The sequence below is a fragment of the Dama dama genome, chromosome 22 (genome assembly GCF_033118175.1).
Source record: "Dama dama isolate Ldn47 chromosome 22, ASM3311817v1, whole genome shotgun sequence".
Classification (NCBI taxonomy): Eukaryota; Metazoa; Chordata; class Mammalia; order Artiodactyla; family Cervidae; genus Dama; species Dama dama.
The window spans coordinates 8,883,329-9,171,686 of NC_083702.1; the positions used below are offsets into that span (position 1 = coordinate 8,883,329).

Genomic DNA, 288,358 nt, shown 5'->3' on the forward strand with positions numbered 1-288,358 from the left:
TCTTTGTGGCCCCATGGACCGCAGCACGTCTGGCTTCCCCGTCCTTCACCATCTCCTAGAGCTCGCTCAAATTCATGTCCATTGAGTCGGTGATGCCATCCAAAATGGATAGCCATTGGGAATTTGCTATATGACTCAGGGAACTCAAACCCAGGCTTGGTAACGGCCTGGAGGGGTGGGATGGGGTGGGAGATGGGAGGGATGTTCAAGTGGGAGGGGACATAGGTAAACCTATGGCTGATTCATGTTGATGTTTGGTAGAAACCAACACAATATTGTAAAGCAATTATCCTTCAATTAAGAAAAAAAAAAAAAAGCTTTGGTGGAACAGAAGGTCCAGATCCAGGGGTTCTGAAAGCTTTGCCCACACTGTGTAGTCGACCGCTCCAGGTCAGTGACCCCTGCCCTCCGCCCAAGGGGTGTGTGACACAGACGCCAGATCCAGCCCGGAAAAACAAAGGCATTGTGTTTTATTAACACGACCGCTCTCCTGAGGAGTGTTTCAAGGCACAAAACCCAGGCTAGAATCAAGTTGTTTTCCTCTGTCTTCCCTGGGACTGGTCTTCCCACAGCATCAGACAAAAGGGACCCAATCTGCAGGCTGCTTAAAGCATGAGGTTTGTAAATACTGTAAAATCAAACACTACATTTGGCTTTTATTTACTGTAACTCGTTCACATCACTCAGCACGGGAACAGCTTTATCAGGGCTCTTTGGCCTTTGTTCTTTTGTCTTTGGTCCTGCCGTGTCTCCTCTGCCCGCTCCCTCCTGCCCACCAGCCTCGGTCCCTCCTGCCTGCGCCCCTTCTGCTCCCTGACCCATCACTCCAGTGTCTTCCTCGCCTGTTCCCACTTAACCTTCTGTCCCTTCTCCTCCCCTCCTGCCTTTCACGCTGCTCTGGGATCTTTTGAAATGTCTCCGCTCCCTGCTCCCTCATCGCACTTTCATTTCCAGAGACTGGCTTCCTCACTCTCTCGACACCCCCTGCCTCTCAAGGCTATTTTTCTCTTCCCTCCCGAGATCCACCACAGAGTTTTTTCATTTCCCCCTTTTCTCTAAAGGCGATAGGGGGATCAGAGAATGAGAGATTTCAGAGTCAACAGGACACAGCCTGCGTTAACATGGACAGTTGACTTTCTGAGTCAGAAAGTCTTCTTCAGCGCCTTGGGTGGCGGCTGCCTTGTCCCTCCTCAGAGCAGGACGGGTGAGAAGAGGACAGGGCCACAGGTCCGTCCCCCCTCACCTCCCACCCCATGTTCCCTCACCATCACTTCCACCCCAGCCCTTCCATTCCCGTCTCAGGACACCCCCCCACCCAACACACACACCCACCCGCTAGGTGCCCGCGGGGCAGACAGGTTTGTTCCGGCTCCGCTGAGACCTTGGGCGTCCTCCTCCAGGGTCCCTCCTTGCTCCCCAGTCAGCCTGCTGTGTGCTTTACGCCCCCAGGGTGAGCCCTTCGAGACAGGAGTCTATTTTGAGGTGAAGGAGAGACAGCAGCAGTGGGGTTCCTTCCCAGGTGCAGCTCGTGGGTCCGGGAGGCGCCAGCATCGGTCCCACAGTCGGAGGAACAGGAAGCTCTCTCAAAGCCCCCTGCCACCCAGGGTCACGGCCAATCAGTCCACGGGGTGCTAAACAACATTCTTGAGGGATGGGGGTCTCTCTGTGCCGCTGGGCAAAGTGTCGTCACAATACAGAAAACCAAGAGGGGAAACAGACAGAGCCCTGAAGAGACACTCTCGGAACCACGAAACAGTGGTTCTCAAGTCCGCCATCTTCAGCTGGGCCTTCTCCAAGTGCCTTACAGAGGGTAACACGCTGCTTTCTTGGTTGCAGGGGAAAATGGAGGTTACACCCAAGAAAGCCAGCGAGGGATTTGTGAGAAACCCCTCTGTTTCCCAACAGTGCTTGGCTCTCACGGTGTCTCCATTTCTCCACGTCAGCCACAGGCAAGAGGATTAGCTGAGGAATGTTTGCTTGAGGGAGCATCGGTCAGGGGAGGATGGGGGGGCCAGCCTCGCCCAGGCTCCGGGACCCCTGGCTGCTCCAGCCCTCCCCTTGAGCCCCTCCTGCGCCCAGCTCAGAGCTGTGCCTTCACCTTCCATCCAGCAGTGCCCACCCTGGCGGGAGAGGAGGTCAGGGGCCCGCACACCCACCCTAGGGCAGGGGAGAAGCAGGACGTTCAGGTAAACTAGAACAAGCCCGGCCAAGTCCAGCCCCACCCTGCTGTTCTGCGTCCAGAGCCAGATGTGGACCTGCTTAGCTCCTCTCAGTGAGCATTTCTGAGATGAGGAGGGAGCCATGCTGACTTAAGGACAGGAAGCATTTCGATTTCTTTTCCCTGCCTCCCCGCTTCCCAAAGCCCCCTGCTGCCTTCTTTCCGCACACCGGCAGAGGGGAGTAGAAAAATAAGTATGAATATAAATCTCCACCTGAGTTCCTTTCACACTGACTAAGTAAGCAACTAACTTGCCAATAAATTACTATTTAAAAATGTGTGGACACATAGGCATATATATGCACGTGCATATGAACATATACACACGCATATATATACACGCATGTGTGTGTAGTTTCAAGCTTTTCTTCCTTGCTCTGTCCCTTGCAGGCGAGCAGCTTCAGACAAAAGCCTCCGCCCCCTCCAGAGGGCCTCATCGGATCATGGGTGCCACGTAGTTGGCAGGGAAGAGGCCCAGCTTGTTGTGCAGGCGGCCGGTCCACCAGGAGGGGTTGGAGCTGTCCAGGACCTCAACCACCTCTCCGCAGCGGAAGCCCAACTCGTCGTCCTCCAGGGCCTCGAAGTCGTATAGCGCCCGGGCCCACCGCACCCGCTGTTGGGAAAAACACAGAGAGAGGCCCTGCTGAGCCTGGGCTTGCCAAGCTGGGCTCCGAGTCACCGGCATACACACGGAAAAGAATCTGCTGGCCCTGTAGTCTTTTTAGACAAAGCTCTCCATGAGCAGCCTGCCCCGAAGGCTGATGTATGGCTCTCCAGAGAGGTCTCAAACCCTGCTGCCACTGAAAGCAGACCCGGGTGCCTAGCCCTGAGCAACCCCTGAGCCTATCCCTCAAGGCTCCGAGAGGATCCTTGAGAGCTGCTCTTCCCTACATCAATAGGTGGTCTTTTTTATTTTCTTCAAGTGACAAACAGCACAGCGTGCCCAGACTAACAGTCCTCGGTGCCAGCACAACCTCATCAGCGATAAAGGCAACAGATCTCCCTCTGCTAGAATGGCAGCCAGGAAATATGAGAGCCGGGCAGGGCCCGACAGCCAAACTGAGAACAGCAGGCTGGATGATGCCAGCTGGGATCAGCTCTGCCGGGAACTCTCGCCCCACCATCACTGGCTGGGTTCCCTCCACCTCTATGTGAACTCTGTGCAGTGTGAGGCCTTTTCTGGAGGACCAACTGTCTCTTTACTTGGCCCCTTGGCCTCCTCCACTGAGCCCAGAGAGGGACGTTCACATACCCCGGCCACTTGGAGTTGCACCGGATCAGTGTGTCTCCGGTGCATGAGAGCGGCATTCATTTCGGTGCCCATGCCCAGGCCACAGGGCCCATCGTTTATGTCCAGGCTGGCTCCACGGCGTTCCTAGAAACAGATGTGACAGAGAGCCATCACCACACCACTGGAAGCATCCCTCATGGCTCCCCCAGTGCCTTGCTCCGATGCCAGGGACGCAGCCAGAGCTCCAAGAAAACTTACCGCGGAGGACGATAAACCCCAGAGAAGGGAGAGGGGTTATAGGGTGACAAACAGACCTTAGGTTGTGAAGATGATGCCAAATTTCACTCATTCAACCAAGGAATATTTATCAGGCACCTACCATATGTCTAGTACTGTCTTAAGCATGGGGATGTGTATCTGGAAAGAGAAAGCCCCTGTTCTCAGAGAAAATCAGTTCAGAGGGGGAACCGTATGCGTTTACGTGATGAGTGAGTGGAGACAAGTGTCTGAGTTGGTCTGGGTGATCAGGGAAGGCTTCTTATAGCAGGTGACGCTTGAACTCCGGTTTAAAGAGTAGAATTGACTAGGAAACGGCATTTCAGGCAAAAGGGACAGCAAATAAAAAGACTCAAAAACATGAGAGAAAATGCAGTGAATCGTTGTGATAACTAAAGGAAGTACAACAATGCAGGGATGTATGTTTGCAGGGGGAGGGGGCAGGGGATGAGGCTGGAGAGGCAGATCTGGGCAGCTCACGAAGGACTTTGTGTGCCCTGCTAAGGAATTTAGGGATGTTGTTATCTGGCTGTATTGTCCATCTCAGTGAGCCACCTAAAATCCCATCTGGAACAAGGTGGGGGATAAACAAATAAATAAGCAAGGCTCCATTTCTGACCTTAATCCGTTTTTCCTGTAGATCTTGACAGCCAGATGGGTCAAGGGGCACAAAAAGTTTTGGAATTGTGCTGATAGGAAAAATGAAGTCATTGTTCACGGAGTCCTCAGGGTGAGTGTGTGTGTGTGCGTATGTGTGTGTTTGAGTGTAGGTGTATGTGTGTATGTATATATGTGTGTGTGTGATTGTATGTGTGCATGGATGTGTGCATATGTGTATGCATGTGTATGTTTCTATGTACACACATGTGTATATGCGCGTGCATGTGTATGTGTGTTCGTATGTGCATATGGATGTGTGCATGGGTATATGTATGCTTATATGTATGTGCATGTGTATATGTGTGTATGTGTATATGTGTGTTTGTTCATATGTATATATGTGTGTGCATGTGTGTATGGATGTGTGCGCGTGTATGTGTATATGTATGTTTATAAATATGTGTATGAGTGTATGTGCATGTGTACATGTGTGTGAATGTGTGCATGTGTGTATATGTGTGTTTGTGTATGTGTGTGTGTATATGTGTTTAAGCAGGGACTCATTTAATTCACAGAGACATCTTTGCCAAATGCAGTTTCCATGTTTCTGCCCTCTGAGGACCCAGAATCTTTTCTCTGAGCTCAGTGAGACCAGATGGGACCAGGCTTGGACCGGGACATTCCTCCCCTGACAGACAGTCCTGGGGCCACAACTGGCCCCCAACATGTATTTGTTTCTGTTGTTTCCGGCACTGTGGGGTTTTTCGCACACTGCGTGGCAGTGGGGACAAGGTTGCCGAAGCGTGGGGGGAGAGCAGGTCCTCCTCCACTCCCTGCCCACTTCATCCTTCCCAGGTACCTGATTAAAATGGTGCTGTGGCAGGTACCGCTGCTGTGGCGGCAGTGGGGCCGGGGGATACTGTGAAGGAGGGGGCAGGGGGTGATCCGACGTCTTCCTGTTCATCGCAGGCCGGATTTCTTCTCCCACAGCCCCGCTCAGGGGATGGCCTCCCTGGGATCGCCGGTCCAGGCTGTTGCCCCGCTGACCCTGGGAGAGTACAAAGATGACACAGATCCATCCTCCTCCCGCCTCTCCTGGCCTGACCCAGCCCTTCCAGCAGCTGTTCCCAGACTTGGCTTCTGACAGCTCCAAGAAACAGCTGATGGGGGTGGGAGCAGCTTAAAGAAAATCAATGGTTCAGATCATCACATTTTCACAGAGGCCTGTGCATTCTCAGATTCTCCCAGTTTGGGGAGTTCGGGTCTCTGGTTCATACCCTTTCCACCTGGTACCCATCTCATCCCTTCCTCGTGGGCTTGTTTTTCTCTGTGTAATCAAGCTTAAATATTCCATTTTACTGACACAATGCCACCCCTCCTTATCGCATGTTGCCACACTGCTGGACATCCTATCCTCCAGATAAGCTCTGCTATTGACTTTGCATGATTTTGAACTGTCATTTATAGCCTGGTGATAGAGACCCAAACAGCAACGCTCTCGCAGCACCATGGAAACCAGGCCTGCTGCTGGGCATGTAGGGAAAAAACAAGACCTTTCTCCTGAATGCTACCACAACCTCATGACTCAGAGACACTTTCTTGTTATTTTTATTTAACAAACAATTACACAGAGCCCTGGGCTTAGCATATGCCAGGCACTGTTCTAAGCACTTGGCAAAATGAACTCATTAAATCCAGTTTAGTGCAGTTTTATGTTTCCTCTCTCATCTCTGTGTGCACATCTTAGTAAATGAGTATCTCTGTCCATTTCCTGGTTGAAAGAATTCACAAGGTCCGCATTAACCTTTGTTTTCCTTTCTGAACTTCTGTGTGCATTTGGGAACACCCTTTTCTACTTTGATTGTAACTTCTCAGGCTTAAAATCAACCTATTACTTGAAAGGGATGGTTTTCTTTACTTCTCCAAAGCACACATTGCTTTGAAAAGTCTCAATGCCTTTTCAGATAACCTGTCAGTGGGATTTCAACTCTTCTACTCAGTGCTGGTTCCTATAATATCCATCTCCTATGACCATGATATTTCCTTTGAAACATATTTTATAGATTGTGTGTGTGTGAATTTACTTTTGGAATCAAATTAACATTTCCTTAGTGCCATCTGGGGACCAGACTTGGTGGTGAGTGCTATGACTATATCTCACTTATCCTCACCACAGTCCAATGAAGAAGGCATTATATTCTCTCCATTCTACAGATGAGAAAAACTGTTGCTCAGAAAGTTTTCTTCATTTGACTGGGTAATCAGGATAGTTAGCAATGAAATCAGTTTTTAAAGCCAGGTCCATTGGAGATGCATTTTAAAAAAGATTTTTTGGTGCAGGACCATTTTTAACGTCTTTGTTGAATTTATTGCAACATTGCTTCTGTTTTATGTTTTGATTTTTTGACCCCAATGCACATGAGATTTTAGCTCCCAGACCAGGGATAGAACCCACACCTCCTGCATTGGAAGGTGAATTCTTAACCACTGGATTGCCAGGAAAGTCCCTGGAAGTATTTTCTATTAAGACAATACTTCATGTTCCAAACTGTTCCAAGAGCAAGAATTCTACTTCCAGTTTTCTCCTCCAATGCCCCCTGTTTCTACCCTCCCCACCCCCAAATCCTGTCACAAAGCTCTACTTGCTGCATTAGTCCTGGACTCAAGGTTCTAATATCCCCATGTGTAGCCCCACCGCTTCTCCCAAGTTACTTCATCCTTGGGTAGCTCCTGAGCTAGGCTGAAAACTGTGATGCGGTAACGCCTGTGAATAATGAAACAACAGTGTCCATAATAAGAGCCCATGTATACTGAGTGTTTGGGGTGTGATTAGGAATGACGTAAGGGATGGACTACATCATTCTCTAACCTTCAGAACCATCCTGTGAAGTAGCTGTCACTATTATCCCAATTTTATGGATGAACAAACTGAGAATTAGAGAACTTTTCAAAGTCACATACCTAGGAAGTGTTAAGCTAGGATTTAAACTTTTCAGAATATGCAGGGACCTGCCCATCAAACGCATGGTTTTAGGGGTTCACGTAGGGACCCAAACTGCCCAGAATCTCTGGATTGGGGGTGATGGGGGCCAGCAGCATACCTGTTCCTCCCGGGTCCTATCCCTCAGAAAGATCTGCTTCTGTTTGGAGATGGAATTCTTCCTGTAGTAGTCCACCAGCTTGTTGAGGGATGGAAACTTCTCTGTCCACAGGAAGTAATTACCCTTGTTGTCTCTCATGACTTTGAAGTGTTGAACATCATCCTCATGCCTAAAGAGCAAGACAAATCCAAATTATGTATCATGTGGTGAGGATGTCTCTGCCTCCAGGGCCGACTGTATCCAGGGATACTGGAGTTTTGTTTGGGCAGGAAGCGTAGGTATGGTTGGCTGGCCCATCCCTGGGCAGGTGGGCTGGCCTAGTCAAACTCTAGGGGAGATTTCCGGGAGAGGCCACTCAGGACTCAACTGAGATAGAGGGGATTTTTTTGGTTGTGTGTGTGGCCATGAGGCTTGCGGGATCTTTGTTCCTCTACTAACGATTGAACCTGAGTCCACTGCAGTGAAAGCACCAAGTCCTAACCACTGGACCACCAGGGAACTCCTGAGAGGAGGTTTGCTTTTTTTTTTTTATATGAGCAGAAAGCAATCTTTCTTCTGATACTGGAATTGTCCTTTTACAAGAAAAAAATATTCCAAGGGCTTTAAAGAATACAAGGTTGAGGACTTTTTTTTACAATGTTTATTTGAAGCATGGCAATGCCTGAGACCTTACCAGGCTAAGAACTCTGCCAGGACTCAGAGGGGAGGAGTTTTTCAAGCCCTTGTTGTCTTTCTGTTGACAGAAATAGTCTGAACCAGCTCCTTTAAGTTCAAAAACTACCCTGAGAAATCTGTCACGCTTTGTTCTCTACATAGCCGGGGTCTCTTGGTTGGTATTGTTTTGCATAAATAAGGTTACAAAGTATTTTGAGTTGTTGGGGAAAAAAATGTGCTGAGGCTCAGAGAGGTGGAGGGGCTTGGTTAAGGTCACAGTTAAGAGTAGAGTTGAGGCAAGGACCCTGGTTCTCTAATTCCAGTCTAATGAGCTGGTATCACACCAAGCACATATGCTTTTTTTTTTTTTTTTTTCTCTCTCATGTTAACTTCTTTTAGATCAGCACTTTTGACACCAGCTGAACTCAGAAGTGATGGAGTATGTTTGTACCTGGGGTGGAGAATTTGGATTTTATTCACTGAAAGAGGAGACTGGACCTTTACTAACAGCCCCAGCCATTTTCCATCACCAAGTCATTCTTGTTTGAATGTCAAGTTTTTTAGGTCAAATGGACACACATTTATGTCTAAAAATAAACTAATGTTATTGATATCAATTGCATGACCCAGCAGAAAGGTAAAAAATTTAGACTGTTGGAGAGTAAAGATAACTCTTTCTAAGGGATGGATTTAGAGGTCTGTGTTCAGAGGGGACAGGCGTTTTGATCTTCCTCCTCATCTTATTTTCGGGGCTCTGCTCAGAGACAGCAAACCTATTCAGTGACCTCTGCTTAACTACCTTGGGGGTCATAGCTGACACTTGGCAATCAATCATTGCTTGCCCTTCCCCTTTTGGCTTCGGTCACTCATATATGCTTTCTTCACTCCAGCACCACATGGATCGGCTCACAGTCATCACTCCCCGCATCTGGCTGAGGAGGAGGGAATATTCTTGTGACACGATTATTCATCCACCATCTCTTAGTCAAAGAACTGGGAATGAGAAACATTAACTCTTTCACTCCCGTATACTGACAGTGTGCATGTCAGGACTGCGGTTGGTCGTCTGGCCAATGGAGAGAGAGGGGCTGGACCACTGTCTTGAGGTCTGAGAAGGGCCGAGAAAAGGGTGTAACTCAGGGCTCCAGAGTCTCAGTCTAGTGTTTCAGACCCTCAACTAATCCTAAGTGATAGATAATTACAATTAGCTCTTAATTGTCTGTGCCAGGACAGAAAGCAGATGTATAAATAAATTAGTGATTTTGCTTTGGAATATATTAGACTACATTTCTGCAGAAGAGGTAAAACTGATTACAGTAATAATCACCATCACAAGAGCCTACATAGCCTCAATGGCAGGGAAGATCATGGCAGACATCAAAGCTGATCGTTTTTTGTAGAATTCAATTTGATCAAGGAATGATAAACCCTAATTCCTCACTGAAAAAGCCAGCCTCAACATGCAAACCAAAGGCACCAAGAGATGCCTTTCAATCTAACAAGTTGCTTGGTGTTGCCTCTAATTGTGGCCCTGAAAAAACAGGTTTGAGTTGTAAGATTTATTAATAGAGAAAAAGTTCATGAATTAAGACCTAACAAGTTTCGAATTGGTGATACATTAATATTGACCTGAGCTAAAATTTACCATCATCCCAGCTATAAAAAAGAAAGCTTCAGTTAAGGGAAATTAAGAGTTTGATTTCAAGGGCAATGCTTAAGAGACCAAGCTATTCTTGAGTCTGCTGGGGACACAAATGGATACAAATACTTGACCCATTATTATTATTACTTTTAATTTATTGATTTATTTCCTTGGTCGCACCAGGTCTTAGTTGCAGCACATGAGATCTTTAATTGTGGTATGTGGGCTCTAGTTCCCTGACCAGGGAATGAACCTGAGCCCTCTGCCTTGGTGGCATGGAGCCTTAGCCCCTAGACCACTAGGGAAGTCCCCTTAACCCATTCTTTTTAAGTCTTTCCTACTTATTCCTTAAAGTACTTATTCCTTAAAGTACTTATTCCTTAAAGTACTTATTCCTTAAAGTACTGCACTTTCTTTCTAAATAGTAATGTGGCCTCTGTTTATTACCCGAGACTGGACTTAGGAACTTAAAGCTGCATGCCTTTCAGATTACACTGCAGAATCCAGACAGCACCTCCGGTCAGGTAACTTGCCAGTGAGGTTTCACCGTACAGGTTGTCACACCGCTCCCTGTGCTGCTATTGCCATCCTTGCACTTTCACATGTGGTCACCAAGTCTGATGTGTGACTCGCCATCCCCAGCACGCTGACCACACGTCGTGTGTTCAGACTTGGGGCTTCTGCGTGTGGGGCTATGTCATGTTAAACTGAGTCACTTCCTCCCGAGGGGTGGGGTGCCGCGCATTTGCGAGACTTTGCTGTCAGAGTGCCCCCACTGCAGGCCTCCTGGGCTCTGCTCTGTCCCTGTCAGTTTCACAGCATTACAGAGCGTGGAGGTAGCCTTTCTTTCTGTGCAGCCACCTACGACTACGGATGTGTCCTATGGCGGTGACTGGGGGTTTTGATCTTTCTCTGCCCTTCTTCAGACATGCATTGGTAGTAAAAGAAAATGCTAAGATTGCAACCCTGGACTTCCCTGGTGGTAGAGTGGATAAGAATCCGCCTGCTAAGGCAGGGCGCATGAGTTTGATCCCTTGTCTGGGAAGACTCCACATGCTGCAGAGCGACAAAGCCCGTGAGCCACAGCTACTGAGCTCATGCACCTTCAGCTTGTGCTCCACAAGAGAAGCCCCTGCAATGCACTGCAAAGAAGAGTAGCCCCTGCTCACTGTAGCTAGAGAAAGCCAGCGTGCAGCAACAAAGACCCAGCACGAACAAAAATAATTAATTTAAAAAAAAAGATTGCAACTCCAAGATGGATGTGGACCTCTGGAAATTCTCTGTTCCTTCTCCCTTCCCATTCCCCTTCCACAGACACTTACCCAGCATCTGCTGGGTTTACATGGTGCTATAAAACGCACAGAGGTGAGGTTGATAAAAATCCTGTCTTTCCAGAAGCACCTGGGCTGGAGGGGGAGGCAGGTGAATGTATTGATATATTATACCCAGGCCCCTTGCCACTGTGCTCCTGAGGGGTAGGTCATGTTTAAGAGGTCACCTTGTTGTTTTAGTGCTTTAGTAGGTCAGGGCGGAGTCAGGATTGGCCAGTACCTGACGGATATGGAGAAGTCCCCGGGGGAGCTCTGGCTGGCCCGGATGATGAAGCAACCGAGATCCTTGCCCATCAGCAAGCTCTCTGCCTGGTGTCGTGAGAGGCCTTCGTGAAACCACCTATCAGGTGAGACAAAAACAGAGGATCTTGGTGAGACGCTAGACTGATGGGGTTTGGGGGTAGGGAGGGAAGGAAGTCGGGGAGAGATGACCCAGAGGGAGAAGGGCTGAGGAGAGACCACAAGACGGGCCAGGCGCTTTTGAAACCAAACAAACGCTCTAGCAGTTTCCAGGCGAGGCAACTGAGTGTCCCCTTGAGGTACCTCCTGCCCTGTCCCCTCAGGAGAAGTCTCTCTCCTGCCTGTTTGGAAATCCTGAGTCATGGAAATGTGCCACTGCACAAAACGGGACAATGTGAGAGGGACTCACTGCAGGAGCGGCCGGTGGCCGTGAGAGGGACGTCTCCAGAAAGGGACTGCGGGGCAGATGGTGCGCCAGGAGGACCGGGACCCCTTTGGGCACTGGGACGGGCAGGGCCCTTGGGTGCTGGCTTCAGGCTGAGACCCCAGTGGCCGGGAAGACGCGTCACAACCGAGGGCCTCTGGGTGGCGTGGGGCGGGAGTGGTTGTGACGTGTGCCCGGCAGACGCGGTGGGGCACCCAGGGAGGTCCCCACGCACCCTTGGAAGTGAGCGAGGCTGGCGGCAGCCAGAGAGAGGGGTCTACACAGCCGGCTCCCGGGCCCTCCCTGAGAAACCAGGCTGGAAAATAACCTTTACCGTGGAAAAGAAGGCACCGAGGAGAAACTGCTCTTTCAGGTCAGCAGTCAGGGTGGCAGCCTTTGGAAGTGTTGCTGCGGGCGGTACAGCGACTGTGAAAAAGGCTGAGCACTTGCACGCAGGCAAGACAAACAGTGGCTCCAGCCGCAGGGCAGGCCAAGAACCTCTCTCACCCTCGTGGAGCAGAACAAGTGTTCGCGGCTCCTCAGCGGCCAAGGGGGGCGGGCGGTGTCCCTTTGCTGCAACATGGCTGCCTGACTGCTGCCCCCGGAAGGCGAGCCTGTGTGTGCCTTTAAGGTGAGCATCCGACTGGCCTCTGTGAGCAGTTCCCTTGTGCCCTTTGGAACTTAGGAGCTGAACAGACAGAGGTGGTGGGAGGATTATCCTTTTTCCAGACCTGGGACTGCAGCGGCAGGTTGGCCAGGCTCGGAGGGGCCAGAAGCAGAGGTTTTCTGACCCTCATCTGCCTGGAGTTCCTGCCAGAGCAGGTGCCATACAAACCTACAGGACTGATGAGTGGCCACCACAGGCAATATGATGGGGAGGGGAAAAGAATGGGATCCCCCTTCCACAGCAGCCATCCTCAGAGGAAATCTCTTGAAAGAGGGAGCAACCAGAGAGGGGATTGTTTAGAAAATACACACTTGTCCTCTATCTGGGTTTTGTTAAGTGACTTCTTTCAAGACTTACAAAAATGTCCACAGGCTACTTGTGAAATGAGCACCAGAGTTTCAGATAACACGTTGGTTCCAAAGCTATTCAGTCACTGAACAGCTTTTATTAAACATGTACTGTGTGCTGGGCCCTCTTCTGAGGATGTACTGAATGCAGTGGTGAGCAGAACAGACAAGAACCCTCATGGAACTCACATTCCAGTGGGGTAGGGGCAGAAATATCATAAACAATGAAGTAATTAGAATATGGAGTGTGTCAGCCGATGTAAGTGCTGTGGGGAATATGAACAGAGAGCAGAGGTGGGGAGGGCGGAGTCCTTTAAAATGTGGTGGTGGGGAGGGCCTCACTGGGAGGGGGCATTCTAACCCTAAAGGAGATGGGGGAGGTGGGGAGGAAACAGCAAAGGAGACAGACAAGGAGAAGCTAGGGAGGAGGGAGGAAGGATGTCCCGGAAGCCCAATGAAGAAAGTGTTTCCATGGGAGAGAAAGGTTCCTTACATCAAACGGTGCTAGATGATGGCCGACAATCGACCACTGGGACCCACAGTTCCCTGGGACCTTGATAAAAAGGTTTCCAAGGAGTCATAGGACTTCCAGGGAGAATAGGAGGAGAGGAATTAGAGACAGTGAATAGAACGATTCTTTGAAGAAGTGGAGTCGTAGCGGGAAGGGGATTTGGGATCAAGGGTTTTGTTGTCTGGTTTCATGGTTTTTTTTTTTTTTTTTTTTTTTTTGGTAAGCCAGGAGAAATCGCAGGATCTTTGTTTGCCACCGGGTTTGAGCCAGCAGAGAGGGAGGAAAGCTGATGTGGGAGAGAGGGGAGGACTTCTGCTCGAAGCACAGACGGTTCTTTCCAAATAACTGCAGGAAAGGCAGTGTCTGAGCAGTTGTGGGATGTGGGTGGAGGCAGTGAGTCAGGACGGGTGGCGTAGATGGGCTTTTCTGGGGGCCTCCGCTGTCCTGGAAGCCAGGCGGTCGGCTGAGAGTGTGTGTGTGTGTGAGGCGGGGGCGGGGGGGGGGTGAGTGGAGGAGCTGCAGGTGTGCCGTGCTCACCTAGAAGGTGGCAGGGCAGCCTCAAGGGCCCCCTGGCTGAGGTCAGTGGTCATTCTGCTGGTTCAGTGGTCAGTGTTGATTCCCTGTGAGTGGTACCGTTGCACCTCACCAGAGTCACCAACACCGCTTTGGTTTTCTAACAAACCTTTGCTCTTCAGCTAGACCCTGACTCTCAGACAAGATTAGATTTCTATCTAACCCTTGTGGTCAATTCTTGAGACGCACGTGACCCAATCTCAACTTTTCGTTTCCTCTTTATGGAGGGAATTTCCCCGACCTCTCTCACTGAGCGTGAGCACGGTTTCGGGAAGCTCACGGTTTCGAGAGCTTCTTCATGTCATCCTGGAACTGGGATGGAAGGTGGGTTGGGAGATAGGGGAGAAGAGCCCTTGAAGCAGCAGCCGTGGAGGTGGGGTGGCTGACAGCGCCCCCACTGGAATTCTTGGAAACGCCATGGTTACAATCAGAGATGGCTTTGGTTTATAAATTTAAAATAGGTGATACTTGCACATGGTATCAAATTCAAAAGAGAATGCTGTGAAATGCAAATCTCCCTCCCACCCCTGGCCTTCAGCTGCGTGGTTCCCTCTCCAGAGGCGACCGTTTTTGACAGCGTCTGGGCTGTGCACGGATAATTTTAGTGGCTACTGAAAAAGTAAGGGGAGTGTGTGTGGGCAGGCCTATCTCCGCAGGCTGGAAATACTTACTCAGGAAACTCGATGTCTATAAAATTCTTGGGCACGTATCCTTCTTGGCTCCCAAGCTCCGCCTTGAACCACTCCTCTTGGTTACTTAGGATCTACAGGGAGAAGGAAGGACGGAGTCACTGAGGAGAGGATGCCAAGAAGCAGGAGAAATGGGCTGCAGGGCAAAGAACTTATGCACCTCAATCCAAACTCCACCCAACCCAAAAGAACAAAGGCTTTTGAAGTTAAAGGAAAATAAGCAAAAGAAGGCTTCCCAGGTGGTGCAGTGGTAAAGAAAATCTGCCTGCCAATGCAGGAGACGTAAGAGATAAGAGTTTGATCCCTGGGTCGGGAAGATTCCCTGGAGGAGGAAACGGCAACCCACTCCAGTATTCTTGCCTGGAGAATCCCACAGACAGAGAAGCCTGGCAGGCTATAGTTCATAGGGTCACAAAGAGTCAAACATGACTGAACGACTAAGTGCGTGCACACACACACACACGCCAAAGAAACCACAGAACCACTGGAGTGGGGAGCAGCAGGCTTATCTTTGGAGTTTGGCTTCTCCTGTCCCCAAGCTATTTTTGTACACTTGGGCCACCCGCTCATGTGACTCCACACTGGTGGGGCCTCCCAGACTTGGTGCTCAGGGGTTTCTCTGAACCCCTCTTCTCCTGTTTTGAAGATTTGTGTCTCAGATCTTAGCACTTTAAGCTCCTTATCTAGGCAGGTGGTTTCTCCTTCTCTGCCAGGTAACCGAGAACCTTTTACAATTTTAATTTGTTCTTACTTTTTTACGCTAGCTAACGGATTAAAACTTAAACATCAAGTGGGGGCTAGCTTTGAAAACAGTAACTATTTGTATTCATATTCCATGTTTGCACAGTTTGGACATAACTCAAGATTCCCGGAATACCTTTTCTAAATTTGCTTTTAGACTGAGATCATAGGCAAAACCAAAAGTTTTCTCTCATTACTATAAGATCTTACCTTGACCCTGACCCCAAATATTATCATCTGCCTTGATTACTTATATGATTCTCCAGACTTGGCTCTATGTGGCTTCTGGTCATTTCAGAAAATCTCCTATCATCAAAAGACAAATACTTGACTTCCTCTCCACCCACCCCTACTGAGAATGTTTCTAAAATATGTAGTGCAGACTCAAACAATAATTCAAAATGAAGATGGCAGAACAAAAAGATGGGAAGAACCTTGACGATGTCATGGAGCTACTGAATTAGCCGCTTAGGAGCCCTCTAATGCCTGGACTTTGTATGAGAAATTATAAATCTTTGTTATTGTTTAGGCCATTTTAAGTTTCTGTTTTTCATAGCTGAAAACGTCTTAACTGATGGAAGAGAAACGATAAAGAGGAAAGCAGAAGATGGATAGGAAAGCTTACTCGGAGCAGGGACTACCTGGGTTGCCCAGGTATTGAAAGGAGTTACCTAGGCAAAGTCTGATGGCAAAATAACTACTTCCGGGGCATGAGGAAGTGAGGTGCTTTCTTGGGACAGAACTCCTCAATCTGGCGGGAGTTTAGATTGTGACCCCAGGAGTAGAGAGAGAGGGGAAACCAGGGTTACAGGGCCTTGTAGCCCACGTTCAAAAGTCTGAATTTCTATCTTGAAAGGTATGGGGAGGCATCAAAGGATTTTCATCAGGGAAACAGCGCAGTGAGAGTCAGTGTTAAGAAAGGTGTGCGGTATCACAACTTGAAGATGGACTTGGGGGGTGAAGTCAGGGGAGAGGGTGTAGGAAGAGGAGCGTAGCCATCCAGGCATAGGCGAAGGGGATCCGGGCTAGGTAGAAGTGAGGACAGACTTCAGAGGAATCAGGAAGCACAAACGGGTAGGGTTTCGTGACTGTTCGAGGAGCTGAGGGAGAAGGGGGTTCTGGGATGGCTCTGGATTTCTGGCTTGGGAGATTGAGTGGGTGGTGATGCTTTTACCAAAATAGAAAAGACAGGAGGAGGAACAGGTCTGAGGGAAAGCTCACGGACCTCAGGCGGCCTGTGGGTGAATCAAGTTGCCCCCGGGACCCTCAGAGAAGGCTAGCTCAGGGAGCATTGGAGATGTGTGTCTGGGCTCAGCAGTGAGGTGGGGGCTAGAGCTGGATTTCAGAGTCATCCAAAAAGTGGGTGGACTTGAAGCCTCTGGTTTCTGCCTCCCAGAGATGGGAAGAGAATTGAAGAGAGCAATGTAATTGAGAAGTAGTGATGACCTAGTTCTGATATCACTCCTGAGTTTGGAAGGAGAAGCCCTTGGTCCTTGGATCCTTGGTCCCCTAGATGTTTGACCTCAGGTGAAGCAATTATCATCTGCAAAATGGGGGCAATAAAAACTGGCAGCCCGTTCACAGAGCTGATGCAGGGATCAAATGCGCCCTCGTCCCTGGACATCCTCCAGAGAGTACAGGCTGTGTTTTTAAATATAATTCTGTCAAATGTGATATTCTTATGAGGGAGAACTCCAGGTCTGACGGAGGGTTGATAAGTTCTTTAAAGTGTTCTTTGTGTATGTTTTGAATGTGATCATTTGTTCTGAAGAAATAAAAGTGTGTCCCATATTTGAGTTCTAGAATTGCTGAGAAAAGGAAACTTCATAGTTTCTAATATCAAATGTGACTGTTGGTATCGCTAAGGACGTGCGGGTATGTGTGTGCTGAGCGGGGTGGCAGGGGTAGGGGAGCAGGAAATCTAGGTCAAGAGAAGAACTAGGAAACTTGGCACCAGGGCATCGTCATCACATAAGAAACACAAGGGCATTTTACTCTGTGCTCCCCCAGATTTCAAGGCTCTGGAATTCCTTTCTCCCATCACACATGGGAAGACGTGTGGCCTGGGCAGCAAATGTCAAATACCAAGGTGAGCAGGGATGAAGTAAAAGAGGCCATTTGGAAATGGGCTCATCGCGGTAGGAACTACATTTTGCACTTAGCTCTCTGACCCAAAACTGGCTGTAATTTTAGTAATCATGGCTCACACTCATTTACACCCTCTAGCCACCGAAAGATTATCCCCAAATGCCGTCCATTTTCCTCACCACCTGGTGCTCGGTCTGCCTGACATGGTGTTCCCAAAGAGGCGAATTTATAGGCTTTTTATGAGGTGTAAAAAGGCAAGGGTTTAAAAAAAACTCACTTTCGGCAAAGAAGAGTCTTTGGGGGGTGGTGGTGGTGGTTTCCTCCCGCCGTTGTTGGCAGGGCTGGTACTTCCTGCCCCTCTCATCTCTCCATCTCCTCCGTTTCTCTATTTCTTGTCCCCATCGTGCAAACCTGCACAAGGAGTTCAGCCTAAACCCGTGAGGTTTTACCCTCAACTTCGCTGTAACTTAACTCTTACGGTGTTGCCTGCCGGAATCATTTTCTGGGTTACGTGGCCTGAGAATAAGTTAGACGTGGGAAGAGGACAAAATGTACGGTTGGAAGAATTTCAAAATTGGATGAAATTATAGCTCTTAGAGGCATAGCAGAAATCAGAAGTGTTGAAGAAGTTAATTACGTAGGACTAACTCTGGGGGCTCTTTGGTCGCTGTTTTAGTGGGAGAAATGGGGTTGTGTTAGATGAATTGCAGAAGCACATAGAGATGGCCTGGGTCAAGAGACATTTTTTAATAACGACTGGCAGATTCGAGTGGGAAACGTAAGCTGGGTGCTATGTGCAGCTGCAGGTTGAGAGGTCATGATGTGCACATGAAACATTCAGCTCCTGACTTTGGAATGTTTCTCTCACAGGAGAAATGGGATCCAGTCATTTGGATAGAGTTCCATGTCTGCCGTCTTGTTCACCATTCTGGGATCAGCATCTAGTGAGCAACTGCTGTTTGCACTCGGGTGCTGGGAATAGAGAGATGAATAAGCTGGGGCCTACACCCTGGGGAGCTCACAGTCTGCAGGGGGCAGCTGGTGATGAGCAAATCAGACAGTTTTTGTATCTTCTAATGAAAAAGTCTGTTTAGTGTTTTAGAACTAAAGGCATAACATGAAAGAGCACTCAGGAGTGCGTTGCCGGGGTAGTCAAGAACTGGCCTTGAAAACAATTTATAAAAAAAACCCCAAGAAACAGAACACCAATTTCCAGGCTCCTGGGGCTTGCCACCCATATCTGAATGGGACAGTTGTACATGGAGACCCACAGGCGGGCCCACTGACCACCATGATACAGACCTTCCATGAGACTCAGCCAACAAGACCCATCCCTTTTCCTCTTTACCACTGTGGCTGCAATGGATAGAATTTGAAAGGAAGGAAGGGTTTGGCTTTCTGAGGGAATTTTAAATGAGTGTGCAGAAACACAGTTTAACAACTCAAGAAATATGTACTGAGCGCCCATCTGGGGCCACGGTTTGTGTTAGGTGCTGGGAAGACACAAAGATGAACCCGGCAAGACTCTGCTCTCAGACCAGCAGTGGGATGACTCGCTCATTCATTCATCTGTTGACACTTCCTCACCTTTCTGCAGGCCCAGCCCCCACCCCTGCAGAGCTCTGGGGAGCGAAGCAGCCACTATGTGACCGGACAATCAGGATGGCATGTGGGGAGAGCAGCAGAGGTGGTGCTCGGGTGCAGAGAGCGGAATCTCTCCTGCTTGTAAATAGGGTGTGAGTGCCTTGAACAGAGTGTGTGAAATGCCATGGAGGAGCTGAAGAGGGGGTGATGAGTTTACTGGGGTAGAGGGGGGTGGGGAGGATTCATGAGGGTTCCCTGGCAGAGGTGGTCACAAGCATGAGGGCAGAAGAAGGACATTCAGACTACAGGGAGAGCCTGAAAAAGGACAGTGTATATATTACAGTGTGATTTGGGCCATTTCATACACAAAGATGAGTATGTGCATGTGTGTGTGTGTGTGTGTGTGTGTATGCATGTATACATGTTCTTGCACTCGAGCATGATGAGGTTGGGTGGTAAGTTGAGTTCCGATGGCTTAGATTTCCATCCACTGGTCATGGGGAACCACTGAACACTTCTGAGGAAGGAAGTAATATGATCCAATTTATCTTCTAGAAAGATCCCTCTGGGACTAGTTTTTAGAATGAAGGAGGAAGAGAGAGGAGACAATGAGTTTAGTCAAGGGATGTGGCAATAGTCTGAACAGTCAGAGGGAGAATGGGTGATATTGACAATATGGGGATCGTTTATGGGTTATCCAGTTTCCTTTTGACTGGTACCAGACTCCTCTCTGGTGAAGAAGTGGGTTGCTTGGGAGACAGGATAAAAGGAAAATACTCAGAGTGGAGTACAGTGTTTCGAGGTGAAATAGGTCTCCTTTCAGATGCAAGGAGGGATAGTCAGCAGTGTCAAGTCCTATAGGTGTTTGGCAGGGTACTTACATTCTACACTCAGGAGGTCACTGGTGGACTTTAAGGGAGTGATGGGGGTAAGAGTCAGATTCCAGAGGGTCTAGTGGAGTGAATGGGAAGTGAGGAAGTGGAGACAGCCAGCGCAGAGAATTCTTCCCAGTGTGGCCATGAAGGAGAGGAAAGAAATTAGGAGCTGAAGCAGAATTGAGGAAAGATTTTTGAGTTTTGTTTTTCCTTTTCTGGAGAATAGGGAAAACTTAAGCCGGATGGTTTGGTTTGAAATGGGAGGTGAGGGATGGGACTTGCCCCACACCCGCCTCCCAGGGCCTCTTCTGGGTGAGAACACTGCAGAGTGGTTGATAACCACATGGTCACAGTACCTGACAGGGAAGGGAGGGACTTCTCACCTTGTCCCAGACCCCTCAGTGACCTTGGTAAGGTCCCAAAGAAGTGAAAGTCACTTTTTCCTGGGTCAGCAGCCCAAGCAGTATTTTGGCCTTGAGAAGCTCCAGCATTGAAGGCGTGCTCTTGGCAGCCGCATTGCCAGATCTCGCACAGTGAGGGCAGTTAGAAGGATAAACGCTCAGAGTGAGGGATGCATGCACGCTAAGTCGCTTTAGTCCTGTCCAACACTTTGCGACCCCATTGACTGTAGCCCGCCAGGCTCCTCTGTCCATGGGATTCTCCAGGCAAGAATACTGGAGTGGGTTGCCATGCCCTCCTCCAGGAAATCTTCCTGACCCAGGGATCGAACCTGCATCTCTTATGTCTCCTGCATTGGCAGGCGGGTTCTTTACCACTAGTACCACCTGGGAAGAGGGCAGGGAGGGGGTTGTTCAAATTCTACCTGGCTTGTGCGCCACAGACACTTTGCGATTCCCCTGATCACGTGTGACAAGGTTATTTCCATAGTAAGCTTTTACCTTAACGGAGAGACTATGGTGGCCACATGGACTGCTGAGGACTGGGGATCAGGCTATCCGAGGTGCTCAGAGGCCAGGGGGGCATGGGTGCTGCAGACTCCCCAGGGACTGCTTTAAGGGCTTGTGCTATTTGGCACTCTAAGATGCAGAGTCCATATAAGTGTGGCTCATGGAATGTAGAAGAAGTCCAAGGCCTCTTCAGCTCAGCAAACTGCCACTACAAGTCAAGTGTGGGTGGAAGACAAGCTTTGAGAAGCCCCAGAGTGGCCAGGTGTGAGTGGCCTTCACTGACCTGAGTTTCCTCCAGCAGCCTTTTCAGGTGTCCCCACCCACACCTTCCTCCTGTAAGTTCCAGCCATGCTGAGCCTCGTAATGCTGACCAGACTCTGCCCAAGCTTGACCATCTCTGAGCTTTAGCCAAAAGCCTGACTCACCTTTACTGCTTTTCCTGACAACTGAAGTTGCCACCCCTTCCTACAACCCCATCTTTCAAGGTGGGATCACTTGTCCCCTACCTGTGCTCCTGAGCACTTAGATAAAAACATCTATGAGAAGCCCTGCACACGGACGTATCTCCCCCTCCAGACCACGAGCATCTCAGGACAGGGATGGTGGCTTATACCAATTGGATTTCTATCACCCCGCCTGGTGGTTAGTGCACGGGTGCTCAGAAGAAACTTTTTTGGTTGAGGTGAATTTCAGATTTTGAAAGAACTGTTTGTGTTTCTTGAGAAACAGTTTAAGCAGTTCAACTGTTAGATTAACTCAGCAATTAGACCAGAATAACCTAAACTCTCCCCAGCTCTCCTGGGCCCCTTGTCACCTACCTTCAGAACATCGCCAGCGTGAAAGCTCAGTTCATCTTCTCCCGAGGCCATGAAATCGAACTTGGCAATGGCTTCCATGTTGTAACGTGAAGCTGGAAGAGAAATAATGTGGTCATTGTGTTTTCTGCCAGGAGAAGGGCAGTCCTAGCGGTTGGCAGTTGAGGGTCCAATGTCTTCAGGCTGGAGAGGGAGGTGCAGGCGCACAGGAAGGGTTTTTGTTTTCAGAAAGAGCTGCCTGAGTCCCTAGGATCCACTTTCCAGCATCGTTCTCTGCATCCCCAGATGCCAGGAGCACGAAATGAAGCCCAGTGACCGCCTTCCCCCTCTCCTTTCATCCCCATTTGCTGTCCTGGCCTATGATCATTTCTGGGGCATCTCTGTTTCCGGTTGATAAGGACAGAAGGCTTGCTATCGTCGCTACCTTGGGGCCTGAGGGACTGGAAGGACTGTTCTGTAAACACTGTCCCTCGGCAGCTATATTTAACCAGGCGGTGTTAATTAGACAGATGCCATTTTCTCTTTTACATCTGAATCATTTAAGAGAATTAGACAGCGTTGGTCAGTGGGGAACTTAACCATCTTCTACATGGTTTGAGAGTAGAAAGCATTCTCGTTTTGGAACTGGGAGACTCAGATTCCAAATTTTATTATTATCACTACGAAAGCCAACACGTTTTGGAAATTTTCATTTTCATGCCTCTGAATTGAATGAAAATATTGGCCCCTTGTATAAAGATAAAGAAGTCAACTTACAAATGAAATATAGTTGGGTTTTTTAGGAGACAGTGGGGTATAATAGAAAGAGAGCAAAGTCCTGGTTTTGTTGATGGACAGCTGCGTGATCTTATGCAAGTAAATAAACCTCCTAGAGTCTCAGTTTCCTTGTTCATAAAAGGGTGATCATAATGTTCAATGAAGAAGGATGTAAGATGAAATTAAATAATAGACACCAGATGTTATCCAAGACAAAACTGAGGGAATAGCATTTATGTTTTTGAATAATTTTGTAGAATGAATTTATCCTCAGCAAAGGCAGCCTAGCCAAAAGCTGAAATAATTTTCTTCTGATTTTCCCTGCCTCCTATAAAGTTTTCTCTTTGAAATTTGATGCTTATTCTCCATGACCCTCAAGTTCTTTGATTCTCTGCTCACCGTCAGGACACCGTCTTGAACGCTGCTGTTTGGCATTAATGTTTTGCAAAATGTGTCTTAAGTATGAAACTCTGTAGCTCAGAAACCTTCAGACCTAACTGACTTTCAATGACCAGTAAACTGGGACCACAGTTGTCCTCTCAGTGGGAATTTCTGCCCAAATGAGGAGATTTAGGTAAATAAGGAAGGTGGTTGCCGGTGGGAGGGGGTGACTCGCATAGAGCAGGGGATTAAAGCTGACTGCTGCAGCAGTGGTAGCAAGGGGCGCCTCCTCTGATTCTCCACATTTGCTTGGTCTTCCAAAGGCCATTTGTAGGGATGAACATTGCCAATCCGAAAGACATATTAAGCAAAAAATATTTCAGGAACCAAAGTAAAATGTCATAGCTCACTGCCTGAGCTTTATCACCAGCCAAAACTTATTTCCAGACTCAAAATCTATATACTTTTTATGCACTTTCTTCAAGATCTGTCCATCTAAGGCAAATTAAAATTTTTGTGACCTGGGATGACCCACTCAACATGAAGGAGTACTCTGTCCTCCTGGGTGAAAGCTAAATGCTTTTGCTGATTGGATTCACCCCATTACTTTCACATGCAAAGCTTTCCCTAATTAAGGCCTTGCCTCTGGTTTGCAGGATGATGGGTTCCTGTGGGTCACCCTCATGGTATCAGCAGCAGACACTGGTCACATCAGGAGATCAAGTGTCAGGTGAATGGTCCTGAAAACCAAGATCCCATTTCTATGCAAATTTACCTTAATAAGCAGGATGGAGACAAGGAGAGGGCAAATGCTAGACATATTAGAAAATCACATACATTAGAGATGAAAAAAAGAATCTAAGCCATGCTCTAGAGATGACCTTGAGCTTAGAAAGATCTTTCCTACATTACATGTAACTCAGATCAGGCCTGGATGCTTGGTCCAGGCTGGCTCTAAGTCATTCAGTGAGAAGGCTAGAAGCAGAAGGAAAATTGCTTCTGAATGGTGGCACTTTTCTCTGCCTTCCCCCAGGAGGCAGGTGGTGTCGCAAAGCCAACAACAGAGGCACACTGCAGAGCTCCCCAGCTTGTAATATTAATCCTGGCTCAGAAAACTCAATTAAACAGGCCCACTCTTCATGAAATCACTTTGAAAAAATTTGCTTGCGTCCCATTTCCATTTGTGAAATGAAATCTGTTCAGATGCTGCGTGGTGGCAGAGAGATGCCCCGGCTGGAAGGGGTTGGGGGTTGCTCCGTTTTCATTCAAATAACAGGGCTTTGCAAGCTCTTCCCTTGAATTTACTGTTCCCTGCTTCCCTAATAGCAGAGAACGGTAAATGTGCCAGCCCCAGGGGTTGGTCTTCTGTTTGATCATAAAAAAGCATGGAAATTGATATCCTATTCCTTGCTATCCATTAGTTTTAATTTTGAAAAGTTAAATATTACCACCCGGGAAAAAGAAAACAGAACTAACACAGTTTATTCAGTATTTATCCATTTTGTTTGATAGTCTGTACCTACCACTACTACATACTGCATCTGCAAGAGAAAAGTAATAAATGATGGAGATAAAACATGGTAGCAACAATTCCATGAGAGAAAAGGTGGGGGTGGGGCCGAGAAAGAAAGGGCAGCAGCCCCAAGAACGCAGTGGAGCCTTCTCACTGCTGTTTGCAGTAGAGTGCTCCTGACCTCAGGGGAACATGAAGACAGACACCTCTTCAGAGAGCCACACAGATGGGTTAAATGTGCTTTCCCTTCCAGTGATCAGTCTTAGAAACAGCTGCATTGCTACCTGCCAGAGTGTGAATGAGAAGTGACAGCATTCAGGTGCCGCTGTCAGCCGCTTCCCCCATTCATCCCAGGCCCGGGGATGGTACCATTTGTCCAGGAATCCCGCCTCTGAATCATGCAGGGCTCCTGCCCCAGGTGCTGGCTCTGTTTCCTCACCAACCCTCTGCATCTCTCTTCCTCTCCTGCTTTACAAATGGCATGGAATGCCCATTAGCAGCTCTGAGACATAGATCATCCCACATGCCAACAGGATGCCCCCAGCATGCTTTTATCTGCCCTTATATTTCCATTTAAGTTTCGTGTACCACCAAAATCCCTGAAAAACAGTCAGGCTATATACTAGGAATGCTTATCTACTTCTAAAATATGTCACCACAGAGGATGAAAACAGAAGTTGGGAGACAGTTCTTTAAAAGAGTCTGCATTTGAAAGCCAGAGTCAGGTGATGTGTTCAGAAGAAACATAGTTTCCATCAAAATGGTACCAGGGAAGCAACTTCTTGAACAATTTCAGCTCCTCCTAATTTGGCTATGAACAGCCACCGTTTCCATTTTCTGTATCTCTGAAAAAGAGTGTTGGCATAACAGCACAGAGCTGTTGGAAGATTCAGGCTCAGGCCCCGGGGAAAGAAGGAATCCTGTGTGTGTGCTCAGTCATGTCTGACTGTTTGTGACCCCATGGACTGTATCCTGCCAGGCTCCTCTGTCCATGGGTTTTCCTAGGCACACATGCTGGAAATTCTTCCCCTTTCAATCTGTCAGGCAAAGCCCCTCTTGGAGTCAGTGGGAAGGCAGCACTTCCCCACCTGCCCGCCTAAATTGTCACGGTCAGTGACTTTTCAGATGTGGGAAACCTTATGTTGCCAGGAAAAAATGATGCTCGCTAAGCCTCACTGTACACAACAGATCTGTTCTTGAAGAGTTATTATGAAGAGAATATTTGTAAATGGAATCATATTAGCGTGCATTATGGAGGCTCATTCTACAAAGGAACCCCATGGTGAATCCCTTTATAAAATGAAAGGGAAAATTTTGTTATGCAAATAGCTACCTTTTAATTTCTCTGTTTTAAAGGCTGGGTTTTTCTTGCACTGAGTCTTAAAATAGAGCGCACCTGTGTATCTCTTCTCCCACCTCACATGGTGGGTTAAATAAATATTAGTTTCCCCTTTTCTTAACCCCCAAATGCTTTGTAAAAACCTATATATATTGATATATAACATTTCACCTTTTAGTATAGACTCGTGTGTGTGTGTGTGTGTGTGTGTGTGTGTGCGCGCGCGCGCGCGCATGCGTGCACATGTGCATGCACACGCATGTGAGGGCTCAGTTGTGCCCAACTCTTTGCGACCCTGTGGACTGTAGCCCACCAGGCTCATCCGTCCATTGGATTTCCCAGGCAAGAATACTGGAGTGGGTTGACATTTCCTCCTCTAGGGGATCTTCCCCACCCAGGGATCGAACTCTGATTTCCTGAATTGCAGGTGGATTCTTTACCTGTTGAGCCACTGGGGAAGCCCAAGTATAGACTAGTAGTCCTCCAGACCTTTTTCGCAAAGGACCAGAGAGGAGATTTTCAGCTTTGGGGACTGTACAGACTATGCCCCGACCAGGCGTATATCCTTTTTCAGGCAGGTAGCCCGAGAGAACAGTAAACCAGCAGGCGGAGCTGGGTTCCAATACAGATGGATGGCATCACTGACTCAATGGACATGAGTCTGAGCAAACTCCAGGAGGTGGTTAAGGGAAACGGTGTGCTGCAGTCCACGGGGTCGGAAAGAGTCAGACACGTCTTAGCGACTGAAAAACAACAAGTTTTATTTATGCTCACTGAAACTTGAATTTTGTATAATTTTTACATGCCAAAAGATATTATTATAATTTTCCCCCACTGTTCAAAAAAGTGAAAACCATCTCATTTGTGGAAAAAATACATGAATCAAATTTGACCTACTGGCCATAGTTTATAGACCCTGTATAGTCTTAAAAATTTTTCTTTTTGTTTTTTAGAGAGTTTGGGAATAGGCCATTTTTATTTTATTATTTATATATTTTTGGCCATGCCCTGAAGCATGTGTGATCTTAGTTGCTGGACCAGGGATCAAACCTCTGCCTCCTGCAGTGGAACAGAGGAGTTTTAACCACTGGATAGGGAAGTCCCATGCAGATGTTTTTAGCTATATCCTATCTCCCTTGGTAGTCTGTAAACTTCCTGGGGTCACAGGAGTAGATAAACCTGGATTTGAACCTCAGATGTGCCATTTACTTCCCAAGCATCCTGCTTCTTCATCCCTAACCTGATTCAGTTCAGTTCAGTCGCTCAGTCGTGTCTGACTCTTTGAGACCCCATGGAATGCAGCATGCCCAGCTTCCCTGTCTTTCACCAACTCCCAGAGCTTGCTCAAACTCATGTTCATCAAGTCGGTGATGCCATCCGACCACCTCATCCTCTGTCATCCCCTTTTCCTCCTGTCTTCCTAACCCAGTAGCAGCCACCCTTACTTCATGGGGGTCTTGTGTGTAAATGTGAATAAAGACTCTGGCACACAGTAGGCATCTGATGAACAGTAGTAGCAGTTGTTGTTATTTCTCCTTACATGCCTTGTGCTACCTCACCAGTGCCTACTGGCACCTAGCAAATGCTTGCCAAGCGACTGGCAACATGATGAACGACCTGCCATCAGAATTACAACTGTAATTGATTTCCTCAGAAAAGGGGCAGCCGACGGAAGGACCCATTTACAAGGATCGATTAATTTCCCGTTCAAAGGTGCCCTGACTTCTTGGCAGACTCAGCCAGAGATAATGAAACATGCACCCACATTAAAGGTTTGATTTATTTAATCCAATAGAGGGCAATGGTGCACCCCAAACCATGGATTTCATCTCGTAACTTTTCTATGCATCTTGAGTCCCTCACAATCTTTCTCCAGACAGGTTGGCGACTGTCTTCTTTGTCTCTGGTGCATTTTAAGGCATATAAACTTTAACATTTCAAAGACTCTCAAACCCACAAAATACAGATTGCTTCGATGGAAAAGAATCGGAAGACATCTGCTCCTGCACATTTTCTGATGCTTCAGTTCTCCTTGAGCTGCCTGGGAAGCAGGTCCCCTTTCATCTCCAAGTGACCACCCCCTCACTCCTGCCTGTGGATCTAGGTTGATGTGTGTTGAAACCTCAACTGTGTGTTTTCTTTGATCTTAACCTTCCAGCTGTGCTTAGGGCCCTTCTGCTTTCATTTATCACCTCTTACTGGGCATTGGACAGAACAGGAAACTGAGAAAGGTCATAGAGGGCCCTTCTTGAAAATTCGTACTCATAGGGTGGACAGCTGGGCTCCTCTGGTGGCCCAGATGGTAAAAGAATCTGCCTGTAATGCAGGAAACCCGGGTTCAGTCTCTGGGTTGGGAAGATCCCCTGGAGCGGAGAATGGCTACCCACTCCTGTATTCTTGCCTGGAGAATTCCATGGACAGAGGAGCCTGGTGGGCTATAGTGCATGGGGTTGCAGAGTGGGATGACTGAATGACTAACACACACACACACACACACACACACACAGGGTGGACAACTACCTATCACTCACCTGTTAACCTTGGCTTAAATATTCTTCCAGAGACCTAAATCAATCTGATTCGGAAAAGAAAGTGGAAAAAGAAAAAAAAGAAAAAGGCTGAGCATGACCAAGAGATCAAGGCTGGTCTTTCCTCACTTTGGTTTCTCAAATGACAACATTTTGACTCTGTTCTAAACCAGCAGAATTCTTGCTCACAGGGTGCCTCTTAATCAGCCAGCTATGCTGGAAATAACCTTCTTGCTGAACGTCTTACAAGGCTTACAGATTCCTTTTCTGCGCCTACTCTTGAATTACTCCTAACTTGTCCTCTGGAACCCTTATAATAGAGTGCCTCCAATCCTATTTTCGTAAGATCCCTTTTCTCCTTTTTCTGGAGATTTGGATCTGAAGTCATGTGTGGAGGGTGAAGTGGGAATTGAAATCATGGCTGCTACCATCGACGGCAGATAGCCGTGAACTTGGGAGCAGCCACCAGGGGCTTCTGCTTTAAACAGTTTACAACCAACAGCTCCTATGCTTCTATGGATCTCCCACGTCCGAGAGGCAGGACCGTTCCTTTTTGGGTTTAGCATCTCAGAGGCCTTCTCAGGAGGATCTGGCCTGTTTCCATAGGTACTCTCTCCATGGGATATAAACATTTCTTCCATAGGTACTCTCTCCATGGGATATAAACATTTCTGATTTTTATTGCAACCAGAGTGAGCCAAGACACGCAAAATGTACCCCACCAAACCATTTCTGGCTAGCTGGCTGAGATTTTAGTGCTCTCTAAAAGCCTCCATTTAAAATGATTTTGTCCACAGGGACATTCTTATTTTTTTCTCGTCCCCAGGTGACTCATTATTTTCTCCTCCCAAGCTCCAGGAAGGACTTCCCTGGTGGCTCAGTGGTAAAGAACCACCTGCCAATGCAGGAGACATGAGTTCAATCCCTGGGTCAGGAAGAGCCCTTGGAGAAGGAAAAGGCAGCCCACTCCAGTTTTCTTGCCTGGGAAATCTCATGGACAGAGAAGCCTGGTGAGCTACAGTCTATGGGGTCACAAAAGAGCTGGACACAACTTAGTGACTAAACAACAGTGACAACATCAAGCCCCAGGAAAGGATAAATCCCCTGGCATGACCACCCTGGGTGAACACATGCAACTACACAGGTCCTTTGAAGCTTCTCCAAGGATGGTAATTCCTTGACGGCTGACCTGCTGATGCCAGTCCTGGAGCCACTAGGAAGTGGCTTATGAACGGAAGCCTCAGGGAATGCGCCATCTCCCTGCACAGGTGTGTCCCACACAGAACAATGCATCCTCTAAATGCTTCATTGAGGAAAGCGGCGACAGAGCAGTCCCTGTCAGGTAGCTAATGGGCAGCAGGCAGTGGGATAGGAAATGTGGAGGCGTGCTGCCTGGGATGGGCTCAAGCTCAGCCCATAACCATCCATTGCAAGGCTGGTAGTACCCAGCCCGAGCTTCTAACATCTTTCTCCATCAGGGCTTCCTGCAGACCCTCTGCCAGCCTCTTAGTTTCAGTCCAACCTGGGATCCCCAGACCCACCTGGACCCCTTGACTTTGCCCTGAGTTTTTTGTTGTTGTTGTTGTTGTGTTTCCTATTTTCCAAATGGAAATCATCTCTCCAGCTAGAAGGCACTTGGTTTCCAGGCTTGGAAGCTAAAGAAATATATTTCAAAGACTAACAGACAAATGTGACACAAACTAGAGAGTCCCTCTAAGCTCCTGATATCCTTATTTAATCAAATTGCTCTTCTGCTGGTCCCTGTCTGTCACTGTGGATTATGGAGATTTCGCTGGTCTCAAGGATGCTTTCCTCTTTTAAAATTAGCTCTTATTTTTCTCCTTAAGTTTTTTTGTTTTGTTTTGGGCAGAGGATGGGAGGGGGCGGGAGGTAGAAGAGGGAAGAGACAAGTTAGGAGACAGTCCCTGTGCATATACCCCGCCTCCTCCCCTGCCGTGTAAATTGAGTGATGCCCAGGAGAAGTGTCACCAGTCGTGTAAGGATGTGAGAGTTCGACTATAAAGAAGGCTGAGCACCGAAGAATTGATGCTTTTGAACTGTGGTGCTGGAGAAGACTCTTGAGAGTCCCTTGAACTGCAAGGAGCTCAACCAGTCAATCCTAAAGGAAATCAACCCTGAATACTCATTGGAAGGACTGATGCTGAAGCTGAAGCTTCACTACTTTGGCCACCTGATGCAAAGAGCCGACTTATTAGAAAAGACCCTGATGCTAGGAAAGATTGAGGGCAGGAGGAGAAGAGGGCGGCAGAGGATGAGATGGTTGGATGGCATCATCGACTCAATGGACATGAGTTTGAGCAAATTCCAGGAGATAGTGAAGGACAGGGAAGCCTGGCGTGCTGCAGTCCATGGGGTTGCAAAGAGTCAGATACAACCGAGTGACTGAACAACAACAACAGAAGAAGGGTCACTTGCTCTTCTTTCTTCCGAATATTTATTACCTTACTTTTCTTTCATCAACACCAGTGCAGCTTATAAAACACAACTTTCTTGTTAAACTCAAAGCATACCGTATAAGATCTCATTCATTTTCAAGCTTTTCGTAAGAAAAAGATCTCTTTCTTTAAATGTAGTGGGTGTGTTCTCTCAAACTCAAGCAAATTCTTTTTTCCTGTCTTGTCACTCTGCCAGGTGAGGCTGCCAGCCACAGTGACCTGGTTTCAACGCTCAAGTCTGTTGCTGAGTTGGTAGCAGGGGAAAACAAGTTCTCTGTGCTACAGTTTCCTCATCAGGGCTTGAGAGATTTCTTACCCCACAGCACAGTGTTTTGGGAAGATGATACAGAAGGTATGGCTCATCCTTGGGAATCGACAGTTTAGTGCATCTTTCTCCAAAGCACTTTTGGCCTCTTAGCTATCTACCATTCTGTTTCGTAGAGAAAAAAAAATTTTTTTTAAACTTCAAAGATGTCAAAACTCGTAACACAAGCATATATTCCTTTGCAGCTTTTCAAGGCGCCCATCTCTGCCCACATCTTCCTCTGGGCAAGTTTTAGCTTCTCCCTGCTTACTGAGGACCCCGGGCTGCAATGTCATCACAGTGCATTGTAATCAAGACAATCCAGTAAGTAACGAGAAAAGATAGCACTGACCAAAGGGAAGTGGGGAAATGGAAGGTTGAGAAACACAAAACAGATTTGACTTCTGAACCTTATCCGTGGGCCCAGAGCTCGGTCACTGTGTTGCTATCTTGAAACAGGAAGTCCCAGCTCTTCCCTGTAGGAAGACCTCAGGGAACATGCCTCACCAATGCCTAGGAACAAGAACCAGCTAAAACTAATTTCCATTCATCGATATGATCCATTCTGTGCCAAGGGCTTCACAAAGGGCCACTGTTTGCAAAATGCATAATCATAATCATTATTATTATTCACATTTTCTATATATTTTTTGTTGTGCCACGGAGCATCTAAGACCTTAGTTCCCCAACCAGGGATCAAACCCGTGTCCCTGCATTGTAAGCACAGAGGCTTAACAGTTGGACCACCAGGGAATTCCCTCATTCACACTTAATGAATGAGAAAATGAGGTGAGAGATTAGGGTACATGTCTGCTGGCTCCTAAGACTGTGCCCTTTCTTCTCTGTCCTAGAAAAATACGCAAGTCCTGCACCAGTTCAGGATAATTGCTAACTAGCTTAGGGCCCTCTGAACCTTCCTGGGTTGCTGTCTTTCAGCCAAGAAATTGACGGGAACAATTCCTCACATACCCTCAAAATTCAAGCCCATTGCTCTTTGGTCAAAGAGCAAAGACTCTAATAAACCTGGCTGACCTTACACCAAGCAATTGTGTTTTCAGGCAGTTCCGGACGTGGAAACAATCTCAGTTAATAAACTTATAAGGAGCTGTTCTCTTCTCTCCTTTCTGTTCTCCCCCTCTCTCTCCCTCCCTGTTTCTCTCTTGTGATGCCATGTTTTTCTAAAGGTTCCCACCATCACCTTTTCCTACAATGTGTTCTTCTTCTTCTTCTTTTTAATGTGGATCATTTGCAAAGTCTTTACTGAACTTGTCACAGTATTGCTTCTGTCTTGTGTTTTGGGGTTTTGGCCTGAGGCATGTGGGATCTTAGGGATTGAACCAGCACCCTCTGCACTGGAAGGCGAAGTCTTAACCACTGCAACACCAAGGGCAATCCCTGTTCTGCTTTTTTTTCAACTTCTTTTTCTGTGTCTTCCAAACATCAGTGAAACTTACCATGAATCTAGTTAGAAAAAGTATATCTAAAATGTCCCTGTTTAAAAATCTTCTATACTGTTCTTATGTAAATAGCCCCATGAAAACATCAATCCAAAATAACAGCAACAAAAATGAAACAGAAAGAGCCCACCCCACTGAGATGTTACCTCTAGCCTGACTCTGCTGCAAGACGAATCTATCACTTGCCACTTCCTCGTTTTATCCTGATTGTTTCCTAAAGCAATAACAATTGTCTGCAGAAACACCATGAATCCTGCTGGCGAAACCCAACCAGGAGTGAAGCCTTAAAAATACTCACACAGAATTAGAAATTACTTAAGGAGCCCTGTACGGAGGGCCGGGGGAAATGGTGGTATATTTGAGTGGAAGACAAGAAAGAGACAGACCGACAGACATTTTACAAATCCCCAGGCTTCATTTTTTCACTTCCTATTTTCTATTCACATCATGATTTCCTTTGGAATTTATCACCAGGATTTTATGGTGCCTTCATGTTCTCTTTCCCTTTTCCCCTTCTGTTCGCTTCGCATTTGTTTTTATTGATTTGGGCTCTGAAAGCTTGGCTCATTTATCACATATTTGAAAGCCTTCACCTTCTTAATCTGTTGTCACCAGCGCTGAAACACCATTCACAAACACCACAAATAGTCTCGGCCTCCCCCTCCCTTCCCGCATCTGTGCTCTGGGCCACCTTAACTTCACCAAAGCACAAAGGGTAGAGTGGATGACTGCGTGACCACGGCTACTTCAATCTTCTTGTCACTTTTACTTATATTCCCCGGCCCCCATTTATTATTGGAATGCAGGTCATTGTTTTAGTTCCCTGGTCTCAAAAGCTGACAAAAGCGGACATGAACCCTTATGACAGCTTGCCTTCCTTCATTTCATGTCTATCCCTGAGAAATTGGAGGTAATTACATTTTTATTGATCAAGTCACCCCATAAAGGTACTAAAAAGCTGCCAACAGAAGGGAGGATATTGTGAATTGCTTCCATCAAATGAATAACTGGAATATTCTTACTTTTTGGATATGTAGGTCTTAATTTGAGTTTGTTTGAACAGAAGAACACCTGTATGGGCCTTGTTTAAAGTCATTCTCTTTCTTTTTTAATTTCCAGTTTTATTCAAGTAGGCCCTAAATCTCGGATTCTCAAAGCTGAAAGTGATTCAGAAAGTTGGTCTTTTCCTAATTTATTAAGATGATAGAGAATGGGCGTGGTGGGGGTGGGGCAGGTGGACTTGAAAGGAACAGACTAATAGCTTGGTGAATTGGTTACATGAAACCAAAATGTCTGATGATAATTTTCAGTCTGAATTTTTCCCTAAGAAGAAAAAAAAATATAAGAAGATGATACTCACAAGCCCCAAATTCTTGTGTCTAAGCTTAAATACGAAGACAATGGCAACCCACTCCAGTACTCTTGCCTGGAAAATCCCATGGGCAGAGGAGCCTGGTAGGCTGCAGTCCATGGGGTCTCAAAGAGACAGACACGACTGAGCAACTTCACTTTCACTTTTCACTTTCATGCATTGGAGAAGGAAATGGCAGCCCACTCCAGTGTTCTTGCCTGGAGAATCCCAGGGACGGGGGAGCCTGGTGGGTTGCCATCTATGGGGTCACACAGAGCTGGACACGACTGAAGTGACTTAGCAGCAGCAGCAGCAAGCTTAAATATCACCCTCTCCCACCATCCCAGGTCCTCCACCACACTAACTCCTTGCTCTCCTGGTCACACTGCAGTTTTCCAATATTCTTCTCAAAATGTGTTACCTAGAATTGGATTCAGGATTCAAGATGTGGTTTCAGCTGGGCTGAGTAGTATAGGACTATTTAATTGTTTGATCCATACAGAAGGTCCGTGTAGTCAAAGCTATGGTTTTTCCGGTAGTTATGTGATAGCTGGACCATAAGAAAGCTGAGTGCCAAAGAATGATGCTTTCAAATTGTGGTGCTAGAGAATACTCTTGAGAGTCCCTTGGAAAGCCAGGAGAGCAAATGAGTCAATCCTAAAGGAAATCAACCCTGAATATTCACTGGAAGGACCGATGCTGAAGCTGAAGCTGAAGCTCCACTACTTTGGCCACCTGATGCAAAGAGCTGACTCACTGGAAAAGACCCTGATGCTGGGAAAGTTTGAAGACAAAAGGAGAAGGGGGGCGTCAGAGGATAAGATGGTTAGATAGCATCACCGACTCAATGGACGTGAATTTGAGCAAGCTCTGGGAGATAGTGGAGGGCAGAGGAGTCTGGAGTGCTGCAGTCCATGGGCTTGCAGAAAGTTGGACACGACTTAGCAACTGAACAGCAACAAGATTTTTATAGTGGTGTCACACTGTTGGCTATGAGGGATACAGCAACTACAACAAAAGTCCAAGTGTTTCTTAACATGAAGGAGGGTCAAGCCAGGCTTGTCCACTTCTTTAGGGGATGTTTTTGGGAAAGAAAATGTGAGGTTCAACTTTAATCTCTCTGACTTTCCTCTTGTTTTTGTTCCCTGTTGGCAAGTCTTTAGTTCATTGCAACTTATCTAGGTGTGGATTTGTAGCCCTCCTCTTGGTTATCTCTTCCAACTCTCTTTTCATAAGCAAATTCGATGGCTTTTTGGTCTTTATTCCACAATAAACAGAACATGGGCTTTGGAGTCAAGCAGAGTTAGGTTTGAATCCTGGCTCCTTCATTTAATAATTGCGTGGTCATAAGCAAATTGGTTATCTCTGTTTCCTTCCTTAAAAACTCCCTCCAGGTTGACATTCACGTGTTCATCACTACTTTTTGTGTATCAACTGCAAACCTTCCAGCTTCAAGTAGTTATCTCTCTACCTGTCTTTCTTATCTTGTTCTCTATGGTATCACGAAAAATGCGATCAGATGCCTTGCTGTGAAAGCAAACTGCGCCATGCCCGTGGCCCTTTCCAAGCCTCAGGAGAAGAAAATAAATCAGAACAGGTCAACTCTTCCTTGAGGGACGCTTGGGGAAATACAAAGTGGAAGAAATTCGGCTTCTCACTCACTTTCCCTCTTTTGTGTTTTCTGTTCCCCGTTCCTTGTCCTCTTTTCCAGTCTGTTGTTTCATTTTCTTGTGTCTTTTAGATCAGCTGCTGTCACATTAGCTGATGCACTCCCATCCTCCCTCCACCCTGCGCTGTCTGCTTGATGGAGTAAAAACCCCTGTGAGTTGAAGAGTTCTGACACACACACTTTCTGAGGGTCATTTTTCTATTCAGAATTCGTCAATGTCATGTTGTCATGCTATCTCCCAGATCCACTCAAGTCTCTCTTGGGACTTCCCGGGTGGTCTAGTGGTTAAGATTTCACTTTCCAAGGCAGGAGATGTGGGTTCAGTCCTTGGTCGGAAAGCTAAGATCCTACATGACTTGTGGCCAAAAAACCAAAACGTTAAACAGAAGCAATATTACAGGCAAATTCAACAAAGACTTAAAAAATGGTCCACATTAAAAAAAAAAAAAACAAAACACCTTAAAATAATAAGACTCTCTTGTTTTCATTTCAGGCCTTCAGCAGTCTCTTTCCAACCTGTCTCTCTAAACTGACTTCAGAGCACCACCTACCCTTTGTAAATGTGCCTTAGTGAATGGCTCTTCACTGTTCTCTAAGCAGCCATCCACATCCTCCCTCTATACTGGTCCTCCTCCTGCCATCTAACTCAGGCTGCCGTACATGTACAGCTGTGCAGGTTGTCTACTGTACAAGGGCCCCCAAATGGGCTTCAGTGGGGACTGAAGAAATTCACCTGGTGCCCTTCTAACCAAGCTCCCAGTCCCAGTGTGGGACTGCATGTGCCTAAAATCATAGGCACACTCCTCTAACTTAGATAAAGGCAGCTGGTTGAACTTCAGCTGCTCCTGTAAGGCCTCAGTCAGGGGATCCCTGCTCATCCCCTGTGCTCTCACTCTCTCTTACTCTTCTTGGGGACTCAATGTCTCTGCCCCTTGTCAGCTGTTGTCGCCATGTCAAGTGAGATGGGCAAGTACGTGGGCTTTGCAGTCAGACTGCCAGAGTTCACATCCTGGCTCTACCACTGGCTATCTGGGTGACCTTGAGCAAGTTATTTAATCGCTCTGAGCCTCAGTTTCCTCATCTTTAAAACAGAAATGGGGCTTTCCTGATGATCTAGTTGTTAAGAATCCACCTGCCAATGCAGGGGACATGGGTTTGATCCCTGGTCTGGAAAGATTCCACATGCTGCAGAGCAACTAAGTCCATGAGCCACAACCACTGAAGCCTGTGTGCCCTAGAGCCCACGCTCTGCAACAAGAGAAGCCGCTGCAATGAGAAGCCTGAGCATCACAACTGGAGAGCAGCCCCGCTCACTGCACCTGGAGAAAGCCCACAAGCAGCAATGAGAACCGAGTACAGCCAAAAATAAGTAGGTAAATAAAAATGTTAAAGCCTGCCTCATAGTGTGCTGGGGAAAAACAAGTGACATATTCCCCTAACCCACTCAGCATGGGGCTGGGCACATAATCGTTGTTGGCTGTGTTGACTTCTCGCGTTTTCCTCAATTATTGAGACGTGTGGCTCAAGGGAAGCACGAATGAGGAAGTGTATGTCTCATGAAGTTGGGGTGTGAGATAAAATACAGAACAGCCAGTTCAATGTGAATTTCAGATAAACAACACATTGTTTCTAGCATAAGTGTATCCTAAATGTTTACCTTGTCCAGAGAACTCTCGAACGGGTGGACTGGCTCACGGTCAGGGACGATGGCCAAGGATCGTTTGATCTTTTCACCCTCTCATCTCGATTCTCCCTGCTGCTCCTTCTCCCCACACAAGGCCTCTCCCATGAGATCTTTTACACGAAAAGTGTGACAGAGGCTCTCCTGAGGGATGAGACCTGAGGTCTCCGAATGAAGCCTTTAGGTGTTCTTGTGAAGGTTGTGGTTTGTGTGTAGAAGTATGTATTTTCCCATTCATATGCCCTGTGAGCCACAAAATGTCATACTTCCCACTTTCTCTACCTTCCTGGTATTATTTGCTGCTTTTGATGCTGTGTGTGTGTTCAAAGACACGATATTACTGTTATGCATTCTGGAAAGCTAAGTGTTTTGGTAAGTGGGTTTTATATACTGGAATTTCTCTTTTTCATAAGTGACTTTTCTTATAAACCATGTTTGTGGTAAAGCTGGAATCCTCTAAACCTTCTTATGCATTCAGACTTTTCTCTTGTGATTATTCTGGCATTTCGCATCGTTATTCTCAAATACACTATCTGCTCTCTCCTATCTATAACGTGTCAAAAATTTCCATGCTTGGCATTTGCACTACAGTAAAAAAAATTCCTGGGCACCGGCCCCAGTAAATTATTAGTAGTCTCATCACGTAGTCATCAGGTTGACATTTACTTGTATCACCCATGTATCTAGTCCTGATGACAAATAATCCCTGAATGGGCTGCTGATACCTCATCCTTTCTTTATATTATTTTGCCTTCCTAGAGCCTTGTCTCTTCCTGGAATCATTGCAGAGGAAGTTACTAAACCACCAGCAGTACCAAATGTGGTTCTGTTCTTTTCATGATCTTCTTGTTTTTTATAGTCTTTCATTTCAAATCCTTCATGACCGACTCCCTGCCCAGATTCTTTCCTCTCTCATTCCTCTGTCTGCACGACCAAGAAGCATCCATTTCTCCTCTGGTTAGTCTTCAGATTTTTTGCTGTGTGACCTCACTACTCTCACTCTCCCTCTTCCTCTCGGGAGTATCTCCTATACTTTATCCATTCACTCAACAAGCATCAGTGAATGTTTGTCGAGTGAATGGATAAAGTATAGGAGATTCTTCTATAGGAGATACCCCACGTTGTGCCTGGCACCATGCTTGATGTGGATCTGGCGTGGATCTGAGAGCATATCCTGCCCTCAGATGGCTCAGGGTCTTGTAGGACAGACAGACAGGTCAACCAAATAAGCGAGAGAAGTGTGACAATGGAGCCAGACCTCAAGTGGGTGAGGAGCTGCAGGAGTGGCTCCTAATGTCTGGCTCCTGGTATGGGCACAGGCATAGCAGGGACCAGGGGAAGCTTCCCTAAAGAGGTGCCAATTGAACTGAGCCTTGTGGACAAGTAGAGGGCATGTATATCACAGACAGAGAGAGGTGTGTGTCAGTAGGAGCTGGGGCAGCGCCCAGCTGGTTCATCATGGCCATTATGGATTGGCAGGAGGCGGGGTTTGTATTTCCAGTGGGGTCAGGTCATGGAGGGCCTTGCATAGCATAGGAAGGATGTTGGGCTTTATTCCAAGGGTGATGGAGACTCACTAAATGCTTTGATACTCTTTGCATTAGGAAATGTTTAATCTGGTGGCAGTATGCAGGGTTAGAGGGCATGGTGGACTAGAGATGAAGAAACTATTACAGGAGACTTGGCCTGAGATGATGAGAGTCTGAACTATGACAGTGAGAGGCAGGGCTCTTTCTTGGCATTCCTGTGCTTTTATCTCCATAGTAAGTGCTTCGCATGTATCCTCTCATATTTATCCTCTTCATTTGCAAGAACCTGAGGGGTGGCAAAGAGTCGAACACAACTGAGCGACTGAACTGAACTGAGGAATGAGAACTATCATTCAATCCATCTGATAGTTAAGGAAACAGGCTCAAAAAGATTAGATAATGCCCCAGGTTCACAGGCATCAAAAACTAGTGAAGCTAGAATTCAAATTCAGTCCACTTTGCTCACATGGTGAACCTCGTCTTAACTCAGGTGAGTCACTGGGACTTTTTGACCAATTAGGAGTGACTAAAAGGTAGAGAAGGGTCTAGAGCTGGACCATCCAATAGGAATAGAATACAGATCACAAATGCAAGCCACACGTGTAATTGAAAATATTCTAGTAGCACATTAAAAAAGAAAAGGAAAAACTTTATTCTATTTAATCTTATATATCCAGAATACTATCACTTCAACAAGAAATCGGTCTAAGATATAAAAATATTTTGTCTTCTTTCTCTGAGCGAAGTCTGGTGCTTAACTTACACTGACAGCACATCTTGGTTTGGACCAGCTATACATGAGGTACTTAATAGCACATGTGTCCAGAGGCTGTCAATAGTACGGCTTTCTTCTTTCTTCTGTGGGCAATATGGTAGATGGAGATGACATTTTTGGAGGTAAGAGAATACAGGAAGAAATGATCCTTTGGAAGGAGTTTGAAATTAAAAACTTCTAGGTAGAAACATCTAGGTGGAGATTCCTAGTCTCTGCCTTCTCTTGTCTGTAGGTGTGGATCTCAGCAAAAACGTCTGAGTGGACATAAAAATTTGGGAGCTAGTCTCATTAGATGGTTGTTAAAACCCTAGGTAAGAAGGAATCACATGGGGAGATTATGTAGATGGATTAGCCTTTGGAAACAGCGGGAAGGCACGGATGCCTTGTACATATGAAGGAGTCTTGTCAGTAGCAGCAGGTGAGGTTTCTCCCTTTGAACAGGGAGGGTCCAAGGACAAGATGAGTACGGATGCAGAGGGTAAGTCTGTGCAGGTAAAGGGTGTGGGGATGATGGCAGGGGTCCTCCTAGCTCATTCTACTTTCTTCCCTTCTGTAGAGAAATGAACCCTGGCTTTTATGTCTGACTGCTCACAAAATCTGTATGTGAAAAGAAGAGGAAAAGGCAAACAAAATATAAATATTTGCCTAAATGGGGACCAAAACCAAGTTGAGCTTTCATTACTCCTAATTGCCACCCCATTTTCTTTCTCTCTCATTAAACTTCTTATTCTGAAATCATTATAGACCCACAGGAAGTTGCAGAGAGTACAGAGAGTTCCCCTATTACCCTTTATCCTGCTTCCCCTGATAAAGATATCACGAAACTATAGTATCAAAACCAGGAAACCGATATTGGTACAATACTAATAACTGGACCTCTAGCTTTCCTTTTACCACTTCCTAGCAAAAAGTAACCTGACTAAAAAGAAAAAAGTGATGTAAGATGTAATGTCCAACCTGGTCAAGAGCTTGGTGTGTGTTAAAGAGGTTTATCCCTGTAACTAAATGACATACAAAGACACTGCAGTAAATGCCAATAAAATGCTCAGGCCAAAAATACCTTCTTACAGCCATTTGTAATTTGCTCCAGCATTATTTGGTTAAACCAGGCTCTTCTCTGTTTGTTTGGTGTTTTTTTCATTTTGGAGAACAGCAAGGAATGGACTGCTCTATTAGATATAGATATATAGAGAGATATTCGGCAGCATCTCTAACAAGGAATGCATGGTTCAGAAGAGAGAAGCTATGTGCCCAGGGCTGTACTGTTTTATGATCTGGGTCTCTTTGACTACAGCACTTAAGCTCAGTTTACGACATTGTACTATCTCTTGGTATGTGGCTATTTCATGCCCTCATCAACACAGAGGGAAACCGATGGATTAGGAAGGAGTCAGCATTCAGATAAGTGACTCTATTCAATGTTCAAACAGGGAGGATTTCAGAGGAACCCACAGCACCCAACACAATACATTCCTTGATAAACGCTAAGGGGTTAATTGAACCAGCTCACAAAATAGACCCAAAGGAGACAGGCGCATTCCTCAAAAGCAGGATCAAAGAAAGAACCAAGAATCTCTTTGCTTCAAGGAAACAAAAACCAAAGAGAGAAAATTAAGCCGACTTGAAGAGAACAGAGGCTATCCATCGACCGAGGGTTGGTCAAGGCAAGTAACACATTTATTCAGAGAATGAGAGACTTCGGCTGTATTTTCACTGCAAGTGGTAATTTGTTAACGGGTAAATATGGAATGACTTTCTTTCTTCCTTGGTGATAAATGAGCTCACTTTCTCAAAAAAAAAACCCCAATATGTCTGGCAAGAGGTAGAAGACAGAAAAAAAAAAGAAATATTTCATCCATTAAGATCCAAAAAACAAAAGAAATAACATATTTCTGATAGCTGGCTGGAAAGAGGTTAGCCTTGACAATTCCTGGGTGGCTGAAAAAGGAAAAATTTAGCAGGAACAGGCTGAATAAGGGTGGTCAGATGCCTTAAGGCTGAGTGATCGCTATAAAATGACATTTTTCCTACACAGGCTCCTTATTTATTCTGTGTATCTACACCTTCCCTTATGTCACTGAGTATCATATGTGTGCTACCAGTAATAAAATAGTTTTTGTCAAATCCAAGAAGACAGGCTGAGAGCAATTTGTAGCTGTGCAGACAAATTACAGGGGGCAGGACACAGGGACAGGGTTTTGTCGTCTGTTGTAGCCACTGGGAAGGGTCCTCAGCCTTCAAGGGCCAAGACAGGGCGGCACACACGTGCTAAGAGCAGAGGAAATAACTGAAATCAACTTAGCTCTATAAACGTTGTTATCAAATAGTCAAGGGAGGGAAGGAGAAACAAGTCCCTCTTTTGATGGATCGGCTCTACATCGACCCAAGTTCAAACTCAGCCAAGAGGTCAGTTTTGTCATTAGTCTCCCACCAACTGTGCCACTCGACTGTTCGTATCGAATCCCAGCCATTGGTTTGGGGATGAAGAGATGCAGTCTGCATTTTGAAATCCACGCAAATGCTTAAATAGACCCTGCTTTACAGGCAGGCAACAAGAATAACCACCAGATACAACTTCAATTCACCTCACCTTCTAGCTGTTGAAACATGAGACGTTCCTCCCATATCTAGCCCACTGCAGGGGAACTGTTTTTTTCAGGGTCTTTCAAGACCGGCTCTGAGACATATCTTAGATATTACCGTCAAAGTCCTGCAAGTCGACAATGAAATAAAACCAATGCCCGGCCAACAGGCACACCCAGGCAGGCAGAGAGGGTAGGAGTCTCATCACTGCCACCTTCCCCCGGATCACTTTGAACCGCAGATAAGCTAAGCGGGGGCAGCGCGGCCACCAGGGCAGAATGTAAATGTGATCAACGGGGCATCTGGTTTCGCGTCTCTCTGCAGCATTCATGGAAGTGATCATGAAAAAAAAAAAATGGGAAGAAGTGAGGAGGAAAAATAAGGAGAGACAGGGCCCCTTCTGGGGAAAACAATTCTAGTCCTGAATTCTCAACTGTGCATTCCGGTGATGGCTTCTACTGAGCGCTGGGTGACAGACACCCTGAGTTAGATCCAGGTTGGGGCCAGGCAAAAGGTGGCAGTTTCTGCCTCAATCTTTCTGCTCTCCCTTCCCCACTCCAATCATGATAAATATATTTATACTCACTTGATTATGTCAGCCAGACAATGCTCCCCTAATTGGCAGTGATCAGGGTTCCAGAATTGCTCAGGTGAACCCGCTGTCTCTATCAGGCAGATCGAGAAGGGGCGGCTAATGGCGTCCTCATTAACAGTTTCCAGTGGAATAAAAAGCAATCCCCCTACTTGTGCATGGTAGTGAATTTTCCTAACAGCTCCTAAAACCAGCCCTTGAGGAACTCAGGCTTACATGAACCTGCCCAGCATAGAATGCTTTTATAAATCTTCCCCACCCCCGGCTCAAGTGCACAGAAAAAAAACCCATAGCCACTTCCTTCTGCTCTTTTGTTCTTTTATGCTTTTTCTCTTTTCTTTTAGAGGGCTTATGGAGCTAACTGTCATTTTTGGTTCTTGGTTCTTTGCAAATTTTAGAGACATCTGGCATGCACTTTACTGCATTTGCCAGCTCTGGTGTTTGTAGATACGTACACGGTCTCTACTGCGTGTGCCTGTGAACATGCCACGTGTATAACTTACCAGTGCATAATTTGGAGCTTGAGTGTGTTGGTATATACTGACACGTAAGTGAGAATACCACAGTACTTGTCCTAAGTAACTGCTCAATAAATATTTGCCAAATGAATGCACTAAAGCAAATGCTATTCATTCATTCATCAGACACTTGAATGCCTCTTGGGTGCCAGGCACTGAGCTAGATGCTGGATGTTTGGTGATGCATACTAAGTCCCTGCCCTCAGGGAGCTCACAGTTGAAGGGCGGGAGGCAGGCACATGAATAGGCAATTATAAGTCATCTAAGAGACACAGAGATAGAGTCTTGTGTAGGGTAGCACAGAGCTCCTGGGAGAGAGAACTTAGCCCACCTACGGGAGGAACAGAGGCTGGGTGTTTGTGGGGGTGTCTCCTGAAGGTGGTAAGGGTTCTGGACAAAGAAGACAGCACAATCCGTGGCAAGACACAAGAAACAACAGGATGTGCACAGAGAACCAGAAGCCAGAGGATGCTGCTGGAAATCATGGAGGCAGGGGGTTGGCCGGAATGAAGAGGGGGCTCAGGCAGGGACTGGATCTGGGAGGATGGATCCTGGGGGAAGTCAAGGAAAGTAGCTTCCACTGTCTCAGTTAGGGCCCTGGTTTTTCTGGATTCTGCCAGAATGTGTATAAGCACACCTCAAAAAAAGAATTTGGACCAGCTGCAGAAGCTTTGCTGGAATACAGTCAGGAGCTCTGGCCATGCCCCGAGCCTGACATTGACGAGCTGGGTGAACCTGACCAAGGGCTGGCCTCTGGATGGGTACACCAAGGGGGTGGACTCTGAGGGCACTAAGAACCCTCCCAGCTTTTCTTCTCTAAGTTGCCTAGATTTTCTGAGGTTTGCAGATAGACCATGCCCGGCTCTGGTCCGTGTACACACCATGGGGCATGAAAGGAATGAGACCTCTTCCGAGCAGCATTCAGGATCACAGAATCACTCACCATCTTTCAGTCTGGAGTCAGCTAGAGAGCAATTTCATAGAAATCACTAAGAAGTACTGCCTGATGGAGATGCCCTACTGTCTTCAGCCTGGGTCACAGTCTCATTATTGCAATTCTGAAGACCCCCAGTTAAATTTATAGCACGGATCTCTGTTTGATTTAATTTCTGTGAAACACTGCTTAGCTCACATCCTTTCTGCTCGAAAATCCTCAAGGATTCCACTTTACTTCAAGAATCAAGCCCCCAAATCTTAGAGTGGCCTTCAAGACCACCCCTGATCTAGCCCCCTACCTTAGCTGCTACAACCGGCACGTCTGCCAGCTGGGACTCCTAGCAAAGGCATCCACGAGTGTTCCTACCACTCTTCTCTACTCACTCTTCTCTATTAGCAGCCTCCCCACTAAAGGTCCAAGTCAAACTCAAGTCCGTGTCCTCTGGGAACACTGTCTGATGACCCCTGTCCTTTTCTGAATCCTGTGGAGCACTCACTGACCATGTAGTTCGTTAGTAACTATTCATTTTGCCTTGCGGTTCTGGTCTTCTTGCCTTTAGCTAATTTGTAAGCTCCAGAGGATAGGAACCATGCCTCATTCCTCTTTGCAGGGTGTGGACCTGGCATAGTATCCATCTCATGGAAAGTTGTTTGCTGGTGATGGGTTTTTCTACATTGCAGCCTCTATGAGACTATTGAGTAAAATCCATCGGAAGTGTGGTTGCTATTACTGTTATCATAGTGATGTTCAAGTTTTTTCCATCTTTTTTAAAAAAATATTTATTTATTTAGTAAACTGTGCCAGGTCTTAGTTGTAGCATGTGGGATCTCATTCCCTGACCAGGGATTGAAACTGGGACCCCTTGCAATGGAAGCACCTAGTCCCAGCCACTGGACCACCAGGATAGTCCCTTTTTTTCCTTCTTCTTGGGTAAAAAGGAACCTTGGAGAGAGTGGTTTGGTGCAACTGTGCTGGAGTAATGAGAACGTGAAACATTTCTCCCACGTTTCATAAACAGTATTTTACATGCGTTATTTGGGAGCTTAAAGTTCATCCAGGAATGAGTTATTTCACAGATCAGAAGGAGCATATGTGTAATCCACCAGGGGCAATAAGCTCTCTGCTAAATTTAAAGGGGAAAACAATTGAACACTTCATCCTGAAAGTAGAAAGGTTTTGACATCACTTGACCAGAGAGGAACATGAGGGACCTATTTAATTTCTGGCCCCCAGGTTTTCTTGTACATGTTCCATTGAACAACACATGGGAATTTTCACAAAAGAGGAACTGGCATGAAATCAATAAGGAAAATCACCATTTCCTTACTGATCCAACAGCATTTAAGGAAGTTGAGCTCTGCCAATTTGTAGCTGGGCAGTTTTTTAACTGTGCAGAATTTGAAACTGGGCAGTTAGAGCCACCATCTAAGCTGGGAGCTGTGATTTTCCCAGAAGCAGAGCTTCAGGAAGAAAAATATCTTTTAAACGTCAGTTCCATTTTTACAAAATTGGATCTGTTCATGAAAAATTGCTTTAAGTCCAGGTTTTTTTTCTTTTCTTTCCTCATTAGTAAAGGATATGATGATTTCTTTTTGCCCACACAGAAATGCATTCATTTACTCAACAAATAAATATTTATTGAGCACCTACCATGAGCCAAACACTGTTTTAGGTGCTGGGGATGTGGATGTGGACAGAAGAGGCAAAGTCCTTGACCTCTGGAACTTGTCCTCTAGTGGGGAGGGGAGTGGAGAGACTGAAAACAACCAAGTAAATGAATAAGCAGATATCTTAGTAGTTATCAGGCACAGATAACTGAAACAATGCTAATATCTTATTGTACCTAGAAAATCAATTTCCAGAAAATTAAACATTAAGACTCCCATATCAATATTATCTTAGCTCATGTAAGTAACATATATTAAGGGGTCTTTTAAAAAGAATAACTAGTAGGGAATATATATATACATTGCTCTTTGCATGTGACATTGACAGTCCCTGCTGACCTTTAACAAGACTGGTGTCTTTGAGGAGCATTTCTAGAAGGATTTTTGTCAACTTGTGTTTGTTCCTTTTGGGCACAGTATGGCACTGTAGCCCTCATAGGGGTCCACACTGGAAACCTCTACTTCCTTCCTAGCGCCTTTCTCTCTTCTCCTCCTATTCTGCAAAACTGGCACCCCTCTCTACTGGGTCTTTATCTTTACTTATTTTTAATTGGAATATGGGGATGACAGAGGATGAGATGGTTGGATGACGTCACTGACTCAATGGACATGAGTTTGAGCAAGCTCTGGGAGTCGGTGATGGACAGGGAAGACTGGCGTGCTGCAGTCCATGGGGTCACAAAGAGTCGGACATGACTGAGCGACTGAACTGAACTGAATAATTGCTTCATGATGTCATGTTAGTTTCTGCTGCACGACATGAATCAGCTATACGCATACATATATTCCCTCCCTCTTGAGTTTCCATTTCACCCCCTCATTCCACCCTTCTAGGTCATCACAGAGCACGGAGTTGAGTTCCCTGTGCTATAAAGCAGCTTCCCACTGGCTAGCTATTTTATACATGGAGATGTATATATGCCAATTCTACTCTCTCGATTCATTCCGCCCTCTAATGTGTTTTTAAACCCTATCTTTTAAATATGTCTAATATTGACTCCCTTCTTTCCTTCACCTTCTCCTTAGTGAGGCTTTATAGTCTGTCTCCATGACCTCAGCATCCTGCTTTTCCTCTCTCACTCTAGACTCAAAGGCCTCTAGTCTCCCCTCTTCATTGTTTCCAGAATGATCTGTTTAAAACACACCCTTCCCCTGCTTCCCAGGCCTGCAGGACAGAGCTCAGGCTCGGGATGGTCACTGTGGGCCCAGCCCCAGCTGGACCTGGGCAGTTTTGTGTGTCTGCATCCTTCCTAGAGGCTGGCCCCAGGCACAGCAGCACTACGGAAGTTAATGGTTGAATACACTCCTCTTTTTACCTCCTCAATCTTTGCCATTTTAAAATACAGCTCAAGCTGGGCCACAAAGGCGTGTGCACTATCTCTGGAGTTTGCCTCAAGCACAGTGAGATCTATGCCGCCTCAGCCAGGGGCAAGGGTCAGGGGTGAGGTCCAGGACCCACTGCTGAGAAGCCCCACCTGGACACTGCGGATGACACTGCAGACACTGCGTGGAGATCACTCCCGGTCTACCACCAGGTCTTTATCCAGACCTAGAGAGCATGCTAAAAAGCAGAGACATCACTTTGCCAACAAAGGTCCCTATAGTCAAAGCTATGGTTTTTCCAGTAGTCATGTATGGATGTGAGGGTTGGACCATAAAGAAGGCTGAGGGCTGAAGAATTGATATTTTGAACCGCGGTGCTGGAGAAGACTCTTGAGAGTCCCTTGGACAGCAAGGAGATCAAACCAATCCATCCTAAAGGAAATCAATCCTGAATATTCATTGGAAGGACTGATGCTGAAGCTGAAGCTCCAATACTTTGGCCACTTGATGCAAAGAACTAAGTCATTAGAAAAGACTCTGATGCTGGGAAAGACTGAAGGCAGGAGGAGATGGGGACGATAGAGGATGAGATGGCTGGATGGCATCACTGACTCGACAGACTTGAGTTTGAGCAAGCTCGGGGAGTTGGTGATGATGGTCAGGGAAGCCTGGCGTGCTGCAGCCCATGGGGTCGCAAAGAGCCGGACATGACTGAGCGACTGAACTGAACTGAGCAAGATGATTAGAGAATGGAATTCGTCAATGGTGACATGGATAACTAAACCTGGCCATGAGCTTAGGATGAATGGGGTACCACTTTATGACAAACAAACCTGAAACCTTAAGAAGTTAGGCTGTCTCACTGAGACACCTATGTATGGGATGCTACAGTTTTTAACAAAAACTGAAAACACAGTGCATGGACAGGGAAGCCTGGTGTACTGGGGTCCATGGGGTTGCAAAGAGTCGGACATAACTGAGCAACTGGACTGAACTGACTGAACTGAATGCTCAAAAGTCACCTTCTCTGTGTAGCCTTCCTAGACCTACCAAAGTGCTAATTGCTCAGTCTTGTCCGACTCTGCAACCCTATGGACTTGCCCGCCAGAGTCCTCTGTCCATGGGATTTTCCAGGCAAGAATACCGGAGTTGGTTGCCATTTCCTACTTCAGGGGATCTTCCCAACCCAGGGGTCAAACCTGTGTCTCCTGCGTTGCAGGCAAATTTTTTACCATCTGAACCACAAGGGCAGTGCTGAGTTCTTCCTCCCTTCTGTTCCGAGGTTACCGTGGCACCTTCTTACTTCAAGTATAGCATCAAATGAAAGATCTTGGCCATACTTTGTTTACTTCTGTGTCTTTTCTCCCAAACTGTAAGCTCCTCTAAGCAGAGTGTGTCTTATTTATAATCTTAGAGAATAGCACAGTACCCGGCACATAGTAGCCCCTCAGCAAATATTAATATTTGATGAATGAATGAATAATTTATCATCTTGTCTGGCTTGGCTTCTGCTGAACTATGCATTTGAGAATTTTGTGACTATTGCAATATGACATAATAAAAGCAACTGACAAATATGGTAAAGAACATAACTTTGATCATATTAACAATAGTTTTAAACATTTGAGCTAATGGACTGAAGCTGATAAGGGGTTCCAAAGCCAAATTATTCTAGACAATATTTCTGCATGTACTAAATTTGGAGATGGTTGAGAAGTTCAAATAAATGATTAATGCATGTAATACAGAACGATTAAGTAATCTGGATCATTTACTGCAGAAAAGAAGCTTGAAGACACTTAATAATGGTTCTTAATGAAAGGAAAGATTGTACTCCAAGGATGACTAAACACCTTCTTTCTGCACGTATATAAAAAAGAAGAAATAAGAAATTAAGTGCGACAAAGATGAAAGTTATGGGAATTCCCTGGCAGTCCAGTGGTTTGGAATTCACACTTCCACTGCTAGAAGCCTGGGTTTGAACCCTGGTCGGGGAATTAAGATCCTGCAAGCTGCGTGGTATGGCCAAAAAATAAAAAAAGATTAAACTTAAAAATAAAAGAGAATTCAAGAGTTTCCTATTGAGATGTGTGAACAAAAAACTCCCATCCCTTGAGAGCTTGGATTGTTCTCAGTGTTTCACCAGTTATAATTTCATCTAATCTTCTTAACAAACCCAGGTGGGTTAGTTTTAGTTATATTATTCCCATTTTACAGGTGAGAAAGTGGAGGCATGGGGTGGATAAGTAACTCTCCTGGGTTGCACAGCTGGAAGACGTGTGTGTGCTTAGTCGCTCACTTGTGTCCAACTCTCTGCGACCCGATGGACTGCAGACCATAGACCAATTGTAGGCTCTTTTGTCTATGGGGATTCTCCAAGCAAAAATACCAGAATGGGTTGCCATGCCTTCCTCCAGGGGATCTTCCCGACCCAGGGATCGAACCCAAGTCTCTTTTGTCTCCTGCATTGGCAGATGGGTTCTTTACCACTAGTGTCACCTGGGAAGCCCACCTATTCTGCTGGTGTGCTATGCTGTGCTTAGTCGCTCGATCGTGTCTGACTCTTTGCAACCCACCAGGCTCCTCTGTCCATGGGGATTCTCCAGGCAAGAATACTGGAGTGGGTTGCCATGCCCTCCTCCAGGGCATTTTCCCAATCCAGGTCTCCTGCATTGCAAGCAGATTCCTTACCGTCTGAGCCAGCAGGGAAGCCCACCTACTCCGCTAACTGCTGGTTTGAGGCTGAAATCCATCTGAGGATGGATGCCTAAAGCCAAGCTCACTAAGTTAATGGGACCACTTTAAATTTAAACAAAATCGTAATTGTCCACCCTTGCCAGGGCAATTAACTGTCCCGTGGGCTGGATTACACCAATGTGTGTGTGTATAAATTAGAATATCCATTTTTCTGTTCTTCAATCTGGTGAACTGGTCTACCAGACGTTGTCTTCCTGATGAGACAGTAAGTGGTTTTGTTCTGGGGAGTTGGCGTACATGGTTTAAGCATCCACATGTGTGTACGCATTTATCAGACCTGACATAAGTCGAATCAAATTTGGATATCATGGTTTTATTTTCAGAGTGATGGAATTTATTCTTGGGGCTGAAAAGCCAGCATCTTCCTCCTGCTACTTTTTCCCTAGGCAACCTTGTTCAGCGGGCCTGGGGGACAGAAGCGATGGGGTTACCGGCAACACAGAGCAGGGGCCGCTGGTTGAGCAACCCCGCCGTCTGTGCAGGAGAGAGTCAGCATTCGTCTGACCTGCCGAGCCCTCCAGCCCTGAGCTACTCTGGGGCTGCAGGAGCCTGGAGGCTGGCTCAGGAGAAGCCAGCGCCCGCAGAAGCCTTGTGAAAAGGGTGTGAATGAGTCACTAGATTTTTCAGGTTGACTGAGATGACTTCTGTTGATTTTCTTCGAATTTAGATGTGTTATCAGTGTTCACACGTTGGGCATAACGGGAAGATGAGTGCACATTTTCTTGATAGAGCCTGACGGTCGGCAGCATTGTGATAAGATTTGGGGTAAGATGTGACTCTGCAAGAAAGCTCTGGTCAGTGCGTGTGGCATGTGTCCCCATGTGCCCTGGGACCTCAAGGGGACATGTCAGCGTGTTCTGAGCTGGGAGAAAACCCAGGGTGACAGGCATGAGTGTTTTGTGTCATTGTGCACAGGTCGGTCTATGTTGCTATTTACCATTTTAGGGCATCAGAAACCACTGCTAATTTGTCCCACTGTAATTTCATGGTCTGGGAAAAGCACTTGCTTTCTAACCTCAGGTTTCCACAATAACCAGAACAATGGTTGGTCAAATGTTTGAGTGATAGAAGCTCACTTTACCTCTTCTGGCCTTAGTTTCCTCATTTTTAAAATGGATATAACCATGGACCTGTCTTGGGTAGGGTTAAACAGACTAACAAGTCAAGGGCTAAGAGTGGTTCCTGGTTTTAGTTTGCACTAAATTTGTATGTATATTAATGCATGCATTTTGTCCATACAACTTTATATTTGACAGAGTCACTCCACTGCTTGCACAAAATAGATTCTTGGTAAATATTTGTTAGTGAAATACATATGCAGTAACCTGTTCTGACTGCTCAGTAACCTGTTATTCAGGGACAGATCGGCAAAATTGGATATTAAGATTTTTATCTCTCATAAAGAAATATATATATATATATATATATATGTATATATATAAAAGCAGAGTGTTCTGCAATCAAACATCTCTGCAGAGAAGCAGGGAGACAGGTAGTTTTGCATGAAGATCATAAAGGAAATGGCCTGAAGAATTGAGCTGAGGAATATCACTTGAAGAACAAGTAGCAGGGTCCATGACTCAACCCAATCAACAGAATTCCCTAATGTAGTAAAAACAAACAACCCTCCCCAAACCACAAAACTACAAAATATATGTTACTTTTGAGTCTAAAAAATAAATGAATACGAGAAACAGGAGTCAAATCCCTGACCTATATTTACTTCCTACTGATTTTCTAATAATGACAGCTTCAACTTGAATCATTTCATTTAAAAAATAGAATGAGCACTATAATGTTTTAGAAGCTGATACAGTATGACAAGAGTCCCTTAATATTAGGCTGAATCACATGAAATTGCCGCTTCTTTTGATAAAAAAAAAAAACTGTCAGACATTGTCAGTTTTGAATGGTTCAGCCTAATATATTAATACTTAAGCTAATTGACACTAAATCAAAATTTGTATATTACTTTACCCTTTATTGCCTTTTAACTATGAGTACAAAACTAAATTGGCTAATTTCCTCTCTCTTAGTCTCTTAAAATTTGTGCATAGTAGGTACTAAACAAATGCCTTGTTAATTGAGTAGTGCTTTCCATCTTCTGTCAAAAATTAGGCCAAAATTTTGCTATCCTACCTAATGCTGAGACTACCCTAAAATATAATTAACGAAGTGTTAGCTTCATTTCATGTTTCATGATTTAGATAAATCCTCTCTGTTCCTTGTTGGGGCAGCACTGGGAAGCTAATTAATACATTATTAATACGTTGCAGAGGCAAACAAGGCTTGGCTTGCACACACAGCAATGACAAGAATAAATTCAGGTCAGAAATATTGCTGCTAGTAGAGAAAAATGTTATTATAATAATGAGAAATTATTGTTTCTGTGACACATCACTGCACATTGACACATTATAGACTTATAAACGAAGCAGATGGTAGAATCAGGCAGGCTTGTCCCATCACTTAGGGTCCAACTTGGGCATCCAAAGTGCCCTGTGATGAACTAGAAATGATCACCTAGGGGATCCCAGGATTGAAGAACCTCATTATTACTCATATAAGGTTTTATAACAGTTGGGATTGGTCCCAAACTTCAGAGCATTTACTGAAATAACTGAGCAGGCAGCATGAATGGTTTTCAATTCAGAAAGCAAAGAGCTCCTTCTACAGTGGAGGAGACGGGAGAGCTCAAGAAGGAGTGTGAATTACCTGTGAATTATTGCACCTCCCTGGGCCTCAGTTTCCCCATATTTGTTAATTACCTCCCAGAGGACAGTCATTCTCTATAACATTTGTCACTGCATGGGATTATATCTTCAAATGCTATGTATTTCTTTGTTGGGGGGAGGTGGTGGGGAAACAAGAGCTCTAAAATGTCTTATTTTGGTTTTGGTTGACCCAGTGCTGTGAGAGCAGCCACGTTGCATAAGCAGAGTTCTGAGAAAACAGAGTTGCTTTCATTTTTCAAACAGATGAACCACAATCCTCCCTGTTTGGATCCTTCTACAAATTAAATATATGGGTAAGAGAGAGCCCACGAAATCAGCAATTTTAACCTTTCCCTCAATGCTGTGGATTTTTCTTAGAGATTTTTTGGAGCATGGAGTATGCACAGTTCTGCTCTATTAGTGAGATTCCAGCCCAGGGTGACGTGCTCCTACAATAATGTCTTCACGCTAATTACCTTGTAGAATGGTTAGAGCAAGAATAATTCCAAACATACTTGAGGTAATAACCAGTCACATATCCAGAAGGTCAACAATTCAATCAAAGAGAGAAAAAAATTAGCATATCTTAAGAAATAATTCAAGTGGTTTTGTACAAGAACTCTCATTTAAGTCTACAAGAATACTTAAAATACTGATAAGCTAGGTAATTCTATATTTCCCTTTTTAACTCGTTGAAAGCCTCTGACTTCAAGGTGCAGTGTCAGAACAAGAAGCATCTGGCAGGTGAAGGGAGAAAGTATGTAGTTAGGGAAATTGGCTGGAGTTTTAAGTGAGGGGTCTGTGCCAGGACTGTAGCTCACAAAGTTGGGGGGGCGGTGGGCGGCAGTGCACTGAGCTGATGAAAGAACAGAGGCAATGCTGAAGAGCTGGCATCAGATGAGGGCTCTGGGCCAATCTTCTATTATAGTAACAACACAGCTTTAAGCTGCGATAACAATAAATCCCTCGAGTAACTGTACATCAAATCACTATAAACAAACTTACAATCTGCCCTCATCAATGCAGTTTCATAACAGGTTTGATCTTTTCCCCAAATTTCCATTTTTCTATAATTTCTAACGAACACAAAAGAGCAACAGCCAGAAACTGTATCCATTGCTGTCTGTTTGAAATGACTGGAGTTATCTTTTGTTTCAAAGGGCACAGTATTTTCATTTATTTTAAAAATATTAATTGAGCACCTAATATGTCCTGGCAATAGTTGCATGGTTAATCATTTTAGAGATGATTCCTAAAAAAGGTTTTCTGCTCTGCCAAAGGTAAAGTGTTAAAATAATAGAACAGCCCAAGGATTCTTTTAAATGTGCTAAAGGGTGGTACTTTTCATTCTCCAAGAGCCCCACACTTTGCACACCGAGTTCCTTTCAATTACGGGTGCAATGCAAGGTAGAATTGTGTAGAACACAGTCCACGGGCTATTGATCTGAATGGGTACCGTATTCAGTAGATAAAATGCAGCTAAGCTGGGATGCGAAGGATGGCTTTTCTCATTTAAACTACAGGAAAACATTGAGGCTGAAAATCAAGTTAGAATGAAAATAAGTTATTCAATTCAGTAACTTTTAAATAGGATGGAGTCTTTTATATTCATTTAAAAATAAGAACTATTGCAAATGAAAAGTATAAAAAAGGGTAAGAAACCTCCATGTACCCCCCACTCACAGGATTTTTTATAAGTCTATTTAATAGACCCTGTTTCATTGCAGAGGGTCCTGTAGTTAGTTGCTCAAGTGAGGACATTTTTGTATCTGAGACAAGCCTCCAGGGATAAAGCTTTTTTGTAGGACATTTTTGGCCCATGGAATTCTCTGCTTTATCCCCTAGCCACTTTACTTTGAGCTGTTGGGGAGGGGTGGGCCTGACAAACGCTAGGACGGCCATGTTCTTCAGCAAGTCACAGGGAGATGGACACCCACACACATAATTTAAGGCTGACATAAGTGCTGGGGACAAAGAGATTAATTCTGTGTAGGGAAGAACTGGGGAGAGAGAGTGGATTTGGGTCTCACCTTTGAAGGTTGGCTGGGATTTCGAAAGGTGACTATGGGGGATGGGGATACTCAAGTAAGAGTGAAGGCCTAGTTCCAGAATGGTGAGCAGACACAGTCCTTGGGCCAGAGTGTGTGTCCTCAATGGGATGGGTGTGCTTTGACTGTAAAAAATGTTAAAGACTTCTAGCTTACTGATGGAAGGGGTCAATGCCCCAAATTCTCTAATTTTCTTTTCCAACTGGGTTACCAAGTCTTACTGAACTTTTATATATCATCCAGCTGCTTTTGAAAGCCTAAAGTCATATAATCCAGTAATAATTTACTTTGAGAGAGCATGTTACAGTTTACAAATGGCTTTTTTAATACACATTATTACATTTGATCTATATAACAGCCCTGTGACACCACAGGCTCATCTCCAGAAGCTATTTCCTTTTGAAAATAACTACTGGTTATAGAAGCTACTAGCTATAGAAATCAGACAGATTTTCACCGGCAGCTTTATTGTGCTAGAAGCACAAGCCAAGATAAAGTCAGCAATTTGGGAGAGATGAAAGGAGGGTCCTAATACAGACAGAGATTGAGAATCCCAGGAGAATGGTAAGATAGCAGTTTTGGAAATGGAGAGAGACACAGAAGAGGCAAGAGTGTAACAGAAAGTACAGGATGGAGTGAGAGGGTGGCGATCCAGTACTGGGTGGGCGGTGGTCCTTAGTGCTGCGGCGAACACACAGCCAGTCCATGGTCAATCAATACTTGTTCACCCTTGTTCATCATGTGTTGGCTTGTGTATATATTGAATGGTGCCGTGTGAAACACAATTCAAAAATCTAAAATGGTGGCTTTTAGAACATGGATATTTAATAATATATAAATACATGGATAAAAATATTGAACATGGATATAGAGTGACAAGTTTTTTATAACATTTTTCTCATTTTGCACATCTGCATGTTTTCTCATTCTACAGCATTCCCATCTATCATGGCTTTGATAAACTGTTTTTCAGTGCACACACTGAAATAGTGCACTTTTGCAACTACTTAATAGAAGCTAAAGCAACCAACAGACTGTGATTGCTGTAATCTAGCTGGAATAAATCTTACTGACGTAGGATGTATCAATATATCCATTTAGCTTGCTGCAAATCAGTTTACTTTTCTACTTAGAGACATGATGTGAAATGAAATTAATCCAGTTGCAACAAGGCAAGTGCATTCAGTTGAATAAATCCCTTTATGTGGAAAAGAACTTTGTTTTGCAGCTTATTTGAAAGAAAATCCACGCGGCAGTATAGTGCCTTCCCTGGAACTGAACAAATGCATTTATCCCAGCTTTATTTACAGTTAAATTCACATCAAACCTATTTTATACGATAGTACACTCTATTGTCCTTAGGTGAAGGTCACAGTGAAAGCATTTGGAGGACAACTAAAATTTTACAACAGAACTTTGCTTAAGGACTGTTGTTCCAACTAGACTATGAACTCGGCAAAGACAGACACCTTCTTGGAGAGAAAAGAGACAGATAAAAACCAACAAAACCATGTATATCCTTTTCTATTCTGTCTCCTTTGCCTCCACTGTCAAAAGGGCAATCCGCACACACAGTGTATATTTAATAAATACATTTTGGTAGTGGCTATTACAAGCAGGCAACACTTGGAGAGGGTCCAGAGAATAACAAAGGGATTAAGAGGCTGGGTAGAGACTCTCAGGGTGACACGCTTACGAAATTGAGGTAAATTGAGCTAAAGAGCTTGGAGAAGGGAAGGCTGGTTTTGGCAGCTGCGAAGGTAAGTTGGTCTTGTTTACCATTACCGAATGTTAGAAAGCACAGCGTATGAAGGGTAGGATGAAAGAAAGTCGACTTACGTCCGGTAAGGTGATATAAGGTTAGGAATGCAGAAGCAGTTTTGACTTAGATGGTTTATAAGGCATCAACATAGGTCCTTAATAAATCTTCCTTAGGGGGACTCCCCTGGTGGTCCAGTGGTTAAGAATCCAGCTTGCAATGCAGGGACACGGGTTCGGTCCCTGGTTAGGAACCTAAGATCCCACGTGCTGCAGAGCAACTAAGCCCACCTGCTGTAAGTATTGAGTTCATGTGCTGCAACTAGAGAGTCCGTGGGCCAAAACGAAAGATCTCACATGATGCCATGAAGATCCTGAGTGCCACAGCTAAGACCCATCGCAGCCAAATAAATAAATAAATAAATATTTTTTTAAAAGCAATCTTTCTTTGAAAATGTTACAGTTGAAGAGTAGGCCACCTTTCTGAAATGAGTTAGATGCTGTGCAGTAGGGAAATGACTCAGAGGATCTCTCAAGTTCTAGCCAGTTCTTAGGCTATGAATTTTCAGCAGCCAGTGTCAGGAGCCGATTTGCTTCTTGTCCACCTTACTCCATAGCTGGAAGCCCATGACCTCTTCCTGCAAGTCAGCCACACTGCACTCTTAACCCTAAGGCTCTTCTTGATTGGGAGAGATTTAAAAATCTCACTCTAGCTAAGAGCTCAGCTAACTGTCATCAGGTCATCCCCTGCTGCTACGCTGGCTCTGAGGTGTCCAGTTCTAACAAGTGGGGTTCTGCCTTGCACCTAAGTCTATCTTTTACTGGATTTACTGGAAATCCACCTGAGTCTTCCTATGATAACACCGGAAATCCTTTCTTACTTTCCAGGTCTAACGTGACTTTGGGATCACATCGAGTATCCAGTCTAGGACTGAAGCTTTGTTTCAGCCCACACCACCCCCCACCCCCAGCTCAGACTTGATGTCCAGTCTCTGAACCCCAACCCTGTTACCTATGCAGTCTATGCACAGAGCGTTGGTTACAAGCTCTCTGACATCTCTCCTCTCATCTGTGGCTGGATTCTCTATTCGCTGCCCGCCTAGGCTCCCAGCGTCATAACTCAGGCCACTACCAGTCCCCTTGCTCTTCTCCTATCAGGTGATGACACGCCACGTGGCTTCATTTTCCTGCATATCCTGCTGCGAACCGTTGCACGTAGGAGTCCCTCTCTACAAACCACATACCTCCACAACAGGCCTTCCCAACCTTGTTGCTATTGACATGTATGTCTTTATGGTGAGGGGTAGTCTGTGCATTGTAGGATCCAAAACTAGCATTGCTGGCTTCTACTCACCAGATGCCAGAGGCAGCCCTTCTCCTCCACCCCCAAATTGTGACAAACAAAAATGTCTCCAAGCATTGCCAAATGTCTCTGATGGGGAGGGTGTTTCAAAATTGCCCTTCGTAAGGACTTCCTTGGTGGTCAGGTGGTTAAGACTCTGTGCTTCCACTGCAGGGAACATGGGTTCAATCCCTGGTTGGGGAACTGAGATCTTGCATGCCATGTGGCATGGCAAAAACAAAAGAAGAAGAATGAAAATTACCCCCTTTTGAGAATTCTTGCTCTACAAGAACCCAGAAAGGCAAGAGCATTTTAAAGTCAATTATAGATACTTTAAGGAAGAGTCAGCTGTGTCTAGAATATTTAAATCTGGTAAACATTTAATAACTCTGCCCTAAGCTAAAGTTTAAAAGGGTTTCCCTGAGTTTAAAGGGTTGCCCTAAGTTTAAAAGTGTTTCCCAGGTGGCTCAGTGGTAAAGAACCTGCCTGCCAATGCAGGAGAAAGGGGTTCAATCCCTGGGTCAGGAAGATCCCTTGGAGGAGAAAATGGCAACCTACTCTAGTATTCTTGCCTGGGAAACCCCATGGACAGAGGAGCCTGGTGGGCTAAAGTTCTCGGGGTCACAAAAGAATCAGGTATGACTTAGCGACTACCAACAACACAAAACTAGTAATAAACACCAAATAGAATTTTGTTAAGGCTTGTTTAACAATATAAGCGGTAAAGTGAGATGAAATCCTTTCACTCGAGGTCAGTAGTCCTGAAATCTCATTGTGCAGAAGAATCACAAAAGGACTTTTTTAAACGTTCATATCCTGATTTGGCAAGTTCCAGGCAGAATCTGATACTCAGTCCTAACAGGTTCCCAGGTGGTATCAATATCACAGGTTCTCAGACCTTCCATTGAGTAGCAAGGCCCTAGAACAAAATCACTCGTGAGAGGTAGGGGAGGGACTATTTGAATCGTAATAATTACAAGGTCATGAGAGCAAGACTAAAATTTGCATTAGAAGAACAGGCTAGAAAAATGTAACTGTTGCCTGCGCTTTTCTGTAGAGAATAAAACAGCTCTCAGAGATGTGTTTTGAAAGGTGACATTTCTATTTGCTTGAAATTATAAATATTATACAAGCTACCCGCAAAAACAGGTGAGCTGCTGTATTAGTTTGGCAGGACTTTGAAAGGTTTCCAAAACCCTGATGCAAATAAACTTCAAGGTCTTCATAGTCCTTGTTTTAGGGAGGAAGAGTCTAGGGGTGAGGAGGCCTAGGGAAAGGGATGGAGAAAAGGAGGATCAGTTTAAATGGGGCCTTGCAAAGAAACAGATTCGTGGACCTGCCTCAAATGACAAATTATTCTGTGCTGAAATTATACTGACACCACATGAAGTTATTGCAACCTCGAATCAGATAACTCAGTTATGGCTATAAACCAGTGGCAAAAAATGAGTGCTATTTACTGTAATGTATAGCGATCTGGGTAATCAAATCTCCTGAAAGCTGCCGAAAGCCTGATATAAAAATTTCCTCTTCTTGTATATTACTGCCTCTGAGTAACTCTGACTTGGAGCTTTGCAGACATCTGACTCACTGCTGCATATCCCCAGTAAGGAAAGGCCCGTTCATGTTTGTTCCTAGTTCACAGTTAGAAAGATTTAGGCTCACTAGTTTGTCTAAAGATGTAGATGATAAAGTCCTGACCCTTGTGAAATCTCTTCCAGGTCAGTGTTGAGACTAGCTCTGCCCTCATGCCAGCAGATAAGTATTCACCTTGGGGAAGGAGAACTAACATCCTAGCTCTGAAATATCAATATATTGATGGGTTGTTATCAGTTGGATCAAGTGTAATAGAATTTAATATCTCTACATTTAAAATTCTGTGCCTAGGGTTTTATTTATTTTCTTTTATGTTTTTAATCAATAATATAAGTACAGAATAAGGATGAACTGGCTTCATAGTAGAGCATGGGAACTCATGGGTATGAGTTGACCACAGTTTCAGTATGAGTCAGCATACTAACTGAGTGCCAAAAAGACTAATGCAATCTTGGGCCATATTAATAGAAGTATAGAGTATAGATCAAGGGAGGCTACTATTCCATGGTATTCTGCACTGGTCAGACCACTCCTGTAGAGTCCTGTCCCATTCCGAGCACCATGATTTAAGAGAGGCCTCACATCAGAGTCCATCAGAGGTAAACACTTAAAATGATGAGAACACATCAAACCACATCACAAGAGGAATAGCTGAAAGAACAAAGGGTATTTATGCTTGAAATAGAAGACGTAAGGGGACATGATGAGAAGTAAAAGAAGAACAGGTTATCTGAGAAAAGAGTCTGAGGTAAAGTTTCCAGTAGCAGAAGTTTGATTTCTTTCTGGATCCCCAAGGAAAAAAAATTCCCAAGAGCCTTCTCAACTCTTTGTCATTTGCAAGGTAAACAGGTCTTCATCAAAGAAGATTCTGTTCCTCCTACAATGTCCTTGAAGTGTGAAGAACTTTATGTCCCTTTGCCAAGCCATCTTCCTCTGCCTGCAGAACCACCTCTTCCAGGAAGCCCTCCCTCCAAAGCCCCACCTTGAGTCCTCTTCCTCAGGAGCTGGCACTATGGAAGCATTTACTTTCGCTTGTCCTAGATTCCCTAATAGCTTGTTAGCTTTTTAGAGGAAAGGACCTTATATTCTTTTCGTTTTGATTACCCTAAATGTTCTCAGTACATCTGGGTACTGAGAATTAGGGACTAAGAGGGTATCTGCTGACAGTAGCCAAAAGATGAATTAAAGTAACCAGACAAGGTGATTTTTTTTTATAGTGCCTACATGACAATTGTATTACATATTGCATTACAATGTGTTCTCTTGATGATAACAACACGTAACTGACCCTTCGCTTTATGAAATAATATGAGCTGACAAAGTTGGCTGTATAGCAAATCTTACTTTTCCTTACATCTTGCATTTTAAAATAAAAGTTGTGTGTCCAGGGGACTTCCCTGGTGGTCCAGTGGTTAAGACTCCATGCTTCCAATGCAGGGGGCCTGGGTTCAATCCCTGGTCACTGAACTAGATCCCACATATCACAACTAGAGATCCCATACTCCACAGTGGAGATCAAAAATCCAGGTGCAGCCAAAAAAAAAAAAGTTCTGTGTCCATGCCGCTATTTAAGAACCCCATCTTCCTTGTCAGGTCTTAGGAATTACTCTCCAGCTGGGACTCTTCAGTTTCACACATCTCCTTCTTTGTTTACTTGGATATTGACAGGGTACCAAGGGTTGCAAATAATCAGATACAACCAAGCACACAAGCACACTTGTATACAAGTGTCAAGTCACAACATCACACAGCTTCTGGTTTACAAACTGAATGAGTTGTCTATTTAACAACATTGGTCTCAGACACAGAAATTCCACAAGTGAGTTTAAATGAGAAAGCACCCAGTTATGCATTTTAAAAAAGAGAGATTGCACATTTATATTATACCAAAGATAAGAACATCTTTGGGGGTAAGAATGCACAGTTCTTCTCAAGTCTCCTGTGCAGTGGCTTAAAGAACGGTAGAGTTTCCCTCAAGGACGGAGGCATGGATGGGGCGCTCTGAGTCATCCACGAAGCTGAGAACAGAATGCAGAACACAGGAGCCAAGTTCATGCTCTGTCACTCGCGTCACTGGACAGTATTCCCTCCCGCAGTCCAATGACCTGACATGGTACAGAGCAAATTATACACTTCTCTGCAAGAAGTTGATAGAATTCCACTTGTCAGCCTGACGTCCAGGTAGAAAATGCAGTGAGCAGAAAGACAGGGCCCCCGATTTTTTTATCATTGGCTGTTAATCACAAATAGAGACTGACACCTTCCTGGTTGCTGGGGTAGCCAGCCTGTCTGTGCTAATAGCACTTGGCTCAGATGCTTCAAAAGACTAAGAGCAGGGTGGTTCCTGTGATGTGTAGAAGAACTTTGATTCTGAGTTTCCACTGTTGGACAACTGATATTACAAAAGCCTGGTTTACTGATACACGAAGCATGAGAATTTTCTGCTTGTTTTGTTTTCCTGGAGAAGTCCAAAATTAAACTGGGGCTGTATCATGGGTTTTGCACATCCATACACTGTGGACACTTTTTAGAAATCTGAAACAAAGGCTAACACACAAATTTGTCCTAATTATACTGACTCAAAGATTCTTCAACCATCTCCCAAAAGAAAGGGTTTGGTCACATCCTTTCTCATCTCAGGGCACATGTGTTCAGTGCTGCTAGCTCTCTCTCGACTCCAATTTCCAAGCACATTTCAGAGACGTTGAAGGAAATAAACGTTAGTGATGAAAAATCAGGTGGAAGATTTGCGTCCTTCCAGAGAAAGAACCTTTTTAGAAGGATAAGTTCTATCAGCCCCAAACAAGTCCATCAGCATTCTGTATCTCTATGTCATAGTCTGAACTACCCAAGAGGGATGGTAAAATACCGTGGTACGTCTGTCTGAAGCAGAGCACGGGGTTGGAGCAAAATTGTTGTGAGACTGCCAGCCCTGCAGGAAAAGGAGGCAACCAGCGTCACGACATACAAGCAGCCCACAGAAGCATGATCCATGCTGCTAGTTTCTAACAGGATTTGGACGTTGAAAAGGAACCCATCTGAACCGGACGCCAGCTCCTATGACCTCCAGGGAAGGATGAAAAGTCTTGCCATCTGTCACTGAAAAGGTCATTTCTCTCTGCTCTCAGACTGCAGGGGGATGAGGTAGTGTGCAACAGAGAACGGAAGGGGCTTCAGAGAACATGTGGTCTAACCTCTTACTCAACTGAGAAGGAAACTGAGGCCCAGAGAGGTTATAATGTCACGTTCAAGGTCACGCAGGTGGTTTCCAATAAAGCCAGAATTCAGATTTCCAGAAACCGGGTCAAGAGTTCCTTGATGCTGTGCCCAGGCCAGTGTGGTAGAAGGAACCCTGGCTACAATTTCACAGCCTTGGTACTATGTCTTGGTAGACGTTAGCAAAATTACCTTGAGCAAGTCACTTAAACTCGCGAGCTTTGCCCTTCCCACTCTGCAACTTGAGAGGCAAAATATGTGGTCTGCCTGCTTCAAAGATCATAGGCAGATCAAACGAGATAATGTGTGAAAATGCTTTTAAAAACTTTATAAGGCTCAGGTAAAAAAAAAAAAAAAAGGTAAAGTTAAAAAAAAAAGAACTCCATATAAAGCATGTTTTTCCTTCTGAAGATATACGGATGGACTCTGCTGGCAGTGGTGGAGGGGGAGGCAGTAGTCCATGAACTACTGAATATTCTGTGTAAAGGTGTGTGTGAATGAATGCTAGGCATATTTTTTTTCACCCCTGGGAAGTGCTTCTATAGCTTTCATCAGCTTCCTAAATGTGTCTCTGAAACACCCCTGTACCTTTAGCCTCACCACCACCAGTAAGAACTTCTGTGCTGCGGATATCAACATGTTTATGATCAATGTAAAAGGTTGATATAATGTATTAAAATGTGACAATTTTCTTAGATTTAATGTGTAGTTGGGGTCTCCCTGCTAGCTTTACAATTCAATAATCCACATTTTTAGAATATAAATCTGTTCAGGCGAGGGGAGTTAATCTGACCTCACGCTTTGCTCCCTAAACTGCTAAAAATCTATCACTTATAAAGCGAAGATGAAAATTCAAATGATAAATCAACCAGATTTTTTTTTTCTACTAGTGTACTTCCTTAGTAGAATGTCCTAGTTATTAAAAAATATTTTTCTTTAAAATCATATTTAGCAAGAGAACTATCTACTTATTATTTACTGAGTTCCTACTGAGTTTCCAGCAGTTTGTTTCCAGTATTTTCCCATAAAGCACTAGACAATAGACACAAATCATAAACCATTTGTAGGCGGCCACATTAAGCCTGTGGTTCTGGAAGGCTGAGAGGTGTGGAGAAAAACAAACGAAAAAGTATTATTCATGACCAATTGATCAATTAGCCTGCTTTTCATTAGAAAACATAAAAAGGCAGGACCAATTTAGCAATGCCTGTGTTGGAAATGCATAGAAACATTATTAATGTTGGATTTTTTTTTTTTCTCATTTATTTTTAGTTCTCTTTAGAAAATCACACTTGAGAGCTTTCTGTGGCAGCAATAGAAGGAGTGAATAAAACAGCACTGGAATCCTTTTTTAATGCTAATGAACGGGTAGGGACCAATACTTGGCTTGTGAGGCCTTTTCTGTGTACAGTTATGTATTTCCAAAGACACAGACTGACTTATGGAATGTCTGAGTGACCGAGATAACCAACCAGAGAAGTTACCTACTATCAAGACTCATCCATCATCCCATAAAGAAATCCAATGTGGTCTTTTATAACTGACAATGACTATACTCTTGTGTTTTAGTGGTAAAATTTTACACAGTACGGTAATGTGAAAAACGAGAGGCATTTTCTCCCTTTGACTGTATCAAAATATCATCTTCTGTCCCAAGACTCTGAGGTCTCATAACTCCCCTCTTGTATTATTCCTTTCAGATTTTTTCCTTCCTCTTCCTTTATATTGAATAGTTCTACATTTTCCAGTCTTAACATTATCTCTTACATGTAGACTTTCTTATACAGAGCCTGAAGCTATAGAATTGCAATAAGCATACTCATCTATGCTTACTAGAGTGCTGTTATCAGATGAACAAAACCTAAAATATATTTTGGTAGCAACAGTCTCAGGTTTGAATAACTCAGAAGAACTTAAAACTTGGGTGGTGATAGGATGCCAGGGTGGGGGTAGGCTGTAACTGCTTTTAGTTCAGTTCCATTTCTGTTCCTTCTCATTCCATGTGTCAGGAGCCTTTGGAGAGAATGCTCTGGAATCAGACCACCTGGGTTCAAATCAAGGCTCTACCACATACTAGTTAAGTGACCTTGTGCAAGTGACCTAAACTCTCTGCACCCCAGTTTCCTCACTTACAAAAGAAGGGTAATATTAGCCCTTGCTTCACTGTGCCCTTAGGAGAAGCAAAATGAGTTAACACCTGTACAGTGCTCTTGGCCAAGAGCAATAACAGACACTGTTTCAGAAACTTTATGTGTATAAATTGCTTAACTTTCAAAACGGTATGATGAGATAGCTACCATTATCACTCTCATTTTATAGCTAAAGAAACTAAGACATGGAAAGACTAAGTATCTTGTCCCAGTTGGCCTAGTTAGTAACTGAAGGACTGGCCCTCAAACCTAGACCACCTGACTCTACAGCAAGCACTCAGTAAATGTTACTTATTACTATCATCATCATCATGGTTGTTATTACCTGAACTTAAAAAAAACACTCAAATATCTGCTGTGGCTGCTGATAATAACGAATGTGTATGTCTAATCCTTCTTCAAAGTATACTGCAAATGTATATGACCCCCAAACAAACAGTTGATTTAGGAAAGGATCACCTAAAGCCATTGAGTGAGGTTTGTTGGGAAACAGGATATCATCACAAAGCCTAAGCATTATCTTGCCAGACTACTTGTTAATTGCGAAAGGGATCCCTGAACTGAGATCACTACCTTGAGCCCCGATCAAACCGAGTGTCACAAATAGAGGGACAATGTGGAACTAAGTGTCTCCTGTTGAGATACAATATGGAGCACCTTGTAAAATGCATTCAATTGAAATGTAATCAATGCTTTATTTCTAATTTGGAGTTTATGGGAAATACTGAGGATAGAGGAACAAATTAAATGACACCGCTAGGCCAAAACAAATTAGAACATTTAACAAGACAACACCTAACCTTTTCAAAAACTCCAGTGTTGAATAAAGGACATAAAGCCTTCATGTAAAAAACACATTTCTCTTTAAAAAAATTAGATCTTAGTTTTTTTAAGGTATGGAAGACATTTGGGGGACAAATGGTTAAGTTTAGATATGGTCTAGATATTAGATATTAATGAATTACTGTTCATCTTCTTAGTTACAATGATGGCATTGCAGTTATGTAGGAGAATGTTCTTATTCTTTGATGTGTACCTAATTATCTAGGGGTGAAGTATCATTTTGTCTGTAACTTACAAGTAGTTAGAAAGAAATACAGAGGTGGAACAAATGTGTCAAAAAGTTAGCAACTGTTGAATCTAGGAGGTGAGTATAGAGGTATTCACTGTACAAATATTTCAACTTTTATGTTTAGACATTTTCTTCACTTTGTTCTTAAGATGTAGGTCTTATATCTTCTTTGGAGGGCAATTTAAGACTTTAATCTTCACTTACTTAGTATTAGTTTCTTTTAATTCTCCAAAATGTTTGCTGTGAATGAATTTACTTTTTAAATCTGTCTTCTAAAAATTACTTACTGAATTCCTATTGGCTCATTGGTTCAAGCTTATTGGAACCTAATGTAATGTTAACATTGTTGCAGAGAACTCAGTGCCTGACACATAGTCAATGTACAATGTGTTAATAAACATTCATTTGTTAAATGAGGCTACATTTTCCTAAGAAACTGTAAAGAGGTAAAAAAAAAAAAAGGCGCACGCACAGGAGGTTGTGTTGTTCCTTTATAGATCAAGATGTGCTGAGTAAGTACTTGAGATGGACAAATAGGAGGGCCTGTCAGTCTCATCCTTCAATTCAAATAACTTAGGCCATAAAAATTCTTCACCAAGTTTTGAATTTCATGGCTGCACGAAAATGAAACCTCTGTTCCTCAGACTAATCAAGCATCAGCTATATCTTGTTTAAGAAATCCTGATGGAATCACACATAATGACACTTTTTTGAATGCGTGTGTGCTCAGTCACTTCAGCCGTGTCCGACTCTCTGTGACCCCATGGACCATGGCCAGTCAGGCTCCTCTGTCCACGGGACTCTCCAGGCAAGAATACCGGAGTGGTTGTAGACTTTTCCTGAGTCAGGAAAAGAAGCAAGCTCTGTTTCAGGCATGAGCCCTGCAAGTCACCAACACCTACAGGTGTTATTCTCTGAGAATCAATAACCATGTGAGAAGTAGGCTCATTTTCAGCCCCTCCAGAAGGCAAAGACATAAAAGAGACGGCTTCAGGCAGTAAGTCAGATATATTTTGTAAAAGAGGTGGGAAGGAAATGATCAAGATTCAAAGAAACCATTAATACTGATATCAGCTTGTGTTTTCACAGCACCTTTTTCCTAAGCCATTTCATATCTATGTTAACTCATTTATTCTTACAATATCCCTAAGAAATAGATGTAGAACACTTGAAAGTTTTAAAAAAGAAGATTTTCATTAGGGCCTAAGATATGAAAGATATTCAAAAGAATATTATATTAGCAATAGAGATACTTCTTCATTTTGAACAAATCGATCACCTCCTTCCCCTCTGCTTCAGTAAAGTCATTTTAAAAAAATAAAATCTATTATAATGGGAGAATCAGATTACAGTTTACTACATGGGAGACCCTCTAAATTCAATCTAAAAAGATAGTTTTATTCAATGATATAGGACTGTCTCCCTTTACCAAAAAAACCACTCCAAGTTCTCCAAAAGGGTACAAATCAAAATTTTTAAAATTTGAAATTTAAATACACTTATATGGTTCTCAATTTTATTAGTGCTCATTTAAGAATGGATCCTTTTGTAAAGAGGATCATTTTAAAATTATTTTATAAAAGTGAAGTTTTATAAACAATACTGGGTTGTTAAAGCAGAGTATGCTTATACTCAGTCCTTTCTGAAACTAAAATAAGAGAAAAAGAAGAGAAAAGAAAAGAGGACCCACTGAAAAACTAATAAATCTATGATAAATGCAGTTGTAGATAACGAAACATTTTTCAACCTGAGGTTTCCCACCCTCAGATGACAGAACATGAGCACATGTAATCTTTTCTATTGGAGTTTTAATCCTAAACATTTTCCCCTTCTCTTAATTCATCTGGGGATGTATACTTTCAGTAATGTACAGATGAAGTTACATGTACTTTACTAACAAGGCCTAATTCCAGATATGTAAACCTGATATTTTTAAATTGGATTAATCTTTGGTGGGTATATTCAATCCTCAGGTTCTAAGAGTAGGGTGTCAAAGAGTTGTGTTCAGATTTTATGCCTGAACTGAAGATGGTCTTAGGGACACAGTGTAAACTGTTAATAAAGGGATAAATATAGACAACACTCTCTCAAATCTCATTTCAAAGTAAAGTTTTCTTTTTTTGTAAAGGAACTCAATGTGGGGTTCTTTATAAAGGCAACATAAACACTAACAGAAGTAGAAATGAAGCCCCAAGAACAAATCCTGACCATGCAGTACTAGTGTTCATTCATTGCTACTCTGCCCTTCACCTCCCACACCCACGCCAATTCGAAACAAATGCTGACACTGGTGAAGGGGAATTCCACCCCTGAAATCCCAGGTCCAGAGTCTTTCCCTGAGATGGCTCAGAGGCCAATTAGTGGAGTCTTCTTGGATAACGTTGGTTGAAAGGAGCAAGTCTTCTAGTTCATTCACTGGAAGTTGAATCCTATCACTACAAACACTGTTACAGAAAAAGATTTAGAGACCTTAGCTGATGAACCGAAAATTAAAACCAATGTTTACAGAGCCCAGGGGATTCATTTTAATTAGATTGACTCCAAGAGAACATTCTGCAAATAATAAAAATCTGAGCCCTCTAGAGCGTGTAGACGGATGTTGCATAAAGACATACCTTTCAGAAGAGAAGAGGTTTAATCTATGGCTTTGCACCGAATGGTCAGAATCCTCTCTTGGAAGAAGGAAGCTAAATTCCAATGTCAAAATGACTGCATTTCAGAGTCCGGATCCACCTTGGGCTGTTGTCCACGTACCGCACTAAACCAGGGCACAGGCTAGCAGATCCATTGAGTGCCTCCTCCTCCTTCTCCTCCTCCTCCTCCCCGACTTCTTACTCCCTCCTCCAAACTACCCCCAGTCAGCCCAGCAGTCTGTATGCAAACCACACAGGAACTAGCAGATATGGGGCTTCAGAGAGTTGGGCGTGAGCCTTAGATTATGTGGTTTTGTTTTCTTGCTGCCGGAGTTGAACTAAAATGCAGGAGGTTCACTGAAACACTTTTGCTTCTTTATGCTTGGTTTCAGTTTTAACAAGTTTGCCCCGAACGATTATGTTCACATAAGAAAATTTTTAATCCCAGAGATGGTCCATTGGCAAGTTACTGCTGGTCTTAAGGAAAACGCACTTTCTCCGAGTAGGTACAAGCATCTGGAGGAATATTAGGACTTCTTAGGGGAACTTACTTGACAGCATCCTGGATCACTTACCTCATTCAAATCTCAGGGGAAAAAAAAAAAAGCTTTTTTAGTGTACTCAGCCCATAATATTACCCTTAGCCCCTCATACTACCCCTAACAAAAGAAGGAAGAAAAACTCAAAGCCAAGATGAGTTCCAACCCCAGCTTTGCCATAACCAAGTGCGAGTTGGGGCTGGTTACTTAGATTTGGGGAATTTAATTTTCTCCCGAATAGGCTGGACTGAAATATTTCTGGGATTTGAAGACTTTTTTCATTGACCTAACATTTTTGTCACCTTCAACTTCCTTAGTTCTTACCTTCAGATTTGTATCTCACGCTCCTCGTTAAGCTCCTTCCTCCCAGACCAAGTGTAACTTGCTAAGGCCTCTTCCTCTGTCTTTGCTTTTGCTAGAAAATGGATTGCCAATGTTGCATCTTTTGCACAAAATTAGAGATATTGAGACTTGCTAAATGGCACTGTTCAGAGTCAGGGGACCAGACCCAAGATAAAGATGGGAATGTTGGCTGACAAGATGTTCCAGCATTCATCAGATAAGACAACTTGGGGATCTCGAATTTAAACTTATTCTACATTGTAGAATGGTATCCTTTTCTATCTCTTTGCCCCTTTATACCTAAACCTTGCTCAAGATTTATGTTTTTTGGGGAGGGTGGAAATGTTGGTTATGATCACTCAACAATTTTATTGAAATAGAAAAGAAGAATCTGAGTACTTGGTCATAGTAGGGGCTAAGCAAATGTTTGGTCAGATGACTTAAAGGAAGTAATTTGTTCCTCTTAAGTCTGTAATAGAGAGCTTTCCTTTTATTCATGCAAGTCTGTCAAATGTTCTTGAATTCAAGTTGCCTCTGAATAGGGTCCCCACTACTTCCACATGCTACAAAGACAGAATTTTCAAGATAACAACGTGTGCCCAATTTTAAAACAATCACTCTCCACGTGGACCTCAGGGTTCTTCAGTCTCCAGGGTCTAAGGGCCTTCTTGGTGGGAACCATCGTTATGCCTGATGACCTCATCGTTGGTTTTCAAACACTGGAGTTCTCTGGCCACAGCTCTCGCCCCAAGCCAGTGGTTTTTAATTGGGAAGAAAGCAGACTAGCGCTGTACAGGAAGCCCCATGGTGTTCTCAGCACTCGCCCTAAATCGTAGCTCTTTTCCTCGGGACACCGCCCCCAGGGAGCAGAACACAACCACTTCTCCAAGAATGGGGCAGAGTGCAGAACAGGAAAATCTCACAGAGAAGTTCTTTCAGTAGTAAGGAATGATCGGCAGACATGGTGCAGAGCATATAGGGCAGGAAGCAAGGCTCCTTTAGTGGTTAATTTCCTAGCAGCTCTGTAATTGAACTAGTGCAAAGGCAGAACCTAAGAATAAAAACTCTCATGTGCGACTGTCAGCAACTTGGTCCTCACCATCAAGGAACACTCAGAATAGTATCAGCAAAATCGGGAGGATTGAGGAATATATGAAATCTGAACTTATCCAACATGGAGAAAATTTTGTTTAAAACCATACTTATTTAAAAATTTTCAAAAGTCCCTTTTGAGAGGTTGTTGTCGGCATCAGAACTTCTTATGTAAAATTATGCTAAATTTAACTTCATGGTACAGTGTGTACTCTTCATCCAATAGCGTGGGTTCAGACATTCTCTTTTTATTCATTCAATAGACAACGTTTGTACACCTACTCCTTGTTAGGTCTGTTGCAGGTGCTGGGATGTATCAGAGAACAAAACATAGTCCCTGATCTCCTGGATCTTACATTTTGGTGGAGGAAGAAATAGTACATGTGTCAGATGGTGGTACTGCCAAAGAGGATTATAAAATGGGGCAAGAGTCACAGACTGTGTGGCTGAAGTGGGGTTGGGATCTAATTAGGAGATCAAAAGACATCTGAGCAATGTCCAAAACAAAGCGAGGGATCTGGCCTGGTGGCTTTTTGGGGAAATAGCTTTTTCAGGTATCTGGACTAGCAGGAGCAAAGCCTGAAGGTGGAGAAGGGTCGAGATGGAGGTCGAGGGGGAGTAGGGACCAGAACACATAGGACCTCAATGGCCATGGCAAGGTCTTTGGATTTTATTCTTGAGATGGGAGTCAGTGGAAGATTTTGAACTGCGGAGTGATATGCTCTGTGAAAGTCACTCAGTCGTGTCTGACTCTTTGCAACCCCACAGACTATACAGTCCATGGAATTTTTCAGGCCAGAATACTGGAGTGGATAGCCATTCTCTTCTCCAGGGGATCTTCCCAACCCCGGGATCGAATCCAGGTCTCCGACATTGCAGGTGGATTCTTTACAGCTGAGCCACCAGGGACTGTGTTTTAAGTTTTTCAACGCTCACTCTGATCATTGTATTGAGATTAGATTGTAAGAAAGCAAGAGAAAAAGCAGGGCGAGCAGGTAAGAGGCTGCTTCCATGATCCTGGCAAGAGATGATGGTGACTTAGGACTGATGGTGGGAAGTGTAGAGCTCTTAACATACAGGGTAACCAAAAAGTCTGGAATCATAAACATGATTATTTTATTGTGTATTAGAACATGGCATTGATAAACCATTTATTACCTATGGAGCACACATAACCCAGAATCAGTAGCCATTCTGTGCCACAGGTGTACTCATGGATATCATAGGCTGTATGAGAGACAGAGAGGCATCAGCGGTGATCCCAAGGTTCATGGCCTGAGAAACTAGAAGCAAGGACGTGTCATTCACTGAGACAGGAGAGACTGTGGGTGAGAAGGTCTGGAAGACCAGATGAGGAGTTTGCTTTTAGATGTATTAAATTTGAGATGTCTGTGAGACATGCCATTGAGGGTGTCAAGGGAGTTAGGCACCTGAGTCTTGGAGGTTGACACAGGTTAGGGGTGATGACGAAATCTTGATAGTTGTTGACAGAGAGAAGGGTGTTGAAAACCATGAGACTGGATAAAACCGTGCCAGAAATGAATACAGACAGAGAACCGACCCCTCCAAAGTTGAGAGGTCAGAGAAATGAAAGGAAACCAGCCAAGGAGACGAGAAGGAGTAGTAATGTCTTGGAAGCCAAGTGAAGAAAGTTTTGTTCACTTTTATAAAACTCTGAGTTCACAAAATAAGTTAAAACCCACACCAAGTTACTGGGGTAAAATGATGTCTGTGTTCTTGATGCTACAGTATCGCAACTAAATTATGATGCCCCCAAATGGAGGAAAGCAGACATCTCTTTGCACATGTCACTTTCAGTTCAGTTCAGTCACTCAGTCATGTTTTACTCTTTGCGACCCCATGAACTGCAGCACGCCAGGCCTCCCTGTCCATCACCAACTCCCAGAATCCACCCAAACCCATGTCCATTGAGTCGGTGATGCCATCCAACCATCTCATCCTCTGTCGTTCCCTTCTCCTCCTGCCCTCAATCTTTCCCAGCATCAGGGTCTTTTCCAATGAGTCAGCTCTTCACATCAGGTGGCCAAAGTACTGGAGTTTCATCTTCATCATCAATCCTTCCAATGAACACTCAGGACTGATCTTTAGGATGGACTGGTTGGATCTCCTTGCAGTCCAAGGGACTCTCAAGAGTCTTCTCCAACACCACAGTTCAAAAGCATCAATTCTTCGGTGCTCAGCTTTCTTTATAGTCCAACTTTCACATCCATACATGACCACTGGAAAAACCATAGTCACTTTAGCAGAGTTAATTCCATAGGGGGTAGCATGTGAGCCTTTTGCCTGTCTATCCACTCAGTGACTGCTACCAGCTTCTCCACCTGCAATGGGACTGCCGTCTTTGAGTTTGCGCCATTCTCTTTTCTCCATGTGCCTATTCAATCACCACCTATGTATGTACTGGATACTCTCAAGTTCATGAGCCCTGCCCAGAACCCTCTACCTTTGTCCCAATTTTTTCTACTCAACTGTCTCTTGGGCATCTTCACCTGGTCACACCAGACACCTCACCTCACATTCAAAATATCCAAAATAGAATTCATCACATTTCCTGCCAAATCTGCTCCTCAGACTGGGTTCCTATCTTAGTGAAACTAGCAACCACCATTCACAGAGTCACCCCAAAAAGAAACTTGTGTGTCACTGTAGACTCCCAGATATATCTGGAGCCAAGTCCAATAGCTTCTATGCTTTAATTTCATACACAAATGTCTGTGTGTCAAAGGAGAATGAGTGGAGTGGAGTATGTGCCACGCCCATGGCTTTGCTTTGGTTATGCCTTTCATCACTTTATGTTTTAAGACTTTTTTTTATGTGAACCATTTTTAAAATCTTTATTGAATTTGTTACAATATTGCTTCCATTTTTATGTTTAAGTTTTAGGGACTTGAGTTCCCCAGCGAGGCACCAAGCCTGCACTCCCTGCATTAGAAGGTGAAGTTCTGACCACTGGACTGTCAGGGAAGGCACCTTCATCACTTATTGCCAGAACTACTATAAAATTCTGTTCTTTTCCCAGTCCCTCTGTTCTGCTTCCAATCTAATTTTCTGCACACACTCAGAGATTCGTTCTGAAAGAAGAAAATGAATAGGTTTAAAATGAAAAAATTGAGATCTCTGACCTTCTCAAAATACAAAAGTTAAACTCATGACTGAGAAGGTCAATGGAGCTCAACATTAAGAACAAAAGATTGATTCTCAGCATAGGGGAAAGAGCATAGAAGTGTAGATTTGGGTTCAAGTTTCAGTTAAATCCTTGCTAGCTGAATATTTCTGGACCATTCATATAACTTATTTGTTCCTGCAAACTCAGCTCAGTTTTAACTCCTCCAGAAAGCCTTTCCTAACCATGTGGTTTAGACAAATTCCTTTTTGACTCTCAGAACAATCTATGTTTGCCTTTATCATTGTAATTTATCATAGTTACTGATTTATTCCTGTTTCCCTTATTAGACTGTAACTTTCTTGTATTCCCATGGCTCAGCATAGTGCCTGGCTCTAATGGAGAATGAATGCCATGTTCCTCAAACTTAGCATTCTTATCTATAAAGTGGGATAATATCACCTACATTTCAGACTTCCGTTATAATTTACATAAGATATGCATATGAAAATATTCATAAACTGTAACTCAATGTAGAAAAAAAAGCACTTTTGGCTTATTTCTCACTGCTTTATAAAGTCCAACACCTTACCATGGCCTTCAAGGTCCTGAACCACCCATTTCTAGGCCATCTTTTCAATTTCCCTCTGCCTTCTGCTCTCATTACTCTATATTACAGCCAGCTAAATTGTTTATAATGCACCAATTTCTTTCATATTTCCTACCATTTTATATTATACTTACCTATATACATGCCAGTATCAACAATGTAGGCTGTTATTATAGCAATTATAATTGAAGCAGTAGGGACTAAAAGCAAAGGTAACTTTCATTTACTAAGCATTTTCCTGTTCTCTACATGTGTTTTCTTCCATTCTATTCAGTATTCCACACAGCCACCAAGGTTCTTTAAAACATAGGTTTGATTACATTTCCAGTGCCTACTGGATAAAGCCACTTGGTAGTAAAGACAAGGTGCTTCATGATCTGACTGTCCTCTGCCACTTCACCTCCCTCTGCTGTTTCACCAACAGTCTTTGTGACTGCCATGGTAACTACAGAGCTTGCAGCTTTATCAAGATTATAGGCTCTCTCAGCTTTCAAGCCTTTACACATGATGTGCCCTTTGCCTCTAATGGCTTCCTCTTCTTTGTCTATCCAGTGAACTCCTGTCATCCTTTAAGAATCAGTTCGTATATAAATTCGTCTCTGAAACCTGCCCTCAACTACTCCTCGGTAGAATCAGATGGTCTCTCCTCTCTCATTATGCTATACGTACCTTGTCACAATCTTCTGTGATGGTGCCTGTCACCTCCACTAGCCTGTCAACTTAATCAAACTCGATCCTATCTGAATCCTTGCTGCTTTAGGTGCTCAGTGAAAGTCAGTTGAATATTTCAGTGACTAGCCATCAGTGGTACCCAAGGCCCTCACTGGAAGCACTCAGTCATTTCCCATCACTTTTCACCTCTAGAGACTACTACTAGAAATTACATTCTTTGTCCTACAGGTCACGTTTCCAGTCAGTTAAAATTAGACTAATAACACGGATTGTAAAATCCATTCTTTCATTGAAGGATTAGGCAGTGGCCCAGCCCAAGTGATCACGAAAGGAAGACATCTGCCTTCATGCCGCTGGATAGCCACAGGCAGGGACTATTTTAACCCGAGGCGTCTCCCTTCGTCTAAGTCCTGGGAGTAGTGGGCATCAGCCGTAGGAAAGGCCGGAAGTGAAGGGCCGGAAGTGAGGAAGCGGAAGTAGGGGAGGGCGTGAGCTCTCTGGCTTGGTTGGAGGAGGGGGATCAGCTTGCGGGGGCGGGAGCGGTCGGGCCTTGTGTTTGGGAGAGAAAAGGCCTAGATGCCAGGCGGCTGGACATTCCCCTCAGGTAGTAGCTTCTTATTTGGGGGTGGGGTGGGGATGGAGGGGGCCTGGAGGGGCTTGGAGGGGTGTTCTCCGACTGCCATACCATGCGGGTCCCTACGCCTTGTCAGGGCAGGCGGGAAGGGGACAAGGCCCACCGGCCTCCCTGAGGGAAGATCACTGTTGTGTGACGGCGTTACATCACTCCCTCCTTCTAGAAGCTTCTCCAATACCCAGCCTCCCACTCCCGCTACATTGCATGCTCTCTGAGGGCAGTCACTGGTCTGAGTTGTCTGTGTGACCCAGTGCCTGCCACATGGCCTGCATGGAACACAGTGGTCGTTCTGAAACCATTGTTGAATGAATTGAGTGATGCTAAGGAATGACCCTGGATACCGGAAGCTGATTCTCCTTCTGCTCTCTACATTCACATCTTTGCGGAGCATGTCATGTCTTTCCCACCACCCCTTATGTGGTGATTTTTTCCCCTTATGCTGCAGATGGGGAAACTGAGGCTCAGAGAAACCTTAACAGGAAATGGCAGACTAGGACCTCAAATCCATGCCTCTGGAGCCCTAATCAAAGTAATGAGGTGAGGTACTGAATGCTTAGGTGTGAGCACAGTTGTGAGCCTACAGCGAAGAGTAGCACTTACCCAGCACTTCCCTGATGGTACTCAGTGGTTAAGGATCCACCTGCAATGCTTGATGGGTCCCCACCTGCGATCATCAATGCCTGATGATCCCCACCTGCGATCCCTGGATGGGTAACATCCCCTGGAGAAGGAAATGGCAACCCACTCCAGCATTATTGTCTGGGAAATCCCATGGACAGAAGAAGGCTGGTGGGCTACAGTCCTTGGGGGTCACAAAGAGTGGGACATGACTTAGTGACTAAACAACAACAGCATGCCATTTACACCAGAGGGTGGAAACTGTCTAGTGCTCCTGTTTCTCTCTTTCTTAGAAATGGAGCCTGTTACATGGTAAACTCTGGGAAATAATAGTTGAGTGATTTAGTGAACACACAGGCAGGACTCAAGTTAGTTTCTCTGCCTCTTGCAGTGTGTTTTCCATCAAAACAGTAACACCTGCTAATGCCCTGGTGATCTCTGTAATCCTTCTTCCAAAACAATCTTGGCCAGAGTTTATTTTCTCCTGAGTTGATCTCATGTCTACAGGCAGAATCCATATAAACATAAGAGCTGTTCTGTCTGCATAGCACTACCCTAAATGTGTCTTTCCAAAGATGCCTCTTGGTACTCAGCCTCTTACATGCTGTTGTTGTTATTGTCCTAAATCTTTGGATAAAGTCAGTGTAGCTCCTCAATCTCTTATTCTCAGTTCTGACATCCAAGAAGTTTTGAAAACTACTTTTCACCCCCTAACTTAACTGGCTACAAGATTTGAACTGAAACAGCCATTTGTCTTTACTTATTACAAATATTTGCAAATTTTTATTACAGTCATGTTGATGTGTTTAATTGTTCAGACCTCTTTACTTACCCCAGACCTTTCTGTGGATATCATGTAATATACAGTGTAGGCATGGCATTACTTTTCAAAAGTTTTCCGCGCCCACCTCCCCCCCCCCCCCAATTAAGTTTGAAGTCCGTAACTTATCTGGCCTCAAAAGATTCAGATAAGAGATTGTGGACCTGTAGTTTAATGTCACTTGGCAACTTAAATGGTCTCCTGTTCAGGTGAAGTTGGGGGAGAAAACAGCCTTTGTCAAAGAGTTGAGTAAGTGGGCAAATGGAGTAAGAAAATTAAGAGACGTTTTATACCTCATTATTTGTTTATCTTGGAAGTGTTGAAGGGAGAAAGCTCCTTAACTAACTGATGTTTTTGAATGTATGCAGGATGTTTTATATTAATTATACCTTCCACAAAGCTATATAAAGATAAATACTCAAGAAATACTTATTGATTGATTTGAAAATGTTTGCTTAAAACTTTAAAGTTAAAACTAGATATTAACTCTAGTTTTAACTCTAGATTCATAAGCAAACATTAGAATTTTACTTGACAATTGCAAGGGTTGGATTATATTTTTAAATGTCATATTTATAACCCAAAGCTGTAGAATCAATTCATGTTTATCCCAAAGCAGAATCAATCTACCACTTGGTCATTCATGCAACATATTGAGTGCCTGCTGGGTACCTGTTTATGCAGTAGAATTTACTGATAGATAAGATGATCATGGTTGCTGCTCTCAAGAAGTTTCTAATCTGATGGTGGAGAAAGCCGAAGAGAAAATGACAAACACATAATTATGCATCCTGATAAGTGTCATGAAGGAAATAAACTGGGTCTGAAAAGAGCATATGGGAGGAGCTAAGTAGTAAGTGTGGTGGGTGAAGACCTCTCAGAGAAGAAAACCCAAATTTATAACATGAAATATCTTACTTCCCTCCATTTCTATATATTATAAGGACTTGGATAGCCAGACAGCCAAAATTCAGGTGTGAACATTTATCCTCTTGGGCACTACTTTTGTCTCATTATATCACTATATTTACAATCTCAAACTTTTGAAGGACTGAGTAAACTGAGCGTTTGCATATAGTCAGGTGTCTGAAACACATAATAAACCAACCTAATTTACAATGAACACAAATGAATTTCTTGTTAGCTTGAGAAGATTTCAAAATTTTAAGTAGTAGAATGGTGTGTTATGTATTCTGTGTTCATGTCACAATGTACGGTGCGTTAGTAAATAATACTAATTCACTTATCCAGACATTTTTCTTTAGTTTTTTGAATGTTTAAGAATATATTTAATTTTGATAAGTCCAGCACATCCCATTGTGAACTACTCTATTGGATGGAAGGCTATTATGTAGATAATTTGCTGTGACAGAAACTTCATTTAAGAAAACATTTTTTAAATTTAAAAATACAGGTTAAGAATAGAGGAAAACCTAGATATTACGATTTTGTCCCTCCACAATATACATAGGCAGCTATTTGAAAAAGAAAAAAGTTTTAACGACTGTGTTCAATTCTAGCAAGTTATGATTCTAACAAGGCTTTTTTTTTTTTTTTAATAGACTTGTGAAGAAACAGATCAATATTTGTTGCTCCAAGCCAATGTCACAGTACATCACTGCATTGAGTGAGCTTGGTAGAGGGCAAAAAAGGACAATAGAAAGAGAAAACCCTCATGATTGAAAATTTTAATAGCTTATTGAAACACATTATAAGTCGAGTTTTCACTGTATGAGTGAGTCAGATAAAAATGTCTGTATTCAAAGTGCAAATAGGAGAGAAAATCAGAAAATTGTAAAAACACACAATTTCTCTTTTTCTGTCTAAGGTTGATGATGGTCTCTTTAGGAGAAATCTTAATTAAACAGATACATTTTCTATCTTATTTATTTGAGAATGTGTTGCACTTTTACCAAAAACAAAAATGACTACTTATTCCCTTCTCTTATTTTTTAAAAAAGAAGTGATAGTTTATTTAGGCTGCTTCTGAAAATTATGTCTTCCTTAAATATATATAGAGAAATTAATCAAGCCTGAGGTTAAAATTGAGAAGGTCAAGGAAGAGAAACAAAACAAAAAATAGCAAGCACATTTGTTATGGATTTTTAGCAATTTTCTTTAGTATGTGTGTACTTTGTCTAGTAAAATCTGATTATAGATTGTTGAGCTTTCATTGGGTCTGGATGCTCATCAGGGAATATTTTTCTAAAGTTGAGTAAAGAAAGTAGTTTAACCTTTTCCTTTGACTTGCCAGCCTTACCAGGACTAAAATATTGGTTTAGGGTGCCGTGGGTTACATGTGGAGTCCACTGACGACAATTTCTTAACAGTTGATGATCCTCCTTATTAACTAGAAAACAGATCATATTTAGATTTGATTCTAATGACTTGTAAGTTCTGAAAAGGATACAACCAGAGGTCAGTTGATGATTGTAAGACTCAGTTTTCGCTTGATTACTCTCAGGACATAACATATTTATATGTGACAACAAATCTTGACATGTCACAGTGCAAGTTCCATTTTCTTGTCCACCATTAATTTGTCCACTGTCCTTGTAATGCTTTATAATAATTTTATTTCTGGCCAAAGAGGTTCAAGGATACTTTTTAAAAAATTTTTTGACTGTGCTAGATCTCTGTTGCTGCACATGGGCTTTCTCTAGTTTTGGTGAGTGGGGGCTATTCTCTAGCTGTGGTGCCTGGGCTTCTCATTGCAGTGGCTTCTCTTGTTGTGGAGCACGGGCTCTAGAGCATGCAGTCTTCAGTAGTTGTGATACATGGGCTTACTTGCCTTGCAGAATGTGGAATCTTCCTGGACCAAAGATCAAACCCATGTCCCCTGGCATTGGCAGGCGGATTCTTAACCACTGGACCACCAGGGAAGTCCCAATGATACTTTCAATGGAAACTTTTAGGTCTCGAAAGACCACTTATGTTTCTTTAAATAACATAGGCTAATCCCTCATGAGATATTTTCCTGTATTGATCCTAGGAACATTTATATGGTCCCCTCAATGTACATGGTCCCCTCATGTACATCAGCCCTTAAATTCTGGCTGATGTACATGAGGCACTGATTTGGAAGCTACAGCTAGATTTTTCAGACTGAATTGCTCTTCTGGAGACATTTTAAAAATATTTAACTTACTTATTTTTTTGTGTATTCCTTTGCAGAAAATTGATACCTTGTCAAGATGGTGATTAGTCATTTGTATTTGGGAGCAGCAGACTTGGGGACCAACTACCCCTCAAGGATTCTATAAACCAATGACATAAACACCTATTCTGTTGCTTTCATCCCCCATCTTACCTTCAAATTTGTCTTACCTATGGCATTCAGGAGGCAAGTGAAAAACTTTGTGAAAAATTACTCAGATGCTGAAATAAAAGTCAGGGAAGCAACTTCTAATGACCCTTGGGGTCCTTCCAGTTCTCTAATGTTAGATATCAGCGACCTGACTTTCAACACAGTTTCTCTCTCTGAAATTATGAACATGCTATGGCAGAGACTCAATGACCACGGGAAGAACTGGCGCCATGTGTATAAATCTCTTACCTTAATGGATTATCTCATCAAGAATGGATCAAAGAAAGTTATTCAGCATTGCAGAGAGGGGTACCGTAACCTTCAAACTCTGAAAGATTTTCAACACATAGACGAAGCTGGGAAAGATCAAGGTACCAGATGAAGAAGTTTATACAGTGTGCTAGTAAAGAGTAAGAGTGTGGGAGGAGGTCACTTTAAAGCAGAAGCTGGGGAAAAGTAGTTCTTAAATGTACTAGCTACCTTTCCTCTGGGACAGTTTGGGTTTCCAGTTTGATCCTTTGTGTTGACTCTTGAGTGCCTTTGAAAACAATGTATATATATATTTCAAAATGATGTGTAAAACTAACACAGTTAGGTGCCTGATAAAAGGACACCTTGTAGACAATGAACATAAAAGAGATACCTTGTAGTATTCATCTTTCTCAGCCTGACTTATTTCACTTAGCATAATGCCCTCAAGGTCCATTCATGTTGTTGCACAAGGCAAGATTTCATTCTTTCGGACCTCGAGGGCATTATGCAAAGTGAAATAAGTCAGACAGAGAAAGACAAATATTGTATGACTTCTCTTACATGTGGAGTTAAAAAAAAGAAAAGTTTATAGGTACAGAGAACAGATTAGCAGTTGTCAGAGGTGGAGGGAGGGAAGAAAATGTGTGAATTATTTTTGTTTTAGTCTAAATAAATTGATTTAAAAAATAAAGTGAAAAAAAAAACCCAAAACAAGTATATCAAAAAGTTAAAAAGTGGAACTTGAGTTCCTGCTTAATTTGCATATGACAAAATAGCAATGAATAATTTTCCATGAGCAAGCTTCATGATTGAAGTTAAAGAACTATGTCCTTGGAGTAAATGTGTTATTTTAGGGAGCTAATCCAAACTATTACCTCTGGTACCATTTTATAAAGATACAGGATATCATATTAAGATCTCTTTGATGAGTTAAAAGCTCAGAGTCTGTTATCAAATAGGGTTTTCTTTCAACCTGGGGTTGAATCCTGACTCTGCTGCTGCCTAACTGTATATACTAAGGTAATTTATTAGATTACCTGAGGCCTCAGTTTAGCTCTCTGTGCATTGGGATAATAACAATGTCTGTCTCATAGGATGGTTGTGAGGAGTGTAAATATGTTTGCCTATTTCTCCCCGAAGGATGTCAGCTCCATGAGGGCAGGGACTTTGTCTGCCTTGCCCATTTCTGGTTCTCAGCAGAAGAGGTGCCATCAGCATTTGTTGCGAGAGATAACAAATGGAAGAAAGAATATGCAATTGTCCCAATTTTGTTTAAAAAATTATATTTATGTATATGAGATTTTTTATATAAGAGTTTAACAAGTGGTCCTAGTAGGACTAGAGATTATTTTTTTTTTTTAATTTTGCTGTTGTGTTTTTTTGTTTGTTTTGGCTGCCCTGCACGGCCTGCAGGGTCTTAGTTCCCATACTAGGGATCAAACCTGCACCTCCTGCAATGGAAGCTCAGAGTCTTAACCACTGGAGTGCCAAGGGAAGTCCCTAGAGATGATTTTTATTTTATTTTATATAAACTTGTATATTTTAAAACACGGTTTATAATTAGACCAAACAAAACTAACATGACCATGTGAAAAAAAAAAGAACAAAGTGAATAAACTAGGAGGCATGACAACTTGATATAATAATGTCACTGTAATTCGTAATTATAATTAGACTGGAATTTAGTCATAAGTGTGATAAACTGTTTCCAAAGACTATAGACTCTTCAGAACCTCTGATGGGAGTAGTTTTATGAATACAGAAATTTAGGTCATGAAGTAATATTGTTGGGGGTGGAAGAGAAGTAGGGAAAGCCTGCATAGGATATTGCACTGGGATGATTCAGTAGTGCCTGATATTGTTCTACAGTGGTAAAGAATCAGCACTTCCTCCCATCTAAAGTCACATTATAATTTGTTAAAGTGAATAGCCTTATGAATCATGAGAAGAGGATAAAATTCAGTGCAGTCTCTGGTAAGTATACCTTTTAAAAATAGAGTCTTTTTTAGAGCAGTTTTAGGGTTATAGAAAAATGGTGCCAAAAGTAGAGTTCCCACACATCCTTCCCCACCCACACATGCTTTCTCCTGTTAACATCTTGTATTAGTGTTGTACATTTGTTACAGTTAAACCAGTATTGATACATTAATATTAACTAATAGTCCTTAGTTTACACAAAGTATTCACCCCTTGTGTTCTGCAGTTCTGTGGGTTTTGAAAAATGCATAATGTCATGTATCTACCATTCCAGTATTGTGCAGAATAGTTTCACTGCCTTGAAAGTGCCCCATGTTCCACCTATCCATCCTTTCTCGCCTGCCTTGAGCCCTTGGCAGTCACTGATCTTTTTATTGTTTCTATAGTTTTGTTTTTTCCAGACTGTCATATAGTTGGAATCATTCTGTATGTAGCTTTTTCAGAATTGTTTTTTCTCTTAGCAATATGCTTTCAAGATTCTTCTATATCTTTTATAGCTTGAAAGATTTCTTTTTTTTTTCCTTTAAAAAACAGCTTTATTGAGACATAATTCATACACCATAGAGTTCACCCGTTTAGAGGGCACAATCCTATGACTTTTGGTGTATAATTAATTTCTAAAATTGAGATAAAATAAATGTAACATAAAATTTGCCATTTTAAGTGTATTTATGCTTCAGTGGCATTCACTACATTCACTACATTCACACTGTGGCACAACCATCACCACTGTCTGTTTCCAAACTGTCTCATCACCCCAAACAGGAGCTCTGTAACCACTCAGCAGCAACTCCCTTACTAACCTCTAATCTACTTCTTGTCTCTATAATTTTGCCTATTTTGGGTACCTCGTAAAATGGAATCATGTAGTACTTGTGTTTTTGTGTGTCTGGCTTACGTTACTTACCATGTCCTCCAAGTTCAGCCATGTTAGAGGATGTATCAGAACTTCATTCTTTGTATACTGAATCACATTAATTTGTAGGTATTTAACCACATTTTGTTTATCTGTTCATCTGTTAATGGGTTCTTGGTTGTTTTCACCTTTTGGCTATTGTGAATAATGCTACAGTGAACTCTAGTGTACAAGTTATCAGAGTCCTGATTTCAGTACTGGGTCATGTGGTAAGTCAATATTTAGCTTTTTGAGGAACCACTAAACTGTTTTTCTTAGCAGCAGCACCATTTTACATTCCCACCAGCAGTGTATTAATAGGAGGATTGCTGTTAACATCCTTGGTAATACTGTTATTGTTTTATCTTTTTTATTATAACCATTCTGCTGGATGTGAAGCAGTGTTACTATCTGACTGTGGTTTTAATTTACAGTTTCCTGAAGACTAATGATGTTGAGCATCTTCTCATGTCTTTGTTGGGCCATTTATATGTCTTCTTTAGAGAAATATCTATCCAAATTCTTTGCCCATTAAAAAAATTTTTTTTTTTTTTAGTTTTTAAAGAGTTCTTTATGTATTTTGGATATAAGACCTTTATCCAGATAGGTGATTTGCAGGTATCTTCTCCCATTCTATATAGGTTGTTTTTTTCCTTTCTTGATTAAATTTTGAAGAAGTCCATTTTTATCTGTTTTTCCTTTGGTTGCTTGTACTTTGTGTCATAAGTAAGAACTCATTGCCTAGTCTAAAGTCACAAAGATTTACACCTATGTTTTCTTATTAAGAGCTTTGTAGTTTTAGCTATTACATTTATCTTGGGTCCATTTTGAATTTATTTTTATATATGGTGGGATGTAGAGATCCAAACTTATTCTTTTATTCCCAGTTGTCCCACTACTGTTTGCTGAAAAGAATATTCTTTCCTCATTGAATTATATTGACATGCTTACAGAAATCAATCAACCTTAGATATACGGGCTTATTTCTGTACTCTTAATTCTGTTCCATTGATCTGTGCATCTATTCTTATGCCTGTGCCACACTATTTTGATTATTGTAGCTTTGTAGTAAGTTTTGAAATAAAGGAATATGACCTTATTTCCAACTCCAACTTTGTTCTTTTCTGGTATTGTTACGACTGTTCTGGGTTCCTTGCATTTCCATATCAAGTTTAGCATCAGCTTGTCAGTTTCTTCAAAAAAGACATCTAGAATTTTGTTTGACATTATGTTCAGTCTGAAGATCAATTTCAGGAATATTGCCATATAAATAATGTTATTTCCTCAGATTCATAAACATAAGAAATCATTCCTTTTATTTAGGTCTTCTTTCATTTCTTTCAAACATGTTTTGTAGTATTCATTGTACAAGTTTTATTTCTTTTGTTAAAATTTATTTCTGCTTTTTTTTTGGTACTATTATAAATGAAATGATGGGTACTTCTGTGGAGGTCCAGTGGTTAAGACTCCACACTTCTACTGCAGTAAGTACGGGAACTAAGATCTTGCACAGACCACCCCCCCCAAAGAACAACCCACAAAAAATTGTTTTCCTAATTTCATTTTCAGATTTTTCATTGCTAATGTGTAGAATTTCAGCTGGTCATCTGATTTTTGTATATTAATCTTGTATTTTATTACTCTGCTATAATATTTTCTGTAATAACTGTTAACTAGAATACTTTTGGGGTGTTTTCGTCCTTTTTTTTTTTTTTTATAGATTTCTTTGAATTTCCTACATACAAGATTATGTTATCTGCAAATAGAGATAATTTTACTTCTTCCTTTCTACTCTGGAAGCCTCTTATTTCTTTTTCTCTCTTAGTTGCTTTGTCTAAAACTTCCTGTACAATGATGAATAGAAATGGTGAGAACAGACATTCTTGTCTTGTTCCTGATCTTAAGAGCTTTCAGTCTTTCACCATTAAGTATGATGTTCCATCTGTCATGTGCTCAGTTGTGTCTGACTCTTTGCGACCCTGTGGACTGTAGCCCACCAGGCTCCTCTGTCCATGGGATTTTCCAGGCAAAATACTGGAGTGGGTTGTCATTTCCTCCTCCAGGGGGTCTTCCCAACCCAGGGATTGAAACTGAATCTCCTGCATTGCAGGCAGATTCTTTCCCATTGAGTCACTGGGGAGGCCCCGAGTATGATATTAGGGATGGGTTTTTCATAAGTACTCTTTATAAGGTTGCTGGAGTTCTCTCCTGTTCCTAGTCTGTTGAGCATCTTTCTCAGGATAGGGTGTTGACTTTTGTCAGGTGCCTTTTCTGCAACAGTTGATGTTATGTATTTTCCCCTGTTTCCCTTGCATTTTTAGCAGAAATCCCACTTGGTCCTGGTATATGTCATCTTTTTTTAAGTGCTTATTGTAGGTCAGGTTGAGGCTTGATGATAAAACTGGAGAATATCTGCTTGGGTTTTGAGCATGCTGTACTACTTAATCCAGAAATTACAAAGGCATCAGCTTCTATTAGGGTTAAATTTATTATTAAAATTAAATACTAATTAAAATTTTGTGAGCCCAAGAGTTAGGTTTATTTTTTTTCTTTAAGGAGATGATTCAAAATTACAGATATTAACTCTTTCTTTTTATTTTTAATTTTAAATTTATTTTTTAATTGAAGGATAACTGTTTTACAGAATTGTGTTAGTTTCTGCCACACAGAGACATGAATCAGCCATGGGTATATATATGTCGCCTCCCTCTTGAACCTCCCACCCATCTCTCTCCCCGTCCCACCCCTCTAGGGTGTTAGAGCCCCAGTTTGAGTTCCCTGAGTCATAGAGCAAATTCCCATTGGCTCTCTATTTTGCATATGGTAATATAAGTTTCCGTGTTTAGTTCAGTTCAGTACAGTTCAGTCGCTCAGTTGTGTCCGACTCTTTGTGACCCCATGGATTGCAGCACACCAGGCTTCCTGTCCATCACTAGCTCCTGGAGCTTGCTCAAACTCATGTCCATCGAGTCGGTGATGCCATCCAACCAGCTCATCCTCTGACATCCTCTTCTACTCCCGCCTTCAGTCTTTCCCAGCATTCGGGTCTTTTCCAGTGAATCAGTTCTTCACAGCAGGTGGCCCAAGTATTGGAGCTTCAGCGTCAGCATCAGTCCTTCCAATGAATATTAAGGGTTGATTTCCTTTAGGATGGACTGGTTTGATCTCCTTGCAGTCCGAGGGACTCTCAAGAGTCTTCTCCAGCACCACAGTTCAAAAGCATCAATTCTTCGGTGCTCAGCTTTCTTATTAGTCCAGCTCTCACATCCGTACATGACTACTGGAAAAGCCATATCTGTTACTCTCTGCATACATCCCACCCTCCTCCTTCCTTCTTTCCTACCCCCGTGTCCATAAGTCTGTTTTCTATGTCTGTCTGCAGTGAAAGTGAAAGTCCCTCAGTCATGTCCGACTCTTTGTGACCCCATGGAATAGTCCATGGAATTCTCCAGGCCAGACTACTGGAGTGAGTAGCCATTCTCTTCTCCAGGGGATCGTCCCAACCCAGGGATCAAACCTAGGTCTTCCATATTGCAGGCGGATTCTTTACCAGCTGAGCCACCAGGGAAGCCCAAGAATACTGGAGTGGGTAGCCTATTCCTTTTCCAGCAGATCTTCCCAACCCAGGAATCAAACTGGGGTCTCTTGCATCGCAGGGGGATTCTTTACCAGTTGAGCTACCAGGGAAGTCCTGCTGCCCTGCAAATAATTTCATCAGTACCGTCTTTCTAGGTTCCATATATATGCGTTGTGTGTGTACTAAGTTGCTTCAGTTGTGTCCAACTCTTTGTGACCCTATAGAAAGGTTTCTCTGTCCATTGGCAAGAATACTGGAGTGGGTTGCCATTCCCTTCTCCAGGGGATCTTCCCGACCCAGGGGTCGAACTCAAGTCTCTTTTGGCTCCTACATTGGCAGGCGGGTTATTTACCACTAGCGCCACCTGGAGTATATGATATTTGTTTTTCCCCAAGAGTTAGGTTTTAAAAAGGCATAAATTTTTGGATAATGATGAATGGAGTATAATCATTTCTGTACTTCACAAAACGGCTATGTTATTACTGTATTTACCACTATGATAATATCTTTTTAAATGGAAAGAGAGGGTCAGCCATTGCTTTGAAGAGCTTATGAGCTATTTTGAGAGGTAAAGTAGATAAGCATGCAATTATCAATATACAGGAAAATCTTATTTATTCATTTATTCCTTTTATATGTACAAAGTATCATATGTATGGTTATGTTTGAATACACTGTCTTTCAGATTACCTAACATTTGAGCTTAGGATTAAAGAAGTACAACTGTGCTGTGTTGGACTTTATAAAAACTCACTTTGTTAGCATCAAGACAGCAAAAAAAAAAAAGGCAAGTTAGAACTGAATTGTCAGCAGAAGCATACTACAGTTGACCCTTGAACAACTTGGGGGTTAGGGCGCTGACACTCTTCCCCTCCAATGAACAGTGGAAAATCTGCACATAACTTTATAGCCTATTTTCAGTTTCACATTCTCAGGTTCACTCAGCAGCGGATTGTGTAGTATCATAGTACATATTTCTTGGAAAAAAAGTCTACATTTAAGTGAATACACGCAGTTCAAACCCATGTTGTTCAAGGGTCAACTGCATATTCATTTGTTGATTATGGAAGGCATATTAGTTATCGATTGATAACATTGGTGCACACTACTAATTTAATAAATATTAATTAATGAAAAACTGTTGCATTGGGGAAAATATTACTTATTTTATGTTTTATACACTTCCCTTTTTGTGTTTGTTCTCTAGTGAGTGTAACATATTAGAATAGTAGCTCTTGAGATAATTCATACATACATAAATAAATATATATATATATATATTTAGGGGGTGGATACATGTGTAAAACTTTGTTATTGACGAGATGTGCTATTGAAATAGTTCAAAACGACTGGTTCTCATGATGATGTCAGGACTGTTACATGTTCCCAATCTACCTTTCTACTCATTTCTTTAGTTTTCAATCTAGTGAATTGTATCACCAAGCAATCCTGATATGTTATTTGCTTATACACCTCTACTTGTACTTAAGATGTTTCTTCTTCCCTGTAATATTCTTTCCTTGATATCTGCTCTTTGAACTCCCATTTGGTCTTCAGATCCTAGCTCAGAAGCCTCTTCCTTTGTACCCCCCAACTGTCTTCCTATCTTCACTGGGCAGAAATAATTGCTACAGCAGTTTCTGCATAATATCAGAGTGGTATTTTTTATAGTGTATCTCATCTACTATGTATATCTGTCCTTATCTAAATTCTGAGGGTATATACCATATGTTAAATGATCGGTAAATTTTCATTGAATGGAAGTCATAAAAATATCAGGAGACTTGAAGAAAGGAATGTGATCCTTGAAAAACTGCTTGGTAAGAATGATTTTGTTCAATCAGAGAAGAAAAAAGCAGAGTGAAGTCTGTAGGGAGAAATTAATCTAGGAAAAATTGTAGTGACCCAAGTAATCTATAGCTGGATCATACCCTAGATACAGGTTATCAAGAAGAGACCAGAGAAAAGATAAAAGTAGAAGATATTATAGAAAAAAGTCTTTTTTTTTTCCTCCATGGTGTTTATACTTGCTGTTTCCTTTGCCTGGAGTCCTCAGATACCTGCAGTGCTTTCTGTATCCTTCAGATCTCTGCTCAAAAAGTCATCTTATTAGTGCAGGCTTCTGTGCTGTGCTGAGTCACTCAGTCGTGTCTGACTCCTTGTGACCCCCATGGACTGTAGCCTCTGTCCATGGGGATTCTCCAGGCAAGAATACTGATGTAGGTTGCCATGCCCTCCTCCAGGGGATCTTCCTAACCCAGGGATCAAACCCAGGTCTCCCGCATTGTGGGCAGATTCTTTACCATCTGAGCCACCAGGGAAGCCCAAGAATACTGGGGTGGGTAGTCTACCCTTTCTTCAGGGGATCTTCACAACCCAGGAATCAAACCAGGGTCTCCTGCATTGCAGGCGGATTCTTTACCAGCTGAGCTACTGGGCTTCTAGATCTACTCTATTTACAAAAAAGCAGCCCTGTCCACTCTTTGCACTGATATGTTTTGCACCTTTTATTTTCTTTTTCTTCATGATATTTCTTATCAGATGTTGGTATGTTTTATCTTATTATTTATGATTTATCTTCTCCGCTGGAAAGTAAGTTTCACAAGGGCAGGAACATTCTGTGTCTGTTTTGTCCAGGCTTCATCTCCAACATTACAACGGTGCCTATCACAAAGAACATGCTCAATAATTAATAATAGTGATACTACTGGGGAAAAAAGTTGAGAAGTCAGAAAAACTGGGAAATGAGAGAAACTTACTTGGAAATAGTACATTAACATTTTCAAATAATGTTCTCAATATGGTTTTCTTCAGCCTCCAGACAGCTTTTCAGGTGAAGTAAATTTAAAGCAATGAGTCAAATTGTTTATCTCAAAACATTTAAAATAAATACATGACTTTTAAAATCTGGGCCTCAGGATTCGACGAACTCTTGGAAAGTGTTTTCTGCCTCTTGCTGGTTGTGGAAGCATTTTCCTTGCAAAAAGCTTTGAGATGCTTAAAGAAGTGTCAGTCAGTTGGCGAGAGGTCAGGTAAATATGGTGGATGAGGCAAAACTTTGTAGCCCAATTCATTCAACTTTTGAAGCATTATTTGTGTGACCTGTGGTCGGGTGTTGTTGTAGAGAAGTGGACCCATTCTATTGACCACTGCTGGCTGCAGGCGTTGGCGTTTTCAGTGTATCTCATTGATTTATGAGCATACTTTCCAGATTTAATGATTTCACTGGGATTCAGAAAGCTGTAGTGGATCAGACTGGCAGCACACCACCTAACAGTGACCATGACCTTTTTTTGGTGCAAATTTGGCTTTGGAAAGTGCTTTAGAGCTTCTTCTCGTTTCAGTCACTGAGCTGGTCGTCGCCAATTGTTGGATAAAAGCCACTTTTCATTGAATGCCACAATCTGATTGGGAAATGGTTAGCTATTGTTGCATAGAATAAGAGAATAAGATGCTTCAAAATGATTTTTTTTTTCATTTTTGGTCAGCTTATGAGACACTCACTTATGGAGCTTTTTTCACCTTTCCAGTTTGCTTCAAATGCCAAATGACTGTAGAATGGTCAATGTAGAGTTCTTTGGCAGCTTCTCATGTAGTTGTAAGAGGATCAGCTTTGATGATTGCTCTCAGTTCATTGTTGTCAACTTCTGATGGCCAGCTACCACACTCCTTATCTTCAAGGCTCTCGTCTCCTTTGAAAACTTCTCAAATCACCACTGTACTGTATGTTCATTAGCAGTTCCTGGTTCAAATGTGTTGCTCATATTGCAAGTTGTCTCTTCTGCTTTATGACCCATTTTGAACTTGAATAAGAAAATTGCTCAAATTTGCTTTTTGTCTAACATTGTTTTCATAGTCTAAAATACATATAAAATACAGAGCAAGTAATAAGTCATTAGCAAAAAATCATAAAGCAAGAAATGCACATTAAAATGAAAAAAAAGATGATGCTGTGAAAGTGCTGCACTCAATATGCCAGCAAATTTGGAAAACTCAGCAGTGGCCACAGGACTGGAAAAGGTCAGTTTTCATTCCAATTCCAAAGAAAGGTAATGCCAAAGAATGCTCAAACTACTGCACAATTGCACTCATCTCATACACTAGTAAAGTAATGCTCAAAATTCTCCAAGCCAGGCTTCAGCAATACGTGGACCGTGAACTTCCAGATGTTCAAGCTGGTTTTAGAAAAGGCAGAGGAACCAGAGATCAAATTGCCAACATCCGCTGGATCACCAAAAAAGCAAAAGAGTTCCAGAGAAACATCTACTTCTGCTTTATTGACTATGCCAAAGCCTTTGTGTGGATCACAATAAACTGTGGAAAATTCTGAAAGAGATGGGAATACCAGACCACCTGACCTGCCTCTTGAGAAACCTGTATACAGGTCAGGAAGCAACAGTTCAAACTGGACATGGAACAACAGACTGGTTCCAAATAGGAAAAGGAGTATGTCAAGGCTGTATGTTGTCACCCTGCTTATTTAACTTATATGCAGAGTGCATCATGAGAAACGTTGGGCTGGAGAAAGCACAAGCTGGAATCAAGATTGTCGGGAGAAATATCAATAACCTCAGATATGCAGACGACACCACCCTTGTGGCAGAAAGTGAAGAAGAACTAAAGAGCCTCTTGATGAAAGTGAAAGAGGAGAGTGAAAAAGTTGGCTTAAAGCTCAACATTCAGAAAACTAAGATCATGGCATCTGGTCCCATCACTTCATGGCAAATAGATGGGGAAACAGTGGAAACAGTGGCTGACTTTATTTTTCTGGGTCCCAAAATCACTGCAGATGGTGATTGCAGCCATGAAATTAAAAGACGCTTGCTCCTTGGAAGGAAAGTTATGACCAACCTAGACAGCATATTAAAAAGCAGAGACATTACTTTACCAACAAAGGTCCGTCTAGTCAAGGCTCTGGTTTTTCCAGTAGTCGTGTATGGATGTGAGAGTTGGAGTATAAAGAAAGCTGAGTGCCGAAGAATTGATGCTTTTGAACTGTGGTGTTGGAGAAGACCCTTGAGAGTAGCTTGGACTGCAAGGAGATCCAACCAGTCCATCCTAAAGGAGATCAGTCCTGGATGTTCATTGGAAGGACTGATGTTGAAGCTGAAACTCCAATACTTTGGCCACCTGATGCAGAGAGCTGACTCATTTGAAAAGACCCTGATGCTGGGAAAGATTGAGGGCAGGAGGAGAAGGGGACGACAGAGGATGAGATGGTTGGATGGCATCACTGACACAATGGACATGGGTTTGGGTGGATTCTGGGAGTTGGTGATGGACAGGGAGGCCTGGCGTGCTGTGATTCATGGGGTCGCAAAGAGTCAGACACGACTGAGCGACTGAACTGAACTGAAACATAACCACATTTATTTAAGACTATATTCCAATATCAAACAGTAAATTTCAACAGTGCAAAACTGCAATTACTTTTGCACATGGCTAGTTAGTGACAGAGCCAGGATTACAATCTAGGTGTTTCGATTTCAGAATCCATGTTCTTAACTACTGCAGTGTATTGGTGAATGAATGAATGATATTATCCCCATCCTCCTGATGCTCATCACACTTCTACTGTGTCTTGTCAACATGTGTCTGTCTCCAGACTTGACCAAGCATTTAATTAGTTACACATAGCAGATAGGAAGAACCTAAGAACTGAACTAGCTCTGTTCACTAATCTGGAGCAGGAGCTGAGCAGTTTATCCTTTGTTGCATGTTTCAGAGTTATTTAGGTCAAGAAATGTATAAGAAATGGTATAAGTACTAGGTACTTATGCATGGTATGAGAAATGTCCCCCTTATACTCTTTACTTGTAGCTCTCATGGCTTAAAAAGTCCTTCACTCGCAGGAAGCTCAAATCTCATGGTCTGTGACAACCTAGAGGGGTGGAATGGAGTGGGAGGTGGGAGGGAGATTCAAGGGGGAGGGGACATATGTAAACCTATGGCTGATTCATGTTGATGTATGACAGAGACCAACACAATATTGTAAAGCAGTTATCCTCCAATTAAAACAAAAATCCTTCACTCAAGTATAACTAATTTGGGCAAGTAACTCGATAGAGCTGGCATGACTGGCCAGTTTTCTTTTATTTTTGACTTAGGGCCCCATTACATGTAAGGCTCAAACTCATCAGAAAAGATGCCATGTTTCCATAGTTGATTCAAGAGTCCTGAATCTCCTTGACATCTTCAGGGAGAGTGTACCATTCTCTCCTTTATGTCCAGTGTCTGTATACCTCTGTCAGAGTGCACTGATATCCGTGTCTGTATCCCTGACAAAACTTGAATTTCTTTTCTTTTTTTAAAAAAATATTTATTTCCTTATTTTTGGTGTGTTGGGTCTTCATTGTGGTTCTTGGGATCTTTGTTGCAGCACCTGGGCTCCAGTAGTTGTGGCGTGCAGGCTCAGTTGCCCCATGGCGCGTGGGATCATTGTTCCCTGACCAGGGATCAAACCCACCACGTACCCTGCATTGGAAGACATCCTTAACCACTGAGCCACCAGGGAAGTTCCCCAAACTTGATTTTCTTAAGGGTGGTAATAGTGTTCCTAGTACTTAGTACGATGCCTGGGTGTAGGATCACCCAACAGGTATTTGGTGAATGGATGATTAATACCTTTATATATTTATACTTTCAGCAAATTTATAGCATTTGACTTTCTTTTAGGAATATAAAAAATATAAAAGCGATAACTGACTCCTTTAATAACAATATTTTCCATTTCTTTACTATAAATTATTTTTAAAGTATATCTTTAATGCTTATAGTGCTTTATTGAGATATAATTTATATACTCTAAAACACACATATCTTAAGTGTACAGTTTGGCAAATGTTGATAAACATATCCAACACCCACTCAAAGAACATTTTCATCATCCCAGAAACTTCCTTTATTACTCTTTCCAGTCAGTCCTCCCTTTTTCCTAGAGGCAATGACTATTTGATTTCTTTCACCGTATAGACTGGGCTTCCCCGTGACTTAGTGGGTAAAGCCTGGGGGAAGCCTGGCATGCTGCAGTCCATGGGGTTGCAAAGAGTTGGACACGACTGAGCGACTGAACAACATTTGCCATGAAGTGAAGTGATGTTAGTTTTTTTAATATTGAGGTTCAAGCCAGATTTTTCACTCTCCTCTTTCACCTTCATCAAGAGTCTCTTCAGTTCCTCTTCACTTTCTGCCATTAGGGTGGTGTCATCTGCATATCTGAGGTTTCTGATATTTCTCCCAGCAATCTTGTTTCCAACTTGTGAAACATACAAATGTTTCTTAAGTTTCTCTTAAGCGAACAAGGATAGTTTTGGCCTTCATGGATACTGTACTCTAATGGAGGAAGAAGACATTTATCACCCAGACAGTTACAAGCCGTGGAAGCCTCTGAAAGACAAGTGTTGGTGCTGTGAGTGTGTGAAAGTGAAAGTGAGCAAAGTTGCTCAGTCATGTCCAACTCTGCAACCCCATGGACTGGAGCCTACCAGGCTCCTCCATCCATGGAATTTTCCAGGTAAGAGTACTGGAGTGGGTTGCCATTTCCTTCTCCAGTGAGTGTGTGAAGGTAGGGCCTAATGTGACGTGAGGCCCTGAGGTATGTGTAGGGTGAGGTGGAAAGGGGTTGTTATCTCTCAGTAGGAGGCTTTCCTGAAGAAGCGAAATCTGGGTTGTTCCCTCTGCCAGGAGCTCTCTGCGTGCAGGTCTGCGCAGCTGGCTTTTTCTTGCTGTTTAAGCCTCAGCTGATATGTAACTTCCTCAGTAAGACTTCCCTTGACTGCATCCTGAATTGGTGTTAGCACATCTCTCTCCTTCATTTCCTGTAAAACATGAATTTTTATCTGAAATGATCTTCATAAGGGACCTTGTCTGTCTTTTCCTCACCAGTGCCCCCACTACTTAGAATATTTCCTGAAACTTAAAGTGTACAGGAAACGGTTAAACGACTGCATAAGTTAACGTCCTTGAGAATTGCCTGTTGCATAGTTGATCTAGAGATTTGCATGTTCTCATCCTTTGAGTTTGGGAGGGTTGTTCATGCTGGCTTTTTCCTCATTCATTTTTCTATTCTGTTGATCCTCCTTTCACTCCACTGTGTCTTTTTTTTTTTTTTTTTTAATTTTTTCTTCTAGTTTTATTGAGATGTATTTGACGTATGGGACTTCTGAGGTGGCACTAGTGGTAAAGAACCCGCCTGCCAGAAGCACTGTTTAAGATATACAGCATACTTACATACATCATTAAATGATTACCACCATAAGTTTAGTGAATGTCCATCAGTTCATATGGGTACAAAATTTAAGGATTTTTTTTAAAACTTTTTCTTTTGTATTGGGGTAAAGCCAATTAACAAACAATGTTTTGATAGTTTCAGATGAGCAGTAAAAGGACTCAGCCATACATATACATGTATCTATTCTCTCACAAACCTTCCTCTCATCCAGCTTGCCACATACCATTGAGCAGAGTTCCATGTGCTATACAGTAGGTCCTTGTTGGTTATCCATTTTAAATGTAATATGTACATGTCCATCCCAAACTCCCTAACTCTCCCTTCTCCCATTCTCCCCCCTACCCCAGCCCAGCAACCATAATTTTCTTCTCTTAAGTCTGTAAGTCTTTGTTTCATAAGTTTGTTTGTATCATTTCTCTTTAGATCCCACATGTAAGGGATGCCAAATGGTATTTCTCCTTCTCTGTCTGACTGACTTCACTCAGTATGACATTCTCTAGGTCCATCATTGTTGCTGCAAATGGCATTATTTCACTCATTTTAATCCAGTGTCTTTCTAATGGGGGTTGCCGATGGTATCATCCTACTCTCTGGCCATGGTGACGGGTAGGTGACTTTCAAGCTGGGCCACTCAGTGTCATTCTCCTAGAATTTTCAAATTTGAATGAATGAAGGGGACTTCTCAGGTGACACAGCCTGAGGAGTGAATGTGGAGCAGTCTGTGGCCTTTTCCACATCCAGATTGAAGAAGCGGACCTGTGAGAAGAGAAAAGGCATTACCCAGAGGGAAGCAGAGGTGGTTGGGTGAGGGTGCCGGCAGTTTTCTAGTGTTTATTCGTTTATATCTGTAGCCCAGTTGCAACCCCTGATTTTCCCACAACCAGTTCAAATTGAGGTTCTGTCACTAAGAACCAAAAGATTCCCAATGAAATGGTATATAGCTTTGTTTTTGTTTTAACCTTCACCTCAACTAACAAGCTTTCCATCTTGGTAGGTCTTATGTAGTATCTGGCTGTTGATCTGTTGTGTAGTTTAATTCCCTATTTCAGATAATCTGTTTTCTCTCTCCTTCCTCTCTTCTCTTTGTCTCTTTCTCCTTCCCTGCTTCTCTCTCCCCCTCTTCAGTCCCCTTCACTATTCTCCCTTTTTTCAAACACAAAGCAGTTGCTGCCTAACTATTTTCAGTACTATTCTATTTTAGTTTGTTGTTGTTGTTTAGGTGCTAAATCATGTCCCGACTCTTTTGCGACCCCATGGACTGTAGCCCTCCAGGCTCCTCTGCCCATGGGATTTCCCAGGCAAGAATACTGGAATGGGTTGCCATTTCCTTCTCCAGGGGATCTTCCCAACCCAGGGATAGAACCCATGTCTCCTGCATTGGCACACGGATTCTTTACCACTGAGCCACCAGGGAAGCCCATTATATTTTAGTACTCTGGACTCATCCTTTTCGAAAATGTATTGGTAAGAAGTAAGTAGATGCCATCTTATTACTATTGTTATTATTTACCTCATCATTGAAGCAGGTTTATTGGGTTATTGAATCTTTTCACTTTCAACTCTGATCCTTTAAAACATCCAGGTTCCTACTCTGCAGTATCTTGGGGATGATGGGAGGTGGCCAGGGCAGTGGGCATCCTTGAATGGTAAGTTCACTTCGGGATGATTTCTTCCCAATTTTCTGTGAAGTGCTGTGGCCCCACTGTCCTGATGCTGCAGGCTGCTCCTCAGGAAGGAGCCCGGAGGCTGTGGGGAGAAGCCCCTCATCCTTGTGTTTGACATTCTGCTCAAGGTACTTGCTTCTCCCTTTGCATTATTGCAGCTGTCCTCAAAGCCACCCATCCATGTAGACTCTGAGTAGAATGTTCCATATCTGCCCCATAATTTCTAGTTTAAACCTTTTCCAATTAGGAAGGTTCTAAGAAATTATTTCAGGCCAAATAACTTTCTCAGGCAGCTAAGTTGTAAAGTGGCAACCAGAATTTTTCATCTGTCTGGCTCCATTTACACTGCATCAAGAAGAAAATGGAGACTTTTTTGGTAGTTTTCTCCTTTATTGACTCATTCACTCAGTAAATATTCGTTAAGTATTTACTATGGGCTTCCCTGATAGCTCAGTTGGTAATGAATCTGCCTGCAATGCAGGAGACCCCAGTTCGATTTCTGGGTCAGGAAGATCTGTGGGAGAAAGGGTTAGGCTGCCCACTGCAGTATTCTTTGGCTTCCGTTGTGGCTCAGCTGGTAAAGAATCCGCCTGCAATGTGGGAGACCTTGGTTCAATCCCTGGGTTGGGAAGATCCCCTGGAGAAGGGAAAGGCTACCCACTCCAGCATTCTGGCCTGAAGAATTCCATGGACCGTATAGTCCATGGGGTCGCAAAGAGTTGGACACAACTAAGGGACTTTCACTTTCACTTACTGTGTGCCAATCATTCTTCTAGACACTAAAGAGTCTCTGCCCTCATGGAGCTTATATTCTAGGTGAGAAACCAATAAACAAGTAAACAGACACCTATATAGTACAGTATTAGGTAGTGCTCAATGCCAATTTGAAAAATTAAATAAATAATGTGGTGCTTTCAAAAGAAAAATCCAATAGCATGTTTAAGATGAAAAATGTAATGCCAGTGTATGATGTAGTTTCATCATATGCTTACTTCTTAAAGTGTAAGAATAGGAGTATAGTCATTGACAATTCTAATGAAATTTGGATTTCCCTCTACATTTGCTAAAGGTTTTTACACTTTGCTTATTTTTTCTTAGAATTAAAGTTTATGGTATCCTTAATTAAAATTTTCTAAGCCAATTAATGTATTTTTCAGGTTATTATATCCGGGAAAAATCAAAACAAGTTATAACATTGCTGATGGATGAACAGTTGCTACATAGAGAGAGGGAGGTAGCGTGTCGGACTAGACGGCGTACCTCCTACTCTATGACATTTCCTAAAAGATTACCTGGTACCGGTAACTCACCAACAGCGTGTGCTTCTGCCCCCACACCAGAAATTCCTGTTTCAGAGAAGAAGAATAAGCTTCTTAAGGTTGCACGGCTACATAATAAAAGTACGTATAATGGGCATTGGCCTAAACTGCAATAGATATCATTTAAGAACAACTAAAAAGTAAAAAACATTGGGTTTTAGTACTGAAGTATTAATGCTGTATTAGTAGTACTGTTACTACATTAGACATCATAGTGTAGACAGCAGTGATGAAGGACACTGTTCAGCAGAAAACTTAATGACTTTCTGAATGCAGTTATCTGGGATTCAAATAAAATATTTTTGAGCTTTAAAGTTATTAAACTAGTACTACCCTATTTGGCATCCTGATTGAGTTTTAAGATGTTAATCATAACTGGAGATGAAGGAGAATTGTGTTCGGAGACTAGGGGTCTGTGTGTGCACACATTTGCATTCTTTGATCCTACAAATCAAGACACTGACATTAAAAAATGTGCCTCCAAATTCTGAGAATGCTCTAAAACTCTTCTAGGAAAGTTCCCTGTGTTATATAACCGTTTCCTTTACCTAAAACTTTAAATCTGGACCACTGAAAAGTAGTTCTTCTTAGAAAAGAAGGCACTTATTTATAATGTTTTAATAGAAATCAGAAGGAAAAGGCAGTTATCTTTTCTACCGAATTTGCTGAAACATAAAGGGAAATCCCATGGACAGATGAGCCTGGCGGGCTACAGTCCACGTGGTCAAAAAGACTCGGACACAACTTAGCGACTAAACAACAACAAAGGAATGCCATTTTGCTCTAACTTATCTAATATAAATCCAGTTAATAAATTGTGTAAAGAATGGACAGTTTGAAGAAGCAAAAATATTAGTGAGATGTGACCTAGGTAACTGGCCCTTGAAAGCAGCTACACTTTGTGCCATAGTGAGGGGCATAGTAGGAGTAATATATACATATGTTACATATATATATATGCATGTTACATATGTTACATATATATGTTACATACATATAGGAGCACATAGTTGAAAGCATTTTCAAAGGCCTGCCTCCCAGCTTTATCATGTAACTATATTAAGCAAGATATTGAAAGAGAGACATTCCAGGTGTCAGTTAAATATTGAAAATTTAAAATGTTAATATTAGTGACAATACAAAACAATCTTGCTAAAAATCATTAAAGTATAATACTATTCTGACAAGTCAAGAGTTCTCAAATGTTCACTCCATTTGTACTGGTGTGGACTGGGCAGTTGAAAGATAGTAAAAGAGGTGGGCATTGTATTTATAATAGTATTAATAAATACCAACCAAATACTTCTAAAAAGCAGTGGAACCTCTTTCTTTGGGGACCTGGTCCTTTGAAATAAATCTTGAAAGAGCCAGAGACACATTCTGAAATTTTCTCATAGAAGCCTTAAATTCAAACTGATACCTGAAATGAAGTAATAGAATGAAATAACCAATTATGACTCACCTAGAGTTTCTACATCGCTTTTGCTACTTCTCTGTTACCATTTTTGTTCTTCCTTCTTCCATTTGCTTTCCTCTTACTTCCTTTCATTATAAATATATTTATTAAATTTATAATTTGAAATTTGGATATCTAGCAGAACTTTGGTGTGATAGCAGTGAATAAAACAAAGCCCCTCTCATCATGTAGCAAATATTCTAGTGGCAGAGGTAGATATTAAACACACATAAATAAAACAGATGTAAAATCCTGTGTCAGATAGTGTCAAGTCCTGTAAAGCAAAGGGAAGCAGTGACAGGGCAGAGAGGGACAGGAATGGCTTGATTTTAGGTCAGGTTGTGAGGGAGATGCTTCTGGAGGAGGCGGAGATTTAAACAGAGACTTGAATGAAGTGAGGGAACTGTCCAGGTAGATCTGGGATCTTTGGGCAGAGGAAACAGTGGTGCAAATGCTCTGAGACGGGAGAAAGCCTGGCACCCTTCGTCGTCACCTTAGGAGATGAATCCCTAAGTTGCTGCAGAAGCAGCTCGGCTCTGAGCCATTTTCATGATTCATATAAGAAAATCTAGCTTATTGCCTTATAGTCACTGCTTTTTTTGAACCCAAACTGATATGTCCCAGCTCTATGATAGCTTATTATTCAGCTAGACTGAGCTCTGAATACCTTTTGACTATTTGAAAAAATCAATCTACCTGCAAATGATGAAGTTTTGCTACAGTTCATTTTTTTTTCATACCACAAACATGTTCCTGCGTACTTTGTGCCAGATACTATTGGCTAGCCCTGGTAAACAAATATAGGTGTATTTCTGCTCTTACGGAGGTTATATCCACTGATGGACTTTCTGTCCGTTTCAAAAAAAGATGTTCAAAAAGAGTTTTGGTGGATGACAGCATCACTGAAGTGCATTTGTAGTGAAGATTTAAAGTGAATAATGACTTTTTAGATATAAAAGCTGTAGTAAGTTTGTTAAAAAATCTGTTACATGATTTTAAAATTTCATTTACCATCACTGTGTATCGTATACATAGAAAGGGGATATATAGAAGTGTGTGTTTGTGTTCAAAAAGAGAGAAATTGGATTAAGTAAGCTTAGCAATACTAACCATATCCATGTAGGCATTTGAATCTGAAACTGTATTTTAAAAGAAGAAATAAAACCGATAATTCAGCTGGGCCTGGGGAACATAAGAAAATTTATTAGGAGGCATTATTAATGGGACAGGGAAAACAGCAAATGATAACTTGGAGATGTGTGGATCAGTTAAAATTAGGGGCACCCATGAGTGACAGTATTAGGGCCACAAAACTGGTGGTGTAAACATAGTAAGAACTTCTCTCTTCTAAAAGTAATCCAGAACTAGGTATTCTAGGTATTCTATGGCTCTTCATGATGTCAGGGCTCTTTCTGTCTTGTTGCTCCACCAAACTCACCATGTAACTTCCAGTTTATGATACAAGATGGCTGCTTGCCTCCAGCCATTACATCTGCCTTCTAGCCAGTAGGAAGGAAGAAGGGTTGAAAATATGAATGCCCCTTCTCTTTAAGGACATTTATGAAAAGTGCCTGTAACGTTTTGGCTTATGTACTCTTATTGTTTAGCACTTAGTTACATGGATGCTCCTAGCTTCAAGAAGGTCTGAGAAATGTAGTCTTTATATAACAACCATGTGCCCAGATGAAAAGAAAATCTATTGTTAAGGAAGAAGGAGAGAATAAATATAGGGGACAACAAATAGTCCCTACCATAGTGGGAAAGAATACAAGAAATGAATTAATCATGGTAATACATGGTTGTCAGATTAAGTGGAATAGAAAATATAAATTTTATATGTAGAAAAATGTGGGCAGATAGTTGAGAGTACTCCGCACAGTTTATAAATACAGTTTATGAGCAGTATTTGGAAATTTCAGTTTGATACAACTAGCAACTAGGATCCATTGTAGGCCTTGGAGAACAGAAGGGATGTTCAGCTTAGTCACAGAACTTAGCTTTCTTATTACTGAAAACAGCTGTTGGTGGAAGATAATTCTTATTGCTTTGTGTAGAAATGAAGGAGCTACAAATTAGAGGGGAGTTTTCTAGGAGACAGTTGTTTCAATCTAGGACCCGCTCAAGGGTTATTGAAATGAGGAAAAGGTAATGTTTAAAGATAGAATATAGAGAGGGAATGGATACATAGATGATAAATCGGAGAAGAAAGGCAGAAATCGAAAATGACTCTAACATTCAAGTCAGAGAAAATGAAGGCGAGTTATAGTTTCATAAGGGTAAATTTCCATCAGAAGGAATTTAAAGATGCTTCTGAATTATTTAGTTATAATGAAATGTAAAATTGAATGCATTGCTAGAAATCTGATACCCTGGCTTTAGGATCCTGAGCTGAAACAGCTGTGCCTCACTTCTTTGTGGTGAATTAGCAAGGGAAAAAAGATACTTTAGAGAAGGTGTTATACACACATAGCTGCTTCTGCTCTTTTTTTTTTTTTTTTCCTATTCCTGGATGTTTTCCTCATGTTTTAATTTGGGTGGATGGCTTGGGTATTTTTTGTTTAGATGATTTTGTTGTTTGAAGGAAGAGATGAGCTGAAGGATAAGTGCTGCTTGATGGCAAGACAGAAAGCTATATAGAGCACAGTGATAACTCAGCTTTTCTGAGCTGCAAGCATCAGAGTTAGGGCCTTTTCTTAGAGGTAATAATTATGAAAACTATCACCAGAGACATTGCTTACAACTAGACCAGCAAAGCATGACCTCTGTGGATCATCCAGTCTTCTATAAAGAGCTCTTTAGTGGTACTAGTCGTTGCAATGGAACTTTACCTGTATCAGAGAAGGATTACTCTGGCCTGTGTTAAATGTAATAACATCATACATCATGGAACTGTTTCCCTAAAAATTGCATATGATTCCTGTTGAACCAAAAGTTAGAATTCAAAGCAGTTGTCATACTTTAATAAACAAAAGCACCCATGTGGGACTTCCCTGCTGGCACAATGGATAGGAATCCGCCTGCCAATGCAAGGGACACAGGTTCGATCCCTGGTTTGGGAAGATTCCACGTGTTGCAACTAAGCCTGTGCACCACAGCCATAGAGCCTGCGCTCTCGAGCCTGTGAACCACAAGTCCTGAGTACACCACAGTTACTGAAGCCTGTGTGCCCAGAGCCCATGCTCCAAAGCAAGAGAAATCACTGCAATGAGAACCCATGCACCACAACGAGGGAGTGGCCCCAACTCCCTGCAACTGGAGAAAGCCCATGCAAAGCAGTGGAGACCCACCACGAAAATAAACAAACACACATAAATTAAAAACAAACAGAAAAACCACCAGCATTTTCCCACAGTGAACTTTATATTTATGGAGAGTTGATGCAGAGCCATACTTGGTGGTTTTATCACATACAGTCTCAATGGCAGAGTGTGTGGTTCAAGTATGGTTGGTACTAAGACATTTACACTGATGAACGTTTAAGCAGTGATTTTTTTTTAATTTAAAAATAAATATACAAAAAAGAAACAAACAGCAGCTTATACCTCTACCACCCTAAACCAACCACTGTTAACATCTTAGAATATTTGCTTCTAGTCTGATTAGTTTTCTTCTTTTGTTTCAGAAAAATCACCTTATTCTTGTAAAAAAAAAAATAGTCCCATTGTAAAGAATTAATCACTTCCAATCCAATCACTCAGAAATAGCCATAATTAATATCAGATGAATGTAAATTCTAGGCATCTTGCTATCCATCCACCCATGCAAATACATATGAAGATGAATAACTAGAGAGAAATTGTTTGTATAAAAATGGAATTGTGCTAGTGCCAAGTTTCACTGACAGTATTTCAGGTCTACTTCTGGTAACAACACTTATGAGGAGCTCCAAGAAACTCATTTATTGCACAATAATTAAAGACTAGAAATGATATACTGAGACATTTCCGGACTCACCAGAGGTATGGGAAGTCTCCAAGGATCTTCTAAAAATTTAAATTAATTAAATAATGAAATATATATATATATATTTTTTATTGAAAGTCTAAAAAATTGGTAAGTATCAGTTGTCTCCAAATTGCACAAATTTAGTGGAGGGTTTCTAAAGCCTGGTACTACTGACATTTTAAGCCAGATAACGCCTTGATGTCGGGACCGCCCTGTGCAATGTAGGTTGTTGAGCCTTATCTCTGGCCTATACCCACTAGATGCTATTATCTCACACCCCTTCCTTTTGTGAGAACCAGAAATGTCTGCTGCAGATGTGGTCAGATGTCTCTTGGGAACAAAAATTGCCCCATGTTGAGAATCACTGATTGAGTACATTTAAAATCAAAGTCCCAAAAGGATTTTAAACATAGAATTTGATCGGCTAATTCCAAAACTCATCTGAAAGGAGCAGAAGGTCAGGCATGTCCAAAATGTCCCTGAAGAAGAATAAGGTGGAGAGCTTGCCTTTCTAGATCACAAGAACAAAGAGCTCTGATCATGGCGGTGTGGTAGTGATGCAGGGATAGGTGCGTGGCCAGTGGAGCAAACAATAGAGCCCTGAAAACAAACCTGCACAACTGCGCTATCTTAGTGTCTGACAGAGGTGGTGTTTCACACGGGTGGGGAGGGGATGAACTGTTTCACAGTACCATAAATTAATTTATCCATGTTGGAAAAAGTGAAATTAGGTCTCTGTCTCATTGTGCACAAGAATGTGTGTGTGTGTGTGTGTGTGTTAGTCAGTCATGTCTGACTCTATGCAACCCCATGGACTGTAGCTCACCAGGCTCCTCTGTCCATGGGATTCTCCAGGCAAGAACACTGGAGTGGGTTGCCCATTCCCTTCTTCAGGGGATCTTCCCGAACCCAGGGCTCTCACATTTCGGGCAGATTCTTTACCATCTGAGCCACCAGGGAAGCCCACACAAGAATGTATCCTGGAGGAATTAAGGGCTTAAAAGTGAAAAAGCAAAAATTCAGAATGTTTAGAAGAAAATATACAATATGTTTTCCACACTGGAATAGGGAAGGATTTCTTAAACAACAACAACAAAAAAAAGAGCAAACTATTAAATACTGTTTTTTAAAGTGTTTGTAATTTTGACTACTGTGGTAGGCAGAATTCTGTGAATAGACCTCAATGACCCTTGCCTTTATTGAATCCCCTCTCTTTTGAATGTGAGGATAACCTGTGAATTATGATGAATTATCACTCCCGTCATTATGTTACATTATATGTCAAAAAAGGGAATATTCAGGTGGGCTTAATCTAATCACACGAACCCCTTATAAGCAGAATTTTCTCTAACTCAATGATCCTCCACCCTTTTGGCACCAGGGACCAGTTCTGTGGAAGACAGTTTTCCACGGGGAGGGGCTGGCTCAGGCAGTAATGAGAGTGATGGAAAGCAGCGGGGAGTGGCCGCTGAAGCTTCACTAGCTTACTCACCTCCTGCTGTGCAGCCTGGTTCCTAACAGAGCAGGGGTTGGGGCACCCTGCTCTTGCTGGTGTTAGAAGAAGAAGTTGGACAGGTTCCAAGAGTGAGAAGAATTTGATGCACCCTTTCTGGCTTGAAGACATGCGCGCTCAGCCACTCAGTCGTGTCCAACTCTTTGTGACTCCGCTGGACTGTAGCCCGCCAGGCTTATCTGTCCATGATATTTCCCAGGCAAGAATACTGGAGTGGGTTGCCATTTCATACTCCAGTGGATCTTCACTATCCAGGGATTGAACCTGCGTCTCCTGCATTGGCAGGTAGATGCTTTACCACTGCGCCATATGGGAAGTTTGAAGATGTAGTGATAAGCAATGTAGGTGGCTTCTAGAAACTCTCCCTCTGAAGCATTTGTCGTGAGTAAATATAATAGTAAAGTGAAATCACAGAGGTGGTATCTGTAGTGGATGCTATGGTGTTTCCCAGATTCCCGCTTCAAAATCAAGGCACTTGTTCCCTCAGCTGCTGGGAGAGCTGGCGCCTGAGGGGTCTTGGCTAATTTCTCTTCAAACTCCCAACAACTGAGGAAAACCTCTCTGCCTAAAATCCTGCCCCATCCCTGAGAGAACCTACTTTCAATGACTTGTGGATATGGGCCAGCGACCTTGCTTCAAGGCAGGACAACTATGAAGAGCTGTTCCAGCCCCAGAGCTCCCAGGAGGATTGGCCAAGACCTCTGTTGCAAATGCATTGCAGTTCAGTTTTTCCCTTGGCCCAGGCCTGTCTCCCTCCCTACTCTAAATGTGGTTTCTGAGAGTGCTTCCTAATGAATCCCTCTCATACAAATTTGAGTCTCAAAGTCTGTTTCCTGGGGAACACAACCTACAGCAGTGACTTTGCCTCGAGATTTAGGATATAGAACAATGATATGTACATAAATGAAGAAAGAATTATAAAGCAAAATGTTAACAACTGGTGGCTCTGGATGAGAATTCTTTGTACTATTCTTGCATCTTTTCTATCAGTCTGTTCCATGATATTAAAATTGTTAAGGTTCCAAACTCATGACACTCTTAATCACCATGAGGCTTTGAAACCTTATCAGTTGTTCATTTTCTATGATTAATGCACTTGTTCATTTTTAAAAGTTAATTTTGGGGGCTTCCCTGGTGGTCCAGTGGTTAAGAATCTGCCTTGCAATGCAAAGGACACAGGTTCAATCCCTGGTCCAGGAAGATCCCACATGCCAAGGAGTAACTTAGCCCATGAGCCACAACTACTGAGCCTCCGCACTGCAACTACTGAAGCCTTCACACCTGCAGCCTGTGCTCTGCAACAAGAGAAGCCAGAGTGCTGCATCAAAGAGTAGCCCTCGCTCACCACAGCTAGAGAAAGCCCGTGAGCAGCAACAAAAACCCACCACCCCCAAAAATGCTAATAATAATTAAATACATATTTTTTAAAGTTAACTTTGTTAGGTAAGTGACTTAGTTTACTTCAATTACACCTGAAAAGACACTATTAATATATAGCCAAAATGTCTGTTAGATGCTAAATAATACATAGAACGATTTGCTCACTCACGGAGAGTTTCATCTCCAAAATGCACAGTGGCGTTGTTAATGTCCGATAGTTTGAACGTCAGTTTGATATCTTATCTGAGAAGTATCACAAGCTTCACCAGTTCTGCTTTGTGGTATTATCTGAGTGATACAAGCTCAATGAGATCTGTAACTTCTCTCTAGATCGTTTCTGCCGAGTATCTACAGCCTTGGTATCTAAGTGCTCATCTTTGAATGACTCAATAGCATCACTTCCTGCAGCATCTTCACTTTTTCCTTTGAGGTTTCTCATTCACATACTAGTCCTCCTTGGCAGTGACTTCACAGTCTCAATTGATAAATAGCTTGTGATATACAAGGTACTTCATTTCCACTGAGGAGCTAAATGTGTGTTTGTGTGTTTTCCCCCTCTACTTGATTGTGAAAACCCAGAAAGCAATGTTGTGTAATCACCTAATTTAATTAAACACACTTCACTGGCAATGTTGTGCTGATACTAAAAAAAAAAAAAAAAAAAATTTCTAAATGGATTTCTGTAGACTCACTATATTCTGCCTGCCTTCTTGCCCCATAAGATTATCTAATATACATGCAAGGAGTGTGTCAAGGCTGTATTTTGTCATGCTGCTTATTTAACTTATATGCAGAGCACATCATGTGAAATACTGGGCTGGAATACACACAAGCTGAAATCAAAATTGCCAGGAGAAAATATCAACAACCTCAGATATGCAAATGATATCACTCTAATGGCAGAAAGTGAAGAGGAACTAAAGAGCCTCTTGATGAAAGTGAAGGAGGAGAGTGAAAAAGCTGGCTTAAAACTCAATGTTCAAAAAACGAAGATCGTAGCATATGATCTCATCACTTCATGGGAAATAGATGGGGGAAAAGTGGAAAAGTGACAGATTTTATTTTCTTGGGCTCCAAAATCACTGTGGAGGGTGACTGCAGCCACAAAATTAAAAGACGCTTGCTCCTTGGAAGAAAACTTAGGACAAACCTAGACAGCATATTAAAAAACAGAAACATCCCTTTGCCAACGAAGTCTGTACAATCAAAGCTATGGTTTTTAAAGTAGTCATGTACAGATGTGAGAGCTGGACCATAAAGAAGGCTGAGTGCCACCAAAGAATTAATGCTTTCGAATTGTGGTGATGGAGAAGACTTTTGAGGGTCCCTTGAACTGCTTGCTAGGAGATCAAAGGAAATCAACCCTGAATATTCACTGGAAGGCCTGATGTTGAAGCTAAAGCTCCAATACTTTGGCCACCTGATACGAAGAGCCAACTCATTGGAAAAGACCCTGATGCTGGGATAGATTGAGGGCAGGAGAAGGGAGCGACATAGAATGAGATGGTTGGATGACATCACTGACTCAATGGACATGAGTTTGAGCAAACTCCAGGAGACAGTGAAGGACAGGAAAGCCTGGCGTGCTGCAGTCCGTGGGATTGCAAAGAGTTGGTCACAATTGAACAACTGAACTACAGCAACTTCTGGGATGTCTAAAACTTAAATCCATATCATTTCAAGGATAAGTTGCTGAATGCTCCAAGAGTGATAATATAGTCCTGCATTAAATCGCTTGATAGTACATAGATGATCTAAACCTCAAATCACTGCTGTTTGCCAGGATTAGTTATAGAATCTCCAAGTCCAAAATAAGCTCATTTTAATTATTAATTTTCGGCTAAAGTTATAAGAAAATGAAAAGTTAGAGCCATAAATGCAAAATTTGTGTTCTTCAGCATCTTTGGCTTATACCATACTTGCTCCTTTTCTATGTAGTTCCTTCTACTTGGAATCATTTCTCCTCTGTATTTATCAGAATCCTAGTTGCCCTTCAAAGCCTTGTTCAAAGTTTTCTTCCAGTTTGAGGTTCTTTCTGATTACTCTGGGGCACACTGATTATTTTTTTTCTTTGAATATCTATTCATTGTTGTTCAGTCCCTAAGTCATGTCTGACTCTTTGTGATCTCATGAACTGCAGCACACCAGACTTCTCCGTCCTTCACTATCTATCCCTGACTTTGCTCAAAGTAATGTCCACTGAGTCAGTGATGCCATCCAGCCATCTCATCCTCTGTTGTTCTCTTCTCCTCTTGCCCTCAATCTTTCACAGCATCAGGGTCTTTTCCAATGAAAGTTATTTTAAGAAAGTTTGGCCTGTAATTGTTTTCCTCTAATTATTTCCTATAAGTCTGTATTTTAGACTTACCTCACTAGTCAGTCTATAAACATTTTGAAGGCAAAAATCAGGCTATTTCTTGTATAACTCAAAGTAATTTTGAAAAATTATATACCTCCTTAAACATTTTTAATTGACGTGAAATTTTGTCTTAAGAATAGTAAATGCAAAGGATAGAATTCAAAATATTGACTTTAAAGACAAGAAAAGAAAACAATCAAAAGTGTTTCATGAGTTTTTTAAGAGCATCTAAAGGAATATAGATGCTATTATGATTGATATCTGTAATCCTTCATTTAAAAAATGCATGGTCTTCTTTAATTGTTAGAAATTTTGTATCAGTCTCTTTTCTCCTTGAAGTCATATTTATATTTCACATCTCACAGAATTTTTCCTAACAGAAAGTATGCTTATGCTTGAAAGTCTTCTCTACGTGAAATATGTATACAAATTGCAATTATTTTTCCTAATTGTCTGCGACCAGAGACTTTAAGTGGAAAAATATTCCCTTTAGATTGACTTATCATTGTAATTATTTTTAGTACACAATCAATCAAAACCACATAAATGTATTATACATTTTTATAAATACTTATTAAACATAAAGAATAAAATTTTATTGGAAGGACTTTTTTTTATGAACTACATGGAACTGTTCATTTACCCACATGTGAATATTACTTACTGCTTGAAATAAACAAGGTTCAATGTAAATTCTATTTCTGTTTTACATTTTTATAGATGTAAATGCTGAGAAGATTTGTTCACATAAAATTGTCAGTGGGAATAGAAGGCGTTTTATTATAGCAGTGTCAATCAATTCTATGATTTCTTTCCAAGTAATATGCCCAGAATTATACAGTGATTTATTATAAAAATGTTTTCCATCACTTGTCAACTGTTAACGTGATTAGGTCTTTCTTCCTTGTCGAAAGCAAAGGATTGGAAACAGCCTACTTAGGAAAAGACTTGTTAAACAGTCACTGGGAGCAATTTATGTTCTCAATTTCTGGGAATAATACCAAAAAACATTTGCCAAAATGTATCAAATGGCTATTAATTATACTGGTTACACATTAAGTTAACCCAGTATACTCAGAATGTGTGGGAAAAATAAAAACACTAATTGCAGTGTACCTGTCAACACAAACGTTTTTGAGAAATGATTTTTTTGTGTGTCATATGCTTTAAGTGAATTTTCATCAAGTCTTCAGAACTGCAGGTTTGTTTCATTCAATTACTGGAAAATATTTATCATATTTACCTAGTTTACAAAGCTGGTCCCCATTGTCAAAGAACCAGTCGAATCAGATTTAAACTTCCTTTCAGAAAGACATTTTACTTTATTTATTTAAATACACTTGGAAACAGCCATCACTCTGGTTGTATTAACACTCTCAAAGTGAAAGCACAAAGGCTTGCCCAAGTGTGTTGCACTGGTGGAACTTCCTTTAGGGCTTCCCTCGTAGCTCAATTGGCAAAGATTCTGCCTGCAATGCAGGAGATGCAGGTTTGATCCCTGGGTCAGGAAGAAGGAAGTGGGAAGCCACCCCAGTATTCTTGCCTGGAGAATCCTATGGCCAGAGGAGCCTGGCGGGCTCCAGTCCATGGGGTCACACGAGTTGGACATGGCTTAGTGACTGAACCACCACCACTACAAAGGCTTGCCCTAAGTGTGTTGCACTGGTGGGAATAAGGTGCTTCTATCCCCTATGCTTTCTTTGCTCTTCTCTTCTGGGACTCTTCCCCAGGAATGATGCATTCTTTGACAGTACCAGGGGGATGGGAAGCACAAGGACACTGTCCTGCTTCTCCGTATTGTGATATATCTGAGTACCTCACATCCTGGTGTGGCCCAAAAGGCCTGTTAGCTATGCCATGCTTTCTGAGAGAAAGAAATATGTGTAAGACAGGACAAACTTTGAAGCTGTACTTTGGGTTTTTCATGCCTTGAATGAAAGAAGCTTCCCCACACCAATCTTTTTTACTGTTGTTTAGTGCCTCAGAGATTTTTATGCTTGTAGCTGAAGGGAAGATGCTCCATAATTAGATGGGTAAAGAAAATGTCTTTCTTTGTAAAGTGAGAGAAAATTGATTGTGAAAGGAGGAGGAAAAGAACTAGCCAGACGCTTCTACATAGTTGCATTCTCAGGCAGGTCAGTTTTTGGTAAGAATATATACAGAACTTGTGGATCTGAAAGTTACATCCTTTAAAGCTGTCTATGCCTACCTACCCCTTGGGAAATCTTTAAATACCCCCCAGAAGTATGTATACTACTTTAAAGATAGATTTCTTAGACTTTTTGTGGTGCCCAATAATATGCTGGAATATAGTTGATTCAATACTTTCATTTACATAGTAATTAACATAGGAAGGAAAGTGATATTGACTACAAAAATCATTTAATTCAGCAAATATATATAAACAAAAATAGCTTATCTTCATTGGCATATTCTTTTTCTTTAAATTTTTCAAATCGAAAATTTGTTTAAAGTTTCTTTTTCTCAAATAATCTATATATTTCTGATTTATTTTGCCTAGAACACATGAAATTCACACCACAGTAATAAAGTTCTTTTAAATATTAATTAAAATAATTATAGATGTCACTCCTGCCTTGCTAGAATTTCATTTGAGTAATTTTCACATTTTCAAACTCTATTTTCTATATTATACCTTATTTTAAAAAATATGATTCAAATAATAAAACTGTAAAATAGAATCATTGATGGGAAAAAGGGCTAGAATTGAAGTTGTATTTTTAAAATCTTTCCAAACTTGTCAGTTATGACAAAGGGATGTATTAAATGATTAATGCGCATCGGTTACCACTGGCACATGATGTTTTGTAGACAAAATGGATCGTCAGAAGTGATTAACTGAAAAATTATGAGCTAATGTGAAAACATGACTACTTTTTTGTCAAAGTAAAATCTTAGCTTTATGTTGTTGACAGAAAACACTTCCAAGGCAGGACAGAAACAAGAACAGTGTCAAGACATTGAGGTGCCCAGTGGAACTGTCTTGTCCCAGGAAACACTACCCATCAAGATTAATGCCTGGAAATCGACAGAGGTGAGTCATCATAGTAGTTTCCTATTGCTGCTCTAACAAATTCCCAGAAGCTTAGTGCCTTAAATCAACACAAAAGTAGCATTTGACAGTCCTGTAGGTTAGAAGTCTGACCCAGGGATGGCTGGCCTAGAATCAAGGTGTCTACAGGGCTGCATTTCTTTCTGGAGCCCTGAGGGAAATTTTGTTTTCTTTCTTTTTTGAGTTTCAGGGAAGAGAAACTATCTTCTTTTAACTTTGCTTTTGATACCTTCTGTTATTCAAAGTTTCATTAATAAAGTTTTCCTTTATACTTTGTGCCTTAAAAAATCTTAAGAAAAAATTTTTTTATCCTAATATGAGAAAAGTCTCTTATTTTTTCTTCTAAATGTTCAAATATTTATGCCCTCTGTGAAAGTAAAAGTTGTTCAGTTGTGTCTGACTCTTTGTGACTCCCATGAACTATACATTCCATGGAATTCTCTAGGCCAGAATACTGGAGTGGGTAGCCTTTCCCTTCCCCAGGGGATCTTCCCAACACAGGGATCGAACCCAGATCTCCTGCCTTGCAGGCGGATTGTTTACCAGCTGAGCCACAAGGGAAGCACTTTATGCCCTCTAGAATTTTACTATACAGTGTTAAGATAGGGGTTTTATTTTATTTGCACCCCCTGTGGGTAAGCAAAGGCTTCCCAGGTGGCCCTCTGGTAAAGAACCCGCCTGCCAATGCAGGAGACACCGTTTGATCCCTGGATCAGGAAGATCCTCTGGAGAAGGAAATGGCAACCCACTTTAGTATTCTTGCCTGGAAAATCCCATGGACAGAGGAAGTTGGCCGGCTGTAGTCCATGGGGCTGCAAAGAGTCAGACATGACTAAGCGACAGAACATGCACTCATGGATAAGCAATATTTAATTTAACAAACAGTCCATCTTCCTCTATTCATGTAAACATTTTTTATTGTGAAATAATTATAGACTTACAGGATGTTGCAGAAATAGTACAGAGGCCCAGGTATACTTCACTCAGCTTTCCAGCAACAGTTTTAAATTTTAGTGAAATCCAGGTTATCAGTTTTTTACTTTACAGATCATGCTTTTGCTGTTGTATCTTAGAACTCTTTGTCTATCCCAAGATCATGGAGGTTTCCTCCTATGTTTTCTTCTAAAAGCTTTATAGTTTCATGTTTTACATTTAGATCTCTGATCTGTTTTGATTTAATTTTTGTGTAAGGTGTGAAGTATAGTTGAGATTTGAAAAAAAAAACTTTTTTCCTCTACCGATATCCAATTTCGACACAATTGTTGAAAAGTCTGAAATTTTACTCTCAGTGTTTAAGTGTATATTTTCCTTCTCTCCTTTGTCACCCTGCGAGACTCTCCAGTGGACGGTCTCTCACCTCTATTTAATTCTGAGACAGTTATCTCTGGTTCAAATGTTTCCTACTGTATATTTTTATTTTTCTCTTTCTTGAGCTCTTCTTATCTGAATATTAGTAATTCTATTCCTACCTTCATATCTCTTCAGTTTTCTTTATAGACTCTATTTAATGTTTTCTTTTTTCTTCATCTAGAATTTCTCAACTTGATCTTCCAGTTTGATATTTTTTTCGCAGCAAATCCATTCTACTGTTTATCCTGACTGTGTTCTCTGTTCCCACGTTCTGTTTTTATATTTGATGTTTAATGTTTCTATTTCATTCTTTTTATTGTGTTTGTTCCTGTTGCATATTGCTTATCCCTTTCCATATTTAATTTAGTTTGTATATTAACTTTAAGTTCTTGGTCCATCTTTTCTAATATCTATACTTTGACAAAACCTGTGATTCAGTTTTTTTTTAAATAGTTTTGGTCCTCAGATGACTGTTTACCCCTCGAGATCATGGCTGCTTTCTCTAGAACTGCTAGAGGTCAGACCTTAGTCCGTGTCAGCTCTGTCAGCTTAAGTGAGAGGGGGAGAAATGGACTGCAGGGTGGAGAGCACATCCTGCCCCTCCCTCTCCCTCCAAGAACACCTCGTTCTGAGGATCAGTGCCTCGGATTAGGTCTTTATCCTTTGCACCCCAAGAAGCAGCTTTAGAGGGAGGCACTCCTTCGGTGGTAAACCACCTCCCCCAGGGAATTGGAAGAGGAAAGGTGAAGAAGTGTCTTCTCAAGCTGTCTGCTCAGTCCCACTGATTGTTCTCACCTGCTCAGGGCTTCTGCACTCACTGGAGGCACTCCCTTCAGAGGACAGCCCCTTTCTTTCGCTCAAGTCAGACATACTCCAGATCCAGTCTCCAGACCAAGGGATACTGTGGCTCAGTTGCTGGTGAAGTTTAGTCTGTGTCCTCTCGAAACCACTTGTATAATACTTTGAGAAGCCAGAGTCCAAGGCCATGACTGATGCCAGATTAATTATTTCAGGTTCCTTGGTAAGTAGGGGAACCCAATGCCCAGGCATCATTTCAAGCAGTTAGCCCATGTTCAGCGCTCCTATCCTCAGTGATCATTTTAAATCTGTATTTACCCCTCTGGAACTGACCTTCTGGTTCTCTCTCTCTCTCTCTCTTTTTTTTGCACTCAAAGATTCACAGCTTCAACCTCCTCACTGTCATCTGTTTGTATTCATGCTCTCATCTGTGAAGATGTTCATCTTGTCCTTTAGCATGATGGTGCCTTTAATTCTCACACTTGTCTCTTTTCTCTTTCATTGCTGTGTGTTTGGAGAACACATATCCCTGCAGTATGAGCAAGTAGAACCATTTTGACTGGAAATCCGTTCCACTCAAGACCCTATGAAATTATCTCATTCATTCGTTTTTCTGTTTTAGGTGTTTCTCCTACTAGAAAGAAAGCTCCATTTCTAGAGCTTTGGAGACTTTTCTAGTCTCTTTATTATTGAATCTTCAGTTGCCCAGTTTGTGTTAATGAAAAGTGAAATGAATGAATGAGGAGACACTCAGTGTTAGTGCCCTTCCCCTCTTTTCCTGTGACAGAGGCTTGTTTGGCCTCCTGCTCTGAGTTCTTCATTCAGGGTTTTGCCGGAGTCTTATGAGGGGGCTTGGAACTATTTCCTAGTCTTCTGTTCCCAGGCTTTTCCCCCAGCCACTAGGTATTGGATTTACCTGATTTTCTAGTAGCTCAGAAAAGTGCATACGATTAAAATTTCACTGTATCTTAATTGCAAAATAGCCCACAGATTGAAAATCTGTAGGTTATTTTCAAAGTTTTGAGGTTATGTCAAAATGATTTTAAAATTTGAGATCAGTTTATTTGCTGCTGCTGGCTTTTAAGGGAGAGAATAGACTTGAATAATCTTATATGCTATGGAGTCTCACAAAGACATAAAATGTCACCTACTGTTTTTTTTTTTTTAATATCAGTCTTTAAATTCTCATCATTATTGTTTTTACTTTAGAGGAATCCACTGTAATTGATTTACATCATTTCACATCTTATATTCATGAGCAGAAAATGGTGCCCATCTCTAGAAGTTTAAAGCTAGATTTTCCTTTTTCAAAGCATGACTATGTCAGAACACTCTTCCATCATCCCATTGACAAACATTGCTGTTATTACTGTCAAGAATACTTGATGCAATCCAACATGTCCTCTTCAGTAATCTTCTCTTGTTAGCAGAAGACAAAACCTACCAAGACGAATAGTAAATCTAATTGTTGTTGCCAAATGTACTGCATCTACATTAAAATTCTCATGTTCTTAATACAGAATGAGAAAGAAATGATATTGTTGATTGCTTAGGCAGAATGAGGGGTACTTAAAAAATCTTTTAAAAACTTTTAATAGCAACTTCTTTAACTATTCTCTTTCTACAAATGCAAAAATGATCTAAAAGCAGTAAGTAAAATTCTGAACTGAATAGGACTTTCAAAACCGAATAGTACTTGCCTCTGATACATTCAAAACTAGGGAAAGCCTTTAAATTTATGACACTTAGACATGGATGAGTTCTGTCTCTGCATACTGTCCAGAAATTTATTATTAAATTTGCTAATTAGTAAGGCTTTTTGTAGCTTTTCACCAGCTCCAAAAGACCTTTCTCTTTTCCTACTTGAGAAGATCCAGTAATGAGGTTATGATTTTTTTGGGTCTCAGTTGTTTCCATAGCAACAGTTAGGGATGCTATAAATTGGTTCACACAAAATTAAAGCTGACCAAAAGCCTTCAGTGTAGTTCTGAGTTACTAAATCACTAGTGACAGAAGATAAATGTTTATTTCTTACTGCCTCTGTTTATTATTTCTTAAGTGAAGAGTAAACAATTTTTATTCTTGGGTCTATTAACATATCATTTATGATATTTGCAAAAATTTGAACATATCAAAACTGTTGGAGAAATGAACATTATACTTACTCTAATTATGTTAATTCATCCTCCTTTTACCTCTTTTTTGCATCTTTGCTTTGTGCTTAAAAGTCATTTGTTTCCATTTTTATATTTTTATTCAGTTTAAATTAGAAAATACTGAGAAAAGTTTAAACAATATAAAAGGGTAAGGATTTATGTATCTTATGTTGTATTCTTGATGTGTAAATTAATCTTTATTTATTTAACCCATCCCTGTTGGTAATCATTTTGGGATTTTTTAATGTTTTTGTCTATTAAAAGCAGTGTTGCAATAACAACCTTGTACATACATTTTTATGATGCTGTCCCAAAAGTGGAATTGCTGAAAGGTTATATTTATTTTTAGTTTTGAAAAGTACTGCCAAATTGTCCTCGCAAAAGTTGCACCACTTTATATCCACCAAAAGTGTATCCACTCATCTTTGTATATACTGAGTATTATCAAATTTCTACATCTTTGTCAATCTAAGAGGTAGAAAAATCTTGCTTAAATTTGTTTTATCTTAAGTGTAAGTTTGAACAACTTACCATGTGTTTATTGGGCTTTGTGTTTCTTTTTATTTTATTAACTAATTCATGTCTTTTGCCCATTTTTCCACTTGGTTTCTAACTTTTTCTTTATCAGTTACTAGAGCTATCTGTCTGTTAAATATTTAGCCCATTACCTGGTCCTTTATCTAATCATTTTTAGCTTTTCACTTGATTTTTAAAAATTTATTTATTTTTAATTGGAGGATAATTGCTTTACAATGTTGTGTTGGTTTCTGCCATACGTCAACATGAACCAGCCATAGGTATACACATGTCCCCTACCTCTTGAACCTCCTTCCCACCTCCCACCCCATTCTACACCTCTACATTGTCACAGAGTACCAGATTTGAGCTCCCTGCATCATACAGCAAATTCTCACTAGCTCTCTATTTTACATATGGTAAAATATGGACCATAAATAAAGCTGAGCGCTGAAGAATTGATGCTTTTGAACTGTGGTGTTGGAGAAGACTCTTGAGAGTCCCTTGGACTGCAAGGAGATCCAACCAGTCCATCCTAAAGGAAATCAGTCACGAATATTCATTGGAAGGACTGATGCTGAAGCCGAAACACCAGTAATCTGGCCATCTGATGTGAAGAGCTGACTCATTGGAAAAGACCCTGATGCTGGGAAAGATTGAGGGCAGGAGGAAAAGGGGACGACAGAGGGTGAGATGGTTGGATGGCATCACTGACTCAATGCACATGAATTTGAGTAAACTCTGGAAGTTGGTGATGGACAGGGAAGCCTGGTGTGCTGGAGTCCATGGGGTTGCAGAGAGTCAGACACGACTGAGCGACTGGACTGAACTAAATGTGTATGTTTCAGGGCTCCTCTCCCAATTCATCCCGTCCTCTTCTCATCGTGTTTACAAGTTTGTTCACTATGTCTGCATTTCCACTGCTCCCCTGCATATAGGTTCATCAGTTCCATTTTTCTAGATTCCATATACATGTGTTAATATACAATATTTGTTTTTTTCTTTCTGTCTTATTTCACTTTGTATAATAAGGCTCTAGGTTCATCCACCTCATTAGAACTGACTGAAATGCATTCTTTCTTATGGCTGAGTAATATTCCAATGTATATATGTACAACTTCTTTATCCTTATCCATTTATCTGTCAATGGAAATCTACGCTGCTACCATGTTCTAGCTATTGTAAATAGTGCTGTGATGAACATTGGGATATAAGTGTCTTTTTCAGTTATTGTTTCCTCAGGGTATATGCCCAGTAGTGGAACTGCCGGGTCATGTGGTAGTTTTCGTCCTAGTTTTTTAAGGAATCTCCATACTGTTCTCCATAGTGGTTTTATCAATTTACGTTCCCACCAACAAAGCAAGAGGTTCCCTTTTCTCCACAACCGCTCCAACATTTATTGTTTGTAGATTTTTTGATAATGGCCCTTCTGACTGGTGTGAGCTGATACCTCATTGTAGTTTTGATTTGCTTTTATCTAATAATGAGTGATGTTGACCATCTTTTCATGTGTTTATTGGCCATCTGTATGTCTTCTTTGGGGAAATGTCTGTTTAGGTCTTTGCCCCGTTTTTCACTGGGCTGTTTGTTTTCCTGATGTTGAGCTGTATGAGCTGCTTGTATTAATGTGTTCTGTAGATTAATCCTTTGTCATTCATTTGATTTTTTTTACTTTATTTATGGCTTTTTTTTTTGCCTTTGTAAAAGAAAAACACATTATCCACCGCCCCGCCCCCCACCCGTGTTTTGCCTTTACTGTCAGACTGCTACCACATTCCACTTCTAATATCAGAGACATGGGTTTTCTATACTTCAGGCAATTCTCTGACACCATCTGGATGTCCTACAATTTAATTTATTTCTGATGCTTTCTCCTGGAGACAGCATCAGGTCCCACAGGCTAAGGACTCAGTCCACAACACTTCCCTCTCTCCGCCTCTGTTCAGAGACCAACTGCAGGTCCCAGGTTGTCACCTATACTTTTGGCTGACCACTATAAATCCATGTCCCAGTGACCCCTTCCTGAGGTTTGATCATTTGCTAAAACAGCTTTTAGCAGTATTTGCTTACATAGTCAGGAAAATGGTTACATACACTGGTTTATTATATAATAAAGAATATATAAAGAACACAAATGAACAGGCAGATGAAGAAATATATAAGCTGAGACTGAAAAATGCACCCAAACCCACTTTGTGTGGAGGAGCTTCTGTAGCCTCGGAACTGGGTGTACCAATCTCCCAGCATGCAGTTGTGTTTACCAACCCAGAAGTTCTTTGTACTATGTACTTAGGATTTTTTAGTGGAAGCTTCATCATATAAGCATGATTGATCGTTAACTGAATCTCTAACCCACCTCCCTTCTTGGAAGGTTAGGGCTGAAAGTTTCAATTCTAACCATGGCTTGAGCTTTCTCATGGCCAGTCCCCATCTTGAAGCCTTGAGGAACCCACCAAGAGTCACTTCATTAGGACAAAAGATACTCCTATCACCCAGGAAATTCCAAGGGTTTTGGGAGCTCTGTGCCAGGAACTATGGTTGTTGGTGGTGGTCGTTGTTGTTTAGTTGCTAAGTCATATCTGACTCTGTGACCCCACAGACTATAGAGATATACAGGGAAATCTCTGTAGCTTTCTCTCAACTTTGCTATGAACCTAAAACTGATCTAAAAAATAGTCTCTTGAAGTAAAAAGCTGAGGTGACATTTTATAAAGTCTTAGACTAGAGAAAGTATTTCTAGAAGTAACTTCATATCTAGATGCCATTAAATAGAGGAGAATTTGACTACATTAAAATTGGACTTCTGTAAGACTGTGATATTGTGATCATAGTAAGAAATACACATTTGGTCTTAGTCCATGGGTCCTGAATTTCCCAGGTGGTACAGTGGTAAAGAACCCGCCTGCCAGTGCAGATTTAGAGATGTGTTTGATCCTTGGCTCAGGAAGATCCTCTGGAGAAGGAAATAGCAACCCACTGCATTATTCTTGCCTGGGAAATCCTATGAACTGCACCATGCCAGGCTCCTCTGTCCTCCACTATCTCTCAGAGTTTGCTCAAATTCATGTTTGTCGAGTTGGTAATGCTACCTAACCATCTCATCCTCTTTCACCCCCTTCCTTTGCCGTCAATCTTTCAAGCATCAGAATCTTTTCCAATGTCAGCTCTTTGTATCAGGTGGCCAAAGTACTGGAGCTTCAGCTTCAACATCAGTCCTTCCAATGAATATTCAGGACTGATTTCCTTTAGGATTGACTGTTTTGCTCTCTTTGCTGTCCAGGGGACTCTCAAGAATCTTCTGTAGCACAACAGTTCAAAAGCATCAATTCTTGTGTGCTAAGCCTTCTTTATGCTCCAACTCTCACATCCATACTTGACTACTGGAAAAACCATAGCCTTGACTATGCAGGCCTTTGTTGGTTAAGTGATGTCTCTGCTTTTTTCATACTATGTCTGGGTTTGTCATAACTTTCCTTCCAAGGAGCAAGTATCTTTTAATTTCATGGCTGCAGTCACCCTCCACAGTGATTTTGGAGTCCGAGAAAATAAAATCTGTCACTGCTTCCACTTTTTCCCTTTCTGTTTGCCAGGAGGTGATGGGACCAGATGCCATGATTTTTGTTCTTTAATGTTGAGTTTCAAACCAGCTTTTTCACAGTCCTCTTTCATCCTCATCAGGAGTGTCTTTAGTTCCTCTTCAGTTTCTGTCATTAGAGTGATATTATCTGTATATCTCAGGTTGTTGATATTTCTCCCAGCAATCTTAATTCCAGCTTATGATTCATCCAGCCTGGCATTTTGCATGATGTACCCTGAAGACTCTTGAGACTCCTTTGGACTTCAGGGAGATAAAACCAGTCAGTCCTAAAGGAAATCATCCCTGAATATTCGTTGGAAGGACTGATGCTGAAGTTGCAGCTCCAGTATTTTGGCCACTTGCTATGAACGTCTGACTCATTGGAAAAGACCCTGATGCTGGAAAAGACTGAAGACAGCAGGAGAAGGGAGTGACAGAAGATGAGATGGTTAGATGACATCACCAACTCCATGGACATGAATCTGAGCAAACTAGGGGAGAGAGTGAAGGACAGGAGAGCCTGGCGTGCTGCAGTCCATGGGGTCGCAAAGAATTAGACATGACTTATCAACTGAACTCTACATTAGAAAATAAATAAGCAAGATGACGATATACAGCCTTGACGTACTCCTTTCCCAATTTTGAATTAGTCAGTTGTTCCATGTCTGGTTCTAACTGTTGCTTCTTGACCTGCATATAAGTTTCTGAGGAGACAAGTATGGTGGTCTGGTATTCCCATCTCAAAAATTTTCCACAGTTTGTTGTGAGCCACATAGTCATAGGCTTTAGCGTAATCAATGAAGCAGAAGTAGATAATGTTTTTGGAATTCCCTTGCTTTCTCTATGATCCAGTGAATGATGGCAATTTGATCACGGGTTCCTTTCCTCTTGGAAACCCACGTTGTACATTTGGAAGTTCTGCTGAAGCCTCGCTCAAAGGATTTCTAGCACAGGTGTGTGAGCATGAAAAATGAACATGATTATGCAGTAGTTTGAACATTCTTTGGCGTTGCCTTTCTTTGGGATTGGAGTGAAAACTGACCTTTTCCAGTCCTGTGGCCACTGCTGAGTTTTTCAAATTTGCTGACATATTGATTGGAACACTTTAATAGCGCTATCTTTTAGGATTTGAAATAGCTCAGCTGGAATTCCATCACTCCACTAGCTTTGATCGTAGTGATGCTTCCTAAGGCCCACTTGACTTCACACTCCGGATGTCTGGCTCTAGGTGAGTGACCACACCACTGTGGTTATCCCGGTCATTAATACCTTTCTTGTACAGTTCTTCTGTGTATTCTTACCACATCTTCTTAGTCTCTTTTGCTTCTGTTAGGTCCTTGCCATTTCTGTCCTGTATTGTGCCCGTTCTTGCATGACATGTTCCTTTGGTATCTCCAAATTTCTTAAAGAGATCACTAGTCTTTCCCATTCTTTGTTTTCTTCTATTTCTTTGCATTGTTCATTGAAGAAGGCCTTCTAATCTCTCCTCGCTATTCTCTGGAACTCTGCATTCAGTTGGGTATATCTTTCCCTTTCTCTCTTGCCTTTTGCTTCTCTTCCTCAGCTATTTGTAAAGCCTTCTCAGACAACCACTTTGCCTTTACTGCTTGGCAATAAAAAAGGAACAAGTTATTGATGCATGCAACAACTTGGATGACTCTCTGGGAATTATGCCAGGTGAAAAAAGCCAATCTCCAAAGGTTACATCCTGTATGATTCCATTTATATAACATTCTTCAAATGTCAAAATTACAGAAATGAAGAACACACTAGTAGTTGTTGGGAGCAGGGCATGGTAATATAAAAAAGCATCAGGAAGGAGACTTATGGTGATGGAAATGTTGTGTATTTTGACCATAACAATGTCAGTATCCTGAATATGATTTTGTTCTATAATTTCACACAATGTTACTTATAGAGGAAGCTGTGTAAAGGACACACAAGATCTCTCTGTGTTATTTCTTACAACTGAATGTGAATATACAATGATTTCAGAATATTGATGAATTATAAAAAGTGGCAGATCACCTGGAAAATGGTTTGGCAGTTTCTAAAGATGTTAAAAATAAATCTATTCTGTGACCAAGCCATTCTTTTCCTGTGTAGATATCCAGGAGTAATGAATACAGTTGTCCACAGAAAGAATTGTGCAAGAGTGTTCATAGAGCTTTATTCATAATAGCTGAAATGTGGAGACAACCAAATCGTCCATGTGCAGGAGAGCAGATAAACCAATTATGGTATTTTCACACAGCGGAACACTTCTTACAAAAAAAGTACCAACACACCCAAAACACGGATGACTCTCACAAATACTATGTTAAGCAATGGGAATCAGATACAAAAGAGTACATAATATATGGCTACATTTATATGAAATTCAGTTCAGTTCAGTTTAATCGCTCAGTCGTGTCCAACTCTTTGCGACCCCATGAATCACAGCACGCCAGGCCTTCCTGTCCATCACCATGCCGAGTCCACCCAAACCCTTGTCCATTGAGTCAGTGATGGCTTCCAACCATCTCATCCTTTGTCATCCCCTTCTCCTCCTGCCCTCAATCTTTCCCAGCATCAGGGTCTTTTCCAGTGAGTCAGCTCTTCGCATCAGGTGGCCAAAGTATTGGAGTTTCAGCTTCAACATCAGTCCTTCCAATGAACACCCAGGACTGATCTCCTTTAGGATGGACTGGTTGGATCTCCTTGCAGTCCAAGGGACTCTCAAGAGTCTTCTCCAACACCACAGTTCAAAAGCATCAATTCTTTGACACTCAGCTTTCTTTATACTCCAACTCTCACATCCATACATGACCACTGGAAAAACCACGGCCTTGACTAGACGGACCTTTGTTGGCAAAGTAATGTCTCTGCTTTTTAATATGCTGTCTAGGTTGGTCATAACTTTCCTTCCAAGGAGTAAGCATCTTTTAATTTCATGACTGCAATCACCATCTGCAGTTATTTTGGAGCCCAGAAAAATAAAATCAGCCACTGTTTCCCCATCTATTTGCCACAAAGTGATGGGACTGGATGCCATGATCTTAGTTTTCTGAATGTTGAGCTTTAAGCCAACTTTCAAGAACAGGCAAACATTGATGGTGATAGAAGGTATGATACTCTTTACTGGTGGTGAGAGGATGGTATCAATTGAAAAGGAGCTTGAGGGAACTTACTGGAGTGAAGGAAATGTGGTTACATAAGTATATGCATAATATTAAAAGTTATTGAGCTTTACACTTAAGGTTTTTCATTTTACTATTTGTTAATTCTGCCTCAGTAAATGCTGAAAAAAACATTTTCAACTATTCATGGGGGAAGAAAGACAAGTCATCTAATCCCACTGTGAAGACTTTGTTTGGATCCTTCTCCAGACAAGCTGTAGAAAAACCTATTTATGACAGCTATGTTAAATTGAAAATCTGAACAGTTTATAATTATTGATGACATTAAGAAGTTATTGTGAAGTTCATCAGTTCAGTTCAGTTGCTCAGCCATGTTCAACTCTTTGCAACCCCATGGACTGCAACACATCAGGCCTCCCTGTCCATCACCAACTCCCAGTTTACCCAAACCCATGTCCATTGAGTTGGTGATGCCATCCAACCATCTCATCCTCTGTCATCCCCTTCTTCTCCCGCCTTCAATCTTTCCCAGCATCTGGGTCTTTTCAAATGAGTCAGTTCTTCACATCAGGTGGTCAAAGTATTGGAATTTAAGCTTCAGCATCAGTCCTTCCAATGAATGTTCAGGACTGATTCCTTTAGGATTGACCTTTAGGATCTCCTTGCAGTCCAAGGGACTCTCAAGAGTCTTCTCCAACACCACAGTTCAAAAGCATCAATTCCTCTATGCTCAGCTTTCTTTACAGTCCAACTCTGACATCCATACATGACTACTGGAAAAACCATAGCTTTGACTAGACGGACCTTTGTTGGCAAAGTAATGTCTCTGCTTTTTAATATGCTGTCTAGGTTGGTCATAGCTTTTCTTCCAAGGAGCAAGTGTGTTTTAATTTCATGGCTGCAGTCACCATCTGCAGTGATTTTGGAGCCCCCCAAAAATAAAGTCTCTCACTATTTCTACTGTTTCCCCATCTATTTACCTTGAAGTGATGGGACCATGATGCCATGGTCTTAGTTTTCTGAATGTTGAGCTTTAAGCCAACTTTTTCACGCTCCTCTTTCACTTTCATCAAGATGCTCTTTAGTTCTTCGTTTTCTGCCACAAGGATGGTGTCATCTGCATATCTGAGGTTATTGATATTTCTCCCTGCAGTCTTGATTCTAGCTTGTGCTTCATTCAGCCCGGCATTTCTCATGATGTACTGCATATAAATTAAATTAGCAGGGTGATAATATACAGCCTTGATGTACTCCTGTCCCTATTTGGAACCAGTCTGTTGTTCCGTGTCCAGTTCTAACTGTTGCTTCCTGATCTGCATACAGATTTCTCAAGAGGCAGGTCAGGTGGTCTGGTATTCCCATCTCTTTCAGAATTTTCCACAGTTTGTTGTGATCCACACAGTCAAAAACTTTAGCATAGTCAATAAAGCATAAGTAGACTTTTTTCCTGGAACTCTCTTGCTTTTTCAATGATCCAACGGATGTTGGCAATTTGATCTCTGGTTCCTCTGCTTTTTCTAAATCCAGCTTGAACACCTGGAAGTTCACGGTTCATGTATTGAAGCCTGGCTTGGAGAATTTTGAGCATTACTTTACTAGCATGTGAGATGAGTGCAATTATGCAGTAGTTTGAGCATTCTTTGCCGTTGCCTTTCTTAGAGATTGGAATGAAAACTGACCTTTTCCGGTCCTGTGGCCACTGCTGAGTTTTCCAAATTTGCTGACATATTGAGTGCAGCACTTTCACAGCATCATCTTTTATAGATGTAAACACAATTATTATTGTTAGAGTTCTATTACATACATATTTAAATAAGTGATATATCTAAGATTTGCTTCAAAATAAAATAGATGGGAAGTGTAAAGATACAAATGAAACAAGACTGGTTGCGTTGATTGGTGTTTAACCTACACGACTGGATTATTGTCTGCTTTCTTTACTCCATGATTAAAAGTTTAAAATTTTAAGTATGGATAAAAGACATACACAGGCAGCTTTGTTACTACCAATAAAACAGAATTGGCCTCTGAGATAGTAAGTTCTAAGGATGCTCAAGAAGTGGTAGGGAAAGTTAATGCCTTCAAAGAAATCATTGCTTATCTGCACTAGGTATTTTTAGGAAAGAGTGATTTTTTTTTTATACTTGGAAGGTATAGATTGTTTTTTTTAAATTATTTATTTATATTAACTGGAGTATAGTTGATTTAAAATATTTTGTTAATTTTGGATGTACAGCATAGCAATTCAGTATTTTTACAGATACACTCCATGAAAAGTTATTACAAGATAATGGCTATAATTCCGTGTGCTATTACAATATATCCTTGTTGCTTGTCTGTTTTATACATGGTGGTTGGTATCTCTTAATCCCATACTCCTAATATGCCCCTCCCCCTTGCCTCTTCTCTTGGTAACCATTAGTTTTTTTTTTATATATGTGAGTCTGTTTTGCATATACATTCTTTGCATTATTTTTATATTCCACATGTAAGTGATGTCGAACAATATTTGTCTTTCTCTGTCTGACGTTTCACTAAGCGTAATATTTGCTTGCTCCATCCACACTGCTGCAGGGAGAGGGGATCCTTAAGGGTAGAAAACCACTCAACACTCAGTGGACACCCGAGTGTAGATAACTTCTGTGTTAATTTTTTCAGTCCAAATGTATGATGATGTTAGCACATATAGACACATTGTGTCTCCATCAATTGTCCATTTGCTGTAGCAAACTGAAGCAGTGGGATTAATTTTTTTCTACTTTCATGTGCTCTTTTGCTTTCCCTAAGGACCTGATGTTATTTTGTGAGGATGATCCAAAGCCAGTTTTGCCGACAATTCCTACTTCCATTATCTCATCAATGGCGTGGTTGTCAGAAGGGCAAACAGATGTCTATAATCGCTGGGATACAGGTAAAGAATAAAAATTGTACTCGGAAATGTGAATAAGAAACACTGGCCAGGTATTGTCTTTCATCAGATTTTATTTTGTGAAATATAGCAATAGTGGCTTTAACTTTGGTCCTATGGGAAAAGATTAACATGGATAAATTCAATTCACACAGGGTCCAAGAACCTTGTTTTACTATTTGTTTCAATGTTTTTGTCTATTTTGCTTTTTCGTTGTCATTGTTTCATTTCAAAAATTTTAATTACAAATGTTAAATCTTTTATATTGGTAAATTTTTTTTCTTTAAAGCAGAAAGTTCATTTTAGCTCCTTTTCTTGTTTGTATTAATCTTCTCTGATGAAGAACTTATATTTTTCAGAAGGAAGCATTAGATGAAAATGTGAGAAAGTATGAAGCATGGTGTCCCACAAATTGGTTAATCATCCCTTGAGTAACTAACACTAGAGAATAGCACAGTATACTGGCCTCCAATAAATTACACTATTAAATTCCAACCAGGCTCTACTGCTACTCAAGGTCTGATTGATCCACTGTCAAGCCACTCCAGCCTGTCTGTTCTCCATGAACTCAGTTTCCAATACATTCTTCCCTTGATTTTCTCAGAAAAAAAAGGATAAAAGATCTGTGAAGATGAACAAAGCATTCTGAGTAGTTTTTATTCGCTCATATATCTTTGCTTTTATTTTCATCCAGGCATCCTTTTCCTTTTCACAGAGTTGGCTCCTTATATTCTGAGTTTCATCTTCTCCCTCATCTTTGGACCATGCTCCTTAGTTTCCCACTATATAGAGTCCCAATATCCGAAATATTAAAACTGAAGTTTATTAGTATAGCTTTACTGTAAAAGTTCACTTGTATATAAGCCAGTTCTGAGACTGATGAGGATATTTTAATCAACCCAGAAACAAGAAATTGTGGGTTATGATGATATTTGTAGTATAAGGTTGGCGTTATTCACATAAATAATTGGTTATAAGTGGTAACAATTTTTTAGACAGCTTGCTTTTATTCTTAGAATACACTTTATGTAAATTGATCCAGATCCAGAAATTTGAAAGAAAACGTAAGGAAAATGTTTTTGTGTTTTAATATCCCCTAACATTTCCACCCCCTAATATTTTCAGTAGACTTTTTTAAGAGCAGTTTTAGGTTCACAGCAAAATTGAGGGAAGGTACCAAGATTCCCCATATACCCCTCTTCCCCAAACAAAGTGAAACATTCTGTGCTATCAACATCCCACACCAGAGTGGCGCATTTGTTGCAAGCAGTGAACCTACATTAACACTTTTTTTTTTTTTTAATCATCCAAAGACCATACTTTTTGTTGGCATTCATCTCTGTGGTGCACATTCTGTGGGTTTTGACAAATGTATACAACATGTATCCACCATTATAGTATCCTACCGAGTGCATCTCTGCCCTAAAAATCCTCTATGCTTTGTCTGTTCTTTCCTCCCTCCTAACCCCTGAAAACCACTGACATTTTAAATATCTTCAGAGTTTTGCCTTTTCCAGAAAGTCATAAAGTTAGAATCATGTGGTATATAACCTTTTCAGATGGCTTCTTTCACTTAGTAATGTGCATTTAAGGTTCCTCCATGTCTTTTCATGGCTTAATAGTGCATTTTTTTAATTAGTGCTGAGTAAGATATACGAGGGAATTTACCCATTCACCTACTGAAGAACATCTTGGTCATGTCCAAGTTTTGGCAATTTTAGCTAAAGCTGCTGTAAATAACTCCTGTGCAGGTTTCTATGTGACGTGCTTCTCTCTGCCAGCATTTTAATACAAGGAAATTGAGTATAAATGAGCATCAGAAGCAACCCTTGAGAAGAAAAAAGTCACAAAGCATGTTGCTTGAGAGATGATTCTACTCTTTTACTTGTTTAGGACTCGTCTTAATTGGAGGAGCTTTTCCGATTTTTTTTAAAAGATTTTTTTTTTATGTGAACCATTTTTAAAATCTTTATTGAATTTCTGTTTTGAGTCTTTTCTCCAGTCTTCCCTTCACACTGATCTCAGAGATAGCTTGCAAATGCAGATCTTAGCGTTTCATTTTTTTCCAGCTTAAAACCTTTCAACAGTTTTCTACTGCCAGTAAGTCTAATTTTTTTTTTTTTTCCACTGTCATGTAAGACTTTTCTTAGTCTGGGTCCAGCCAACCTTTATGGCCTCATCACCAATACTGCCAGTATTCACAATACTTTGTGACATTCTATTACTTTCTCCTTAGAATGTCTTTGTTCCAGTTACTTCAGCTGTGTAACACATTGCTCTAAAACTTTAGTGGCATAAAATAGATATTTATTCTGCTCACGGATTCTCTGGGTCGGGAATTAGGACAGGGCACAGTGGGGGCATCTTGTCTCTGCTCCATGACGTACATCTGGGCCTCCGCTCGAGAACACAAAGGCTGGGGACAGGAATCCTCTGATGGCTCATCCACTTATGTGTCTGGTAGTTGATGCTTGCTGTGTCAGCTGGGAGCCTCAGTTTCTCTCCACATGAGTCTCCTTTTGTGGTCTCTCCCCATGGGCTAGTTTGGGCATTCTTGTAGCATGGTGGCTGGGTTCCAAGGTTCAACATCCTGTGAAGGAAACGACCAAGCAGAAGTTGAATAATTTCAAAAGCCGCTCTAGAATACTTCCTCCCCATTCAGTTTATCAAGGCAGTCGAAAAGTCTTGCCAAAGTTCAAGGGAGGGTACGAGGATGCCTGTCTCTCAACAGACAAGTGTCAATGTCATATTGACAAAAAAGCATGTGGGGTGGGAAGTGTATTAGCACAGTCATCTTTGGAATATACAGTCTGACACAATTCTCCATCAAATAATGAATGCTCAACAAAATCCTATTCAAACAGTAAGACCTGGCTCGTTTGGCAGAAACCAACACGTTTCTGTAAAGCATTTATCCTTAAATTAAAAAATAAATAAATTTAAAATAAAAAAAACAAAACAGCAAGGCCCAGCTCAAATGTCACTATTGCTATAAAATCTTTCTGCACACCACTTTGCCCATACCCCCAAAATAGAATTTATAGTTTTGTATCATAATTATTTATTTAATAAGTTTTACTTATTTTTATATTACATAAATAATAAGTGAATATATTGTGATTTTTAAAATTCAAACCATGTAGATAGAACTAAAATCTCCCTTCCATGTCTTGGCTATTGTAAACAGTGCTGCAGTGAACACTGGGGTGCATGTGCCCTTTCAGACCATGTTTTTCTCCAGGTATATCCCCAGGTGGGATTGCAGGGTCATATGGTAGCTCTATGTTTAGTTTTTTAAGGAACCTCTGCACTGTTCTCCATAGTGGCTGTACCAATTTACATTCCCACCAACAGTGTAGGAGGGTTCCATTCACTCCGCACCCTCTCTAATGTCCATTGTTTGTGGATGTTTTGTTTATTCTTTTATTTATTTTTGTTTGTGGATTTTTTGATGATAGTCATTTTGACTGGTGTGAGGTGATACTCGTAGTTTTTGATTTGCATTTCTCTAATAATTGGGAATACTGAACATCTTTTCTTGTGCCTCTCAGGCCATCTGTATGTCTTCTTTGGAGAAATGTCTATGTAGGTATTCTGCTTATTTTTTGATTGAGTTCTTTGTTTTGATGATGTTAAGCCTCATGAGCTGTAGATTTTGGAGATCAATCCCCTGTCAATCACATCATTTGCAAATATTTTCTTCCAGTCTGTGGATTGTATTTTCATTTTGTTTATTGTTTCCTTTACTGTGCAAAAAATTGAGTTTAAGAAAGTCCCATTTTTTGTTTTATCTCCATTATTCTGGGAGTCAGAGCAAAAAAGATACTGCTGTGATTTATGTCAGAGAATGTTCTGCATGTTTTCCTCTAGGAGTTTTATTGTGTCCCGTCTTTAATCCATTTTGAGTTTATTTTTGTGTGTGGTGTTAAAGAATGATCTAAATTCGTTTTTTCAGATACAGCTGTCCAGTTTTCCCAGTACCATTTTTGTTGAACAGACTGTCTTTCCAACACTATGTGGTCTTGCTTCTTTTGTCATAAGTTAATTGACCATAAGTGCCTGGGTTTATTTCTGGGCTTTCTATCCTTTTCATTGATCTATATGCCTATTTTTGTGTCAGTACTATACTGTTTTGATGACTGTAGCTTTGTAATATACTCTGCAATCAGGCAGTAGGATTCCTGCAGCTCCCTTCGTCTTTCCTAAGATTGGTTATTCAGAGTCTTTTGTGTTTTCAAACAGACAAACAGAAAAATTTTGTTCTAGTTCTGTGAAAAGTGCCATCAGCAATTTGATAAGGATTGTATTGAATCTGTAGATTTCCTTGGGTAGTATGGTCGTTTTAACTATTGATTCTTCCAATCCAAGAACACAGTATATCTTTCCATTTGTTTGTGTCATCTTCAGTTTCTTTCATCAATGTCTTATAGTTTTTGGAGTACAGGTCTTTTGCCTCCTTGGGTAGATTTGTTCCTAGATATTTTATTCTTTTTGATGCAATGGTAAACGGGTTTGTTTGCTTAATTTCTCTTTCTGATATTTCAGAAAGTGTACAGTTAGTGTATGTTGTTAGTATATAGAAATGCAACAGATTTCTGTATGTTAATTTTGTATCCTGCAATTTTATCAAATTCATTAATGAGCCCTGGTAATTTTCTGGTAGCAGAAGTTCTTAATTTTCATTCTTTATGATTTGTACTTTTTTGTATCTTATGATCTAAAAAAATTCTTTCTTGTCTCAAGACCATAAAGGTTAAGATTTTTATAATTTTGCTTTCCACAATTAAGCTCTTAATGCAGCTGGAATTGGATTTTGTGTATGGTTGAAGCAGGAGTCCATTTTTACTTCTAAATGGATAACCAGTTGTCCCAGCATCAATTATTGAAAAGTCTGTCCTTTCCCTGATGAACTGAAGTACCGTCTATAGTCTAAAGCAAGTTTACACATATGCATGAATTTTTGTTTCTCAGCTGTCTGTTCTGTTCCACAAGTCATTTGGCTACCCCAGAACCAACAAATACTTTTAATTACTCTACCTTTGTAATAATTCTTGATGACTTTTCCTTTATCAGGAAGAGTTATTGTTTCTTTTCTTTTATTTAATTTTTAACCCTTTGCTTGCTTTCCCACATACAAGCTTATCATGTTGCTTGAAAAAAGCCTCTTAGAGTTTTTTATTGGCTTGCCAATCTTTAAATCAATTTGGAGAAGTGACCTCCTTACAATATTCTGTTTATTTAAGTCTTCTTCACTGAGTTGGCCTCTCTGATAGCTCAGTTGGTAAAGAATCCACCTGCAATGCTGGAGACCCCGGTTCAATTCCTGGGTCAGGAAGATCCCCTGGAGAAGGGATAGGCTACCCACTCCAGTATTCCTGGGCTTCCCTTGTGGCTTAGCTGGTAAAGAATCCGCCTGCAATGCAGGAGAACTGGGTTCGATCCCTGGGTTGGAAAGATCCCCTGGAGAAGGGAAAGGCTTACCCACTCCAGTATTATGGACTGGAGAATTCCATGGACTGCATAGTCCATGGGGTCACAAAGAATCAGACACGACTGAGCAACTTTCACTTTACTGTGTTATATTTTATAGTTTTTCCCCACACAAGTCTTATGTATCTTTTGTTAGATTTAGTCCTGTGTACTTTATGTATTTTTGTTGCTACTGTAAAAGATATAATTTTATAAATTGCATATTATAACAGTTTGTTGATGATGCAAATGAGTAGAACTAATTTTTGTATATTGATTTTATAGCCAAGAAACTTGATCAACTAATTCTTACCAATTTTCCTGTAGATTCTTCTCCGTTTCTTATGTTGAAAATCATATCACTTGTGAATGATGGCAGGTTTATTTCACACTTGTAAACTGTACCTTGTATTTCATTTTCTTACCTCACCTTGCTAGGCAGAACCATTCAGGGAGTGCTGAATAGAAACTGTGATTGTGGTCTTCCTAGATTCAGTCTGTATCTTAAAGAAAATGATTTCAACATTTTTCCATTAAGATGAGTTTACTGTATGCTTTTTGCAGATCTCTATTCCTAATTTGTCAACACTTTTATCATGAATATGTGTTGAATTTTTATCCATTTTTAGTATCTATATTGATGGTTATAAGTTTTTCTCCCTTAAGCTGTTAATTTGGTAAAGTAGCTGATTTCCAAAAGTTGAAACAACCTTGAATTTCTGGAATACACTCAATTTAGTGATGATATATTATCTTTTATATATCTTGCTGGGTTTGATTTGCTAATGTTTTATTTAGGAGTTTTGCATCTGTATCCATGAGTGAAATTAACCAGGACTCTTTTCTCATATTTTCTTTGTTATGTTTTGATACTGAGATGTTGCCAGACTCATAAAAAGACTTGGAAAGTATTTGCTCTTTGTTTATACACTGGAATAATTTGTGTAGGGTTGTTTGTGAGATGATATAAAAGTAGATAAAGGATTCTGTACCTTCCCTTGCAGGGAAGGCAAATGGCTACCCGGAATACATCTGTCTCCTCATGAAGACAAAGCACTGCCCCCTTTATAATGGATAGGTCCAATACAGTCAACCTGACACCAGGTAATTGGCTGCTTTCCCTGGAAAATGGTGCCATGCTAGGGATATAGCATTAACTTCTACTCTTAACAGGTTGGGCGTTCAGCAGCTATGGTAGCCAGGTCACCTTGGTGACAGAAAGCTCATGTGTTGAACCCATGCATAGTCTTAGTCTCCACCCCTACCACACAGCCAAAGTCCATTGCACAGCCACTAGAGCGACTAAGGAAAGAGGACGGTTGACGTCCATTAAACAGAGCGTCTTGCCCGTCTGATTTCTGAGCGCCTCTTCTGTAGGGAATGTCCCCAGGCAGGCACTTCTATGGGACAGGAATGTCTTCACACTGTGTGCACATACACCCTGAAGGTTAATCCACGTATTGGGCTCCCATCTTCCAATCTTTTTCTTTCCAGGTCCCTGATAGCCCCCATCGGCCATGAATTGCTTCTTGCCTTCCATGTGAAGTGTGCATCTGTTTGCAATTCTGTCTTCTGGAGGATTTTCCTACTCTTTCAGGGCACTTGTGAGTGAGGCTCTGATTTAGCAGTTAACTACTGCTGGCTACTGCTGGCATTCCTGAGATTCATCTGTAAACCAGTCCTATACTTTTCTCTCTTAACTGGCAGTTCTACATGGAGCTAGGGGTGGAAGTTGAGAGGGTAGTAATAAATAATGGGAGCAGATTTCGTGGAGTCTGAGCCATCTGTTTGTATAGTTTCCATGGGCCTTCTGGCTCGGCCTGGACTCATCTATTCCATTTGATTTTACAGTAGAATGCTGCTGTGCATGCCCCAATTCTTTGCCCACTAGACTAGGTAACACCCATTACATGATGGCCTCATAGTTGTGTGGTGTCCTGAGGTGTAGGCAAAAGAAGACATGGCTCTACTCCTGATTCCTAGAGGTCAGCTTTGTGATTTTCCTACTGGGGCTCACGAGATGCTCTGCTTACCATCTTTCTCTGCATCAGGCACTTGCATTGGTTCAAGGTTATATGGTCCAGCTGTCTGAGAAGCTTATGCAGTGGTCTTGGCCTGTGGCAGAACCCTTTCTTGCTTTGATTCCCCACTGAAAAATCACAGTAAATGGTCAGAGCAGCACACCCAAATGTGGTATACATTGCCTCTGAAATTCCAAGACACCTGTTTTACTATGATTTATTTCTTTGTGTTGGATAATTCAAGGGGCAGCAACTTGTCTCTCACTGCTTTTTTTTTCCAGCTGCATCTGGGCTTGCAGCATGTGTGCTCTTAGGGGGATCTAGCTCCCTGAACAGAGGTGGAACCTGGGCCCCCTGCATGGGGAGCATGGAGTCTTAACCACTGGGCCACCAGGGAAGTCCCAACGACTTGTCTCTCACTTTAGAGGGGATATGTTAACATGCAGCAGACCACTGAATACTCTAAAAACTCCACAGATGTTGCTACCCAAGAGCATTCTGAGGATTTATCTCCCACCTCTGCATGCATGAAGCGCTAAGAGGACTTGTTTCTTCCTGCCTATTAAGTCCAGTTAGCATTGTATCATCAACGTAAAGGACCAGTGTGTTGTTCTGTGGGATATCAAGGAAATCCAGGTCTGTCTGGTCTCTGTTGAAAGAGATTGAAGCGAGACAGTAAAGGTATACTCTGTCTCTGCCACATGAAGGCTGAGTCTCATTATTAATAGAGGTTTTTAAAGAAACATTTCTAGGCCAGTAACTGGACATAAGATTCCAGGGGCTGTGTTGATTTGCTCTAGGAAAGATACCACAGCTGGAATTACAGCTATGATTGGCATCACCACTTGATTATATTTGCAATAATCTCTAGTCATTCCCCACAAACCATCTGGCTTTTCACCATCCCTATAACTTTTAAGTCTTTGATGGTAGTGCTAATGTCTGCAGTTTCCCAAAAAATATTTTTTGGAGTGAGGGAGTATAATTAATTCTTGAGGTTTCTATGTGGTCTGTCTAACCATAATAGCCTGAACTCCATGGGTTGTGAAACTAAAGTGAGGATTCTGCCAGTTACTAAGTGTATCTATTCCCATTATACATTCTGAGACCATGGAAATAACTGGAGGTAGGTCTGTGGTTTTACTGGACCCATTGTGAGCTGGAGCCTAGGTGGAGACTTCATGGGTCACCTGATTTCCATAAATCCCTACTTGGTAGAGCATAATGGCATTGTTGGATCTCCAGAGATTGGTGTCAGTTACAAGCCAGTATCTAACAAGACCGGGGAGCTCTTTGTGTTTCCCTTTCCAAGGACAGTCACTACTGTAAATGGCTTCGGGTCCTCTAGGGAAGGTTTAGAAGATTTACCATATATACCTGCGGTGGGTGTCTCAGGATTATTTCTCAAGGGAATCTGACCTTCCCCTCAATCAGGAGATTCTGGCTTTGTGAACTGGCTTCAATTTAGGAATTGAGTAAAAGGCCATGACTCCTCCCATAATGACACTAATTAGGTTTTCCATCCATGTATGGTAGAGCAGCGTCTGCAATGTGGGAGACCTGGATTTGATCCCTGGATTGGGAAGATCTCCTGGAGGAGGGAAAGGCTACCTACTCCAGTGTTCTGGCCTGGAGAATTCCATGGACTATATAGTCCTTGGAGTCACAAAGGGTTGGACACAACTGAGCGGCTTTCACTTTCACTTTTTTCACTTTTTCATGTAGAGCAGCACTTCGTAGGCTGCCCACCTATTTTCTATTCATCTTGTGATTCATTAGCCATTACTGTATATCCCTGAAAGTAAAAACAAACATACAAACAAAAAACCTGATATCGTTGCATCCCTGTGGCTTACTTTGGTTCTTGTGCCTCCCTTGTCTCTAAGATTCAGTTCAGTTTAGTCACTCAGTTGTGTCCGACTCCTTGTGACCCCATGAACCGCAGCACGCCAGGCCTCCCTGTCCATCACCAACTCCCAGAGTTTACACAAACTCATGTCCATTGAGTCGGTGATACCATCCAACCATCTCATCCTCTGTCGTCCCCTTCTCCTCCGGCCCTCAATCTTTCCCAGCATCAGGGTGTTTTCAAATGAGTCAGCTCTCTGCATCATGTGGCCAAAGTATTGGCGTTTCAGCTTCAACATCAGTCCCTGCAATGAATACCCAGGACTGATCTCCTTTAGGATGGGCTGGTTGGATCTCCTTGCAGTCCAAGGGACTCTCAAGAGTCTTCTCCAATACCACAGTTCAGAAGCATCAATTCTTTGGCACTCAGCTTTCTTTATAGTCCAACTCTCACGTCCATACATGACTACTGGAAAAACCATAGCCTTGACTAGACGGACCTTTGTTGGCAAAGTAATGTCTCTGCTTTTTTAATATGCTGTCTAGGTTGGTCATAACTTTCCTTCCAAGGAGCAAGCGTCTTTTAATTTCATGGCTGCAGTCACCATCCACAGTGATTTTGGAGCCCAGAAAAATAAAGTCAGCCACTGTTTCCACTGTTTTAAGCTGCTACCATTCCAGGGTGCCATTATCCCCACTGCGATCAGGAAACCCAATCCTGCTGCATCATCCCTGGGGTCATCTCTAGCCTGCAGATGACAAACACTACAAGCTCTGCAGTGATGCTGGTGCGCCGTCACAATAGTTTCTAGTGCGTTGGTGAAGAGAGTTTATTCCAGGGCAGTTAGAAGGTGTCCGAGCACACTGCATGTAATAGATCCCTTCCAACAGTCCCATCTCCTGGAGCCTTTAAGCTTCCTTTTACAGCCTGCCAGGGGAGTGCGTTTCTTCTGAAGGCCACTGCTGAGTCCACACACACAGTGTTCTCTCAGTCCTCCTCTGGCTCTTGGTGTCACTCTTTTCAGGTCCTGCTGAAATGTTCCAGCCTAGGGAGGCTTTCCTCAACACAGTATTAGAAACTGACACTTCACCACCTCCACCGGCACACCCTCCCCTCTTTCCTGCTTTATTTTCCTGGTAACACTTAGCATCATCCGATGTGCTGTCACTTGTGTGTCTCTTTGATTTTGTAAGAGAGTCATTTGATTCGGGGGTTTCGTGGATCACCCCAGCGTGGTGACTCTGCACTACCTGAGCGCTGACTGTGAACGCCGCCCTTGGCCACTTCCGGTGTGTGTGCCGTGTTCAGGCCGTGGCGCCCGGGCCACGTGCGTCGCATTCGTGGCTTCCGTTTTGAGGGCGGCTGCTCCATGCTTTCACATTTCCCTGCAGGTGTCTTTCTATCGATCATCAGAGTCTTATTGCAAAGCATGTTTTTAATTAGAGAAATGATCACAGAAATTTGAGTGGTTATCAACATAGTAACTGTGTATTGTATAGTTGGTGAAGAAATTCAGTTAAAACCTTTTTTGAAATTTAATTGTTCCCACCTTATTAACTTCAAAAATCTGGAAAACACGATTCGTGCATGAAAAATTGACATGAATGGAACTGTGAAAGGTTCTTACTAAAATGAATAAGGCAAAGCCACAATCATCTGCAGAAGTCAATTAAATAATTAAAAGACTAGAAAGATGGTAACTATATTTAAAGATGTCACCTTTTATTTGTCATGCAGTGGCCAACTCTTTTCATCATTGCAATGATTAAAAGAAACACTGACTTTTGAATTATTTATGCACGTTAGATCAAGAGCCATCCCACCTAAATCTTTTTCTACATTACTAACAAGTGCATGTATTATAAAAATATCATATAACTCTCTGAGATTTCAAATTAGGAGAAACAGTCTTAATGTAAACTAAGGTGACAAGTTCTTTATCAAATGACTGTGACACCTGAGGTGTATACGTCCCAATTTGACTTTATTTGAGTGAAACAGATGGCTGTGTATCTATTTCCAAGTGAGTGAGTTATGCATCCTACAGCTATTTACTGAACACCTACTGTGTGTCAGGCCCTGTGCCAGCTGCTGGATATGCGATGATGACAAGATCCCTGAATTTATGTAGCTTCCAGCCCAGGGTCTAATCAGGACTGATCAGGTCTGATCAGACAGATGAGGTAAGTGTCAGGATAGAGAGTGGCGCGGGAAGCACACGAGAGGGCGCCTGACTTTGACTTCAGATGTTAGGGGAGACTTTCTAGAGGAAGTGATGTTCAGGAACCTGAAGAGTAGGTGATGACTAGACTGTCAGCCCTGGTGTCATGTGTGTGGTGGGTATACTTTTATGCACTTTAACTCATTTACTCTTCAAAGCCGTCTTACGGGATAAATGAAGAAAATCCACACAGAATTTTTGAATAACTTGCCCAAGGTCGCAGAGCTTGGAAATGACAAAGTCAGGATTTAGACCAAAATAGTCTGATCCCCGAGCCTATGCTGATGTGTTTCAAACCTTTTAACTGTGATCTGCAGTCCGAAATGCCTTTTGTGTAATGACCCAGTACACACAAACTCACACCAGAAACAGTAGTGTTGCAATAGTTATCGGAGATGTACTCTGATCCGTTCTATTTTATTCTAGACAGTTTTTTAAAAAAAATATTAGATGTGACCTACAAAATCGATCTCATAACCGACTAACAGATCACAACCTGCAGTTTGAAAAACACTGTTTTGCCTATTACACAGAATCAGCCAGACCAAGTGAGGGAAGAAGAACAGAATATCTTAGGTTGAGTGTGAACAGTGTGTGAGAGGACAGGGGGTGGGGTAAGAAGAAGTTGGAAGGGGATTGGTGATCTTTAACCAGAGACCTCACACAGCTTCCCAGCCCTCCCATCAGCTGAATTCACAGTCAGCAGTCAGCAGTCTGTTACCTGAAAGAAGTCCTCACAGAACCCAGCTATCTTGGTATCCTAACCTCAGACTTCAGCCTCTAGAACTGTGAGAGAGAAATTTCGGTTGTTTCTAAGCTACCCAGTCTGTAGTACTGTGTTATCACAGCGCTAATGGACTAAGGCAAGCATGTGCTGGAGGAGTTTCAGTTGTGTCTGGATGATGATGGGGAGCCTTTGAAGTGATTTAAGCAAGGACATGAGATGACCAGATCGTCCTTGCTTTTAGGAAGATGACTGTGGATGTGGTGTAAAGAAAAGACTGGATGAGGACAAGTTAGGAAGAGCAGTCAGGGGTGAAAACAGAACTGGAGACTAAGAACATTTCTAAAATGCAGCTCTGATCTGGTCAGAATTCTGAAAAGCTCCCCTTAGGACAAAGTCTAACACCTTAGCCTGGAGGATAAGCTCCTTCCTCATTGACCTCTGCTTTCCTCTGTAGCCTACTTTTTAACCTCCTTCCTCCTCCATCACACGCAGTGGTCTAGCAATGGATGCCAAGCAACTTGCCAAAATGCCATGTTCTCTCACACTTTGCATATGCCCCTTCCTCTCTTCTCCATTCCTACTCATTTGAATGTTTAGGGTTCAGCGAAATGTTGCTTCTTCCAGGAAGCCTTTCCTGACATGCTGGAGACAGGGTTATTGTTCCTCCTCTGGGCTTTCTGGTCCTGTCACTTCATGGCAAATAGATGGGGAAAAATGGAAACAGTGGCAGATTTTATTTTCTTGGGATCCAAAATAACTGTGGACAGTGACTGCAGCCACAAAATTAAAAGACGTTTGCTCCTTGAAAGAAAAGCTATGACAAACCTAGACAGTGTATTAAAAATCATAGACATCACTTAGTCAGCAAAGGTCTGTCTAGTCAAAGCTATGGTTCTTCCAGTGGAACTTTTTCACAACTTTCACATGTATAAATGTGAGAGTTGGGCCATAAAGAACGCTGAGTGCCGAAGAATTGATGCTTTAAAAATGTGCTGGAGAAGACTCTTGAGAATCCCTTGGACAGCAAGGAGATCCAACCAATCAATCCTAAAGGAAATCAACCCTGAATATTCATTGGAAGGCCTGATGCTGAAGCTGAAGTTCCAATACTTTAGCCACCTAATGCGAAGAGCCAACTTGTTGGAAAAGATCCCAGTGCTGGGAAAGATTGAGGGCAAGAGAAGAAGGAGCTGACAGAAGATGAGATGGTTGGATGGCATCACCGACTCAATGGACATGAGTCTGAGCAAACTCCAGGAGATAGTGAAGGACAGGGAAGCCTGGCGTGCTGCCGTCCATGGGGTTGCAAAGAGACATGACTTAGCAACTGCAACAACAACAAAATATAAACCAAGGGGAAATGCATTATGGGGAGAAGCAAAAGCAAAAGGACCAATGATGAGGCTCTGGAGACTGTCCAAGTGACCATGGCTGAGGCAGGGCAGTGGCTATGGAGAAAAGTGGGCGAATTTGGCATACAGTTTAGAGTTCAGCCCTGAGGATCTCCCGATGGTCAGTTGTCAGCATGAGGAAAAGGATGGAAACAAAGATGATTCCTAGTTTCCTGCCTTTGTGAAGTGAATGAGGGGCGGTGCCATTTACTGAGAAGGGGAGGATGGGAGAGAACAGGTTTGGGGATATAGTAAGAGTTGCATTTTGAGTTCTATGTTTGTTCTGGAAATATTGACTATCAGTACACTAGAATAACTGAATTCTACCTTAGATGATTATTTTTCCTGTTTCTTTAATCAGTCTTTCCTTGAGACACCTAATTAAAGATTCTATGTGTGCTTTCTGGATAGTGGTTTTGTCTGCAGTACATTTCAGAGATCTGAGAATTTTATTACTATTTTAAAAAGCGTGGCACATCTTGAATGTAGGTCATCATCAAACATGCCCAATCCCTTAATAAGATTCAGAGAGAAATCTAGCAGTTAATCATTTTGCCCTTCTTGTTGATCACAGTCCAGCATATCCAACATGTTCAAGCTACAGCTTCATTTCCCTGAAGTTAACAGTTTTAACAAAATGGAAATAGTGGTGGTTGAATCTCTCTCTTCATGTTTCTATCAATACCGTCTGTATACAGGCCATGTCTTGGGAGGGAGCTAATGCCATATGCCATGAGTCTCCACACACACACCCGTCTTTGGAGGAGCAGTGAAGAGACTGCTACTCACTGACCCAGTGAGAGGGGCTCTGAGATATATTCCCTGGAGTTGGAGAACCAGTGCCTGACTCATGCCTGGAATCTTAGCCAGGATCTGACTCTGGCCTGGAGAGGGAGACACTGACCAGTCACGTTGGCAGTAAAGCCACTGAGGCCTGGTGAGTTGGTTTTGGCCTGTGCCCCAGCGTTGGTCAGAGTGGGGGGCTGCCCAGAGGTGGGTTTGGCAGGATGGTTTGGCCATCGTGGCCATCTTGGGTCCCGTCCAGCAGGGCTGCCTGGAGGGCAGAGAGGCCTCGGCAGAGAGAGCAGCGACTACCAGCGTTATGTGACCACAGCAGGGGCCAGTGAGGAAGAGACAGACCCTTGTCTCTTTTCTGTCCCTCACCCACCCTTATTTGAGCACCTCAGAGGAGCTAAGCTTGTAGGAGGGAGCGTTGTTCCTTAAGTCGACCTCCAGAAGACAGAGGGAAAGAAAAGTAAAAGAGCGGCCAGAGCAAAAGCCAGGTGGGACAGCCCCTGGTGTGCGGGGGAGCCTTGGAGGTGCTTGAGAATGACTGACTCGCCGTGCGGCAGGCAGCTGGAGACTGGAAGGAGAATTGGAGCTCTGGATACTTGGACGAAGACTCTCACTCCTCGCATCCGTACTGTCTTTCTTTGATCTCTGTGCTGTGCTTTTGAATCTTTGTACCTGTCTTCCAGTTCCCAATTTTCTCTTCAACTGGAGTTAATCTGCTGCTTAAATCAACCAGTTACATTTAAATTTTCAGTTATTTTATTTTTCATTTTTAGAGGAGGGCATGCAAACCACTCCAGTATTCTTGCCTAGAGAATCCCATGGACAGAGGAGCCTGGTGGGCTATAGTCCATGGGGTCACAAGGGGTCAGACACAACTGAGCGACTAAGCACAGCACAGAACTCTGTTTGGATCTTTGTCAGATCTACTTGGTTTTATTTATTTATTTACTTTTAGCCATGCCCTGTGACATGTGGAATGAGGGATCTTAGTTCCTCACCAAGGGATTGAACCTGCGCCCCCTGCATTGGAAGCGCAGAATCTTAACCACTGGACCAACAGGAAAGTCCTTTGCTTCTATTTTTATAATTTCTTATTTCTTGCTCATGTTTTCAAGCTTTTATTTCTTTATAGAAGTTAAATATACCTGTGGTCATTTTATCTTCTGTGTTTTATAATTCCAATGGATTAACAATGTCTGAAGGCTTTGCTGGTTTAATTCTGCTGACTTTTGTATTTTCAAGCACAATGTACAGTACGTGATCCATCTTTAATATATTCATTGCAAAAATGAATGAATGAAAACATGTGAAATAAAAAGAGCAAAGCAAACAATAGATAAATTATAATATAGTGTTATAAATCGTATTATTAAAATGTAAGCTGTGGAGGAAATAGGTGAAGGAGATTAAGAGGTACAAACCTCCAGTTACAAGATAAGTAAGCTATGGGGGTAGAATACAGCATGAGGAATATGTCAATAATATTGTAATAACTTTATATGGAGACAGATGGTTACGAGACTGGTCATGGTGATCATTTCATAATGTATGCCAAGATCAAAGCACTGTGTAGTACACTTGGAGCTCACATAATATTGTACATCAATTATATTTCAATTAAAATGCATATATATATGTATAAGCAGAGAGCTGTAAGACCAAGGACCATCCCCCTCTGCCACAGGAAGAGAAACAGTACCTAGCATCTTAGGTATTCTGCAAGGTATTTTCCAAAGGGACATATATAATATGTGAAGTGTTAATAGGCGAGAGGTTTTCATGTGTGCTTATTTTGAGTAACTCATGCTTCATGAGAAACAGCAGTTGCTTTTGAATTCACAATTTAAATTATATTTTGCAACAAATTATATTTGTTGCAGTATTTCAGACTTAGGCATGATTTTTACTCAGTGTTAAGTTAAAAAAATAGTTTATCACTGGTCTGTACATCTAAGGGGAAAATGTTTGACAACTGTAGTTCTTCATTGTCATCTTTCCACAACACACCAGCTCCCGTGTTCTCAAATACAAGAACCAGTGCTCACAGTCTTGCATTATGCTTTGTGGTCTGGGAATGCAGAAATTTCTGGAGGGAAGGGAGAGTTCCTGGTGTGTTCAGGTCCCCATCTGCATCCAGACAGGGCCATGGCAGCAAGTCCCTCATAATGCCACTTCTTTAGACTGTCCTGGAATAACAGTACCTGTTTACTACATTTGTTTACTTTGGGCCAGGTACCATTTCAAACATTGAGTATGTTTAAGTCATGTCAGAATTAGACCTATGATCCAGTTCTGCTTAATATTTTACTCTCCTGGAGTCACATGCAGGGTTTTATTGTAATTATAAGGATTGGTTGGATGGTCACAAACTCTTGCGCCTTTAGGCATGTGCCCGTTGCAGTCAGCCTGGAGTATGCTCTGTAGCATGAGGAGACCTTGACCTGCCAGAGACCAGATCCACTTAAACTCTAGCCTAAAAGACAGAAAACGTCGCTGTAGGTAATGATCACCAGCTTCCTGAAGATATTTAGAGCTTCAGTTTTGATAATGATGATCCGTTAAGGGAAATTAGGATTTTTATTATTGGTCAGACCATAACTATGGTGTAAAATTTAATAATAAGCATCCAGTACCTATTTTATTGGGTTGGTCAAAGAGTTTATTCAGGCTTTTCCGTGATATGTTACAGGAAAACACTAACATACTTTCTGACCAACCCAATATAATCCAATCATTATGATCCATTTTCTTTTTTGGTGGGGGAGGGTGAAATTAACAACTATTTATTGCTGTGATCATCCTATCTCTTCTCTTAGTGTTTTTATCAGTGACAATGCACACTGGCTTTTAAGACCACTGTCCCTGAGTCCCCTTGTCAGAGGTGCTAATTTATTTGGTCTTGGTGTAACCTGACCCAGGGGAGTCTTAAAAGCTCCCCTGGTGGTACAATCAACTTATTAAAGTGTTGGGCAGGATTTATTCAAGTTGAACATGGTTCTGTGAGGTCACGACAAACACTGACACCTTCCCTCCTGAATCCTTGCTCCTGGGAAATGGACTCAGGTTCGCATGATCTCTGGTCATAATATCACCGCCAGCAGATCAACACATAGCCTTGTTTTATGTGTGTTTCTGTCTCAAGACACTTTATTTTATGCAGTTGCTTCTTTAGCATTAAACTCACAGCTCATAGCACAACATTACAATCCATTTTCATGGCCTGAAAGTCTTCAGCTATCCTACTTGATGACTTTTAAAGAAAAGCACCTTTAAATGTGTCCATATCTCTATTTTTCTATGCAAAGCTAAGCCATTACCTCAAATATATATCAAAAGAAGTAGTAAATATGCTTGGCATATTTCATAACTATAATTCCAAATATATTTCCTTAATTTAATATTTGGATATAATATATACTACAGTGAAGTATGATGATACATGATAAAAAATTCTCAGAATCTACAACTATGTGTATATACATCCCTCCTACACACCCACACGTACATACACACACTTAACATAGATCATTTATAATGATTATTTGGGGCTTTATGTAAATATTTTAAGGTAAATATATTAAGATTTTCATGTCAAACATGTTATTTAACTTTCACATTAAATATCCATTTTAAATTAATAGCTTGTCTACTTTAAATGAATATATTAATGAGCAATTCAAATCACCCCTCTGTGTTAATAATGTATAACTGTGGCCTCTCAGCAAAATGGCCTTATTATCTTCAGGTCCTATTTTCTCTGATTAACATAATTACTAAAGTAGAAGCTCCTTTGGTTATACAGTTTTAAACTACAGATAGACGTGGTGTGGCATCCATCTTTTGTCATGCTTGCCAGCTCTCTGTTTTGTAGCTGTAATTAGATACTGTGTATCAGACCAACAGAATCGATCACAGCAATAGCGCTGTTGGAATATAACACCCATTATTAGATCCACAGTATAATAGAATATAAAATAATTTGCAATGATTATAGTACCTGAAACAAGGCAGTGGAATTATTGAAAATTGTAAAAGAGCTACCAGTATGGGAATGTTCCTGTCTGTAGGCAAAGTTTCTCAACTCAGAATTAAATCTGATGTTCTGTTTAAAAATGATTTCATCATTGTCTCTGAACCAGCAAAAACATTTTCCAGTACCTTCAGCAGCATAGCTATTTCTCTTTTGTCCTTAGGCTCAAAGCATGGAGTTGTGTTGTTGGCTGTCTTTTTTTCTTCCTTTGCTTCAGGCATTTTGGTGATAGTCTGTATTTAAATTTGCTGTCTGATGTCCTACATAGGGAATAAGCTTCTTCCTAAAGATAACTATCAAGAATATCCAAACCAGTTTTAATATGACTGACATTTCAAGGTCCTGTTTTGCATTAATCAAGTATTTTAGCAGGTGTAAAGCACTGTTACAGTAAAGAAACTGAGTACAGTCTCATAATTTAACCCTGGACTTCCCATCCAGGAGTCTGCTGGGTAGGTACTTGAGAATAAAGCTTTTTGACATTCAGGTTTAAATGGAAAGAAGATGAGAAACCAGATAAAGCAAGCCAACCAAATTAATTCACTCTGTATTCCTCTCTGCCTTTTCAGTGGATCTCACAGAAATTCTCTCCCAGAGAAATTTGGGAATCCCTCATGAAACAATCCCTTTAGTGTTTTAATGTTTACAGAATATCCACTTTTGTGCTTTGTGTTTGAGCATAAAAAGAGAAACCTTTTGCTGTTCTCCATCAGACCCCCACAGGTTCTCCTCGGCTTCCAAAAATTTTCCATAGACGCTATTCTTTCTTCATATGAATCGAAGAAAAAAACCTACCCCACCCACGCCCCTTCCTGGGAGAAGACAAACAGGCACAGATACATAGGCCAACTGTGTACTTAACTCTGACCCCCTCTGCAGGGTCCCACATTCCTAAAGGCAGCCCCAGGGACAAATGTCCTGATCCCAAAGCTCCAGTCACTTCAGTTATGTATCATTACAACAGCTGTTGGTCAAGAAGTACTTGGTGCAGCTGGTTCTCTTTATTCCTTCTCATGTTCCCCTAATAACAAGAGCATTGACTTAGAAATCAGGAATTTGGGGTTCTGGTCCTGCTTCTGCCCTTGAATCATTTTGTGAGCCTGACAAGTCACTTGACCTCTAGAAATCTCAGGTTCTCCTGTGTATCATAAAAGGACTGAATTTGAATGTCCTTTAAGACGTCTCTTGTCCTCCACTCATGTTCCTTTTAACAACTGGATCATCCAGATAATGATTCCTTGAACAAACATCTATCAAGTTAGGCACTCGGTCAGTCACAGATTGAACAAGTCGAACACGATATGTGCCGTGAGTGGGTGTGCAAACTCTAGGGGGTGCCAGAGCTGTCAACAAGCTCTAACGAGGTGTCAACAACAAGATTGGTTTATTGCTGACATCAGAGCTTAGTGCCTGCCACATACTAATACTTAATAAATATTTGTCAAATGAATGAATAATATTTGAAATATGATGTGTGTGCACGCTTAGTCGTGTCCGACTCTTCCCAACCCCATGGGCTGTAAATATTTGAAATGATAAGTAAAAACAAGAATATTCACATTGTATCATGCAGAACAAAGGAAAGAGGGATTCATTTTAACTTGGAGGATATAGAAAGGATTTCACCAAGGAGGCAGTATTTGAATTGAGGTTAGAAGAGTGGAAAGGTTTTTGACAGAGAAGAGGGTAAAGATGAGGATGTTCTAGACTGAAGGAAGAGCAGAGAGAGACATGAAAGTGTATGTCCACCTAACGGCCATCAGCCTGGAAGCTGGAATCAGGTGTGAAGAGGGAGGAGCATCTCAGGCAGAAGGAACAGCATGGGCGAAGACTTGGTACCGGAAAGAAACATGGTGAATGTGAAGAACTGGGAGAGGTTAAGCAGAATCATACGGTTTTAGGAAGAGTATGCTGCAGTCCATGGAGTCGCAAAGACTTGGACACGACTTGGCAACTGAACAGCAACACCAGTACAGAATGAGGCGAGAGAGGTAAATGGGGACTGATTTATAAAGAGCCTTGTAAACCCTGTTAAGTAGTTTGAAGATGTACTGGAAAGAAGTGACACGAGCAGGTTTTCAGTTTGCAAAGTCCACTCTGGCTGTACTGTGCAGAGTGAACTGAGGGAACGGGCGGGGAGACCTCTTAGAGGCGGTAGTAGCAACGGTGCTCCAAAATAGCCCGCATGACTGGGAAGTTGATGGTCATATTAATAGAGGTGAAACAAGCACCCAAGGGTGAGGAGGCTGGAGGGTAGTAAGACCGCCCTGTACAGAGAGATGGGTGTGTACTGGGGGCTAGAACTCAGCAGAAGTCAGAGCTGAGAATTAAAATGTGTGAATTACTTGCATACAGGTGGTGGATCTCGTCCTCCTTTAAGAGCAGTGATAGGTGACGTCGCCCTGGGATATGGCAGAGGCAGAAGAGAAAGGGGCCAAGGACAGACTGTCTACATTTTAAAGGAAACAGAGCCAGGGAAGAACGTTGAAAAGGTTGCTTAGTGAGACGAAGGAATGCCAGCAGAGTTCACTTGAAGTATCCACAGAGGAATGAGTTTCAAGGAGTGTCTTCAGATTTCAGTTTCCTTCTTTCTTTAGATTTAGATGGAGTATTGTTATCAAAAAGTCACTGTCATTCTGAATTATCCTAGTTTAAGTGAAGTTGCTCAGTCGTGTCCGACTCTTTGTGACCCCATGGACTGTAGCCTACCATGCTCCTCCATCCATGGGATTTTCCAGGCAAGACTACTGGAGTGGGTTGCCATTTCCTTCTCCAGAGGATCTTCCCGACCCAGGGATCGAACCCAGGTCTCCCGCATTGTAGGCAGACGCTTTACCGTCTGAGCTACCAATTTCAAGATGATTTCATTACTTATAGAAAGACTTTTCTCCTAAGAAAAATGAAAGTCAATGGAAAAATATTTGGCTAAAATTCACTTCTTAGCCATGCTTTTATGTAAATATGGTGATGCACACATGCACTGTGGGATACCATTGATCTCATATTACACTAAGAATATATTAATTTTTTTAACAGAACCTTTATCCACTAGATATAACATGATCATATGCAAACCTGGAATATTTTAGATGTTATTTTTGTCTACCAATTTTCTGTTTCCTTTAATCACTATTAGGTAGTTAAACTCTATTCCATTTAAAAAACAAAGCCATTACCTTTTTTATCCTTGTGCTTCAGTTTGGCCTTCCACTCAACAAACATTTATCAAACACACCCTATGGGAGTGGCACTGTTGGGTGCTGGGGTACAGAGGAAACTCCTAGTAAGGTCTCCTCAACGAACCTGTTTTCAAGTAGGCAGCCAGACTTGTATTAATAGTTAACGAGATGGCAACTCGTTACAACTGCTCACAGGACTCCTAACAAGATACCATAAGATAAACAATAATAGAATAGAGCGAGGAAAGATGGGATCTGGGCATGCTTTGTAGAGAAGGTGAGAGTTGAACAGAGTTTTTAAATATGAAAATGTCTGGAGATGAGAGGGCTGGGGGGAAAAACGGAATTCCTAGTAGAGGTAATGATTTGGGTTTCTTGAACTGTCTGATTCTGTGGTGAACCAGCAGCACTTTTGCCCAGGTTAGCTTCCAACTGTGGATGAAATGGGAAAGACGGTTAGAGTCAAAGAAAATTTGCTTTTCATTATAATAACTCACAGCCTGAAACTGATAATGATGAGCATCTCACTGCTCACTATGAGGTACATTGTGATGAGCATTGTGACGTGGAAACACATCATAGCAACTTGCACAATTCCCATCGCCTCCTTTCTTTGGGGGAGCTCAAATGAGACAGTCTTCCTTTTGCCCTCTCTCAGTTTTCTTTCTTTCCATTTACTATTTCAGATGAAACTATTCAAGCACAAGTCCCTAGCACTGAAAGTGTTGATAACAATTTACATCTAGAAACTTGGACCAGGCTCATAATTCATATTCAATAGATAAATTTCAGTTCCTCATCATTCTCTCAATCCCTTTGATTTATAGTAAATATTACTTTGTCTGTTATATTCCAGGTACTTTCCCCATTATACCCTAGGTACTTTGATGATATTAATGAATAAAAAGGACAAAGATCCCTGACCTGATGGAACGTACATTTTAGTAATTATCACAACGGTTCCAGAAAAATTGCTTCTTTTCTCCCACCGGCTTATTATTATAATTAGGTTGCTATCTAAGAGAGTGATTTTCTTTCATGGGCCTTGGATAGACACTGGGGCGAGAAGACATTTTTTATTTTGGGGCAAAAAGACTTTTTTGTAGCTGGGGGTTCTGTGAGGATAGACCAGTATGAGGTGGCATGTTTTCTCTAGTTTATCTTGTAAGAGATGAAAGTTTGAAGGAACTAAAAATAGAGTGGTTTCAGAGATGGATAAGTGGGTGAAGGGAGAAATATTTAAAGACAAGTTATTTGAAGCTGCCTGGCCTTGACTTCAGTAAGGAGAGAGAGAGAGAGAAGACAGCCACAGAATGACTAGTCATCACTTAAACTTGGGAATACTTTAAATAGAATAGAAACAGTGAAAAAGTAGAATCGACTAAACAGCAGAGAATTCTGTTACAGGAAAAAAAAAATCCAATTATTAAAAATGCAATAAATTTGACATAGAGTACTTTCCATCTTTCTTTTTTTTTATATAGCTCTTTCATTTGTTATTTTACAGGTGCTGTGCCTGTTCCCTCAGAAAAAAGCCCATCTCTGCAGACAAATGTGAGTCTGGACAAGAACTCAGACAGTACCATTACAAAGACCATCACAGGAAACCCTTTGCAAATGCCTTTAGAAAAGCAGTCAGCTGCAAAAAGCTGTGACACATTGACAACTTTGTCAGCACATTGGCCAACTAGTCAAGAAGAGTTCATTGGCCCTCATTTAAGGACATCAAAATCGGATTCTACTTTCCGTAACCAGGCCTCTGTGGAGACACTGTATGTCTCTCCCTCATTCACAGCATTTGACCCAATGAAAGAGACTGTAATCAGTAAGGGTCATCAGAAAGCAACACAGTCCGGCCTGGTTCCGATGGAGGATGAAAACCTCAAGACCTTAGCCACGTGGGGTGAGTCTACAAGAAACCCCTCTTTTGAAGTACTCTTCTTTTACTTTTTTCTGCTTTCTGTCTCCTGGTTTGTTGCCTTCTCTTATTCTCCACCCATTGGTATGAAGACAGGTACTTCTGAGTTGGGAGAGTGCCCCTTTTATTAAAGGGCTAATAGCAGATCATCATCATGGTTACCTGTGCTTGAGTGGAGCCCACGTTCTGAGCAATTTTGATACAGAACAAATTAGAAAGAACTAGCATTAAATAGGAGAAGGCAATGGCACCCCACTCCAGTACTCTTGCCTGGAAAATCCCATGGACGGAGGAGCCTGGTAGGCTGCAGTCCATGGGGTCACGAAGAGTTGGACATGACTGAGCAACTTCCCTTTCACTTTTCACTTTCATGCATTGGAAAAGGAAATGGCAACCCACTCCAGTATTCTTGCCTGGAGAATCCCAGGGACAGCGGAGCCTGGTGGGCTGCCCTCTATGGGGTCACACAGAGTCGGACACGACTGAGGTGACTTATCAGCAGCATTAAATAAGAGCTTCCTGTCAAACATTTAGGTTATTTATTTAAAAGCTATGTGAGAGAAAGTGATTAGTGTGTGTATTGGTGTGTATGCATACACATACATCCATATGGGTATGTATATGTGTGTTTTCCCGTTTTTAAAAGAGCTGTGTATGGATTACAAAAAAAGTTGGGGGGGGGGGGAGTAGAGAATCTCTTCCCTCTTCTGTCTTACAAAACATTGAGAGGGTTGCAGTCTTGTTTAGACTGGCTGATAAAGGATAAAGCCAGTTGAGATCCCAGGTCACCAACCATCAGTTGTTAAATCCTACATTTTATAATTTATACTTTCTTCTGTAGAGTTAATTAGTAAAAGAATTACCCACCTGCTGGTCCATACCCCTGGTGGCTCAGATAGTAAAGAACCTGACTGCAATGAAAGAGACCTGGGTTCAATCCCTGGGTTGGGAAGATTCCCTGGAGAACAGAATGGCTACCCATTCCAGTATTCTTACATGGAGAATTCCATGGACAGAGGAGCCTGGCCGGCTACAGTCCACAGGGTCTCAAAGAGTCGGACATGACTGAGCGACTATTACTTTCACTTTTTTTTCATTTCAAAGACTTAAGTCGTTTATTGATTCTCATGTGTAATAATGCTTACTAACTCATAATTTTTTAAATATGAACTTTTAAAATATAAATCCTTTAAACTGCCTCAAATTCAGGTCAGAAGTACAATATAAATGCAAACAATGGAAGCCAAAATTGTGTGAGTTTAAAGAAACTTACCTTGATGCTGGTAAGGTCAGTGACTAGTAAGAGATTCTTCTTACTGCTCTTCCCAGAATTTTTTTTTTAATTAAGTACCTAAAAATAAAACTAATTCTTAGTTTTGTCACAAAATTAACTTTTCTGCTGCGATTACTGATGGAGAAACCAATTAGTACTGGTTATGATAGCCAGTGCATGTTATGATTAGCTCATGTGCATGCTCTCCCCTGGGAAGCTGTTACTTTGGTTCATTTCTTCCACAAATACCACAAAAAGAAAACTGAAAATACTTTTGTCACAGCTTGTATATCAAGTGTATTTAATTATGAAAAATTACAAGAAGTTCCTCTAAAACCAGTTAGCAAGGAAGACTTTTGCTCCTACTTGTAATGAAGCAGATAGCATTAGTCTAATCCTCCACCAACAATATTGGTTAAAGCCGGAAAACTATTAGAAATCATTATAAAAACAACCAAGGTAGAAAACACTTGATGGTCAGGCTCCTAGGAGAAAGGATTGTGATACTGTGATGCAATAAGTAATGTATATTTGGTCTTCACCCCTGGTTCCTTGCACGGAGCTTATGAAGCCCTTGTCATTTTCCTGAGTGATAGGAGAGAAAGAGGCATTTTCTGTTATTCATCATAAACACTTTCAACTCCATCCCTGACCTCTGGGGAGAGGAGAAGGAATGGCCAATGATCTGATCAATCAAAAGCCAATGGAGACTTCTCTGGTGGTCCAATGGATAAGACTCCATGCTCAGGGAACTATTAATAAGATCCCACATATCCCAACTAAGCCCACATGTGCAGCTACTGAACCACATGCTCTGGAACCTACACCACAGTTAGAGAAGCCCACATGCTCCAATGAAGACCCAGCGCAGCCAAAACAAATAATAAACGCTTTTTAAAAAGAGCAAGCAGGTGACGGTGATGGATAGTGTAAAAAAATCAGGGGCCAATAACTGGATCAACCATGCCTATGTAATGGAACCTCTGTAAAAACCCTAGACCGTGGGGTTGAGAGGGCTTCCAGGTTGGCGAGCACATGAAGGCTCTGGGAGGACGACCGCCTGAAGAAGGTATGGCGGCTCTGCGTCCCTTCCCTGTGCCTTGCCCCGTGCGTTTCTTCTATTTGGTTGTTCCTTAATAATAATCCCATCATGGTAAGTAAAGCAAGGTCCTGAGTTTTGTGAGCCGTTCTAGCAAATTATCAAACCCAAAGAGGGGACCATGGGATTCTTTAATTTATAGCCAGTGGATCAGAAATAGAGGAGGCCTGGACCTGCAGTTGGCGTCTGAGTGGTGTCTCTGTTTTCTCCCCCTTGCCTGTTTGCCTGTTAGCAGAGCAGAGTGATAGAAGCCAAGTAAACACGAGGGGTGTTTGCCTGTTAGCAGAGCAGGATGATAGAAGCCAAGAAAACACAAGAGGCCTGGGCTTTCCACTGTCTCACTGAGCTTGGGAGGTAGGATTGGAGTTTGGGGCTTCTAAGATGTCAGGGACTTAAGGGGCCAATATTTCAGAGGGGAGGGAATCACAGAGAAAAAAGTCCACAAGTCTTTGTGTAATTTCTTACTTGCCTGCTGCTAAACTGCTCAGGTTTTGGATAAGGTGCTGAGAAACTAAGTGGGAAGAAACCAACAAGCTAACCAGAGATTCTGATAGTCCTGTGGTGCTGCGAAGACGGAGGTTGGAGTTTAGGATATGCAGAATTGTAGGGGCTCTGGTAAATACGCCATCCTTTCAGCTGGGCCCTCTAAAGGGCTACACCCTATGCATCAGAGGTACCTTCTAGGAGTAAGGACAACCTGGAAATAGAACAGCCCTCCCAAATGCTGAAACCCAGCTTCAGCTAGAGCAAAGTATCTGAAGATAATGAAATCCTTTCTTGAGTGGTGCTACAATTTTTCATGCATTAACGTTTGGCATTCACCAAAAAATTACCAGGCATACTAGGAAATGAATAAATGACCAGAAATACAGAATAAAATAAACAATAGAAACAGACTCACAAATAATCTAGATACTGAAGTTATAAGATACATACTTTAAAATAATTATGATTTATATATATATATATCTCAACAGAAGAAATGATGGGGAAATTTCATCGCAATAGACTACTGCTATCTATAAAAAGGAATCCAGCGAATTCCCGAATTCCAAAGCAGAAAAATAATTAGCTGAAATTAAGACCTTGAGGATACTATTCAGTTCATAAAGATTGAGGTATCAAAAGAAATAGTTCAGTACTGGCAGAGAAGTTGAAAAGTTACAAGGGAAACCCTGAAAGGGAGGGAGACTCAGAAGGAGTCTCACATTCCATTTATAAACTCTGCCCAAATTCTTGACCAAAAAGACACACATTTCTACTTTTCCATAAAAGGCATTACTGTAGACAAACCCAGCAGCCTGAGCATCACCTACCTGCAGCTTTGCCCTGTGCCCTCCACAGTCAAGACTGGCCCCCATGGCAGGCCCACCTTGTGCCCTGCTGGGTGCCCGATGGCTTTGGCGTGGGGTCTGGACTGTCCTCCCGCTGAATGACGAGGGTGGAGTGGTTATTCTACGTGAAGTAAATGGTCCCAAGTAGAGCTGTGTTAACTCCTGACCCTGCTATAGCCCCACTCTCAAAATCAGGTCCTCACTTCAACACAGTAAAAACCATGGTGAGACTCTTCCGCACCCCCGGTTCCATTCTCACGGTCTGGAATGGGCCGTGCCCTGGAGGCTGCTGTGGGGGAAGGCTCCCCCTGGCACCTGGGTGTTCCTGAAGGCCCCCGTGTTCCATGGAGCCTATCCCTGGTAAGTTGGTCCTTTTGGGCAGCATTTGATGACCTGGCCTTGAAAGATGCTCTTGTCCAGCTCCATGGTGGTCTGGGCCGAGCTCTCGGTGGCAAACTCCATGTAGGCATAGCCCTTGAGGGTGTCCAGAGAACTTGCAGCCCAGGATGGGGACCCGGTGGATCTCACAACAGTGGTTGAAGCCATAATATATGTCTAGGGGAAGACCCCAGTGAATTGTGGGGGGTGGGGTGGGGTGGGGGAAGATAGCACTAGAAATTATAAATATGTGGGTAAATAGAAAATACCATATATTTTATTTTAAATGCTAGTGTTAAAAGTGTCGTTGTTGTTCAGTTGCTACGTTGTAGCTGACTCTATGAGTCGCCATGGACTGCAGCGTGCCAGATTTCCCTGTCGTTCACTGTCTCCTGGAATTTGCTCAGATCACATCCGTTGAGTTGGTGATGCTATCTAACCATCTCATCCTCTGCTGCCCTCTTCTCCTTTTGCCTTGAGTCTTTCCCAGCATCAGAGTCTTTTTTCAATGAGTCAGCTGAAGGAAAAGATTTGAGGTGAGAGATAGAGACAAGAGCCGGTGAGCAAGGTAGGGGGAAAGATCCTGAGACGGAGGGTGATATGGGGAAGGCAGACCAGAATCCAGACCAGAAAGAGAGTCACCTCGTGCTAAGAACACATAAGGAAGGAGAAAAAAAGGGTATACCGAATGTGAGGGAAGGGTCTTATTGTTCTTAATAATTAAATGTACTGAACATTCATGGGCCGCACTCTGTATGTCATGGCCTCCATATCTTACTGTCTGGGGTCACCTGCCAAGCCTGAGGGTTTGGAGTGGTTTCATTTTTTCCATGAAGAAACTGGAAAAAATTTAGAACAGCCACTGCAGAGAACTTATATGCAGAGTACATCATGAGAAACACTGGGCTGGAAGAAGCACAAGCTGGAATCAAGATTGTCGGGAGAAATATCAATAACCTCAGATATGCAGATGACACCACCCTCATGGCAGAATGTGAAGAAGAACTAAAGAGCCTCTTGATGAAAGTGAAAGAGGAGAGTGAAAAAGTTGGCTTAAAGCTCAACATTCAGAAAACTAAGATCATGGCATCTGGTCCCATCACTTCTTGGCAAATAGATGAGGAAACAGTGGAAACAGTGGCTGACTTTATTTTTTTGGGCTCCAAAATCACTGCAGATGGTGGTTGCAGCCGTGAAAATAAAAGACACTTACTCCTTGGAAGGAAAGTTATGACCAACCTAGATAACATATTAAAAAGCAGAGACATTACTTTGCCAACAAAGGTCTGTCTAGTCAAGGCTATGGTTTTTCCAGTAGTCATGTATGGATGTGAGAGTTGGAGTATAAAGAAAGCTGAGCGCTGAAGAATTGATGCTTTTGAACTGTGGTGTTGGGAGAAGACTCTTGAGAGTCCCTTGGACTACAAGGAGATCCAACCAGCCCATCCTAAAGATCAGTCCTGGGTGTTCATTGGAAGGACTGATGTTGAAGCCAAAACTCCAATATTTTGGCCACATGATGCAGAGAGCTGACTCATTTGAAAAGACCCTGATGTTGGGAAAGATTGAGAGCAGGAGGAAAAGGGGACGACAGAGGATGGGATGGTTAGATGGCATCACCAAATCAATGGACATGAGTTTGGGTAAACTCTGGGAGTTGGTGATGTACAGGGAAGCCTGGTGTGTTCTGGTTCATGGGGTTGCAAAGAGTTGGACACGACTGAGTGACTGAACTGAACTGAACTGCAGAGAATGGAAGAAAGAGCTGCTGAGACTCTGAGAAGATGGAGGAGCAGTTATTTGTAGTGGTCCAGTTTTTCAGGTCTGGGCTTTTTTTTTTTTTTCTGTGCTGAGCATAGAAATGAAAAAGGCAGATATTTAAATTGAAATAGGCTTCCCACAGGGATTGACCAACTTTCAGCCTGGACCGAATCTGGCCCACTGCCTGTTTTTGTAAATAAAGTTTTACTGGAAAACAGCCATACTACTTGGCTCGCATATTGTCTTTGGCTGCTTTTGTGCCACGTCAGCAGAGCGGAGTAGTTCAAACAGAGACCGTATGAACCACAAATCCTAAAAGATCTCTCTTGTCCTTTCTATCAAAGTTTTGCTGACTCCTGAATTAGGAATTAGTAGCAGGGAAACTTCTCTGATGGTCCAGTGGTTAAGACTTCACTGCCGGGGGCACAGGTTCGATTCCCTGGTTGGGGAACTAGGATCCTGCATGCCACCCTGCGAGGCCAAAGAAAGAAATTAGTAGCAAATAAGGCAGAAGACATTCAGCAAGAGGGTAGCCAGAAAATGGCTAAAGTGATGGATCCTGGGATTCTAGACTGGTTTAAGAAAGGAGCCAGAACCAAGAGGACACTGATAGAAAGAGAGAAAATAGAAAGATCATTGCATCTATGGTCTCATTGCATCAATGAGGCCAAAGTGTAGATGTATTAAAAGGAATGTAAAAGGAATCTATAGAGCTGGAAGTAACTGAGAAGAAAAAGTAATCTTGGGAAACAAGGTTTCAAAGTAGAGCAGTTGCGAGTGATGACATTCTAGGGAATACTCAGAGGAATGACTGAAGGTCATTGTGGTTGAGGAATTCAAGAAATGATGAGACTAAATGGATGCTAGTCTCCATGGATACTGGATGGTGGAGGATAACAGAGTACCTATTTTCTGGTTTTCATTTAAGTGTTTGTTTATAGGAACGGTCCAGGTCCAATGTCATAAACTCTTTGGAGATAATGAGCTGGGCAAATTAAAAAAATAGTTGCATATTTTAGCAGTTCTCAAATACCAAGGAGACTATCTAAGGCAGCCGGCTAATACACTGTAATATCTTTACTGAAGGAGAGGAATGAATTTGCTGCAGCGACCTCCTTTGACCTTTTGATGCTCAATACCTCTGTTCTGAGAACAGCCCATTCCGTCTGCTCCTCTGCTTATTTGTCTGAAGCTCAAACTGTTGTTTTAGGTCGTTAGTTTATCATGCGCACTAAAAAGGAAGAAGGAGCTAGTACATACTTAGAAGCCAATTTGGTGGCAGGCAGCTTTCCTTACAGTCTCATGAGCCACAGTCAGGGTGAGTATGTTAGACGCACTGGATTTTACTTTCTAATTTTGGGGAGGAAAAAATTTTCTGTACTTTGTCTTGTTGAGATAGTGGTGACCATTCTCACTGACTTCCTCCTTTCTGTCTCATTTGGTTCCATTTTTTTTTACTCTGGATTTCAGCAGTAGTTGTTCTTTGTAGCTGTTTTTCAGTTCACCTTTGCTAGGAAAAGAAACTGCAGTGACACACACACAAAAGACTAATTTACAGCGCCTTTTTCTTTTTGCCTATAAAAGCCTTTGGAGTTAGAACAATTAACAGTGTCCCTGAAGCAGTGGGGGAAATGATAGAAAGTAGTTCTACAGGCCGTCCCAGCTAACTCTGGTGAGCTAGTGGTCAGGGTGGTCCCGAAGCACCATGTGGAGTACAGCGTTGATGGGAGAGGGACGCTTAAAGATGAGAAAACTCATCTTTAATCCAGTAATCCAATTTTCCAAATAAAAATCCAGCGTAAGTGATTTATAACCACTTATAATAAGGGGCAGACTTACTACCATTTCTCTCTAGCCCTGTGTTACTCCTAAATCTGGTTCTTTTATGTAGCTTATTTATAATAATGATACTAAAAATAAATTTTCAAATGTGGCAGCTTTTAAAAATTGAGATCTAATTCCTGTACCACAGGATGCGCCCTTGGAAAACGGACAATTTAGTGGTTTTTCAGTGTATTCTCAGAATTGTACAGTCACACTACTAATGCCAGAGCATTCCCATTACCCTCAAAAGTTTTGTGCACACAAGCAGTCACTCTCTGCCCGCTTTATCGCAGCCCCTGGTAGCCACTGTCTGCTTTCTGTCTCTATGGATTTACCTTTTCTGGACATTTCATGTGATGGAGTCATGCAACAGGTGGCCTTTTGTGATTAATTTCTTTCACTGAGCATCATGTTTTCAAGGTTTATCCCCAGTGTAGCATAAATCAGTAAGTCGTTCCTTTTTATGGCTGGATGATATCCCAGTGTGTAGATAAACACATTTTCTTTATCCTAATCAGTTCACAGACGTTTGGGTTGTTTCCACTTTTTGGCAGTTATGAATAATTCTGTTACAAAGAATTTTGTAAGTGTTTCATTTTTTAGCCATAGAACAAAATCGGGATAGTATAATTCCTGTGCGTAGGTAACTTGACAGCCATTCTATATTAGTGAGGAAAACTGAAAGAGATGAATTGGAGAATGAGAAAAAGAAAAAAATCCCTCTCTTGTACAATGAACTGTTTACCAAAGACCAGCTGCCAGCAGAAAAATTTACGTTTACTGCTAAAGATAACTTTTAAATATTTCCAGAAGTGTATTTGTTATCTTATTTTTTTCAACCCAGTACTTCCAAATGCTTTTTAAGTTTAAAATTGTAGTATAATAATTAACAGTGTGTGCATGCTAAGTCGCTTCAATTGTGTCTGACTCTTTGTGACCCTAATTAACAGATCCAGTGTTATTTGTGAGTATAAAAAATTAGAGATAACACATCAGCATTTGGAAAAATTTTGTCAGTACTATCTTCAAGCGAGTCTGGCATTCATTAGCATATCTGTATCACACAATGAGACTTTTAAATGCAGCCTTTTAAATGGCATAAGCATAAAACTGAAGCCAGGTATTCATCATGTCACATGTGTGTGCCTACCTTAACTGTGTTATCTTTAAATATATTTGTTGTTCAGTCGCTAAGTCATGTCCAACTTTTTGCAACCCCATGGACTGCAGCACGCCAGGCCTCCCTGTCCCTCACCATCTCCTGGAGTTCACCCAACTTCATGTCCATCAAGTCAGTAATGCCATCCAACCATCTCATCCTCTGCTGCCCTCTTCTCCTCCTGCCCTCAATCATTCCCAGCCTTTTAAATGAGACTTTTGCTGCAGCTGATTTGCAGTACTTGCTGCATTTCGGCTCCGGGGGGCCGGCTGTATAGAGAAGACACTTGTTAACTTCCGCAGCGAGCCCAGGAGGGTCACTGAACGGCGAGGGACATGCGCCCTGAGGCGCCGTGTGCAGCGGCTGGGACAGCTGCAGCGTGTTTGGAAACAACAGTAAATTGGCGTGCAGCAATTAGAGATGGAGTGGGTTCTCAAGAGCGAAAGCATCAGGCAGCCTACGAGTCAGAGCTGCAGAACCATCAACAGTGAGAAGCTGTTTACTCAGCACTTGTGGCCACACAGCAGGAGAAGGGTGGGCACGCAGCAAAAAGCAGTGATTCTCTGACCTCAGCACTCAGCAGAAACACCTGCAGGTTTGCTCACACACAGTTTTCTGAGCTCCAACCCCCAGTGTCTGATTCAGCTGGTCTGGGGTGGGGCCCTAGAACCTCATTTTAACAAATTCCCAGGTGATGCTGCTGCTGGTTCAGGAACCACACTTTGAGAAACACTGGCTTTAAACTGTGGGCCTCCCTGGAGGCTCAGCTGGTAAAGAATCTGCCTGCAGTGTGGGAGACCTAGGTTCGATCCCTGGGTTGGGAAGATCCCCTGGAGAAGGGAAAGGCTACCCACTCCAGTATTCTGGCCTGGAGAATTCCAGGGACTGTATAGTTCATGGGGTCCCAAGAGTCAGACACGACTGAGCAACTTTCAGTTTCAGCATAAAACTGAAGCCAGGTATTCATCATGTCACATGTGTGTGCCTACCTTAACTGTGTTATCTTTAAATATATTTGTTGTTCAGTCGCTAAGTCATGTCCAACTTTTTGTAACCCCATGGACTGCAGCACGCCAGGCCTCCCTGTCCCTCACCATCTCCTGGAGTTCACCCAACTTCATGTCCATCAAGTCAGTAATGCCATCCAACCATCTCATCTTCTGCTGCCCTCTTCTCCTCCTGCCCTCAATCATTCCCAGCATCAGGGTCTTTTCCAATAAGTTACCAGCAGGTGGCCAAAATATTAGAGCTTCAGCATCAGCCCTTCCAATGAGTATTCAGGGTTGATTTCCCTTAGGATTGACTGGTTTGATCTCAGTGCTGCGCAAGGGACTCTCCAAGAGTTTTCTCCAAACCTCAATTCAAAAGCTTTAGCATTCAGCCTTCTTTATGATCTAACTCTCACATCCATACATGGCTACTGGAGAGACCATGGCTTTGACTGTGTGAACCTTTGTTGGCAAAATGATGTCTTTGCTTTTTCATACTCTAAGTTTGTCCTAGCCTTCCTTCCAAAAAGGAAGTGTCTTCTAATTTCGTGGCTGCAGTCACCATTCACAGTGATTTTGGAGCCCAAGAAAAGAAAATCTGTGTCATCTCAATTCCAAAGAAGGGCAATGCTAAAGAATGTTCAAACTACCAAACATTTGTGCTCACTTCCCATGCTAGTAAGGTTATGCTCAAAATCCTTCCAATGAGTATTCAGGGTTGATTTCCCTTAGGATTGACTGGTTTGATCTCGGTGCTGCCCAAGGGACTCTCAAGAGTCTGAAGCTAGGCTTTAGCAGTACTTGAATCGAGAACTTCCAGATGTACAAGCTGGGTTTAGAATAGGCAGAGGAACCAGAGATCTTTAAATATATAAGATAACATTATACTAACATTTGACTGAAATATTATTTTCCTCCTGGCCTTCTTAAATCTTCCTTATGAAATCATTCTTTCTGACCAGAGTGAACTATTTCTAGAATAGTTTCTTAGTACTCTAACATATGTGGTTTGGGTCCTAGAATCTTAGAATCTCACCAAGGATATATAGTTCTGTCAGCTGATGCCTTGATCTTGCCTGAAATGTTCCTGCCAAATGGTCGCCCAGGCTGTGCATGAGCTCCGTAAGTGTTAAGAACCTCACTGCTTCCCAAAGCAGCGCATGTCATGTGTGGGAAACCACAACTATTTAAACGTTTTCTTTTTTCAACTGGACTGAAATCTCTTTTCCTGTTACTTTCTCCTGTTAACCGTAGTTCCAACTTGTGCACAATAGGAGAAATGGAAGATAAATATTACTAAGATTTTCTGACTGTTTTCAAATAACTAAATATAGCCTCCTACCCTTTGTCTTCCTATCTGTTTTGGGGTAAAGATTTGCATATCCATCAACCCTTCTACATCCCTCACCATCCTGGTTGCCTGCCTTCTCAACTTTATATCTAGAATTTAACATAATTCTCTAATAGAGTAAAAATAATTCTAATATACTAGAATGGTGTGGATGTAGAGCTTAGTGGATTAGATTATATGCTTTAACATCAGAGATTTGAATTTGAGTCTCATCTCTACCCCTTTTTAGCCTTGTGATCTTGGGAAAGTTTCTTTGCTTCTTTGCGATGCCTTTGCCTCATGTTTTAAATGGGATTATGAAGCCTATTCCACAGGTTGTTATTGGAGTGTGGTGCTAAATAAAGAGAATTCGAAAATAGCTATTTGAAAAGCAATTTAAATCCTTAGACTTTTCTTCCTTGTCAAACAGATGAACAGTTGCCCCGAATACTCAACCAACTCACAACCTCTGGCAGAAGTCTAGAGATGTGTTTTCGGGAGAAGGTACATGGAGGGTCTCTGAAGTGAGATGCTAGCCACTGGAGAACGAGTTACTCTAGCCTGAGAATAGACCAAGAAAGAGAAAGATCCAGGATATATTGATGGAAAATTGGAGGGTGGCAAAGAGACGTGTCCAGTGACAGCTGAGCACAGCCCAGAGGGTTGCAGTGACTCAGGACACACACATACAGAGGCTTCCGTCTCTGGCAGGGTGGTCACCACACACCCTCCTTTTACTCCAAGGATAGAACGTTGGATAAGCCTGACCTGGATTCTTAAGTGTGCTTTTCCTGTCTTGACCGTGTGTTAATGAAGTTCCTACTTTCTTTTTTGTGTCCTGCTGCTGCACCAGCTGAGAATACTCATTTCACCCCCTTAAAGTTTTGTGATTGGAATTATTTCCTGAGAACTGGAGCTAGGCACCAGGTGGCTTTGAAGCCAAAAATAGAAGCTGTCTGCCCTGGCCACATTTTTAGATAAGAGGTCCAGTTTAGTTTAGAATGACATGAATATGTAGAATAAATAAAATAAGAAAGAAAGATAAGTCTTGTGTGCTAAGTGGTAAGCATTAATCTCCCTCTTCTATGACTTATAGTGAATAAGTTTTTGTTTTTTTAATTATTTTATTCTCAAATTATTCTCACTGTTATTTTATTTGCTTTTAGTTTTTGGCCATGCTTCGTGGCATGTGGGATCTTAGTTCCCAGAGCAGGGGTCAAACCTGTGCCTGCTTGCACTGGAAGCACAGAGTCTTAATCACTGGACTGCCAGGGAATTGCCAATAAAAAAAATTTTTTTTAAAGTAGTAAGTCCAAAGTTAATTTCAAAGACTTCGGCACTGGAATTTGACAACTTTTACCTCCTTTTAAGGCATGCGTGCTCAGTCACATCAGTCGAGTCTGACTCTTTGCAACCCCATGGACTGTAGCCACCAGACTCCTCTGTCCATGGAATTTTCCAGGCAAGAATACTGGAGTGGGTTGCCATTTCCCAACCCAGGGATTGAACCCACGGCTCCTGTGTTGGCAGGCAGATTACCACTGAGCCATCTGGAAAACCCACCTAAGGCAAAAATGAATAAAAATAGACATTCCAAGGAGACAAGAAAATGATCTGTGTCCAATAAAGTTTGGAAAACACTTGAATAAATTACAGGTGGCCCTTAAATACATGGGTTCAAACTGCATGAGTCTACTTATACATGATTTTTTCCAGTAAATACATAGTACAGTACTATACAATCTGAGGTTGATTGAGTCTGCTGATTTGGAACTGCAGATATGGTGGACCAACTGTAAAGTTATGTGGGGGTCTTTGAATGTGGGGCGGGCCAGCACCCCTAACCTCCATGTTGTTCAAGGGTCAACTGTACTGTTGATTTCTCAGAACCTTGAATATACTAACGGATATTGTTAATCTCCTAATGGGAGGCACAGTGTGCAATTGGCCAATCTTATTTGACTTTGAAACCCAGTTCTCACAAAACATCATTTTCCATCTTAAGGGACACAGTGTTCTCCATAATGGTTTGGGAAATAATGATTTAGAATAAAGTGTGAAAGAAGAGATTTACTATGATTTTTTCTTGAAGAGAAGTTAAAAATGTTATCAAATCTTTAATTTTATGGAAAATAGGCTTAGAATGCTTTTCATTTTATTTATAGTTTCTTGGTGGGAAAAATATGTATATACAAGTGCTAAAGTGTCTTGGATCTCAAATGGGTTGGACTCAGCCTTGACTATATTTGACTATTGAGAGAAAAAGATTAGTTTTATAACTCTGAGGTACTTGTAGTTGGTTGTTCATTTTGCCATAATATTTTCTGTAAAAAAAAGGAAAAAAAATGAAGGAATCTAAGTTACAGGTTTCTCAGACTTTCTGCTTTAAATGTCAACTTAAAATTCTGGCAGTGAGTAGAAGAGGGTGTAATATTCTACTTTTCTGCTCTCTGATAAGTGTAGTATAAAAATATATTAGGCAAAGTTTGAGAGTTAAGATGAATATTGATATTTCTATATAAGTTCCTTTTTTATGGTATTATTGATGTATCATAGATCTTTAGATTTTCTTTATTTCCTGCTTTGGTTTTATTTGGGCCTATTGTGACTCTTTAACATATAAAATTCTAAGTAGTTTATGCTAAGGCCAGATAGAATTTGACATTGTAAAATTATTTAAGCTATTACTCTTATTTGTATGTTGCCTAATCTTTGTCTTTCATTTCTACATTTTAGTTTCAACTGCGTCTGAGGGAGCATTCTCCTATTCTACTTTATCTGTGTCATCCCCTGATTCAGCCTCTCCAGAGAAGTCTGTTCATCCCTTACCCCCAGTTTTGGCCGGACCTTCCTTTTGGACTTTGTCCCGTCAAGAATCTTCTTCTGCCTCTGTTAAAAATATAGATAAGACAGCCAGGATTCATCACTCTTTTGCTCCTAGGAGTCCATTGTCCTCCGATGAAAAAGAAAATGACAACCTCAACCTACTGGAAATTCTTCCAGACAACTCTGATTCTGCCAAAAAGAAGACAAGTTCTATTTCTAGCAGTAATTGGGTAGCGTTTTCCACACAAAATGTAGACCATTTCACCTCTATGTCCTGTTCCAGTTCTCAGGCAACCAAAGACCTGTCTAGGGAACATGAAGCAGACAATTCCACTAATGTTCTTCTAGGGGAGGTAAAAAATGCCATAGTCACATTACACGAAGACCTGAGCATGGTGATACGAGAACTTAATGTCATCAGTAGTCGTCTGGTAAGCATGAGTGGGTCCAGTCCACAAATAAGCAAGTCTCTGCAGTTCCCCCAGTATTCTGAGGCAGGCTCAGATCAAGTCTAATTATCTCAGTAGCTATTTTTGTTAGAACGCGAAACATTTTATAGATTCTCATTACTGTGCAAAAATAGAATGATAGTTTGATTTTTCTTTGTCAGGTTTATTAAACAAGTATACTTCAAACCAATAAATTTGTTTGGGTGGTTTATTTTTTAAAGATAAAAAGAATAACCTTTGATAATATTTTCAGATTTAAATATTAGTTCATTTGAAACTGAAGAGAATTTCATTCCTCCATGCTCTGTACTTTACCTCAAAATAACGTTGAGCAGTAGTGAAAGTTGTGGTAATACTTCAAACAGCAGATGACTATTCCAGAGTTCCTGGATAAATTGGCAGTAAGAAGCCTCTCATTTTCCATTAGTATGGAGCTTCATTGTTAACAAGCCTTTGCCTTGTCTTAGGAGAATTGAGTCTGGGGTATATGTTTCACATCTTTTCATATCACCTTTCAGGTTCTGCAAAAAAAGGGCCAAAAATCTTTCCCTTCTTGTGGATGCCACAGTTGGTTGAGAGTTAAGTTCGGATAAGTAGGACATGAAACAGGTGGGGTTTTGTTGTTTTTGTTGTTGTTACGGTATATGCACAGTGAATTTAAATGTGTAGTTTTTTCTTGTATTTTGGAAAATAAATTTGGTGTTTTTAGTCTTTTATGTGTCTTTTTAATTCTTTAAGACAGCTTTTCAAATAGAACTGTCTCGATTATTTATGGAGGAAATGATCTGGTTTGGGGATTACAGACCAGTGATTCTCAATCCTGCTGCAGATGAGAGTCACCAGAGAAGCTTTTGTTTTGTTTCATATTTATTTGAAAGAACAATGTAAAGGGCTCCATGTACCCATTGTTCAGTTTCAACAATTACTAACCAAAGGCTAAAATGATCTCTGATAATTGAAGAAATATGAGACATTTAAGAAAGTATTCTAATGCTCTGGGTGCCGGTCCCAAATCAAAACTGATTTTCATCATGCAAACTGGGTTAAGAACTAGAGGGCACCCTTAGTACAGGAACATGGGATGAGGAAATAAGCCAATCAGAAGGCTGTTGAAGTTATCCAGATAAGAGCTGGATATGGCTCAAGCCAGGGTCAGCACAGTAAAGGTAAATGAGAAGTGATTCATTTAGGGATTTGCTGATGGGTTGGAAGAGAAGAGTCAAGGATGAACCCAAAGGTAAGGTATTGGACTGAGCAACTAAAATTCAAGATGAAGTTGCCATCAACTAAGATGAGGAAGGTTGCAGATAGAAAAAAATTTAGGGACTTCCCTAGTGATCCAGTTGTTCAGACTCTGCCCTTCCACTACAGAGGGCATGGACGGGTTCACTCTCTGATCAGGGGACTAAGATCCCACATGCTGTGCGGTGTGGCCAAAAAATAAAGGTCCGTCTAGTCAAGGCTATAGTTTTTCCAGTAGTCATGTATGGATGTGAGAGTTGGACTATAAAGAAAGCTGAACGCCAACAAATTGATGCTTTTGAACTGTGGGTTTGGAGACTCCAACTCTTGAGAGTCCTTTGGACCGTGAGGAGATCCAACCAGTCCATCCTAAAGGAAATCAGTCCTGAATATTCATTGGAAGGACTGATGTTGAAGCTGAAACTCCAATACTTTGGCCACCTGAAGCAAAGAGCTGATTCACTTGAAAAGACTATGATGGTGGGAAAGATCGAAGGCAGGAGGAGAAGGGGACAACAGAGGATGAGATGGTTTGATGGCATCACTGACTCAATGGACATGAGTTTGAGTAAACTCCGGGAGTTGGTGATGGACAGGGAGGCCTGGCGTGCTGCAGTCCATGGGGTCGCAAAGAGTCGGACATGACTGAACATCCGAACTGAACTGAACTAATTTTTTAAATTTAATTTAAGTCATCCATTTTGTTAAATTTCACGTCTATTAGATAACCAAGTAGAGATATCAAGTAAACAATTGGATATAAGAGTGAGTTTGAGAGAGAAATTGAAATAGAGGCTAGTAAATGATTTTTATTTAAAGTTACAAGACTAGATGAAATTAGATGAACTAGAAGAAAAGAGTCAGTGTGATAGTGGAAAGAAGTTGAAGGCCTGAGCCCTGGGGCATTCTAACATAAGATCAGGAAGAAGCTGGGAAACTAAGGAAATTGAGAAAGAGGCACCACTGAGGTAGAAACAAAACAATATTATCTGTGGCATTTGGAATCCAAAAGAGTTTTTCTCTTCTTGGCCCTTTTCTATATATATTACAGAAGCATCTTGTCAAGTTCTTTCCAAAGCCCTATTTAATTTTGAATAAAGTTGCATTAACTCTATTCATCAATTTGGGGAAATTTTTACAAATTTAATCTTCCAATCCATGAACATGGTATATCTTTAAAACCTCTAAAACCATATAGATGTTCTCTTCATGTTTTTCAATAAGCTCATTATTTCCTCCCCAAGAAGGCTTCTATTTCTTTTTTAAAGACTTAATTCTTTGTTCTTGATATTTGTATGCTATTTAAGTGCTACTGTTTTACTAGTTTTATTTTTAATTTTAGAGGAGTTTATGGAAATGTTCAATGTACAGTTGTACATTGCACATCAATATAGCCTTTACTCAGATTCACCAATTGTTAACATGTGGCTATATTTGCCTTACCTCCCTCTCTTGCTAAACACATCTATGTCTATATACACATTATGTAGATAAACACACACAGATTTTGCTGAACTACTTGAAAATAAATTTCAGATATCATGACACTTCACAGCAGAATATTTCAGTATACATATTGCATAAATTAGGGTAGTTATTTCCCAACCTACCTTCAAGTTAATGAATTTTCTCTTCAGCTATACATAATTTGTTGTTAAATCTTCATTTGGTTTTCAATTCAGCTACTGTATTTTCCATTTCTATAACTCTACTTGGTTCTTGTAAAATTGGCTATATTGTTTTTCATAGACCTCTGTTTCTTACAGATAGTTTCAAGCATATCTTTGGTAGTAGAAATGGTAAGTAAACTAGTATAAAATTCTTACTGGTAAGAATAATAAGTAAACTAAAGAGTATTCTTGCTAGCAAACTATTAAGAATGGTCTAATGCATGCATAAGGCTATAAATTTTCCTTTGCATAACTGCAATCCACAAATTTTTAAAAATTGAGATATAATTTCAGTTCAGTTCAGCTCAGTCTCTCAGTCGTGTCCAACTCTTTGCGACCCCATGGATTGCAGCACGCCAGGCCTCCCTGTCCATCACCAACTCCCAGAGTTCACTCAAACTCATGTCCATTGAGTCGGTAATGCCATCAAACCATCTCATCCTGTGTCGTCCCTTTCTCCTCCCACCTTCAATCTTTCCCAGCATCAGGGTCTTTTCAAATGAGTCAGTTCTTCGCATCAGGTGACCAGAGTATTGGAGCTTCAGCATCAGTCCTTTCAATGAATATTCATAGTGGTTAGGTAAATCATGGCCATTGCTTGAAGTTTTCTAGAATAATCAGGTCAATCTCAGACTTAAATTCCTCATAAGAGATGGTGCATTTCAAATTCATTCTCAATGCATAGCCATTTGGTTCCACTTCACCATAAGGAGTATCTCTTGTTAAATGCCCCACCTTATGTGAAGTAATTTGTTCCCATCACCTTTCAAGGCCACCAAAATGAAAATTGGAATTTGTTGAACTCAACAGGTGCCTTTAGGGAAAAGTGGCTTCTGCAATCATTTGTCTATCAGGTTTTTATCTTTTTCAATGCCAGAAGACTCTATACCAGGCCCTGAGGATACAGTGCTGAGCAAAATCAGATATAACTTCTGTTTTCCAACAGCTTGAGTTCTAGAATTCTGGAGAACTTTGACAGATTAATCAAGTTGTTTTTTAAAATGTGAGAGGCTAGTAGTTCTGGGAAATAATATATATGATTTGATTGGTGAAAGAATTCTTTAAGGAAATAACTTTTGAGCTGAAATACAAGTTCCAGGATTATTGAAATAAATGCCACTAATGACATGTTGGACAAATAAAACTTCTTTCTGAAATAAAGCAGAGCATAAAATAAGTATGAAATCATAAGACACCTTCTATTGACTTTCCTCATCATTTGGGAAAATCCACCAATGGATTCTTAAAGGATAGAAAGATGCAATATCTCTTTTTTGTAACAGCTATAAAATTTCTTAGTTGTACATTGCCAAGAGTGGAGAAGAAAAAGCTTCCAGAGATACAGCATTCTTCCCTCCCCACCCCCATCACCAAAAAGTGCTATATCAGACATCTTGAAATTTACTCAGAGAAACCCCACAAATAACTGAGGGAATGAAAACTATCCTCTTGAGAAACTACCTTACTTACTATGCGCTTATTACATGCACATAGTAACTTCAGATTTTAACTAGGTTTTACATAGCTCATATATTTTCATTCAACCATTTGTTAATTAGTATAATTAACAAGCACTTATTTCAGTTTCTATTTAGCCCAACTCCATTAAACGAATAGAACAAACTTGGCTTAAATTAGGAGTGGGTATGTTCTGATTGACTTTGTAATTATCTCAGATTAAAAATACTTCATTAGATGTTATTCTCTTAAGCATTTTACTTGGAACTTGAGGATCTTATTATAAGACAATTTAAAAAATATTTTACAGTTTACTTACTGTCAAATTACTCATGTGTTCATTCTTTAAATATTTATTAAGCACCCTTTATAAGTAGGCAGTTTCCTAGACATTGGAGATACAGTGGTGAACAAAATGGATGCAGTCTTGTCTTCAGAGGCATGGTTTGGTGGAGTCACAGACAGATCGATGGGTAATTAGAGTGTAATGTGTTAAGTCCTGTGAATTTGGGAGGCAAAGGATGGTGTGGAGAGCCTGGTAAAGAACCACAACAAGCTTCAATCTGGGGTCAGGGAACACCTCTCAGAGGAAATGAAATCCAAACTGATTCCTGAAGGATAAGCAAAGTTTAGTTAAGCAAAGGGAGTTAGGGTAGAGAGAATTTCCTAAGCAGAGAGAACAGCATGTGCAAAAGCTGGGAGCCAGAACGAGAGTCTGAGAATAGGATTAGGAACTGGTGGGTCAAAAATGTCAAAAAGTCTACAAACAATGAATGCTGGAGAGGATGGTGGAGAAAAGGGAACCCTCTTACATTGTTGGTGGGAATGCAAACTAGTATAGCCACTATGGAGAACAGTGTGGAGATTCCTTTAAAAAATGGGAACAGAACTGCCATATGACCCAGCAATCCCACTGCTGGGCATACACACCAAGGAAACCAGAATTGAAAGAGACACGTGTACCCCAATGTTCATCACAGCACTGTTTACAATAGCCAGGACATGGAAGCAACCTAGATGTCCATCGGCAGACGAATGGATAAGAAAGCTGTGGTACATATACACAATGGAATATTACTCAGCTATTAAAAAGAATGCACTTGAATCAGTTCTAATCAGGTGGATGAAACTGGAGCATATTACACAGAGTGAAGTAAGTCAGAAAGAAAAACACCAGTACAGTATATTAATGCATATATATGGAATTTAGAAAGATGGTAACGATGACCCTATATGCGAGACAGCAAAAGAGACTCAGATGTAAAGAACAGACTTTTGGACTCCGTGGGAGAAGGCGAGGGTGGGATGATTTGAGAGAATAGCGTCGAAACATGTATATTATCATATGTGAAATAGATCACCAGGCTAGGTTTAATGCATGAGACAGGGTGCTCAGGGCTGGTGCACTGGGATGACTCTGAGGAATGGGATGGGGAGGGTGGTGGGAGGAGGGTTCAGGATGGGGAACAACATGTACACCCGTGGCTGATTCATGTCAATATATGGCAAAAACCACTACAATATTGTAAAGTAATTAGCCTCCAATGAAATAAATTTAAATGCACTCATCTCACACACTAGTAAAGTAATGCTCAAATTTCTCCAAGCCAGACTTCAGCAATACGTGAACCGTTAACTTCCAGATGTTCAAGCTGGTTTTAGAAAAAGGTAGAGGAACCAGAGATCAAATTGCCAACATCTGCTGGGTCATTGAAAAAGCAAGAGAGTTCCAGAAAAACATCTATTTCTGCTTTACTGACTATGCCAAAGCCTTTGACTGTGTGGATCACAATAAACTGGAAAATTCTGAAAGAGATGGGAATACCAGACCATCTGACCTGCCTCTTGAGAAACCTATATGCAGGTCAGGAAGCAACAGTTAGACCTGGACATGGAACAACAGACTGGTTCCAAATAGGAGAAGGAGTATGTCAAGGCTGTATATTGTCACCCTGCTTATTTAACTTATACGCAGAGGACATCATGAGAAACGCTGGACTAGAGGAAGCACAAGCTGGAATCAAGATTGCCGGGAGAAATATCAATAACCTCAGATATGCAGATGACACCACCCTCATGGCAGAAAGTGAAGAAGAACTAAAGAGTCTCTTGATGAAAGTGAAAGAGGAGAGTAGAAAAGTTGGCTTAAAGCTCAATATTCAGAAAACTAAGATCATGGCATCTGGTCCCATCACTTCTTGGCAAATAGATGAAGAAACAGTGGAAACAGTGGCTGACTTTATTTTTTTGGGCTCCAAAATCACTGCAGATGGTGATTGCAGCCATGAAATTAAAAGACGCTTGCTCCTTAGAAGGAAAGTTATGACCAACCTAGACAGCATATTAAAAAGCAGAGACATTACTTTGCCAACAAAGGTCTGTCTAGTCAAGGCTATGGTTTTTCCAGTAGTCATGTATGGATGTGAGAATTGGAGTATAAAGAAAGCTGAGCGCCGAAGGATTGATGCTTTTGAACTGTGGTGTTGGAGAAGACTCTTGAGAGTAGCTTGGACTGCAAGGAGATCCAACCAGTCCATCCTAAAGGAGATCAGTCCTGGATGTTCATTGGAAGGACTGATGTTGAAGCTGAAACTGCAATACTTTGGCCACCTGATGCGAAGAGCTGACTCATTGGAAAAGACCCTGATGCTAGGAAAGATTGAGGGCAGGAGGAGAAGGTGACGAGAGAGGATGAGATGGCTGGATGGCATCACCGACTCGATGGACATGAGTTTGAGTAAACTCCGGGAGTTGGTGATGGACAGGGAGGCCTGGCGTGCTGCGATTCATGGGGTCTGCAAAGAGTCGGACATGACTGAGCGACTGAACTGAACTGGAAAAATAAATAAATAAAGGTTAAATAGGAATTTAAAAAAATGTGAGCACTTTAGTTTCCTTTTATGCATCTACAGTAGGTGATGAGAGGTAGCATTTAGGGCTTCCCAGGTGGCTCGGCTTGTCAAGAACCCTCCTGCTAATGCAGGAGATGCAAAAGACGAAGATTTGATTCCTGGGTGGGGAAGATACCCTGGAGAAGGAAATGGCAATTCACTCCAGTATTCTTGCCTGGAAAATTCCATGGACAGAGGAGCCTGGTGGGCTACGGTCCATGGGGGTCACGAAGAGTTGGACATGACTGAGCACATGCACACACACATGGGTAACATTTATAGACTGAGTAACAGAAAAGGACCTTGAGACAAGGAAATGTATCATATTGAAAATAAGCATCATAGAAATATGAGGGTTAAAGGGTTTCCAAAATCCACTCACGAAGTGATAAAAATAGGCTTTAATAGGGGGTTTTGGATGGGACTTCCCTGGCAATCCAGTGGTTAAGACTTTGCCTTCCAATTCAGGGAGTGCAAGTTCAATCCCTAGTCTAGGAGCTAAGATCCTACATGCCTTGAAGCCAAAAAACCAAAGCATAAAGCAGAAGCAATATTATAACAAATTTGATAAAGACTTTTTAAAAAATGGTCCACATCAAAGAAAAATCTTTAAGAGTGGGGGAGGGGGGCTTGGAGATCTTGGTGACTCATCTTTCCACCAAATGAGTTTGCTGTGACAGTGGTTTGTTCCTGGTTGCTCAAGGAGTCCCTTCTTTCCAGTGTCTTCATTTTATAGAGAAAGGAAATAGAGAACAACTTGGCAAACAGTTATGTACTCAGCATCCTGGGGATTGTTTTTCTAAGTTTCACTTTATTTTTAATAGAATGGATTCTGAGATGTGATTCTTAAAAGGGGGTGGGGTTTAGTTATGTAGAATTGAGAGACTGACTTCTTGCAGAACACCAAGTCGTTTGGTGAGGCCAACCATATTATTGTTAATGCCAGAATATATTGCCACCTTTTATCAGCAGGCAGGCTCAGAAAAGAGTCATTTGGCTCAGAAGAAGCTAGGTTCTGAAGAAGATTGTGTTTGGTAATTTCAAATTCTGTTTTCTCACGGATGGTGCAGAAAGTTGTTAAAGATACGGTAATTATTGCAGAATGATGGCTTCGGGCATTCAAAGCTATTCAAACAGTAAAATTCCATTATAAAAGATCACAATATGTGTGTTCGGTTGTGCTGCAGTTGAGAACTTGTCCCTACAGTGTTGCTGCATCGTTCTTAACACTGAAGAACACCAAAGCAAAATGCAATAGTTCTAGGACTTGATGATGGATTAAAACTGGGAGATGCAAAATAAGATATGAATCAGGATGAGATCCAGGAGTTCCAGGATGTGTGTGTGTGTGTGTGTATCGACATCAACAATAAGAATAGTTGACATTCACTGACTGCTAACAATGTTCTAAGCACGTTTTTATTTTCTCAACAACCATACCAGGAAGATATTGCCGCGTTTCATATGAGAAGACAGAGGCTGAGAAGAGCTGAGTTTGCTTGTTCAGGGTCACACAGGTAGTTGTAAGGGTCAAAGCCAGACCAGGAACCCTGGTCCATCTGGGTATAGAGGTTGTGCTTGTAATCACTGGCTTCACTGCCTCACAATTCAGGGTGAGGGTAACAAGGCGGGCGTCAGTGTCATTGACTGGGATGACAAATGAGGAAGATGGGCAGGGCTAGCCTGTCTGTCCTGGGTTTGGGGAGGAGCTGGAGCTCCTGCCTCCACAGCGGCTGTCTCCTTCCCACTCTGCCCTCCAGCTGGTCGCCCCCAACTTCTAGAGCCGCTTGGCTGAAGCATCCGCCTCAGACTTTTTGGATCTTTCTTTTGTTGGTATCCCTTTTCTGAAGAGCTATCTGCCTCCACACACACTCCCCAGCCTTTCCCTGCCCTCTTTCATGTCTAGACCCAAATTAGCAGAAGCTGCAGAAAGCTAGAATATCCTAAGAGCTAGTTTGGAGGTGAAGAGACTGTCCCAATTTCTTTTTTCCATACAATTAAACCTGGGAAATGTCATGTGGCTACACATACAGGATTTTAATTGGGGACTGCTTTCACTGGTTCACCCCAGCAGTGGAGAATTTTCATTTCTACATTTTTTTTTTTTTTTTGCTGAGCCACTTGGCATGTGGGATCTTAGTTCCCTGACCAGGAATTGAACCCACGCCCCCTGCAATGGAAGCATGGAGTCTTAACCACTGACCACCAGGGAAGTCTGAGAATTTTCATTTCTTTAATGGATCTCTGCCTCTGGAGCATATAATGTGCAGTTGAAAACCACAGAGAGCAACCCAGAAACAGCCAACAGAAACTAAAGAAAAAATCAGTTCTGACTTCAGTTTCATATACAATAATATGCTCATACTTCATTTTTTAATGAGGAACACTTTCTCCATAGTGACCTTTGGTGGTTAGTTTCGTCTCTGGGCTAATGGTGTGATATTTGCTTTACGTCCACACTCGCTATGTAAGAGTCCTGGGGAGCTGCTTCTATTAACCCTCAAAGAGTCTGTTCCACCTATATTTCCTCCACCTGCCCCCACTCCCATAAAAACCAAAAACAGAGAAAGGACTGAGCCAGAAACAGTAACACATTAGATTAAGCCGAAGGTGAGAATAAATACACAGCTTGAAAAGCACAAATTCCAAAGATAAAGAGAACTAGCAAGAAAGAGGCAAATAAACAAGGACTCCGGGGATGCAGGGGCCCAGCGGGCACAGCGCCCCGTCCCTTTCACAGGGCAGATGGCAGTCGATACAGACCCGCTGTGGACACCGTCAGCTGGCGGCTGCAGAGCCTTTGGACAAGAGACCAGAAGGGACTTAATGGAAAAGCTGATTTGAGCCTGAAAGAGGCAGTGGTAGGGGAGGGAGGTCGGTCTGTGACGGGAGGCGGGAAGGCAGGGCCCGGCCCCAGTAGGACCGAGGCAGCCCTGGCAGTCACACGTCCACCTGGGGGGACCATAAAAGAGGACACAGGAAGCCCAAAGCCAAAGCTTCCTACGTTCCTGAGACAAGGGCCCTTCCAGAAGATGCCACCACCTTTCAAGACCCACATACATGCCCCCAAATAAGCAGGGGCCTCTGGAGGCCCTGAAAGCCCATGGAAAGGACAGCTTTCCTGCCTTCTCCCCTAAAGTTGCAATGGGGATCGGGCTGGCTGCCTTCCAGAAGCTCAATCCTGTGCAAGCCTGGCCCTGGGGACCATGTTGTCTGTGCGTGGATAGGTCCCGGCCAGCTTAGTCACTTGTTGCTGAGAACCGCTGCTGAGTGTGGTCCTGCCACGGTGGCCTCTAGTCGTCTCTGCTCTACTGAAGGGGAGGTGCCTTCACCAGCTGTGGTTCCCTGTGGGGACAGTAATGGCGAGCAGCTTAGGAACGAAAGGTCCAGATGCTCCTCTACCTGCCATGTAGGTTGTGGGTGACCAAAAAGCCTCATCCTGAAGCCTGTAGATTTCCTCTGTAAAAAAAAAAAAAAACCCACTATATTTATTTATGTATTTTTGGCTGCACTGCGTCTTCGTTGTTACCTGTAGGCTTTCTCTAATTGCAGTGAGCAGGGGCTGCTTTCTAGTTGTGATGCTCGGGCATCTCACTGCAGTGGCTTCTCTTGTTGCAGAGTACGGGCTCTAGGCACACGGGCTTCAGAAGTTGTGGCTCCTGGGCTCTAGAGCACAGACTCCATAGTTGTGGTGCACCGGCTTAGTTACCCCAAGGTGAGATCTTCCTGGATCAGGGATCTAATCCATGTCCCCTGCATTGGCAGGAGGATTCTTAATCACTGTACTACCAGGGAAGTCCTAGATTTCCTTTTAAAGCATCTTAGGAAGCTGCAGGAGGAAAAACAACACAAGAGATCGCTGTGCTTACAGGTATTCATCTCAGAAGGCTTTCACGGCTCAGTCTATTCAAATCCCCTTGGCCTTGGGCTTCCTAACACTTGTGGGGCGCCTTACCGTTTGCAAAGCACTTGAGCATGTCTGTCTTTAGTCCCTGGGTCAATATGACCCCCTGGAGAAGAGAATGGCCACCCACTCTGGTATTCTTGCCTGGAGAATTCCATGCACGGAGGAACTCGGCAGGCTACAGTACATGGGGTCACGAAGAGTCAGACACGACTGAGTGACTAACACTTGAGTCTCATGACTCTTTGGAGAGCGAGACAGATGAGGGATTCGAGCCTCAGAGAGCCTGAGTCAGGGGCTCAAGGTCGCAGAGTGCTGAGCAGCGGGCAGGATGCCTCCCCCAGGTTCCGATGCTGGAGACATCCTGTCCCACGCGCTGTGCTGCCTCCAGCCCCTCTCCCGGCACAGCCACGCATCAGCATTCTAATCAGCTGCCAAAAACTCAGTACGGAGCCTCTGCCCTTAAAATTGTCTTTTATATTCTTAATCTTGTAGATTAGCTTTGTTTAAGCCATTAGCATATTTCATCATCTCTAATATATGGAAATTAGTGTTTTCATTTGGCTCATTAATCGCCGCTTCTTCCCCTAAAAGCCAGAGTTACTGGAAACAAAATAACACAAAGACCAGAACACCTCACATTCTTGAGACGAGCTGGGGGGGGTGGGGGCGGGGGGAGCTAGCGATGATTATCCACTCTGATTCTGCCTCCACTCCTAAATGACAATCTTTAAAGGGGTGAATTTCAATGACTAATCTGCTGAGGCTTGGCTCTGCTGTTTAGCATGAGAACATAGCAGTATTCGCCAGCTTTTCAGCCCATCACTATTACCGCATGGAAAAATACAGTAAATAGAGGTGACTGGATATTAACAAGCAGTTGATTATTAAAATTCTGAATTTTAAAGAATTTTAAAAATAATCGAGGGGGTGGGACAGGGTTGGGAATGAGCGTGTGTCCTTCTGTGATTTCTCTGTTCTATGTCGGCAGCTGGCCTGTGCAGATCCCCCTGCCCCACAACCAACCCTCTAATCTACATGGAGCACTCACCTGCTGCTTGGGAAACATGATGGGAAACGTGATAGCCATGTCTTCACCACAGCACCCTTGGGAAGGGGCGAGGACTTCCAGTGGGTGTAATGGTGTAACCAGAGGCCTCCAGTGGGGTTGAGCTGGTTTCACTGAGGAAGTGCCCTGTCCAAGCTAGGGGCCTGAACTCGGTGCTCCCACAAGAGAGAAGAAGCAGACCCATCACTGTCGCCCCTGTATTAGTATCCTAGGGCTGCTTTGGCTGCATGCTTGGCAGCTTAAAATAACAGTAATTTAGGGACTTCCCTAGTGATCTGGGGGCTTCTCACGTGGCGCCATGGTAAAGAATCTGCCTGCAATGCAGGAGACCTAGGTTCAGTCCCCGGGTTGGGAAGATCCCCTGGAGAAGGGCATGGCAACCCACTCCAGTATTCTTGCCTGGAGAATCCCATAGACAGAGGAGTCCATGGGGTCACAAAGAATCAGACACAACTGAACACACACTGGTGAGCCTGCGGCTAAGACTCTGTGCTCCCAATGCCAGGGGCCATGTTTCATCCCTGGTCAGGGAAGTAGAACCCATGTGAACTAAGAGTTCACATGCTGCAACAAAGAGTCTGCTGCAACTAAGACCTGGTACAGTCAAATTATTAATTAACTGAATTTTTTTAAAAGTAATTTATCATCTCACAATTCTGAAATCCAGGAGTCTGAGATCAAGGTGTGACCTGAAGGCTCACCTGCCTCAATTCAGTCCTGCTCCAAGAGAACGCAGTGTAACTAGAGCCCAGCCCTCCTTGAGTTCCCTTTCAGCCATTCGGAGGCTGCGCAGGGTCACGGAGGTAGCAACGTGAGAATCACAGTTTGGGTGATCAGACTGAAAGAATTTGAGTCCAGGCTCTGCCTGTTCTGAGCTCTGCAGCCCTGGGCCTGCTACTCAAGCTTCCTGAGCCTCTGTTCCTCCACATGCTCTGTTCAGTTCAGTCACTCAGTCATGTTCAACTCTTTGCAACCCCGTGGACTGCAGCACGCCAGGCCTCCCTGTCCTTCACCAACTCCTGGAGCTTACTCAAACTCATGTCCATCAATTCGGTGATGCCATCCAGCCATCTCATCCTCTGTTGTCCCTGTCTCATCCCACCTTCAATCTTTCCTAGCATCAGGGTCTTTTCTAATGAGTCAGCTCTTCATGAGCATCAGGTGGCCAAAGTATTGAAGTTTCAGCTTCAGCATCAGTCCTTCCAATGAATGTTCAGGACTGATTCCTTTAGGATTGACCTTTAGGATCTCCTTGCAGTCCAAGGGACTCTCAAGAGTCTTCTCCAACACCACAGTTCAAAAGCATCAATTCTGTGCTCAGCTTTCTTTATAGTCCAACTCTCATATACATACATGACTACTGGAAAAACCACAGCTTTGACTAGACGGACCTTTGTTGGCAAAGTAATGTCTCTGCTTTTTAATATGCTGTCTAGGTTGGTCATAGCTTTTCTTCCAAGGAGCAAGCGTCTTTTAATTTCATGACTGCAGTCACCATCTGCAGTGATTTTGGAGCCCAAAAAAATAAAGTCTCTCACTGTTTCCATTGTTTCCCCATCTATTTGCCATGAAGTGATGGGACCAGATGCCATGATCTTAGTTTTCTGAATATTGAGCTTTAAGCCAACTTTTCCACTCTCCTCTTTCACTTTCATCAAGAGGCTTTTTAGTTCCTCTTCACTTTCTGCCATGAGGGTGGTGTCATCTGCATATCTGAGGTTATTGATATTTCTCCCGGAAATCTTGATTCCAGCTTGTGCTTCCTCCAGCCCAGTGTTTCTCATGATGTACTCTGCATATAAGTTAAATAAGCAGGGTGACAGTATACAGCCTTGACCCACTTCTTTTCCTATTTGGAACTAGTCTGTTGTTCCAAGTCCAGTTTTAACTGTTGCTTCTTGACCTGCATACAAATTTCTCAGGAGGCAGGTAAGGTGGTCTGGTATTCCCATCTCTTTAAGAATTTTCCACAGTTTATTGTGATCCACACAGTCAAAGGCTTTGGCGTAGTCAATAAAGTGGAAGTAGATGTTTCACTGCATATCATGAGTTATTAGCACTCACCTCACCTGGCTATTGTGAGAATTAAATGAAAACATGTCTACAAGACGCCTTGTACATAGTAGATGCTCAATCAGTGTTAGCTCTCTTCTTCTATCTCCATGTTTCCCACATACCTTACACAATCCTTGGATTTGGGCGGTGACCTGACATTATTATATAAACAATTCTGCAACAAATATGTGCTTCTCAAGCTGAACTTCAATTTCATCACTTTCAATTAGTTGGCAAGGAGAAGTGTTTTTCAGTGTCTGGGTTTTCAGAACCCATTAAGGGTACCCAGCCAGCTGGTGGGCTGCCTTCTTTGAAACGAACACAGGTCCAACGCCGGGCCTGGCAATGACTGAGTGTCACAGTGTCTCTCCAGGTCCCATGTCGCGTGGGCCTTTGTGTCTGCTGTACAGTAATCAATTGCCTTGTTCCCAGGAGCCTGCACACCCAGGAACAGCATTCAGAAGAGAACAGCTGCCCTGGAACACAGGTCTCTCTGTTCAGTGGCTCTGGCTGACCCTGGCTCCCCCGTCCCTGCCTCTGGCAGGTGAGGCTATAGCCTGCTGCAAATGACACTTGTGGGAGGGAGGCCCCTTGCCGAGGTCACTGCCGTCTCAATTTCTGGAGGTTCAAAAATGGTGGCTTTATCAGCTTTCCAGAAGTACTCAAGCCAGAGGAGACTGATTTGTAATGACTCAAATTGAAAGAGACCCTTATGAGCCAGATCGTTCTTTGGCACCAGACTTCAAGTGCTTATTCATCCATTTGTTTATTCATTCACTCATTCAACAAACATCTACGGAGGGCCAGGCACTTTCCCGCATTAACTCAATTCTTAATCCCAAGAGTTCTTATTATCCTTCCTCTCACAGGTGGGAAACTGTGGTTTGGAAAGAGGAAGTCATTTCCCCAGATGCCTGCCCTTGTAGTGAGTTCAGGATAGAGACAGGAAAGAACACGGGGGTCCAGAGAGAAAGGCAGTAGGGAGACGAGGCTGGAGAGGCAGATTGGGGCCTGATTATAAACCTGGGGTGATGGGGTGTCCATTCAGGAAACAATACACCAGCATTCCTGTGACTGTCAATGCAGAGACGAGAAATCGTGTGGGGTCAGAACGCTTGCCTGTGGACGCCTCTGTGGCCCAGCATCTTCCCATCTCTTCTTCAGGGTATCTCTAGCTAACCACACCTGCACCCTTCTCCAGAAAGTGTTTCCTTATCAACATTCTTATAGCCAGTGTACTAATGAGGTCTTGTTCAGTTATGCTGTGGTCACAGACAACCCAGATTCTCCATTGCTTACGGCCACCACAGCATATTTCTCTTTCAAGTTAACCCCCTGGTCAGCCAAGGCTCTTATCCACGGCATCTTCTTTCTGGGATCCAGAATGAAGAAGTAGCCCCTCCCTGGGACATGCTCTCATGACAGGGGCAAAAGAAGAAGGGTGGAACCACACAAGGAAACAAGTTATTTACCTTTATGGTCTGTTGTTTTTGTTCATTGCTGTTTAGCCGCTAAGTCGTATCTGACTCTTTGCAACCCCATGAACTGTATAGCACGCCAGGCTTCCCTGTCCTTCACTATCTCCTGGAGTTTGCTCAAATTCATGTCCATTGAGTCATTGATGCCATCCAACCATCTCATCCTCTGCTGCCCACTTCTCCTGCCCTAAGTCTTTCCCAGCATCAGGGTCTTTTCAGTGAGTCGACTCTTCACATCAGGTGGCCAAAGTATTGGAGCTTCAGCTTCAGCATCACTCCTGTGAATATACAGGGTTGATTTCCTTTAGGATTGTCTGGTTTGATCTCCTTGCTGTCCAAGGGACTCTCAAGAGTCTTCTCCAGCACCACAGTTCAAGAGCATCAATTTTTCAGCATGACTATATGGACCTTTGTTGGCAAAAGGGCGTCTCTGCTTTTTAAATACTGTGTCTAGGTTTGTCATAGCTTTTCTTCCAAGGAGCAAGTGTCTTTTAATTTCACGGGTACAGTCACAGTCCACAGAGATTTTGGATCCAAGGAAAATAAAATTTGCCACTGTTTCCACTTTCTCCCCATCTATTTGCCATGAAGTGATGGGACTGGCTGAACAAGTTATTTACTATGGTCTTGTTTACACTATGGAAATAATATAAATTGTCTCTCAAAGAGGCTCCTACAAAGATTAAATGAAATACAGTACAATTGTATGGAAGCATGGTACACTGTCAATTTACTTACAGCATTGTAGTGCCAAAACAGTGCCTGACACAAAGAGACGGCTCAAGAGTTCTATGTGGAACTTTATTCATCAATGAATATTTACCGAGCTCCTTCTGTCTGTCAGGCACTATTCTAGGAGAGATCTTGGGATCTAGAGGAGAATGAGACAGGCAGGATTCCTGTTGTCATGGACCTGACAGCCCAGTTAGTGAGCACAGACAATAAACAACTAAGTCAGAATTCCAGAGAGTGGTAAGAGTTGTAAAGAAAATAAAGCAGAATGGATAAAAACAGGTCAGAAAGTGAATGACACTCACCGAGAAAGACCCCTCCCAAGAGGTAACATTGAGCTGAGACCCATTAATGAGAAGGAGCCACACATGAAAAGAAATCAAGGAACCAGCATCCTGAACAGAAGGAGGAGAGCATGGACAAAGGCCCCGAGGCAGAGATGAGCTTGACTGTTTAAGGAACACCAAGAAGCTCAATCAGGCCAGCGAATTCTGAGCGCAGGGAGCGCCCGCACGGAAGGCAGCCAGGAAGAGGCAGGGACCTCCGCCCCTCTCCTCCTGTCCTTCCAGGGTCGCCAGAACCTCGCATAGCGCCTGGAGCACAGCCAGACTCTAGGAAGCATCTCTTCAAGAAACAGTAGTGAGCAGGGTGGATCGACAGCCCCACAGAGGCAGGGCTCCTCCCCTGGAGGGGCTGAAGACACTCTGTCCGTTCCTTCGTTTTGATTCTCCTCCTTGGTTCCTCACTCGCCCCTAGAAACTTCTGTCAGTACAGCATCACCCCATGACATGTTACAATTTCCAAAATTATAGCTTTCTCATGACCTAGAGATGGACTTCATTCTTATAAATAAGCTCTCCCCAAACCACAGTGTGGGATGGGCGGGAACGAATCCCATCCTCTGTGACTGCTGTCAGCTCTGCCCACAAATCATGGCAGCCGCCGACCTTGGCCTGGATTTCTGGGTGATTTTTGCTTGGGGGACCTGGCTCTCCTCCCCACAAACAGTGGAGTCACATAGTATGCACGTCTAACTCCACCTCCATACTTCAGCTACGCCCGCTTGCAGAAGAGAAGGAGCCAGTAACAAGGAACACGGTGAGCTCGGGCCTCAGAATGAGCCGGGATAGGAAAGGAGACTCAGCGGTTCCCTGAATACTCCAGCGCTCTCACGGTGAGAGCATCTTTCCTTCCATGGTCCTGGAGATCTTAGCGCTAAAAGATCTGGGAGATCTGAAGGTCCCTGGCTCCTATAAAGCTATCGCCCTCGGTGCCAGCATGGAGGACATCTGGGCCAAGCCGGCCAGCTGTAAGCCAGGACGTCACCCTCACAGGGAGGCCTTACCAGGGGTTCCAGTGGGGAGTGGGGTGGGGAGTCACCATACAAGCGATTCCATTGTCTGTGCTCACTTCAAAGCGAAGCCCGGAGATGCTTGTGCAGGGATGGCTCTGGAGGAGGCCTGTGTGCTGGGTTGGGCATCAGAAGAGCAGGCTCTGGCCCTGACTGGCCCCTGAGCCGGGTGACCTGCTCCCCAGGTGCAAGATAGAGGCCTTGGGGTGGGTGGTCTCAGCACATCCCCACCCTAACTCTGACATTGCGTGATCCTGAAGGGGGCACCACTGTGGGACTATATATGGAGCATTGACGGGAGTTCTTCTGGGGAGGGACGGTGAGCAGAAGCCACACCTGGGTCCAAGGAGTCATGGAGAGGACTCCCACTGGACCTTCCCAAGCCTGACCGGAGGCTTAACTTCCACCAGGAAGGGATCAGTCCATCGAGGAACCCCTTCCAGAGGGGCCATGCCCTGAGAACCAGGCTGACAGGGGCAATCAGCCGACCTCTTGGTCCAGGTCCAAGGAGACTTGGCCAGGGGCCTCTTTAGCATCAGACGCCCCAGAGACAACAAAAGGACGCGCTGAGGTGAGCAGTCGGAGAAAAGCAGAACCAGGCCCAGACCTAATTAGAAAGTGTCTCACACGGCCCCTCCCATCAGAGGTCTCAAGGCTAGTGGGTATCGGGAGCAGGCAGGGGCATTGAGGAGGAGGCAGGCCCCAGAAACGGAAGAGGCTTCAAGTCAGCCCAGCACCCCAAGTCCAGGTTGCCTAGTGACGACACAAAGAAGGCTGCGAGGGGGCAGGGAGTGACTGAGTGGGCGGCCCAGGATGGGGAGCTGAGGAAGCTGGAGGCCCCGGCAGGAAGCTGAGCCCAGGCTGACCAAGAGCCCGGCAGACAGGGGCCTGGGGCGGAACCAGGGTTTCCTGAGGGCCCGGCGCATGCAGGGCTGTGGACAAGGGACAGAGACAGAGGACAGGGACAGAGCTGTGACGTGGAGGAAACTTCGATGTGAGGGTGATTCTTGGGGTCGTGGACGCACGTGGGGCAGCCTCTGAATGGAGCCACGGGCCAGGAGCCCGATGCAAACAGCCAAAAGCGATCATCAGGAATTCTCCCTTCAACCTTCATGTCTCTAAGGCTGGTGCAGCTTGTGTCCTGAGTGGGACGTATGTGGATTGTTCTTGCCCTTCACACCCAACTCCTCTCCTGGGCTGTCCGTCTGCCAGAGGACCCAGCACCCCAGCTCTGTGAGCCCCGCGCAATCTCTCCCGAGCTCTGGAAAGGGGACTGAGGCCCTCCAGAGCTGGGTGAGCCAGGGCCCCACGTGGAACCGGGGGACACACGGGGCTGGGAAGGCTTGGGCCAGAGCTGCAGTGGGAGAGGGAGGAAGAAGAGGTGGGAATCAGTCATAGTCACACACCAAACTCTGCAAACCAGATATTACCTTCCCCATGTTGTGGTGAGGAAACTGGGCTCAGAAAACTTAAGGAACTGCCCAAGAACACACAGCCAAGTACAAGTCAGAGGCTGGATTTGAATGCAGATCTGCTTGATTCCAAAGAGGTGTTCTTACAACTGCAAGACACTGCACTTCCCCTCAGAGAAGTGCAAAGAGAAAGAACCCAGAGCTAAGGGTGTGTGTGTGTGTGTGTGTGTGTGTGTGTGTGTGTGTGTCCAGGGCAGGGGTGGGGTGGTAGGGGGAGAGTGGAGATAAGAAGATGTCATCAGCTGGAAAGGAGAAAGGAAAAGAAACAACTGCGGAGGAAGAGAATAAAGAAACAGTTGCCAGCATGAAACTCAAGGACAGACCTTTGGAAATTTTAGAAGTTGTCAGAGCTTTCTTGATGAGATTTTTCTGTCCAACTGGTGGCATAACTTTGGGAGAGTGCCAGGGACAGAAAAATGGAGCCAATTAAATGATCCCCACCCCCCCACCGACTGTTTTCCCAGAAACCTCTCCATCACCCCTGCAGGGCCCTGGGGCCCCGAGGAATGGCTTAAAAGGCACGGTGCTCAGTCACATTGTAGAGATCCGTTACTTTCCATCAGTAGCTGTGCATCACAATGTTTGCAGTCAAGCTCTGGGGCCCAAGTCTATTAAAATTCTGATGGTTCTGTGGCTTTGGGATTGGCTAATGATAGAAACTTCCACAGAGGATGAAAAGCTCTGATGGCAGTCAGTACGGCAGAAGTCAAATGCAGCGAGCACGGTCACAGTGCGGGGTCTGCTCAGAGCCTTCTGTCTTGACTGGAAGAGCGCCTCCCACCACTTTGGGTTCATGGTCAAGGCTGATTCTTGGATGCTGTGAAAGACAGGTGTGTGCTGTCTGCTCAGTTGTGTCCAACTCTTTGCAACCCCACGGACTGTAGCCCACCAGGCTCCTCTGTCCTTGGGATTTTCCAGGCAAAAATACTAGAGTGGGTTGCCATTTCCTCCTCTGAAAAGGTTTATTAATATCACTAATAACAACAATAATAATACATTAGAAGCTTACATTTGTATTTCACATGAGGAATTTACATCTGCAGAGAATTTGATGTTTAACGAAGTACATCTCATACACTTCCTCTCTCCAGCCTGACAATAACCTAGGAAGCAAGTTGGGCGGGGCGGCGGGGGTGCGGTGTGTGTGTGGGGGAAACACGGTGCCATCAGATATGCCTGGTCCTGCCCTTCCTGCTGCAGGGCAAGGCGGCACCTGCCACTGCCCTGGAGGTTAGGTGTGGCTGTGTCACTTCAAATGTGGCCGAAGCCTTTAAGTTCTGAGTCACCTGTTCCCTGCCAAGAGCAACGCCGCAGAGTCCCCAGCCAGCAAGCGTTGGGTTGGTACAGATGGATGTAACCTCGCAACACCTCACCAAACTGATGCTGAAAATTTAGTCTCTGTGCACTGGTGCTGAATTGAAGCTCAGAGTTTTGGGTGAGGTAGAAAAGGATAGCGTTATTGCTTTGCCAGGAAAAGGGGGACACAGCAGGCTCCTGCCTCTCAACATGGTGTGTGCCAGCCTGGGAGGATTGAGAGAGAAGCTTCCTAGCAGGAGGGTGGGGTCTGCGGACCAGGATGCGGGTGTGTGCGGGGCCTGCACTCCTTTCATGGTCTTCTCTGGAATGAAGAATGCTAGCACCTTCCATCTGTTGGGAGTTTTAGTTCTCCAAGGTATTAGTTTTAGAACTCCAAGATATTTTTGTGTGTATTGCTTGAGGCAGAACCAGGACAGTACCCCAAGGCTGCGGCACTGCTTCCTGGCTGTTCCTCCCTTGTCTCTGCATCCCCTCCCTTCCCTGATTAGTGGTTGTTCAAATCTGCCCTTAGGAACTCAGGGAAGATCACGGAGTCGGAAGGCTATTCCCTAACGAACAAGAAAGGGGGTGTCAAAAAAGCTTCTGTGCCCAGGGTCCTGCTTGGTTTCAATGCTGACTGGAACAGAAATTAGCCCCATCTCCAAAATAAGCAAATGAAGACGTGGTTCCCTAAGGCCTCCTAGATACCAGCTGGTGATGGATCCTCCGTCTCCTGTTCCTTCTTGGCCATCAGGGAGGGCAGGATTGAATCCAGCCTGAGTCTTAGAACGGATGACCTTGGGCAAGTTTAGCCTCTGTGGATGCTGTTCTGCTCATCTGGGAAACAGAAATGATGGAGGCAGGACGGTTGGGAGAACTTGATCAGACACCATCATGTGGAGCGCTTGGCTGTAATAGGTGCCCTCCCCACTCCCCCAGTGTGTATCTCGCAGGGCCTCATGCAGCTCAGGGAGTCTGAAGTTGACTCAGGGCTCCCCAGATGCCCTCCTCGAATGGCTGCCCCTTCCGTCCTCAGCTGAGCAGAGTTTTTATTCCCGTCTGGGCTCGGAATCCGGAAGCTGTCTCCTTTGTGTCCAACTAGAACAGTTTTCATTTCAAAACATATCATTGTCCGGGAACAATGGTATGAGGCAGAGCTGAGCTGCTCCTGAGGATAGAAGCGGCGGAAGGCATCAGGGAACAGTGGCACTTCTGAGCAGCGCCAGGTGTCGGCAGGAAGGACCCTGTAATTAATTTTTAAATTTGCTATTATCATGCGTTTAGGCAGTAGGCTGGCGTTTCACTTGGTTTTGACCTTTCAAAATGTTACAAGCAGTATCAGTCTTTCTCCAATGTTGAAGGACACTGCCCCAGAGGCTATAAAAACCTCAGCTTCATGGGCTGGCCAGCTTCCTTTTTAAAGTTTTCTCTTCGTTCCCTTTATTTTACTTGTCATCTATATAAAGCAAATCTCACACACACACCCTTTGTTTTCTGGAAATGAGGTGTGTGCTTCCGTCCCTTCATTTCCATTTCCCAAGGGGCTGTCACACTTTTTTTTGGTGACAGAATATACATAACATAAAATTTAGCATGTTAACTGTTTTTAAGGGTTGAGTTCAGAGGCGTTAAGTACGTTCATGTGGTTGTTTAGCCATCACCACCATCCATCTCCTGAACTTTTTCATCTTTCCAAACTGAAACTCTTTGCCCGTCAAACACTAATTCTCCATCCTCCCTGCCCCCAGCCCCCAATACCCACCCTTCTGCTTTCTGTCTCTATGAACTTGACTCCTCCAGGTACCACGTATGAGTGGAATCATAAAAGATTTGTCTTTTTATGACTGGCGTATTTCACTTAGCAGACTGTCTTCAAGGTTCGTTCATGTTATAGCATGTGTCAGAATTTCCTCCCTTTTAAAGGCTGAGTAATATTCCACCTATGGATAGAACACACATTTTTTAAATGGTGAAAGATCCTTGATGGTTAGTAGTGATACCCTGTATCTCAGTGTGGAAAATGTTGTCTCCACGCTTTATTTCATTTGATTCCCCAGCAGTGTTTGAGGTGGGTGTGATTAATCCATCTCAGACGTGCTGAACCAAGTCTCAGAGAAGCTCAGGCACTACCCCAGGCAGTTGACGAGTGGACGCCAGGGCCTTGGACCCACAGCTCCCTCCCACCTCCACCCACAACACCCTGGTCTCAAATGTTAGAAGCAGAAATTATTCTTTGTTTGGGCTGATGTTCGCTTTCCCGTTTTATTTCACTCCTCACATATACCCACGAACCAGATGTTCAAGCAGGGGGTTCAGACAAGGTCGGGGCGGGAACAGAGTCTCATCTCAAAAAAACCTTTGAGAAAGAAGGAAAAGAAAAACCCCACCCCAATCCCAGTACCCCAGCTGTGACCCACTGAGTCTAATTTCTACTCTATTTATAGGAGAAGATCATGATGGTTGTGGGGGAGCACAGCAGAAGATCACCTCTTATTTGCATTTAAAAACCACGCAGGTGAGACCGGGTCAAGGCTGGAGCAGAACCACACAAGGCTGGGCCAGGGAAGCCGGCAGGGGTGATGGCAGCTGCTGTTGGCCTAGCCCCTGAGGCCGCAGGTCCTCTGCGGGGCCTTCCGTCCCTGGTCTGACAGCAACCCACGGCAGGAGCATCTGCCCCCAGGGTGGAGACGGTCGGTCGCACAGGCAGGAAGCAACACGGCTAAGTGTAGCCCCGAAGTCCAAATTCTCCTGCCTCATCCTTGGCTCCGCCTCTGCCAAGCTGAAGAAAGGAAAGCGAGACCACTCTGCAAGTGCAACTTCGGGGTGGGGGACCCATGAGAGTGCTCAGCCGGGGCTCCTTCCACGCCTGCCACCATGGCAGGACTTGGAGACCCTCCTCAGACAGGAGGCCAAAGGTCACACCCCACCCCACTTCTCCCACTCCTCTCCCTCCACCCCTCCACCTCCCCATCCCCCTCTACCCCCCACCCCTCCCTCTGCACCCTTTCTGGATCACCTTCAGGCCAGGAGGTATTGGCGGCGTTCCTCAGTGCTGAGATATTTCTTCACTCATTTTCAATAAAGCGTGGACATTTCCTGAATTGCTGCTGCTAAATGCTGGGCTCAAGGCTAAGCCCCAAGGCCCCAAGAGGAAGATGACTTTGTCCGTGACCTTGAGGGCAGACAGCCTCCACCCCATCACCATACAATGAAGTGTTCTGGAGGCAGATGTGCGGTGCTGGGTCAGGGGCAAATTCTCCCAGAGAAGGGGGAGGCCTGGCACAGAAGAGATGTTATTGAGCCGGGTCTTCGGGGCTGAGCCCACCAGCTAGGAGACGGGGGTCCAGGCGCCACAAAGGGTACAGGCCGTGTAAAGTGAATGGAACGTCCACAGAGAAGGGCTGGGTGGTGAGTGACAGGAGATGTTCTGGGAAGCAGCGGATGCACCGTCTGTAAGACCCTGAAGATAAGGAACCCAGGAGGTTCCTTGATCTTGTAGGTGAAAGGTCGGGGCATGCCCCCGGGAAAGTGCTGCAAGGCAAATTCCGGAGGCTGGCTAAACTTCCAGGGGCTGGCCCCCTGCAGCCTTGTCCAATCAGGTACCAACATAAAGCCCTCGGACACTGACCACCGCTGTAGCCCGCGCTTTCTTCCTTATATGAAAAGACCTGGCCTGGATGCCTGCCCGGACTATAAAACCCCTCCCCACCCCTCATACCTTGCAGACTCCCTTTGTCTCCTCACTCACCAGCCCCCGGGAGTTCTGCCCGAGAGCGACGCTTAATAAAAGGCCTTTACCACCGGTCCTTAGAGGCGGCTTTTTTCCTCCCGCGGCGTTTTTCCTAACATCTGGCGCCCAACGTGGGGCCCGAGGTGAGGGCCCCCGGCACTTGCCGTTGAGGCCCCCTCGAGCTCCACCGCCGCGGAAGCCTCGGACCCAGGCGGCTGACCAACCCCCCGGACGGCAGGATACGGAGTAAGTCCCTTCGGCTTTGGGGCCTGCCCTCCCTGACGACCACCTCCTAGGGCCCCGTAACGAGTGCGCACTTACTGGGCCCTCCCGGTCACCAGCTGGTGGAGAGACGTCCCCAGCAGCTGAGTAGACCTCCGGCTTCGGCCTCCGGCTTCGGCCTTTCCGGTCACCAGCTGGTGGGGAGACGTCCCCAGCGGCTGAGTAGACCTCCGGCTTCGGCCTTTCCGGGTCCCTGCGGTCGTGAGGAAGACGTTCCCCACGACTACATGGACCTCCGGCTCCCCTCGACTCGTCCGAAGACGTTCGGACAGCGGGGGTTGCCTCCACGCCCCGTGGTCGTCATGGGATTGACAGCCTCCAAACCCGATCCCCAATACTCCACCCCCTTAGAGTGCCTGCTGGCTAACCTGCAGACTCTAAGGCTAAAGAGAGATATCCGCCCCCAGCAGCTCACTTTTCTGTGCTCACAGGCCTGGCCTCAGTATTCCCTAGATAATGGCTCACAATGGCCAGCCACAGGGACACTAGACTTTGACGTCCTCCGTGATTTGGATAATTACTGCCGGAGAACGGGAAAATGGTCTGAGGTCCCCTATGCTCAGGCCTTTTGGGCGTTGCGCTCTCACCCCTCCCCCTCCTCTCCGGCCCCTCTCCCCCTCTAACCCTACCCTGCTCCTGTTCCCGCCCCTGAGGCTTCACCGCCGGCCCCAGATTCTCCGGCCATTAACCCTATCTTGTATCCTCCCCTTCCCCCGTCACTCCCTTCTCGTCTCCGGTTAGCTCCCACACTCACTCCCATAGCAACCCTCCAGGGGCCTCCCCTCCCTCTCCCCCTCCCCCAGCCCCCGCTACTCCCCCTGCAACAAGTAGCCGGAGCTGAAGGTCCAGCCCAGGTTGCCTCCCCTCCCCCTCCTCCGGCCCCGCTACTTCCCCTGCGACAAGTAGCCGGAGCTGAGGGTCTAGCCCAGGTCCACGTCCCCTTCTCTCTCCAGGACTTAGCACAGATCGAGGCCAAGCTGGGATCCTTTTCCTCCAACCCCACTCAGTACTTTAAGCAGTTTACTGGTCTGACCCGCGCCTATGCCTTAACATGGCAGGACATATATGTCATCCTGGGGTCTACCACCACCCCCAAAGAGAGGCAGGCCATTTGGACGGCAGCCAGGGCTCAGGCCGACCAGCGGCACTGTGCCAACCCCTCCCCGGAGCGCCCCCCGGGAGCTCAGGCAGTTCCTGACGCCGACCCTGATTGGAACTACCAGGAAAGGGGTGGCGGCCAGCTGCGGGTACGCTATATGATAGAGTGTCTCCTCGATGGGATGGAAACGTCCTCTCATAAGGTTGTAAACCTCCTCAAACTAGATGAGGTGACTCAGGGGCCCGACGAAAACCCAGCCATGTTTCTTAATCGGCTGACTGAGGCCCTTGTTCAATACACCAGACTGTCCCCTGAGTCCCCCACTGGGGCAGCTACCTTGGCCAATCGTTTTATCTCCCAATCCGCACCTGACATCCGAAAAAAACTGGCCAAGGCCGAGGACGGCCCTCAGACCCCTATTCGAGACCTGGTAAAAATGGCCTTTAAAGTTTATAACGCCCGTGAAGAAACTGCTGAGGCCAGCCAAAAGGCAAGGCTCAAGCAAGAGGCCGAATTTCAGGCAAGCCTCCTAAACCAACAAACCCAGGCCTTAATAGTGGCCCTGCGGCTGGCGGCAGGCTCGGGGTCCCAAAACCCCCCTCCGGGGGCCTGCTTCAAATGCGGCCAAGAAGGACACTGGGCCAAGATGTGCCCCAATCCGCGGCCTCCTTCCAAGCCATGCCCGTTGTGCAAACAGCGAGGACACTGGGCTAGTGACTGTCCCCAGGCCTCTCGGGCCCCGACCTCTAGGGGCCGGGGACCAGAGCGCCCCAGGGAGACCTCCTGCCCTCCTCCGGCCTTCGAGCTGCTGAGCTTCGACGATGGCTGACATCGCCCAGACTCGGGAACCCCGATAACCCAGGCCAAGCCCAGGGTAACGCTCCAGGTAACGGGTAAAGTCTGGTTAATGCGGGGGCTACCTATTCGGTCCTTCCCTCTTTCAGGGACACTTTACGTCCTTCCCAGGTTTCGGTTATGGGCATTGACGGCCAACCCTCATGTCCACTCCAAACCCAACCACCACCCTGTCAATTAGATTCCTGCCTATTTGCCCACTCCTTTCTGGTCATCCCTTCCTGCCCTACTCCTCTCTTAAAAAAAAAAAAAAAAAAAGAAATGTACTCTCACAGATCTCCCAGCAGGTGGCTACGGCCCTGGACATCGACTGGCATCTCCACATCCCCTATCGGCCCGAACCGCCAGGCCTGGAACAAAGGCGCAGACAGCTCCAAGAAAGCCCCCTCTGGACCGGACTCAATGGTTTACTCCCATACCTCTTGCCCTTTCTAGGCCCTATACTCCTGCTGGTTCTGGGCCTCACCACAGGCCCCTGCCTCATCCAACTTATTCTTCGCTGGGTCCAAAAAATAGCGCGGGCTGCGACCGGACGGGCCATGCTCCTAACAGCTTATACTCGACTCAGTCAAAAAGACATAGACCCACTTCACAATCCTGCATAAGCTGACCTTTCGTCCCGGCTGGCCCCTACCCCTCGCCGCCCCCGTTCAGCAGGAAATAGCCAGAGAGAACCGGCGCCCCTTGTCCTATAACAAAAAGGCCGGGATGAAAGGTCGGGACATGCCCCCGGGAAAGTGCTGCAAGGCAAATTCCGGAGGCTGGCTAAACTTCCAGGGGCTGGCCCCCTGCAGCCTTGTCCAATCAGGTACCAACATAAAGCCCTCGGACACTGACCACCGCTGTAGCCCGCGCTTTCTTCCTTATATGAAAAGACCTGGCCTGGATGCCTGCCCGGACTATAAAACCCCTCCCCACCCCTCATACTTTGCAGACTCCCTTTGTCTCCTCACTCACCAGCCCCCGGGAGTTCTGCCCGAGAGCGACGCTTAATAAAAAGGCCTTTACCACCGGTCCTTAGAGGCGGCTTTTTTCCTCCCGCGGCGTTTCCTAACAGTAGGGAGCCGGGAGATGTCTATTGTGAGGTAGGGGTGAGGGGTCGGAAGTCAGGGGCCAGCTGGCACCTGATGGACAGGCACAGGGGAGCTGCAGGGAAGGAATGGGGACACTGCCCCCCTCCCCCAGGCAGACAGGGTGTGGGAACGGAAGATTGTCACATCACAGAGCCTTCTGAGGAGCAGATGTGTCCTCGGAGGCTTCAGGCCCTCAGAGCAGCATGTCTGTTAATAGCTGCTGCGCATCAGGACTGATGAGCCTCCTGCACCCAGCTCACTGAGGGCTGGCTGGCTACGCCTGTAAGATGCCACCCGCGACTGCACAGTGGGGAATCGGAGGCTTCAGATGAAGCGGAAAGGCCTGACTGGCTGGCCCAGCCTTCCGAGGGAGCTTCAGGGTGTCATGAGGCCCGTGGGGCCATTACCCTCCCCCAACTAGCCTGTAGAGGAGCCTGAAATGTCACTAGAGGCTCACTCCTCTGACATCAGGCCTTTTCTTCCCAGGCCCCAGCTTGGGAGGTGCTTCAGTTCAGTTCAGTTCAGTCCCTCAGTCGTGTCCGACTCTTTGCCACCCCATGAACTGCAGCACACCAGGCCTCCCTGTCCATCACCAACTTCTGGAGCTTGCTCAAACTCATGTCCATCGCATCGGTGAGCCTCAGTTTCTTTAAGGAACTGACCATGTTCCTTAATAATAAGACCTACATCCTCCAAGGTGGGCAGCAAAGGGATACTTGCCGGGTGGGCAGCTCGCCACAGTTCACTGATCCGTACTGCCAGCCCGGTGAGCACGCGCCCCCTCTAATGCTCTGCTGAGAGGTGGGCACTGCCCTTGAACCCACAGACTGGACTTTGGGGACAGCAGAAAAGCAAATGTGACTCTGCAGGAACAATGAATGGACACACAGCAGCCCAGTCTCTGGGTTCAGAGGCCCTGTTCTGACCGAGGGATCGAACCCGCGTCTCTTATGTCTCCTGCGTTGGCAGGCCAGTTTTTTACCACTAGCGACACCTGGGAAGCCCCGGTGTGTGTGTGTGTGTGTGTGTGTGTGTGTTGCTTCAGTCATGTCCGACTCTTTGTGACCCCCTGGGCAGGGAAGCCCAGATAGATGAATACTAAATACTCCTGCTTAACAAAGCCCTAGGCTCCCAGCAGTAGGGGGGTGGGGATGGCGTGGCCTGTTTGTGCAGGAAACACCCTCCCTAAAACCGAGAAGAATAAATAAAACATTCTCATGCTGATCCTGCTCTGCAGTGACTTTTATTAGAAATCAAAACTCACCAAACTCCTCCAGCTTCTGCCCTGACCCTACTCCACAGCCAATGCCCAGCTAGGAGTACAGCTCCCATGCCCAGCTCTGCAGTGTCCATGGACCTGTAGGGAGACACACGAGTCACCAAATGGCCCTGGGTGGGGTTGGTGGGGTGTGGCCCTAGGAGACAACAGCCGGGCCTTCTCCCCAGCCCCCTCCCCTGCTTCCCTTGGAGCCCTTCTTTCTCAAGGGCCCCTAGGGGTCAAGTTTCTAATGCTCCGAGCCTCTGCCTAGTGAAAATACCTGTAGAGGTAACAGTGAATCTTTTCTGCAAAGCCTCCACCTGCCAGGTCACGTGCAGGCAAAGCACTGCCTTAGAACTCAGGCCCCAAGACAGAGCAGGACACAGACCCTGCCCAGCAGGCCTGGGGGCCTGGAGGCCTGGGGTCACGGTTACCATCCCTAACCAGAGCCGGCATAAAGGCTCAACCATACAAGTTCTGTGCTGCTCATCACAGAGGGCAGGGTGGGGGATACGGGTACCTGCAGCCCCTGAGGACCCTCTGGGGCAGGGGGGCAAACGCAAACTCTCAGTCCCAGCCTCCCAGACCTGGGCTGCTGGCTCGGGATCCTAAACCGCCAAGCCCAGACCCAGGGCCGGTCGAGGTGCCCGCTCACCCTGGTGTCCGCTGTGCACCCAGACCCTCGGCTCTCTGGAGGCTGGAGCCAGACAGTCCAATGACCCTCTTCTCCCTGCTGGTGTGTGGCCTGGACAGATGGCTCCACCTGCTTGTCTGTGCCTTGGGGACACTGAGAGTGCTCGCAGCCTGTGACCTTCAGAGGAGCCAATGAGATGCTCAGAGGCAGGGCCCAGCACCACGCCAGACACACAGCGGCAGTTGTCATCATCACGTATGTCTCGTCTGAGTGCAGTTATTTCTGCTGCTCTTTCCTAGCCTCTGCTCCCCAGGCCCAGCTGCAGCATCATGGCCTGGACCCTGCCTGGCTGGTCACAAGCTGGCCCATCTCCCACCCTCCCTCAGCCCCCAGGCCCTGAGCCCAGTGTGGCTGTTAACTGCCGGTCACTCCCTCCTGAATGCCCTCAGGGGACCAGCACCCCCTTGCCCAGAACCAGCCTGGGCCCCAATCTAGACCAAGGTCATCCCGCCTCTAAGTTTGAGTGCGATATTTTTAAAGATTCATCACATTATTTGCAAGCAACCTGCTCCTTCCTGCCAGAAAGATGCTAAATAAGTTTGTTTTTTGTTATTTTCCATCTATAATAACTGCTTTTCAAACCGAGACAGAAACAAACATGGAAAAAAGCAAAAGGGTTTACAGCTAGTAAAACATCCTCGTCTGTTTCCTAGCCTCTTCTCACAAATATTTCTGATACCGCCCGCCCGCCCATCTCTGCTGCTTCTTACACCATCCCACGCGCTGCTCTTCATCTCACAATGCTGCTTGCAGCCCTTTAGTATCAGGGCAATGGCCCTCTCCTCCCTGCTGGTGTGTGGCCTGGACAAACAGCTCCACTTGCTCGTCTGTGCCGTGGTTCTCGCTAACAGCTCCTGGAATTCCATGGTATGAATGCTCCGTGGTGTACAGTGTTTGAGTCCCATTTTGATGGTCATTTCAGTGGCTTCCACGGCTGCAGTAAATATCTTTGTGTATTTATGCCAGTGATTCCATGGAAGTGGAATTGCTTGGTTGAAAGTCAAGGCCTCTGTGGACGTTTTGTCCTGACTCCGCTCCCCAGGGGTCAGCCGGCAGCCTGCCAGGTGTCCTATGCGAATCCTACTCAGCTTGCCCACCTCCCCCTGCCCGCGAGCTCCAGTGCAGGCCTGACAGCCAGGCCTGCTCATGTTTGAGAGTCAATCATTCACTCACTCATTCATTCATTCACTTCTCCAGCCAACAAGACCAGGGTCAGTCAGCCTTCAGGAGCTGGTGACCTTGGGTTAAAAACTTCTCATCTGAGACCTCATCTCCTGGGACCCCTCCCTGTCCTCTGCCTGCCCCTGCCCTTCTGGAGGGCAAAACCCTCTGCCTGCTGCGTGGAGAAAGGAGCCTGCACATAGAGAGGGGCTGGGGGGACTCAAGAGGCCGGGAGAGGTGCCCCCTCCCTGCAGTAAGTCCTGGGAGATCCCCCTGGGTCCTGACAGCAAACTCACATTATTTAAACTGGCTCTCTAAAAAAAAAAAAAATAAACAAACAAAAAAAAATAAACTGGCTCTGAAGAAGGTGATTCCTTCTAACACAACAAGCCTAGAGGTGCTTCCCTCCTCTGTGGGCCCCTGGGGCGGAGACCTGGCTTCTGGTTCTGCATCCTCAGCACCCAGTGAGGGCTGACAGCCACTTCCAAGGACACCTGCCTTGACCCTGTGGGGCAGCACTTGCCCCTTTGAAGTCAGGACATCAGGCCAGGATAGTCTGTGTCTGGCCAAGAAATGACTGACGGGGTCAGGGTTTACACTCGGATCTTCACTGCGAGTCCGTGTTCATCCTCTGACGACAGGGACTTTGCACACCTACTCCGATCCAGCCTTCCCTCCACTCGAACCAAGTTTCCTCTGCACTCCTGTCTGACCCCCTGACCTAGGTGCGTGCCTGGATCCTCCGTGTGGCAGGAGTAAGTAGCATTTCTGAGATGGAAGGAATGCAGATAACCAGGCAAATGCTCTGGTTCAAAAGCACCAGGTTGTAGAGCACGATCCTGCCCTGGGGTGGCCTTGAGGGCCCCTGGGTTCCTGAGAGCCCTGGGGCTGCGGGTGCCTCCACCGCTGTGCCCAAGTCCTTTGCAGGTCCCCAAAGAGGAGGAGGAGGTGACAAGACCAGCCTTACTCGGGAACACATGGGGTTTACTGTCCCTCTGAGACCCTGAATTGTTGGAGCAGGGGCACCATGTGGCCGGGGCTTATGTAAGTTAGAAAATGAGGAAGTTTCCTCCCCATGTGACAAGTCACAACCCTGCCCCCACCCCCGCCCCCATCACCATGACAAGCGCGGGGACACTTCCAGGGAAGACGGGTGCATTTGAGGCACATGTGACCTTTGTCCGCGGGGACCCCATCCGGTCCTTGTCATCGCCTCCTCGTGGGCTCTGAGAGTCTGGGGCCTCTTTGCTGAAGGACACGAGAGTTTTCCAGATGGATCCACATCCTGGGCCACACGGGCCCTCCCCTGGCCTCCCTGATGAGAGCATGTGATGAAAACAAAATGAAGTGATGCTGGGGTGGGTGACCGAGGGGACCAGGGCTCTGAGAACCAAGCAGGCCTCTCCCAGGAACAAGACGGTGCTGGCTGAGAGCAGCTGTAACCGAGTGAGACCTGGGAGAAAAGGATGCTGTCTGAGGGGTGGGCTCTAGACTTCCTTCCCCTCGAGCAGAGAGCCCAGTGCTACTCCTGCCCTTCCTTGGGGCCAGCTGGTCTCCAAGGAGGGAGGTGGCCATAGAGGTCCCAGGAGCTGAGGGCACAGGGCCCTGGGCCTCCTCCCTCAGGGTCCCAGATGTGCTGGCTTCCGGCCTCAGGCACTGTGGGCAGTGGTCTCACGCTGGTCTGGGGGCTCCATCCAGGTGACGTCAGTTTCTATCTGCAGCAGGGACGCGGGGAGTGACAGGGTCAGGCAGCCTCATAGGCAGAGCTAGCACTCCTGGGGAGATGGGACACTGGGGTCAGACAGATCCCAAATGGGCACGGTCATCACACAGCACAGTGAGAGAGGGTAGGGGTTTGCAGCTCCAGGAGGACTTCCTGGAAGAGGAAATAACTCAGACGTTTATCAAACCAGTAGTCCAGCAAAGCGCAGGGACTTGGGGAGGGGAGCATCCAGGCTGAAGGACTAGCATAAGCAAAGATGGAGGAGGCTACGCAACATGAGCTGGGTGGGGTGCTGTAGCTAGCACAGAGTTTGTTTTGCTTTTTATTTATTTTTGGCTGTGCTGGGTCTTCATCGCTGTGCACAGGTTTTCTAGTTGCAGCGAGCAGGGCTACTTTCGAGTTACTCCGCAGGCTTCTCACGGCAGTGGCTTCTCTTGTTACAGAGCACGGGCTCTAGGGCACTCTGGCTTCAGTAGTTGTGGCACATGGGCTTCGTTGCCCCGCAGCATGTGGAATCTTCCCGGACCAGGGATCGAACCCGTGTCCCCTGCATCGGCAGATGGATCCTTAACCGCTGAACGACCAGGGATGTCCGCTAGCATGGAGCATTGATACAGGGGACGGAGAGAAGACTGGAAGAGTGGGCAGAGGGCAGGTGATATCAGGTCAAGAGAGCCTTGTGGAAAAGCACTGGGATGCCATCAAAGCTGAGGGGTTGATGCAGTCAGATTCATTCACGCTTCATGTAGATCCTGTGGTCAGTGTGGCAGGCAAGTCAGGAGACCCCGTGGGGTCCTGGGTGGCAAGGTGATTCAGCACAGAGGTCTTAGCAACAGAAGAAGGACCCCAGAAACACTTAGGGGGTAAAGTTCTTCTGGCTTGAAGCTCAGTTTCCTTCAGCTCTAGGCATGAGCAGTCTCCAGAACCAAGGTGAGCTTCAGCCCGCAGGTGGCAGAAAAGTGGCAGTGAGGTGGTCCAGGGCGAGAGCAAGAGGGAGGCCACTACACTCAGAGCCCAAGGGCGGGAGAGGCCATTAAACCTGGTCTTTTATTTAAGAGCGTGTGAAACATTCTTTAATGACGGTTACAGGCTGCCCTGGAGGCCCGGCCTCCAGAAGCAGGGTGCCGCGGTCAGCTGCAGGTAATAACAATTCCATTCACATATTGTAGTCTCAGGCCTAAGAGTCTGCTTTCATGTTCCAAAGACAGAAGATAAATGGCCCTTATCATTTTTATGTAGCGGGTGTCACCACCGAAGCCGCACGTAGAGTGCCCCGAGCTGCTTCTGTGCTTGTTCATTAGACACTTTAAGACCTTTCTCCAGGGAGAAGATGCCCCTTAGCTGAGAAATGACTCCTGGTTTAACATAGCCCAAGTCCACAGGACTCATGCACAGTCGCTCCCCCCTCCAATTAGAACCGTTGGGTGAGCCTGAGCCCTGGAACTGGGGCTGGAGGGATGGCTTCCTGCCCCAGCCAAAAGGAAGCAACATCCTGCTAGGCAGGGCAGGGCAGCGGGCCTCTCTCACCAGATGACCAGGAGGGGCGCTGCAAGAGCGTGAGAGGAAGGGGTGCTGAGTGAGGGTGGGCTGAGGGCCAGGCAGCCCGCCCAGTTCTCACTGAGGATCCCCCCGGTTATCCAGGCAGGATCTCCAGGCAACGGGGAGGATGCTGTGGTCCAGAAAGAGAAGACACAGCCCCTCCACCAGCACCCTCCCCTCTGTTCTCCCAGGGGAGGCTGGGAGGGCTGGGGGCCTGCTCTTGGACAGATGAGGGGATGGGGGGCTTTAAATCCACCTGAAACTGGGCAGTGTCTCTGGGAGTGAGCCTCACTGTTTGGAGACCTCTGCGAAGGTCAGGATGGCGCTGTAGCGCCAGACAGCTTAATCAGGACACAATCCAGTCTCTTCATTGTAGACCCAGGTCCTAGTCCATCTTTCAAACTGATGAGCAATCTTGTTGGGACGTGTTGGGGTTTGGTGTTTTTTTTTCCTTCATGTTTTATTACTTCCCCCCCCCCCCAAGTCTTCCCGGAATACAAATCTATACAGGGGAGGGGCGTGGCTTAGTGCGTTATCAACTCCGCAGCCCAGCACTCAAACCCCAGCTCCCCTCTGGGGAGGCCCGGCTCCCCCAGGAACCAGCGCTGACCTGGGCGGGGGTCCCCTCAGCTGGGAGGGGAGGACCAGAGGGGAATCAGGAGGGGAAGGGGAGGTTCATGATGGGGAGAGGAGGGCAGGCCCTGGCTGCCGGGCTGGGTTGAGGCCTGGGGGTGGGCGGAACTTGCCCAGACAGATCCACGATGGCCAGACCAGACTGTGCATGGAGACAGAGGTCAAAGCAAGTTGCTGCCAGGGTGGGTGCCAGGCCCACGAGGACCATTCGTTTTGCATGAGGAGGACACCCCTGTTTCAGAGCCCCGGGGCCTCAGCAGGGGAACGGCCCATGCTGGTCTGCAGAAGGACCTACCGAGGGCCAGGCTGGACCTTCAGCTCCCTGGACCCTGTGGAGTGGGTTTCAGGTCCTGACTCCTTTTTCTGGGAGACTGAGGGTGATGAAGCAATTGGTCTCATAACTAATGACAGAGAGAGACCCACGGCCTTGCACATGGTGGAAATGAGGGGTCAACCCCATCCGCCCCTGACAACCCAGAACCCGGTGGGCGAGGCCTCATGGCAACCTTCTCATTTACAAAAGGAGAGAACAAGTCCCCACTGCAGCAGGAGGCATGCTGGAGGCTGGGCATGTGGGAGGGGCCCCCCTGATGGCCCCCCAGCCCTGCCGCCCCTTCCCGGGCTCCCTGAGGGTGCAACCTGTTCCCATCCCAGGCTGGGCACTGTGCTGGTGCCTGAGTCATGGGCATCATCCTCCAGCGTGAGAGCCGCCCTGGCACGTGGCCCTGCGTGGAAGGAGGGGCGGCCTTGCTCCTGGGAGCTGAGTCACTCAGGGGACCTGGGAGTGAGCTCCAGGGTGCAGACACTCCCCCAGGCCCTGGAGGCGTCTCAGAGATCTCTGGAGGTGCTCTGCTCCCGAGGACGTGGCCACGCGGCAAGGTCCCCACACGTCCAGCTCCCACGCCATCGGTTGCAGGGACTCTGAACAGAAAGCTGGGCTCTGACATGAGTTTGCTCGGTGTCTGAGTTGGTGTGACCCTGCCCCCTGTCCAGGGGTGGGTGGTGGTGCCCGCTTGGCCCCCCACGGACAGAGCGGAGGGCCGGGCTGCACCCAGCTCTCTGTCAGCTGTCATCCCTTGGGCCCCCACCCCTCTGGAGCCCAGGCAGCCCTAGAGCTGTGACCTTCCCCTGCTGGGGGTGCGGGGGGAGAACTCAGGCCAGATCTCACTGGCTCAGGGTGAGATGGTGCAGGAGGGCCTCCGCAGACCCCGGGCCTCTCCCCTTGAACCTTCCGAGCCCGGTCCAATAGCTTCCCCGGGATTCTCTTCCTCCCAGAGCCAGCTTCCAGCCCGAGCAGACGTCACAGCCAAGATCTCTTTCCTGAAATCGGCTCAGTTTCAGCCCATTACTCCTCATTACTCTCCTGAACGACTCCTTCTCAGTCTCCTCCTCCTCCACGTTTGGTCCGTGCCCTTCAGAGGTTTGCAACAGGACTCATTTCTTGGCCCAGGGACAGGCCATCCATCTTCTTAATCTGACTTCATAAATCAGCCATCTGGGCCTCCTCAGGCAGCCCTCCATGGCCCCCTCTGCCCCTGGAGGCCTTTGGGCACGTCTCAGGGCAGCACCCAACGGGGCCGCCAGCCCCTCCAGGAGGGGGCCTGCTCCCCCAACATGCCCAGCACCGTCCTTCCTCCCCACCGTGCCCCCACTCCTGACGACAGGTCGGGGGCTCCCAGCTGCCCCAGCAGGACTCCCACCAGCAGCCTGGGCAGCTGCCTCTCCTGTCAGCAGACCCTTCTCCTGGAACCGGGATGTCTTAAGCTTGTTGGGATCAATTGCCCGTGTCGTTCCACTTAGTCCCCCTGCCAGGCCCTGACATCTTCACTGGAGGGGAGGAAACAAGGGCTTTCCAGGACTCTGAACCAATCCCTAAGGGACACGGCCTTGGGATGGAGAATAAAGCAGGGTCTGGAGGGGGCGGGGCAGTTAGAAGCAGCCCAGAGCCAGTGACCTTTAGAAAAAGCCACAAGTAGCCACCCCCCCCCGTACCCCCTGGGGAGCCCTGTGAGGGGCAGTAGGACCAGCGGAGTCCAGTGCCAGGCCTGGCACACAGAGAGCTCTCAGGTAAGATTGCTAAGGGGCAGAGGAGATGTGGCAACTCTGGTAAATAGAAATGGTGTGTGGGTGTGTGTGGGTGTGTGTGTGTGTGGGTGTGGGTGTGTATGTGTGTGTATGGTGTATGCATTGTGTATATGTATGGGTTCTGTATGCGTGTCAGTGATTTCTTGGTGGGGACAAATCCCAAGGACTGATGCGGAAGCTGAAACTCAGATACTTTGGCCACCTGATGCGAAGAACTGACTCATTGGAAAAGACCCTGATGCTGGAAAAGATTGAAGGTGGGAGGAGAAGGGGATGATGGAGGATGAGATGGTTGGATGGTATCACCGACTCGATGGACATGAGTTTGAGTAAGCTCCAGGAGTTGGTGATGGACAGGGAAGCCTGGCATGCTGCAGTCCATGGGGTCGCAAAGAGACAAACACGACTGAGCGACTCAACTGAACTGAACTGAACTGTTTAGTCACTAAGTCGTGTCTCTTGCAACCCCATAGATTGTAGACTGACTAGCTCCTCTATCCATGGGATTTCTCAGGCAAGAATACTGGAGTGGGTTGCCATTTCCTTCTCTAGGGTATCTTCCCAACTCAGGGATCAAACCTGAGTCTCCTGCATTGGCAGACGGGTTCTTTACCACTGAGCCACCTGGGAAGACATCTTTGACTTGAACCCCCACTCAAAGACCCACTGGCCAGAAGATACACTTTAAGTTTATATAGTTAGTTGCTCAGCTAAAATTAACTTAGCATCTGCTCTGTTCTGAGCAGGCAAATGATGAAAATGCAGCAGTAATAATAAAAACACAGTTCTTGCTTTGTGAGGTGTGTGTGCCTGCTGGACGGCTTCCTGGAGGAGGGGTGTTAACCCTGCAACTGATGGGAGAAAATTTGAATGATTAGATTAATGGTTCTAAAACTGGTCCAAGCCCAGGGGCACCTGGGAACTTTTAGAAATGTAGATTTTCTGGCTGAATCAGACACAGATGGCAAAATGTCCTCCAGGTGTTTCAGGTGAGAACCCCCTGGGCTAGGCCAAGGGAAAATCAGCATCGAGGGAAACCAGATTCTGGGAATTCTCTCCTCTGGCCAAGATTTTGGGGCCTCAAAGCGTGTTCTGGGCTCCTGTCCAGGTGCTGAAGCATCCTGCAGGTCTATAAAGTGTGTGCCTGGGTTCGGGGCAAAGCAGAGAACACTATTCAAAAAATTTGATATTAGTATTTTTCCAAAGAGCATGAAGATCGTCATCATGTGAAATACAAGAATCTCAGACATCTTATCTATTTTATCCCCCAAATTAGACAGTACTAGAATTGCTCAGGGCTTCCCAAGTGACTCAGCTGTAAAGAATCTGCTGGCCAATGCAGGAGGTGCAAGGGACGTGGGGTCAATCCCTGGGTCAGGAAGATCCCCTGGAGAAGGGAAGGGCAACCCACTCCAGTATTCTTGCCTGGAGAATCCCATGGACAGAGGAGTCTGGCAGGCTACAGTCTCTGGGGTTGCAGAAGAGTCGGACATGACTTAAAGACTAAACAACAGGATTGTTCTACAAAGTCAGTGTACCTCCAGGCTTTCCCCACACGTGGACCATCTCCTTGACCCCTGCTCTTGCCTCTGGGGCCTCCTTCCATCAGGAATCACCTTTCATTAGGACTGGCTCTCGTGGGGGCTCTCTTGTCCCCTCTGGGCTTTGTCTGAAGATGCCTTCATCCTGTTCTTGCGAGACATGTTTACCTGATACAGATTCCAGTTGGGCAATGAATTCACTTATGTTTTTAGTCTTTGATAATATTGATTTCCAGGCTCCTAGCCTCTCTCACTGCCATTAAGGAGTCTGCCATTCACAGATGGGTCATATTCTCTTCGGCTTCTTGTAAGATTTCTTTGCTATTCTCCCTCACTGTGATGGGTCCGTGTGTGGGGTTTTGGTGTTTTGGTTTTTTTTTTAAACCCTTGCTTAGGATTTATTGTGCTTCCTGAACTGAAATTCGTGTCTTTCATCAATTCTGGAAAATTCTCAGCCAGCACCTCTTTGAATAATGACTTTCTCTCCTGTTCTCAATTGTCCCCCTCTGGCCCTCCGTGCAGCTGTGCATTATTGCTCATCCCAGCCTCCTCTTCTTAGCCTCTATCTCATATGTTCTGGCTTTCCCTCTGTCCTGCATTTAACGCATCCTGGTAATTGCTTCTGCTCCATCTTCTAGTTCACTGATTCTCTCCTGAACTGGGTCTATTTGCTGTTCCTCCCATCCGTGGAGTTTTGTGTTTCAGTTATTACGTTTTTCATTTCTAGAAGTTCTACCTGGCTCTTTTTCAATCTCTTGGATCACTTTTATAGTCTTTCCCCCACTCCTTGTCTGTATTCTCAGTTCTCTCTTGAAACATTTTTAACTTATTTTTATTCTAGTTCTGATCACTCAAACATCTGAAATCTTTTGATCTAGTTTTGCATTCGTGGTTTCTGCTGACTCTGACTCATCATGGATTGTTTTCTCATGTGTTTTGCAATTTGAGATTGTAGCCAAATGATATTCTGTAGGAACCCAGAAAGACCTAGAAGACATGGGTGTGCTCTAGCTATGTGCCCCAGGTTTATCCACCCAACACCACTTTAGGTTAACTTCTGGGCTTGGAGTTTTCTGGACCACTGATCTCACAAATTTGAGCCCCAATTGCTAGTGAAGATCAGCCTAAATTGACACGTTCTCAAGAAGGAATCTTTTTTATCTTCATTCATTGCAGGGCCCCGGACACATGAATATCCTTGCTGTCTTTCTTTGCTAACTAAAAGTTTGGTTTTTACAGACCAACCTTATGCTGAGTGTACCACCTCAGAGGGTCCCAGCTTGAGATAAAGATCTCGCTTCACACTCCCAAGCTCCCAAGAGCTCTAGATAAGATAATGTCTTGTGGGTTAGTCGATAAGTTGTGTTACTTTTGTGACCCCATGGACTGTAGCTCGCCAGACTCTTCTGTCCATAGGACTTCCCAGGCAAGCACACTGGAGTGAGTTGCCATTTGCTTCTCCAGGGGATCCTCCTGACCCAGGGATTGAACCTGCATCTCCTGCTTGCCAAGTGGATTCTTTACCACCAAGCACCTGGGAGGCCCCAAAGATAAAGTGTGCATTGCAGTTAAAACCCAGTTCTAGGCTCCTAGCAAATGCCTCAAGACAGTGTTTGCTTATAGCTCCAGTATTATTTCCCACATCATTACTGGCTCTCAGGAATTTCCCTTACTTTCTTGCAAACTTAGCTATGCATTGAATAAAGAAGTTTGTAATGACTGAACCTGCATTTTTAGGTGTTTTTGTAGCAAGAGTGTCCCTCAACCCCTGGAAGATCTGACTATAGCAGAACAAATACTTGTTCACCAAACCACCTCTTCTTCCTTTGGGGCTCACACCTAGACCACAGCCCTAGCTACCCTCAACCCTTGCAGCTAAGCATGGTAGCATGTCCAGTGGAACTCTTCCCAGGTCAGGATTGTGAAAACCTCCCACACCATCCACAGTGGAAGATGACAGAGTCACGAGACAGATGAGCCTGCATCCCTAATCACTGCCTGAAGGAGAACTGCCTGCCATTTCAAACGTTAGATGAATAAGAAAAAAAGCCCCTGGGACTTAAGGATTAACCTGTGACAGCAGCCTTTGTTCTTTAGTCCACTGGTCCACCATTTGTCAGAATTAAAGTCTCACATAGAATTGTCCTGTAGTTTAGTGTTAATCTCGAGAGGCATCAGTGAGCAATGGTGTGAAGCAAGATCCTAACTACCTGCCCAGAAATTGAACCTGGGTAGCCTGGATGACGAAGAAGGCAATGGCACCCCATTCCAGTACTCTTGCCTAGAAAATCCCATGGATGGAAGAGCCTGGTAGGCTGCAGTCCATGGGGTTACTAAGAGTCGGGCACGACTGATAGACTTCACTTTCACTTTTCACTTTCATGCTTTGGAGAAGGAAATGGCAACCCACTCCAGTATTCTTGCCTGGGACAGAGGAGCCTAGTGGGCTGCCGTCTATGGGGCGCACAGAGTCAGACACGACTGAAGTGACTTAGCAGCAGCAGCAGCAGCAGCCTGGATGAGGGGCTTCCCTGGTGGCTGAGATGGTAAAGAATCTGCCTGCAATGTGGGAGACCTGGGTTCAATCCCGGGGTTGGGCAGATCCCCCGCAGGAGGGCATGACAACCCACCCCCAGTATTCTTGCCTGGAGAATCCCTATGGACAGAGGAACCTGGCAGGCTACCACCCATGGGGCCACAAAGAGTCAGACACGACTGAGTGGCTAAGCTGGATGAGAACCAGGAATCCTAGCCACGAGACCAGCAAGGGCTAGAGGCTGAAAGATATTTTTCCCTGGATCTTTGCCCCCAGTGAAAAATGCATTTATTATGAAGGCAGAAACTATAAATGCAGATACAAAGTTTATTATTAGAGACAAAGTACAACAACAAATGGAAGAGCACAAGAGAAACAATTTAAATGAGATAGAAGCAAGGCAGAGATGCACACCCAGAGGAAAAGGGTGTGGGTGTACCCCTAGTGAGGAAGAAGGCAGTAAAAAGGTGGCTAAGTCACTTATATAGGTCAGTTCTTCAGGGTCTTTGTCTTCCTTCAGACCAATTATCTGATTTTTTTTCCCCCACACCTCACTACCCCGAGACCCTCCCCTGGGTGTGCACGTACTCCTCAGCTGAGACGAATCTCAAAGTGAAGTCTTCTGGGAGGAGCAAGACTCATATGACCTGGCATTATCCTTTGACTTTTGACCCACAAGGAGCCTTTCTGCGCATGTGTAGTGTCTCCCTCGTCCCCAAAGATGAGGGGAGCGGAGATCCCTTAATCCTTTACTCAACCAGGGTTTTGCCCCCTTTGTCCTTGCAATGACTGTTACCTTAAGGTGTTTACAAGAGACAAACACTGACTATTTACCCTATTTCTGTCATTACTTTCATTTCAGAGGGCAAAAAGGAACCTGTTTGTAAATGCCTTAACTGGAACCCACCTATCTCTTGTCCCAGGAAACGCTAACAGTTCTAAGTATCCAGCCTGAAGCCCACTGCTCTGTGGCCCATGAAATGCAAACAGGAGGCCAGTTGTAAATGTCTAACCTGGAGCCCATCTATGTCCTAACTTAAACCTGTACAATCTTGTCAGGCCTTAGGGGCTTCAGGGGTGTGTATTCAAGGGGGTCCTAGGATGCAAAATCACGGCTCACAGAGCCTGAGCAGCTCACTGGAGTTGCAAGTGGAATATTGGTTTGAGAAAGATCCCCCTTCCTTTCTCTGCCTTGTCACTGTTCCACGCCAGGCCTGCACTGGCCACTAGGTCCCCAGATCATACAGGTGAGGCTTTGCTCTTGAGGCGCTCCTGTGTATTGGAGACACAGACGCAGACATAGGCAAGCCTGGGGCGAGAAGATAATGGTGGTCGTGGATTGTGGTGGAGTGATGACTCAGGTGATGGCCCATTCAGACTGAGGGTCAGGGCTTGGCTGGGATGTACCAGGTTGCCAGCCCCGAAGTTCAGGTCCCTGGAGATAGAATCAGGCAGGCCCTGCTCTGTTCCCTGCAGGCGAGATTCCAGAGGGCAGCCCAGCCCGCCTGGCAGGAAGGGGCCCGGGCATGCTCTGGAGGTGGGCATGTGGCCCAGAGCCGGCAGGATGTTGAGGCTGCCGCATGCAGAAAAACCTCATCTCCACAGCCCTTAATGACACCTTGCTTGACCTCTGGAGTCCTCACTTCACCCACTGTGCAAGCATGTCTTCAAGAGGCCACAAACCTGTATTCACTGACCGCTTCTGCAGGGATGAGGGCTGCCGTTGGGCATTGGCGACATTGTAGGGATACAGTTGTTAGGGGAGCATTGATTGAAACTGCTCACCCTGGCCAGGCACCACAGTAACCATTTTCATGAGGTCCTGGTAAGGAACAGGTAACTAATAAGCCACCACCAACTGGAAGAGTTCGAGAAAGGCCAAAAGGAGATGCCATGTGACCTACCACCTCCCAGAATCCTTCTCGCTGGAATCCATCTTGGCTGAGCAATGCGTGTGCCACCAGGAAGGACCCTGAGTCAGAATGATTGGGCAGAGACAACCCGGAAAAAGAAATCCCATCACCATAAAACCCGAGACTTCGAACCACGTGGCCAAGCAGTCCTCCCAGTTTCCTTTCCCTTCCTGCTCTCAGCCTGGTGCCCCTTCCAAATAAAATCAGCTTCAGTGTCTCCTCAGACAATTCATTTCTGAGTGTTAGACAAGAGCCCCCTTTTGGGACCTGGAAGGGATCCCCCTTCCTACAACACGGAGACACATCAGGTTGGAGAATGGGCGTCCTGACCCCCACCCTTGATGACTCATAGCCTGGAGGGACAAGGAAGGGCCCCCTGCTGGTAACTCACCACATCCCCTCCTCTGCCCCCCAGTTCTGGTAACTGCAGTGTCCACAGCCCCCTACCCCCCACCCACAAGATCACACGTGTGGTAAGTGGTCCCTACTAGCAAAGGTGTGAGTTAGAATGACCCAGTTGTGATGTCGCTTTTATGTGTCAACCTGGCTGGGCCGTGGCGCTCAGTTGCTTAGTCAAGCACTATGTAGACACAGCTCTGAGGGTAATTTGCGGGTGTGATAACATTTACGATCAGTTGAACTTGAGTAAAGGAGCTGGCTCTCCATGAGGCAGGTGGGCCTCATTGAACGGGTAAAAGGTCTTAAGAGCAAAAACAGAGATTTTCCAGAGAAAAGGGGACTTTGCTTCCAGACTGGAACACGGAAGTCCTGCCTGAGTTCCCAGCCTGCCTGGGTGGGGAGGAGGGTCTCAAAGACATTTTAGGGGCATTTTCTGTGCCCTTGTATACACTCAGAAGCAGAGGTGTGGGACTTCCCTGGTGGTTCAGTGGTTAAGAACCCGCCTTGCAATGCAGGCGATGTGGGTTCAATCCCTGTTTGGGGACTAAGATCCCACATGTCACAGGGCAACTAAGCCCACACCCAGCAACAAGAGAGAAGCCCTCGCGCCGCAATAAAGATCCCACATGATGCAAGACCCCACGGAGAAAGTAAAATTAAAAAAAAAAGTAGGGGCTTGGATGGAGGAGATGGAGGCTTCCTCTCAGCCCAGGGCTACAGATGGACTGAGCAGCCTCCTTCTTCGTGAAGGGAAGGATGGGGGTGAGGGACCCATGGAGTCCCAAGGTCGTGAGGCATCATCATCTCTACAGCAAGTCACGTTCCTGTGGAATCGGACCATACAGGAGTGAGGCCCCAGAAACCCCTGGCCGGGCATGAGAGCCGCAGAAGAGAGGAGGCCAGCCTCTAAGGGAGGACGTGTCTCCCTGTCCAGAACCACCTACTGTGTGCCGCTCTTACTGTGTGCCTTCCTTCTGCCCATGGAGGAAGCAGGACCACGAGGGTGAAGGGTCTCATCGTGTATTCCGTAAGCTTCTTGTGGCTGCAATATGAGCCTGTGTGGAGCGGCCCTTGAGGCACGAAGCTGCGCTGAAAGGGCTTCAGAGATTGGGAAACTGAGGCCCAGAAGGACGTGACACCCCTAGGCTGACACAGCTCAAGCCTTCTGAGTACTCGGACCCAGGGAAACCCCCGTTCAGCAGCTTCCTCGCTACATAAACTTGATGGAAGGAATTCTCCTGTGCCTCGGTTTCCCTGTCTGTAAAATTGAAGACATCAAAGTATCCTGTGCCCTGGCCCTAAGGATGAAATGAAATAACTCATGTGAAAGAGCCTCATCAGACACCTAACATAATAAACCTTGATTAAAATTACTCTCTGGACCACAGTGCTATTATTCTAATTTTCTCCCACTAAGCACTCTGTATTCGCTAAATGAGTGATTTTTTTAAAACATTTTATTATGAAAGTTTCAAACACACAGCCAAGTGGAAAGAATTTTTAGTGAACACCCAGATTCTATAACAGTAGAATTCTACCATTTACATTTCATAATACTTGCTTTATCAATATCCATCCATCAATCTGTCTTACTTTTTGATGCATTTCAAAGTAAATTGATGATGTCAGTCCAATTCCCCTTCAATGCTTCCTGATTTACTGTTTGGGGGGGGAGGCAGTGAAATTTACATACAGTGAAATGCACAAAACTTAAAAGTCATTTGCAAATAAACATGTAATACAAACCCATATCGGAACAAAGGATATGACTATCATCCCAGAGGGGCTTCCCAGGTGGCTCAGAGGTAAAGAATCTGCCTGCCAGTGAAGGAGACACAGGAGACTTGGTTCGATCCCTGGGTTGGAAAGATCCCCTCGAGAAGGAAATGGCTACCCACTCTGGTATTCTTGCCTGGGAAATCCCATGAACAGAGGAGCCTGGCGGGCTACCGTCTATGGGGTCGCAAAGAGTTGGACACGACCCAGCAACTGAGCACACATCATCCCAGAAAGTGTCCTCCCGCCTCTTTGGAGGCAGTCCTGCCCCTGCTTCCAGGAGGCAACCACTGTTCTGATTTGTTTCCACTACAGGTTAACCTTCCTGTTGTAGAATTTCATATGATGCAGAACATGATTCATAACACAGGGCTCTGTGTACTTGTGTCAGCTGTCTGCGGCTGTATAACAAATTACTCCTAAACGGAGTGGCTTAAAACATCACCACCTAAGAGTTCACAGTTTCTCTGGGCTGGGAACTGGGACTCAGCTTACCCGGTGGTGCTGTAGCCGTGAAGTTGTGTCTCTTGCGCCCCAGTGGACTGTAGCCTGCCGGGCTCCTCAGTCCATGAGATTTCCTGGGCAAGAATACAGGAGTGGGTTACCATTTCCTCCTCCAGGGGATCTTCCCAATCCAGGAATCGAACCCACGTCTCCTGCATTGCAGGAGATTCTTTACAGGCTGAGCCACCTGGGAAGCCCCCTGGCTTAACTGGACCCTCTGGCTAGGGGTCCCCTAAGGCTGCAATCCACACGCTGCCAGGGGCTGCAGTCTCTCATCTGCAGGCTTGGCTGCGGGAGGTCCGCTTCCCGGCTCACTGGAATGGGTGCGGATGGGATCAGCACCTTGAGGGTTGTTGGGCTCAGGGCCTCACCCCCGTGGATGCTGGCCTGAGGACTGCATCTTTCAACCCCTCATCACGGAGGCCTTGCACAGGGCAGCCTACAGCATGGCAGCCAGTTCCCGTCAGAGTGATGAGATGAGCAGGCCAGAAAAGACGAGGAAGACAGAAGCCAGATCCTTGCCACCTGCTCTCAGAAGTGACATCCCATCACTTCTGCCATAGTCTAGCCATCAGGAGGAAGTCACTAGGTCCAGCCCACACGCTAGGGGTGGGGACTCTACAAGGGAATGGATACCAGGAGGGAGGCTCACTGAGCACCATCTGACAGGCTGCCACCTTCCTTGGGTGAGACACTCAGGGCCTGTCCGTCCCCAGCTGGGAACAGTCTTCCTGGATGCTCTCTCCAAATTGTCCTCTGACTCTGGGAGGTAACCATGGTGATGGTGCCTGTGTCCCTTGTTGTGGCGGCCTCCTGGAGGGAAGATGCTCCTCTCCATGGTTGTGGCTGGTCTGGGCTCTGTCCCAAATCCAACTGGGGCCCTGAGTCCCTGACATTTGCCTCTCCATCCTCCCAGGATGGAGTGTCTTGTGGGGAACACCTCTCCAGGTAGTATGTGATATGGGGTGCCCTGGAGTGGGGGTGAAACCCCCCTGGTTCTACATTTAATTGACAAGTCCTGCTGGCACCTTTCCTCGGGGCCAGAGCTGCCCTTTTCAGCACCAGCACAGCAGGCTGCCCCCCGATTTGCCCAAGCAGGCTGACTCTGGCCCATGGTCACTTGGTGGGCAGGACAGGGACTCTGACCTGAGCGCCCTTCCCATCTCCCAAGATAGAAGAGGTGAGCGCGCATGTGACAGGCACCACATGGGGAGGAAAGAGCATGGAATCGGGTCTGGGCTGTGACTCGGCCTCCAGCCCACGTGCAGACCTCAGCCCGCTCCCTGCGGGCACTGAACACAGAGGGCCTCGGGTGGCCGCCGGGCTGGTGATGTGCTTTCCGTTATTGCAAGTATGAGGGGGAGATGGTCAGGATATCAATGGAGAGTCAGAGATGGAGGGAGGTAAGACAGAGAGACAGAAGCGGATGGAGAGATGGACAGAGAGAGACAGAGACACGGAGCCAGGCAGAGAGGAAGGGAGAGCAGCAGGAGACACAGGGACCAGGAGGCCAATGCTGACGAGCTGAAATGGGGTGAATGGGGGTGTTGGCAGCAGTATTGGGGAGACCTTCCTCCCCGCCCCGCATCTCCTAGGGTAAAGGCAAAAGCCTCATCCTGAGGAGCTGACCTCTGGAGCCATCAGCCCAGCCCTGGAGGTGGGGGTGGGGGCGCTCAGGGATCCCAGGCAGCCACTCAGGAGAAGATCAGACCAGATCTCAACCTGGGTAAGTCAGTCACCTCCTCCCTCTGATAGGATTGGCAGATCAGCAAATAAGCATCTGACCTCCAGTCAAACCAGAGATATGGTATGGAACATACACTAAAAAATTATTCGTGATTTATTTGATATTCAAATTTAACCAAGCGTCCTGGATTTGATCTGGCGGCCCGACTCTCTGAGGGGTGGCCAATGCCTTTGTATGGCTGTCTACCTCTTGTCCTCCAGGCCCTGGCCCAAAGGACTCCCTTCCAGAGAGGTGTCCCCTGACCATCCTGGCGGAAGGACCTTTCCCTCTCCCCTCAGCCATCCTCCATCAGAGCACCTGGTCCAGAGCCGTCCTGGCACTTGCAGGTTCTGAAACAACTCCACTCATGTGTCTGCTTGCTTTTTGTTTTCTATCTCCCCATCTGAGACAGCAGGCTCCTGAACTCGGGGACCCATCAACACGGTATCCCCAGCACCTATCACCTAGTGCATAGTAGGTGCTCAGCAAACATCTACTGAAATATGCAAGGCCAGAGCCATCAGGAAGGGCAGTGAGAAGAAATCGTGGGTGATGTGGGAGCACTGTGCGTACCCCACCCTCCCACTGGTGACCTGTCTGCTTTCCCATGAGTCTCAGAGCTGCCCCGGGGGACAGAGCCGTGGGGGCCCAGCCCGCATTTGGGGGCCTGCAGGTCTGCACCAGCCCAGCGGGGCCCTCTGGCAGCCCCTCCCCACAGGACCAGTCTCCGATCCACCGATTCCCAGAGCAACCCTGTTACCATGACAACGGCAATCTGAGGTCACAGCGCAGGAAACCGGAGGACGCCTCCCTCCTGGAACACTACCTCCGAGTCAGAATCTAATTTTCATTACAGCCGTAATAGCGGTTTTGCATAATCGTCCATATATTAATACCTAACATGCCAGTGTTTATTTGGTTAAAATTCATGAATTCAGGTCTAAATAAAAAGTGCTGATGGGTGAAGTTTTTCATTCTCTTAAAATGTTCTTTTTTTTCCTCAGTCTCTCTCCTTGGCAGCAACTTGCCTTTAATCCCATTATTAACGGGTAACGGAGAGGAAAACAAAGCGAGCACAGCTCTGCTCTCAGGGCCCAGGGTGGCCTCAGCGTGCGAGACAGATGCTCGCTCCCCGGCTATGGAAGGGGCGGGCAGGTCATGGTCACCACTGGCTCCGCCTCCTTGTGTGGCTTGGCACATGTCATACCGCCTCTCTGGGCCTCAGTTTCCTCGGGTAGAGAAATGAGGGAGGGGGTGAGCTGGGCACTAGGCTCTGGGCTGGGCGGAGGGGCCATGATTGCCATTGTTGGACTGATGCAGTGCGATGGGGACTCGGGAGACAGACAAGGACATGGGGATAAAGTGTTGGTGTGGAGGGAGAAGTGGAAGCTGGAGAGCAAAGCCATGGGCAGCTGGGAAGGCTTCCTGGAGGAAGTGACATTTGGGTAAGCTAAAGTGGTAAGTAAGAGCCAGGGGAAGAGGAGAAAGGGAACAAGGGACATTGTGGAGGGGGGCCTGTTCTTACAGGACACGGGGGAAGAGGCGTGGGGTTGGCAGCACGTGGGCGGTCTGCAGAGCGACAGAGGCTGATGAGGCCTGGAAAGGAGGCAGAGACAGCCTGGGGGCTGGGAGGGAGGAGAGAGTTCCAGGAGGAGGGACAGTCGCCTCCAAAGGGCCCTGCAAGGTGAGCCAAGGGGCCAAGGAATGTGCCCTGGGACGTCAGCAGGGAGGGTTGGGAGGAGAGGAAAAGGAGCTGGGTGGGGGAGCAGAAGGGAAGCAAGGCTGAGGTGGGCGATTCAGGCCGGGGTCCCCCGTGGGAGAGGAGAGGAGTCTGGAGCCCAGTCTTCCAGAGAGGGATGGGTGTTGGGGGTCAGCCGTCTAGAGGTTTTGAACAGGTGGAGTCTGAAGTGCCCCATGGAAGAGTCCAGCAGGCCTGCCTCTAGGGGCTGGGGGAGGAGGGGCTGGAGCAGCGTGTCTCCCCAGGAAGTCAAGGCTTGCTGGACAATTTGGTCATGAGAGCCGAGGCTGGGCAGCTGGACCAAGTCTCACGGGTGATGAATGAGGCTCGAGCTGGGGCCTGGACCTACGCTGGGACTCAGAGCCCTGCCTGCTCTGTGGAAGGCCTGCCCTGCCTCAGTTTTCTCATCTGAAAAAGGGGGTCAGACCCCTCCTCAGTGGAGGCAGGCCGTCAGGAGTGGGGGCAGGCCCGCCGCCGGCCCACGCCCACCGGTGCATGTGCAGCAGCCCCCACCAGCCATCGCCGCTCTCCCTGCCCCCACTGCTTCATCTATGGTGAGGCAGATGCCCAGGCCTCGATAAGGCTCCTGGTGAGACCCCCTCTGCCTCCCCCTCCTCAAGCAGGGAAAACCTAGTGCTCTGAGCAACACAGCCTGCAGCTGGAAGCATCCACACGGGCGCCACACAGAGAGGCCTGGAAGGCAGCAATGATGTCTCTGTCCATATCACCCTCTCCCCAATCCAGAGCTGCAGGGGCCACCAGAAGGGGTCTCAGAGCAGATGGGAAAGCAGGGGTGAGCCAACAGGGGGGTCACCTAGGGCCGGGGTTACAGGCCTGTCTGTGGGGTGGCCCCAGGTCTTCCTGTTCTCTGCTGTTCTCTGAAGTGGACAGCACTGGAGGTCACCCGTGTTGTCCCCATGTCCCTCTCCTGTCCAGGCCAAGGCCCTAGTTGGCCCTCAAGTATAGCGAGCACACACCAAGGGGGCGGGTAGACTAGACAAGGCTGGTGGGGATCAGGTCGGTGCTTCAGCCACGGCTTGGCTATTCCACTCCTACAGCTTGTTGACGTCCGGGTGCTCAGTCTCTGGACCTCTCTGGGTCCCTGGTCTGATCTGAGGGGCAGTGATGAGAGCACCCTTTCCAGGGATGAAGCCACACACAGCTTAGCCAGAGGAGAGGCAGCCCAGGTTTCTCTGCATGTCCAGATTCAGCCCTTCCTTCCAATAAGCACACAGTGGTTCTCCTTGACAGTTTCTCCCTTTCTTGCTCTCAAACCATGATGCTGGTGGGTCACCCCCATCCCTGGATCCCAGAGTTCAGACCTGGCCAATCAGAGCATGGCATTTACCCCAGTCAACCATGAACTTTGCCAGACTGTCAGGGAGAGACGCCCTCCTTCATCTGGGGGTGGGCAGATAGATAGGCCCCAAGCCTGGGCTGCTGGTGGCCACTCGGAGAAGAGGGAGGCAAACTCAGAAGGAAGCAGAGCCAAGAGGGAAAGAGAGACTTCGTCCTAGCAACATAGTTGGAGCCCTTGATCCAACTGCATCTGAAGCTGACTCTACCTCTGGACTTTTTCGCTACCTGAGCCACTAAGTTATTTTCATCTTATTTCTCTCTTTCTCCCTGTCTTCCATTCCTCTCTTCCAGCTTTTTCTTTCAAGTTCATTTGAGTTGGATTTTTGTCATTTGCGAACTGTGGTCTTGGAGAAGGCTCCTGAGAGTCCCTTGGACTGCAAGGAGATCCAACCAGTCCATCCTAAAGGAGATCAGTCCTGGGTGTTCATTGGAAGGACTGATGTGGAAGCTGAAACTTCAATGCTTTGGCCACCTGATGCAAAGACTGACTCATTGGAAAAGACTCTGATGCTGGGAAAGATTGAAGGCAGGAGGAGAAGGGGATGACAGAGGATGAGATGGTTGGATGGCATCACCGATTTGATGGACATGAGTTTGAGTAAACTCCAGGAGTTGGTGATGGACCGGGAGGCCTGGCGTGCAGCAGTCCATGGGGTCGCTAGGAGTCAGACACGACTGAGCGACTGAACTGAACTGAACTGAACCAAGAGTCCTGAAAATACCCACAGTATGACTTTAGGTAACAGTACCAGCTAAGTAGATGACTTCTCTCTTGTTACTCTCTCACCCGGGTCCAGCGTCTTCACTACAGAGCCAGGTTCTGCTTCCTCCCCAGCCCAGCAGCCCCTAACCCACACCCCAGCCAGAAGAGGACCCTTCCGGGGTGTCTCTAGGTCCCAGGCCCCACAGCCTGCGCATGATACACACATCACCACCACCACGCCCACCCACCCCCCACCGGGAATCCCCCCAGTTCAACACCCACGCCACTAGGGAAAGAACAGCCCGGACACACAGAAGAATTCTGAAATAGGCTTCGGGTTTTATTCAAAACAACACTGGTGGTGGCTGCCACTTGGTTTCTCTACCCCAGGCCGTCTGGGCCAGTGGGTACCAGCGCCATCAGCAACTAGGAGGCAAGTTTATTCACGCCATAGAAGCTGTACAGACACTGGGAGCGCGATAGTCACAGCAGCAGGGCTGGGTGGAGGGCTTCCAGGAGGAGGCGGCCTCTGTCTCCTCCTCAAACCCTGGCTCAGCCCAGGCTCCGCCAGGAACACTGATTATTGCACAAAGACAAAAAGTGTATTTGTATCTGGGCTAAACAGTGGTTTCTAAGACCCCAAGCCCTTACACAGCGCAGCAAATGGGGCCAGAGGTGGCCCTGGAAACAGAAAGCTCCAGTGGGAAGATTTGGGGTGGGGGGGGCAGGAAGACAGGCAGACAGGCTGATACTGTGCACATTTGGTCCACTTTTAGGGGGCTGCCTGGTGCAGGAGAAGGCCTGGCAGGAGACAGGAAAAGGGTTTGGCCGGGGCAGGCCATGTCCCATCTGGTCTTGGGTCCCTTTGTTCAGGTGTTGAGGTGCCTGCCAGCCACCATCCTGCAGAGATCTGCAAACACACAGCTTGGGGTGTCCAGCACCAGGGTCCCCACTCTCCTCAGGGCCAGGCCACGTCGGTTAGGGTAGGTTTGTGCTTTTGTGATGGACAGGCCGCAGGATCGGGGAGGGCAGAGGGACTAATCACCCAACCCTTAGCCATTTGGGCTTGTCCTGGCCAGCCAACCACAGCTTCCCTGGTCCCCTATCACCTGTAACTCCCAGAAACAAGACCAAGTGCCTGGGTTCTGCATTTAAGGCCCTCCAAGAACCAGCCCATCTCTCACGACTCCCTCGGGCAAAGCTTCTATCTTCTGTGTTCAGCTCTGAGACACATCCTGCTGTGACCAGACCTCCCACCATCACTCAGGTGATGGCTGGATCACACTTCCCACCTGTCTGCTTGTTCTGAGGTCACACAGATCCGGGTAAAAGGATGGCTTTATGTCAGACACACCCAAGATGTGTTCCCTGCCCAGCCACTGATAACCTGGTAACACCAGGAAAGTCACTTCCCTGGTCTGTGCGTGGAGCAGCAGTGCATACAGCTCAGGGCTGCCCAATGACGTCTGAGCCCAGAAAACAAAAGCTGCTGACTGGTGTCAGATACCATCCCCTTGAACCCCAACCCACCCTCCACACGGTCATCCCAGGTCCCTCTGGCCATCTTCCAGCCCCTGGCACACACATCCCTCCAGGAACATGCTGCCGGGCACAGCTACTGTGTGTGCGGCCTCCCCTCCACCTCGATTGGTGGGGCCAGCATGGCTCATGGAGGGAGGGTGCGGCAGAGCCCGGCAGGCTACCCGCGCCCTCTTCTTCCCCAGACGAGCAAGCACCCCCGTGATGAAACCACCAGCATGGCCAGGGCGGCCAGCACAAGGCTCTCTGGAGCAAACAGCTGAGGACCAGAGCCCAGCCTCCCCCCACCGCCAACAGGCCCCTGGGGGACAGGAGGGGACATGATGCCAGGCCCAGCCAACCTGTCCCCCGGAAGCTGCCGCCTGGGAGACTGCAGGGCTTCCGGGTACTGCCTGTGTGTCCTCAGGGCAACCCCTCAAAGAGGACTGTCCACCATTGCACTTTCAGGTGAGGACAGGGAGGCTCCAGAGGCTCAGGGGCAAGTCCAGGACTGACCACCAAGATGGCCCAACTCCCCCCACTGCCAGCAGAGAGGCCCGCAGCCCGGCTGTGACTTTCTGAATCCACCTGCTTTGAAACACAGGGTCCCTGTTTCACACTCCAGGTACTCGGGAGCTGGCCACCCACGGTGCCCCAGCCTCTTTGCTGCCCACGCTCTGAGGGTCCTGGGGTGGCCCCTTCAGCCCCTGGGGTGGGCCTTGGCTTCCTCAGGTGTGAAGTGGACTGAACAACTCTTCCCCGTACCAGCTCTTGGGGAAAGGCTTTGGAGGCCACGTTACCTCCTCCCCTTGCACGATGCCCAGACCCCAGGGGTCCCTCTGCCACCCAGAAGACCCAGGGCCTGTCAAGAACACCTTTCTCCTGAACCCGTAGCCCAGCCCAAAGCCAAGCTCTTTAAGGTCAGGGTTTGGGAACAAGGTCAAGGGCCCCTCGGTGGGGCCAGCTGAAGCCTTTGAGAGGCTCTCACACCGGCAAAGGGCCTGGTTATTGCTGAAGCGTGGTGAGTCCCCAGCTTTCAGCCTTTCCCACCCCACAACTTCTGTGTGTCTGCAGATCACTGCATCACCACGACCCAGCCTTCTTACTCAAAATGAGTTCAAGTCCATTCACTGCTCAAAACCCAGCCTTGATCTGAGCACTATGTCTGTGACGTCATGGGTCCAATGTACTGGGGTTTTTTCCTAATAAATACAGAAATAAATGCACAACTATTCAAATAAATACCCATCTGAAAAACGCAAAACTATTCAAATAAATACCTGTCTGGGAACCCATTTGAGAAGTATTGCCGCTTTGGGAAAGCTGGGGAGGGGAATGAAACAGAGACTCAGAGGCAGGCAGCAGGGAGAGAGGATGTGGGGATGTGGGTCTCCAGGTGCCAGGCAGGTGTGGGAAGGCGCAGGGGCCAGGGCTGATCCCAGGGCCCAGGCAGGTACCCCCACACCTACTTAGGGTCCTGTCAGATCTGTTTTACCCTGAACTCCATGGAGGATGGGGGAGCAGGGAGCAGAGTTGGTCAGGGGACAGGGAGTGGGGGGTGTGTACAACCTCCAGGAATGGCCGTGGCTCAGGGTCCACCCCAGGGTGGGGGTAAAAGGCAATAAGTAACCGGCCACTGATTGTCAGAACCCAGGAGCCCCGGGGGGCAGCCCGACCAGCACAGACCACAAGGGTTCCCTTGACCTCCAAACGTCTTATCTGCTTAATTCCTCCACCATCCCTTTTCCTCCTGCAGCTCTGCTGCTCTCAGCTCCTGGGGGGCAAAAGCCCCTGGAACCTCACCTAAAGCAGAGTGCCACCCCCCAACCCTGCCCAGTCGTGGAGCCACCTTCCACCCCCACCCCTGTCCTAAAAGTAATACCAGGACTCACCCCTGGTTTTTCTAAAGAAAGACATCTAACTGGTTGACTAAGAGAGTTTGTGTGCTCTGGGGCATCTATGAAGGACTGTCACAACAACTAGACGGTCAGGAACAAGACAGACACCCCAACATGTGGAGGGGCGGGATCTTAGCAGCGTTTCTTCTTTAAAGGAAAAAAAAATGCACCCTGAATTCCACCTCTTCTTCTGGGCCTGTCTCCCCGGCCACGGGGTGGGGAGGACCCTCGGAGGCCTGAGAGCCCTCTCCCAAGACACTCTCAACCGGGGAGGGAGACACCAGAAATTCCAGCCGCCAGTGCCCCCGGAGTGGGCCCCCACCGGCTATGCTCAACTTTAGCACTTTCTGGAAGTCATAAGCTCTCAGTAGAAAAAATAAATAAATATATATGTCTGTCTCTCTCTATGTATATGCATATGTATACACGTATACGCACGGGCAGGACCACAGCTGGGCCCTTCTGAGCCTCGGCCACCGCGGGGGAACCCTGCTCCTCCCGCCCCGACGGCGGCCCCCCGGCGCGGCGCCCAGGTCCAGGTCGCGGACTGGACGAAGTATTGCTGTCTGCCCCTGGCTCCTGAGGTAAAGAAAGGTGAGACGGGGCGGGCGGGCGGCGGCCCTCATCTCCTCCCCTGGCTGGCGGCGTCCGCGGACGGCGGCTCCCCTGGCGGCGGCGGGGGCTGCGGCTCGGGCGCCTCGGGGCCCCGGGGGACGGCCGGCTCGGCCGGGCGCGGCGGGTCCTTGCAGCGATCGGCGGCAGCCCAGGAGGGGCTGCGGGCCAGGCCGCGGGGCCCGGGGGCGGCGGCGACGACGGCGCGGGGGCGGCCGGGGCCGGCGGCCAGGCTACTGGCGCTGCTGAAGCGGCGCGCGGGCGGGAGGCCGGGCGGCGGGGGCGGCGGCCCGAAGAGGGAGGTGAGCGAGAGGCTGCTGAGGGTCTCCGAGTGCTCGCTGCCCGCGCCCCCGCCGCCCCCGCCGGCCCGGCCGCCCGCGCCCTCCTCGTCCGAGGGGTCCATGGAGTCGTGCCGCGTGCAGCCCGGGCTGGTGGAGCCCCCGCTGCTGTGGCTGCGCTGGTGCGCCCGCAGCCCGCGCAGGCTGAACGGGCCCCGGCCCCGCGGGCTCGGGCGGCGGCGCGCGGCGGGCGACGGGCCGGCGCGGGGCCCCGGGCCGGACGCGGGCGGCCCCAGCCCTCGCCGAGGGCTGTCGCTCAGGGTCAGGCTGTCCTCCAGCGTGGTCTGCAGGCTGCCCGCCGAGCTGCTGCGGCTGACCTCCAGCGACGTGTCGCTCCCCGGGGCCTGAGGGGAGGGCCACAGGGGATGGGGGCGCCGCCCGGTGTTCCCCTCCCGCGATGGGCACCCTCCCAGCCCCTCCGACCCCTCAGGCGCGGCTTTCCTTCCGCGGCCCCACCCCACCCCACTGCCTGGTCCTCAAGGTGCCACCAGCATCATCCTGCTCAGACCCCAGTCAGACCCTGGCACCCAGCAGAGGGGGATCCAAGTTCACTGGGAGGAAAAGCCCTTGGACCCCACCCCATCCCTCTGGGACCTCCCTCCCCCCTTACTCACCTGGCTCCTCCCACCCCACCCCGCACCCCCGCCCCCACCTCTGCCTGGAAAGCTCTTCCCTGATACACACCTGCGTCACCTCTCACGGCCCTCCCAGTCCCTCCACCTGAACTGTCAGCAGCCCACTACCCCCGCCCCCAGCTCCCCTCCCTCCCAGCTCCCACCCGCCCCCGCAGCAGCATTCTCCCTGGCCCACATCACTGCCAAACAGACTATACTTTCCATGCATTTATTCTGATCATCTCTCCTGGCACATCCCTGCAGCACACTAAACGGTAAACCCCCTAGAAGGCAGGGATTTTTCACCCTGAGGCTGGCTGTAGGGTAGCTGGGGTCAACAGTCACTGGGCGAACAAGTAATTGCAAGAGCCCTGGGCTGACTATGCCTCCCGCACTGTGCCTCTCCCTGAGACCTGGTCCCCTTCCCCGGCTCCCGCTCCCCCGCATCCCCGCTCCCCCCCATCCCCACCCCCAGACCAGGGACGTCAGGTCTGAAGACCCTTCTGCCCTGTGCTCTGGGCCCTGAGGGGTGCCCAGGTGGTGGCCCTGGCCAATTCAATACAGGTGGCCACGCAGACCGAGACCTCCATTCCTAGCAATCACACCCCAACCCCCTCAGTGCCCCACCCCACACCCTGCAATGACTCCCAACGCCCCCTCCTCCCTGTCCCCTCAAGCTAGAGCCCAGGTCTTCCTCCAGGGCCCCCAATCTGGGCCCTCCCCACACTCTACTGTCCCCAGATGCCCTAGGACCCCGCCCTGTCCACTTCATCAGCCTCTAGTGCCACCTCCTCCCTCCAGCCTCAGCACTACGCCCCACTTTGCCAAGTGTCCTTGGCACCACCCTGCCTGGTGCCTTTGGCTGGGCCCCGTTCCCTCCTCCCTCACCTTGGATTTCAAGATCCCCCTCGCATGTCCCCTGACAGGAGAGCTCTCAGAGCCGGGAGGGACCGTACCTGTCGAAGGAGGGTGCAGTTGACGCTCGGCGACCGCAGGGAGGCCCAGGAGCCCTGCAGGGCGATCTTGGGGAGGGTCCCGGCCCCGGTGCCCTTCTCCTGCCCTTCCTGGCTGGCGGCCACGGCAGGGTGGAAGAACTCGGCCGGCATGGGCAGGAGTGGGCTGGAGGCATCCGGGGAGAAGGGGCTCGGGGGCGCTGCTGGGGAGGGAGGAGAGGGTCAGGGGAGCAGGCTCAGGCTGGCGGGCCCCTGAGGGTAGGCTGGCAGGAAGGGCCCCCCTGACAAATTGGCTGTGACTCCATGGGCAAGCCTCCCTTTCTGAGCCTCGGAGTCCATCGTGAGAGCAAGAAACACCGAGCCTGCCGGTGAGTCCTGGGAGGACGGGCACTGGGCAGTGGCAATTTCTAGAGCCAAGCAGACCCAGGCTCAAGGCCCTCTAGCTTCCTTCCTCTTTAAATGGGGACCAGCTGCCCACCCTGAGGAGTGGAGACATGGCTGTAAGAGCAAGAAGCAGCTATGGAGCTCAAGCCCCATGAACGGCAGTGCTCACTAAGACACACACTCCCCATTCCTGACACCCTCCGGGCCTGGCCAGGACTGGGGGACCCCCACCCAAGGACAGCACACAGGTGGGCACCACGCTGGACAGCAGAGCAGACAGAGTTTTGGGGATGGAGAGAGGCAAGGAGAAGGTGAGGTGGAAATGAAAACAGGGGCAGTTCTGCGGGCGGGGGGCAGCACCTTCTGCCCATGGTCCCCTCAGTGCCTTCCAGGATGAGGATGGAAGCTTGAATGTCCCCAGGTAAGGGGGATTCCGCATCTGTGTCATCTTCTTTAAGGAAAAATGCTAATGAAAGCTTAGGTAGAAATGACAGGACTTCGTCTGATCAGAATGGCTCTTCAGTCCTGTGCCCTAATTTTTGATTCAGGAGGTCTGGGGTCTTGGCACCTCAACCATCATATCCAGTCCAGAGGCTATCAGCTTTAGGAAGGTCCTCAGAAGAGTCACTCCACCTTTAGCTCCTGGAAGGTGCTCAAGGCCAAGCTCCTCCCAGAAGAGTACTTGGGGTGGGCTCAGGATCTCGGGGCCCCTCTTCTGATAAGTTCATCTTTCTGCCCCTCCTTCCCCAGCCAGTGCTATGAAGCCAGATCCCATCACCTTCCAGAGGGACTGGAGGTGAAGGTGAACCTGTGAGGGACCAGCCAATTGAGTCCTCTGTTCTTGCGCCCAGAGCCCAGCCACAAGCTCAAAGTGCACAGAAGACACTGAAAGTAGGGCTTTGTACGAAAGAGCTATTGAGGACCACAGCCTCTCTGCTGTTCAGTATCACCTTGTGTGATGATCTTGTGGGATAAACATCTCTCAAATTCAGCTCTAGAAAAACACTTCAATAATTAGGCAGCTTGCCTTCTGCTTGATGAGAGCTGTGTGTGCCAACCTGTTTCCTTTTTCACCACAGCTCCTAGGACACTCAGCGTGAATCATCCATTAGCCCAGATTTTTGGTATAATTATGATCTCATCTCTCTGTATTATTTGGCTACTGGTCTTTTGTCATTGTTCTATCAGGCCTGAGATTCCTATCTTTTATTGTCAATTAACCATCTGGTTCTTTCTGGACTCGATGTAATAGTCTAGGCAAAATTACTAAGGAGAAACCTCAGCCAGCTCCCTCCAAAGCCAAAACCCAAGATCAGGGCCATGGGAGCTGGCGGGGCGCCCACCCTCACCTTGGGTGCTCTCGTGTTTCAGCCAGGACCGGACGGGGTTGAACGGGATGGCCTCCATCTCACACAGGAAGCTCTCCGGACCCGACGAGACGGCCGTGTTGGGTAAGGGGAAGAAGCATTCGCCCAGGTCCCCTACTGGCATGGGCTCAGGTGGGTCAGGCTCACCCTACAGAGAAAGGGGGGTGGAAGGGGCAGGATGGTGGAGGGGCAACAGCCCACCACGGCTGCCTTCATGCCCCTGCTCTTCAGCCCTTTGCTTCACTGCTCTCACTGCCTGAGATGGCCTTCTCCTCACCTCCTCCACCTGGCCAGCGATCATCATCTTCCAAAACTTCCTAGAGGTGAAAGGGCCCCACCTCCAGGAAGCCCTCTCTGATGTCCCCAGTAGCAATTTCCCCACTCACTCCCCTTGTGACCCTGAGACTCCTGAAGGTCTTCCTTGTCTCTGTAGCCAAGTGCCTGGCACAGACCCTGGCCAGTAAAAAGGCCAAGCCTAGGCTGGTGAAGGCACCAGAAGACGGACCAAGGAGCTTCAAAGACTCCTTGTGAGCGTGACCCTGGGCAGGTCCCTTCCCGTGGCTGAGCCACAGTTTCCACATCCATAAATGAGAGAGGAACTGCTCCTTCTGGCAACCAGCTCTCCTTCCTATCACTCCCTAAGCCCTGCCCTTCTTCAACCCTGCAGCCCAAGGTGACCTCTGAACAGTATGCGCCTCAAAAGCTGCCTCAATGCCCCCTCCAAGGTAGATGAGCCCCCTATGAACTATTCTTTGAGTCCTAATAAAACAGCACCCACCTAACACCCACCAGACCTTAGAAACTGTGCATCCCAACATCCTGTGTGGGAAAACAGTGCAGGGGTACAGGAGATCCAGGAAGGGGCTGGGGGCGGTGGGGGGAGGGGCTGTCAGCTGTCACAAAGGTGACAGAAGGGGCCGGGAAGATCCACTCCCCCCATCCTCGCCTTCCTGGAGTTGATGGAAGTGGGGGGCACTGGGGGGGACTGGACACTGCCTCTGGGAGGCAGTGGTGCAAATCCAGGCTGCACCAGGGGTCAGGGGGACAGAGACTCTCTTAGGGGATGCCCACTGCGTATCAACCTCAGGCCAGGGGCTCTCGCACCTCTCCCAGCCTGGGCAAGCACGACTAGAATGCCTTGAAGCAATTAAGTCCTCTGATGCAACTACTGGGACCACACACCACAACTAGAGTCCGTGTGCCGCAACAAAAGACCACACACGATGCAGTGAAGATCCTGAATGCCACAACTAAGACCCAAGTGTCCGGCTCCTTGCAACCCCCTGGACTGTAGCCCACCAGGCTCCTCCGTCCATGGAATTCTCCAGGCAAGAATATTGGAGTGGGTTGCCATTTCCTTCTCCAGGGGATCATCCCAACCCAGGGATTGAACCTGGGTCTCCCGCATTACAGGCAGACTCTTTACCATCTGAGTCACCAGGGAAATCAAATAAAGAAATAAATGCTTAAAAAAAAAAAAAAACAAAAAAACTCGGCCTGGAGGTCACAAGCCTGGTGGCAGACCTCCCCTCCCTGAGCCTGCAGGATCAACAGAGCAGCCCTTCCAGCCCTCCTAGCCTCCCTCAGACTGACCACCTCGAGGGCAGAGGTTGGGGACCATGCCCAGCTGTGCGACAGGACAAACCACCTCACCGCTCAGAGCTCTCATGCCCTGGCCTGTGGATTGGAGTCACATCACCCTTAACACACACAGCTGGAAGACAGACATACTGAGTGCAGATAGAATGGCACACAGTAGGTGCCTGCACCTGCTCAGACTTCAGCCTCCCCCAGTCCCCCTGGAAAGTTTGCCCACCAGGGACAACTCCCATTAAATGGAGCAAAAACATCCAAAACTACAGTGAGTGGCAGGGCCACTTGGATGCTATGATTAGAGCCCTGGCTTGTTGCTGTGTGACTTCAGGTAAATCACTCCACCTCTCCGTCTCCAGCCCTCATCTGACCAACACAAGATGAGGGCCCAGCATGCAGCGGGTGCCACTTAAATGGTGCTCCAGAAAGGGGCAGTGGCCCAGCACGGCAGGCAGAGGCCAGGCTGCAAGTTCAGATCCACCTGCCCGGGAGCCCATTGGATGCTCACCTTGCCGTCCCTGGGGCCGACGGGGCAGGCTGCGGGGTCCTCCAGACTCAGGTCATCGCCAAGCAGGATGGACGAGGACCTGTCTGAGTTCAGGGAGAAGGCCTCCGTCTCGGCCAGCTGCACCTGCAGGGAGAGGAGGCCACCTCGGGTCACCCCTGGGGCTGCGGTGGGGCAGGCTGGTCCTCCAGAGAGACACAGGGCAGCGGTCAGCGAGGGCAGAGATCTGAGCACAGATGGCACGTCCATCCTGTGCAGGGACCCAGCCTGGGCTGGGGGGTGGGAGACGACCCGAGGAGGTCACAGCCTGCAGAGCGCCAGGCCTGGGCTGGGCCAGCGGGCAGGTGAGCTGCCCAGGGCTGTGAACCAAAGCTGATCCGCTTGCCCCCAGACCAAGTGCCCTTCAAGGCTGCTGGGTCTGACTCATCTGTGGCCCTGTGCAGGCTGCCCTTACGGGCTGGGGGTGCTTGTGAGCCCCTAGGACTTTGGGGAGTCTGAAGTCACCTCAGGCTGAAGGGGATCACTGGGGGCTGGACAGTCCTAGGGAGATGCTCAGGGCCCCACATGGCTGGGGAGAAGGGACAGGCCAGCCTCAGCCTGCACAAGACGGGCCCAAGGCCACGGATGCCCTGCAGTGCCCATCAGGGAAAGCCCACCTGGGAAGGTGGGGCTGAGCCCTGGAACCAGGGCAGGGGCCCCGGGAAGAGGCTCCAGGGTGCTCAGGCCTTGAGCTCCGGGACGATGGCCCTGGGTGACCCCTTGATGTCACAGAAAAGGCACACTGCCCCAGAGGTGACGCCTGGGCTTCCTGCCGGTGCCTGCAGCTCACCACCACGGTGGGCAGCCGCCCTTTCTGAGCACCTGCTGTGTACAGGCCCAGAGCGGGGCCTCGCAGCTCCTGAGGCCACACCACAGGCCTGCACGGAGCAGAGGAACAGGCCAGGCTGGGCTCACGGGGGAGGCCCGTCCACCACGGCCCTCTGGACCCCCCTTAATCAAGTAGGCCCTGGCGGGCCTCCAGCCAGAGCGGCTCGTCCCTCGGGCTGGCCCTCCACCAGGACCGGTGCCACCCCCAACCCCGAGGCCCCAGCTCCCTTGGGGGCACTGCCGTTACCTCCTGTTTGTCGTGGTGACACTTCTCGCAGCCGGCCGGCGAGGAGTAGTGGTGGAAGATGGACCCGGACAGGTTGTCGATGATGGTCAGCTCCCCCTCCAAGGAGTCCTTGATGATTAAAGAGACGCTGTCCAGCCACAGGTTCTCCTAGGCGGACGGGGACGGGGTGGGGACAGGTGGGATTATCGGCCGGCTCGGGATGGCCGGGTGGGCGGGCACGGGCTGCCTTCCTGGTTCTCCGCCCATGGCCTGGGCCCGACCCCACATCACAGGGTCGCCCCTGAAATGGAGCTGAGCGAGTTGGGCCCGGAACGACCGAGCTCTCTGCCCGAGCCCTCCCCACCGCCAAGCCCAGCTGCCTACCCAGCCCTCGGGGACCCCACTGCCCTCTCCGGGCCCCGCCCACCTGGGCTGGCGAGTAGCAGCTTCGGCGCAGGCGGCCCTCGGGGTCACCTTCGCTGCCTGCCCCTCCTGGCCCGTGGGCGGGCTCGGGCATCCCCGGGGAGCCGGCGGGTGGCCGCGGGCTGGGGCCCAGGCCGTGGGCCATCTCCAGCTCCAGCTCGGCATCCATCTCGGCGTCCTCCTGGGCCTCCTTGTTGCTGTCGTCCAGGTGCTTCATAAGCACGGCCACCACCACGTTGATGAGCACGAACTGGGCCGTGAGCACGAAGCTGACGAAGTACAGCGGCGACACGAACTGCAGGCTGCTCAGGCAGCTGCGCTCATCGTGGGTGCAGTCCCGCAGCGTGTCCTGCACCGGGGACAGGCGGGCAGGGAGGCAGCCGGTGAGGCTGGGGCTCTGGGACACAGGCCTCATCTCTGTCCTCATGAGACCCCTCTCCACCCAGCCCAGGCTGAACTGCAGGCCAGAGCCAGGGAACCTGTGCTGGGTGATGGGCAGTGAAGCCCAAGCCGAGGGCCCGGCACCCGGAGCAGTGGTGCCTCGAGTCCCTGGCCTCAGGCCCCCAGCCCCGCTCTGGCCCCAGGCAGAGTCCTGTCCCCTGGAATCTCAGCCCTGATCCCAGAGCAGCATTCAGGGCAGACAGAAAACCCGCTCTGGCCTCACGTACACCTCACTGTGCCCCAGGGCCGTGGGCAAGTCCCCCTGCGTCTCTGTGCCCTGCACACCCTCCCGTGTGCGACGGGCCGCTGGGCAGGCAGAACCCAGCCTGACTCTCCCTCCCCTGCCCACCCACATGTACCTTCATGATCCCGTTCCAGTTGTCGCCGGTGGAGACCTGGAAGAGCGTGAGGAAGGCCATGCCGAAGTTCTCGAAGGTGGCGTGCCGGCTCATGCCCTCACAAGGGTTCTCGTCGTTGCAGACTGGAAGGAGAGTGTGGTCAACCTGGCCTGCTGCAGAGTCCCCTGCAGGGCCTGCCCCACGCTGCTGCCTCTCAGCCTCATCTCAGACAACCTCAGAGGCGCGTGTGGGCTGTGCCCAGCCCACAGATGGAGAAACTGAGGCTCAGGGAGGTGGCACGCAGGTGGAGACTCAAGCTCAGGTGAGCCTGGCTCCAGGTATCAATTTCTGAGAGAGAAGCTGGGCTAAGGTAGGTAGGTAAGGGCTCATGCCCAGGGGAGCCAGCTTTCTGAACCCGGCCCTGGGCAGGGCTGCCTGAATGTGGGCTGCGTTGCCCTCAGTCTGTGCCCTGTCCACTCTGCCTACTGGGATGGCACTGACTGGGGATGGACACTGGCAGGTGGGACTGGAAGGGGCATCCCTGAGAGGTCAGACAGCTGGGGGGGGGGCTCCAAATGGGGGGTCCACTGCACAGGTATGGGAGTACCCACGGACCCAGGCGAGCATCTCTCCAAAGCCTCTATTCACACTGGGAGGAGGGTGTGGATGGCTGAGGGTCACCCATCCAGCCCCCAAAGGCTCGCTGTGGGAACATTTCCCCATCACAGAGACCGTGGCAAGACAGTCTGTTTGGGGGAGGGTGTCTCAGGCCTCCCCACCCTGCCGGGACGCTCCCTCCACTACCAGACCTGCTCCATAGCCCACCCCCCAGGCCGGCTTCAGCATCAGCATCAGCATCACGCACCCAGCTTCCCGAAGAGCTCCACTCCCAGGGCGGCGTAGATGAAGAAGAGCAGCATGAAGAGGAGGCCCAGGTTGCCCACCTGTGGGGACAGCAGGTGGGGCTGGGCAGGTCCAGGGAGGGGGCGCTGCAGGCTCTAGGCACGGGGCCAGCCCGAGGGTCAGGGCAGGCTCTGCGTCCGTGTCTGCCACCCCCGTCCCACCTCCTGGAGGGCCGGCTGGGTCCAGCACAGGGCACCAGACAATAACATAACACGCGTGAAGCCCTTACTGGCGGCCCCTGTGGCTCAGTGGTAAAGAATCCGCCTGCAATGCAGGAACCACAGGAGACGTGGGTTCGATCTCTGGGTCAGGAAGTTCCCCTGGTTAGGAGAAGGCAGCACACTCCAGTACTCTTGCCTGGAGAATCCCATGGATAGAGGAGCCTGGAGAGCTACAGTCCATGAGGTTGCAAAGAGTCAGGCACGACCGAAGTGACTGGCCCTTCCTATGAGCGGTCTGATTTCAAGCATTCCTTAGTCATGGCTGCACACAGTGATCTATGGACTCTCTTTTACCCCCATTCTTCAGGTGATGAAACAGATGTCCTGAGAGGTGAAGTCCTTGCCGAGGACCACATCGCTAGTAGTGGTAGGACTGGGGTCAAGCCTAGCAGGCTGGTCCCAGGTTCTCTGCACACAGCTCTTACATCTATGTGTGGTCAGTACCATCCCACGGATGAACGGAGACAGGGAGAAAAGGAAGTTACATCAATAATGCTACCTCCTTCATGAAGCCTGCCTGGATTCCTTCAGACAGATGGGGATTGCAGTCTTACAGCGTGAGTGTAACTGATGTGTCCCTGTCACTGTCTCTGCCAGTCTGGGAAGTCCTGGAGAGCAGGGACATGGCTGGAGTAATTCAGATCTGCTTCCTCGCGCCAGCACGAGCCCTGGCCCCAGAGAGGCACAAACACAGGAATCATGCAAGACTGGCCCCCCCAGAAGCCTCCTGCAAACCCAGCCACCCCGCTCCCTCAGCTCCGGTGAGATAAAAACATCAGATTCCAAACCTATTTCAAGTCTATCTATAGGCCAGAGACCACCTTTAACTCATGTTATGGGTAAGATAAGGCTCCAACATGTTCTTGCCCTAGAAAAGAAGTGTCTCTGAGAACCCTCAGAAGACCTGCATGAATGGAATCTGAGGATGTTCCTGTTAATTGCTGAAAAGTAAACCATGTTAATCACGGGCTCCTAATGTTTCTCTACTCCAGGCAAGAGTTTCCTTCTAAGCTGCGCCACAATCACACCAACAGTGTCTGATTAAATGATGCCGGTTTATTAAAGAGACAAGCTCTCACTGAGCACCTCTGAGGCCAGGTGTGAGGCCCCAGCTGCTGGGGTCCAGGCCTGTGGACCCCTCCCAGACTGATCTCCCAACTCCAGACTACAGCCACACAGAGAACAGACCCCATTTGCATATTCTGTTTTCTCTGCCAGGAAGACCTTCTCTCTGCCTTTGCCTAGAAAATGCCTACTCCCCACCCCTCAACACCTGGATCAGGGGTCACCTCCTCTGAGAAGCCTTCCCTGATGTTTCCTCTCTCTGTGTGCCTGAGACAAAGCCTGGAAGGAAGGGGTGAGGTTTCCTTTTCATGTCACTTTACAAAGAACCAAGGAAATGTCTAGGATCAGCGAATAGATTTTGAGGGGTAAGCCCCTCACCCCAATACCACATGGTTCCAGGCACACACATCTCTTAAAGTAGTTGTAATTACTGTCACATGTCTCCTACTTGAAGCTGGGACCTCCTAGGCATCTCCATGTGCCCTATGCCAACGTAGGGTTAGGATGCCCAGGGGTCAGAACGAGGGGAAAGGGAGAGAGGAAAGGGCCAGGAGGCCAGGCAGGCTGGGAGCACACACTTGCCACCCCCATTCCTGTCCTTAGCAGACTCTTCCATGGTGCTTCTTATGATCCAGTGCTTTACAAGCTTTAACTATTTAAACCTCACAACAACCCTTTGAGATAAAAACTGCTACCACCACCACCCCCCGCCCTGATTTCACAGGCAAGAAAAATAAAGGCACCTCATCCCCAGGCTCTCACAGGGCACTAGGCTTTGACCACAGGTTCCCTGGTGGCTCAGAATCTGCCTGCAATACAGAAGACCCGAATTTGATCCCTGGGTCAGAAGGATCCCCTGGAGAAGGGAATGACTACCCACTCCAGTATTCTTGCCTGGAGAATTCCATGGACACAGGAGCCTGGTGGGCTATAATCCATGGGGTCGCAAAGAGTCGGACATGACTGAGTGACTAACACTTTGACTTTCAGGGAGGCTTGAGTCTGGTCTCCAACCCATTTACTATCTGCCCAGAACTCACCCATATCTCCCATGTGACAAATTCCTCCCAAGGGATTTAAGTTAAGAAAGACCACAGCTCTCTGAATGAAAGCCCTTGCTTTCCATCCAGATCTGCTGTCTGCTGTGTCACTTTCCCTTTGCAACGAGGCTGCCAGGAAGCTCACTCCGGAACGGAACTCAATATCCTCAGCCCAGGTGCCTGAGAGAATTTGCTTTCACGTTCCCTGGGCTGTTACTCTTTCATCCTCATCTTTGGCATGCTGTATCCGTGCCTTTTACCTTAAGATACCTAAAGTTCCTTAAGACTAGATGAGTCATAGTGAATAAATGAATGTATATGAGGCTCTCCTCAGAGAAAGGTGAGGCCGCACTGAGGGGAGGGAGAAGAGGACCCATCAGTAGCTGGGACAGCAGGGGAGGAGGAGCCTGGGACTGCAGAGTTCCCAGGAGGACGGAAGATGCACCCTCTGTGGCTCTGACCCTATCTCCCTGCCCCTCACCAATGGCGGGGGGCACTTTCCTAACTTCCCAGGGTCCCCACCCCCAGGTCAGGGTCTCATGCTATCCCCTCCTAGAATGTCATACCTGTCACCTCTCTATCCACATCACCATCTCTTACCAAGCCGCCCTACAAGGTCAAGCTCAAAGTGCCATATGCCTTCTCTGATTCCCCCAGGTGCGGGCCTCTCCCCACACTGCCCTGAGGCCTCTGTCATCCCCCTAGACTCCTGGGGGCAGAACCCAGGTCCTCAGTGGCCAGCCCAAGGGCTGGGTACAGAGCAGGCAGTGGGGGAGGGGGAAGGAGAGGGAACAAGTGCTCCACCAAGAAAGGAAGGAAGTAGATGGGACCCCGCCCATCTCTCACACCCAGGAGCTCAGAATTGCTTCTCTGGAGGCAGGACTCTGCCTTGGCTCCCGGCAGATCTGAAGAGAAGGGAAGTCACAGCCCATGCCCCCACAGCGGGCCCCCAGCGGGCCCAGCGTGGCACCGAAGACGGCCAGGTTGGGGGGGGGGGGGGGGGCGGCTCTTACCTGGGGTAGAGCTTGCACCACGGTGTCCAGCAGGGCCCGCATTCCCGTGGCCATCTTCAGAAGCTTCAGCACTGCGGGCAACACCCAACCCGGCCCACTCAGCCCAGACCAGCGGGAACAGGCCTGTGCAAGTGTGTGCGTGTGAATGCAGTAGAGTGAGAAAGTGCAGGGCCGTGAATGAGATGCCGCACTGCAATCCCTTGGGTGCAGATGAATGCGGGGTGGGGTAGTGCACAAAAACATGTTCGCCCGGGTGGGTGTCGGTGTAAAAAAGCCCAAGAGAAGGAAGGCGGGCACAAGGGACCAGAGGGATATCAAGTGTGTGAGTGAGCACCTAATTCACCATGATGAGGCCACAATGACCAGCGTGTGAGTGCCCTTGGGTCTCTCCCTTCCTCTCTGGCTGGAGAGGCCCCAGGGTGACTGCTGAGTTTCTCCACCAGACCCCTCACCACCTCGGAATCTGGGGGCAAGGGCGGGGCAGATAGAAGGGTGAGCCCAGAGGCAGGAGGTTTCTTGAAACAAGTATAAGGACAGCCTTGGGGTGAAAGGGAGGCTTCTGGGAGAAGAAAGAGGATTTCAAGGACAGGGTATCCCAGCCAGAGCTGGAGAAAGGCTGGTGAGGACCCAGTGTCTTCTTGGCGCCACTGGGTACCCAACCTGAGAATGGGCCACGCTGGGCAGGGTTGTTCATGGAGGGGGCATGCCAGGGTGCAGTACAGAGCTGTCAGGACGAGGGCACGTGTGGGCACACAGCATGGGGGCGTTGAGTGTGTGTCAGGGATGGGCTCCTATTCCCCCTGCTCAGCAGGCGGCCCATCCTGCCCCACCCGACCCTCACCCCGGGCGATGCGCAGGACCCGCATGATCCGGATGATGGTGGGGTTGATGGGCAGCGCTGCGTTGATCTCAATCTCCTCCAGCGTGATGCCCATGACCGACAGCAGCACGATGGCCAGGTCCAGCTGGTTCCACCTGTGCGGCCAGGCAGAGGAGGGCGGGAGTGAGATACAGGGTGAGAGGCACTTGAGTTTAGATACACTCCAGCTGGGAGGAGTTTCCCAGCCCTCCACCCTCCTGCCGCGGCCCTCAAGGATCCCTAATAGCCCCTTCAGATCCCAGGGGTTCCAGCTCCCTCGCTGCCCCCTACCCCCAACCCCACCACAGCCTCTATCCCTCAAGCAAGAGGCTGACCAGGCTAAAGGAACATCTGAGGAGGAATGGGTTCTGACTCCTAGGGCTGAATCTTGAGCCAGCTGCTCCCTCTGTGTGGCCTTGGGCTAGTCCATCAACCTCTCTGAGCTCCACCTGTTCCCTCTGAAAAGAAGGACTTGCATGAGGTGTGCCCTGCTCTACCTGCGGGCTACGGAGGACCCACGAGAGGGGTTCGGCAGAATGCCCTGCACCCGTCAGGGCTGAAGGCAGCACCTGGGGTCAGTGGCCATCCGTCCTCAGATTCCACTGGTTCCCCTCCTCCAGCTGCTCCGAGTTTCCCCTGGGGTCAGGACTGCTTCCCCCTCCTGCATTGCACTCTGCGCTGCCTCAGCCCATTCCAGTTTTGCTCACCGGTCCTTGAAGAAGCGTCTCAGACCAAACGCCACCAGCTTCAGCACAGCCTCCAGCACAAAGACAGTGGTGAACATGTAGTTGCAGTACTTGAGGGCTGTCTCCAGAGACTGCAGGAGCAGCAAAGAGAAGCATGATCCAGGCCCCATGACCCGTCCGCCACCTTTACTCCAGTCAGAAAAATCTCTGCCTTGTAAGGGGAGAATTTCCTTCATTCACACTTAGTGCAATGGTTTACATATCTGCTTTTACTCTTCCCACCTTACTTAAAGTGCACTATTCATTTTAGATTGCTGTTTCCTTTTCCTTATTTCTGCTGGTCTGGTCCAGTTACCACTCAGTGGAGGCAGTATGGGGTAATGGTTAAGGCAGCGGTTAAGAACCAGACCACTTATTAATCGATGTGAATTCAGACTCAGTACTTATTCCTTGTTTGTAGCCTTGGCAAGTCACTTGACTTCTCCAGGACTTAGTTTTCCAGTCTACGAACTGGGGATGATAATAGCACCCACCTCAGAAAGTTGCTATCAAAATTAAATGAGGTAATAGTCCAAGACAAGACAGAATAAATACTTGGTTAATATGAACTTATTCCATTTCTTCATGTTAATTTAGAAGTTCTACCATTACTGCTGCATTCCATCGATGGTTGCCTTCCTTTTGCCTGCACTCATTGTATCTCATTCCTACCATTTAAAAAAACATACCGATTCCTCGCCTGGAGGCTCTGCTCTCCCCTCTTCCCCCACTCCAGTAAGTCTTCTCAGAGACTCGCCCCTACATAACACACCCCTCATGTCCCTCGTGAACGCTGCCTGCAACTAGCTGGGAACCGGTCACCTCTCCTGCCCCAGTGTTTGCCCTCAGTGGCCCTGCCCCTCTGCCAGGCTCCAGATGCCCAGTGGTAGTGGAGCCAGGTGGCAAACCAAAGTTCCAGTCCCGCCTCACTCACTGGCTGAATGACTTGGGCAGTGTATTTTATGTCTCTGAGCCTCGGTTTCTTTATCTACAAAATCTGGAGAAAGCCCGCCACACACACACACATGAAGGCTGCTGCGAGGATTAGAGAGTTAATATCTGTAGTGTGCCCTGCAAAGAGTCTCGGTGAACACAGCACAGCTGTTGTCACCCATGTTCAAGGCTGGAACTGAACGTCACCCCCCACCCCACTCCCACCCCATCCCACCCCACTCACCAGGACCTTTCCCTGGAAAGGAGTGACCTCTCCCTCTCATTACTCATCCATCCTACCAGGCCCTGAGCTTCTTAAGCAGAGGACCCCGTGTAGGACCTACTCAGACCCTGGCCCGCCCATCCCTGGGGTGGGGTCCCGCTGAGGACTCGACCCCGCCATGTGACCTCGGGCCAGGGGCCAGGCCGGGGCTTACCGTGGGCTGGTTGTAGTGCTCCAGGGACATGGTGACCACGTTGAGGCAGATGATGAAGGTGATGAAGATGTCCAGGTAGTGGCTGGTGCACATGGAGTGGATGAGCAGCCTCGTGGGACAGTAGGTGGCATAGTAGGGCAGCCGCTGGGCCTCTGCAGGGGTGCAGGGTGGGGGGTACAGACCATGGAGGGTTGGGGCAGAGGTGGGCGCAGAGCACATGGAGGGAGGGGTGGAGCAGAGGGAGGAGGCGAGGGGGAGAGATCGGGTCCACCCCAGGCCCTGGGAGTCAGCTAGGTCCACCCCACCCAGCCAGGGCACCTCGAGGAAAAGGGGTTAGGACGTGAGGCAGGGTGGCAAAGAGGGACCCTGACTGTCCTCATCCACCCCAAATGTGCCCATTCAGGGGCTCTGGGTCTGCTGGGGGCAGGATAGGGGTCCCACGGCTCAGGGCTGGGCATCTGAGCTCTGTCTCTGCCCTCTGCCTGGACTGAGCTGCAAGGCCTCATTCAGGCGGGCAGTGGGGTCACCATCAGACTCTGGATGGACACTGATGACAGAGGTCAGGTCAGGCAGCCGCGGGGGAAGGGCGAGGTCAGGGGCACAGAGACCTCCGTTCCCTCTGGGTCCAGAGGCCCAGTGGCTGCGGTCAGGCCCAGGCCTCCACAGAGCAGTGGACAGAGGAGCCCTGGGCCAGAGGGCCATCCCCCTCCCCCGCAGGTCACCCACTCACTCCGGCGCTTCTTTTCCAGCCGCCGCAGCCGCTTCTCCTCACGCCGCCGCGCCTCCTCGGCCTCCTGGTGCTGCCGGCACTTGTGAAAGTTCTCCACCACGACGCCCACGAACATGTTGAGCACGAAGAAGCTGACGATGAGCAGGAAGGAGATGAAGTAGAGCAGCATCCAGGGGTTGTGGTTGGGCACGGGCTGCGGGGACCAGACGGGGCTGAGGGAGGCTGGCCGGGCACCCCGGGGCCCACTGCAAGGGGTGCCCTCCCTCGCCGAGCCTCCATGCAGGGGGGGCACCAGGAGCAGCCTCCCGGGCAACTGGGAGATTTGCAGGAGGTGAAGGTAGGAAGTGCCCACCCTGCCTGGTACAAGGATGGTGCTCAGCAAAGACAGTGCCCCCTTCCCTGCCATCTGTCTTCTTCCCCTACCCACCATCTATTCATCCACCCACTGACCTATCCATTCATCCACTCATTCATCCATTTACCCATCCATCATCCACTCATTCATCCATTTACCCATCCATCCACTTATTCATCCATTTACCCATCCATCATCCACTCATTTACCCATTTACTCATCCATCCATTCATTCATCTGTTTACCCATCTATCCAGTTATTCATCCATGTGCTCATCATCCATTTATTCATCCAACCATTCATTCATTTATTCATTCATCTAGAAACAAACCAGGAAACAAAGCAGCCAGCAGAGGAATGATCACAGCCCTGATGGTGTGTGTGTGTATCTGTGTGTGTCCATGTGTGTGTTAGTGGGGGTGGCAGGCAGGAAGAGTGTACAGACAGAGAAATGGAAGGTGATGTCATCATGTGTTCTCATTCCTCCACATCCCCAAACTCCATCTCTATGACCACTCCAGAGCCGTCCAGGGTGAGGCCAAGAGCCCGAGGCGGCCTACAGGCCTAGGGGCATCTCCAGTTCCGATGCCCTCACTGAGTGGGTCCTGTCATGACCTTGAGCATCTCCCTGCTCCTTCTCCTGATGACTTCCATATCCAGGACTCTGCTGACCCTGATCAGCCATGTGTCTTGCCTAAGGCCCCCGCCTAGCCCCTGAGGGGACCCCTGCTCTCAGAGGGATCTTGGGGGTGAGGGCTCAGACCCAGCCTCCTCTCTGGCCCCTTCCACACTCCCACTCCCAAATCCATCCTCACCCGGCAGCCCCAGGAGGCTCCCACAAGTTCACTGATTACCTCTTCACTGTTACCCCTTCACTGATGCCCACTGCCCTCCACTCCAGCCCCAGCTGTGCACCTAGGCCTTCCTGCCCTTCCTGCCCTGTTTACCTCCTCCACCTGCCTCCTGCCACTCTCCTTCCACCTCCTACCCCCGGCCCTGGCCTCATGACTCTCTGAGCCTGTCACTGGCCCGCCCAGGCGTGCACCTGCTGTCCTTGCAGCTGGCCTGTCCCCAGTCCTCCTCTTACTCTCGCTTCTCCACCCACAGGCTCTGCAGCCTTCCAGGCAAAGCTGGCTCACAGCGCTCTCCCTGCAGAGAGCAGACTTGCAGAAGCAAACGGAGCACAGACTTACACCAGCCAGAGCCCAGCCCTAACGGGGAGGGTGCCGGCCAGGACAGGGAGGGGCAGGTATGGCTGACAGTGGGAGACACCCGCTTCAGACCCCGGGGGCCCCAAAGACACCATATCCCTCCCCTGCTGCCTGGACAGACCCGGCCCGGCCGTGCCCACCTGCTGGTCCACCGCGACAGCGTCCAGTCCATTGTACATAATGTTCACCCAGCCGTCCTTGGAGGCCAGCACAAAGAGGGACATGAGGGCCTGGAAGACATGGGAGGAAGGGGGACAGGGAGGTGGCATGGGCAGCTCAGGCCGCATCTGCCCCCTCGAAGGGACAGAGAGGCCTTCCCCGAGTCCAGGGCAGAGCTGTGTCCTCGGCCGACAGACCTTTGCTGAGGACACGCCGTGTGCCTGCCCTGTGTCCCACAGAACTGCTGCAGGAGAACAAGCACTGGACTGGGAGTCCTGGGCTCCAGTCTCAGCTCTGACATTAACCGGGCAAAAAAATTCATGACATGTTTTCCCCTCACCCACAGAATGGCGCTAACCCTTCAGGGCCTGCCTGCCACAATGGCTGGGAGGATCAGCGGAGACTTTAAAACTGGAAACTTCCTGAGGGGCCCTGCCTCTAGCGCCTGAAACAGGAGCTCTCGAGAGAAGTCAGGACCAGCCCAAGGTCTGCCACTTACTGGCTGTGTGACTTGGGGCAGGTTCCTTCATGTCTCTGGGCCCCAGCTTCTCTGTCCGTAAATGGCAGTATTTACCATCACTAATGATATTAGAAACAGAGGTGATCCCCAGGAGATAGCCAGCCAAGGCTTCTATATGGACAGCAGGACAAAGCGTCCACGGGAGAGGTCTCCTGCCTTGTGCTGGCCCCTCCATCCTATCCATCCAGGCCTCAGACCCTTCCTCTTCGCTTCCCAGAGAGAATGGTGCTGAGGGCTGCCTGAAAAGGGCTCAGGCCCAGGAGCAGGACAGGGGACAAAAGGGGGGCCCTCTCTACCAGAGAGGCACATGAAGTCCTTACAGCTCTAGGGGCAAATGTCCCCATGAGCCCTTAGATCACAGAGGCCTGAAGTGCAGAGAGCCTGGGGACCTTGGAATCACAGACCTGCTATCACTGCTCGCATTTACAGATGAAGACACTGAAGCACAGAGAAGGGCAGAGCTGGCCTGAGGGCACACAGCTGCTAAGAGGTCCAGGAAGGGATCTAAGGTTCCAGGCCATGCTGGAACCTCCCACATGGTTCTGTGGGGACCTACTCAGGAGTCTAAGGTCATCAGCCTGCCATTAAGCAGATTTTCCAGAATGGAAAAGGGCTGGGTGCGGGAAGGGGACCAGGAGCCAGTGTCCACTAAAGCACTTACTAAATGCCAAGCACCTGCCAGACACTCTGTATTCAGGGTCCCCAAGCCTCAGACTACCTGTGAAGGGAGTTCTACCCCTACCCATTCTACAGAAAATAAAATCAAGGCTTGAAAAGCAGAAGCCCTGGCAGGGGAGGACTGGAGCCTGGTCTGTAGTCCTGTTGGCACTGAAGAGCTGTCACCCCCACCCATGTGGGGTGGGTCAGGTCAAGAGCAGGAGGGGGTGCTCACCTGGCCCAGATTGTCGAAGTTGTACTTATGATGGACCCAGCGGTAGTTGGCAGCCACGCAGTCGGAGCGGTTGGTGATGTTGCGGGTGTCTACACCCAGACAGTGGTAGAACTTGCCCTTGAAGAGCTGGGGGTAGGGACACAGGGCTAGTGACCATCTTGCCAGTGCTCCGGGGGCGGGGGGGGTGGGGTGCAATTGGGGTGCAAATCAGAAGAGGGACCTGCCCCTCCAGGGACACTGTGCATGTCTGAGCCAACCCACTCCACCCCACCCGCTCTCCAAGTCCTCCGGCATGAGGCAGGGCCACGCTCATCTCATCTCACAGGTGAGAAAACTGAGACCCAGTGATGTCAGGTTAATTTCCCAAAGTCATTTCAGGTTCAGGAAGTGGCAGAGCCAAAGTTCACAGCCTGGTCTGATTCCCAGCTCTTCCACAGACCCCAGAGATCAGACCCCAGTATGCACACTGGGGATTCGGGCAGGGACTCCACACAAGAAACTGCCTGTACATCTCCAAGGGAGAGACAGAAAGAAGCAAAGGGACCCTCTTAGGGACCCAAGCCCTCTCCATGTCAACTGCCTGGAAGGGGCAGATCCACTGTCTGCACGAAGCCCTTCCTGCCCAGGAAGCCACGCTGTGATCTCTCAGGGACCCCAAAGGACACCTGTGCACAGGGCCCCTCCAAAGCTACAGCCCCGAACTCAGGGCCAGTGGGGAGCCTGGGGCCTCAGGACAGGGCCCGGACCCTCAAGAAACAGGGTCTCAGTGGCAGCTCGGACCACAGAAGACCCAGGTCTTCTGGCCACTCCCTGACGTACAGTCTACGGTCTGCACCCCCTCCTCCCTGTCCAGCCCTGAAAGTGAAAGTCGCTCAGTCATGTCTGACTCTTTGTGACCCCATGGACTATATAGTCCATGGAATTCTCCAGGCCAGAATACTGGAGTGGGTAGCCTTTCCATTCTCCAGAGAATCTTCCCCACCCAGGGATTGAACTCAGGTCTCCCGCATTGCAGGTGAATTCTTTACCAGCTGAGCCACAAGGGAAGCCCAAGAATACGGGAGTGGGTAGCCTATCCCTTCTCCAGCAGATCTTCCTGACCCAGGAATCAAACTGAGGTCTCCTGCATGGCAGGCGGATTCTTTACCAACTGAGCTATGAGGGAAGCCCTATCCTATTCCCAGACTAGGCTAAACCAAAATCTGAATCAGCTCAGGGCCTTGCCTGGGTCAGAGGTTCTCCATGGTGCCCACCCCAGTGAAGCCAAGCTGCCCTTCCAGGTCTCACCCGCCTTGGTCCAGCTCACCTCCCCATGACAGTCGTAGCTCCAGGACTCTCTCCACCAGTGCTCTGCTTGTCCCCATCTCCCCATGTGTCCATCTGCCCCTGACATACATTGCCCCCACTGTGACCTGCCCAAACCACTTGTCTTTCAAGGCCCGGTGAAAAGGCCACCTCCTTCCCCATTGTCCCCGGCCCAGCCCCGTGTTCCTGCCTCCCTTGGCCCCCTGTGATCCCATTTACCCCGCCTGCTCTGCACTCAGCCCTTTGGGCCCTGTCTGCCTCCCTGCCTGGAATGGGAGCTCCCTGCTGGCAGGGACCACGGCTTCTCCACCAGGGCATCTGGCACAAGGTCCCGAGAGCTGGGCAGGAGCGTGGAGCCTCTTCCTCAACTACAGAGCCCAGCCTACTGCCGGGCCAGCCCCCTCACCTGCACCCCCAGGATGCCAAAGATGATGAAGAAGGCGCAGCAGATGAGGACAATGTTCCCGATGGGCTTTAGGGAGGAGATGAGTGTCTCCACCACCAGCTTCAGGCCAGGTGCCCGGCTGATGACACTGCAGGCAGGGAGGAGCCAAGGATACCATGAGCCATCAGCCAGACCCGGGACAGCCCCTACTAGGCCAGAGTCAGAGCAGAGGCCCCCAGGCCACAGATTATATGCACAGCAAGATGCAGCGCTTTTACCCCAATCCCTTGGGATACATACTGCACCCTCCTCTAGATACTAGAGGCCCAGAGATGGCAGTGAGCCCCCCCCCCAAGGACACACAGAGAGTGGGTAGCAGCCCTGGGGGCCACCTTCAGCCCCCACCTTCCAGCACCTGCTGCAGGCCCCGCCCCAGGAGCAGGGCCCACAGCCCGGGGTTCAAATGGTGCCCGGCACATGCTACAGAGGACCGCGTGGGTCGGGAGCGGGACAGTGAGGGGTCCATTTAGACCATGAGAGATCCCTCGGGCAGTGCAGGGATTCCCCATCCACGGGGGTGGGGTCCTCACCGCAGGGGTCGTAGGGTGCGCAGGAGCCGCAAGACCCGGAGGACGCCCAGGATCTTGGCTCCCCCGGCCGAGGCCACGGACACCACAATGTCAATGATTGACACAAAGACGAGGAAGCCGTCTAGTACGTTCCAGCTGCTGCGCAGATAGGCCTGCTCCCCGAAGTACAGGCCCAGCGAGACCACCTGAGGGCGGGGCGATGGGCGGGGTCAGGTAGGTGCCTGGGGAGCAGATGGGTGTCCACTGCCACCCCTCCGAAGGCAGGTTATAGGTGTCCCCTTACCCAAGGAGCCACTCCCTGAAGCATAGGCCCACGACTGCCCAGTTCCCTTCTCCCCGCACATCTACTAACCCCCACTGGAAGCCAAGCACTCCCGGAAGCATCCTAGACAGAACCCACTCCTGTGCCCCCACGCCTCCAGCAGGTACCTCCATGACACTGGAAATGCATTATGAGCGCCCGCCTGGCAGACATGAAGCTAACCTCGCCCCCCTCCTCCTTCCACCGCCCCAGGAGCCCAACCCAGTGGCTGGCACCAAGTGGGGATGGGCCTCCAACGCCCCCTGTGGAATGCTGCTGAGGGGCAAGTGGGTGACCAGCTGACGGAGGCTGGACCAGAGCCTGGGGCCCGGACAGGGGGAAGGAGAGGTCCCAGGTGAAGTCAGGTACCTTCAGGGTCATCTCGCCCACGAAGATAGCTGTGAAGATGTAGTTGGACACAGTAAGGAAGATGCGTTCCTGAAAGAGCCAGGAGAGGCCGTGGGTCCAGGAGCTCCCAGAACTGCCGGCCTCTGCCTTCAGCCAAGGGGCACCCAGGAGAGGCTGCCACTTCACAGTCCATGGCAACGGCCCCCTCTCCAGAGGCCAGCTCCCAGCCACACCTCCCTTTGTGGCATCCGGCCTCGTAGAGCTCTCCAACCCCATGCCATCCCACAGCAGGCCCTGGCAGCCTGTCCCTCTGCCTTGTCCCCTGCACCGCCTGAAGGCCCCAGCCACTCACGGTGCTGCCGGCCTCAATCTGGGGCCGCTCCAGGGCGATGGTGATGCAGTTGAGGAAGATGAAGGCCAGGACGACATAGTCGAAGAGCTTGTGGGCGATGACGGTCTGACACAGGACCCGGAACCTGGGCAGGGCGGGCAGGGGGGCCACGTGAGTGTTGGTTTGTCCCTTACCCTGGCCGGAAGGAAGGCAGAAGGCCCAGGCACACATGGGGACCAGGGTGGCCTGGAGGAAGCTGACCCTTCTCTTCTGGACACACCACAGGTGGCGATTTCACATCTTCTCAGGATGCCACCTTCGCTGACCACACTGCAAGCGCCTAGCACCCCAGGATGAAGGGCGCCCACCTAGCTTCAACACTCAAAGCTTTCCAAACACCAGCCCATGTCCCTGAGTCTTGTCCTCAGCCATATGGGCACACATGGCCAGATACCCTCAGCTCCTGCCCCCAGGCCTTTCCTCAGGCTACTCTCTCCACCTGGACCGGCCTCCACCCTCTCACACCTCCTTCTTCATCTGCAGAATGTTGTCTGCTTCCAGAGCCCAGCACAAAGGCCACCTTCTCCAGGAAGCCCTTTGATGCCCGCTCCAGAGGGAAGCACCCCAGGTTCTCAGAAGATTTATCCAACCTGGAGCCCAGGAATGGCTTAGGGTAGAGAAGATGCTCAGAAAAGCCCCCACCCGAACCCCTTCCTCCCCTGCAGGCTCTGAGGTACAAGGGATGCCCCCGCAATGATCCTGCTTGGCTTGGCAGAAGTCTCTTCCTCCCAGACACGTCAACCCCCTACACTAACCGCACCCCAAGCCTGGCCCTGCCCACCTGTTCTCGGGGGAGAAAAGGTAGACGGACCAGTCCTCACGGACTTCACACCAGTCAGGCTTGTAGACGTCAATCATCTTGCGGACTCGGAAGCACAGAGTCTGGCAAGAGAGGGCCACGGGGTCAGGCAGGTCAGCACTGCCCAGAGCTGCTCACCTCCACCCATCCTGGCCATCCAGCAGAGTTTGGCCACTGGATGACCTCTGAACTCTCCTAGCAAGACCAGAATCCTCGCCCCACCCAGGGTAGGCCAGGAGGGCTTCTGTGCCAGGGGCAGGCCCAGCTCAGAGGTGGGCAGTCCAGGCCCCGCCCCCTGCTCACGCACCTGAAGTCCTCTCCCATGGCCATGCCCATTTAGGCGGGGCCCCATTCAAGCCCCGCCCCTCGGCCCCTGGCTCTTCTATGCCGGCTCTCCAGAGCCCCGCGCACTCACGTAGTCGATCTCCTCCTCGTCCTCCCCGCGATCCCGGCGGTCATCCATCTTGGTAAAGACGTCCTTGGCGATGCTGGGCATCCTGCCATTGCAGTCCTCGTGCCCAGGGGCCGGGCCTGCCACCCTCCAGGCTGCCCGGGAGTGGGTGCCCACGGCGGGCACCAGCTCGGCCAAGTCCACTGAGTCTCTGGTGTCGAGGGACAGAGTCCGGCGGTGGTGGCGGTGACGATGCGCCGGGTGGGGACCATGATGCGCGTGGTGGGCGTGCGGGGCGTGCAGGGGCGCGGCCCGCAGCGGGCCCTCCTCCCGAGCACCCTCGCAGCCCCGGGTGCCGCCACGCTCAGCGGAGAGCAGGGATTCATGCTCCGCCGACGGTGGCTTGTGCTTGAGGCTGTTCCAGCTGGAGCGACGGCTGGCCCAGGCCCCGCTGCGGCCCCACGGCCCGTAGTAGGAGCTCCGAGAGCTGGACTGGGAGGAAGGCCGGGGCTCTGGTCAACGTCATCACACACAGTGACGGCTGTGACTGAAGGCAACCTCCCGCTGAGGCCCAAAGGGAGCCACCCACCTGGCCACTGGGGGACAGAATGGGCTAGACCCCAGGAGACCTGTCCTGCTCTGCCTCTCATTCCATCCTCATCTTGGGACATTTGGTCTCCTCCACCCCGTGGTTCTGTCCCTCCTGCCACTTCACTTCTCAGTGAGAAAGGTACAGCAAGTTAGGACATCTGCCCATTTTACAGGAAAGGAAACTGGAGGCTTAGAGAAGCGTTGTAACTTGGCCATGGTTACAAAGCTTGGTGGTGGCAGAGGCCAGACTGAAGCTCAGGTCTCCCCAACCCCAAGGCCCAACTCTTTACCCTGCACATTGCTGCTAAGACAAAAACCCAACTCTACACCAGACCCACTGGCACTTGTTCATTCATTCCTTGTTCCCTGGGCACCCAGGAATGAAATGACATTGTCCCTGCCTGGTTCTGGCTGGGCAGTCTGGTGTCCTAAACCTAGGTACCAGTCTGAGGCTGGCACCAGACTGGCAGACACATCTTCTCTGGGTCACTCTGCACACACCCGGCAGGAAGCAGCCATCCAGAGCACCCCACAAGGACTCACCAGGGAGCGCTGGTCGTAGCTCACCCTCCCCAGTGACATGACACTGCTCTTGCGGGAGCCCAGGGCCATTAGCACAGGGTCTGGCTGCAGTGAGAGGCGGGGAGCAGATGCTGCAGCCCCAGTGGGGCCCAGATGTCCACCCAGTGGGAGATTGGGGTCCAGGTGCCCATTGGGGGTCATGGGGATTGGGCAGAGCTTGGGATCTGGAGGGTTCAGATAGAGACAGAAGGAGGGGCAGACAAGAGCAAAAGAAGCCGTGAGACGAAGAAACAGACATGGACAGTAACAGAAAAGAAGAGTTTTTCTGGAGGGACCTCCTCCACCAGGAAGTCCTCCTGGTCAGAACCCATTACACATGCCTCCCCTATGCCTATCTCCAAGGCTCTCAGCTTTACATCTGGATGAGTGAAGCCCTTGCCTTCCATGTTTAGATGCCAGCTCTGGGCTTCACCCAACATGGGAGCCTCACTCCTGTACTCATTGCAGGAAGAAGGCAGAGCCTGTCTAGCCTAGTTGCTGAGAAGGACACAGCATGGGCTGGGGAGGTTTCTTCCCAGCTGCCCAGAAGTACTCAACAGAACCCAGGCATCCTGAGGCCCAAACTCTTCCTAACAGGCCAGCTGTGTGGAGGGGTGAGGGTGGGCTGCATGCCTAGAATTCAGGAGAGCCATGACTGTCACTGACCTTTTTGAGATTCAGCGTTTCTGTCTATTATAAACATAAACAACAAACCATAGAGAGTTAGCAGTCCCGGAGCCTTGGCTTGAGGGGAAACCAGATGCTGTACCGTCTGCCTGCTTGGACCTCTGGGGAAAAGTCCTGGCCTCCCAGGTGATGAATGGAAATCTGTTTACCTCCACTGCTCTCCAGGCCCTCCTGGAACTTATCGAACTCCTCCATGTTGGATGAGCTCTGGTCCTCGTCCGAGTAGGAGCGATTGGCATCACCCTGGGAGACCGTCCCTCACATTGGAACGAAAGTCAGTTCAGCCCTTCCCTCCCTCCTGAATTTTTCAATGGGTGTTTTTACCATTCCCCCCCCACCACCATTTTACAGATGGGAAAACTGAGGCTCAGAAAAAGGAAGTGAGAAGCTAATGAAGACCTCGGCCAGAAACCCACATCTGCCCAACAACAAGTCCCCCCAGGTTCAGAAAATGGAGCACCCCAGATCCTGGGGACTCTAGGATCTCAGAGATGGAGAGACTTATTCCTACATCCCTGGGGGATAGACAGGGGTCCTAGATGCAGCCTTCACTTGCATGCTTCCTGTGATGGGAAGCTCACCACCTCACTGGTAACACCCTCCTCTGGAGAACCGTTGCCTGCTAGATGTTTGAATTGCGGTCCTCCTCTATCCAGGCCACCCTCCCCCCCCACCCAGTCTCATACAGGCCCCAAAGGGGTGCTTCCTCCACCAGGGCCACAGTCACCTCCGCCTGGAAGCCCTCCACCAGGATGGCCACCAGCAGGTTGAAGAGCACATAGTTGCCGAAGGTCATGAGGGCCACGAAGTAGAGGGAGGCCCAGGGGGAAGTGGAAGCCATGCCGTTGTAGAGGACGACATTCCAGTCCTCCTGGGTGAGGATCTGTGCAGGGTGGGAATCGACTGCTCAGCCCCCGAGCATCCCCAGGCCCCAGCCCACTGGCTGTCCTAGCTGCAGGCAGGCAGCAGCCCATACACACCTACAGCATTCTCTCCCACACACTCATGCACACTCAGGGTCCTCACATATCATGGCCTTGGCTGGAGCATATAGCCACAGACACAAGTGCATGCACATGTGTGCAGACATGCATGCGCGCGCGCGCACATACACACACACACACACACACACACACACACACACACGCCTTGCTCTTCCCGCTGCCTGGTCTGCCCACACCCTCAAGGCCTGCATCACACACTCCTGCCCTGACACTCGCTCCCCAGTCACCAGCACGCCCTCCAAGCTGGCCTGACAATCCCACCCCCACGACCACAGTACCCATGAGGAAACGGTTTCAGGGAAGAATCCTAACCCCAAAACCTCGGGGCAGGAGTGGACACACCGGGACGGGCACCAGGCCCTCATAGCCAGAGCTGCAGCACTCTGGCCACTGGAGGCTGGGATTGAGGGGCCTCCTTGCAGGCTGCTGCTCTTTCCCGGGCTCTCTGAGGCTGGGGGCACCTCCAAAAAGCGACAGACACCCGTGGACACAGGCTGGGGCTCACCTGGAACACTGTGACGATGGCCCACAGCAGGGAGTCAAAGTTCTTCCTGTCGGGGACCGTGTCTCCCGTGTCCGTGCGGAGGCTGAATTTGCAGCCAAAGATGTGCATCCCGAGGATGCTGAAGGAAGGATGGAGGTGGCTCAAGGGACTCACACACATACCAAGCTCTCTGCCCGCCCATCCTGTTTCATTCTCAGAACAGCCCACTAAGAGGAGAAACGCCAGAGCTGGTCCCATTTTACAGATATGAACACTGAGGCTCAGAGGGGCAGGATTTGCCCAGAGCCATCAGGGATGAAGTGACGGTGCCAGGATTCACACCCAGGTCTGGGGTGCTGCCTGGAGAAGCTCAGTCACACTCCCCCAGGCCCCTGCCCACGGCCCTGGCAGGCCCCACGGGTGTGGCCCCAGGGTAGGCAGGGCTCACCTGAAGATGAAGATGAAGAGCATGAGCAGCATGCAGAAGGTGGCCACGTTGTCCATGGTCTTCATGAGCACCACGAGCTGGCGCCGCAGCGCGGGCATGAAGCGCACCAGCTTCAGCACCCGCAGCAGCCGGAAAGTACGCAGCACCGACAGCCCGCCGTCCGCCTGCCCCACGATTTCCCAGATGCTGTGGCCAGGCCAGCAGGCAGGGCGGGGAGAGGAGAGAGGCAGGAGGGGTCAGCGGGAGGCGGGGATGAGGGCAGAGGAAGGAGGGTGGGGAGGCGGAGATGGACACCTGTTCATACGCTCGTTCACCCAATAGATGTTGTTTGACAGGTCATTGCAGCTCGTGGCACCCTAAACCCGGGGCTCTGAACCTGGATTCCACGGACCGCCCCCTTTAAGAAGTCTACAGCCCATGAATATCGCTGACCTCTTTTTGAGATTCAACATTCCTTTAATTATGAAGGTCAACAACAAACGGCAGAGAATTAATTAGCAGTCCCTATGACCCTGTGGCCAGTCGAAATCACTGGTAGTTTTCTATCACGTGATGGCAGATACAGACATTTCCAGACATTAGTTATGCTCATCCTTTCTCTGGAATGTGGTTGTCATGGACCCACTACTATTGATCTTGATTTTAATTCATTCATCCAGAAGCACGTCTATATTGATAAATCACACATTTTCAAATATTTTCATTCTGGCATAATTAACTTCCTTTGATCTTATGTACTTTATTTACATCCATAGTTGCATGGCATCACTGACTCAATAGACATGAGTTTGAGCAAACTCCGGCAGATAATGAAGGATAGGGAAGCCTGGTGTGCTGCAGTCCATGGGGTTGCAAAGAATCGGACATGACTGAGCGACTGAACAACAATTTCATTTACTGGCTGAGGTCAGTGCATTTAATTCCCCTCCCGCCTCGCTCTATTTCTAAGCCCGCAGGCTGTGGCGGGGGGGTAGAGGGGGGGTCAGCACCTGATGATGACGATGATGCTGTCAAAGATGTTGTAGGGGTTGCGCAGGTAGTCGAAGAGCCCAAAGGCGGCCAGCTTCAGCAGCATCTCCAGGGCAAACATGCTGGTGAAGACCACGTTGCAGATCTCCAGGATGTTGGTCAGCTCCTCAGGCTGTGGGGATGTTGGGGCAGGGGACGGGGACCCGGTCAGGCTAGAGGGCAGCCATGGATTCCCCCACTCTGGACACCCATCAGCTCTTAAACCCCCAGGGAGGACTGGCTCTGCCACCCTGGCCCCATGGCCTGCAGGTCAGTGTCCTCGCTGGACCTCCATCCTGCCCCTGCATTTGGCCTCTGCATCATCTCTGCTGCCCCAAGAGGTCTACTGAGATGGGAACCCATGGGGCCGACCTTCCATCAATCGGGCAATGATGCCCGTACTGCCGACTGAGGGCCACATTATGATACCCATTTTACAGATAAGGAAGCTAAGGCTCAGAAGGCAGCCTGAGGTCACACAGTTAGACACAGAGGAAGACAGGAAGGCAAAGCAGTGACTGCTGAAATCCCTGTTTGCCCACAACCCTCACCCATTTAGTGAGTGTGTGCAGGACCTGTTCTGTGTACTTCCTAAGTATCGTGTCACTCAGGCCCTCACAAGAGCCCATCTGTATGCAGGTCAAGCAACAACAGTTAGAAAACCGGACATGGAATAACGGACTGGCCCCAAATTGGGAAAGGAGTATGTCAAGGCTGGATACTGTCACCCTGCTTACTTAACTTATATGCAGAGTATATTATGCTAAATGCCAGACTGGATGAAGCACAAGCTGGAATCAAGACTGCCAGGAGAAATATCAATAAGCTCAGATATGTAGATGACACCACCCTTATGACAGAAAGCAAAGAGGAACTAAAGAGCCTCTTGATGAAAGTGAAAGAGGAGCGTGCAAAAGCTGGCTAAAAACTCAACGTTCATAAATCGAAGATCATGCATGGCATCCATTCCCTTCACTTCATGGCAAATAGATGGGTAAACAATGGAAACAGTGAGAGACTTTATTTTCTTGTGCTCCAAAATCACTGCAGATGATGACTGCAGCCATGAAATTAAGACGCTTACTCTTTGGAAGGAAAGTTATGACCAACCTAGATAGCATATTAAAAAGCAGAGACATTACTTTGCCAACAAAGGTCCGTCTAGTCAAGGCTATGGTTTTTCCAGTAGTCATGTATGGATGTGAAAGCTGGACCATAAAGAAGTCTGAGCGCTGAAGAATTGATGCTTTTGAACTGAGGTGTTGGAGAAAACTCTTGAGAGACCCTTGGACTGCAAGGAGATCAAACCAGTCAATCCTAAAGGTAATCAATCCTGAATATTCATTGAAAGGACTAATGCTGAAGCTCCAATACTTTGGCCACCTGATGCGAAGAGCTGACTCATTGGAAAAGACCCTGATGCTGGGAAAGATTGAGGGCAGGAGGAGAAGGGGACGACAGAGAATAAGATTGTTGGATGGCATCACTAACTTGATGGACATGAGTTTGAACAAGCTCCAGGAGATGGTGATGGACAGGGAAGGCTGGCATGCTGCAGTCCATAGGGTCGCAAAGAGACAGACACGACTGAGCAACTGAACTGAACTGAGCTGAAGAGCCCATTATGCCGATGAGGAGACAGGTTCAGAGAAGGCCAGTCCCTGCCTGAGGGGTACTGCAGAGCTAGTGCCTGGATTTGAACCCAGGCAGCCTGACGCCAAGGCTCTGCGCTTCACCCCTCCGTACCCAGCCTTCCCCCCACCTCCTTCATTCCTTAGCAATTGCCTTCTCAGGGTTGTGGGTGGCTGGAGACCACCAGCTCTGCGAAGGGCAGACAGAGACCCTGCACCTACCGTGTGCCACCACGGCTTTCAATACACTGGACCACCCGGTCAGCGGGGCTTACTTCACCTGCTGCTCAGAGGAGAACGCTAAGGCCCAGAGAGGTTGAAGGTCAAAGGGAAAGTCACTCAGTCGTGTCTGATTCTCTGCGACCCCATGGACTGTATGTAGCCCGCCCGGCTCCTCTCTCCATGGCATTCTACAGGCAAGAACACTGGAGAGGGTTGCCATTCCCTTCTCCAGGGGATCTTCCTGACCCAGGGATCAAACCCAGGTCTCCCGCATCGCAGGCAGATTCTTTACCATCTGAGCCATGAGGGAAGCCCCTGAAGGTCAAAGTCCCAGCTACTCAGAGGGAGACTAGCCCTTCTGTCCACAGACCCACCCTCTGCCCCTGGAGCTGTATGCTGCTGCTGCTGCTAAGTCGCTTCAGTGGTGTCCGACTCTGTGCGACCCCATAGACGGCAGTCCACCAGGCTCCACCGTCCCTGGGATTCTCTAGGCAAGAACACTGGAGTGGGTTGCCATTTCCTTCTAGCTGCTACTTATTAACAGCACATGACACCCTTACAAGTGGAACTACCCGAGGAATCCCAGTGTATTAAACAAGCTACCCTATAGCCACGACTGGGGTGGGGTTCCAAGTCCATCCTCACTGCCCAGGCCTCAGTTTCCTCATCCTTAAAATGGGAGATGGAGTGAGGGGAGGGCTATACAGGGCTCCAGCCCCTTCTCTCTTTGCCCCTCTCCCCTCCCCTGGTTCTGCCAGGACTGGTGAAGTGTCTGGTCTCTACTCACCACCGGGTCAGGTTGTTCCTGCCCAAATCATGCAGCAGGAAAGGGCCATTTTTCAGGCCTGAGCTCAATCCTAACTCAATTACTGACACCTCAGCCACCCTGTGAGGCCACTGTTGTCATCTCTGTTTTACAGATGAGGAAACTGAGGCTCCGAGAAGGGAACTGCCGTGCTCAGAGTCACCTGGCAAGGCTGTGGCAGCGCCACCAAGTCAGACTCCAAACTGCGCTCCCAGTCCCCACCCCCACCCTCAAACTCATCCATCCATCCATTCACTCGTCCACTGTTGCAGGCTCTCCCCAGTGTCGGTCAAGGGCTGGGCTTGTGCTACCCAGGTTGGGCGGTGGTGAACCAATCGGGACATTCTCCCTGCCCTTGAGAAGTGCAGGCTCCACTGGCAAAGCCCATCATGCAGGTTAACACCCAGTCAGCAGGTGATCAAAACAGAGGGAAGTTGAAGGTGGTTTGGGCCATAGGGTCAGTGGAGTCTGAAGCAGCTTCCTGGAAGAAGCTGACATCTCAAGGAGACCTCAGAGCCAAGAGGGAGAGTGGGTAACAGGGAGAAGAGAAGGTGTCCAGGCAGAGAGACCAGCTGGAGTGAAGGCAGAGGGGTGGGAGAAATCCCAATATCGGGTTCGCCCGCTCCGGCCCAGCTCTCCCACGGAGCAACAGGGACTCAGGGCCTGACTTTGACTCCACTTGGGTCAAAAAGAGAAGAGAAAAAAAATAGCAACCCAGCGTTCTGCTTCCCGCTTGGTGCCTGGGAAATCTAATAAAACTGCCAGCTCCTCTCAAGGCCAGATCAAAGGAGAAGGCACCATTTCCATCTGTAATTACATTTGACTCACAAAATGGTCCCAAAGGGGAGTGGGACCCCGAGAGAGGCCCCCAGAGTGGGAAGGGCTGGGGCCCAGCATTCCAGGATGAGCCAGGCCCAGATGCTCTTGAGAGTCACCAATTTCCCAGCCCTCCAAATGGGATATGAAAGATGTGGCTGCTGACACTCCACAACAGCGGTCACCCCGCTAGGGGCCTCGCGCTGCCCGCGCGCCCGCCCACCCACAACTGATGGGAAGCCTGCCGCCCGGCTCTCCCCGAAAGGTCACCCGCTTCCTCCCCTCCTCCCTCACAACAGCTGTTTCTCTAGTCAAGCGCACACCTGTTAATCTTTTTCTAATGGACCATCCATCACTCCTGCAAGCATTTTTCTGGGAGAGAGACAGTGAATGGAAGAGAGAGACAGATAGACAAACCTAGACACAGTGAGTGTGAGACCAAGTAGGGAGGCATGTGGAGAGGAACAGGGCAGCCGTCAGAGAGATGGACAGACAGAGACTCAAAAGACTGATGGACAGACAGACAAATATGGACACGGGGAGTAAGAAGCAAATGCAGGGTGTGGAGAGACAAGATAAAGAGAGGAAAACAGAGACAAACAGAATGAAAGACTGAGATCATGACACTGGGTAAGTCAGAGACAGAGTCAGAAAGTGAGAGCGCAGAGGCAGATAGACCGACGGAGAGACTGCAGAGAGGTGGCTGGAGATGGCAAAGGCCCACCCAGGGGAAGGGGAGGTGCGGGAGGGCAGAAAAGCCAGGTCACACCAGAGGTGGGAGGATGGAGGGCCGAGGAGCGGGGAGCTGCAACCTGGAGGAGAGGCTGGAAGCAGAGGTAGCTAGGGCAGTGGCAGGGCCAGCTCACCCCTGATGGACGCCAGGCTGGGAGGGCTGGCGGCAGGGGCAGACAAGAGCCCAGCTGGGCAGGAACCTAAGCTGCCCCCAGGAACCCCTCGAGCCCAGCATCACCCCCATGATAACAACCCAGCTGGTGTTAAAAACATCCCCACGTGCCAGGTGGCACTAAGCACTTTCCATGAATTATTCCATCAAAGCTAAAACATTACCCTGCAGTAGCCCCATTTGACAGCCGGCAAACCTGAGACCCAGAGAGGGGAAGTGACTGCCCCTGGCCACACACAGGCAGCGGAAGAATTAGATCTCAAACTCAGGTCTCCTCCCTCTGGCCCGGCTACCTCCCCATGGTCCAGGTGCCTTCACCTGCCCTACCTTTCTGACTTGGGGCTCCAGTTCAGCACAGGCTCGCTGGCTTGCTTATAAGCCTTCCATACCCCACCCCCACCCCCCACTGCCCTAAGGATAAAGCCTGTCTCAAGACCCTTCATGAATGGACAGCCCCCAGGCCGCCTGGACTGTCTGCCCTGGCCCATGTGCATATGCTCCTTGAGGGCTCAGGAGGGTCTTCCATAGGAATACCTATGCTCCTGGTGCCTGCATTTGTCTCTCCTCTGTCTACTGAAACCCCAGTCAGACCTCAGGATCCATCTCCAGTGCCACCATCTCCAGGAAGCCTTCCCTGACTGCAGTCCATGTTGGTGTATCTCTCCCCTAAGCCCCCATAGAGCTGAAATGTCAGGCACTAAGCTACCCCATCTTTCTCTTCCCAGAGGCACCCCAGATCTAGGTTGGCAGTGACTTGACGAGACTGCTGAAAAGAGAATAAAACCTGTTCTGACCCATCCACTGATTTGGAGGCCTTGAATGCTGTCCCCTGAGACCTAGAGCCAGGGGACATGACCCAGCTGGTGTCAGCCCTGCCCTAGAGAGGCTTTCTGCACCCCTACCTTGCATTCCATTCAGCCTGGCTCTCGTTTTCTTTTTCTTTTTTTTTTTGGCTGCACTGCAGCACATGAGATCTTAACTCCCCAAGCAGGACTCAAACCTGTGCCCCTGCATTGGAAGGCAGAGCCTTTACCACTGGACCACGAGGGAAGTCTCTCATCCTCTGTGTTGTCTGACATGGTGACCTTCCTCTAGTCTCAGGAAGGCCTTGCCCAGCTCGGAAGGAGTCATGGGCATGGGCAAGAGAATGCCAGGAGAGGGCGGGGCCAAGACAGCCCCCTCCCAGGAGCAGTTCCTCCCCTTCACCTCCTGTCAGCTTTCTGGAACCTCCAATTCAACCTCAGCATCTCGGAGCCCAGCGCTGACAGCCGCTCACCACGCCACGCTGGGCAAGCCAGTTCACCTCTCTGAGCCTCAGTTTCCCCACCTGCCCAGTGGGTACAAGGCACTCTCCCCACCTGCCCCGGGGGCTGCCGAGAGGTCATACCAGGAAGAGATATGACAACACAGGACAGCAGATGACGACGGAGGAATCTGGCTGCCCTAGCCATCCCCACCCAGCCACCTGCCACGCAGACTCCATCCCAGACGGTTCTGGGCCCCTCCCCTCCAGGGCTGCGCCGGGTCCAGAACAGACTTCAGCACCATCTGACCGCCTCGGGGGTCACACACAGGCCCCTGCCTGGCTGACTCCCACTTTTCCCGGTCACCCCCTCACAGGCCAGTCCCTGCACGGAGTATCCGTGACCACGGGAACCCTGGTGACATGCCTTCGAGATCTTGGCAGCAGTGACCCCCTAGAGGCTGTGGGCACCCCCAGTCTCGCCTCTCATCTCAGCCCAGGGGTGGCCCCTTCACAGACGGAAAAGGAAAGTGGCACCTGACCTCTGTCATGCCCTCGTCACCTGCCACCCCTGCCACCCGGTGACCACACCAAGCTCCCCGGCTGCAGGGTGTGCAGCCGGGGCCATATGAGAGCCCCCCAGGATGCCTCCCCTCTGAGTCCCCTCCCCTGCGGGAGACGGGCTGCATGTGTTCCCCGGCCTCCCCTTCCCGCTCCCCGCTTCTCTCCCTGCCCCTTGGCAGCCCTGGGCTACCTCTCTCTCTACCGGCACCACCTCAAACGGGAGTTGCTCAAAATAGACTCGGGGGCGGATCACTTCCTGCCAGCACTGTCTGGGATGGGAGCGAGGGGCGTGGAGCAGAGCTACCCGCGCCCCACGAGCGGGCCCTGCGCGGAGCTCCACCGAACAATGGCTGCTGCTCGGAGCTGCTTTAAAGAGAATATTTTAAAAAATCTTCCCTCCCCCTCACTTTTTCCTTAATAATTTTTTTTGAGCTCCAGACAATAGCTGGGTAAACTGACCCCAAGGGTGGTGTAGTGAAAGTTGCTCAGTCGTGTCTGACTCTTTGCGACCCCATGGACTGTCATGGAATTCTCCAGACCAGAATACTGAAGTGGGTAGCCTGTCCCTTCTCCAGGGATCGAACCCAGGTCTCCGGCATTGCAGCCAAATTCTTTACCAGCTGAGCCACAAGGGAAGCCCAAGAATACTGGAGTGGGTAGCCTAGCCCTTCTCCAGCGGATCTTCCCGACCCAGGAATTAAACCGGGGTCTCCTGCATTGCAGGTGGATTCTTTACCAACTGAGCTATGAGGAAAGCCCCAGGGATGGTATAAGGTTCCAACAAAAGTTCACAAACCATTCCTAACTAGTGGACTATGCGCCAGGCTTATTAATGCATTTGACCCTCCCAGCTGCTCTGGGAGGAGAGGTTCGTGTGCCCACTTCCAGATGGGGCTACTGGCTGAAGGAGGCCAAGTGATTTGCCCAAGGTCACCCTGCTGGGCGACAGCAGAACCAAGGGATGAAGCAGCGGGTTTCAGCATTCCGGTGGTAGGCGTCAGGTTGGGGGGTGGGGCAGGTGGTGTGAATACCTGCTTTGGTGGTGAAGACTCAATACACCAGCTGGCTCAGGGCCTGGCGCTTAGTAGGAGCCAGAGAGCCAATCCCTATGAGGTAAAGGGCACGAAGTCAGGGCATCTGCTCATGGACAAGGAGGCCAGGGCGGCTCCTGTGAAGGGGCAGAGGGTGCCAGTGAGGGCACCCCAGCGGGGAGACCAAGTGGGGCCTGCAGCACCAATGAGAAGAGCCCCCCCCCGCCCCCCACCATCTGAAGGCTGGAGTGTTTGCCCAAAAGGATGTGGCAGAAGGAGAAGGCGGACAGGCCAGGCGGGGAGACCCAGGGAGGACTCGACAGGGACCATGGCCTGGCCTGAGTCTGGGGCTGGAGAGGGAGAAGCTGGACCCAGAGGTCAGAGCTGCGGCCACCGTGTTGCCTTGGAGGGATGGCTGAGAAGGTGGGAACCAGTGGTACAGTAACAAACAGGCCTCTGAAACATAGCCCTGATTTGCAGCGTACGGCAGTTTCCACTGGGTGAATACCCTCGCCATGGCCAAACCATTTGAAAGGGTGGGCTTGCAAAATCCTGGAATCTGAGAAAACGGGCTCCTGCGAACTGGTTCCACAAGCCACCAGCAGGGCCCGTGCTCAGGCCCTGGTGGGGCGGGACTGTGCCAGACTCCCTGGGTGCTGCTCCATCCAGAAGCTAGAGGCAGCACCCCCACAGCACCAGTTCACGGCGGGGCCTTCCCCAGGGACACTGGGTCAGACAAAGGCCAGGAGACTGGACCCGAGGTGAAGGGATTCAGGCTGCCAGTCCCACCAGCTTTACCCTGGCAGAAAGCCTCCCCACCGGCCCTCCCCAGAGACCCTCGTAATTAAGCCGGAATGGCTGGCAAACGGGCAGCTCTGAGCAGAGTGTGGCGGCAGCCCCAGGGGCCGTATTTAAGGAAATTGAATGGAGCCTGTGCCTGGTGAGCTAATGAAGAGGGAAATGAGAGTGGGGCCCGCCCCGGGGTGCTGTGGGTGGGTGGGGGGCCCCACAGAAAGAGGACCACTGGGAAGCCAAGGGGGTGTTGAAACTCTATACCCTGGCAGAGCGGGGGGATGAAATCTGACCCCAACTGGCTGTGGGATCTTGGGTCAGTAACATCCCCTCCTTAGGCCTCAAGGCTTCCCTGCTCGCTCCTAGACAGAGTGCCTCACACAGTTGGGGTGCAGGTTAAGGGAGGGACCCCACCTAGTGGTTGGGGAACAGTGGGAGCCAGAAAATGATGTTTTTCCAAAAGGAGCCAGGGCTGGACTGACTTGTCCAGGCTGTCAGCCAAGTGTGAGCAATGGAGACATCTGTGCTAACCCCTTAGCCTTCCATCCTGTGCCCCCATAAATACCCTCTGGTACCACACATTCTCCCTGTGATCCTGCCACCTTCCAGTAGCCATCCCCACCCCCATGGGCGGCGATCCCCCCTTGGGGGACCCTTTCTCTGAACTCGCCTCACCTCTAAACCCTGGGCAGTACCCCCTGATGGCCCAGGGGACCTGGGACCCACCATTTAACTCCATCAACACGGTCTCTGCACCCCATGCCTCCAGAGCTGAAGACAGAAGAAGCCACGGGTTCAGCCAAGAAGGGAGACGGGGGCAGCAGGTTAACCCTCAGTGCCGTGGGGCTGCAGTGATGGGGGCAGGAAGTGGGGCTGGGGGGTCAGGGATAGGACGACGCCCCGCCTGCTGAAGGCGAGTCATGGGTGGAGCACAAGGGGCTTTGACCGTCAGTGAAAAGGTCTGCATTTTGTGCCGAGGGCCATGGAGGGCGTGGAAGTTTGGGGCCAGGGAGCTCCCAGCCTCTGGAAAGACCACTCCAGGTGTTTTGGAGAGAAGAGACAGGAAGGCTCAGGTGCAGAGGTGAGGAACAGAAATGAGGATTCAGCGGGGACTGGCAGGGGACGGGCTGTGGGTGACCTGGTGTCCAGGCTGAGAGGGACAGGAAGTGCTCCCTCTGGTTCTCACCCCAGGTGACCATTCGGTCACTCGTCCACCCTGAGCTCTGCCGCCTCCTTGCCTCACCCTGGGCTGGGCACTGAGGTCATGTGGCTGAATGGGACCCAGGACAGGGGAGACAGACACACCGCGGGTGTGCGCCAGGCCCCGGGCACACACATGCCAGCCCACCCCGTGCCCCACCCCCCACTCCCCACTGGCCTGCTGATGGTGCTCGATGCCCATGCTGACAGTGTTGACCAGAATAGCCATCATGATGCCCCGGTTGAAGTACTTGCTGTCCACGATGCCCCGCAACTTGGCTCGTGTCTCCCGCCACACATCTTCGCACAGCCGGGCCGCCCCATCGGCCGGCCCCTCCTCGTCCTCCTTCCCCAGCTCCGAGGAGGCCCCGTCCTCGCTGGTCCGGGCCACATCCGCGCCGGCTTCCTCCTCGCCGCCCCCCGAGTCGCCAGAGCCCGAGCCCTCCTGGCCTGAGTCGCTGCTGCTGCCCGGGCCCGAGGGCCGCCGTTCGGTCTCGTGCTGGCAGCAGGGGCAGCTGGCGGGGTCGGAGGCCAGCATGGCAGAGATGGGCTGCACCAGCGTGTGGGGCGTTGGGTCCAGGGGGCTGTGTCGGGGGCATAACTCTGGAAAGGAAGCAAAGGTCAGGGTCGGGCCCTCGGGTCACCCAGGAGGCAGCCCCCACCTGCAGTCGGTCTGGCATAACCTGGGCCACCACCTGCGTGAGCCCGCGGGGTCTGTCTGGAACCCACCAGCGCTGCTTGGAGGCCGACGGCTCATGGTCCCTGGGGAAACGTGCTTCCCCTTCTGGGCTTTCCTGGCCCCCAAGAAAAAGCAGGGACCAGAAGTCCCCACCTCACAGAGCCGTGGGGTGGGTTCTATTGGTTAAGGTGCAGATGAGCCCTGAGGAGTATCCTTGCTCCATCACTTCCTGGTGTGGCCCCCCGAGATTAGTCACCAAAAGACCCTTCAGGTACCCCAGCCCATCCCCACTGTTTTGCTTCTCGACATCATGGAGCTTGGAAAATGGCTGAAAAGGCTGGCGTGGAGGGTAGACACCTCTCAGAGGAAGCCAAGGTGGCCTCAACGTTCCTCAATTCTTCTGGGGTCTATTGCATCCAGGGAAGAAGGAGGCAGGAGTCCTGGGCAAAGGAAAGTACTCATTCTAGAAGCACCTCTCCCCGCCCCCAGGCTCCCCTCCACACAGATGAGTCGAGGTGGGCCCTGGGGAGCGGGCAAGAGGTCCCCACACGTGGCAGGGGCAGGAGCTATCATCCCCGGGGCTGTCCCCGGAGAGGTGAGGAGCTAGGCCAGTATCAGATCCAAGTTCTATGATCCATGAACCATTTCAAAGAGGTGTCAGAGAGGCTCTGTCTGGGTGGTTTGGTTCCTTCTTTATATTTGTCTATGTTTTCCTAGAATAAATGGGTTTTGCTTGTGTAGCAAAAAATATATAACGTTAAAGAGAAAGAAAAACCTGCAATGTCTACCCTTCATTTCCACGCTTGTTACCAAATACCCCTGGACAAGGCTCTCTGACTCACTCACCCTCTAGATTGGTGGGGCTGCCAGGGGTGGGCCCACCTCAGCATCGGAGGTCAGATCAAAGCACTTCCCAGTTCAGCTGAGCATGGGGTCGCCCCCCTAAGGCTTGTTTCCCAAGGAAGGGAGTTGGGGGAGACACAGAGGCCCAGGGCAGGGATATGACCTCCCTTCAGAAGCCTTCTAGGGCTTCTCTCCACGCAGTTTCTCTGGAGAGAGTGGGGGCGACAGCAGGAAGTCCCCAAGCAGTAAACACCCTCCCCGCGTCATCCAGGAACACGGGGTGCCAGCCTTGCCCAGACCCCCACTCCCCCGGCCACGTGCTGGGCCAGCCCACGGGCCACCTGGAGCTTCCTCCAAGACCACGCCTGGACGGCTGGCGCCCGGGGACGGGTGGGCGGCCGCCCTGAGGATGAATTCTCCAGCTTCTCTCCGAGCATCTCAGATTCCCAGAACATGAGCACTGCGGGAGCCGGGCTTGGGGGTAGCTGACTCCACAGCGCCTGGCCTCATCCTCACTCCATGGATGGAGACTGGAGGGCTGCAGAGGGGCCGGGCCGTCCAGGGTCACAGCTGCCGCTGCTCTGGGGTGCGGTCCTGAGGCTGGCTGACTTCCTCACTGGCACCAACTGGGGGGCAGGGCTGGGCCTGGGGTGGGGCTCACCTCCTGTGGCTCCTTCGCCTCCTCTTACCAGAGAGGTTCACGTCCCCCTGGGTGGTGGGGGGCAGGGGGCGGCAGAGCCTGTAACTCTGATGTCCCTAACACACTGTGTGACCTTGGGTGACTCTCTTCATCCCTCTGGACCTTCGTATTCCCTTCTGAACACGGGAGCCCATATTACTCTGTTCCCTTCTTAAGACTGTTTTCTAGAATAGATGAGAAAATGAATGGAAAACCCTTTGAGGCCTAAGGGGCTAACTCTCTGGAACTGTCTACAGTTGAGCAAGAGAAATGGCCCCAAGGCAGGAGCAATCACAGTGCGTGAAGTGCCCGACACGCTTGCTCAGGTGTGCTAGCAGGCAGGCAGGTAGCAGCAGGAAGCCATGGGCGGGGGCAGTGAGAGGGGGATGGCCTGCAGTGTAGAGGGATTTTATAGTTTCATAAAACTAAGGAAAACTATAAAACTATAAGGCAAGCTGAGTGCCTAAGAATTGATGCTTTTGAACTGTGGTGTTGGAGAAGACCCTTGAGAGTCCCTTGGACTGCAAGGAGATCCAACCAGTCCATCCTAAAGGAAATCAGTCCTGAATATTCATCGGAAGGACTGATGCTGAAGCTGAAACTCCAATAGTTTGGCCACCTGATTCGAAGAACTGACTCATTTGAAAAGACTGATGCTGGGAAAGATTGAAGGCGGGAGGAGAAGGGGACGACAGAGGATGAGATGGTTGGATGACATCACCAACTAGATGGACATGAGTTTGAGTAAGCTCCAGGAGTTGGTGATGGACAGGGAGGCCTGGCAGTCCATGGGGTCTCAAAGAGTCGGACACAACTGAGACTGATCTGAAAACTAAGGACAGATGCGCCAGTACTTTGGCCACCTGATACAAAGAGCCGACTCATTGGAAAAAATCCTGGTGCTGGGAAAGATTGAAGGCAGGAGGAGAAGGGGACGACAGAGGATGAGATGGTCGGATGGCATCACTGACTCAATGGACATGAGTTTGAGCAAACTCTGGGAGAAGGTGAAGGACAGGGAAGCCTGGTGTGCTGCAGTCCATGGGGTTGCAAAGAGTCAGACATGACTGAGCCGCTGAACAACAACGAAGGACAGATTATTGTTCATTCTTTCGAGCATGGAGCCCAGGGTGGAGCCTGAGTCCTGTGCACACATGGGATCAGAAGGGAATTCTCCAGGGTGGGGCTAGGACCCCCAAGTCCAGGGCTAGGCTACACCAGGCCAGGCACCAGCAGGTGGTCAGGAAAGGAGACAGGGAACTGACAGTGTGGACTGGAGCTCCCAGGGGAAGGCCCAGGTTCTGAACTAGATGGACACCTCTGCTTGTGCTGGAAAGAGAGGCCACGTTTCCAAACTGCCGCTTTTGAGTCCCCAGCTGGAGACACACCAGGCCTGGGTGGAGCACCCTGGAGGCCCCGCTACTTACTGTAGTGCCTGGGCTCCTTGGCGCGGGGCCCGGGCGTGGCAGAGCCGGGCGTCCCGGGGGCCTGGCGCCGGCTCCGCAGGGCCTGGTAGAGGCCCAGGGCCCGGCGCTTGGCCTTGCGCAGGATGTGGCAGACGTACTGGAAGATCTCCTCGTAGCAGTCGCCGGGCTCAGCGTAGCTGGCCACCGTGCTGGAGGACAGGTAGCGCTGCCGCTGCTCCAGCATCAGCCGGTGCTCCCGCTGCTTGGTCTCCGAGAACTGGGTCGCTATGACAACGAGGCACAGGTTGATCATGAAGAAGGAGCCCACCTGTGACCAACGGGAGGAGAGGACAGGGACAGAGGGGATGGTGGGGTGAGAGGGGGTGGGGGCGGGGGGCCGCAGGAGGGTGGGAGAGGGAGAAGGAGAGGTGGGGCAGGAGAGACAGCGGTGGAGACGGAGGGATGGAGGCAGGGCAAGGAGCAGAGGGGATGCAGAGGCAGAAGGAGGACCAGGGGGAGGGGCGGGGTAGATCCCGGACATGAAACAGGCAGAGAGACGGCCAGAGACAGCGGGACACAGAGAGAGACGCAAGGAGAGACGCCGAGGGAGGGTGAGACAGACTCAGAGAGAACAGAGATGGGGGGTGTGGGAGGCACAGAGATGGGAGCGGGTGGGAACAGGGAGAGAGAGGAGGGGCAGGGTGTGGAGGGCCCAGAGAGACGGAGAGGCACGGGCACAGATAGGAACAAGAAAAGATCACTGAGGCCTGGCTCCCAGAGGAGGCTGGGGCCCAGGACAGGGGTGGCCCGGGCAGCACCCCAGAAGGCTGCTTTCCTGAAGCCTGCTTCCAAGCCCACCCGCTTTGGGCCCCTAGATCCTGACCACAGCAGCCCTCCCGCCTGGGACATTGACGCTGAGGCAGGGGAGGGAGGCAGAGACCCCACAGGCTCTGCTAGCCCTGATACCCACCCCAGCCCTGCCCTTACTATGGCCTTGATATGGCCTTGACTTGGGCCCTACTTGGGCCCACAGACCCCACTAGAGAGGTTTTCTTTAGAAAGGGTTTGCTTGTGTGTTTGGATGGGGTGATAGGGAAAGGTTAGGAATTCTGCTGCCTCAAGTCCCCAGGCCCCACTCCAAGGGCCACCAGAGGCAGAAGGGCCCTTTCTGCCCCAGTTTCCAGAGGCAGGCTCCTCCCAGACACGTGCTGAGCCTTGGACCAGACTCAGCTGCAGTGAGAGAGGCGGTGGTGTTGCACCCTCCTCCAGGTCGCCCACCAGAAGGTTTCTGCAGGCGACGGTTGGTCGCTCATCCCCTCTTCCTTCCTCTCCCCAACAGCATGGCTGGGAGCCGGGGTTTGGCAGATGAGCTGTGAGGGTTGTAGGGGGCTTCCTGGCCCAGAGGACTCTGGGAAAATCCCCTGCTTCTAAAGTAAGAAGATGCCTCACTCATTCACTCTCTGTATTTCCGGGAGACGGGCTACACAGGCCCATGTGAGGGACACGGACCCCACCCGCTGGGAGCTCACACTTGGCAGCCTCTGCCCAGCCTGCCCCTGCAGCCGCTGTCCCTGGGTGACCAGACAGCACCTCATTTCCCTCTGGACCTCCATTTCCCCCATCTGTCAAACAGAAGACTCAGACGAGCTTAGGACTTATCCAGCCAGTAGGAGCGTGGGGGACCTGGGTCTTAGGGCTGAGAACCCTCACTGGCTGTGTGCTCCAAGCCAAGCGCCTCACCTCTCTGAGGCTCAGGGTCCACACCTGAGAAATGGGCAGGTAACCCGGCCTGGCCAGGGCTGTGAGGGTCAAAAGACAGCATGGTCGCTCAGGCACTGCTCACTGCCCCCTTCCCAGCACCTGGCCAACCCAGCACCCCAGCTTCCCACCAGCCACCCTTTTCCCTGCGATGGGGCTGCCACCCGGGGCCCAATAATTGCAGCAACAATAGCCGTGGGACACATTTACTGAGCAAGTACTGCGTGCCAGGAGCTGTCTCTAACCTGCCCCGGGGCCCGTGAACCAGGGGCCGTCACTGTTCCCCACTTCACCATGAGCTTAGGAGCCAAGGGGCCTGCCCAGGATCACGCTGAAAGTTGCCACCCCCAGACCCACTCCTAACTCCATCAGGAGAAGCAGATGAAGTGTCTGGCTGCTTCTCCTTGAATCTCAAGGCTCCTCTCGCCACCCCAGTGCTTCAGAGTCCGCCCCACTACAGGATTCTGTCTGGGTTCAGGGTCTCTACAAGGCGCCCCCTGCCCAGAAATGTGCTTCCTCTGGCTCTTCCCCCTCCAGCCTTTAAGGTTTGATGCTGGCATCATCTCCTCCGGGAAGCCTCTCACTTCCCCATCCTTTCTCCAGGCTGGGCGAGAAATCTCCTTTGGACTCCCTTAGCCTCTTGGGCTTCCTTTTGTGGCGGCTCCTAAGATGCGGCTGGTCCCTGCCTGCTGCAGCCCGTTTTCCCCAATGAGACTGTGAGCTCCCAGAGGGCAGGGCAGGCCAGATCCACTGCTCGGTACCCAGCACTCGGGGCCTGGCACAGTGCAGGCTTCCCTGAAAGTGCTGGGGAATGAATGAGCCAGTGGATGGGTAGGGATGCCAAACAAAGCCTGGGATCTTCTCCTTCTATCTGCAGTGTTTCCTTATGAAAAGCGTCCCAGCACCCCCAGGAAGGCACTGAAGCTAAGCCAGCAGCGGGTGTATCTCAGCTCAGTTTGTCCTGAACCCCCGGGTCAAAGTCCCAGCAGCCCAGGAGGGGGTGCTGCCCCAGAGCGCCAAGCGCACCCCCTCCTAACACCAGGAAGCCAGACAACCCAACCCTACAGCAGGGAGCCAGCAGTGACTCTCCTGGGAGTGAATCACCTTGACATTTGGGGATTGTGCTGTGGCTGAGGCTGTCAGGTATGACAGAGTGAAGGAGCTCTAAGCTTAGGGGAGACTGTGGTGGGGGTACAGGGGCTGGCCAGCAGAGGGGCCCTCTCTGGGGGTACAGAAAGCCCCCCTTCACCTCCAAGTCTCCCCCACAAGGCAGAGATGCCCGAGAGATGTGGGTCCCTCCAAGAATTCCAAGGAGCAGGAGCCCACACCCAGCTCAGTCTCCCCTCCAGGCTTCGGTTTCACAGCATGTCATCTTCCTGCCCCAGGAACAAGGGAGATGCTGGAGCTCTTGAGAAGCTTCATCTGGAGACTGCATCTCTGCTATGGTCAGAAAAGAATGTATTCCCAGAGACTGCAAGGCAGAGAAACTCGAGTGCTGGATGGACTTCAATGCCCAGAAACGAGAAATGAAGGCAATCAGAAGTGATGGATGCCTCCAGCAGCCACCCCCAACAAGCTCCTTCAATCACCCGTGGCTCGGGTGCATTTCAAAACTGCCCCTCCTGCTCTCTCCCACTCAGCTGTGTGGGCTTGGAGGGGCACCCTGGGGACTCCCAAAGACTCTCTGGTCCCCTGGCCCGTGGGCCCTGGAGCTTGCCCGGAGAGCACCAGCTCCCTTGACACTTACTATGATGAGCAGGATAAAGTAGATGAAGTTGTAGAAGGAGTGAGCATCCATCACGTAGTACATGATCTCCACCCAGCCTTCCAGAGTAATCACCTGCAGCCGGAACAGAGCAGGAGAGACAGGCTGAGACGGCAGAGCCTCTGGAAAGTCAGGCAGCAGGCAGTGCCCCAGACAGAGGTCCCCTAGTGCACTGGGGACACTACACGTGTTCTCTCTCATACTTCTCCCAAGGACTCCACTGGGCAGGCATCCTCATCCCCAACATGCAGGTGAGGAACTGAGGTTCAGAGAGGTTAGGACACTTGTCCAATGTCACACAGCCAGCAAGGAGTAGATCGGGGGCTTCTAACCTGGTCCCTCTCGCTCCAGAGCTCCCTACCTTTCAGTCTTCCACAGCAAAGCAGAAGGACTGGAGGAAGCAGGTGGCGGGGAGGGGGTCTGGGTTGCAACTCCAGCTCACCCCCCGGGCCACTCTCTGAGCCTCAGCTGCTTCTTCAGTGCGTGGGATTAACAAAGCCCGCCCGGCAGGGCTGGGGGAGCAGCTCAGCTGAGCCAGGGACAGTGGCTGTGCTGAGCTTGGTGTGACTCTGTCCCCCACGCACCTTCCCAGAGAGGAAAAGCAGAGCAGCCTTGGGCAAGACGAACTCTGGGTCCTCCCCAGCACCGCGGTCTTGTTGACTTCTGGGCAACTGCACGGAGCAATTCCCCCTCTTGGGGCCATAAGGTCTCCAAACACAGATGCTGGGCTATGATCACATCACACCTTCGGCTCTGAATTCTATGATTCTGCTGCTCCCCAGAGCAAAGCTCGCAGAGCAGCCCTCTCAGCGGTTTCTCAGCCACCTACCTCTGCATCTGCCCCATCGTTCCTTCCAACCTCAGCAGGAAGGTAACCCTGACCGAGCACTCACTGCACGCTGGGCTCTGCTCACATCGTCTGCTTTATTCTTCTCAGCCACTCAAGGTTGGGGGGCGGGGGAGGGAGCTGTTATAACCCCCATTTTTTTAAATTAAAAAAATTTGTTTGATGTGGGCTATTTTTAAAGTCTTCATTGAACCTGTTGCAATATTACTCTCATTTTATGTTTTAGTTTTTTGGCTGCAAGGCATGTGAAATCTTAGCTCCCTGACCAGAGATTGAACCTGCATCCCCTGCACGGGAAGGTGAAAATCTTAACCACTGGACCGCCAGGGAAGTCCCACCCCCCATTTTAGAGATAAGAAAATTGAGGCACAGAGACTTCAGGCAATACACTCGAGGGCCTGCAGTCCTTTCTCCAAACCTCAGTTGCTCTTTCTGGAACATGGGCGTGATAGTGCCTGTCGTGCTGGCAGGTCAGGGAGACTTCAGTGACTCAGGTTGCAAACGCCTAGCAGAGGGCTGGGTGAAGCTGCTCCCTCCACCCCTGCCCACCCCCAGCCCCCAGCACGGGGGCCAGTGCCCGGTCCAAGGGCCTCACCTGGAAAATGACAATCCAGGCGTAGCCGATGTTGTCAAAGTTGATGGCGCCCTTGTGGGGGTTGGCGCTGCCCGTGCGGCACACGTTGTAGTAGCGATTCCAGTTGACGCAGAGCCCACTGGCGTTGAGGTCCTGGCGGCCCGCCCCGAAGTCATAGACGTCGTCCTTGGACAGGCAGCACTCGCGGCCCTGCTCCTTGAGCGGAGGGATCTCATGGCAGCCCATGATGCCGTTGTCCCCGGACAGGGAGCAGATGAAGGGCATCTCGTCGTCCTCCTCCGGCTGGTAGTAGGGGGGCAGAGCCACGTCCCCTTGTCTGTCCACAGGTGACGGTGCAGAGAAGAGGAGAAGGGGAGGGGTCACCGCCACGTGGCACGGCAGGACTGGAATGACCAGCCGTCATGGCTTCAAGGCCTTCCTACATGCTGTTCCCGCTGCCTGGGATACCTTTCTCCACCTCTGGCATCCTCACAAAAACTCCCACCTACTCACTGAGGGAAGTTCCAGGTCTCCCCTTCTCAGGGAACCTGAGGCCCTGCACAAACTCCCATTATTGCTCTTGGGGGAAATGCACCCAACTTCCCTGGGAGCCTGGAGCTCTTTTAGGGCGAGGATTGGGTCTCAGCACCCCTAGTGCCTGCACACTGTTTGGTCAGCACACAGCAGGTCCTCAATATACAAATGCTGAATTTTACTGTTTTAACAAATCAAGGTAAGATACCTTCCTGTCCCATCCTGTCCCATCTATGTGACCTTGGGCTGGTCATTTCCCCTCTCTGGATCTCAATTTCTTCATCTGTAAAACAGAGATGGTGATCCCTGCCCTGCCCATCCTGGGGAGCTAATCTGTGACTCACGGCAATTCCCAACCAAAATTCCAACATGCTTTTGTCTATGAAACCTGGCCAGATGGTTCTAGGCTTTATATAAACGGGAGACTAATCTAGACAACTTTTTAAAAGAATAAAGATGAGTGGAGTACAGCCCTACAAGAGGTCAAAATATACAGTGTGGTATTGCACAGGAAGAGAAGGATTCGTGGAGCACCACAGAGCATGGGGACAAACCCAGGTATAAGAGAGAACTTGGTATATTATAGAGAAGCCTTTTCAGATCCATGGAGAACAGAAGGACTAGGCAATAAATGGTGTTAAGACATTTGCTATGCATTTGGAAAACAATAAAGTTAGATCCCTACCTCACACCATATACAAAAATAAACTTCTGGAAGACATGGCATTGAAAGGAAAAAAGAATGGTTTTTTCTCCTCAATTGTTTATACTGATTGCATACTGCAAATAATACTTTGGACATATTAGGTTAAGCAAAATATATCATAAAATTTTAAATAATAAAATCCTGGTGAATTAAAAAACATAAATGCAACAAAAATAACCACAAAAACTTTACAAGAAAACATGAAGTATTTTTGTTAACTCAGGATAGGTAAGGCCTTCTTATATAAGACACATAAAATCCAAAACTCATAAAGAAAAAGGTTGACAAGATTGAGTATACAAAATTTCTATGAGATGAACAATAGTATACAAACAACAAATTACAATAAAGCAGAAGTGGGCAAACCTTTTCCATAAAGAGACAAATAGTAAGGTTTTTCTTTTCTTTCTGCAAACCACATGGTCTCTGTCCTAACAATGCGACTCTGCCACTGTAACATAAAAACCGTCACAGAAAACGGATAAACAAGTGGACATGGCTGTGTTCCAATGAAACTTTATTCACAAAAACAGGCCCAAGTTTGCCATCCCCTGTGATAAAGCATTTGAAATGCATAAAACAGATACAACATAACCATCTAAAACATACTAAAATCTCTTATAACTCAATAAGAAAAAGGATCCACTAGGGGAATAAAGGATGAAAGACTCACAGAAGAAATCACAGAAGAAATCAAAATGACCAACATACAGGAAGAGATGCTCACCTCACTAATAATAGGAATATATGAACAAAAATTACAGTGAGATCATTTTACATCCATCCAAACAGCAAACATTTCAGGGTTGATAATATTGAGTGTGGCGAAGGGTGAGTGCAAACAGACATGTTCATACGCTAGTGGTGGGAGTATAAATTGACACAACCTTTCTAGAGGGCACTTTGGCAACATCCATCAACAATTAACATGTAGACATGTAACCCAAATACATATGGTCCCCTGACGGTAATAAAGGCACTCTGACAATTCAATGGAGAAAGGATGGACTTCTCCAGCAGCAGTCCTGGGACAACTGGTCATCCACACGAAAAATGAATCTTGACCCCAACCACATGCCATACTAAAAACCATTTGAAATGGAATACAGACCTAAATGTGAAAGATACAAACAAGAAAGCTTCTAAAAGAAAACCCTGGAGGATAGTTCATAACCTTGGGTTAGAAAAAGATTTCTTAAACTGGATACAAAAAATAATACTAGAAAAGTAATTGAGAATCTGGTCCTCATTATAACTGGGGAGCTTCTGTTTATCAATCAAACGATACCACTAAGAAAGTGAAAACTGAAAAAAGACAAAAAGAAAATTAGAAAAGAAAAAATATGGAAATACAAAGAACCTTTAAAAAGAAATAAAAACGGAAAAAGAAAAAACAAAATAAAAAATTTTAAAGGGGGAGAAAAGAGTGAAAACATAAAATTCAAACTGGAATCAAATATATGATATATGTCATAAGCATATATATATATCCACTGAAGGACTCAAATCCAGAATATAAAGAACTGCTACAAATTTATGAGAAAAATAAAGGCAATTCAATTTTTTTTTTTTTTTTTGTAATTCAATTTTAAAATGGCAAAAACCATACAGGTACTTCACATGAAGATATACCAATGGCTGATAAACACACAGACAAGTGCCCATCACCACTAGCTATTAGCAAAACTCAAATTAAGTTGCAAATTAAAACCACAGTAAGGCGCCACTGCACTCTCACTAGAATAGTAAAAATTAAAGGACTGACAATCCAAACATCACTATAGAATGTGGGGCAACTGGAACTCCTTAGACTTTGCTGGCAAACATTCAGTGCAACCATCCTGGAAAACGGCTTAACAAAATTTACAAGCCAGTAAACACAGGCACTCCCTTCACCTGGCAATTCTTCTCCTGGGAATTTACCCAAAAGAAGGAACGGCCATATCCACCCAAAGACATGGGCAAGAATATTCATGAGTCATTGAACCAAAGAACCAGAAACCACCCACATCCAGAGGAGAATGGAAAAACACAACACGTCGTGGTGTGTTCAGTCAGTGAGCCTTGCAGCAATAAAAAAGGAGCTACTGACACATGCAGCAACTTGGATGAACCTCACAGACCCAGGACCATGAGCAAAAGACGCAGACACAGAAGCCTGTACGATTTCATCTAAAGAAACCTCAGAAACAGGCAAAGGGAGTCCATGGTGATAAAAGAGATCAGAATAGCGGCTATTTGGGGCGAGGAGGAGGGTGACGAGGAAGGGGCAGGATAGAGCCCTGTTGGGCTCTGTGAATTTCTCAGGGTAGATTTACACTGGTGCTTAATCCAGGGAAAGCCTCGCTGAGCACCCCGCCCCCCACAGCACTTAATAGCTTGCCAGAGTGTACTTTATACCTTAACCAAAAAAGGCAAATAAAAAATGGACACAGAGGTTCAAGAGGGAGGGGGACATATGTATATCTATGGTTGACTTATATTGATATTTGGCAGAAACCAACATAATTCTGTGTTTATCTTTCATTTTAAAAATAAAAAAATATTTTTTAAATGGGCACAGGGCATACCTCATTTTATTATTTTTAAAACATTTATTTACTTATTTATTTGACTGCACTGGATCTTAGGTGCAGCACGTGGGATCTTGGATCTTAGTTGTGGCATGTGGATCTTTTCAGTTGTGGTGTGTGCAAACTTACTTGCAGCATGCAGAATCTAGTTCCCCAACTGGGGATCGAACCCGGGGCTCCCTGCATTGGGCATGTGGAGTCTTAGGCACTGGACCACCAGAGAAGTCCCCATACCTCATTTTATTAAGCTTTCCTTTATTACACTTCTTACAAAGTGAAAGTTTGTGGCAACCCTGCTTCAAACAAGCCTATCAACACCACTGTTCCCACAGCATCTGCTCATTTTGTGTCTCTGTGTCGTATTTTGGTAATTCTTGCACTATTTCAAGCTTTCATTGTTATTATGTCTGTTGTGGTGATCTGCAATCAATGATCTTTGTTGTTGCTACTATGACTCACTGAAGTCTCAGCAGAGATGGCTAGCATTTTTTGGCAATAAAATATTTTCAGCTGGGGCATGTTTTTTTTTATATACTACTGCACAGTTAACAGAATCCAGACAACTTGCCTGGTGGTTCACACTCCCAGTGCAGGGGGCCTGATTAGGGAAGTAGGTCCCTCATGCTGCAACTAAGAATTTGCATGCCGAAACTAAAGATTTCACATGCCACAACAAAGATCGAAGACTCCAAGTACTGCAACTAAAACCTGGGGCAGCCACATAAATAAAAAGAAACATTAAAAAAAAAAAAAAACAGACCACAGGATGGTGTAAACATAACTTAACATGCACTGGGAAACCAAAAAAATCGTATGACTCACTTTATTTCCGTGGTCTGGAACCGAACCCGCAGTATCTCAGAGGTGTGTCTTACACTTCCACTAGCAATTATGAATCTAGTCATTGATCACACAAGGGCATACAAAGATGGCAAGCATACACAATGCTCCCTGCAGGCTTCCACGTAAAAGCAAATACCTGGTAACCACACAAAGTCCATCAACAGAAGCCGGATCACTGAACTGTGGTCATTTGTGGAATAAGAAACACTGATCTAAGACACACTCAAGACACATCGCCAAAGCAATTCTCATTTTTAAAACCTGTCTGGGGTGTAAATAGTCGTGCGTGTGCATTAATGCCTAGACAGAATCTGCCAGAAGGGAGCAGATGCTTTGCAGAGGACACGAGACGGAGCCCTGCCACTTCCTAGCTGGGTGGCATCGTCTTTGCTTATCAAGAACCCTCCATCTGACCATCTTGGCTTATGTGCCTGGGGCGTGCTTTGTTCACACTCACTGGGGGGTGGTCATGGTAGGCTTTGGAGGTCCTGGAGCAAGGTTCTCCTCTCTCAGACTCAGTTTCTGGGTCTCTGCATGGGGTCAAAAGTCAAGCACCACCGCCACCACCCGTGTCACACAGGAGCGTGTCATCCTTGCTAACCAAGTCAATAAACTGGACTACAGATGCCCAGCAACCCTGAAGATAAACTCACAAGTGAGACAGGTTCAGACAGAGACAGTGCCAAGAAAATCAAGCAGGATAATGTTTGGGGGAAAGGGGTGGTAAGGGAAGGCCTCCAGGAGGAGGTGACACTGGGGCTGAGCTGGGTGAATGAGAGGGGGCCACCTCGGGATGAACGAGAAAAAGATCCATGGGGGACCAGGGGGGCCTGGATGTGACCTGAACCCCCAAAGCTGAGAGCTCACACCTGCCCGTCTCCATCTGTGCAGGCCAGACCAGAAGCAGGAGGGCCCGCCCCTTCCAAATGATTGACACTGAGTGTTCCCCTCCCCCACACAGGGCCCTGACCCACAAGGGTGCCCCGCCCCTGATCTGCCCCCACAGCGCTGTGGAGGGAGCCAGTTCTTTCCCCAGGCTTCCCCCTGGCTCTCCAGCATAGCTCCATCCCCACAACCAACAGTCAGGCGGGCAGGGAGGCCCAGCCCACACCTGTGCCCACCCCTCAATCCCCAAGGGCTGGAACCCCACCTTCTGCTGCATCCTCTCCTGAGCTGGGCAAGTGCCGCTGCTTGGGTGAGCGTGTCAAGTCACAGGATGAATGAAAATGCTCTCCTACCTCTGTCTCCCTGGGGCCTGGCACACAGCAGGAGTACACTTATGCACATTAGTGAAACGAAATGAAAGCTTAGTCATGTCCAAATACATATGGCCATGTATGTGTACTCAAAGCCGCCGCTTACCCCTCCTCGCTGAGATGCTACAGATGTCCAATTTTTCCGACGACTCAACCCAACTTCTCCAAGAGCCACAGCTCAATTGCTGTTTACATAGCTTTGGACAAGCCTCTCTCTAGGGAGCTGTCCACCCCCACTGCTTTTAGACACACGTGGGCCAAATGCAAGCTGACCTTTCCCTGATGACTCAGAGTCACCGATAGGAATGTCTGTGCTCTAATTAGACAGCCAGGTTTCATGTCTGCTTTTGAGGTTTTCTATCTTGTTTTCCCTTGCTGTCATCACTTCTGCTTGGGTCTTAGCCTCCTACCCAACCTCCTTCTTATTTGCTGCTTCCACTCTTTTGGTCCCAATTACCAAGTAAGTTGCTTCCTGCTTCCTTGATGGCTCAGACTGTAAAGAGTCTGTCTGTAATGCAGGACACCCGGGTTCCATCCCTGGGTTGGGAAGATCCCCTGGAGAAGGGAATGGCAACCTGCTCCAGTATTCTTGCCTGAAAAATCCCATAGACAGAGGAACCTGGCGGACTACAGACCACAGGGTCACAAAGAGTCGGACACGACTGAGTGACTAACACTTTCACTTTCACCCAGTAAGTTAAAACTATGTGTTAAGTAAGAGTCAGTAGGAGCTGAATTAGCATCTAAGGGCCTATCTTGGACCAGGACTTTCTGATAACAGTTTTGAGGGCTCAAAGGCCTTTTGTGCTTATTCTGGTGTCCAGCCATTCATGGGAGACCTACCACCAACTCGCCTGGGCACATCCCTTAATCTCTCTGCTCCACCAGAAGTAAGGATGGGGACCAGGTGCTCAATGGGGAGACCTTCCTAACCTGGAAACATTCTGCACAAACAATGCCCCAAGTAAAGCTGGCCAGGGGTCCTAGGGCAGGGGTGGGGGGCTGCACTCACATGGTGAAGTTCTCCTCCAGGAAGCAGCGGTTTCGAAGCAGGCCAGCCCAGAGCTGCACACCAATGATGCCAAAGATGAAGAAGACAAAGAAGCAGAGCAGGAGCACATTCCCCAGCATGGGCAGTGTGTCCAGGAGCAGGTTCACCAGGATCCGCATACCTGGGAGAGGGGAGGGTGGAGGGATTGGCAGACGGGGGCAGAGGGCCCAGAGAGGAGAGAGAGAGAGCAGGGTTAGAGGAACAGAGAAGGGGTGGTGAGAGGAGAGATGGGACAAGTGGGCAGGGGCTCCTCACTGCCCTCAACCTGCTCACTGGCCACCAGACAGACCTCCTCCTTGGTACCTGCCCCTTCTCCCAGAAGCCATGAATATGGCTCTGCATCCCGCTATACTTCCACTAGATCATGGGTGAATAAGCAGATATTTACGGAGCACTTTTAATGTGCCAAATGCTTTTCGGGGTAATGCACAAATACGAGCTCTTCAGTCTCCATGACAACTCTATGAGGGTGGTAATATTATCCCTATTTTATAGAAAAGGTAACCAAAGCTTCATAGAACTGAAGCTACTTGCCCAAGTTCACACAGATAGGAAGCAGCAGGGTCTGGATTTAAACCCGGTGTCCTGACACCAAGTTAGCACTCTTGCTGTAGCCCCCAAGTACCCGGAGGTCTGGGACTGAGGTTAGCTCATCTCCCTATTCCCAGCACCCACCCAGGATGGGCACTTGTTCCCTAATAAATGTGTCCTAAGTGTCCTTCATTTCTAGGACAGTTAGTGGTCCCCTGACCATGACAGGACACATCAGTACCAGCCAAAACCATCCTGCTGACCCACCCCACTGCATGATGGAATCAGGCAGAGCTCTCAGAACCACCTAGAGAAGAACCTTGACCTGCCAAGGTACCCAGACCTGGCCTGATGCCAGAAGAAGAGGACTTTTCCTTTCCTTAGAAATAGTTGCAATGAACGAGCCAAGCCAGAGGCAATAAGAGGAGAAAATGGGGAAATGAGAGAGGAGATAGATATCTCCAGGGAGCGTGATGGGGTGACCTGAATGGGGCTTCAGGCAGGCATGGGGAGGGGGGCAGAATATGTCAGTCACTTCCTTGGGAGATCTGACATCCCAAAACTCTGCAGGTAGGGAAGGCCTGTGGAAAACACATAGCCCCTGATGAAGAGAGAACAGGGTGCAATTCCTCACTCTGCTGGCCTCTGGGACCTGTGGGACCTTGAACCAGTCCCTTCCCCTCTTGGGGGATATGACCCCTCAGCAGAGGGGCCCAAGAAGACAATAACCATGCTACAAAGATTCCCCAGCTCAGGGCCCACACCAAAGTCTCAGCAAACTCTGGGGCTCCCACCCCACAGAGGAAGTGGAGAACAGGCTCAGCTTTTGGCACCACTCCACACACTTACCACTCTTCACATCTGTCTCCCCATTCTTCCCTTCTGCCCCGCCTGCCTGAGCTGACCCATCCGCACCCTCCATGCCCTCTCTCCCCACGGGCTCAGTCCCCCAGCTGTGAAAAGCACCTGCTCTCTCAAGTCTGGGTGATGTCATCCACTGTCATGACTTTGGTAATGGTCTGCATGTCACCCACTCCTCCTGACTCCTCAAGAAGATCCAGCCACCCCAGTCACTGGAGAATCCACAGGAATGCAAGTCCCAGAAAAGTGGGCCACCTTTGTGGCTTTGCCCAGCCCCTATTTCCCAGTCTTCTGAACACAGCATCACTCTTCCATTCCAGTTCCATGGTTTGGGTGGGCTGACATGGAGATCATATGACTCAGGCTTGGCCAATCAGCATAGCCTATTTCCCTAGCCTCCGTGATTGGTCCAGGATGAGCATGTGACTCTACCTAAGACCAATGACAGTTGGCGATGAGACTTCTGATGGAACTACAGGAAAAGAGATGCTCTCTTGCTGCAGAGTTTACAAGTTGGGAGGAGTGAAGCCTGGAGTTGCTGGGGCCATCTTGCTTCCCAGGGATAGTGCCTGTCTGGGGTTGAAGCCAGCCCAGGGAAAGCAGAGCCCAGGGCAGAGAAGGGGCAATTTCTGATAATAGCCACTCTAGAACACAAATGTGGGCATGTCATCACCATGTGTACAAACTGCTGGCATTCTTATCAGCTACCAGGATTTGTGGATCCCTGGCAGGTGGGGGGAGGTCTCTGGAAGGACTATAGGAGGTCATTGAACCTTATGAAATTGCTGTAAAATATGCAAGTATGATGCCATGAGTTTTTCTGGGAAGAAGGTCCACAGAAGTGTCTGTGGCTCCAAACAGTGTCAAGAGCTAGTGGGTCACCCTTGAGTGTACCCCACCCAAGATCCTGTGATTCCTGTGTACCCTCTCTAGCTTCATCTTCCTCTCTCCCTCCCTCTGTCCCCAGTGTGCACCCTAGGTCTCAGGTGGCACTAGTGGTAAAGAACCCATCTACCAATGCAGTAGACATAAGAGACGCGGGTTCGATCCCTGGGTCTGGAAGATCCCTTGGAGGAAGACACGGCAATCTACTCCAGTGTTCTTGCCTGGAGAATCCCATGGACAGAGGAGCCTGGAAGCCTGCAGTTCATAGGGTCACACAGAGTTGGACACAACTGAATTGACTTAGCAAGCACACGGGCACAAAGATACCATGGGATTTCACACCTTCATGCTTGTTTTACTCATGCTGTTCCCTCTTTCTAGAACACTCTTCCACCTCTCTTGTGCCTGGCAAACCTTTATTCAGTCACCATAGCTCAGTTAAGGATCTGCCTTCTCTCTGTGAAGTCTCTCTGTGACTTCCCATACCCCTTTTAAACCTCTCTCTCGCTCACCTGTTCTGGGCCACCTTAGCACCTCTGACCTACCGTAGGCTGTCATGTACAGCTGTGCAGGTTGCATACTGCACAACCTTGAAGGCACCATTTACATCAACATCTATCTTCTAACCCTGATATATAGTTATCCATTTACTCTCCTGTTTTTCCCACTGGGCTATATGCTCCTGGAGACAAGGTCTTTCTGAGTCACCTCAGTACTCCCAGGACCCAGCAGGTCCTGGCCCAGAGCAGAGTTTCAGCCAGCATTTATTGAATGACTGCTTGTGAATGAACAATGTGCTAAATCATGGGGAGGGGGTGGAATATTGGAGAGGGGAAGATGAAAGGATGATGACAAGGAGAAGAGTGGCTCTGTCCAGATTTTTATTTATTCCAGGGGCGATGGCTGAGGTAGTTATTAACGAGGATAATTATTTGGGATTTGCATCACGAGCTCTGTATGGAGTGATTTCCAATCAATAATTAATGCTCACCCCCATCCTCCCACCCCACAAAACTAGGTCAGCCTCCTCTTGGGAAAGGCAGTGGGGCTCCCTTGCAGGCTCCTGCTCTCCAACTGAGAGCAAGCCAGGGTGAGTGAGGGCTCAGTACCCCACTCCCCCCACATCCGCCCCCACAACAGGGGGTGTGCAGAAGAGGGAAGTGAGAAATCAGAGCAATCAGCCTGCAATCCATCCAAATGTTAAGTCAGTCAGTCACAGGCCTTTCTGGTGCCCCATCATTCATTCATTCATCAAACACTTACAAGTACTGTTGCATACCAGGCACAGTGCTGCGCTCGTGGGAAATCCCAAATCCCATTTTTCACCCCCTGCAGAATTTGCAGTCTGCCAGCAAGGGGACAGGGGACCTCAGCATTGGGGAAAGGGATGAGGCCTGGGGAGTAAGGGAGCTCCAGGCACATCGCAGGAGGGGCTGACTCGAGCTGGGCCCTGCAGGATGACAGGAGCGGTGGCAAAGTCATGGAGGAGTGACCAGTCAGAGAGGGCATCCGGGAGTCTCTGCTAGGCGGCTACTTGGGAGATTTCTAAGCAGGCTGAGCCCTTGATCAGCTCTTGACTTTAAAGCCAATGGAACAATCTTGGAGGACAGGACAGAGGCGGGAGGCAAGCACGGAGGGCCAAGCAGCGGCCCTGAGAAGCGGTGGGATCAGAGAGGCCTGGAGGAGGCACCTCTGCACCATCCCAGCCTGGCTGCTCCCGCCTGCTTCCCCCCAGGGCCCAGCTGTTGTTGCTCAATTAATTACATTTCCCAGCTCTCCAGGACATTGAAATTCTGAAAAGCTCCTGAGAACCTGCCTGACCGCCGGCTTCCCGGAATGGCAGCCCCGTCTCTCCTCCCCTCCTCCCTCCCCTCTGCTGAGATGAGCCCCAGCTCACTTCACAGCCCCCCCTGGGGCCCAGGGAGCCCCAGGGCCACAGAGCCAGGGCATAATTAGCTAATTAGGGACTCAGAGCAAGTTCATAGCTTCCGCGCTGGGGAACAGGGGCCACAGGATTAGGGAGCCAGGAAGGACCTCACGAGGACCCAGCTAATCCTCCTTTCAACGCCCACAGTCAAGTAATTAGCTCAAGCAAGTTGGAGGGCTCCGCCATGCCCTTGATTTCCCTGGCAACCGATACAGGAGAGAGAGACAGAGAAAGTGAAACAGAGAGAGAATTGTAGACAGAGAACAGAGGTGGAAAGAGAGGCAGAGACTGCCCTTAAGACCCATCACCATCTACCTCAGACCATCTTTTCTGCTCATCCTTCACACCTCTCTTCAGCTAAGGCCTCCTCCTCCAGGCAGCCTTCTCTGACTCTCACCCCCAGATACTTAGAAGGCTTCCTGCCTCTCTGATGAGTGGCTCTCCCTTTTCCTCTCTCGGGATGAGATTATCTGGTTTTGGTCTCTGTGACTCTTGAGCCTTGGATGGAGACCAGGTGGGCGTTGATGAGGGCAGGTTGTAGGTGACCCATGAGTGTGGCTTGGAGCCCTGCTCCCCTAATTAAGATGGAAGAGGACCCCAGAGTCCTCAGAACATCCAATGAACCCTTTCTCTGATGAGCAAACAGAGCACCAGCTCAGGCCAGGACACCTGGGTGCCAGTTCTGCTGGGCAGCCTTGAGGCAGAGCTTGCCCTCTCTGGGCCCCAGTGGCCTCAACTACAGAAGACAGTGGGTCCTGTCCAGCCTCAGGAAGACCCCCAGGCCAGAACACCTCAGAGGAGGGTGGAGGGGATGCCCCCAAAGTCAAAGCCTCCCAATGAGGAAAGTGTAAATCCTTGTCCCACCCCCCAATCACAGGACCCCCAACCATCAGGCTCCAGTCTGTCACAGCCTCATCCCCCCTGTCCATGCCACACCTGAACCTGCTGCTCCACCAGACTGCAGGCACACCCAGCACGCCCACTTCCCACCTGTGCATTGACCCCCATTGACCGCCCCCCGACTCTCTGCCACGGGGGGTTTCTTTACTACTGTGCTGCTGAGAGCAACGCCAGGTTCACTTCCCAGGGCACAACGGGGTCCGTGCTGGAGCCAGACTGACCCACTTCCAGTCCCTGGGAAGCCCAGGTTCTGGGTCACTGCCGGGCCCTCGCACATGCTCACTAGGCCATCTCTCCTCTGTTTTCAGAGCTCTGCTGTGTGGTCACCTCTCCTGGATCCCACAGCTGGGATCGTGCCCCTGCAAGGAGCTGCCACATCCCCGTCCGCCCTCCATCACACCACTTATTATGCTGTCATCCTTCATCACAGCTCTGTCCTCCTCTCTCCCTGGAAACCAGGAGTGCAAAGCCCACCGGGGGTGCTCTGCATCCCCCAGTCCAGCCTGGGGCCCAGGACAGAGTAACCCCTCTGAGGGGGGCAGCCTGAATGAATGTAGGAGTGATGGGCTGGGTGGATGGATCCGTTCTACAAATGTTGAGTGAGGGCCAACTACATGCCAGGCACTCTTTTAAGCTCTAAGGATATATCAGTTTAAAAACACATCCACAAAAACAGATCAAACCCTTGCCCTTGTGAAGCACACATTCTAGGTAAGGGTAGGAAGAGGAAAGGGCTTCCCCGGTGACTCATCAGTAAAGCATCTGCCTGCAATGCAGAAAACATAGATTTGATTCTGGGGCCAGGAAGATTCCCCTGGAGAAGAAAATGGCAACCCACTCCAGTATTCTCGCCTGGGAAATCCCATGGACAGAGAAGCCCGGCGGGCTACAGTCCATGGGGCCGCAAAAGAATTGGACACGACTGAGCATCTAAACAACAATCGAGATACAAAGAAACAGCAAACATGATAAATAAGTACATTTCTTCCTTTGTTGGGTGGTAAGTGCTACAAAAGCAAAGAGTAGACTGGGGGAGGGGCGGGAGGACCAGGCTGGGGCTGGGGGTCCAGCTGGTATAAAGCGGGGGCTGGGTAAAGCCGCCCTGCCAAGACGCACGGAGCAGCTGTGTGCCCACTTCGGGGAGAGCTCTCCAGGAGAGGGAGGAGCCGCGCAAAGGTGGGAGGGCAACAGGGCTGCCTGCAGGACAGCGTGTGGCTCCAGCTTTGACCGGCGCTGAGAGTCGCGGGTAGAAGACAGACGTGGTCTCCCGGCTGCTGAGGAAAAAACGACTGTGTGGGCTGGGGCCGAAGAGGGAGGCCATTAGGGACCCCAGCCTGCAGGATGGTCTACAAACACCCCTGTGTGGCCCCGGAACCCGCACACGCATCACTGGAAAGGGGGCCGGGCCTGTGGGCTGCACGGCCAGGAGGCTGACAGTGGCCACGTGGTCACTGCCTCCCGAGGGCACCCCCTGCCTTCCCCTGGGACTGAAATGGGGAGCCCTCAGGGCTTCCCTGCTGACTCAGATGGTAAAGCGTCTTCCTGCAATGCGGAAGACACATGGTTCTATACCTGGGTCAGGAAGATGCCCTGGAGAAGGAAATGGCAACCTACTGCAGTGTTCTTGCCTGGGAAATTCCATGGATGGAGGAGGCTGGTGGGCTACAGTCCATGGGGTCGCAAAGCATCGGACACGACAGAATGACTTCACTTTCTTTCTTTCTTTCTTTCTTTCAAGGGGGTGCCCAGGAGAGACATAGGCTCCTGCCCGGTGCCCTCCCTGCTGAGGTTGCCCACACCAGATGCTGGGACTGGGCACTCTCCAGGGACTCTCCAGGTGGGGACCGGGCCTTCGGTCCACCTGCTTCACTTCAAGCCACCTGGCTTGGCCCAGCTCTCGCTCACCTGCCATCCTGATAACACACATCTGGCTGAGGTCAGATGACGTGTCATTGGAGAAGGACGTCGTGGCGGGGTTCTGGAGGCATTCCGAAGGTTGAGTCGGGGATAGGATATGGGTATGAGTGGAATAGAGGAACCGGGGCATCTCCAAAGTTGGGGGCCTGAGTCCAAAGGCACATAGCAGCCCTCAGTGGAGATGGGGGTCTGCAAGGACATGTGGAATTTGGGGTGCCTGGTGTACACCTGTGTGAAATCAGATCTCAGGGTCTGGGGTTCAGAGGGAGAAGTATGGCCTGGAGCATCACGTGGGTGACATCAGGGTAGAAACTGTTTGTAGGTGGCATTTTATTTTTTAATTTTTTGGCTGCACTGTGAGGCATGCAGGATGTTAGTTCCTGGACCAGGAATTGAACCTGTGCCCCCTGCATAGGAAACATGGAATCTTAACCACTGGACCACCAGGGGAAGTCCCTCTAGGTGGCATTTTAAATGCCAGGAGCTGGGGGAGACGATGACTGGTGGGCAAACTGATGGAGCTTCTCAACCTTTTCACCCCTTTCTTGCCAGCGAGCCCCTGGACCAGGCCCTCTGCCCTAAGGAGAGCTGGGCATCAGCCAGACAAGGGCCCCTGGTGGCAGCGGGGCACCCAGGAGGGGAAGGGGGTGCACTTCCTGACAGGCCTCTCCCCTGGAGGTCTGGGGTGCTCTCTGCAGACAGGAGCTGTCAGCCCAGATTAGCACGACCGCTCTGCCAGGCCAGCTCAAGTAGAAAGAGCCGAGTTCATGCCAGCCTCTGCCAGGGGCCCAGCCCGCAGCCAGGAGGAAGGGAGTAGGCCTGGGGCAAGGGGCCGCGAGGCAGCGGCTGGCCCTGGGGCCCCCCTCTCTCCCTGGTCTGCCCAGGTCAGCAGAGGCTGCTGAGCAGCTGGGAGAGGCCGTGTGCTGCTGCTGCCACGGCCAGTGCCAACTAATCAGAGGCACAGTGGGTGCCCGGGAGGCCGGGCCAGGCAGCATACGGCCGGGTGGCCAAGGACACAGCTGCTGGCCCCAGCCCCGAGGGGAGGGGCCTGAGGACTGAAGGGGGGCCCCAGTGCCCACTCCTGAGACGAGAAGCAATGCCCGCACAAGGGGGTCTGCGGCACTGTGCCCTCCACCCCAGGGGAGGCCTTGGTTCCTCCCCAAGGCAGTCAGTGCTCACACCCTGGAGGGCGGGTGGTACCAGGCCTGTCCTGCTGAAGGTCCCCAACCAGACCACGGCCCCTGATGTCCTCTCACTCATTCTTCCAAAGTCTCTTGCCCACTCTTCTCTGAAGCCTCCTCAAAGTACGGTGTCGGGAGCCCCTCCCCTCAGCCCGGCCGCCCCCATTAGGGCACCTGGCCCCAGGCCCACAGCTGCCCAGCTTGAGCATCTGCCTACAGAGACGGGGCGGCATCAGAGCCTTCTCCATGACCCCCACGTCTAACCCAAGGCCTGGCTCCGTGGCCCCATTGCGGATGCTCCTCTGGATGAACGGATGAAGGAATGAACACACAGGCAGTGGCTCTCTCTCTTGATCTGGTGTCCTGTCCAAGAATCACGCCTTCCTGATGTGTAAAGCAGAATTTGACCCAGTGCGGAGGCAGAGCGGGGAGGAGAGGGCTGCCCTCACTCCATCCCCACCCCAAGCATCTCTCCTCTCGCAGTCCTGGCTGCTCTTTCCTGTTCTCATCAGATGTTCTGCCCAGATGTTCTCCAGCCCACCCCCATCTCTTCTGAAAGGAGCAGCCCTGGGGAAATCGGGCCCCTGGTCAATATCTTCTCTTTTCTCTCCCCACCTCCCTCCTTCCCTCCCTCCCTTCCCAGGTGGCTGCCAGACCTTTCTTCTTCTTCAGCTGCGCCCCAAGCCCCACTGAACACACACACAAATTGAAAGTGCTGAGATTCTCATGCAAGCTTTGTTTTCAGGCACCCCAGCCCTGTGCCAACAGATCTGGAATATGACATGTGGAGCATGAGACGCTTCCCCGGTGGCTCAGTGGTGAAGAATCCACCTGTCAATGCAGGAGACGTGGGTTCAGTCCCTGGGTCTGGAAGACACCCTGGAGAAGGAAATGGCCACCCTCAACAGTATTCTTGCCTGGAAAGTTCCACGGACAGAGGAGCCTAGCAGGGTGGAGTCCATGGGGTCGCAAAAGAGTCAGACACAACTTAGCGACTAAACGACAACCTGAGACCCCTACGTGATCAATGTATGGTGTTGGCACCTTCTAGGAGCAGGTGTCATGAAGATGCTTTGCTACCTCATAGCCTAGCAAGGGAGGGCTGGGACCCACCTTATGGATTGAGAAACAGGTCTGAGAGGTGGCCAAGATCCCAGGCACAAACCCTGGTCTAACTGCTCTGGATGCTGCTGTCTGCAACCCTGACACTGGGACCCTCCCTCTGATGGTGCGGGGATGGAGCAGTTCACCAGGCACCTGCTGTACATCTGGCACTGCAGACTAACCCACAATGAGGTGCCATGTGTCATCCCCCTTGTGCGGACAGGGGTCCAAAACAAGAGAAGTTTATTTTCCCAGGTCCGGCAGCTAACTAACATGGGCCCAAGCTCTGAACACTGGCAGGGCAACTCAGACACCATGCTCCGCGCTAACTACTCTACTATCCTCCTTCCTGCCCTGACTCATCCCCCTCGGGCTACTAAGGGCCCAGCACCACAAGAACTCTTCACCCTGACAGTGAAAGGCATTCAGAGGTCTGGACCACACCAAACTTGGGGGTAGAGAAGGGGCCGTTACTTCAGCCCATTGGGCCCTTCTGCTTTGACCTTGGATGTGAGCAGGTGTCTTTCCTGATGTCCCTGTGCAGATGGAGTGGGTGGCTGAGATACCTATGCACTAAAAGGAAAGGAAGGAGGTTGTGAAAGGAAACACAAAGCTCTGGTCAGCTGTGTGACTTTCAGGAGGTTACTCAAGCTGTCTCTGCCTCAGTTTTCCCATCTGTAAAGTGGGCATCACAACGGTACCAACATCCTAGGACTGTTATGATACAGTTCGTGTAAAGCATATGATAAAGTTTAGCCACTTATCATTATTAGCAAATCCCTAGAAGACGTGGAACACTCACCTCACGCCTCCCTGTGACATGCAGTGCTCTGCGCCTACACACTAAAATGTGCACACAACCCCACATGTGCACATACATACACACAGTCCCAGAACAGCTCCTCTTCAGCCTGGCATGTGTAATCTCGCTCTGTCTGCCAGGACCACCCTTCCAGTTTTCTGTGTTCCTGGTGAGCACTCTCTGTGTTCCTGGTGAGCATTTTCCACAAGCAACCTCTGTGAAGAGGTCCTGATGGCCTCACCCTCCAACCCCAATGCTCCCAAGCACCTTTTTCATTAGAGTAGCACCTGTTGACCACTTACTGCATACAAGGCTCCATGCTAAGCTCTCTACACACATGGGAGCACTTTGTCCTTAGAAAACCATATAGTAACTGGTATCACTAATGTCATCTTATCATTGGAGAAATAGAGGCCCAGGGTCCCACAACGGGCAAGTGAAAGGACCAGAACTGGGGCCTGTCAGTAGAGAGCAAATCTCCAGTCCTGAGCCTGCAGCTGGGGCCCAATAGGGGCCTTCCACACAGCACTGTCAGCTCTGCCTCCCTGTCCCCAGGCCCTGCCCAGCCTAGCCCCAGCCCAGAGGCCCCTGCACAGAGGTGGACTCTTGCTGACCCAGGGGTTGTCAGCCAAATAGGGCTCCAGGAGGTGGACAGCTGCCCTGAGCTCCCTAGGCCTCCCTCCCAACCCCCTCCACAGCCTGGGTCAGGGCATACAGGGGCACAGGTGGGCCAGCAGTTCAGACTCAGCTGGCTCAGGCTTTAGCAGTAACTGCCCTAGTTTCTTAACGGAGAAAAAGCACTTTTCATATCTAAATGACTTGGTCAATGGGCTTTGGGAGGCACCACAGATGAACTGTGCCAACAAAGGTCCATTTAGTCAAAGCTATAATTTTGCCAGTGGTCAGGTATGGTTGTGAGAGTTGGGCTATAAAGAAAGCTGAGCACCTAAGAATTGATGTTTTTGAACTGTGGTGTTGGAGAAGACTCTTGAGAGTCCCTTGGACTGCAAGGAGATCCAGCCAGTCCATCCTGAAGGAGATCAGTCCTGAATATTCATTGGAAGGACTAACGCTGAAGCTGAAACTCCAATATTTTGGCCACATGATGCGAAGAATTGACTCATTTGAAAAGACCCTGATGCTGGGAAAGAGTGAGGGCAGGAGGAGAAGGGGATGACAGAGGATGAGATGGTTGGAAGGCATCACTGACTCAATGGACATGAGTTTGAGTATACTCCAGGAGCTGGTGATGGACAAGGAGGCCTGGCATGCTGCAGTCCATAAAAAGACTCGGACATGGCTGAGTGACTAAACTGAACTGAACAGTTGACTGAGGGATGTGTAGGGTGGCTGAGGCCTGGAGTCAACTGATGCCAGGAGGGAGCACTTTCAAAGATAAATCAACCCCATCTTGCCAAGGCCCAGAAAGGGATAGCGACTTATGAAAAGTCACACAGCAAGGACTTATAAAAAGTCAGAACCTAGCCTCCTGACTGGCAGTCTAGTGCTTCTTCCTTCCCTCCCCAACCGGCTCCTCTACGCTGTCTCCTGCCCTTTATCCGCCAGTGGTTGAGTGGTCAGGACACACCTACAGGGGTGGAGTGGAGGGACACATTTTATGATGTTCTGTAAAGAGCATGACCCCCAGGGGCCCCATCCATCCTGGGCAAAGTCCCTGCTCCTCCTTTGTACAAATAGGAAAACAGGCCCAGAGACTCCCAAGGGCTTCCCACGTCACACAGCAGACTCTCAGCAGAGCTCAGAAGCAGAACTTACATTCCCTGACAACCCAACTGAGTCTTCCTGGTTGCTCAGGCAAACTCCAGGCAGCCACCTCCCTCTCCACAGCTTTGCAATTAATAACCCATAATTTGACTTCCCCATCCCAATCCTCTAGCCTGCCATCTAGTGGCCAAATGGAAAGCTACAGGCTATTGTTGAATGAGTCCCAGGGCAGAAGCAACAATAAAGATAAACGGGGGACTTCCCTGGCAGTCCAGTGGATAACACTCTATGCTTCCAATGCAGGAGATGAGTGTTCGATCCCTGGTTGGGACTAAGGGAACTAAATCTCCCATGCCATGTGGCACGGCCTAAAAAAGATAAATGGGAGGACTTGGAATGTTCAGGGAAACAGCTAGGAAAAAAGAAGGCAACCAACCAAACCTCTCAGAGAGACACTTCTAAGTGACCCCCCACCCCTACAGGCCACTCATTCCCAGTGACTCTGGGCAGAGCTCTTGGCACCTGGGAAGGAAGTGGTGAGGTCTGTATTAGTGCACCCATTCCAACAGCCTGAGGCTCCTGTTAAGTTGCTCATGAAGATGGATTTATCTTAAGGTCCCTTTCGGGGAGGGCAGTGAGGCACATCGGCTGTTTTGGATCCCAGAGCATTCATGCTGTCAATAACTGCCCCCCAGGCCAGGTTCTGAGAAAACAAGAGATTCGTTTGTCAGCTGTGAGGCAGAAACAGCTCAGAGAGGGAACAGAACTGCCCATCTCGGGCAGCCCTGGGCCTCCTAGCAAAGCCTATTAGCAGGAAAGAAGCCCCTGAGGAAAGACCTGGACTCCTCTCTGGGCCCTTGGGGCTGCCCAGCCTCCAAAATCAGAACCTCCATGAGCGCGGGGCCCAGCCCTGCCCTTCTCTAGAGAACTGGACAGACTGGCACTGAGGCCTGCAAGTGACCCCCACAGCCAGGAGCCACAAATGAGCCCCTCACACGGGCAGTGAGGTGGGGGGAGGAGAGGCACATGGGCCCACACCCCCACATGTGCACACCCCCATGTACACATTCCCACATGTGCACACCCCCATGTACACATTCCCACATGTGCACACCCCCATGTACACATTCCCACATGTGCACACCCCCATGTACACATTCCCACATGTGCACACCCCCATGTACACATTCCCACATGTGCATACTCCCATGTACACATTCCCACATGTGCACACTCCCACATGTGCACACACATATACACACAGTCTCTCAAAGAGAGAGACCCTCACACACACACACACACACACACACACACACATGCACAAATGTACAGAAACACATCCACAGAGACCCATACCCTGCGCGTCTATCCCGCCCACCCCTCACCCAGACCATCTCAGAAATGTCCTGTCACATCGCTGTTCCCATGCCTGTGAGACCCTGAGACCTGACGGGAGATGCAGAAAGTAGGGTAGCCTACAAACACCCCTGTATGACCCCGGTACACGCATCTCTGGAAAGGGGGCCGGGCCTGTGGGCTGCATGGCCAGGAGGGTGACTGGCCACGTGGTCGCTGCCCCCTGAGGGCAGTCCTGCCTTTCTCCCTGAGGGGGACCCCCAGGAGAGGTGCAGCCCCTGCCCGGTCCCCTCCCTGCTGAGGTTGATGTTGCCCAGGCCAGACGCTTGATCCCCTCCAGGTCTCTCCAGAGTTAGGACCAGACCTTCCATCCACCTGCTCCTCTCCACCCTGCCCAGCCTGGCCATCGTTCACCCGCATTGCGGGAGCAGTCTTGTATCCACTTGCTCACCGCTGCCAAGGTGTCTCTAAAATACTGCCTTGTTGGCTCAGCCCCCTTGCTCCGCTGGGTCTCAGCTCAGACACCACCTCAGACCCCCAGTGCCCCCCACTGTGCCCCTCCCTGCACCCCTGTGCCCTCCACATGCCCGGCACCCCTCGGTCTGAGCATGGGCAGCACAGGACAGCTGCTCGATATACCTGCCCAGCGGGTCCACTTCACACCTATTTACTGAGCACCTGCTACACACCAGACATAGTTCTGGGCGCTGCGGGAATAAAGGCTGCCTTGTGGCCAGGTTCCCAGGAGGAGATGGGGCCTGGGGAGGGGAACATGCACCCCTGGGAGAAGTGTGCTGCTTAGAAACGGGCTCCAGTTCAGTCCCTGCCACTGACCTGCTGTGTGACCTTGGGCTGGCCATGGCCCTCTCTGGGCCTCATTGGCCTCATTTGTTAAAAGGGGTAAAGATGGTTTAGAATGAGGTGATCTTTAAGAAGACTCCTAGGCTTGGTGGCAAGTGGGAAGGACAGAAAGGATGCCAGCCAGGATGGCCTCTTTGGATGCCCCTTCTCTGCCCCGAAGGAGTCTCCCTAGGACCAGGAGGAGACAAAGGTGAACTGCTCCTCCCGCTCCCAGACAGCTTGAGTTCCCACCGCCCACCTCTCGATTCCTACCTCTCAAGCCCTCGCTTGGGACCCTCACAGCAGCTCTCAGGGGCCCCTGAGTTCCCCATCATGTCAAGGCTCATGTGTGGGGAGTTGACCTTGTACATGTGACCTTGAGACACCAGCCCTTCCCCCTCTGCACCTCCTCCAGCCTGAGCCAGCCTACCCCATCCTCAAGTCCCTCTGCTCCACAAACATCCCAAAGCACAGCCTCCACTGCCCCTCCAGGCCTGTCCGGGCTGACGGACACGAGCCCAGAGTCAGGCGGACAGTTGCAGAGAGGTGGGCAGGCTGGGAATGGGTGGAGCGGGGCCAGTGCCACCTGGGGAGGAGAACAAGGTGCCAGGAGCCCCTTCACCTTCTGCAGAAGAAGAAACGGAGGCTCAGGCAGGGAAGAGAACTAGAGCTCAGACCGAGTCCGGGAAGAGAGGGGCTTGGGACAGACAGAACTCTGCTCAGATGCCTGCCTTGCCCCTGAATTGCTCTGTGACCTTCTGCAAGCCATTTAACCTCCCTGAACCCACACAGGTTGTCGAGAGAGGATTAAGTTGGCCATCAGCATGTCAAGAGCCTGGCACACAGGAGGTGGGCGGATGCTCGCGGAAGTCCCTGTCCTTCTCCATCAGGACAGAAGCTTCCTGGGGCAGGGCTCCCCCTCCTCCTTTCCCAAATCCCCATTCCATTCTTGACACCAGGCAGTGGAAAAGAGTCGGGGGACCTCCTGGGCAAGTAACCTCATGTTTCCTTGAAGTCTTGGTTTTTTTCATCTCAGTTTTTCATGAGCACAGCCCACCTCCAGCCCAGGGAGACAGTAAGGCTCAAAAGAAATCACAGAGATGAAAGGCTTTGAAAGCAGTGTGAGTCTAGGCAGATGTCAGGGATTGTTGTTCTCAGATAACCTCTCTCAATACTAGGTGGGTGGACGGATGGGGGCAGCTGGTCAGATGGGGGAGCCGAGCGGGTGGATGGACCTGTATGTGGGAGGCGGGGTGAACCTATGAGGGGTGGGGGGGTGTGTCAGGAGCTGGAGTTCCAGGTCACTCGGCACAAGTTGGGGGTCCAAGAGCCCCTCCCCAGTAGAAAGCTTCATGACAACTCCCTCCAACTAACCAGCTTTTTTTCACACACCTGCCACCATGACTAGCCCCCTGCAAGGAATCTTGTCCCCAACAAGCCAGAAACTTGCTGCAGAATGAGTCCCTTGGGGACCCAGAGGCATCAGGGCCACCCTCCAGCATCTTCAGGCCCGAGTAATGGCCCAAGTGGCCTGGGCAGCAGGGCTCACATCTGTCCTGTCACAGAAGGGTCCCGTGCCCAGCACAGGCCTGGCACTCGGAGGTGCTGGGCAGCCTTGCTGAGTGCGTGAGTGGCAGGGTGGGCCGGGGGCAGGGCCGGGGGCGCCAACTCACTGGGCACACGGTTGATGGCTTTGAGGGGCCTCAGGACGCGCACGGTGCGGATGGCCGACAGGTTGATGTTCTGGAGGTCCAGGGAGTACTCGACCATCCTGCGAAGAGAGGGGAGGAGAGTGAGGCCCCGCGCTCGAGGGGCGGCGGGGCCACGGCCCAGACCAGCCACGCCCACACCCAGAAGGGGTAAGAAAAGTGGTCAGAATCCCCGGCTAAGCCCCAGTCAGCCCTGTGGCCTCGGGCTGTCCCCATGGGCCCATCTCCTCCGCAAGCAGGGCTGGTGACATCCACCGTGTGGACTGCCCGGAGGAGCCCGGTAGATGCGGCCGGGGGCAGAGGGAATAAGAAGCAGAGACCCTGGGTCCCCCAAACCTGTCCAGCACTGAGCCGGCAGCTCCTGCCCTCGTTTCCAGGGCAGCCCCCCAAACAGGGAGCAGTCACCCCATCCCCCAGGGGGAGAACGGAGGTGCCCAGAGGCCCCAGGCTGAGCTCAGATGGTGACTGGCCATCACAGCTACAGCCGCAACAGCAGTGTCTGCAAAGCCCTCGCT

At 47.3% G+C, this 288,358-nt stretch overlaps 3 protein-coding genes across 3 annotated transcripts in view; 1 reads left to right on the forward strand and 2 right to left on the reverse strand.

The window, feature by feature from the left end:
* Window positions 1–449: 449 nt before the first annotated feature.
* GRAP2 (GRB2 related adaptor protein 2) lies at window positions 450–68,375 on the reverse strand. The gene is made up of 8 exons (XM_061124490.1): window positions 68,143–68,375; window positions 21,519–21,610; window positions 14,487–14,578; window positions 11,274–11,393; window positions 7,427–7,595; window positions 5,185–5,373; window positions 3,471–3,593; window positions 450–2,831 (listed from the first exon to the last, which is right to left on the reverse strand). Exons 2-8 carry the CDS (start codon window positions 21,594–21,596, stop codon window positions 2,652–2,654), a joined length of 951 nt encoding a protein of 316 aa, XP_060980473.1. The 5' UTR covers window positions 21,597–21,610; window positions 68,143–68,375; the 3' UTR covers window positions 450–2,651.
* Window positions 68,376–79,940: 11,565 nt separating this feature from the next.
* On the forward strand, window positions 79,941–164,070 carry ENTHD1 (ENTH domain containing 1). Its single transcript, XM_061124197.1, has 6 exons — window positions 79,941–80,289; window positions 97,671–97,913; window positions 111,422–111,540; window positions 125,862–125,953; window positions 149,149–149,567; window positions 163,466–164,070. The coding sequence occupies exons 1-6, from the start codon at window positions 79,941–79,943 to the stop codon at window positions 164,068–164,070; spliced, it is 1,827 nt and encodes a 608-aa protein (XP_060980180.1).
* Window positions 164,071–218,337: 54,267 nt separating this feature from the next.
* CACNA1I (calcium voltage-gated channel subunit alpha1 I) overlaps window positions 218,338–288,358 on the reverse strand; it is a 106,732-nt gene continuing 36,711 nt past the window's right edge. The window contains exons 4-36 of the mRNA XM_061124040.1: window positions 287,808–287,905; window positions 272,067–272,226; window positions 265,164–265,479; window positions 263,704–263,796; window positions 260,220–260,526; window positions 256,770–257,194; window positions 247,365–247,516; window positions 246,376–246,561; window positions 245,949–246,066; window positions 245,167–245,322; window positions 244,589–244,682; window positions 243,735–243,937; window positions 242,625–243,092; window positions 242,192–242,292; window positions 241,372–241,495; window positions 241,041–241,109; window positions 240,371–240,555; window positions 239,802–239,928; window positions 238,091–238,216; window positions 236,660–236,749; window positions 234,953–235,145; window positions 234,223–234,374; window positions 232,835–232,944; window positions 232,110–232,243; window positions 231,269–231,339; window positions 227,892–227,970; window positions 227,048–227,169; window positions 226,252–226,596; window positions 225,846–225,992; window positions 224,735–224,857; window positions 222,616–222,781; window positions 220,886–221,082; window positions 218,338–219,659 (exon numbers count right to left, since the gene is read on the reverse strand). Of these exons, the coding sequence (XP_060980023.1) occupies window positions 218,988–219,659; window positions 220,886–221,082; window positions 222,616–222,781; window positions 224,735–224,857; window positions 225,846–225,992; window positions 226,252–226,596; window positions 227,048–227,169; window positions 227,892–227,970; window positions 231,269–231,339; window positions 232,110–232,243; window positions 232,835–232,944; window positions 234,223–234,374; window positions 234,953–235,145; window positions 236,660–236,749; window positions 238,091–238,216; window positions 239,802–239,928; window positions 240,371–240,555; window positions 241,041–241,109; window positions 241,372–241,495; window positions 242,192–242,292; window positions 242,625–243,092; window positions 243,735–243,937; window positions 244,589–244,682; window positions 245,167–245,322; window positions 245,949–246,066; window positions 246,376–246,561; window positions 247,365–247,516; window positions 256,770–257,194; window positions 260,220–260,526; window positions 263,704–263,796; window positions 265,164–265,479; window positions 272,067–272,226; window positions 287,808–287,905 (6,109 nt within the window). The 3' untranslated portion in view covers window positions 218,338–218,987. The remainder of the gene's footprint in view (window positions 219,660–220,885; window positions 221,083–222,615; window positions 222,782–224,734; window positions 224,858–225,845; window positions 225,993–226,251; window positions 226,597–227,047; window positions 227,170–227,891; window positions 227,971–231,268; window positions 231,340–232,109; window positions 232,244–232,834; window positions 232,945–234,222; window positions 234,375–234,952; window positions 235,146–236,659; window positions 236,750–238,090; window positions 238,217–239,801; window positions 239,929–240,370; window positions 240,556–241,040; window positions 241,110–241,371; window positions 241,496–242,191; window positions 242,293–242,624; window positions 243,093–243,734; window positions 243,938–244,588; window positions 244,683–245,166; window positions 245,323–245,948; window positions 246,067–246,375; window positions 246,562–247,364; window positions 247,517–256,769; window positions 257,195–260,219; window positions 260,527–263,703; window positions 263,797–265,163; window positions 265,480–272,066; window positions 272,227–287,807; window positions 287,906–288,358) is intronic.

Bases quoted from the DNA above. Each gene is read 5' to 3' on its own strand.
- GRAP2 (XM_061124490.1), bottom strand. From the start codon at position 21,596: ATGGAAGCCATTGCCAAGTTCGATTTCATGGCCTCGGGAGAAGATGAA. The intron at 14,579-21,518 runs GTAGGTGACAAG...TTCTCCCTGTAG, and splicing joins ACGCTGGCGATGTTCTGAAG to ATCCTAAGTAACCAAGAGGA. The intron at 2,832-3,470 runs GTATGTGAACGT...TTTTCCCAACAG, and splicing joins TGCAACTCCAAGTGGCCGGG to CGGGTGCGGTGGGCCCGGGC.
- ENTHD1 (XM_061124197.1), top strand. From the start codon at position 79,941: ATGGCATTCAGGAGGCAAGTGAAAAACTTTGTGAAAAATTACTCAGAT. The intron at 80,290-97,670 runs GTACCAGATGAA...TGTATTTTTCAG, and splicing joins CGAAGCTGGGAAAGATCAAG to GTTATTATATCCGGGAAAAA. The intron at 149,568-163,465 runs GTGAGTCTACAA...TCTACATTTTAG, and splicing joins CAAGACCTTAGCCACGTGGG to TTTCAACTGCGTCTGAGGGA.